Source organism: Hypomesus nipponensis, chromosome 3 (genome assembly GCF_054491055.1).
Source record: "Hypomesus nipponensis isolate SF chromosome 3, ASM5449105v1, whole genome shotgun sequence".
NCBI lineage: Eukaryota > Metazoa > Chordata > Actinopteri > Osmeriformes > Osmeridae > Hypomesus > Hypomesus nipponensis.
In genome coordinates this window covers 10,143,002-10,421,712 of record NC_140363.1, presented here as the reverse complement: position 1 = coordinate 10,421,712, position 278,711 = coordinate 10,143,002, and the positions used below count along the sequence as shown (strand labels likewise).

Sequence of the window (278,711 nt, the reverse complement as noted above, 5' to 3'; positions counted from 1 at the left end):
GAAAGTATCATAGCAGCGGATCCGTGGTTTGTATGTTCCTGAATTGTCATTGATTGGAAAAGATGGAACTTATTTTCAGGATTTGGTATATTACAAGCAGTTAAAAACGCTGTTTGATCAAGAAGAACCTCTCAGTCAAGATGCCCCCCTTGTCTGTGTCTATAGATGATGGCAGCATGTGTCCAAATCACCTGAACACGATAACCCCTACAAGTACATATACATCTATTGATTTTCTCACCTGCAGCAAGTATGAACTGCCCATCCCTTGACACTTTGATGGAGGTGCACACCGTGGGCATGTCGAAGTCCTGGATGAGCTCAATCCTGCGCTGAATGTCTGAGGTATTCAAAGCGGAGAGGGTGAGTATTTACAACATAGGCTACAGTCTAAAGACCAGTAACTGTTAATAGACTACATCAAGTTGGGTATGCTATAGAAAAAAACTATATCAAAACTCACCAACATCCTTCTTCTGTAATGCCCTCTTCTTCCGATCTGAAAGCCACTGCAGGACATGAATTAAGTTTAACATTATTAGCTGCCCGATTCCTGTCAACATGCGCCCACGTCCCCCATTATGAAGAAGTATCAAAACGAAGGGATGTTCTTAGTTATACATTCAGTTAATTCACTGCATAGGCATAGTACCTACAGAGCAATGTAGCATTTTGGGATGGCTTGATAATCCTCAACTGTGTCAACACTATGCATGTTTTGTAACGCTAACCCTAAAACTAAACCAAACGTATTAGACATATTACACCATGCCTTAAGGAGACTACCACAATAAATAGCCATCAAGTTAGCAAGACTCTTCTTTGAATTATAGCTAGCTAGCACTTGTATATAACTGGCGAGCAACTAGAAAGCAAAGTCTTCTTACCTCAGGAAGAGATTTGCCGTGGCTTAAATTATAAATCTTCACATCATTTACACTGGATATCTGCATTTTAGAGGCCGGTACAGACACTGTTCTCTCATAACATTGATATTACAAACCTAGCTAGTTACAGTGACCACAGATTAGTTTCAAGCTCCACGTTTTTACGTTGCCGTGTGACAACAGGAAAAGAGGGTTTGTAGAACAATGTTCGTGTAGACAAAGTTCCTGAAAAAATGTTCCGCCATAAAACACATTGACTGCACGTCGCCACTATCAGAGCCTGTTTAAGGACATTCTCTGCAACTATACTTTTAGTCTAGGACTGTGGTGCCTAGGCTTTATACTAAATAGTATGTATGGTTTTGGGACGCACCCTCGTGTATTAAAAATATTCTACTGTATGTACATACATGCAACACATTGTGTGTGGTGGGTTTTTATTTAGTCACTCACTGTCCCAGCCTTAGGTTTCATACCTTTGGATCTGATCATTGGGTCAAGACTCAATAGTTGTAATGTTAACATACCCTTAATTTGGGCTGGAATCCCACTTGGGTCCCAGTTCGTGTTCTGTTCTGTTCCAGTTCGTGTTCTGTTCCATCTACGTGGTCTAATTATCCCATTTACAGTTTGGCCTGTAGGCTTACCCTTTGTAACTTTTGCTGTCCACTTGCTATCATAATATCACCTACGATAATTGTCTATAAAAAATGTTTTTAAAAGGCGCCGGTTGCACTGCAGATAGGCGTAGAGGATGTTCTGGCCTGCATCTGCTAATATCTGGAATCTAGCTCTACATTTGCAAGGACTTTTATTCAATGACGAACCATCTACATAGCTTGTTAATAAACTTGTCACCGTTAACTTCAACTCGTTAGGCTATAGGATTAATTTCAGTTTCAGTTATGATTATACTTGAAAAATAAAATAAACGTAACCGTTTATGGCAGTTTAGACTTCGAGCAGCAAGTGCTGTCCTTCACACACTCAGCAACATTCATTCATCCTCAATAACCACTACAGGAGGAGAGTGAGAAACCTGAGCAGATGCTGCTGAATAAGCAATGCCTCTGACTGTTTATGTAAATTATTTTGCGCACCTGACCGGCTCGGTGATGTAGGCTAACAATGCTCACCCAGTATTTGTTTCTTATTTGGATGTCTTTCTGTTCTCCATGTCCCTTAGCTTCTCTCCGGACATCGATTTGTTTGGGTAGCCGAATTAGGAGTGATTGGATGCTTTAACAAAGAGTAAGAACTATTTTCAGATTTCTGACTGTCTTATCAAGTGTCTGATTTGTTCAGTTTACTTAATATAGGACTAATTTTAACCTAGGATGATGATTATTTAAACAAGTGGTAAAATCACAGCGTTTAACGTAATTAATGCTCATTGTTTTGAATCGATAGTAGGGCCTAGGCTATTTATTTTATTATTGACTGTTCTGTTTATGGGTGACTGGACTCGTCCATGTAAACTGATGGAAATTTAAATTTGCTTCTCGAGTCAAAATTAAAAGAAAATTTCACAAATTACATTTATATGGCCTAGAATGTGGGTTTGAACAATTACTGAAATTACAGAAGTTATACAGTCGCTGCCTAGGTTAAGTGGGGTCTTGTCATTGAGTTGGTATCTTTATTTATAGGTCTACTGTGTATTCATCAACAGTTTATTTCATAACTTTATTTCTTAAGTTGTTTTGGAGGATTTGGACGGAGTTCCCACATGTAAGGCTAAGAGGGGCACCAGCAGGGCTCTGACGAGTCATGACGGACTTCTGGTTGATATCTGTTCCACTGGACAAGACCAGCTTTCAGAGTCTGGAAAAACTCAAAAACACTGTGGCCAAAACTAATTTGGCTTCCAGTTTCAAGTTCCCCATCCCAGAGTTAAAGGTAAGGAGGTTGTGTGTCTGTCCTCAATAAAGCACAATAGCTGTCAAGAGGCCAAAGCATAATATTAAGTGCTACCTCCTCCCGTTGAGCAGCTTAAAGTAATGCAGCACGCTTATAATATGTCATTGGCGGGACATAGGGGTAAGTTACAGGCAAACAGCAAAAGTATTGTTGCTCCGTTCATAATTGTTAATTACATTTGTTCATATGATAAATTGCTATCCCCAGGTGACCTTCAAGTTTGTAGGCTAAAGCACAGCAGTTGGTGTGATCAGATGAAATTCGAGAAGTGTGAGAGATAACAATATGACCGAGATTTACATAAGAACAACAGCACTGGTTTCTTGTGGAGTGGCTTAAGGCCTGTCCTGCTTTAGCTACCCCTGCTGTTGGCTATTATCCAAGCTGTCCCTGCCATAAAAGTGGTAAAGTAGAGGGTCTTACACAGGCATCTAATCCAGATACCTATGCAATATAATCCAGTCCACAAATTATACTTCAGCATATACCATTTTGAAAGTCAAAAGCCTATATTACATCAGACAAAACGTCACCCAAAAGAAGATGTGCAGTATTTGGGATGGTTCATCTCACGGGAGTTCTGGTCTCACTTGTGGATAGGATGTACTGTACTGCACAGGTAGTGAGGGTGTTTGGTTGCCTTCTCTGATGAAGTGCTGGGCTCAGGTTGCTCCCTTCAAGAGGTAGCTAGGAGGCTTTCAGCAAATTTCCATTTGACCCATTTGTTTCACCATGATCGATATGCCAATACCAATTTTCAAATCCCAATTGTCTGTGGTGATACTGCTGTACTGTTCCATCTCTCTGGAACTCTGGCAAACTGTTAAAGTTGACAAGTGCACTTTTGCACTTTCATGTAACACAGTGTATCCTTTCACTGTGTGCCATTGAGGGCGTGTGGTCATGGGAAGCTACTGGCTTGTTGGTTTATTCAGAACAGAGACTTGTCAGACAAGAAGTGTCTGCTCACTTTTTAGTTTACAATAATTGTCTTTGGTTTTTTAATTCAGTTTCACTTTCACTCGCATCATTTGACATTAGTCAAAGTAATTGTATCATTGTACATTGTAAACTTCCACAGGTTGGTACATTGGATATCCTCCTTGGTGTGTCTGATGAGCTTTCCAGACTGGACACCCAAGCTGAAAGGTAAACAGGGCCATTTAAGCAGAGCCTAAGCACATAATATCTTTGTAGTCTACTTGGATTATTATTTAAAAAACATGAATAAAAAAACTAAAAAAACTTTGTAATTTTTCTCATTATCACCATTAGTGACTGTCTTTCAGTTAAACCGTCTCACAAACAGATATTTAGTTAATTTAGAATTTGTATTTGCTACTCTACACTTCACTGTAACATACTCTGTAACCTTGTACGTGTGTAACCTTACTGGCATGATGGGTAAACCACAATTATTTCCCTCACTTAAAGGCTAGTAGTAGTATACCGTCTCAGTCATCATTAATTCATGTTTAGGTTTTGCTGAAGCTTATTTCCCTTGCTTCCTAATTCAGTGGCCTTTACTTGAGCCTGCGAGTCTGAAGTGTTTTGCTAGGAACACTTTACTTTGTCAGTGTGCTCATTAGTTTGAGGCTTTAGGGAGGAACTGCGGAAGAAAGTAAGTAAACTGAAGACATAACAAGTTGCCACCAAAACCTGAGGACACAGTGAACACTGTCTGTAGTCTGTAGTTACATTTTCCACCCTATGTAGGCTTTAAATTGGTATTTCTGTTCATTGAAAGTACATGAATATTGTTTTAAGTTTATTGGTAGAAATACCAATGTTCACAAGGCAAGAAGATTTGATTGGTAAATAAGGACAACCAACTATTTTGATTCTTTTTCATTTTTTAATGTGTTGTCCATCAGCTCTCCCTCAGGGCCCCTCAAAGGCTTCAATAAAGACATCAGGTTTCCATGGATCATATGAATAGAATAGTGATCCATAGATTATATTTGAATATCGATGTTCTGAATAAATAAATTAACAGGTTTTCCATGTACTTTTAAGTGTCATTTACATGTTTATACAGGGTTGCATTTAACCCTTCATCATGCCCAATCATCATCTTGTGATCGTTTCCTCCTCCCAGTGTAAAGGAGAGTACGTGTCATTACTGAAGGTGTTGTGGTGGGAAGTTTATTCACTCATGTCCTTGTCTCCTCTCCTTGTGTCCATCAGTGTTATGCGCAAGACATCCCAGTGTATGGCACAGGTTATGGATCAGTTCAGTGACAAAGTGCTGGAGAATGCCCTGGCCAATGGAGGTAGGCTTATTCCCAGGTGATGTAAGAAAGTGAAGATAGAAGTCAGGTATGTGTCTGGAGAGAGACGCTGATTAGAAATAGGAACTCATCAGCTAAGAGGACGATTGTTTCCGGTACCTTACACACACAGATACACACACACACACACACAGATACATGTCTAACCTGTCCTGTACACACACATATACACCTTGTGCACACCAATTTTCTCCAACGTACTTGTTTAGCCTCTGGATTGGGTTACGTAGACATTTGCAACATAGTGCCATTAACAAATTACAAACGACAGCACTCACAGTATGACTAAAACAAATACATGGTATTCCAGCTTGTTACATTATACAACTAGGATTAGTCTTTTGTACTTTTTAAAATGCTGGTCGTTACTTACTCTTTTGCTCTTAAATTGTGTTTCTGTAGATACAATAGATAGCACATGCAAGCTGTTGCACTGATAGTGATAGTGCTGGAGCAAAATTTGTCAGCACATCAATTAAGCTACCTAAGCAGAATATAAAGTAGTCTACTCTACATGGTCTTCAGATGTTGTTGTGTGTTACCTATGCCATATTTGAGAACATAGTTCAGATCGGAATTATTTAAGTTAATTATATACCACAACATTCAGTTTAGAACTCACGTTTAGTTTCAAAGCTGTACAATGTTCTCAGATTATATATTTTTCCTCTCATCAGACCACAGGAGCCATCAAAAAGTCCCCCTGTCTCCCTTGAAAGCCTACTTCCAGGCCTTGCTGGGTATTGGTGTCTAGTGTCCAGTGTTTGGTTGCTGTGTTTTCAGGAAATTTACTTTACTGTAACTATTTTACTGTGCAGCGTGTAGAAGAGCGTTGTGCGCTTCTAATGTTTCAACTTCACAACTGCACAACTGCACTTTTCATTTGTAGTTTTGCACCAGTGTGTGGCTTATGCATGTATGTGCATCTGTGTGTGTGTTTGTGTTTGTGTGAACTTGACTGACACAGACACCTGTATCACCCGTGTTTCTGTGTTTGGTCTCTAAATCATCACAAAGGCTTTTGCCCCAAAATAGGTTTCCTGTTTTAACTCATGGGTAAGTTTTGTTTTCTTCCTGGGTGTCTCATCAGTGGATCTGGTGAGTTATGTGACAAAGTTCCAGTGGGACAGAGCCAAATACCCCACTGCCCTGCCTCTCAAGAGCCTGGCAGACATCCTTTCCAAGGTAGTAGAAGGAAACTTGCATATTATATAAAGTTTACTATGTAAATTCCACATCTATCATGATGTCAACATTGAAATACATGTATTGGTAATTGATGGCAGAGGCAGAACTATGCTATGCTAGTATTGCAAAGAATAGTGTGTGTGCTTGTGGATTTGTGTGTATGTCTGTCTCTGTGTGTTAGCAAGTAACTCAGGTAGAGACAGAACTGAAATCTCGGTCTGGGGCATATTGCAACGTAAAAGCCAGTCTGGACTGCCTTGAGCGCAAAGCAGAGTGAGTAATTTCAAACTTTGATATTATGTGTAAAATGACAAATGATGTACCAGAAAATGAGGTAAAGGCACATTGCTATATACTTCGCTGCTGGTTTAAACATGTTTTCATTTGGATGAATAAGACTGACCAGATAATATACCCAGACTTCAACATTCAAAAAAACATGAAATGTGTTTGCCCTTCCTACCAGCATGTTGGTTTTCCTCTCTCCCTAGTTACAGAATGACTCATTACATTTGACTGACTGTCCACAGTACAAACAGTGTTGTTGCTCTGAGGCAAAATTAGTTGCTGGGCAACAGGGAGAATTATAGCCTCGTGTAGAAGTGTAGTTAAAGATGGCAGGTGAGATTGCCTAGCCAAAAAATGAGGCCCCTCCCAAAACAATCTGCCAGAAAATGTTTTGCAGTACGTTATTCTGATACATTCTGCTTCACCCCTAATAAGATGGCAAATTATCCACCATTTGCATCTTCTCCGGTAGAGGTGGTCTCCAAATACGCACACTGACAGACATTTTGAGGAGAGAGGACCTGGTGGACTCAGAGTATCTCACTACTCTGCTGGTGGTGGTGACCAGGTCAGCAGCATCACACAGTCTCCGGTGAAGAACTCATTTTCATATCATGACACTTTGTGCCCCGAGGCAGAACACATAATAAAGTAATGAATATGTATCTCAAAACAAATGGGATTGCAAGGTACAGTATTACAGGCAAAGAAAGTACTACAGGATTAAACCTTTCTTAAGAATATGAAGTAATAATCTTATTTCAATATCTTACTTAATGGAAGCTGGATGTGTGTGTGTGTGTGTGTGTGTTTGTGTTCCACTGGTACAGAGGGAACTATGTGCAATGGGAGAGGACCTATGAATCCTTGTCAGAATTTGTGGTGCCTCGATCCAGCAGGTATTGTCAACATTTTGTTCCTCGCTACATGTTGTCATCCAATAAATCAGTTTGACTTTATCTGATTTGTCTTGAAAGAACTGTCTCATTTAAGCAATGTAGAACACTGGCTAAAGACAAAATATTTCACCTTCGTTCATTGGAGGTGTGAAATTTACTTTGGAGTGTTTTATTGATGTTCAGTATCACAACAGAGAGAGAGGGTGAGAGAAAGAGAGAGGCAGAGAGACTATCGACTGGAATTCTGTATCTATTGGTGGTGCAGCAGAAGTAGTAGTAAGATCAATATCACACTGGTCGCATACACAAGACAAACTATACTGTAAACAAACACAGAAGCCCATGCAAGATCACCCATCTTGCATTCCCCATATGGGGAAGGAACAACTGTCTAACTACAGTAAGACAAGACCGTACATTTGATACATTTTGTATGTGGCAATGAGAAGCAGAGTGGCACTCTGCTCGAAGGTCAGACTAACCGCAAGGATAATGTTACTGGGAAAAGTAAGAGTCACTGGCTGTGGTAGTAACAGCCTTTCCCCGTCCATTGTCCTGTGGTTCACACTGACCACGAGACCAAGACCGCAAGTCTTGGTCTTGGAGTTACAGATGCGCTAAGTTGCTAGTCTTTTGATCCTGAATAAGTTAACTTTGAACTTCCTTTATACTTTTAATTTGTACTGCGCACATGACAGCATTCTTCTTGAGTTGCTTCAGACTTGTTCAAAATAATGCGTTCAAAATCATGCGTTGTATGTGTCTGGGGTTAAATCCTGCATGTAATGTTCCAACAGGAAAATATTTGAGGAGGTAGAGGAAGGGATTTTCACTGTAACCCTTTTCAAGAAAGCTGTTTATGAATTCAAAGCCAAAGCCAAACAGAACAAGTAAGTGAGCTGGTTCTTACTGTCAGAAACAACAATGACAGTTTGCTTGCTTTTAACAGCATGGTATTTACATACAGTGGTTGACACAAACAATACATTATCGGGAAATGTAATTAGACCCATTTTGGTCTGGCCCAGTTAAAACCTATGTATTACAATTGCAAACCATTGCAACAATAGTCCAATAAGATTATACGTTGTTACTATGACATATGTGTCTGGCAAACAGGTTCATGGTACGGGAGTTCAGCTTTGACCAGGTGGAGCTGGAGAGACAAGAGAGGAACCGGCTTAGTGTGGACAAGAAGGAACAATATGTTAGTAGCCCAGGGCTGTGTGCGTATGTGTGTGTGTGTGTGTGTGTGTGTGTGTATGTGTGTGTGTGTGGTAGTATGTACTCAAACATGTTTGTCTACCCCAAGGGAATCTTTGTGCGTTGGCTGAAGGTAAACTTCAGTGAGGTGTTTGTTGCCTGGATCCATGTCAAAGCTCTAAGGGTATTTGTGGAATCTGTTCTCAGGTCAGTTATGCTGTAGGCAAATACTCTTGTAGTATAATGCACTCTTTTAGAATCCTTCTAAATCACTGTGTGATTGGTTACATATCCATCACTCAATCGGAATGTACAATTAATTGTATTTCTGGGCAAATGATACCCATCCAGGTATGGTCTGCCTGTTAGCTTCCAGGCCTTGCTGCTGCAGCCGGGAAAAAAACGTGCAAAGAAACTGAGGGAGGAACTGGGTTCCCTTTTCACACATCTGGACCCTGCAGCAGCGGCCAGCAAGCTTGATGTAAGAGGCCTCTCCTTTAGCAAGCTCGTCAAAATGTGAACTCAGATTAAATGTATTGATTACCTCCTCATTTCTCTTTTGCCCTGCAGGTTGGTGTTGATATCCCAGGAGTGAGTGTGGGTCAACAGGAGTACTTCTCCTACATCTGCTTTCAGATCAGCATCAAACTCGTCGACCCCAGTTAATAGCCAAGGAGGACCCTCTGAGTCTCTAAGAAGGCCCAATCACGTCAGCTGTTTGTTTGTCATAGTTCTCTTGCACTCTCTGGGCTGTTCATTGTATTTTAGCACCTGGGAGTGTGTGGAAACGGAAGTGTAGTCAAAGTTGACATTCCAACTGGAGTGAATGTTGAGCAGACGGGACAAATGTTTGTGACAATCTCATGCATCAGTATGGAGTAACAAGCGTAATTTGTAACTATCAAGAGGTCGGAAGGGGGTTTCTCCTTGCATGCAGAGAAGGTTGCATGCAAAGAAGAGGATTATGAGGGACGAACAGTTGACCTGAGGTTGAGCCTTCCAGGAGATTGTGGTCAGGCTGCATATGCACCTGAATAAAGAGTCTTCAAGCTCTCTGTATTGTCAGTAAGATACATGAAGAAGTTAATCATATTCAACATTCTGTAAATCAGTGGCTGAGGATGTAAGCAGAGTTTTATTTTCGACTTCATGGTTGTCCATTTTGTTCATGTCAAGATGGAAACAAACACAGAAGATCATGTTTAAGAACTTGGGTCCACTCCCTCTGGCTTTCCATACCTCAATGATTTTGAAAGTGTACATTTCTGCTTATGAAAGGTATTACCATAATTATTATATTGGTTGGCTTCACTTGTAAGGAGCAAATCTATGCATGTGCACTGCTGCATGTATACAATGTATTGTACCAGGTCAGGGTTTTAAAGGTTGGAGCTTATTAAAATACAGAACTGGGGTAAAGCAGTCATAAACTGTAATCTCACTCTACGTTAAAAGCTGAACCTGTTCAGTAGATTTTTTTAAACTTTTTTCGTGTCATGCTGATTTTTGTTTTTTGGGTGGTCGGCAATTAATGTGTTTTTGTATGGAAAGATGTTTGAAGTCCTTAAAATTGAAATAAAGGAAGATTACAATATTTTGTAATACTAATATAATTTCAGATAAAGGATATTGATATATATCAATATTCTTGTTTGTTGGTATTCAAGAAGTTGGACAGCATGACTAGAAGGGAATCTCGACATGAGTGTTATTTGTTATCTACAGCAGGTGGCGCGATTGCTCTTGAGGAACCATTGTCAGCCTCACATTCTTTCAGTCAAATAAATTCGCAGATTTGTTTGAATTGACGCGCTTACGTAGGATCAATATATTACGTGCATTTTGTGCAATTGTGAGTTTGGTGCAACCATACAACTTTATAATCAGTGCCATGCCACTTATATAATAGCCCAAACGCAATAATTGTGGTATGCAATTTAAAAAAGTTTGCCAGTTTGGGGAAAAAGAGAGAGCGAGAGGCCGAGTTGGGGAGAGAGACAGAAATAGATAAAGAGAGAGAGAGAGAGAGAGAGAGAGAGAGAGAGAGAGAGAGAGAGAGAGAGAGAGAGAGAGAGAGAGAGAGAGAGAGAGAGAAAGTAGGACGGAATTGCGTGGGTGGGGGCTATATCTGCGGCAGGAGCGCGAGTCCTGGTTCCATTCGCTAATGGTTTCAATAGATGAAGACTCGCTAGATTTTTCTATAGGTTTTTTATTTGACCTGCACATTTAACTTTGATGGAATATTTTATACACTCAGTGACAAGACTGATTTTCGTTTTTCTCTGATTTTGTCCAGTTACCTAACAACACCTCACAAAAGATGTGGACAGTACCTAAACCACGCTACGCGAATGGTTATAATTTGTGTTTTGAAGATGTAACCGAGATAGTCGTGAACATTGGCGGAGTCAGGGTAGTATTGCACAGTGATGTACTAAACCGTCACCCGGAAAGTCGCCTGGCAGAACTGGTGAACTGCTCCTCGCGGAATAATGATGCCATCTCCTCGCTCTGTGACGAGTACGACCCGTGTAAAAGAGAGTTCTACTTCGACAGAGATCCAGATGCGTTCAAATGTATCATAGACGTGTACTACTTTGACGAGATTCACATTAAGAGAGGAATCTGTCCCATTTGTTTCATTAAAGAGATGGAATTCTGGAAAATTGAACAAAGTTATTTGGACGAATGTTGTAAAAGTTACCTGAATGAAAAAGAAGAAGAACTAGCCGAGATTGCCAACAAAGTAAAGCTGATATTAGATGATTTAGATGGAGACCCGTCTGTATACCGCTCGGAGCGCTGTCAAAAGTTCCTGTGGAAACTAATGGAGAAACCAGAATCCTCTTTGCCTGCGCGGGTGATTGCCATCGCATCGTTCCTCTTCATCCTAGTCTCCTCAGTAGTGATGTGCATAGGGACTATTCCAGAACTCCAGGTGGAGGACGCAGAGGGGAACCTCGTAGAACACCCGACACTTGATGCCATAGAGACCGCCTGTATTGGCTGGTTCACCGTGGAGTACCTGCTGCGTCTTGCGTCCTCCCCTAACAAAATACGCTTCATGTTCTCCTTCATGAACATAATAGATTTCATGGCCATCATTCCGTTCTATGTGGTACTAACCCTTACGTCCCTCGGCACGGCTATGATGGAACTGGCCAACGTCCAGCAAGCGGTACAAGCACTTCGTATCATGCGCATCGCTCGAATCTTCAAGTTAGCCCGCCACTCCTCCGGGTTACAGACTCTCACATACGCACTGAAAAGGAGCTTCAAGGAGCTCGGGTTGCTGCTCATGTACATGGGCGTGGGGATATTCGTGTTTTCAGCTCTGGGGTACACCATGGAGCAAAGCCACCCAGAAACCCTCTTCAAGAGCATCCCACAGTCCTTCTGGTGGGCCATTATTACCATGACGACGGTGGGCTACGGAGACATCTACCCTAAAACCACTCTTGGCAAGTGTAATGCTGCCATTAGCTTCTTGTGCGGGGTGATAGCTATTGCGTTACCCATTCATCCCATCATTAACAACTTTGTCATATTTTACAACAAGCAAAAAGTGCTCGAGACCGCGGCCAAACACGAACTGGAGCTCATGGAGTTGCAGTCTGACGAAGGTGCAACGGGCAAGACCAAGAGCAAATCTGACGCAGCGGGCGCGTATGGAGAGCTCCATGACTCTGTCTCGCAGTGACTAAATCGCTTCTTGGAATGTCCATCAGTACTAGTGGTATAGCTGTATGTGTCGTCATCACTTCGTAACTAAGAAGTAGCTTATATGTAAATGTATCTTTATGGATTCCATATATTTTTGGTTTTAGTAAGCCGGGAACGCAGCGCAAAGGTCAACCGGTCACCATCAAATAAAACTTTGCATGAAATCAAAATCTACCTATCCTTTTTAATAAAGATTTTGAGGATTACATATTCAATGTTGTTCTTGTATAATGCTGCCTTTAAAAACCTTTGGTCGTAAAACATTCCCTTTGACCACCCTGGCGTTGGGCTATCCAGTTGAAGATTTATATACAGGACAAAAATAGATGAAGTAATGTCATTGTCAATACGAGAAAGCGATCACACGCATGCATGCACACACACGCAGACACGCTATTCAGCAATAATCCTTGTATACTATCAATAAGCAATTACAGACAAATCGTAGTTATAAATCAACAAAAACATTTATAAATCAGTAGCCTATAAAGATAATAAAACTTTATTATGTTTTGGGGGATTTATGATTACAACTTCTCTGTGATTGCTCTGGGATTGCATTGGAGCAATATTTACTTGAAGGCCTACTGTATAATGTATCCCACAGCCCAGAAACAGTGTTTGTGGAAGGTATCATATTAAAGTTTACAGTTGATTGAATGGTACATTGTCTTATATTATCTCATGGATTGAACATTTCAGTGAATTACAAGGCATTTGTTGAAAACAAAATATTGTTCATTATAATTAAAATAATTGCTAGAATCAATTATGTTACATATCATAATAATTTAACAGACAGTATATCAAATTTTATATTAAAGAGCGGTTAGCTGCAAGGGAAATGTAACTTGAAAGATGACTGTGCAAGGATGAAAGCAAAAATGATCTTTTAACGGACTTGAATAACTGATCCTAAACCGTTTAGCTATAAGGAGAGAGAAAGAGATCACGTGAGTGTCCATTGAGTGCCCTACCACCAAAGGTATTGATCTGTGAGAAAATGTTTTTCCCATGGGGACAACAGTTCAGTGAGTGATCTCTCTCACCCCTGCTATCTCCCCCCTTCCCCCTCTACCTTTCACTCTTCCTCCACCCACTCATTTTCCCACTTTTGATCATGTCTGCCATGTAAAACAAACAACAGATAATAGAAACTCTAAAGGCTTTACCTAATATAAACAAGGATACATTAAAATCCTATTAACATTACCGACATCAAAGCTAATAGACTAAATATACAATGATGTCAAATGTTGCATGCGCATTTACATCGTTTTATAACTGGATCAGTTTTCACGTTATTAAAGAACTGACTGTCCAGGCAAAGCAGCAGTTGACCAAGTGATGACACTTGGTCAGTATTCTGACAAGTGTCATCTAGTACTGCAGCATGGTTAGGTCTAGCCTGCCACATTGGTTTACAGGTTCCTGACAACAGCCTTAGATAATTACACACGAGACACAAGGAAAGGAGTCTGAACAGATGCATGTGTCAGGTTTTAGTCAAGATTTTAATTGCTGTCTTAGTTTAGTATAGTGAACACTTTAATAGTATGGTATCAATTTTATAATTGTTGCTTAAATATTCTCCCTAGTCCCCCTAATGATTTTATATTTGATGACCGACAGAATAAACAGTGTTCCATGTATGTGTATTCTTTACCCCTGCTACCACAGTAAAGTTTTGGTTGTCACTTTTAAAATCCACCCAAAATTATGCATAAACAAGGTTTATTCTAGTACACTGCTGTTACACCTGTTATGTCTACTGTACCACATACATCACAAAATACCTTATCCGTTTGAGTTAGGGTTGGTGTGGTCTTTAGAATTTTCTTTTGACAAACCATAACTGACCACGTAAAAAGCAATTTATTTTATATATCAAGAATGGGGCATAAAGAGACCAGCCTGCAGCATATTTAAACCTAAGAGGCTCTCCGGTGTCTGAGACAACATTTTACAATATGTAAAAGCAAATGTGAAATCTATTAAACAAAGAGACTTCTGCTGTTTTGTAGAACCTCATATATACCCTGACCTTAACTGTTTGAGCCCACATGACATGGAAATCTGGGGGGGGGGCATCAAATAACAACCCAAGCTAAGCAATGTGGTCATTTCATGATGACAGGAGGGGTCAAAAAAATGATAGGCAGGTGAATTAGTTGGAGGGTAAAATAGGGGAACAAAACACGACACGTTTTAAAAATAGTACACCCAATAACTCATGCGTCATCAAGCTTGGCAGCTGCTGCTCACAGAACTCATAGAAGCATATTCACACTGAGCCTTTACCCAACCTGAACTACTGAGCCTTTACCCAACCTGAACTACTGTTACACTGAGCCTTTACCCAACCTGAACTACTGAGCCTTTACCCAACCTGAACTACTGTTACACTGAGCCTTTACCCAACCTGAACTACTGAGCCTTTACCCAACCTGAACTACTGAGCCTTTACCCAACCTGAACTACTGAGCCTTTACCCAACCTGAACTACTGAGCCTTTACCCAACCTGAACTACTGAGCCTTTACCCAACCTGAACTACTGAGCCTTTACCCAACCTGAACTACTGAGCCTTTACCCAACCTGAGCTACTGAGCCTTTACCCAACCTGAACTACTGTTACACTGATCCTTTACCCAACCTGAACTACTGAGCCTTTACCCAACCTGAGCTACTGATCCTTTACCCAACCTGAGCTACTGATCCTTTACCCAACCTGAGCTACTGTTACACTGATCCTTTACCCAACCTGAACTGCTGAGCCTTTACCCAACCTGAACTACTGTTACACTGATCCTTTACCCAACCTGAACTACTGAGCCTTTACCCAACCTGAACTACTGAGCCTTTACCCAACCTGAACTACTGAGCCTTTACCCAACCTGAACTACTGAGCCTTTACCCAACCTGAACTACTGAGCCTTTACCCAACCTGAACTACTGAGCCTTTACCCAACCTGAACTACTGAGCCTTTACCCAACCTGAACTACTGAGCCTTTACCCAACCTGAACTACTGAGCCTTTACCCAACCTGAACTACTGAGCCTTTACCCAACCTGAACTACTGAGCCTTTACCCAACCTGAACTACTTTCACACTGAGCCTTTACCCAACCTGAACTACTGTCACACTGAGCCTAGCCCCACCTAAACTACTGAGCCTTTACCCAACCTGAGCTATACATTTTCTGTGGATAGATTCTACCAAGAATGAGGATTTCTATGAAGAATAGTCTTTGCTGATCAACACAAACACACATTACTTCTTGTTGGTGTGCTCTTTCATGTTGGATCAATGATAGCCCGTCGATTGAAAAGCAAGATTATGGTTTCAACAGAACAAAGAGTCAAAGAGTCTGTTAATACCTGGCCAGCCCTGTGCACTTCAGTGCTCACAAGGTGTATTTCCCACGACCCAGTCCTTCTCTTGGGCCATGGTTTTGGTCTCAGAAGGGGGAGATCAGTGTCTTCAAAGAGAGACAGCATGTTGTACTATGTGTGATGGGGCAAGACAAATGAGAAGAACCCCTTTACATCCAATGTATCTTAGCTGGAAAAAATCTACAGACCTGTCACAGTCTATCAATAACACAATGTCTTAGAATTGAGCAGGTCATCCTCATCTCGAGTCTCAGTTTACAAATCAAATTTTTAGCACTGTTTTAGTGTAGATGAGGGGGCAATACCGGTAGTTCATTGTCAAGTCACCCAATCAAATAAAAAAAGTAGAATCTATGGAAGCTCTCCAGTTCACATCTGAACATACAGCTCAAGATGTGTAATGACTGGGTATTTCTAGGAAAAGCAAGATGAAGTCATCCAAATTGTCAAGTGAAGCAGTAAGGAAGAAACCACTCTTTAGTCTTCAGTATTTCCTTTGGCAAGTGGCATTTACAGAAGAAAAGCAAAACTGAATTTTGCTGGAGGCAATTGCTTTTAGCTTTTCAACTTCCTTTCTTACAGCACAATGTTTTACAAATCCTTCAACCCTATAATTATACATTTCATACTGTTGCCTTCACAAGTCAAGCCCAAGGGGAAAAAAATCTGGACTGTGGACTGTGCTTTAATTAAAACCATGTTTAATGTCATAGAAGTATGTTGAGTTATGACAGTTCTCTCACCTGTAAACAACGAACAAATGCTGCTCGAATAAACTTTCAAACTCCATGACAAATAAACTTTTTTTCAGACACAGATATTTATTTAATTGGGAGGTTTTTATGATATAGTATATATTTTCAATTGTTTTTGTCACTACTGAAGAATGATCGTTTTTAGGCATAGAGGTGTTGACTGTGCCTGAGAGGTGTTGACTGAGTATCATCATGTTCGGCTGTTAGTTGCCTGGTTTGCAGAATAAAGGAAGAATGGATCTACTAGTGGGACTATAACTGCTACAAATTATCCTCAGGTCTAAAAATAAGATGCATCAGTACTGCAAGAACATTCACAGACAGACAGAAGACATCAGCAGTAGGCCTACATTAGATTTTCGATTAGAAAACCTATTCTCGGATGGATACAGAATCGGATTATATCTATTAAAATCATTTGGATGTAATATTCAGAAGGTTATTATAGTTAAAATGATAATAAATGTCACTTAAAGACGATGCCCAATCACGTGTGTTTTAAAAAGGCCAATTTTCACCGGTTGTCATGGTTATGAAACCCAAAGAGAGCCACAAAATTATATCCACAGGAACATTTATGTAACATGCAACAGGGAGAGACGCAAGCCCAGAACCCTGATTGTATGGCTAAGCATACAATCATAAATACACATCTCTTTAGAGGACTACTTTTCCTGCATCTTTGTCCCTGCTTTCTCCCTCCCCCAGTGTTAACCCACCTCCTCTTGCAAGGACCAGCACTAGTGGTCCGTTGTCATGGTTCCAGTCTTAAAATAAGAGTCACCCCCTCATTATTCTGCCTCGTTAGCCCTCTTTGTTGAGAATTAGATCCTGTGATGATAGCACTTCCTGTGTTGGAGTTTATCCTTGTGCTAAGACACCAAGGACTAAATTTCTCCTAGAGATATTAGAAATGACAAAGGGTTCTTTGAGATTTGGAGTTTAAGTTGTTTTGGATAGACCACTACTAAGTGTTAAGTGCATGAGCAGCAGCGCACCTTTCTGTAAGAAAATGGAAAGAGAATGAAAGCAATGTTGGCTTGTAACCATCGTGTCTTGTGTTAATTTGCCTGCATATTCTGCAAGCAACACATATTACATTTACATTTGAATTATTATTATGTGTAAAAAGTCGAAAACAAATTTGTGTAACGGCACCAGTAGTGTTGTTGCGTTAAACTGTTTGATTAGGAATTATTTAATCCAAAAGACAGGAATTGTATGTTACCATTTAAAGGTGAAAGCCCATTTAAAGGGCTAATTGGGGACTAAATCATGCTATGGATCAGCAACGGATAGCTCTCCAAAAAGCAAGTGGGTTTTCTGGGCACTGTTTCAGGACCATCTGACTTCTCCTCTATTCTGTCATTTATTAATGCAGCGTCTGTCAAATGATGAGTAACAGGGACAAGCTGGTGTCTGCTCAGACTGCAAATCTCATGCTCTCATTCATGGTCTTTTTTTGTGAACATGTATTTGTTAAATATTTCTTTTAGTTTGAGTAAAACAAGAGTAGTGGAGTTTAAATATGATGAAAATGAGAATGATATAAAATAGGCTATGTAATCCCTATTGATATTTGATAATTCCAAAGTCACTTTCATGGCCTGAAGCGTAAAACTCTTAGTATTTCCATGAGAGATGTGACATAAGTATTCCTTTACCCTGAACATTGTCTTATAGCTAGATAAGACTGAATTAGCCAGTGTAACTCATCCCATAGCCTAGTATGTGATGTACTGCAAGGTTGTAACAAAACAGGTCGATATTGCATATCTTGTTTTGTTCTTCTTAAAAAAAATCTGAACATTAATATGAAATCTTCAGAGAGAACATGATAAAAATCGAAATGATACAGAGGTGCAAAGATTAACTTCATGACTGGACAAGTTTCAAACATGCATATACTGTAGCTTGGATTAAGATGTAGCCCACACGAGCCTACAGCTTTGACAACTCTTCTTATTAACTGGGCCACTCAACCACCATACAACCACATGGTGACAGACAGCATCCTGTCACTTTTCAGTACTCACTGGGGAGCCTCCATCAAATCCATTTTTGTCTCAAAAGATAACTCACTTAGGATGGATTTCCCCTGCTGGGACTATCTTTAAAAGATGTTTGGCATATATTTAATGATTGTAGCCAAGTATCAGATCCCATGTATCTTTACCACCATGATACAGTATAGTTTATGTTATGCACAAGTCTGGAGAGTGGGCATGTCAACCTCTGGTGGGATCTTTTTCGGTTTGTAGGACAAGATGAAAGCCAAGGCTCAATGGGGAAAAATCATGAGACACAAATCAATGAGACTTCAAACACTGGTCAATAGGGATTACATTCAATATAAGGGACACCTATTGAACATTTAGATGTTTCTGTACTGAGAATTAATTACACAGCCCAGCACTCTCTTAGCCTTTGAAACAGACAGAGCCTCAAACACAGTAACTCTAAATGTTCAATGTGGTAGGAATGCCTGCAATGCACTGAATAACAGATGCCTCCAGGTAATATTCTATGCACATGCACATAGATGTCAAAAAGCAAAACAAAAGTTTGTTTCACAAAACAACACCACAGCAATGCACACCTTGCAATTGGTAACAGGTGCTCTGCTGTCTGGTTGTATTGACCGATAGCATGGTGGTGCACCAGCAGGCCAGACAACCATTGTAAAGTGACCTTTAGTGTTCAAGTCTCAGACCTTAAAGCACTCAAATTGGCAGTCACCGTCCGCCTCCATGGTGCCCACCTACTCACAGCTGGTCTCCGAGTCCCTCCTGGGCTCCATTGAAAGAATGTTTTTCAGAGATTTAAGTTTTGTTTTGTTCAGCGTCTTCTTAGAAAGAGCTGAATGATCAATATTGCATGCATTCCCAAAAGAAGGGACAGCAGGAGGCAAGGTTAATGGCTATATTTTGTATGGCCTTAATACAGCTCTAGATGAAACACTTTAAACTCAGAAGTTTTGAACTCTTTAAATTGAACTCTCAACTCAGTATCATCCCGATTGATCCCTTGAATCCAATTAAGTCAACCACATTACCACTCCAATTTGTATTGTAGTGTATGTGTGTGTGTACTTATATCAAAATAACATACAACAGAAACACACCATAATCAAGAGTCTTTGCAACTGGTCCATGTTTTCTTTTTACTTCTTTGTGATCGTGTCTAGAGGAAGCTCTCACCATTACATTTTTTCATTCTACTGATCAACATTTGGTGTTACTTTTTATCTAACCTTCTAATGTATCAGGTCATTTCTTAATATTTTGGATTTCCTGGCGACCTTTTTTTTTTTTTTTTTTTCTCAAACGTTCCCAAAGACACATCTTGCTCATAACATCGTTGAACATTCTGGCTTCCCTCAAGGAAAGGTTTTGCATATTTGTATTCTTTCACAGGCATATTTAATTGTGTGAGAAAGAACGTAATTTAGCCATCTGTGAAACTCGGAAGTCAAGCTACCAGTGGACATCTGTGAAGACAGACATTTCCAGCCATTTGAGTGTCAAGGGTTCAGCAGTCTCATAAAGAATGAAGAGGACAGATCTAAATTATTCACACGCTCACTACCTTTTCATAAATCCATGAGGACTCATAAGGAGCTTCACCTTTGCAGGGTTATTTATATCTCTTCATGTGGAGGTACACCGTGGTAGGAAGTTAAAAGTTCATGGAGCTCATTTGGACTCACCTTCAAGCAAAGTATGACACCATGGTAACACACACTAACAGTACACGTTCTATTTAACTTCACACATACAATATACAGTTACATACACATATGAATGCAAGCAAGTGTATTGTACACAACAATATATTGAATCACAGTAAGGGGAAGTTATAGACCATTTCAATTGGTCCTCATGGTGTGAAACTGCTCTCTTCATGGGGCTAGGATAACATTCTCTCTGGAGACAAACAGATAACACCATGGATTAACTTCAGAGAGAGGAGGAGAAAGAACTGGCAGGACTCACTTTTCCCCAAGCCCTGCCATGAGCTCGATGAAGGACACATGGTTGCCCCCACTCACATTCCATGTCATGGAGCCCAGATAAATTTGAAAAAAATCGAATCTATATGCATGTGAGACATTTTCTGCCCAAGTGACAGTTTGTCCTTCAAGCCTTTAAGAACAGGATTAGTAATGGTGATAACCACAACCTTAATTAACTGACTTTTAAGTCAGATCATTTCTATGCCATTGGATGTATGGCAAATATGTACACTTTCCCTACATACAGTATCAAAGATTGAAAATTGGTAGCAAACCTCACTAGCCTGTCACTGGAAGTTTAAGATAAGACATGCTTAAAATACTTCAATTCGTGTCACGACAGGATAATCACTACCATCACATTACCATGTCTATCAAAGAGGAGAGTGACAAAATAAAAGTTAAGATAACTCCCTCAGCTTGGAAACCTCAGCAGTATGTACCTGGCAGTGAGTCATAGAGGCTGAGATGAGCTGAGATTCAGGACATCAAAGATACTGGGGATATCATCTGTATAAACAAGCCCAAAGCTTACCAACACTTTTGGTGGAAAGCACCTGTAAGTGTCTGCGCCAGTGCAGTGCTAATCCAGTGCACCTGATTCTAATATTTAGCTGGCTCATAAATTAAATCTGATAGAAAGACAAAAGATCAGAAAGACAAAAGGTGTACCTTACCAGATGCCAGGGTACTTTACCCTGAACTGACAGGTTAGCACAGCAATAATAACAGGCATGGACTGTCCTCAAACGAATGAAACAAATCGTATTTTAACTTATACAGTTGTATACAGACATATACAGTTGATGATACTGGAGTGGTTAACAAATGTTCATCCTTTTCCTCCTCCAGCATCAATTCACGAGACCAATCCATGTGGTGTGGCACACAAAGCTCTTTGTCGCCTCATTGGGGGAGGCCTACGCTTCAACACCTGATCTAGGGCCTCATTTTTAAAACAGCAGGCCTGTAAAGTGTCTGTGAGCCCAAAAATATTCTGATTAATGAAATCAAGCGGACGCACACCTGCAGGTAATGATCCCTTTAGAAATCAGTCCACCTGGAAATGTGAGCATGAGGATCAACCTCACTTCCCTCTCCACGCCCACATTCCACCATAAATTGGTAAAGCACCCATGAAAGCATAATGAGCCTGCTGATCAATGGTTCTTTAAGGTGAATCATGCTAACAACCGAGAGGGAGAAAAAAAATTGTACATTTTCGAAAATGTCTTCAGAGGCCTTCATCCACTGTCCTCCCTCACAGGTCTACCCTCCCAGCTGTGCCTTTTATAAAATTGCCCTGATGTCTCAGGCGAAGGGAATTAGCTCCTGCACCTTCATATTTGTTATATGTGGACACATTAATACTGGCATGAATGTATTTAGCCTTCTTGAATACCTTATTTGGGTTTTAAACTGAAGTAAGAAGGTCTCAACATATTTTTTTGATTGTATTAATGATATCCTAAGTACGTCTCATAGGCTACGTCTCAAAAAAGAGTGTAAAAACAGGTGCACAAAACACCCACTTCTTCAATGGGCCTATGGTCTGGTCGAGCTGCAGGGTTTGGTATTCTGGTATGAGATCCAAATGTCCTTGAAACCATTAGAATGTTTATTTGTCCCAAGAATGACAATGAGAGTTGACTTGTGACTCATTACATTAATTATGCAACTAAAGACAGATTTATCAGTGTGTTGGTACAAAATAGACCTATGCTGCTTTCAGCAACGTGAAATTACATAGGATTTTATCGCTGATAAAGTTCATTATTTTTTTGTTCCCAACTATAGGCTGTAAAAGGTCTTTTGAAATCAATTATAGAAAAGAATAGTTTAGTCGGCTAATTCATTTATTTGACCATCTGCTCATGAACAGCATTGTCTACACTGGGTGGCAGTATTTAGTAAATGTTTGGGTGCATTCCAGTAGCATACTGTTTGTAGAAATACTGTAAATATCAGGGGGTTGCAAAGCTGGCCTTCAACATTTTCACTTAGGTCTTTTCAGGGCTTTTGTTTTTTTTAATTGAGGTTCAGTTCAGGGGCAGAGCCACGTTGTAAACATTAGGGGTTTAGCCCAAACCTAGGACCTACTAGTCTAGGTTTGATATGAGTTTTGATAGGGACAGTTAAAGCGAATTGTTCCTGTTAATGTTTTCATCATTGTTGTTTTTTATGCATCGGGGCTAAGGGTCAGGTCAGTGGTTCTCAACCTTTTTTAAGTGATGTACCCCTTGTGAAATATTTTTTCAGTCAAGCACCCCCTAACCAGCGCAGAGCATTTTTGATTGAAAAAAAACATGTAGGCCCTAAGACACAGTGTTATGCCATTGTAACGGATGTGTTCAGGGCATGAACAGGCACAACTCATTGGTGGGTTTTTAGATTTATTGGCTCCTGCAGAAGACAATGAAACAACAAATTGCCATTTTATTTTCTCTCTCTTTGCACCTCAGCTTCCCTCAAGCAATACAAAATGTAGTGTTCATTCAACATTACATCACATATTCAATGCACACTACTAGCCAAGAGTTATACAAATTTGACCAGAAAACATTTAGCAAATTCTCCAGGGAGTCACTGGGGCGGCGCTAAAGAGCCACACGCGCAGGTTGCCAACCTCTGCCCCAGGGATACGCGAGATCTATCTGAGATCTGTTATCCTTCATTACTAGGGCTCTTGTGTTGTGCGGTTTCACGGGATTAATAGATCTGCCATGAGGCCTAGGCCTAACTAGGCCCATATTGTTTCAAGCTCGCCACAGTTGGCTACTATTTTTTTGTCATGTACACAGGGCTATTTCTTTTGAATCAGCCATTTTTTCGACAGTTCGTGAACCTATTTTAGGTGTAGTCAAGGGTTAGATTACTTGTGTTTAATTTATTCAGAGTAAAATCTAAATTTAGACTATGGCGCCACCTGGTGGCCCGTTTCTGTCACATTGAAGATTTTTCATATTTTGACTCATTCTACATTTTCTAACATCAGCATTGGTCGAGAGTCACGCGTTTCATCACTTTAAAATCATCCACTTTCACAAAATGCAAAATTCACAAAATGATTATTAGATCACGCAAACTGCTTTTACTATAGAAACTGTTCTTTCATGCAACGAAAGTGTTTCAAAACATGATTCTTGTCAGAGCTCGTGTTCGATTTAGTGTTTTCCCATTCAGAGAAGGCTACCCCAGTGGTAAGAAAAAAAAAAAAAAACTTGAATGAAGAGTGCCGGGGGAAAAAAATGTTCCCAGGCAGTTTCCCAGGGATACGCACAAGTAAACAATTCTGCGTAGCAAAAACGGCTCATAGCAGAGGCACATTCAGCTATCTGACGATAGATTTCTGTTTTAGAAACTATTCTAAATTTACGACAGTGCATTGTTTCAGAAGCTTTGCTTAGTAAAATGGATATGAAAAAACGTGCAACGTCGGCAGGCTACCGTTTACCGGATCCCAGAAATGTGACACAGTCGTCGGTGTCAATGGGTCCAGGTAAAATGCACAACACAGGTGCCAGCAAGGATTCGAATCCCGACATCCGTGACCCAGTCAAGCAGGATCAAGTATGGCGGGAATTTGTGTACGCCGAAATGAAAGGAGCGAAGGAGTGGTAAGCATATGATTGTGTTGTTAGAACTAGAATTGCACGCGTCAGTAGCCTATATGTGACCTGCTGTTTAATACCACACACATCTTGACACTTTATCGCGCTATTGATCCATTCTGTTTTGTGCTTCAAATCTAGGCAGAAGAATTGGAGTTTTCTCAAAAACTATGACCAGTTGGTAAGTGTGTTTAAGTTCATCCATTTATTAGTCTTGCCATCAGAGAAACCGAGAAGCTTAGATCTAATTTATGATGACAATGCAGACCCAACGATATCCTGACTCATTACAGCGTTGCTACATGGGAAATCTTAGGCCCTATGTTATATGTACACCAGTGGCTCACATGACAATGTAGGCTGAGGACTTGCGGCGGCCTGTGTTCAAATCCGGCCAGGCTCTCTCTCTCTCTCTCTCTCTCTCTCTCTCTCTCTCTCTCTCTCTCTCTCTCTCTCTCTCTCTCTCTCTCTCTCTCTCTCTCTCTCTCTCTCTCTCTCATACATATATTAACTGTCCTACACCATTACTATGTCTCATAAAATAATAAAGGCAGAATTGCCACCCCCCAAAATACAAATAAATAAAGCAATGGGCCTATTCGAAATCCATGGTGATGAGTCTCTGTGTTCAGACTGTTAATATTAATTAATTAATATAGTAACTCAATTGCATTCACATCCTATTTGCAATGTTTTATCATAATCCCTTGTTTTCTGTAGGGTGAACTCCGATCAGAGACCCCATTGCCAAGACACATGTCACTTTACTCTGACCACCTCCCCAACACCGCTAACCAAATGTTGGGAAGTCGCCTCTACACCCATCTGGGTATGGAGCTGGTGAGGATGGATAAGTTGCTACTTCTGAGCAGAAGCCATCACAAGTGCAAGCAAAGCCTGGATCTGCTGTCTTGTTAAGGGCAGCCATAGTCCATGGCCCATCTGACACATCCTTCCATCCCAGTTCTGATTCACTTTATAGCTTTGTAGTTACTGTTGCCAAGTTAAGCCTCATATTTGAGATAATTTATTATGGTTCATATTTTATGTGTGGTAGTTTTCCGTTGTAAGCAGCTACAATCCCCTCTGCCTGATAAAATAATACATTTTGCATAATTTGGTTTGACAAACGTAAGTGCCATAATACTGTGTTATGTTAGCCCAGAGGTGATCCCAAATGCCATGCGTTTCATTAAAGGAGACCAAATTACAAACTATTTAACATTTGTGTTTAATAAAAGAGGACGGTAACAAACTTTTGTCATGCAAGCTAAACTATTCATTGTTTAACATTACCCTGGCCCACTACAACCTAACTGAAGGCAGAGATCTAACGCATGCGTCAAAAGTCCACATTGTAATCTACAATAATGATAGTGAAATTGTTATATGACATGGTCGAGGCCAGAGAACAGGCTCTGGTTGAGGCCATGGACATGGTTGAGGCCATATATATATATATATATATACACACATCTATGGTTGAGGCAGTCTAGCATCTACGGATGGCACATAGGTTCAAAAACAAATTGCGCTGATGTGTGCGGAAGTGAGATTTTGAATGTCTGGAACATGGTCTGGAACTTGGTGAGCAGAGATTCACGGCCAGAGCCAGATGCCGAGTGCAGCCTCAACCAGTAAATCCACAGAAGGCAAAAACGAAATACAATAATCGTAACAAAATGGAATCAAATATGCTGCTTGATATTGCTAACTTCAGCACGCTGTTTGTGTGCATGGTGCTGAAGTTTCCGCAAATATTTGTTTTGATACGAGCGAAATCGACAAAAGGAATAAGTTTAAACAGTCTTATTCTGGAATTAACGGGGTAGGTTTCCAAGTTTTGACTTTTGATTTGTTCTGATTAGAACTAGGCCTACTAGTCATGCTTTACAATTCTATTAACGCGAAGTGGCCAATTGTCATCAAGTTTCCCTTCATTATGCAGTTGACTTGTGGGTTACTAAACACTTCCTCAACCTGATGTCAGTGTTCAGTGTTGATAAACGGTTCAGTGTTGATTAACGCATCGGCATCCACGAGACAATGTCAACAGCAACGATATTGTAGTTGTCAGACTGTTACTTTGGGATATTGTATCATGCTATTTAGTCAGTAATCTATATGATATAGATTGTAGTTCTCAAACTGTGCTACCGTAGGATATTGTTGTATTCTATGTTTGCAAGGGTACCCAAACATTTTGTGACAAACTATGCGTGTCTGCTCATCTACAAAATTAGAAATTAATTTCTACAGTGAAAATAAATTGGTTTGTAAAAACACCACATTCCCCCACAGCTAACTAGATTAACTAGATTCTGTAATTGGGGCATCATGTCAGGTAAGGTTTGTGATAAAGCAGGAAAGGCCTGAATCAAAGCAGTCTTTTGGAGTTACTGAAAAACTAGGTATGACATTCTAGAAGTCGTATGCTGACCTGGCCTCTAATTCTTCCCATTTGCTACTGGTGCTGATGTGGAAAGGGTTATTCAATCACACACATTGAAACGCTAGAGCGACTTGATCTCAGGCTCAAATTCTCTTTCACTCAATAAAGGAAGTGAAACAAAATATCAGCGCAGTAGCATGGGTACATCAGTGTTCAGCTATGGGTCAAGATAAACAGTGTGGCAGTGTGAGGGCCACACATTTGAGTACACAGCTAATCAGACCATACAGCAGGATCATGTTGCTTCGCTTAAACTCACCATTCAGTGCAGTCAGAGATAGGCCTACTAGGTCTGTTGATACAGGTTGGTTGGTCGGTCAGTCACTTATTTTTTGCAATCTTTCTATCTTTCAGATTTATAGTGTTTGTGTCTTACCAGATGTATTATGACTACCCACCACCAACCTACCTGGAGTACCCAATTCTCATTGCTCAAGGTGAGATGTCATTCCAGACCAAACAAGTTTTCACATGATTTAAAAGCGGGTGTACTGGGGAAACCCTTATTCATCACACTGTTTTGTGACCTTCTATGTTGTACGGTTTGCTTGTGTATATATAGAGCCAGGTGTTGTTTGTCAATCATGCACAGGGGTCTTGTCTCCTCAGATGTCATCCTCCTGCTGTTGATCCTACACTACAACGACAGCCTGAAACAGAGTGTGCTCTACGCAGCTGTGTATCCTTCTGGGGGACAGCCACCCAGACACTCAAACACCACTTGTGTATTGCAAAAACTAAAATAGTGAAGTACAGCCACATTTTTATTAAGATGTCAAATACCTTAACATGAGGTGATCAGGTTTGTGGGGGGCTGGCACCTACTTACTCTGCAAAAGTGGATTATTGACCTGGCCATGGTAAGCATTCCCATATCAGTGTATTTGGCCCTACAGGCAGACAGTTATGCTTTCTGATGTCCCTGTAAATGTCAGCTGGCCCTTATGATTAATGGATGTCATGGGAGACATCGGGAAAAGCATGTAAACGTTTATCCTGTGCACATTTCTGTAGGATAGTTAACTAGGGTTGATGTTTGACAAAACATAATTTGTAACCCAGCTTTCTATCCCTGTTTCTTCTCTTCAGAGCCTATGCACATTTATCAGTGCTGGCAGCAAGTTCGCCCAGCTGCAGTGTCTGTGGCAGTCCAAAGACTCGGGGCAAGTGAGTGCCCTCTCCTGGGCAATGGCTACCTACACATGTGCGGGTAAGAAACTCCTCCTTGAAATGACTGGACAACATGAACAGATTCATGAACCAAACAAAAGCAGCAGTTCAATTCATATTAACTTGCTAATTCAATAGAAATACTGTGCAAGAATCCATAACTGGGAATTGAAGATGCATGACCACGTCTGTAACTGTGACTAAAGTGATTCTTTAACTGTTTTAGCGAGGATTTTCACCACAACTGTAACAACTGGAGACATGCTGGGTAAGTCAGCCAATAAGGCTTGTCATTGTTATAACTGCATTGACATGCAGATGTTATGGTTGCACTGTTTTAAAGTAACTGAGATGTTGTTGCACTGTAGTATTCTTTTTTATCACTGTTGCCTGGTAGCTGATATTTGGTAACTTTGCGATGTAGCTAGTTAATAAAAGTTGCTTGATCATCATTGTTAGAACTATGCACTTTAGATTCTTGGTGTTCAGCTGTACATTCCATATGCATGCCACTTTGAATAACAAGAAACGTAACATTCTCCAATGTTCTCCTCTCTGCTTTGCCACTGTTTTCTGGTCATAGTTCTGGTGAGATTCGTTGTGATGACGTTGCTGAACACCTGGGTTCTGGCTACGGTGTTGTACTACAGGAAGAGTGCCAAGAAGCAGGACTGAGTTCCCACCATGACTGACAACAGCAAGGCTGGGTGGGCAGTCACCAGGACTGCCTGGAAACAAGAGACACCTTTTCATTCATCAGTTCAGACAGACTCACTATTGACATTCTCAAACCAAGTTTTGACATTATTACCTTAATGTGAACCTCATACTTCTAACCACATTCCACTAACTGTCCTGCAATATTATGATGGTATATACTGTCATTGTGGTGTTGGACACCCTACAATAGGTCAATATGCTAATGTCTGTTTAGTTGAACTTTACCTAGATAGATTGTAGGACCCCAGGAAGAATAGCTTTCAGCTTATGCTGAAGCTAATGGGGATCCAAATAAAACAAACAAATCTCTCCTCAGCTGTTACTCAGGACAAAACACTGTACTGCCAACAAATACTGTAAATGAACTGTTATAGGTTTGAGTAAATAAACCAAAATATCTTTGCATAAAGGTTTTCATGTGGTATGAGAGAATGTCAACATTGAACATCCTCGTTTGTATTGTATACGGCATGTCACTAAAAATAACTTCTTAAAATACTTTTGTTGAGTAACTGTACCTCAACTTCCAACCCGCATAAGACTTCAAGCAGCTTGTAAACTTTGACCTCTGCTTCGATACCTGAAGAACAGCATACACAGCACAACAATCCAAACCGGAAGGCACATCCATGTCTTTATTGTTGAACTGGTTATCATAGAGCTGTATTAGAGCAATATCAAACATGCAATCTGGATGCAGCGCCTTTTAAATACAAAGTGGACAAGGCAGTATAAATAATACAATGTGCACTGTATGTCGTCATGTAAAATATATACCATGTATATTTATTTATATATGTATAAAACGTGCTTTTCAGAAGCTTCTTGGTTAAAGGAGAGCACTTAAAGCACACACCTATTACTCTCCATCTGTAAGATACACACCACGTGCCAAAAGAGGATATTTTTTCTTTTTCTTTTTTTTTTACAAAAACATATTATAACAGACATTCAAAACAACTTCAATTGCATGTTACTGTTCAATACTTCAGCTTGTGGGATACATTTGCGGAACTTGTCATTTGTTTAACAACAAAATAAGTATCTTTAAATTCCCCTCTTGTTCCCAGAAATTTTCAAATTAAATGCAGAATTTGTTTATACCACAAGTGGATTTACCAAAGGCATGAAGGCAACAGCACTTAGTGAACTTCAGGGGCAGAGGAAAACATGCATTGCTTTAATGTTGGCGGTGATAGGTAGCCCTGATCAAGTAGACTGGAACAAAAAACGGTATAATGTTGTGGTCATACATTGCTTATGTGTCGTCTAGTTCACCCAGATGTACATTCAAACGAAAAGGAATCAAGCTAACATGTAATGCCTAACCTTTGCATCCTTCGCATTCAATTGGTTGCAGTAAACATTTCCCTCAAATAACGGTCATGGCATTTAGTTAGTAGAAGGTATGGTCAGACACATACAAAAGTGAGTGCCTTTGCCAACTTCATCAATGTGATATCCAACCATGCGTTAACAGTACTTATTTCGTGGCTGTAGTGTTCTGAATCCATTATCTATTGTAGATATGTTGGCTATGAGCAATCATCTATTGTACTGTGTAAAAGTCTGCGTGTGGGTTCAGGTTGGTAGAGAGGTGGGTAACTTATCTGATCTCCTCAATCCTGACAGTCTAATCCATCAGCAAGTGTTGTGTCAAGATAAATGCATCTGTCCCATGCAAGTCGCCTATCCATTTGCAGTTGTGAGGGTGATGTTCTGAAGGAAGCGAAACGTACTCGGACTGAACCCATTTGCAGAGTCTGAGAATCTATTCACACTGCTAACAGGAGTGAGTTTGTTGGCACACCAATCTCCAGAGTCCAGTGGATAAACTGACAGGGAATGACAACAGTTTCAAGACGGCAACCAAGTGAAAACTCACCTAAGTGAAAGATGTATGGAGAAGCTGGATATAAAGTCCTCAGGAAAAGTGAAGTAGGTTTATATTTGTGCATCCGTGTCAGGTCATATGCAAGAGCGTATTGTTTTGTTAGAAGGAGAAAGACCCACCACCTTGAAGCTGCACCACACTCCCAAGTAAGTTTAACTGGAGAGAGAAAGAAAGAGATAGGGGCAGTTAGTTTTTGGTGTGAATCATCATTGAAAATACTGGTTACAAGTGTCACACTGATGTCATAACATCAAGACACATCTGATCTCAAATGCAAGTCACCTTGCAAAGCACATGCACAGAACAACAGTAGCATGCAGTTTACACAAACTCTCGCGTGAACACACCATCTTTCCCACAAACTACAAAACACGCTTCCTGGGCGAATGTTTTATTGCAAAACTTCACACTTGTCACAAAACAAAACACAGTCACTTTTACACAAAAATAAAAACAGTCATGCACACTGGAAACACTGGCACACGACTGTTAGGATTTGTGTCGATGTATGCTGCTGGAGTCTTCCCGTGTAATCTTGAGGCCCTCTGGTTTGGGGGGGCTGAGGTTAGAGGGATACACGTCACAGACGAGCCTGCCATCATAACACTCTACAGTAATCATACTAACAAGTATGCGGAATTGAAAATCAATAAAAATAGTTTGTTTGCTCAAATACAATTGATATTACACTAGGCTTTTGAAGCACAAACAAATGTCTGGAGGTGTGTTAAAGTACAGGTCAGCAAAACACAGACTCTAAACTTCTAGAAGGAACCGTTTCTGGATCAATAACCCAAAAATGTTCGAAGATTGAAAGACACCAAGAGCGAGCAGTCAAGTGTTCCACAGCAACCAAACATGCGCCACACTTTAAACTCATAATCTGAGATTCTGAAACATGATACCATACCCTATCTTTTCATCAGAAATTAAAAGAAAAATCCCCATCAATATCGTCATCGACATCATCCAATGCCCAGTGCCAGTCCTGAAGACCAAAGTTGATAATTCTGAAAGGGTTAAGCGATGGTGTTTGCAGATTCCTTATTGAGTGATCCATTTCCCCCCCCATCTACTTTGTCAATTACTTAATAATCAGTCACAAATTACAAGTCTCCAAAAACCTGGGGGAAACTACTCATTCAAACTCTAATTACCCTTGGTTAAGTTTCTAAAAAAACTTTACATAACCCTTCACTTGAGAACCAACTGTCAACACCAACCATTCCTCACAATCCAGTATTTTGACAATATGTGCCCCCCTCTCACCTGCTCTTGCTGGGGGGTAGTTGGCGGCTGGGTCTCCTCATGGACTGGCTGGGCTGGACCTTCATGGAGGCACGGGGAGAGGAGCGGGCAAAGTGCTCGGGAGCAGGAGGCTTCTTAGGGATCCTCTTTACCAACCGGCCCACCCATTTCTGCTGTTCCTCCTGGGAGATGGCTAGGAGCAGCAAGTTTTTGGCTGTCGACACGTCATAATTCACTGGAGAGGGGGAGGACAAGAGGAAGGGAGGATCGGATGGTTACTCAGGATGCTTACTAAAAGAATGCTTTGAGATATGGCAGCCATATTCTCCACCATAGGGTGACTATAAAACACCCTATAGACAGGTGTGAACAAACCATACAGGTGAATGCGTACACAGAACGGAGCACATCTGCATACAGAAACAACAGCTCTTTCCCAATAAGCCTTGGGGATAGCTAAATTCGACTTGACAACTATTGCCAATAGTTGTCAAGTAAGAAGTAATAAACACCATACTTGTGTACTAGAAAACAACAGATACAGGGGTCTCAACTAGTAGGTATCAAATGCCAACTAAAAGCCCCCCCCTCTTTCCCTACCTCTGCAGGGTGCGATGACCTCCTCTTTCTTGTCCATGTGGTCCTTGTGGCACTTGATGTGGCAGCGTCGGCACTCTAGGGCGGGCGGTGGCTTGAACATGTTCCACAGAGGCTTGGTGCAGGCCTCGCAGTTGGTGGGGAAATGGTAGAGTGTTGGAATGAACTCGTGGCCTTTGTGGCAGATGTAGCTGGACTTCTCTCCAATGGGAAGAGGCTCAACAGGAAACTCCGGCTCCTTCTTGCTCTCTCCCTCGTTGGCGTACAGGATCTGAAGAAGGATGGCGGGACGAGTCACAGCTGTCATCAAGATCATCTAGACAGTATGCGTGTCTGAGGATGGATGCATTCCCGAAAATGAATGCATTCACTAAGTGGAACATAACAAAGAAAACAGTTATTACCTGGAATATCCTTGGAATTTCTTTGGAATCTGCTCGGTACACGTCAGTCTGGGTGACAGGTCTAACATGGAAGAGTTTGCTGCAAGTAGCGAGAAATATAAAAAAGAAAACATTAATAATATGAAAATATGCAGTGTTATTAGCAGACTACATTGTTATGGGTGTATTGTATTAAATGCTGTAAACAAAATGTATGAAAGCAATCATTTTTGGAAGACCATTTTTGGCTAAAAAGCTTACTATAAGCAACAGTACAAGCCTTGGTCGACTTGACTTGCCATCTTTGTCATATGAATGACAGCACGTCATCATTTTACTTACTCTATGTCAAGCACCATGTAGGGGTTTGACAGCTCCTTATCTTGCTCACTATTGTAGAACAGAATCTTCTTACTGCTCACAACCACATACTGGGGAAAATTGAATACAAATTATATTTACTCAAAGACGGCCGGGACAAAACACTTGTTTTAATGTTTGAATAGAAAATTAAAAACTGTGAAAAATGTGTTTTTACTTTTTTTTCCCAGCCAAACTTCTTGGTGTTGTTCCGTACAGGGAGAGAGAGCCAGCCCTCCAACCTTGTTTCTAAGAAGGAAATAAGACAACACATTCATATGAGAACTTGATGAAGCAAGAATTGAAAGGCAATTGGGCTAGTCAATAAAAAGGGAAAACATAGAATTATTCTAAAAACATTTTCCCATGTGTATGCAGTCAGGACTCACCTGTGTAGGAGTCGTCGGTGTCAAACTCGGGCCCGCTGCTGACGCTGGCGGAGTCCAGGGAGTGAACGTTTACAGACTGGAGAAGGTTCCGCAGCTGCTCGATGTCGCTGTCCTTACTGTCCAGGGCCATCTGCAGCTCAATGCGCACCTGGCTCTCATCTGCTATTTGCTGGAGAAAAACATTTATAATATTTACATATTATTCATTTAGCAGATACATTTACCCATATATTGTGTCTAACAAGTAGCAAATACAGCAGCAGATCAAGAATCAAGTGATTGTACTGTGCCTAGTAAATCCCGGCCAAAGTAACCACATCACAGCTACCAGGCAGACTGCAACAAGAATAATAACTAAACAAAACAGTTATAGTCCTGTTTATATGGTGATATGATGGATGATTAATTTAGGGACATATCCTTTGTATCGGCCACCCACCGTCCATGGTGTTGATCTTTGCTTTAGTTAAATGAAGGTTAGTGTAAGGTTGTGTTGGATGCAACCACCTGTTGTCCTTTCTCTGACCTCAGTGGTTGTGTTTTGGTTAGTGGGAGGTTTCGTGTTACTGACCGCCTGCATGTCGTTGATCTCTCTCTGGTACTTGATGATGGTGCTATTGAGCTTCTCTTTCTCTGAGCGTAGCTCCAGCTGCAGCTTCCTGTTCTCCTTCTCCTTCCGCCGCACGTCCGTGTCGTTACCACGGCGACTGCCTCCGCCACGCAACTCCTTCCTGTTCATGATTTCCGCTAGTTTGTTCACAGCCTGACATGCAAGCACATACAGTAGAAGCAGTCATTATGTGATTTTATGCAACCCCTAACAGTGATTTTATGTCTGAAACAGTAATGTATATACATATATATATATATATATATATATATATTATTTTTTTAAACAGTTTGATACACACCTATTTTTAGGTGTTGGGTGAAGTGTTTCCAAGGCTATTAGTTTGTTTTAAAGCAGTTGGATGGGAGTTTTATACTACAGAGTAGTATCAAATAAACCAGAAGGACTTTGTGAAGTGTGCTCCCACCTGTGTCTTCAGTGTCCTTTCTGTCTGGAGCTGCTTCTCAAACGTCAGCTTCATTTGGCTTATCTGCTGCTCCCCATCCATCGACCTTTCCAACTCTGAAAACACAGCAGACACAGCTTTAGATACAGTGCTAACGTTCTCCCGAGAGCCTACTCCATAGACTGTGATGCCCTGAGGAAGGGCTGTGGTCTCTGATGCAGGATAAGAACTAAATGTACATACATACATACATACATACACACACATATACATATATATATATATATATATATATATATGACGAAATGACCAATGAACCTTCAAGAGTCTCCTTCAGTTTGTTATTCATCTCTTCCTTCTCATTGGCGAGGTTGGCCACGTCACTTGTCAGCGTGCGATTGGCCTCCTCCAGCTGTTAGGAAAACAACAGGCAATCAACTTCACAGAAAAGGTGCATTCCATGAAAAACTAATTTTAAGTTTACAAGTTTTGGACAATGATAAGAGGTGTTTCCTTTGCTATTGAAGCAGACAATAGTGAAACCACGCTGTAGGAAGCAAGTCTTCTTTACGTATAGCTAGCGGCAAGCAGTAAGTACAGAAACACATCTTGCAACATCCCCCAAAGACAGAACCAAGTCTGCTCTGGCACCCATGTCTGTGCGTGGGGCTCCACGCCCCCTTCCCTCACCGAGCCAATGGTGATGTCCTTCTCGCCCAGCTCCTGCTTGTGGCGGGCCATCATCTCCTTGAGCTCCAGTTCCTTCATGATCTTCTCCTTCTCCAGGTCCGAGTACTGCTCCTCGGCGATGGAGCGTGCCAGCTGCTCCGAGTCTGCCTTGGTCAGCGTGATCTCCAGCTGGGCGGCCAGCGAGTCCCTGAGAAGGGTCAACGGTCAAGTAAGAGGTCCTTCGAGGTCAGTCAAGCCGAATGGGGGACCGCAAGCTCCAGACCAGTATGGTTCTACCCACCTCTCCTCCTGTAGCTCCTGAAGGGATTGCTGCATGTCTTTGTAGAGCTTGTTTTTCTCCTCACACTCCTCCTTCAGCTCCCGAACCTGGGTCTTATACAGCGTCTGGTAGGTACAGCAAGCAGACCTACATAAAACACACAAGTTTCCAAATTGTTATATGCAGTTGCATCAGCAACATACTGACTTACAGAGAAGTACTGCTCCGCCTCCAGCTGATCCTGGAGTTCCTTCATCTGGCCGTCTGAGTCCTGCCGTTCCCTGCAAGTACAAACGCACACTTAAGGGACTGTGTGCAATCTTCCCCTCCAAATGGAATGTAGCCATTGACTCGCACAAGCTATAGAAATGGATTCTTTAGATCTGATTTCAAAATCAAGACTGTGTTCTCCTTTCTAGCAAGGACTGACTTCCGTAGCTCCTGGTTCTGCTTCTCCAGACTGCGTTTGATGTCCAGCAGGTGGTTGGCCTCCTGTTTGAGCTGCTTCTCTGAGGTGCGCAGTGAGTTGAGTTGCTGGTTCTGGACCTTGAGGTCATTCTGGGTCAGACTGCGCTTCTGGGTCTCCTGCTCAATCTTCAGGGTCAAGTTTTTCACCTGGCAGAGAACAAGTGGAAAAGATGAGGATGAGAAAGGGTAATTAAATTGTTTTTCTCGGTTGGAGACTGAGTCATAATTCAGTTTTCCATCTGTCATTCACAAACACAAGCATGGACCAACACACAAAGAAACACAAAACGCGTGCCCAGAAGTAAACATTTGCAGCCACAGGCTCCGATACAAACCTCCTCTGTCAGCCTGTCCTTGTGCCTGCGGAGCTCGTCCAGCTTCTGCAGGGACTGCTTGTAGTCACAGTCCAGCATGCTGCTGTGCTTCTCCAGCTCCAACATGCGGTTCTCCACCCGCATCTTAGCAGCCCTCTCCTCCACTAGCTTCTGCTCCACCTCTGAAGGGACGACGACACAGGGGAGGGGAGGAAAAAGGGGACAGAAGAGGGATGGAGAGAGAGAGAGAGAGAGAGGGGGCCAGAAAAAGACCAGAACAGAGGGACGAGAGAAGGACGAGCAGGCAACGAGGGTTGTGAGGAGGGTTCAAAGTGTGGCATGGGAGAAGGGGACATTCAGTTTCAAACCTAATTCTATCCACCGTTCTCATGTGGTGGAAGGAAAATGAGTGAATGAACGAAGGGGCCTTACCTTTCATGGCCTCTGATTTGGCACCCTCTATGGACTCTGTGATCTTGCTCTTGTCAGCCAGCCTGGCTTTGGTGGCCTTGTGGGCGGCCTCCTCTTGCTCCAGACCCTGCTGCAACACCTTCAGGTTGTACGTCATGTCAATCTCCTTGTTGCTTTTCTCCTATGGAGCAAAGGGGGGAAGGGTGAGCAAGGAAGAATGACAGAAGGATTCAAGGCCACAACTCGAGCAATGGCTTTGATATTCATATAACATCCAAATAAATTTATCAAAACGTACTTGTTGTAAATTGACTTATTGCCTGGACAGTAGGACGTATTGAAGTCCTAAAACAAAGTGTTTGTTTCTGTAATGCCTTTTCCCCAGGTGCCCATACTGCAAGTCAAGTATCCTCTTACCTTCTCTAGATCTGTGAGCTTCTCTTGCACTTGTCTCTTTTCCGTCTCTGCTTTTGAGAGGGACTGTCTGACCTGCCGCACTTCATTCTCCAGGCCAGAGATTCGGCCTAAACACACACACACAACAACGGTAAGGGAGAGAGTGAATAAGAGAGCTTCCCAAGTTTACAACATAAAAAAATACACACCTCAGTGCAACATGTGCACGTATTAGTGCATTCCAGGGTTAATCTATGCAGACACTCCTTCCACACTCCCCCCCCCCCCCCCCCCCATCTCTCCCTCCCTGCCTCTCACCCTGCAGGTCTGCGATGGTCTCTGAGCCCTGGCTGTGCTCCCTCCTCTCTGCCTCCAGGGCAGCCTGCAGGCTGATGCAGTCCTTCTCCAGGCCCAGCTTGCCGTGTTCCAGCAGGCAGCACTTGTCCTGCAGGTCCCTGGTGTTGGCCTCCAGCTGCTGCAGCTGTTTGCTCGTCTCTGTCTGGGTCTTCCTCAGCCGGGCAGCTGACTCTGCCTCCACCCTCAGCAGCGCGTTAGCTTCCTCCAGCTGGAGGAGAGAGATACACACGCACGTGCAGTGCGCGCACACACACACACAGGAGACACAAACATGCAGACACACACACCACGCACACACATAATTTGCCCGTTGTCTGCCTAATATTTTCAATTAATAAGACACAAGTTAATTATATTTGGGTTAGTAAAGTCTTATCCAGAAAAACAAACATGAACACATGCACATGCACACACACCTGCCGTTGTAAGTGAATGTTCTTCTCGTTGGAGATGTGAGAGTTCTGGTTTCTTCTCTTCATATCATCCAGTTGGTCTCGAAGACCGTTAACTGTGGAGAACATCTGATGTGAGCATGGAAATATAGCATGTTGTATTGTTACACTTATATTTCTTAATATTCCTTTGGTTGGCAGCATTAATATTTGTTTTTTTTTGCCATCTATTTGACAGCTGTTATTGTTGTTTATTTGGTGTTTGGCAAAACTAAACTGAAAGTACAATAATTGTTGTCATATCTGCACAAACACCGTCATAAAAATGCCCTTCTGTGACTCATTTTATGTACAATAGGTCAGGAACGAGTTGCGTTATTGCCACCCACTCCTCGGTGCTGTTTGTACGTCTCTGTGTGAAAGTGCAGTCTCACCTTCGTTTTCCAGGCAACGCTTCCGGTCCGCCTCGCTCTCCGCCTTCCTGTGGCTCTCCAGGCTCTTGTGCTGCAGGAGAGCCTTCTCCCTCTCCAGCTGTCTCAGGCTGGACTCCAGACCCTTCCTGCTGCTAACCTGTCAAAGACACACCCCACTCTTAGTTACTACCCACACAGCATCTATGAACACACTACCAAACCAAACAACAGCTCCATGACTTTCTCGTTACAAGGACATTCCTTCAAGTGAACAAAACAAGGTAGAGATTGGTACCAGTTTGGCTACTACAAATGTCCTAATATAATTTCCACAAAAACAACGGGAGACAAGAACTGTACTATCTAAACAGTGCTTCTAGCCTGCTAGACATGCACATAAAAGGTAAGAGGGCTGCCATATGTTGACTATGAACCGCAGTGTGTAGTGTTGTTGAGCAGAGTTGTTGAGCAGTAAAGATATTTGAACAGTAAAGATGCCCTGTTAGGTATCCATGTCCCATTAAAACAGCAGAAAGTATTTATTTCAAACAAAAGGAACAAACCTAAGCTAAAGAGGTCAGAGAGAGGGAAAAAGCGCACTCATGTTTTGTGCTGTATTTTTATTACAGAAGGATCTTCTTTCACAGCCATGGCCGTGCCTCTGTCCCCAGTGACTTCCCTGGTGTTCCTTCATGTTTCCTCTGGTGTTCCTACGTGTTTCCTTTGTGTTCTGGAGAGTTTCTGTTGTGTTCTCCCTGTGTTCTCCCTGTGTTCTCCCTGTGTTCTCCCTGTGTTCTCCCTGTGTTCTCCCTGTGTTCTCCCTGTGTTCTCCCTGTGTTCTCCCTGTGTAGTCCCTGTGTTCTCCCTATCCCCTGTCTATCTGTGTGCGTCTGTGTGATGGGCATGTCCTCTCCCTCTCTCCCCTGGCTCCCTGCTCCGGCTCCACACTTGCTCCTTGTCTGTAATAACCCATCGGTCTTCCATTATCATTACCCTCCCCATGTGTATTTAGGTTTTGCTCCCTTGTGCAGGGTCTGATTGTTAGTCTGCTGGTTGCGTTTCATGTGAGAAGTGTTTGCCTTTGTGTTCATGCCCATACGTTGTCTTGGTTTTTGCCTGTAATTGTCCGTTGCTTTGCATCCGATTTCTGAGTACCTAGTTTTTCAATTTTTTGGAGTTATCTAGAAATACATGTCAGTTATTTTGATCCTTTCTGCTTGCCTCTCCTGCGTTTGGGTCCACTTGCTCTGCTACACACCTGACATCTTCACGGAAGCATTCAGTTTGTCACCACTGATACATAAATTAACATGATAAAAACACAGGTTGAAGCCGCAGTAGGATGATGCGCTTGTTCCAACACAAAATAAAGACGTGCATTGTAGTAGCAACAAGTGTTTTGTGTGAACTTGTTCGAGACCCCTCACCTCCTCATCGAGTTCTTTGGAGATCTTCTCAAGACGAGCGCTGGCAGTTCTGCAGGAATGGGAGAACATTTAATGTTATTCAGAATTCAATAATGTCAACTCAGACTACAAAGCTCAGAGAGCCTCAATCCACTGAGTGCTCCCCAGCACAGCAGGGTCTCGTTTCACATATCCAAACGACTAAAAGACTGATTAATTGAATCGGGTATAACAGCATTAAGCTGGGCCAGAAATCTGTCCGTCTGTTTTTTGAAATGTCTCAAGAGAGGGAGCCCTAATCTAGGATATGTGCATTTCTACATCAGCTGGTCCGAGAGATGCCTGTTGCCCTGCTGAGGATCCCTCCTACAGAGAATCAGGATGAGGGGAAAGGAACCACAAGCAGCAAACTCCAAAAAGCAGAGGTTAGCGCTGCGTGTGTGGAGCTCACCAGAGACGAGCTGGAATGTTCTTACCTGCACTTGTGGTCCAGCTCGTCTTTGGACTGCATCTCGTTACTCAGCTGCTCCTCAACCTCATGAAGCTTCTTCTGCAGAGCAGCCGACTGGGGGAGAGGAACGAGGAGGAGAACCACCTTAATTACTTATCAAGAGACTCTTCCAGGAAAGACAGGCGTTGGTGCGCTTCTGGGATTACCATGAGGCTTCTATCTGCGTATTACATATTTTATTATAATAAGGGGGCACTTATGACCAAGCTTAAAGCACTTATTTATTTACTCATTATATTCTTCTGCACAACCAATCCAAACCAAGATTTCACTTGAACAGAGATCACTTTAAAGGAAATGTAGAACTATAAAAGAGTAATAGATTGATTTATTTATGTTTGTCTCAACAAACTCAGCCGGTAAAAGCTGATTTTCTAGGATAAGCCTTTTACATTAGGGATTAGCTGCTTGGTCTGAGTGTGTTTGAGACTAAGTAAGAAACTTCTGTTAAGCTAAAGGCTAAGATAATGATTATGTTACAAAATGATTTTTTTTTACCTTGCCAGTCTTATGGCAACATTACTGTTTAGATGTTTACATTATTTGACTCGGACTGAAAAATTGGCCGTGTCCTGAATATGAGTGACATTTTCAGTTAGCAAGAAAAAACGCAGAAAACAGAAGAAAACAGTCCTGTACCTACCTCGCCTATCAGTGATGTTGATTTCTCATGTGCAACTGCAGAATTATTTGAGTCTTTTAGTAATCTGTTGAGAAAAGGGTGTTGTTAGAAAACAATTGATTTATTCATTACTGTCAATGTCAGATGCCCAACAGCTCAACTGCAACACTCGTGTCACAATGTGTTTATCTGGCTGGATAACTGATTGAAGCTTACTGGTAATTTCTCAACTGTTGACTGATGGGAAAGTTACAAACATTTGGATTCAAGACTCATCTCAGATTATGGTGGTGTAAAACCATTATAGTCTAAAGTTTATTTTTTATTTTTTGAATACGTTTGAACATCAGACATGCATCAGAGAAAATGATGGCGTAAAGTCATAGGCTGACAATGCAAAGAGGCTGTTTAATACAAAAACAACCAAATATGCTTGATTTATCCCGTCTTTCGCCATGGAACAATGGAAACATTCCAAACAGCAAATCTGAACTATTTGAAACATGTATATGTCTCCACTCTCAAAGACAGTAGCAGACTCACTGGTTCTCTTTGAAATAGGTGAATCCAACAAAGGGAAGCTGGTTTCCCACAAAAGCTTTGGGAGTCGGAAAGGTCTCTACATCGCCTTTATCATCCTCAATCTCATCAAAGTTACTGGTATCAATGTCACTGCTAAGCTCTGGTACCACTGGAGCAGCCGCTATGAAACAGAGGAAGAGAGAGAGACAGAGAGAGTACGTTAAAAAAATCTGAAGTGTACAGAAGAGAGTGGGGAGGGAGGCAGGGTGAAAGAAAGCATTGTCTAGATACTTCAGCATGGTAATCATTCTTCCTGCATTAAATCCCCAGCTCAGAGAACAGCTTTGAAGTATTACAGGGTCCTTAGCTTGAAGAACACTTACTGTCTCTGATGGTGTTGAACGTCCACTGGTCATTCTTGAAGAACGGGTGTCTCTTGATTTCCTCCACCCCGTTACGACCAAGCCTCACCTCCCTCCATAAACAAATCCAAATGGGAGTTAGTAATCTGGGAATACTTGAGCGACGGAATGAGTACAGCAGTATTGAGCATGGTCATCATCCTGTCCTGATCTTACCGGTCAGTGAGGAAGGCACAGATGAGATTTTTGGCGTCTTTTGAGATCTCCACATCATCTGGGAAGTTAAGAGAGTTCTTGTGATCCATGATCTTGCTGTACGTTCCGACCAGAGAGTCAGCATAGAACGGTGTGTCACCTAGCAGGGAGACCCATTACAAATTATATTTCTGAATCATCATTCAAAAAAATGATATCTAGTTTACACTAACCAAGCAACTTAACCACATACAGCTAAATTTCCAAATGTGAGTACTTGTAGTATTTGTGTCATGTGATATCAAGACTGTTCACAACTTTGCGTTGTCTTTACTTCTAAATAGAAACCCAAAGTAAAACCCTTTGTGGTTTGCTGTGCACGGCCATTTAAAATATTTCACAACCACTGACAGGTCTGTGGGGATTGTGGATGTTAAAAGTCAACCCACCGACTAGCATCTCGAAGATGAAGACTCCTACAGACCACCAGTCACATTCCCGTCCATAGTAACCATCGCCCCCCTGGGACTTGAGCACCTCAGGAGAGATGTAGTCCGGAGTTCCAACCGCAGTGTCACAGTGAACCATGCCCGTCTGCAGCAAGACACACAACCAAGATGACAAACTGACATTCTTGTTTACAAAAAGTTTTTTGGGGTGGGGGGATTGACAGACCATAGGCTATAAAACAAAAGATGATATTCTGGAATAGCTTGTTTGTGCAACAATATAATGAGATAACTAACCTGGTTTCAAATCCCACCCCGAAAAAACTGCACCGAGGACAAGAAACTCACCGTGTCCATCTTCATGCAGGTGCCGAAGTCGGCCAGTTTGAGATGTCCATGCCGGTCCAGGAGCATGTTGTCAGGCTTGACGTCGCGGTGGATGAACCCCATGGAATGGATGGCATCCAATGCCATGACCACCTCGGCTGTGTAGAACTTGGCCCACTTCTCCGGGACGTCGTAGGTGCTGGTGAGGTTCACCAGGTCCCCACCAGGCATGTACTCCATCACCATGTACAAGTAGCGGTCGTCTTGGAAGGCACAGCACAGCTGCACCCACATGGGGAGAGGAAAGTGGGATTTTAAGTTTCCTGGTTCTTAAGTGGGGTTTCCTGCCGCTAAATTCTCAAACTTTATCACAAAAAACTTACAGTATGCAATAAAACTGTCCTGTGTTCTGAGTTTATATCACATTTTGCGTAAATGACCGTTTTTGCTGTAGTGATGAGGGACATTTACTCACTAGATTTGAGCAGACCCTTTCCATCTTCGTTTTAGTTAGCTTGAAGTCTTAACTCCTATGTTATAATGACAGCTGTGGGCTGTGTGCCTGCACCGTGGGCCTCACCTGAACAACCCAGGGACTGTTGGCAAAGGCCATGATATCCCTCTCCTCCCAGAAGAATGCTGAGTCTGAGCGCTTGATCATCTCAAACTTGCTCAGCAGCTTCATGGCATACACCTTCTGAGACGCTTTGTGTCTCACCTGGGGACAAATGGAACATCATTGTCACATGAATGAAGTACGACTGTGGAGAATTCACACAAGGTCAAAGGCCACCCTGTCTGTAGATACAAGCACACAGAAGTATATAATAGGAAGCGGCTGTTTGTTCGTTTAAAGTCTTTCACCATGATCACCATGCTTCACCAGGTAAGAGTGCATAGCACATAGGCTAAACCCATAACGCAGGGGAAGCTGGAAAAGGCCCCAAACAATCTTGAAACAAAAACCACATGAGGACTCACCAGCTGCACCTCACCAAAAGCCCCTCTGCCAATCACTTTCACTCTGTCGAAGTCCTCGGACTTCATCTGGAACTCTCGAATATGTCCCATGACTTTCTCATCTGCCAAGTTGGTCGTACATACAGTCACAGAAATATATGCATTGAAAACCAATGTTTTATCGTTTTCATATTTGGGGGAAAAAAGTTGATTCATTCACCCACAGGCCCACATTCATGAACTTACATCTGTTTAAAAATGTTTCAACGTTTTTGTTTTTCCGTAGAGCTGGGTAGTCCAGATCTAAAACCAAGGCATTCATGGAATCCTGTGAAAGAAGCAGAAAGCTGCATGATATGGTAACAACATGGTCTGATTATATTCTGTCAAATACACATCATTGGAAAATAAAAAGTGCACAATAATGAGCAAGTTTCACCATTGATGAAAGAATAACAAAAGTTGATTGTTCTAGGAAATCTTATTGTTCATGACACAAAATTTGGAAAAAAGAAAGAAAGAACAATTATACAAAAGGATATGACCAGTCAATATTTGACTACTCATCAGGTTTAAGAAACTGTCACCTTATGCCCATGACAACTGAACTCATGAAACTCTGCCATTCCCTGGAGAGTGTATTAAGGCATTCCAACATTCCTAACTTGCTCTGGGTTAATTGCCATCACACTTAGGATCTTTTTATTTATTTATATGGGAGTTATTTTAAGAAACACTGTGGAATGCAAGCACATGGGTTGCCAGAATTACCCAAATTAAATAGGTAAATAAGTTATTCAAGCCAAAAACAATCCCAAAGTAAATGACAATTATAAATCAACAATGTGAGTGAACAACAGAAAGAATACTATTCTTTACGCTCACAAGAACATTTGCGATGGTTTATTCATTTAAATTGTGTTGCCTATACTCTCCAGCCTGGTTGTGGTCAATTTGAAATGCCCAAACACTTCACAACTGTGCCTTTTTATTTTAAAACTGCTAAGACAAGCATTGCAAGACAACTTACAACAATCCCTCTCTCTCTTCCAAATCGCTCCCTCCCTCCCTCTCCCCTGCAACAGGCAGGCTTGGGTGAACCAGCCATTCCATTTCATCATCTAAACTCTACTTCCCATTGAAGGACTGACCTCACAAAAAAACTACTATTTAAGGGAAAAAGCACACCCACACGCACACAGTGGATCCCCCTTCGAGCTCAGCAATACAGGAAATGATACACCCCGCCCAGAATAATTTCACTGTGTCATGAAGCCAGTCCCTCAGTGTGTAAGCCATTTCCTGAGAAGCAGCTTCTCTAAAGAGCAGACACAGCCCTCACCCCACAAACACACCAAGCAGCATTTGACACAAACTGGCACATGCACAGGTTCAAGTATCAGCACTGCAGACCTTCACAGAATGTAATAACTGCTTTTGTATGAAGAAAGCTCTCGTGGAACTCAACTATATAGCCTGTTATGACACTACAGCCCCTTTGGAAAAAGCATTAGGAAAAACACTCACATTTGCATATCCATTTTAGAGCAGAGAAAACTCAGGATGAAGGAAAGCTCACTCATTGCGTGTGTGTGTGTGTGTGTGTGTGTGTGCGTGTGTGTGTGTGTGTGTGTGTGTGTGTGTGTGTGCATATGTGTGCATTCAAGGGAATGTGTGTGGAGGCCTGTTAAGTGGCCCAGTTGTCTAAGGATACATAGTGGGAATTTGTGAACCCACCGCAAACTATAAACTCACTGGGTTTATGGGTACCAAAGAAGATCTTATTTTAAATATCCTTTTAATGATGATGTTTCACACAAATAGGATGCCCACTTACATTCATCCAAACATACCTCCATCCCACTCAAGCAAAGCAAAATGTATGCCAACAACCTGGATGGAACAAGCTACTTTAACAGGTTCCTCGAAGACTAGAAACCCCACATTTAGTTACCAGTTTCCCACACATTCACGAGGCATCTTCAGTTCCGTTTTTTTACATCCAAAAAGTGTACTTGTCTGATGTTGTTTTTGATTATTAAAACAACCCTTCTTGGTGCAGGGTTTCACACACTTTGTGCATCCGTTCAGTTTTGTTAAGATTCAAAACCAACTTCTTATAGACAGTATCTACAAAATCATCACCAGTTGGCAGACTAGTAATCACACCCTCCATATCCCATCGCTTCGCTAGATTGAGTCATTCTTTAGCTTGGCCACAACGGCAGGCTGCTTGCAATCAGTACAACGTAATCAAGCCAGGTTGCTTGGCAACATGAAAGACTGAGACACAGTGAATTACAGAGGGGACCAAAGTTGGTAACAAGCTCAAGCTCATGTCAATGCCATGTACTGAAATGAAATTATACCAAACATCAAACTTTCCTAACATCCTGCAGCAGGATTCATTATGGACAGAAGTAACTGAAATGTGTATAGCTAAAAGCATAAGTCAAACAGAATGGCTAGGCTTTATTGAAACAGGCATCACAAAAAAAGAAAAGAAAACATAGATCCAGTGAAGGGTGAGTGACCTGGGTCTGGACATGTCCTCCACGAGGCTAAGGACACTCCACCTGGCAACCTGCTGACTAATGGAAACCTCCTTGGGGCTCACAACACTTTTGTTTCATTCTCTTGCTGACTATACTTTCTAAGAAACTGGGACAGAAAATTCTCTGGAATCAGCCTAAATTAACATCTTCAAACAAAGTGTAAATATGGAGATGCAATACCAGCACATCTCACCCCTATGAGAAGAACATTTCCCTTGTGCCAGTTCCTCCCAAAAGCCCTCATCTCCAGGCATGTGGAACCGAAAACAACCTGCTCTGGACTGTAAAAGGCTGTAGTAGAAAGCTATGTTTTGATCAAATTCCAGACAGTTAAAAATAGTTCCTGGTAGAAACGGAGGCCAGTGTGAAGTGAAGCAGCAGGCTTTCATAACTCTCCTCCAGACACAACTGAGAAATTCAGTATTCACTATACAGCAAAGGCCTCCCATTTTACATTGAGACAAGGTTGATGAGGGAGGGCTAATTTTGAAAAGTTTGAGACTAGTATCACATATCTGCTTCTGTTCATCGCAACCGTACAGATGTCGTGAAAACAAAGTCATTTAAAGGACCATGGCAAGCAGGTTTCCAAACTCAAACTATATTGAGTTCTTCCTGTTGGTACCCGACTACCTGGTACAGAACAGAACTGGTCACTAACCATTGAGGAGAGGTTTAATGAGGTACCACAACAAGACGTGACACACGTTACAAAAACTGTCTGATCATGTTTCATCACAGTGTTTGTCATAGGGCTTCAGTACCACTGTTGTGACTTAATGTGTGAAATGTTAAGAGTGTAAAAACAGTGTTCCAGTGCTGTGTGTGCTCTGTGTACCTACAGACGTGTGCCCTGTGTGTGTGTCAGTGCGGTAGTAGTGTGTGTACGCTCTGTGTACCTACAGACGTGTGCCCTGTGTGTGTGTCAGTGCGGTAGTAGTGTGTGTACGCTCTGTGTACGTACAGACGTGTGCCCTGTGTGTGTGTCAGTGCGGTATCAGTGTGCGTACGCTCTGTGTACGTACAGACGTGTGCCCTGTGTGTGTGTCAGTGCGGTATCAGTGTGCGTACGCTCTGTGTACGTACAGACGTGTGCCCTGTGTGTGTGTCAGTGCGGTATCAGTGTGTGTACGCTCTGTGTACGTACAGACGTGTGCCCTGTGTGTGTGTCAGTGCGGTATCAGTGTGTGTACGCTCTGTGTACGTACAGACGTGTGCCCTGTGTGTGTGTCAGTGCGGTATCAGTGTGTGTACGCTCTGTGTACGTACAGACGTGTGCCCTGTGTGTGTGTCAGTGCAGTATCAGTGTGTGTACGCTCTGTGTACGTACAGACGTGTGCCCTGTGTGTGTGTCAGTGCGGTATCAGTGTGTGTATGCTCTGTGTACGTACAGACGTGTGCCCTGTGTACGCTCTGTGTACGTACAGACGTGTGCCTGTGTGGGCAGTCGTCTCCTGGAAAGGAGGCCGTGATGGAGCGCTGCGGCTGACGGCCAGATGGATGAACAGTGTAGGAGTGGGAGGAGCGCTCCCCTTCGTTTCTCTCTGCTCCCTGACATGACCGCTTCTAAAAATAAAACACATTCCAATCCCCAGGTAATAAAATCCTTCCCGGCATTCTCACGTGCAGCCGTTTATGACTACAGTGAGGCATCTCTTCACCAAAAACACAATCCCACTTGAATTAGCTCCCGGGAAGTCAGCTCCTGTGTTCATTCAACAGGCACGTTCCTTTAACACCCCCTCCTCCCACTTCCGGGCATTGCGATGGACCATGAGTGCATGTGACATGGAACACATGCAGGCGATCTAGCCATTGTGAGGAAACTGCAGGCCAAAAGAGCCTTGAGGAACATGACACATCACAGAGGACACATCACAAGACTCTGATCAAACAAGTTTAACTTGTAGTACATTCGTAGGCCGAAGGACATCAACCATAAACATCCAAAGGCCACACCTAAAGAATGCATAGTAGGATGGAACTCAAGTGCTCCAGGTAGGAAAGACAGTATTTCCCTCGTTGTTTACATTTCTGCTGGTGGCCCACTCACTGGCATGCACGCACTGCTGTGTGTGCTTACGATTCTAAATGTCTTGTTTAACACCTCACACTGGGTGTTCCCTCAGTATTATGGAAAATCTACAGATGAATTCTGAATATCTGCTAGGTCTGAGACTAATATTGCAAGGTGGGAGATAGCGGCCTATCTGAAATGTAAAAAAAAAAAATGTTAGTTGCTGTGACTGTTTTGGAGAAAATGTGTTTGTTGTATTCTTCTGGAAATAAAACTAGAATAAATCTCTATTAAAAATGTATTCATTGAAAAATAAAGTAATTGCAATTAAAGAGCTACATTGTTCTCCAGAGGGTAATTAGCCTTAGAGCCTATTAATAAAGGAGGAAGAAGAGGACAGGAGAGGGCATCTTAAGAGAGGAGGTGTGCAGACTGGCTTGTTTTGTAGAAATTGGCCCAGGCCACCATCACACCGCCATATATGGCAGTGTTTCTCCCCAGCAGCACATCACAGCCAGCACTACTGCCTGCGAGGCAGTGGCCACGTTCCCAGAGACCAAACCGGACACAAACTCCACTGGCTGTGAGAGCTGCAGCTGTGGATGTGTAGTGCATGTTGGACTTGAACCACCCCCCTTCCTCCCCATACAAAACACACACATGCCTCCCCATCACCCCTCTTCTGTAACTGCAGATGTTGGGTGTGTGTGTTGGGTGTGTGTGTGTGTGTGTTGGGTGGGGCAGTAGGAGAAGTGGGGAAGAGAGAGATAGAGAGACAGAGAGAGAGAGAGAGAGAGAGAGAGAGAGAGGGGGGGGGGGGAGGAGAAGGATGGGGTGTAAGAGAGTGAGTGATGAGGGGGGAAACATTTTTATGCAAATATAATTACATTTTCATAGCAAAGGCTCTGAATGTTTTGGCTTATCAATCTCTAAGAAGTAGGAAGGTGCCTGTTTCTACACCAAGCTTACGTACTCTTTATCAAATGGATGCAGTCGTGCTATAAGCCGTAAAAAACAACACAAACCCACTTAAGGTGCACTGTGTCTGGCTGGAAGTCCAACGATGAATTACCTCTAACTGTGAAGCACTCTCAGACTTGTACTCCATCAGTTCAAACTGTTATGCGTTTGCTATACACAGACACTTCCCCAGGATCAATCAGCCAACTCTCCCCACTCAAAACAAGTGAGCAGAATTCATAAACAAAAAGGCTGGTGAGAGAAAACAAAGGACAGCAATGTGGGGTCGAAGTCTTAACGTGCTTGTCTTTTAAGATAAACATTTGCCCAATCATTTACCCAATCAATTTCTTAATCTAGTCCCAATCCCCAAACAATCCTAGCTGATGATAAAACTTCCTGTACAGATGGAAGCGCCCAAGACAGGCAGACAACACAGCCACAGATGCAGGAGACAACATTATCCAACACACGGGTGCGGCTCTTCCTAAAATGTACCTTTGAGAAGCAGATGATCAGCTTCAACATTGGATGCATGGAATACACTCCACTCGGCTTGAAGTGCTGCTACTTAATCAGAGAAGGCCTGGCTTGAATGAAAGTTATTGATAGTGTCCTGGTGGTTTGTGTGCTTGAGTCTGAATTATGTATGGTTTATTGTTGCGCAACAGAGCAGAATGCAGTTATTTTGGAAAAGCAAAAGTAGAAACCAAGAAAATAGAATAGAAAGGATCTATAAAAAGAACAGTCCTAAATAACTCAAATCGAGTGCCAGGTAAAGATTGAATTTTACAAGTTCCAGTTACACATATAAAGTGCCTCTCCTAATCATATTACATCACAAATGGAATTCCTTGCATTTGCTGTTCTGCAGTGAGCTGGGCATTGGGTTCCCTGTCCACCTGCTTCATCATCAGTTAGTCATTTAGATTGATCTCAATGCTACGCATGAGTTTCCAGACAGAGTCAACAGAGGGGCGTAAAAAGAAAGCGTTGCCAAAACATCTCTCCTGGTTGCAAATGAAAAATACAAACTAGACAAGAGAACCTACTGAAACTACCAGGTCTCGATGACCATTGTGTTGTGGTCAGATTCGGTGCTTATGTTACCGTTGTGTTTATCGTTGGAGACTGCAGGTTTATGAGTCTGTCAGTGGTCATACTAGGAAAGAGTGATAGAGTAGAGTTTAGAGTTGTGTATGTTTGCAAGTGTTTAGAATAGAAAACAAATCAATCATGAGATCTTGGGGGGCGGCACGTGCGCGTGCACGCGCGCGCGCGAGAGAGAGAGAGAGAGAGAGAGAGAGAGAGAGAGAGAGAGAGAGAGAGAGAGAGAGAGAGAGAGAGAGAGAGAGAGAGAGAGAGAGAGAGAGAGAGAGAGAGAGAGAGAGAGAGAGAGAGAGAGAGGGGAAAGTGCAGCAATTCAGAAGGACTTTGAGCCCCATATATAGTTCCAACTATTTACTCAATGAGGTCATTTCCTTGAGTCGAGAGAAAAGGCTACTCATGCCGTAGCAATCAAGTGTGCATATTTCTTTATCTTGAGAATGGCCTTTCTTAATGCTAGGCCTCAGTCATCCTTCTGGAGCCACAGTTTCCCCCAGAGCCCTGCCTCTCAGATCACTAAATGAACCGATCTGGGCTCACACTTCTATGTTGTCTCAAGTCCACTTTAATCTCTAATAAATGACCACTTTCAAGATTAAAGCCAGTGGGGATGAGTATTGGGTAACTGCGAGGTGACTTAGATTAACATAATATTCTCTGAGAAAAGTGACTCAATGTTAAAAAGCTCACCTACTGGAAACTTAATAACACCAGGCAGCAATGTACCCAGATGGCAGTCCAAACAGCTGACAGGGCCAGATTTCAAATTGAAACATAAATTCATGACCATATATCATGTTCCAATGCTGCTGAATCAAAACACTACCACAAAATGGTGATGCTTGACTGCGCTGTAAAGCACATCATTCTCTCCATGGAAAAAGGTTTATCTGTATTTGACTGCAATCATGATCTCATCCCCTTATCCTGGGACTCGAGTTTCCAGCAATGTAGTACACTTTATAGAACCCCAAATTTTTGCTAATCTAATTCAAACTATGTTCAATGACTGGAGCTGTAGTAAGATTAGCCTTAAAATGCACAAGTTCATCAAACTACATGTACACAGACAGACACACACAATTACACACATTCCTTTTTGACTAGTGTGTTCCTTACGAGAAGCAGCAGTGTCTTTGTGAAACTTGAAGCATGCAGTCCCTGACTGGGAGGGAAGCAGGACAAAGGTCCTTGACTGGGATGGAAGCAGGACAGAGGTCCTTGACTGGGATGGAAGCAGGACAGAGGTCCTTGACTGGGATGGAAGCAGGACATAGGTCCTTGACTGGGATGGAAGCAGGACAGAGGTCCTTGACTGGGATGGAAGCAGGACAAAGGTCCTTGACTGGGATGGAAGCAGGACAGAGGTCCTTGACTGGGATGGAAGCAGGACAGAGGTCCTTGACTGGGATGGAAGCAGGACAGGGCTCCCTGACTGGGATGGAAGCAGGACAGGGCTCCCTGACTGGGATGGAAGCAGGACATAGGTCCTTGACTGGGATGGAAGCAGGACATAGGTCCTTGACTGGGATGGAAGCAGGACAGGGCTCCCTGACTGGGATGGAAGCAGGACAGAGGTCCTTGACTGGGATGGAAGCAGGACATAGGGCTCCCTGACTGGGATGGAAGCAGGACAGAGGTCCTTGACTGGGATGGAAGCAGGACAGAGGTCCTTGACTGGGATGGAAGCAGGACATAGGGCTCCCTGACTGGGATGGAAGCAGGACAGAGGTCCTTGACTGGGATGGAAGCAGGACATAGGGCTCCCTGGATGTGGACAGACACATAGACAGTCTGCCTGAACCGTAATGCTCCAGTGTAAAAACAACAGCGAAGGTGCACTTCCTTCTGCACGGAGGCATAGCTGGAGGGAGACTCTAGTGAACAACACATGGCACCATCAGCCCCTTTAAAGGAGGGGATCTGCTCCAGTTGACTGAAACAGCAGAATGCAGCAGAATGCTGTCTCATCCCAGCAGACTGCCAGCAGTCCTGTCAGCTCTCTGCAGTCTCTCAATCAAGTCAGTAGAAGTTGGTAAAACAAAAGAAGTAAAGCCAAACCTTTAACATCGATTGTGTCTTTTCAGTCATGAGTGAACGTGTTATAGTAATTAGGGAAGAGAGGATGGAGAAAGAAGAGTTGATGGGCTTTTAGGAACTGACTTTTTGGAGACCTCTTTCAGTGCAATATGGAGAGTGGTATCAAGGGCATACAAAAGTGCAAATCAAAAGGGAAATTATAGGGTAGAGATAAAAAGATATGATCTTATCTCTTTGGGCATGTTGAGAAAGTCAGTCTAGTCCATGTGATGTCAACAAACAGAACCACCATATGAGAGGGATGCTCCCCGACAGAACAGACATGACGTGTCACTTGTGATAAACATTCTACAAAGAGTAGGTGCTTATGCTAGTAATACCACTTCAAATATGGTCCATTTTAACTTTGGCAGGAAAAGTAGTTGGTTAAGAATACAGCTTCAAGATTGTGTTTATTGATCCATCACCCTAACCCAAGCTACACCAAATGAGTAACAATATTATATCTCAAAATGGTTGCACAGCACAATACTAAACTTCCTGTATCATTATAATAATACAATTATTTCCGAAATAAAAACTATTATGTAAAAACAAAATGTGGCATGACAAGCAGTCAGGAATATTCCTGATGTTTTGTAAGAGGCTTTATTTACTGCATATTGCAACACAACACCTGAACACCCCCAGCGTACAACATCTATATATTGACCACCAGTGATAATTTAAGGCCTGAAACTGAACAGAAGCTTGGCAGCCCTGAGACTGTATTCCCTTTTACCTCAGCCCCACATAGATCTAAACACACCCTATGTTACTGCTCCCCATTTTCACAGACAGTGGAATACTTTGCATGTAACTAGAATCAAAGGTGTGTGTGTATGTTAGAGAGAAGAATATTGTGATTGTCCTCTTCCATCTCTCTCAATCACAAGCGACATGAGGCTGCTAAAAATGTCCTGGGGTGTGAGAAGGCTGCAAGCTATCAACCTACGCACTCTTCCCACACAACTTCAGTCTAGAGCACTCATCAAGCTCTGATCTCTGCAACTATGCAAGAAATAAACATAATATTTCTCTCAGCCAAGAAATAGGCCTATCCATTATCTACTTCAAGGCTATGTTAACAAGAACTCTCACTGGGAAGTACAGAAAACATGGGCCCAGAGAAGCAAGAAGAAATATCGGATATGCATTTGCTTAACTGTGGTTGAAAAGACCAAATAACAAGGAGGAAAAAAAAGCAAAATAAACTTTCATACAGGGTGTAATTACAGCACAAATATTGCCCGCAGGAGTGCATGAATGCACCAATCAATATGCTGCCTTTACTAGACATCTCAGTGTTCGTTCATTATCTGGCATTGCTTTCAGTCATGTCATATCATACAACATGTACGCTTGTAGACCTAAATAGAGTTGCAATGTCTGTCATATTCCGTACCGCTATCAACTGTAAGACAATTATCATCTTGGAGCAACAACACAGTCCAACATCTTCTGCCATGGCTCAGGAGAGAGGCGAGCCATAGAGTCATGCCATCAGTGTCCCAATGGTCATCGTGCCAAACGTCAATGGCATAAACTATCCGTACGATTACCCCATTCCTTTCCAGGCGGAAGATGGCTCTACAATTTAGCCGGAAATAATAAGGTCTCCATAAGCGGGCTAGACATGCTGATTCCAGTGATCCATATAATCTGCACACTAATCTGCCGTAGTTCGTACAAAGTATTCCAAACTAACGATTGGAGCTCATGCCCGTATTTGTTTTACCTTCCAGATATGCCTCGCGAATGGTGTACTGTTAATTTCACAATACTCGTAGCCTACACATTGTTGCACACATGTTGCACCTATGTAGCTATGAGTTACATCGCAGTGTACATCCAAAATACGATAGCGAGTGATATGTAGTCTATTGTATTGCTGTCGTATAAAGCCTCATAGTCAACTGCTGTAGGCTACGTTTTCTGAACTATTATTTTGCATAATCAAAGTGTTGGTGGTGGAGAGGAAGTAGCTGCTTAAAAAATGACAACAGAGCGCATCGAACATTTAGAAATGTTCGAATCAAACGCTCGTACCCTTAAAAAAGATCAATTTTTGGGAACGTTTTCATCTATTCTTCTGTGAAAACTGAAGAAGCAGTGTGGATACAACAGAGGGTTATTAATAATTAATAATGTAGAATAGACGTAGCCTACCAGCAAACTTTCCAAGTTTATCGCAGACCGTGGATCTTTTATCATGGCCTCCAGTTTTATCAACCGGTTTTCCATCCGTCTCTCTGCGCCAAACGACATCTTTGGAATTAATAGAGCCTGCTTCTACAAATACGACGAACCGTGTAAAGACATGAGTTTACATCAGAAAAGTGTTTTGTTCCTAAGCAATGGCCGTGGGCCTAGCTGTCTTCCACTCGCCGCCCTCTGAAATCGCCTCTCAATTGTAGGCTAGTGCACAATGAGGAAAAAATATTCCAAAGGGAACTGCAGCGCACCACAAACTTGCACGGTCGTCTGGTCCTCGTGTTCCACACTTTTAAAAATTAAAAATAAACTTATGGTACTGTTCTCCACATTAGATCATACATACTCCACACGGCGATTAAGTTTGAATTTTGAGCAACAGGGCGTTTTCTTTGCCCCCCTCCCCTCTCTTTTTGGGCGCCTCAAAGTGCTTTGCCTGAATTTAAAAAAAATCCCGACAGAGTCTGCAGTTTTCTATATAAAGCATTAGAAGATCCTCTTACGAATTTTCTTCAAGCATCATTGATACAGGCGATCTGACAAGGTAAATACTGCCGTTCTCGCGCTAATTAAAACAATGTTGTGTTCCTTTGCTGTTTCAATGGTCAGTTTAACACTGTACTAGTAGGCAATGGCCAAAGAGCCAATGATTTGACCAAATGGTAAAATGCAGCCCCCGTGAATTCCACTCTGAGCTGGGTTTCTCTCCTCCCACTGACATTGACATGCACAGAGAACCTCCTCTACCCATAAGCCTTCTCTTCTTTCTATCTCAGTCCAACTATCATCTAGAGTTTAGACAATGCAAACTGTACAAATAGTTTCAATTCGACTTTACATCTTGATCTTGTTTAGTATTGGAGTTTGTCTACAAATAATCAATATTTAGCTAAATGTGTGAGGAAAATCAATATTGCTCGAACTGGCTGAAGGACATGGCTTGACCAATCACGTTAAGTGTAGTACGTTTCAACATTGGTGAAACCTGTGCGCAGTTAACGTTATGGAACGAAATATTTTCTTATGACATGATGGCGTGTTGTCCCAGATATATCCAGCAGTGGGCGCTGTAGGGGTTACCATCAGTATGTATTACCTGATGCCCTGAATAATTTGGATACAGTAAGTACCTACTACCACTAAATGGATAAAACATCCTACACATGATGTAAGACATCAGTACATGCTCAACCCATCTGATCTAAAAAGCCTGGATGGGGGGAATTAATGTGGAGTCTATGGCAGCTAAAGTATTGCTTTCTCCAACCTATGCTCTGATACGTGTGAGATTAGCCACGATCTAACAACAGCTAGACAATGTTAACGCTCACACAGTCATACATTTATTCGCACATGCACAAACCTACACAACACATTCTCAAGATCACTTGAAAATGTGAGATAAGTAAAAAAAATAGTTGCACTCTCATTCTCTAGTGTATTTTATGATATTGGCATAAGCACAGGACATATAGTATGTCTTTCTGTGTGAGAACAGAATGTGCAGGCTATTCTCCTACACTAGACTAATATTACTCCGTTCTTGACGTTTTTACTTAAAACATACATTGAGTCCAATTAATTTATTCCAACAAAAATAACAATGTTGACTAAACCATATAATCTTCTTGGAATAGATGCAATGTGGGGTGAGTAAATTGTGGAGGCAATACCAGAGACGTGATGAAAAGACACTGGGTGGCGCTAGAGACCACAAATCAAGGCAAGGATATCACTGAATCTCAGCAGTACACCCATAGATAAGAAACCCTTTTGCTCAAAACGAAGCAGGCAACAGGCTATAATCCTTAGGATAGTTAGACTGAGCTTTTGAAGCACCTTATAGTTTAATACTACAGAATCAGTGAAGTTCTGAAATTATAAATGGTCACAGGTTTTCAGTTATCATGATTCTGTGATTGAAATGTTTTTCAGTAATTCAGTCCTTTCAAGCCTCTTTCTTAACTTACTGTTTCAAAGATGTATCAAAAATATGTGAGTATTCAGCATGTTAGATGAAAAGATAATGTCAAAAGTCAACGATGTACAGTAATAGTAAAGTTACAACATGTATATTTGCACAAATTTACAGTTAAAAAGTTAAACAAGCAACAGGTTGGTGTGTGCCGCTATTTATTAGTCTCCATAAGCAATTCACTGGGTAAAACAAATACTGTTACAACACAAAATTATTTCTTTCAAAGCAATCTTGGCAACATGTTATAGATACAACTTCATAATAAAAAGACAATGATTCTCTCCTCTCCTGACAATGTTCTTCACTTTTCAATATAAAAGAAGCTTTTCACTCTTAAACCAAGCATTTACATTTGAACAAAATGCCCAGTCCAACACCTTTTTTTATTTGCAAATGCAAAGACTTGTCAACAATAAATAATACTATAAAATGTACACAAAAAGATTGAGAAACCATCACAAGGTAAAACGTAGGATGATCTGGATGTCTGAGACATAGGAGTCGGAGTGCTGAGGGAGTTTTTTTTTTAGCAAAATGTGAGGGTTCATACAAGTTACAGAAAGGCGGATCGTCTATACATCAATACTAGCAAGATAACAAAGTTTTTTTTTGTCCATTTGGTTTTATACAAAGTGAGGGGGTCTTTTTTACAAGCAAGCATTGTCATCTGCACTGTAGAGTACACAAGCAAGAGTTAAGGCAGCTTTTCTGTCTACGTTTGAAAAGTCACATGAAATGTTTCATGTTGTTGTTTTCGTACTATAAGTATTCTGCTCTCTCTAGATTTTGTATAGGAAGTTGTCATTGCATATTTCAGGCTGTTGACCAAGCCACCATCACTTCTTTTGACTAGTGTTGGAAAATACAGAAAACAGTACGTTTGCTACTCTCAAATGTTTTTCCAATCTTTCTGCCACAAAAAAAGACAAACGAGATTATCTCAAATATATATATATTTTAAAAAATCATCTTCAAATGAATGTGTTACAAATAACTGAACACGGCAGAGCAATACATAAACAGCTTGAAAGACAAATTATGCAAAGGGAGCAACTACTGTGAAGGTAATGCTAAGTGTGTGTGCATGTTTGTCGGTAGCATCAGTGTGCTAGCTGACGAAAGTCTCAATTGTTTAGAAGCACTCCCACGTGGACTGAGTTAACAGCAGTGACTGTATTAATTACTACTGCGATATCACAACTACATTGCACTGATTATCTCACATACAAATAAAGTGAATGAAAGCCGTAGTATTCTGTCCTGTCTGAATGTGTAGTTAAACTCCTCTTCGCTAAAGTACCAATATATTATCATGAAAAGGTGTCATAAAGAGGTAAACAAGATGGCAACTATGTTCACCCTAAATTGACTTATTTCATGCCAGTTCTATACTGATTGTATAATAATGGGATACCTTTAATGAGTACATGACAAATGTTTAAGTCAGTCTCAAAGCACCTGGAAAATGTGTGTGATTCTATATGCATTCCTATCAGTGCTCCTGCCTCAGCTTAACAAGGACAGACGCGCGCGCACACACACACACTTTCTATGAGACAGACGACCTGTTTCATTGTCTCAGTTTCAAGCGTCTCCCACATCTGGCAGGAACCGCAGACACTGCTAGTTTCCAGTTTCAAGGCTATATCCGTCCTTGTCTCCTGCTCTGCAGTTACACGGCTGAGGTCAAGCAAAAATTGTGAGGAAATTGAATTTATTCAGTTTCTCTCAGAAACGACTGTGCCTTTTGTTGTCACCTTCAGCTATCATCCTAGTAAGTGTGTGTGTGTGGTGGGCTATTATGAACAGAGACGACAGACAAACACACATGCATACATACACACATCTTAGACCTCTCTCATGCCGAAGGCTTGGTAGACCAACAGAAATATCCGACATGGATTGAACGAAGAAAGCGGGGAAATTCAAGGCAATGACTACAGTGACACAAAATCCCAGTCTTGGCACAGGGCAAGCGGAGCCTAAATGCCTGACTATCAACACCCAGCAGATTGTGTTGCAGAGCTTACTCAGAGTCAACAGTCTCCAATCTGACCTGCAGTCTCTGATTCCCACTGGCTGGCACACGTTGAGATTAGATAAACCTATTGTCATCAGAGGAGATGACTGGCCAGAGAGCTAGAACTATGGGTGAGGGAGCCCACGTTTGGAACATTTAATCAATCTGCCAAAAATATGGATTTTTGAGCATGTCTGCTAATATAAGGCCAGGCTAGTGTTGTAATTACAGTTGTGGTGTGTGTTAACCAATCTGAAAACTATTTGGTGGAATCAGTCCATAATTTGCCATATTGTTTTGTCATTGTTGCAGATTTTAATTCCAAAGTATGCTTCGCACTAAGAACAAGCCACTTCATTTTTTTTTGCGGGATTTAAGATTCTGTAAGGTATTTGGCATTTGATATATTATGATCTGCTGTCATGCATGTCAACCTCCTATATGGTAGTCTGAAAACATACCAACCCAATAAAGGCCTCATTCCATTCTGTACATGCCGCTAACTACATAGTCGACTGCCTTGTATAGTTATCAGAACCTCAGGACTACAAAGGGTTATGTGGACCAAACTGGAATAGAGCCTGGCACCCTCGCATTAATGGAACAGGTTTGACACAACATTTGACACATTGTTAATAAATAAATGGAAAACATGTAATGACATAATTTAACACTGGCAAACAACATCTGGAGTTTTGGTTTGGACTGGTAAAACGTTTCAAACTTTTGATTCTTATTCCTTTTCAATTTGAAGACAGTTGGGCCGGACAGGTAGCCGATGCAGGTGTTTTCAGTAGTTTAACATTGCAAAAAGACAACAGAAAACCAGAAGGAGCCAATGAGGTTCCCTCATTGCTTAACAAGGGTGTGATTGTAATTCAGCATGTTACCTCCCTTGCACTCAGTCAACAAAGAAATACTCGCAATTTATATCAAGACACTTCTTAAAATCACAATGTAGAAAAGATGGATTTTCTGATGGGAGTAATATCTACACTTTGACTTCTTCCATCCTTTTCATGGACTCTCAGTTATCACAAATGCACACCGCTCCTCAACAGGGGGATGGCACAGACTTATTTCAAGATGCTTTGTGATAAGTAACGGCCATCTGGACAAAGATTTGGATAGACTCATAACCCTTAGTTATCAGACACACAGATGTCATACAGCTTGACAAATGTATATATATCTATATCAGTGATTATCACAATTACAATTGAGCTGTAAAGTACTTTCTGACCACATCCTATATACTTTAAGTGTCTATGCAGTGGAGGTACAGATAAGCAGTTTCCTCCATGATTCAATTGCTAAAATTGCACAAACTCAACATCTACCCACCTTCATTTGCTGGTGAGTTTTTCTACCCTGTTGTCATCAAATCTGCAATTTTATTGCAAATGCTTGTCTTTTCGCTACACAAAGACCACTGACATGAAATAGTTTGTCTCACGGGGGCCTCACTCCAGTGGAGAGTGCATGTTGCAGGAGAAGCTCATGGGATCTACGAGAACCGTCACCTCTCATCATCGATTCCCCTCAACAGTCACGACTCAGCAAAACAATTCCTGTTGATTGATACCCTTCCAAGGTGTGTCCTAGTTTGGTTGCCAAGTACAGCAAGCAGACATTGCTGACTGAAAGAACGATTGGATGGGAAAATGCATTTGGTTGGATATGGGTTGGGATGAGCGTTTGTGCTAGTTGTGGAAATTGGGGTGAAGGTTGGGTGAGGAGAGCTTCACGTCATTTGACTGAAAAGCCTTTTCATATGAGACACGTTTTGTGCAAATAATCCAAGCAACGTATAATCAATATAAACTCATAATGTCTCTGAATAAACCCTTGCACACCAACTGAGAAAATGCCAGATGGATTTATTCATCAGTTATTTATTTATATTTTTCTAAAGGGCTTATTGGAAAACATTCATATTAACATTAATCACAGTCATGTATGAGTTTATATTCATTTCACCGTCTCAACATTATTTGCATGCCTAAATGTTTCACTGAGTTAAAAGGGCTTAGTAATAAAAGGAATGGAAAATAACATTGTTGAGCAAACAACATTAACTCCTATATCTAGTTCAGGTGCTTCAAGGTCATTCCAATGTAGGAGTGTGCCCCTCCAGGTCACCCATAGAATTGCTGGTATGCTACTGTTCAATCACTGTTTCTGAAGAGTCTCATAGCAGAAACATGACTAAACTATAAATGAATGAGAAAAGATGGAACAGGCTTATTTATAGGGGCAGTGTGGGCTGAGAATCTTCTGAGAGGAAACAAAAGGAGAGAATGGTTTCTGATCTGTGTCAAAGGCCTCCATGTCCCTTTAGAGTGACTAGTTGGCCTGTGGGATTGGTAATCTGCCTGGCTGAATTCCCATCAGGTAACAAGGCTGAAATGCTGGTAGGCTGGACTGTCGGGGTAATGGTGTTGGAGGGGTGGAAAGGTGGTGTTGGAGAGATGGTGTTGGGGAGGTGGTGTTGGTGAAGTGGTGTTGGGAAGGCGTCTTTGTAGAGGGTTCATGTCGTCCACAGTGCAGTGTTCCGCTGTTCTCACTCTGTTGGAGAGCTGCCATTTATCTGGACTAGAATACGAAACAAAAGAGATAATCTAGAATAAGAAATTATGTTGCATGGGGGAATTACACACAACCATATTTCTGGTTGCCAAAATAAAATATCATCTACAGCCTAATAATGCTAAGAAAAGCAATTAAACAAAATTTGAAGCAGGAATTATCCTTTACAAGATATGAATGTCTCACTTCCCTGGAACAGTATATTCAAAATCAATATTTAGTTTTAAGTTCAGGAATATATATTTAGCTTTAAAAAAAACACAAATAGTAACTTATCAGCTGAAATCATTGAAGATTTAGGTGTTTTAGGCAACATCAACCCTATGCTTTATTTTGTGATGTACTTTCCTAGTTACTGGTAATTGCATCCCAATAGATGACGGTAACTGTACTGTCATTTTGAAAAGGGATGTAAGTGCCCTTGTGTGCGGCACATTCACTGAACTTCCAAGTATAAAGTCTTATGTAACTTCACAAAACGGGTGACAGTCATGCGGCATCTTAGTGCTAAGGAGTGGGAAAACTGGGAGAAGGCAGATCATGACAGACAGGGACAGGGAGGGGGCTCTCTGGGTCGTCGATAGGGGACGCTTTAAGACCAACCTTTTCCGCCTCATTTGTTCTGATTGCGAATTCGTAGGCACCTCCTCTTTAGCGGCGGCTCCAGCTCTGGACTCCCGGCAGCCAGCGGTGCACTGATGCCACAGGACAAGATGGCCGTCTTGTCGGAGCAGGGCTTTGGCACAGGCTGGATTACTTCAGAGCCAGCCTTGGGCAGCAGGGGCAGTGCATAGGCGTGTTCCTCGTCCTCGACACTGCCGTCAGGATCCGGTTTGCCTTCCCCAGTGCCCCCCGCCTCCTCACATGAGACCCGCTTACCTGTGTCCCACTCTGCTACTGAGCAGCTGTTCTCCTTCAGCGCCTCCCGCTCCAGCTCCATGTTGACTGGTCCGCCCTCTCCTCCTCTGCGGTCCAGGCACTGCTCCGAGGTAGGTGTGAGGAGAGTGCTCCGGACGGTGCCGTTGACTAGGACATTACAGGAGGTTACGGTGCTGAGATCGGTCCGTGTGGCGTTGCTGGGTGGAGGGAGCTGGTAGGGGTATGGCTCTGGCTGAAGCAAAGAGGGCTCTGTGCTGCAGAGAGACGTGTTGCCACTAGGAGGAGAGGCTGAGTCTAGCGGGCCACCAGCAGCCTTCCTTGCCTCCTCCTCGTCCACAAAATCCTCGGGCAGGCTGTTGTCCCTCCCCAGCCCGGGGGCATGCAGGGGTGTTGGCCTGGTGGGAGAAGGGCTCAAATCCTGTTCTGGCTCCACTTTCACCTGGACGCTGGGCGTTACCCTCTGGATGACCTGCTGCCCTCGTGAGCGCCGGCCTAGAGTCAGGTCAATCACACCCTCCGTCAGAGAGGGGGCGCCGGAGAGGCCTGAGTTCGGGCTGCTCCCCGAACTCTCCTCGGCCTTCACAGTCAAGTCCACAAGGGAAGTCCTACTCCTCTCCGAACCAAAATGGCCGGGGGTATAGCTGGAGAATTCAGGTGAAAGTGGCCCTCCGGAGCTGGATGACCCCCCCTTCCTGTCTCCATCCCCTCCAGACGAACTAGGGGAAAAGGTTTGTGTTTCCGGGGGCTCAGTAGATTCCTCCGAGGCGCTGGGAATGGGGTCATTGCTGTGTGGGCGGTCCCTGGAGGTCTTGGGGTTATATGGAATAGGCACTGGGATGGGGATTGGGACAGGTAAGGGGACAATGACAGGGTAAGGGACTAACAGAGTGGGTGGGGGCACCAAGGGGGCGAGGGATGGCATGCCAAAGTTCATCATTGGGGGCATAGGGATGTGCCCGTTCATCATGTTGATGGGGGGGAATGGGGGGTAGCCAGGCATGTGGAGACCTGGGTGAGGGGGCATCCCTGCCAGGTTGGCATTGGAGGACGGGTGAAGATGTGGCGAGAGTAAGGGGCGGTGCATAGAGCTGGATGGAGGGCCAAGGGTCCTGGGTGGCATGGGCTGAGGGGGCCCAATGCCAGGGATCATGGGGTTGGACAGGGGACTGTTTGGGCCTGTGGTGTGGGGCGGGCGAAGGAAAGGTGGGCGCATGTGCTGCATCATCTGGTGCTCCATGAACAACGGCAGCGGTACCGGCCCACGGGGAGTCATCACCATGGGGGGGCTGCCTGGGGGTACACCCATGGCAGGGTGCAGGGTGGGGACCGGTGGTGGGGGCAAAGTGGGGCTCTCATGGGGTCGAGGTGTCGGGTTTTTGGCCGAGGAGGGGGAACAGACTGCACCACTTTCAGAGGGTGAGACAGCGCTGGAGCTGGAAGGGGCCAGCATGGACGAGGTTCCCCCCCCAGGAGATGGGGCTTTATGCCGCAGGTCCGTCAAGGGGGTGCCCCAGGATTCCGGTGTGAGGAGCTGCACTCCAGTGCCACCCTCTGTCTTGCTCTCCCCCAGGCCGTGCCCGGGGTTACACAAACCCCCTGGGAGTGCCGCTTGGGTCTCCTTGTAAAAGATGTCCATCTTGTACTGGTTCAGGCATTTGGCACTGCAAAACTGCAGTCTTCGCTCACCAGCACCAAAGTCCAGGTATTCCTTAGTGTGGCGGATGTGCTTGCACCAGTCACACACCTGGAACACAAAACACACAACACAACACATCAGCTAATCTGATATGCTACCCACAATGCCCCTTAAACATTCTTTTTTCACACAGTGCCAAGTTCTTAGTACAGCAGGTCCTTGGTCTTTTAAAGACACTATCGTAAGTAGTCTATCTCTTTGTAAAATAACAAAAGGTTTGCATGTGTGTCCATGAGTGCATGTGAAGACAAATTGAATCATTGCATCATAGTTGCAGTATGCAAACTTAATGAAAAGTAGTCTTTGAAACAAAACAAGGCACTTCAAGTGACTTTGAAACTAAAAGAATACCTGTATTGCTGTTTTTTTTTCCGTTCAAACAAAGAATTTCCATTTACACTTCCCATCTCCCTATGCAGAGTTAGTCATTGATTGAAATGGGATGTCGGACCAGGCAGATGAAACAGATGAAGCCACTAGTAAGAGGTTTTCCCTGTAAGATAGGTCTGTGCATGGCAGCTGCTGTAGTTGTTCTGAGTGTGATCTGGGCAGGCTAGTACACTGTCCAACACTAGGGGGTGAAACACTTCTTTCTCCTATGGAACATGTTGTGTAAGCTAATGAGGCCCTCTGAGAGTTGTTTAGCAACACAAGCAGCTACGTGCCAGTGGAATGTAAATTTCTAATTTTGGAGCGGACTGCCATATTCCAGCCAATTATGTTCCAGCAGTCCTGTTCCAGCCAATCGCCTTTGGTGAGGCAGGACTTCCTACTTGGCTTATTTTGTGACACCATTGTCAATCTAACTCGAGTGCCAAAATTTAGATGAGAATTGAGGGCGCTGTGTCTCATACTTTAATTAATTTTATACTGTTACCTATTGTGGCTTTAATCTTAAGATTTATCACTGTTAATCTTAGGATTTATTTCTTTATATAGTGCTTAACGGTACCATGTGATCAGGTTTGAAAGACTTCTCAATGTGCATCAACCGACAAATAATAGGAAATTCACTGAAAGTTCAGAATTTCTCCCTTCAAGTCATAATCTCATGAAAACCATTTTTGTTTAACAAAATGCATATGGATTTATCAGGAGCGTAGCCACAAGGGGGCCTGGGGGGCCTAGGCCCCCTCATTTACATGTCCGGCCCCCCAGATTTCTGATTGCTTACAAAATAAAATCAAGCAACATATATATATTTTTTTAAATAAAATTCTGGCTATGCCCCTGGATTGAACACTTTTTGATACTGCAGACACAGAGACACACAGTCCCCACTGGACAATGACTCCGTTTGGGAAGCTCCTGATACCGCAGACTGCTTTCCAAAATCAAAGTCTGCACTAAACTGCATATCATTAGTTGGACCTCCAAAATGCCCAGTCACTAAAACTCATTAAAATGACTTTTAGTTCAAAATTGAGCACCGAGGACAAGAAATGTATCTCTAGTGCATAGATAACGATAGGTGAGTCCTTAACATGGGCCGATACTCATCAGGCCACACACAGCTCACTCTGTCAGCCCAAGGGGGAGGTGGCAGAAACTCACTGGAGATAATTAAGGCATTAATCAGTTGTCAGAATCCTCAACGACATCCATCTATCAAACAGACCCTTAGTCCCACAAGCAGAATGCTAATAAGGTGCTAGAGAAGAACTAGGTTTGGATTACAGACATAATCATCTTGCACACTGACATCTACACATCTGTAAATATGGTACAGATTCTTCAAAAAGTATATTTAAAAGTCCTCTTGCCCCTTACAAATACCCCATTGACTTAACAAAGCTCAACTTTGACTCTTAGAGAAACAATTCAGACTTCTTACGTAAAACTGCTCAAGTTAGACAAAAACAGTTCCCAGACCGATTACTATTTTGAAAGTGTATTACATTTGTAGAATTTAAACAACAGGCATTTTCAAAATGTGAACAACTGGTACTTCAAAATCCACAAATTGCCAAGTGTTTCATAATGCATCAAGACCAACACTACTAGTGGAATTGACACGCAACATTGTTTTGGGAGGGCAAGTGCCCAGGCAGCAGCTTGCTGTGCTGTGATGGTGGTTATGCAGGTGAGAGATCCATACTGCAGTCACCATCCCCTGTCCACATCAGCCATCATCTCTTTTTAACTGCCTGCTTAATCTTGTGAAATTCAATGAGCCATGGCTGAATAGGAATCAAAAGGTGTTCTGTGAGTTGAGCTTGATGATGGCAGACCCGGGATATTTTAAATAATAAATGTGTAAAACATTTCTTGAACTCAAAAAGACAGATGGGGAGCACTTAACGACTTTCTGCACTGCGAGTGAAATTTCACTGTGCATTACCCTAATGGAGTTGTTTTTTTCTCTTTCTCTCTCCGTCTCCCTCTCTCTTTTTCACTTGCACACAGATGTTTGCTGTTGAATGTAATTATGGTCATTTATTTCAACCATGGCCACCAAACCAACGGTTGCTCTGGTGTGGTTTATCTATTCACTTTGCCGCAATTAGCTTGCTTCCTAGCAAGCGCAAAGAACATCTATGGTCCTTTTCTGTTATGTTCCCCGATCTTCTTCTGACCCTTAAACATGACCGACAACATATTCCTGTATACTCCATCTGGGCTTGAGTCATACTTACAGGAACATTTTAAGTTTACACCTACATCAAATAAATATATATAGGCAGCTAGCTAACTGATTGAATGCCCATATTTTCAGTAAATCTAAAGTGGTCAAAAAGCAGTGAATATTTATCACTGGTCATTGATATATACTGCAGGAGTTTAATCTGATAGCTCATTGGTTGGGTTTATGAGTTACGGTTGCTACTGTGGCCCCACTGCTATGACTATACAGATCACTACTGCGGAAAGTCACAACGTTCAAAAGCATGAGTTAAATGCATACTCGACACAAAAAAAAGGTTAATTAGTCAACATCATTATAATACGTTAACAGAAAACACACACACACACATGCACACGCATAACACACACATACTTCCACATGACACTAGATAACTATAGCTATTACTGGAATCTGAGATTGTACGATATGGGAGTAATTTGGGGGGGAATGTATGTTGGTAAATTCAGGTAGATTTTACTTTAATGTTTAGATAATATTTACAGCTAGTTAAGTTAATAATATGCTAACAGCTTATTACTGTTCCCAACAATTCTAATCTTGACAATATCATAGCCTGAGAAGTGATTTGTTGTCATTTCAGTAATTGAAACAGAGTTAAAAGAAAAAAATATTTTAAAAAAACATGATGAAATGCATGTACACTTCAATTCTTGGATTGAAAGTCAAAAGTAAAAATCCCAATGTCACATAATGTTGAATGGAAATGAGAAAAAGCTATTTGAATGGAAAAATAATGTGTGTGTGACCCTATAACTGTATTTGAGTAGACTTGAGGTAACATTTTTTTTTATACAAAACAACATATTTCTAATTAATACATTATTTAGCACATTCAACAAGACAAAATGAAAATCTAGAACAGTAGCCATCAAACTTAAACTCTATCTGGTGGTTAAATGTTTTAGTCCTTACAAGAACATCGCTGTTTGTCTTGAAGACAAGCCTGGGCGTATCCTTAGCATAGCTGTGCTGGGGTAATTTCTCACCAAGGCCGTCTTCATCTCTCGCCTGAGGGGAGAAATAACGGCCTCTTTTTACGAACGGACAAAATAAACAGGTGAACATAAAGAGGGTAAACAACAACAAACTGATAAATGGAAAGACACTGACAGGTGGGAAAGAATATTCATAGTGATTTGGTGAGCATGCATTGTTGTAGAGTCCAGGGATCTCCTCGTAAGACAGCCCTGTGGTTGTGTGTGTGCGTGTGTGTGTGTGCGTGTGCTTGTGTGTTTGACTATTAATTTAGTTTGAATTGATTATTTAATTATTTAATTATTTTCAATAGATTACCATTATACAGAGAAACAAAAGAAAAAAATCACATTAAGTCAACAATTGTTTCATTGTTTAACTTGCAATGAAATAATGAATCAACTATAGCATAATTTATAATTTTTCAAAAATATTGATAAAAAAAGACTAAGAATATAATAATTGAAGGACCACTTCATTAAATCACATGTTGAATCTTTACGTGCACGTTTTTAACTTGTCTTAAAAAAAAAACAAATAGGACACAGACACACAGCCACAGATGTGTCATTGTGTCATTATCTGGGCTCCATTTTGTGCTGTGACCCTCTGGCCCGGTGCCAGTTCATTTACATATAGTGCTAATGAGGTGTTGGCACTGTGAAGAAAGTATGAGGGGTGCTCCCCCCACACCCCCCCCCCCACACACCCCCCCACACACACCACACACACACACGCACGCACACACACATATACACTCACATAAAGGAATACACACATCCACACTGGCACATCCACACATGCATACAATACATCCAAACATGCACACACACATACACACAGACACACCCAGAGTGAGGCAGATACAGAGCAAGAGCCAGACACAAAGCTTTGGGCACAAGTACAGTCATTCAATCCAAGCACAGATTCTCTCCTACACACCCAGCTGAATACTATTTTACTAAAAACATCCAGGCCATCTCAGAATTCTAGCAAGGTTTTAATACTCATAGGTCATGATTCTATAATCTGTCATTTTTTAGGTGACTGGATTTCCATCAACTTCGATGAGCTGAGAATGGTAAAGCACAACCTCACGAACACTTCCCTACACCATAACAGTCATAGGAAACAACTGATTTGGTTAAATGAACCAATACAATACCACATCCTGGCGCACTTGTTGACATTTGACCTTTATCCAAAAAAGAGATGCAGTTGCTTGTGGCTACAGTAGCATAACCTTGTGCCAGGAAGTTTCTATTCATTACTACTGTCCTTTTAATAATTCACTGTTTAAACATCATCTCAGGGTCTCACCAGTGGGTAGCGAGCAAGCTGGTGACTCCAAAGCCCAGAGAGGCTGGTACACCAGCTGTCCCCGTGTTCATCTCAATCTGGGCACGTGTGCCTTCCCAGGTGTGAGTGTGCGTGCAAGTGTGTGTGTAAGCCAATCACATGCCAGGAGAGGGGTGTTTCCCCAGTGGACAACTGTAGCGGGTATACCCTCGGAGCTGCACACATTCCCTAACGACTGGAACAGCAACAAAGACACTCGAGACGTTCCAGCTGAACACATGCACACCGTATCCTGAGAACGCATCCACTTCCCATTTGTCGGAGCCAATGTCCACAAAGTTTTTTTCCCAGGTGTAGCCTCATCTTAAAGTGCGTATCTATTTAAAGTTTCAACTCCAGATTCTTCCCTCCCTCAACTCACAAACTTTTTTCAGTCTGTTGTTTTAGTTTTAATTGCTAGCAGCTATGAGATAATCACCATTCACACTGTGCCCTGCAGCTGTGTGGAGCAGACCTGAGGGCTCTCTGAATCACAATGTACATAGGCAGCACACACACACACACACACACACACACATGCACACGCACACACTATTGACTGTCTTTTGTTTTATGAAGCATGTGTCTATTACACTTCAACCCAATGCAACCCAAAAAATTAGAGCAGTGCAGGCAACCACAAAGATGTGTGTAAGGATGTGAGTTTGTTCAAGGTGTGTGCCATTTCTGGCTGATGTAAAGAGGCTCCCTAGCCCCTCTTGCCTGAAGGGCCCTCAGAGGGGAAGACAGAGATGGAGTCTTCCGTTCTCCAGGGGGCCCTGCAAAGTTTCCTGAGTGCAACAAAGACAGACACATTGCAGTAGAGAATGGCTGGAATTATACTAACTTGTCCTCACTAAATGTCTATGCAGAATGTAGTGCATACTGTACTGTACAATACATAGGAAAGCACTGTGCACATGGTGTGTAATTCAACACTGGTGGACAACTCTGCATACAGTGCTAGAGAAAGAGACAGAGAGAAAGAAGGAGAGAGAAAGGGGAAAAGGTGGTGATGGTGTGCGTTTGTGATTGTGGGCATCTGGTAATGTGGATGTCTGCGTGTGTGTGTTTGAAGTGTGGTTGTCTTTGTAGTGTGTGCACTTGCAGTGTGAGAGGATACTACATTGTGACTGGTTTGAGATTCCAGTGAAGACCTGTGCTACGTCACCAGAAGATATCGTGACAGCAGAACGTAAAGCGGTGCAATGTTGAATAACAAGGCACTGGTATTGAAAGTTTGGTATTGATGGTAATGCATGTCTTCTAGTCTTACTAACGACTATAAGAGGCTCCATGGGTTACACACATGTATAATTCAATCTAGGGTCTCTGGGTGCTGTGTGCTGTGTGTGAGTCCAAATGAGCACAAAATAGTACTTCAGATTGGGCCCTGAAATGCAGAGCATTTCTCTAGACCAGGAGACATGCATTAAAAGGACAAAATCAAGATGAAAAAGTTGTTTTTTTGAAAAGGCAAAGAACTGTTGTTGGTTGAGCATTTGTGGTAGAGCATTTGACTGAAGATACAAAGGTAGCAGGGCTGAATCCCCCCTGTACGTCGCTTCGGATAAAAGGGTCCGCTAAATAAATACATTATTACATTATCATTATTATTATATGTGTCTGTTGGTTTGTTTAAGCAGACATATAGTAGATAGGGACAGGCAGGCAAGTGGAGTTGAAGGGAGGGGCTACGTTAGAATGGATGTATTTTTTCAAATATGTATGTTGTCATGTTGAACCTTATTGTGTCATTTTATTATAATATTTCATAACACATTTATTCCATGTATGTTAATACATGGTGAATTTGGATGTATAATCAAAGCATTAAGGACGTCAATTCCAATGCTTTCCTCTCGAGCTCACAACCTGATCTGCACAAACCTTCTTCCTCAGCTTTGCCATTCCATGTATGAATGTCAGTTATTATACCTCAAACACTGGATGGTGTTGTGCCACAGAGAAGGGAGAAAGCGAGACCTCCACTACTCCCCAATGCCCCCATTCGTGTCCGCCATAGGAGCAGATTGGGTTACGCGAACGAGGCAGCTGTAGATATTTTGCGAAACCCGATGCCTGGAGCCTCTGCCCACCCCTTACCCCATCCAGCTCACTGCGTCCAGGCTACTCTTTATGACTGCACACAGACATACAATACTTTTTCAGTCATGACATTTTTTTTTCTGTTGGGAAAACTGGAGGGTTTGTTGTTGTGGCCAACCTTGCGGGTGTATGAGAAAAGAAACATATGGGTATCACTTACTCAAACGGCCCTGTATGAATGTGCAAGTGAGAGACAGAAGATAGAATGTGGCCTCAGCAGACAAGGCCATCCTGTGTGAACCGTTTTCTTGGGTCCTCTCTGCCTCTAACATGTAAAACTAGGATTAAACTCCTCAAAGTGTAACGGACATTATTGTATGAGGCACATCGGCTGTTAATCAGATAACTCTACTTTTCACTGTTCAAGGTTTTTGTTCAGATTAATAATGTTTTTGTACTTTGATCGAGAAAGATCAAGAAAGAAACTGAACCCCCATAAAATGAGTCATCCAGTTTACATGAATCCAGTTAACATGAATCCAGAGTAAGTTAAATGCCTGTACAGTCAAAGGCAAATACGGATCCATCAACAATGGCAACAACATAAAATAAAATCTTTGATCAATTAATCATCTTGAAATTAATCAACATGTAAGTCGTTGATAAGTCACTTTCTAGCACAACGGATGCTACAGTACCTGGAGATCAGAAAATGTGGGGGGGGACACAGCAGACACAAGGCATAACTAGATTATCATGCTGTGAAAAATGAAAAGTGAGAACAGAGAAAAAAATCTATCTTTAATTAAAAATGATAAGACGTGTACCTCCATTGGAACAGCCGGACGCATAAAACGCAAACAGTGCTATTAAGTGATTATGTTTGGATGGAAAAAATCAATTCAGGACAAACAAAGAAGAGGAGTAAAAACACATTATACTCACAGTGTAATTCCTTACATATCCAAGCTTAGGTATGAGAAAGAAAGCAGAATGTTTAACTGCAGTAATCAGGGATCAAACAGAGAGACAGTCTGTACTGATCATTGCTGCCTACTGTATGCAGATCTGAGCTGGAGCTCGAGAGCTTCATGCTGAATCTAATGAATCATGTATCTGCATTAGCAATGCTCAAACTGCTGTTTTCATGTTTTTTCTGAAAGTTTTAAATCTGTGTTCAAGGTCTCACCTGAGGCTGAAAGTCAGACAGGTAAGTTAGTTCAGCTGTAAGCTTCTCAATGTTATTGACTACTCACCCAAACAGGTACTTTTGCTACTAAGCAGTAAGATGGACTAGTTCCTTAAGGGCAGTTGGAAAGGTTTATGGATGAAAAAGATGTATTGGTTTAATACTAAGATATATATATAGCTATTTTGTAGCCATCAGTTTGGGCAATAGTATTGGAAGTATATGGAAAATGTTTTTACAATGTGGTTTGACAGAAGTAGTAGGCTGGAGTTATCTATAATACAGTAACTGGAGGATTCTATGGAATAGAATGTGGTCAATCTATGGCTGTGTCACTAAGGTTGCTCTCTCTTCTGAACACCAATAGATGACCAATCAAGGCACTCAAATGACTGTATATCAACCCCTGTGTTATGGATACATCCCTGTGTTAGGGAGTCAGATGAGCGGAGAGGGAGTCGGGCTGGTAATCTGAAGGTTGCCGGATCGATGCAATGCCAAATGACGTTGTGTCCTTGGGCAAGGCACTTCAACCTACTTGCCTCGGTGGGAATGTCCCTGTACTTACTGTAAGTCGCTCTGGATAAGAGCGTCTGCTAAATGTAAATTTCTCCTGTTCTATATCTTCCAATAGTTCCTTGTCGCGTGTTTCAGGTTTACAACAAGACCTCGGCCTCCTTTGCCTGTGGCGGAGTGTAAATGCTGAATATTAAACCTGCAGGGTTTAGTACTATGAAGTGAGAATAAAACAATGAAAGAATAAACAGTTTTCCTCTGTTGATAATGAATGGAGGAAGAGGGTCAGAAGAAGTAAGGTCAGGGACAGTATGTCACAGGGTCCGGTCTGCTTTATAATGAGAGATCACAAGGATGAGGTGCCTTCAGTTTGATGACATTCAACACTTGGAACTTGAGTGCTCCACCCAGTCATCTGAGTTCAGAATGTGATAGCTCAGTTCAACTGCTGAATGTGAGATGAACTGATTTGTAGTTTATGTGACTGTTTCTGAATAAGCACAGTGTATAGCTTCAAAAAGGTTTTCCATTTTTTTTAAAGAGCGGAATTCATGTCATTGTGTGGTACAGTGATGTGTGAGGGACCAGGTTAAAGAACTGGGTCAAAATGCAGGCACACCATTTTTGCGAAAGTCCTCAAGAGATCGGGGCTGTGTGGAAGCTTACCTTGTTTCTCTTGAAGTAGGCTCTGCGGCACGCAGCGAAGCATTTCTCACTGCAGAAGTTCTTCAACTCGCTTCCCATGCTGAGGGAATAGCGTTTCACACCGACCTTCTGACACCAGGCACACATGATCTGGATGTTGGACATGTCCTCGTCTGAGAGGGACCCCCGGATAAGCAGAGGAGAGAGAGAGAGAGAGAGAGAGAGAGAGAGAGAGAGAGAGAGAGAGAGAGAGAGACAGAGACAGAGACAGAGACAGAGAGACAGACAGAGAGAGACAGAGAGACAGACAGAGAGAGACAGAGAGAGACAGAGAGACAGAGAGAGAACATCTGATTAAGCATGCAACATGGTCAAAACATGACATGGAAATAACAGCTAGGGGCTAGGGGCAGAAGATACAGGTAACTCCAATTTGTTGTTGTTGTTTTGGCTGTCATCGTCATTTTAGCCAATCATTATTACTTTAGAACCTAAAAGATGGAGATAGTACAGAATCAAACAGAGTGTGCCACCATGTTGGTACTGAGAAATAGTGCAGTAGGATACAGACATATCCAGATGCACCAAACATACTGCAGCTAAATGAGGATTTAACATTATTGAGTTTACTTGGAACCCCAAGTCAAAATGTAATATTTTACATTTTGGGAAACGTAACATTTTTAGAGCCTGAGTTTCAATGAGTTATAAACGACTGCCCATAATTGTGATTGTGTTTTAGACTGATGCTGTTATACTTGCTGAGATCTCTTCCTGTGAAACTTTTTCCAATAAGTCCCAATTATCACATTATGACTAAGAGTGTGCAGGAGTGAAACCCTGTGCAGCCATTAGTCTTTCACCTCCACTCACCTCTTTATCATGCTGTGAACAGCCTTTTTCCTTCTTGTTAAGCTTAATGGATCTATACAGCCATCTGTTTTAAAGTAAAAACTAATTCACAGTTAAAGGAAATAACTCCCCAAGGCCCTAAAGATAGCACTGTAGACTCGGCTTGCATACTTTATGCTTCTTTATGTTCTTTATGTATGACTGCAACTATTTTAAAATCTCAAGGTAGGTAGGGATGGAGGTGGAGGAACTCAGAAACCTCTTTCTCTTCTTAATAATTTGAAAATTGGCCCTATATCCTCTTTTCCATCCAAACTGTTCGTACATTCTGGAGTCAAGAACATTTATCACCTGCGTTCTCACGGCAACTTCTCAGGCATGAATTAATTTATTCAGTCATTCACTAATACATGGAAACTACATTTCTGATTTCAAAAGCGTTTTTTTTTTTAACAAAAAGCCCAGTGATTGAGGTTGCTTGAGTGCAGACACCTTGGCCTTTTTTTCTAGATTCTCGCTAGGCAATGGCTGAAGCATCTGCAGGGGTAAAGATCCTGGTAATTATGCAGCTTCCATATTAAATACCTCCATCATCCAGGGTACCTGCACCTCAAAAGCCCCTCTGTTACATTAGCGAGTGTATGAATTATTCAAAAAGGGGACAAGTTGAAAAGTGTGCATGTTTTTGCATGTGTGTACGCAAATGTGGGTGTTTTCTAGTGTGTATGTGTGGACTTGTATGCATTTGTGTGCATATGTGTTTGTGTATGTGCGCACAAGCGTGTGTGTCTGTTTGTCTGTGGGCCTTTGTGTGTGTGTGAGTGTGTGTGTGTATGTGTGTGTGTGTGGGACCGCACCATCTGTCCCCCCTCCCTCCCAGGGCTGTGGGGACTCCTGTAGGGTGATGCCAAGGTATCTCTAGCCATGAAAGTAGTTAGACTCTCCTGAGCCATGGCACACATGCTTTATAATGAATCCCTCTGTTTGGTTAAAGTCTATGTACATTGTTGACCATGTAATGTTGATACCTAAGCAGGTGGAGAGAAGCAATGTCTATAGTATGGTGTGTAAAGTGTTATTTGAACGGGTCAAATACTATTGAGATATTTTTACTTTTTAAGTTACTCTTCTGTACTTATACAGAATATACTTCTGTACTTACTGAATATATTTCCAAAAATCCCAACCCCGCTAAACGTTAAAAGCAAAATAAATGTAAATAATTTGAAATAAAGAGCCGGTTCCCTGATGATGTAGGACATCCGGTTGAGACAGATAACAGTAGAATACTTGCATAACACTTTGATCCCTTAGATTCAATCAACAGGTTCTGTCTGGTTTTGTTAAGACAATTGACTAATGCAACTAACATAATTCCACGACTTACTGCAAAGGCTTTTACATCAACTCAAATGAACAAATGGTCATCAACAGCAATCCCATTCAAACAAATCTACTGTGTTGTTCCACACAGTAACCGTTAACGGTTAACCCTATATGCTCAGTCAGACTGAGCAACAGGATCAAGCAGCCATGCGAGGAGACATCTTACCTGCTGGCGGTTTTATCATAGGGGGCGGGATTATGGGGACGATTATGGGCATGTTCCCATGATCCTTTGCACTGGCCCCTGAGGTGGAAGGAGTGGTGGAGGGCTCTGTGCCTCCGTTCCGGGAGGTTGGAGTAGAGTGGGAGCTGTTGGCTTGATTTGGGGAAGTATGGTTGCTCTCCATAGATGCTGGGACTTTTGGCAAAGAGTTTTCTAACAGAAATAAGTAGAGTGTGGTACAGTGGGAATTTTTGTAAAGCTTTGCAAGAGCATAAACACGTCTTCAAATGTGTTGTTTATTTGAACTTGTGAACAAATGGCTTTGACTACTAAAATTGTTATTTTATTAAAGCATTTTATACCTTTAAATACTTACCTAAATACGTTGATACATAAAATTATCATACTGATTGACATCATAATTAGGTTCTATGTATACATATTTTGTGGCCCTTTTCGTGCTTTATTGGACAGTTTTTAAGTGACCTGTGACAACAAAGCTACAAAACTTTGTAGTTACATAGGAGCTGCTACGGTGTAGGTAACTGCAAAATTGTAAGAAGGCACAGTATGGAGGAGGGGTTTAAGGAGAAGTAGATGTTGTAAAGTGTCAGTTGAAGGTTGTGGTACCAAAACAAGATCATTTTTCCTATTTTCTTACTACATAGCAGTACGTACAGTATTTAATTACAATGTTGTTACTATAGGTATTGCTAGTAGTTTCATAGTAGTTAATGTAGCCGTAACGTAAAATATTGAATATGTATGTGAATAAGACCTACTGGTCATTGGGATATTCTCACCTTTAAGGACAGAGATGTGTTGTGGAGGCTCTCCGTCTGTGTAGCTGCGCATGTCGAGGCTATCTGAGTCCCTTAGCTCTACCTTGTCATAGCCATACCACCCCAGCAGCTCGTTCATGGTGTTTTCAGCAAAACTCTGCAACAGAACACAGTTGGCCCATCAGACCTATGAACGGGACGCTCATCTACAGTTAACAAGATGAAAAAAAACCCTAACAGTAGACGAGAGAGTAGATAGAATAAACTTATGTGAGCTATGGAACCTCTTATTAAACAACTTTGATGGGGCCTGTTCAAGGGATCCAGGAAGAGTCTCATGAGACGTTGTGACATAGTAGATATCAGTCAGTGTGGACAAATGAGCACATCATCAACAAAAACAACACAGGAGCACTCTGATATTTTTGCATGCATGAATGTGGTACCATGCACATTGAATGCTTAAAGTACCCGGCACCTAATTGTTCAAATTTAAAAATGCTAGCAGTTGGAAATGCAATTATTTGCACATTGTTGCTAAGACTTTGCTGGACCTCGCTATGTGATCAGTTTGACTATGCGTGCATCCATTTAGAGATAATCACACAAACAGTAAATGCATGCTGTGACATTCACAGTGCATTTTCCCACTCACATACCTGTGCATGCTTACAAGCACCTCAAGTGTCATGATTAGCTGCCTTTCATAACAAGTGCAAGTACAGGTCAGGTACAATTATGTTCTTAGTCCTGCTCCTCTCAACTGTTTCTTTGCGTTCTAACATAAACCATATATGGTTTAAATATTGAATTCTATGTAAATACATCTTATGTAAACAGTCTTACAGACGCCTCTATGCTCGCAAAAAGTACCATGACTATGTACACACTTTCACCATGTCTTTCCAATAGCCAACATCTCAGAAACAGGAAGTCATTTTCATTTAATAATAAAACCTGTTACTTACACAACACCTCATGGACAATAATGATGATGTTACTTGCACAAAGACGCAGTAGGTTACGGGTAAGTTAACCAGTGATGATTTAAACCCTGTGCGAACCAGTCCTTTATTCCAACTGTTGTTACAGTCTATAGCACATTACTTGGTTGCACTTAGTTTCTTACAGATTTCTTGAAATGTTTATTCTGTACATAAACTACTTGAAGGGGCCACATAAGATGAGCCACATTTCATTAGATGTCTAGTCTAAAGAAGATGAATAGTCTCATGCCTCTAAGTCAAGCCTCCAGCCCACGAAGGAGATGCAGCCTATCTAAGGAAGCAGCCCAGGATCAGTATAGAGACCTTACTGTAGCACAAGGGCTTTATTAGGCTTCCTCAAGCCTGCCATCTCTCAAATGTAAGGACTTGAATATGATACCTACGACACAAATATCTTAGACACTCTTATGGGGCTACAAAAGAAGTCTCGCATGGACAATAGGGGCTCACCATGGAGTAGGGCGGGTTGCCATGGAGATCACCCGCCTTGGCTGCCCATGGGTGGGCGCGCTTAGTCCCAACCTGATGAGACACGAGTCATTTCATTACATTGCGGCATTACAACTGTCAATCACACTACTCCATCAGGCATTTAATTGTCAATTAACTTCTGCCTTGTCGATACTGAGGGTTGAGGGAGGTCAGTTCATTCAATGGGGGAGAATGATCATATGTTCTGAGTCACACTGCAGACACACAAATAACACATGGATTTGTTGCATAACTGCTGTTCCTATTTTAACGTCTTTGCCACTTAAAATTTGCCACACATATCTAACACATGCTTTACTAAACCATTCCCTGTCCAGATAACTATAATGTCCAAGGCAAGCACAGACCAAACAATACTTTTTTTTGTATAGCCCTTTTTCAAAGCAATGTCACAGATGCCTATAGAACTGCACCTACACCAACCTAAAACCCTGAAGGAAGCAATTCAGTGAGGGAGCCCCTCCTCCAAAGAGTTGGTGATACAGAGAGGTGCAGCATCAAGTAGGAACCAAGAACCCTATGTGGTCCATCAGAGAGCATTGGAGACTAAAGTCTGTGTTGTCGTCTAAGTCAACCAGACAGTGTCTAGAAGGCCAAGGCTGGCTGATTTCAAGAATTCAATCTTTTCCCACAAATGGAATTTGAACATGCATCTTGAGGTCATTCATTACAGTCAAATTGACTCAACACAATAGAAAAGAAACACTATTCACGATTCCATAGGATCTTCAACTTGCTGCTGATATAGCACTATGAGTCCATGCCAGGCTTGGAACAACAAGGAGCCAAGGAACTAAGTGCAGAGCAATATATCCCCTGAAACTTGACAGCATACTTCACTTTTAAGAACATTGAGGGCTCTATTCTACAGAGGCAGTATTACTCAAATTGGAGAAAAACTTAACATACTTCTTGTTAAAGAAAAAAAAAATCCTTGCAGGCTATATGTAAACATGGCAAAAATATAAACACATTTTTCAAGTTTATTCTATAAGCGCAGCCAGTTCAGGCAGGGCAATCGAGCAGTGGAGTAAGACGTAAGGCGTCTTACTCCACCTTCCTTTCCTCCGTCCACTACTACACCCATGTTAGCAGCGCATATCCATTGGGCCACGTCTGATAAGGCATCTTTAAAAGTTGCGCGGATATGCACACACACGCACACACTCAGCCCATTTGTTGTATGATCAGTGCTGCTGCCGCCCTTCACCATCCCCTTCTCCCCCATGCTGTCTGTATGTTCTATCCATCAGGGGGATTATATCTCTATTGCTCCCTGCCTCATATGTCATGTATGTATGTGTTGCATCGAGGAGGCAGGGAGTGCTTCCCTTAGATCATCCACTCCGCCAAAGTCAAATCTACATGTCCATGTCATGTAACAATAAATGCTCAAATCTAATACGTGATTGTCTTGACTGAACTTTATTTCTGAATATTAATGTACAAAACAAATCTCTCTCAAACCAATACACTCCTTCTGATGTTGTCTACTTACTCACATTTAATCAAATCTCTAAAAACCTGTTTATTCACAATTCTGCCTTGTTTGAAACTTGTTCCTTGATTAACAATTCTCACGAGATCTGTTTGTGAGATGACTAATAATTTCAATTAAACTTGTTTTAACATAGACTGTAAAAATAGACATTTCAAATTCATCATATCCAATTTGCCCTAGCCTGGGCTTTGGGTAGTTGGCCGCATGCCAGGGCTTAATAACATGAATGGTCATGATGTCCAGATTTGGACACATAGTAAATGAAGAATGACAATGGAATATTGATCAGTATGATATAAAATCCTACAGTAGTACTGTGGTCAAGGACTTGAAGAAATGACAAAAAGGCTAAAGCCACCATTCAATCAATCTCAGATGAAGGTGAACCACATTGCCGGTTCAGATGTAAAATATGTTATGGTACATTTGGACAGACATTGGGTAGTGGTCACAGAAACTGCTATGGTCCAAGTGCGGTCCTAATGCTGGTTTGATTTACTAACCCCTTGACTTTATATACACTGGATCACATTACTCTAAGAAAATGAAAGGCTGCAAGGGCCACCACCAACTTTGTGTCACAAGTTTCTCCCTCTCTCTTTCTCTCTCTTTCACTATCCTCTCCTTCTCTCCCTGTCCCTTGTGTCACCCTGCCACTTCCAGAAAATGGGAGTGGTGAGGAGAGTGCAACCCAATCTGGATGGCAGGTCATGAAAGCAACATATTCACGCACACACACACCACACACACGTTCACACCAAATACACACACTTGGCTTCGGTGAGGTTGGAGGAGGTAGAGTTGGAAGCCAACTGTGAGCTGCAGATGTGCATTTGGCTTTAACCCATGGCTAGTCAGTCCATCAAGCTAAGCAGATCGTGGAGGATGACTCTTACTGACTTCACCAGATCACCTGTAACACTTATGGCCCTGAGTAGACAATAAATAACTGCAAGATCCCTCTCACAAAATTACTAGAGACTAGTAAAATAAACATATATCAGGAACACCCTTCTTAAGGCCTTGACTTTCAGTCATAATGTATATACTAGAAAGTTCCCTTGATTGTTACATCACAAATTAGTCTCTTTGGTATACTCATACATTGTTTCATGGAATGAGAGGACACATTCTGTTGGTTACTATGTAGCAGAAATAAGATCCTTTCCCTAAGCAGGCACGCAAAACTCCTCCGCAAACGATATGACTCCACGTCCCTCTGCAGTTCCAGAAAAAGTTTAAAGAAAGTTTAAAGAGATGGTAGGGTTCAGCATGTTTAGCTGGGTTGATGAGTGGCACAGCAGGCAGGGTATGACTCAGAGGGGGAATCAGACACCACGTGGGCAGAAACCAGAGTAGGTCACAGAACACCATGATAAAATTCCCTAATCCGCACGCCAAGTTTCCTTTAACACAGCCCACCTCCTTCAGACTATCCCGGCCCACACTTTTCCATTCCCTTGTTCACTCTCTCCTCTGCTCTCGCTCCGCTTTCATTTCCCTCTACCTTCCTTGATATCCGATCCAGCCAAGACACTCAGGTTACAGTTTTTACAGCTTAGCCAGCCTATTGCTGTATACATTCCAGTCTCTCTCTGCTCTTACCCTCTAGCCTCTCCTATCCCCTATCCCTTATCCCACCCCCCTGTCCTTGATTACTTGCTGTGGCTTATTTTACCATGGCGCACATTAAGCGGCACAAGATGAAGGAAACACTGTCAGCCTGTTTCGTTTTTCAGAGGTATGATCACTCACAAGGGCACATTGTGTGATTTTTTTTTTCAGAAAGAAGGGCGGAAAAAAATAAAGAAAAGTAGCAAACGTTTTCAAAGTTGCAAAAGAGCCCTTGGTGTGAGACCTGTGGGGGAAAACCTTGGGGTACGGCACAGTTAGAGTATAACAATTATATTAGAATTAGTTACATTTCGCTTTGACAGAGTACTGTCTATTGTATGTATTTCGGACATTGTTGTGGCTACTATGTAAATCTTCTCCATAGTTTATTCTTTCATACAAAAACATGGAGTTTACTAGTTCACCATCTTCAGGCCTTAACCCTAACTTTTAATCTGAACAACTGTAATACTAATCAAATCTAAGTAAGGGATTTCAAGAAAGGGTCTATGGATGTATGTGGATGTACGTTAAGACCCCATGTTAAAGGGATGATGTATTTAAAGCTTCCTTCCAGCAGTTTTGCTGCATCATTAAATGTCACTCATTCACATTAAGTGACTCACAGACTTAACATCCAGGTCTATATCAGTCTTGACCATGACTGACAATGGAAACCAGAATACACAAGAGTGGCATAACATTAGAGGCAGATAGAGGGCGCTATATAAAATTTAAATAATATTCTTATGAAATAATAAGATTTATATCATAATAAGCTAATATTTAGTGATACCATTTTGAATCTCCCATCCATATTGGACTGTGACTGTCTGGTATTGTTGTTGTCAAACTGTACATCCTTATTCATGCATATGCTGTCTGTAGCTGTTAATGATTTTACCCAGTGTGAAGCATTAAGTCAACTTAAGTTGAATGCATTTTCAAGGACTTGTGGAAGGGGGAGTCCCACTGTGTTTTAACTTCCAATCAGTATTTAAATACTGTCCTGTTCATTGTGCTGTAACCATACTGTCTGGTTCCTAAACAGATCCAGTAAAAATAGATCAAACCCAATAAATGAATGCCACTGATTGATAGTGAGAGTACCTCCTAGAGCTAAATGATATTGAAAGGATTTCCATGCAACACAGTTTCAGCTGTGTATGTTTTAGGTGCAAACATTCATATTTAGATTCCACAAATATGCATCAATCAGTGAGTCTTCCATATGCAAAATCCAATATTCTTTATCATCTACAACCTCAGTGCTCTCCATAACATGGAGCAGACTAATGGTTTTGCTGTATTTTGATTCATTTAATGTATTTATTTACAAAGAAAGTCAATTATTCTTTAGATGGCTGTAGAGAACGCAGTCATTATCCCCGTTGCTCAGCACAGGTAAAACTGTGCACCAATAATAATTTGACTACATTTTACGTGTTTGGATAATTGTATGTCATGGACGCAATGACATCCCAGCCCAGTCCAGACAGCATTCATACCTACGCCAGTGCACGACATAATGGTCACTGCAAGGCATCAACAATGGCAATAGTCACTGACAGAGGAATCCAAATAGGTATTTTGCCAGTATACTTGTAGTGATGTAAAGGTGTTTGCTTACATTTGTACAAAAGCGATACATTATTTCACAATGGAAGATTTTTAATAGATGAACACAATTTAAAGCTTTGTCGTCAATCCCACAAATGTTGCTTCTTGAATGAGAACTAAACCAAACATCTGATACATGAGATTGTCTGCAAAGTAAGGCAATGGATACTTAGGATATCCACTGTCTAATTGAGGAGTCATACTGTTGAAACAGGTCTGATTTTAAATGCTTCCAAATTTATCCTAGGACAAAAATTGTTAAAAAAATATGTTTTCAGCACACACTGAATTCCAGTGCACGCCTGAATGACGGAACATCCAACGTCCATTCTATATTTTTGTATATCCTATTGTATCCTAGAAGAGCATAATAATAATCGTTATTTTAAATGTTATTATAAATTATTATCAAACCCTAGAGTATTGTGTTTCGCCAAATATTTCTTTAACCCAAACATCGCATGAGTACAAACGAACACATGAAACCCGAGACAAAGCGAATGGGATGCCTGCAAATGCGATCGACTCTTTCGCAAAAGCTGTATGCAGAAGCACAGGGAATTCCAACCATAGTAGAATGTTAATATATTTAAATGACCATGAATATATATTCTGACGAATAAACTGATGTCGTAAAATGCGAGCTATATCACCAACGGACGAGAAACAATGTGTTCTTGTCGGGGGTGAGTCTCGTAGACGCACATCTGGAATACACGCCTCTGGCGCTTGATTATTCCACAGCTGGTCAGACGTTTTTTGGCTTGCGTAGTAGCAACACAACACATGCACTTCGTGACTTGTGCTACCCAAAACATCTAAATTGTCATCTAGCAGTGATTTATTCTGAATGCGTAGGCTACGCTCTGTGTTGTTTTGGTGGGATAGCAGCAGTGCTGTAGTAATAGTAGTGGCACTGTTGACGCCGTCACTGACGCACTGGGTTTTCCATTAACTCCGATGGAACTGTATGGGTGAACACAAATGGCAAAATTGACCAGAATGGATAGTCTACCCTTACCCACAGTCAACACGTCAACAGCAAATGGAAAGAGAAGGTGATCCACATGAGTTTGTCTCCTTACATTTGACCAGTTTTGTAAAAAAAAAAAAAAATCTATAAACAATAGAACCTGTGCAGCTATATGGCTTGTGGCCATTCAACACATTGTACTTCAATGAATGACTTTTACGCACAAATGTGAACGAGGATGAGCGCTCAGCGCATCAACATTGCATGCTTTCACGGTCGCTCCATTTCCATGCGTAAATCGCATGCAAACGGTGCAATATTGATCCCTTACCTTCATTTCCTCGTTGATTTCCCTTTTAACTGGGTGAGCCGGTTTTCTGCTTCTTTTATTTTCGGGGGGTCTACCTTCTTTTTCCATTTCTGCCATTTTTTATAATTTCTCTATCTATATTTACGGTTAAGAGTAGCCTGGACAAGTGTGAGGCGGGGACGCTTTAGAGTTGCCAAACAACGAATGTCAAGCTTGGGAACAGCCCATGTGAACCTGGTGATGCCGTTGAGGGCTTTAGGTGCCCGGTTAAGTCAGCCATCTTCTGCCTTCTGCCTCTATTTTCCACGGCTTGTGCTAGAGTTGTGAGACGCCTCTCTGAGTCGAATGAGCGGTTGAGTGAAAAACCCAGACAGGGGGAGGGGCGTCACATGTAACATTATATGACGCCCCGATCAGAGGTGGGCTATTTCTTATGTTCACGTCCGCTCAGCTTCCCTCCAAGCTAACAGACCAGATCAGCCAAACCCTAGCTTATTCTGTTGGTCCATCAGTCAGTTGTCCATCAACTAGATGTCCATTAATATGCCCATCAGTAAACTATCTGTAGGGATTGTCATGCTCTGAAGTGTGTTTGTCAGAGTGAAATCAAAGCTTTGTGAGATCATCCTCAAAACTGAAAAGCCCCAGATACTGTAGTATGTAATCCACTCACCATGATTAAGGCTAACCAGTTCTCCCAACAGTTTTTTCAGTTAGGAAAAGTCAGACAACAGGTTTCCTGAATTCAGTAGATTGTGAAAGCCTCATCAGATTTTCACACCATAGTGCCAATAATACCTTGTGCTGTCACCTCACAGCAAGATCAGGGGTTTGATTCCAACTTGAGGCACTTGGTGCTTAGGTGGGCTGTTACCCCTTTCTTTGTGGAGTTGCATGTTCTTCCCATGTTCACTAAGGTTTCCGCCGCAAAAAAGAACTGCAATAAACACTTGCTGAACAGATTGTGCTCCTGCCCATGTACATTTAGTCGTTTAGCAGACATTTACATTTTGTCATTTAGCTGGCCAGGCATGAAGTGAGCACTTGAACTTTGTTCTCACGTTGATGTGGTTGATCACTGCTCCTGGCTGCCCTCAGAGGAAGGACAACAGGATGGGAAAATGCAGAGGGTAATCTTTATCTGGGACACTTAAGCATGTGTTAATGTGTGTTAATGTTGTCTCTCTCTGCACACTTGTCTCACAATGCATGACAATTAAAGGTTTCTTCTTCTAAGGGATAGCCTGTGTGCAGAGCTCAAGATAATCCCATGCAAAGCTCAGAACTTAAACACTGAATTACCGCCTACCTTTATTAGGTCAGAACTACCTAATAAACAAAGATGAAAGTGTATCTCTGTTTATTAAAACGATACAACTGCAAGGAGACTCTTCTGTTCAGACAACTGTCCTTGAAAGATCTTGCCTGCACTCAATTATAAACAGTTGGAGTATGTATCAATGAAAGCATTGTTGCAGAATGCACAAACAGCTCTGTGCAGCTCAGTATCATTGCATGAGAAGCAGCTACATTGTTTCAAGGATAGTATTACATTTAAGTGAAACATTAGAGATGCCAAGTACTAATGTACAATACTGAACAGTTACTGGAGAAAAGAGGCCAATATCTATTTCTTAATTTGATAACTTATTAGACTTGAAATTGAACTTCTTGACTTTATATAACAGAGATGGGACACATCAGGGTGTTGTTTTAAAGCCTATTTCACTCTTATTAGTATCTTTACAGATACAAATATAAATAATAATAAATCTCAAAGCCAGCTTTTGGCAAAACAGCACCACACAGTTCCAGATAAAGACATGTTTACTAAAAGATAGGGAAATAAATGTTGTTGGCCATTATGACCACTTGATTTGAGTATGGTCAAAGGTCAACACCAGGGCTCACCAACAGAGCTCATCAGATAATTTCCTACTATTTAGAAATAAAGTCTAAGTACATTCTTAAACATACTTCTCAATTGACATATGTTGCTCACCTGCACCATCAAGTCGTTTGCTTTTCGTTGTCCCAGTTGGATGAAGAAGTGGTTCAGGAATTAGTTTTCACTGTTACTGTCTACTGTTTCTTAGTTTATGAAATCAATAGCAAGTTGGGGGGAAATCGACTGAAAACATATGGCAAACCCTGACTTTAGCATTTTTGTTATCAATATTTTCAGCAGTGCATTCTAAAAGAAGTACAATTCCCACACAGAGTAAGTAGGCCGTATTATAAAATCTTAGGTCTGTCTCTCCCAACCATTGCATTTATTTTACGACTCGGGTCTCTAATTTGCGGTATAACGTAAAACGACTAAACAAGATGGCAGCCGCCTGAACTGTAGCTGGGCCAGGTCGTGTGTTACGGAATTGCATTTGTTAGTTACATATCCTGGCCGAATGTCAAATTAATAGGAATAATGACTCGGTAGAGTATACGCTGCACGTCTCTTTACGAATGGAAATGTACATTATTTAACATGGCATTGTGGGATCACAACTTTCTACTCTAGCTAACATTAGCTAGAAGCTTGCTTGCCGATTCTGACATGATAACAGTAATTACTGGACTGTCAATATGAAAGGGAGAACTGTATTTAGCTAACATATCAAAACAATTGTTTTGCAATGAAATGTATATGCAACTTTAGATGCATCTCATAATTTACACCATAAACAGATATATTGACGATTGTCCATTAGCCAGGACCTAACTCTTCTCACTAAGATAAAACTGATCTGATCTGAACATAAGTCCAGAATGATCAACAGGCAGTCAATGACAGGTCTTTTTCGACTCGCGTGCAATGGGCTGAGTCAACATGGAAAGAGGAACATTAGCCTTTTCTCCAACACATCGCCTTCGAATTGGAATAAAGTGGTCTCAGACGCAGAAAAAATCGTGGGCTATCCGACTTCATTCATGAGTCTCCGCTGCTTGCTGAGTGATGAACTGAGCAATGTAGCAATGCACGTGAGAAAACTGGTTGGAACAAAACACCCATTGCTCAATACTGCAAGGTAATTTTTCTCTCATCATCTATTCCGCTTATAACAAAAAACGTTAATGAAGTATCACTTTCTCAATAACAAACATAGGCTAGTTTCATATGCTGCGACAGTATTGACACTTCCAGGTTGTAATTTCTACCTATACAGCGATGATGATGGTATTCAACTGATGGATGGTTGTCTTGGAAGTTTATGACAATAGCTGGATGGAGAAGTGCGGGAAGTGTGTGTGCAGAGGACTTAGGTGCTGCCCATACAGTGATAAAGTGGCAAACCATGTTCATCCTTATTATTGTGCATAATTAATCTTATCCCATGGAAATGATGGTTATGATTGATGCATTTCTGAATAAATTGTTTCCTATATGAAACGTTGAATGTATAAATGTTATCATAAACAAAATAAAAGTTGTAAGTATGTCAACATATACTCGAGTTACAACTGTAGAGAATGCAAAGTCTTGTAAAGCCTTTTTTAGGCAATGGACACTTTGCATTCCTTGTTAGGGCACTTTTATTTATTACTTCCTTTCTTAGGGCAATATGTATGTTTTGGTCTAAGAGCATAAGAGGTCTCACCTGCCCCAAATACTCATCTATCTTTAATATTGGCAAACAGCACTTCTGACTCAGAGCAGAGATCCCCTCACAATATTTTGTATTTTTATGCTTACTTGGCCGGGGAAGTGTGACAGGTAAGGCATGGAGAGAGACAGAGAGGGAAAGACATGCAGCAAAGGGCCAAGGCCGGATTCGAACCTAGGCCTTATCTACATGGTATGCACACTGATCCAGTTAGCTACCAGGGTGCCCCATCAGCTAACCGTCTTGTAATTTTCCCAATTCAAATCAAGAAAATGTTTTCCTCAAATGTCACTCCCCGTGACTTAAAAAGTTCGCCAAGTAACAAGCAATACTAAAGAAGAACAGCATTTCATCAGTCAATCAAAAGAAAAACAGCATACTAGGGTAGTTTTACTAGGGTACTACTTAATGCATTTAGCTATTCACATTTGAATGGTTATTTATAAATAATTTCCAGAATTTCCCTTTGGGGATCAACAAAGTACTCATCGTCAGTTCTTCTGACGTTCTTCTGACGGCTTCTCAGACAAGTGAAGAGAGTGCCATTTTTCCTCTGGTGTCATCTCTGCAATGGGGATGGATGACTTTTTTTTACAAGAAAAGCGGGAAAGGGACAGGGAATGATAAAGAGTGTGCTAGAACCCGATCCTTGCCATGCAGATGAGTGTGTTGGAAACAGTAGCCCAAGGGTGTAATAACCTATACACCTAAATCTGATATGACAATCCATTTGGGTGTTGTAGCACAGGGGGTGAAGTAGACCTCTGACAGTCTGACTCCTCACTGTCAGCTTGGGTTGGGTGGTTCGTATTTCCCCCTGTGTCTCTGTCCAAGACGCAAAGCGGATAAAAATATCCACAATAGCAGACAGGCAGACCCTCGTGGAGTTGTGTTTCGGTTTTTACTTTCCCTTCATTCTTAAAAACTGCAGCTCAGCTAGCTTTGCCCCAAAGTCTGAAGTTACAGAGAGAGAGGAAGACAGCAGAGGAACTTCAAGGGAAGACCTTGACAGACAGTTTGACTTTTCACTTGTTTTCAAATGTTAATTTTTTATTGTTCTCTTCTTTTTTTCCCACAATTTGATTTCAAACCAAATCATGCAAAATTCTCGATAGCTTTGCTTGACTGTAGCTTGATTGTGAAAATAAAATGCTTGAGGTGTACTAAAAATAGAATAGTGAAGTTGTTTAGCTACAGTAAAACACCGCTGACTAGCCTGTATTTTGATCATCAACCAGTGGTTATGGGTGCATACATGGTACACAACGATATGGATGCTGCACAATGCTTCAGTTTTGGTCAGAAGGCAAAGTGTAAATACTGGTGACATAGATGTGCCGGCCATAGATGTAAAATCTTAAAGTCATAGTAAGGATGAACTTGAGTTAGCCTAAAGGGGATGGCCATTGGAAAACTACTGTGATGCTAAAAACTGTCCATTATAACCCCAAGTGCATTATAACCACATGTGGACGACTTCTATGTTTTTTTTTGTTTGTTTTTTCAATGAATTGTTCAGCAAGTGTGAACATAACTGCATCAATGTAATGCTCAGCCAGCTCCACAGTTCTCCAGTAGTGTTCTGAATGTGGAGCGTCTCTGAGCCTGGCATTCACCCTTGCCACACCCCTTTGCAGGAGGATGGTTTTGATTGATTGATGCACCGTCATGTGCAGACTGGCATAAAATTAATCATGTGCCATCTTGAGTCGTAGATAGGCCTCTCCCTCTGCGGTTTCTTTTTTTTTTTTTTTTTTGCGGACCTTTATTGAGGCAGTTGGGCTGTAGCCTATACAAGTGTTCTGATTGACTTTGTGGTTTTCCATAATTGTCATCTGAAAAGCTGCAGAGTGACAATTGCCAGATAAACAAGCTGTCTGTTTTAACATGTTTTAATTGTAGCGAAGCCGTGAAAGCTTATTTTACCCATTGTCGTGGAAGCGAAAAGTAAGATCAGAAAGATGTGAGGGAAAAATCTTTATACCCACCCATAACAATGTGCTGTGTATAACGACCGATGGATGGATATATTGAGACATGTTTGAAAAAGGTTCATTATAGAATAAATAAATGATAACCAATAATAGGACAGAGGTTCACTGGTACATCACCACTTAAGACATTTTTGGATGATTGTTTGTTATCAGATTATATACCACCGCATCTCCTATCCTCAGCAAGTCTCATCCTCAATCCCCAATATGCTGCTCACTCGAGCATCTTCTTTCCTCCCCCGTCTCTATCTCTCTTTTTCCTCCCTGCCTTCTTTTTTCGCCTACCTCCTATATTTTTCTTTCTACTCTCGCTCTTTCTCTCTCTCTCTATGTCTCCCTCTTTCTCTGTGTCTCCGTTCACCACCCCTCCCCCTCCATGTGGTGCAGGGCTGGGTCAAGGGGAGGGGTAGAAGGGGGGGGGTGTGTGTGGTGGTGGGGATGGTGTCTTGCGGAGACCGGTGTGTCTGGGCAGGAGCGGAGAATGGGCGTAGCCACACGTCTGCTCCGGCCCACTAACGAGAGTGTGATTCATGGCAGCGGGGGGGTCCCTAGGGACAGGATTAGAGGTGCTCTGTCTAACCGCTCCCAGGGGAGGCCAGATATTTAATCTCCACATGCAGCAGCAGCAACTCCACAGCCGCAGACTGGGTGTGTGTGTTTCCACACATACCTGGCTGGTTTGCTTTAGTTGATCAATACGGCACTTCTCAAATGATTTAACATGTCTAAGCTGTCTGCTTTTATTTAAGATAAGGGAAAAAAGTACTTGCTGGCTGCATTCTATTGCTTAAAATGCCCTGTAAATGTGAGAGATGCTATGCTAATAAGGTAATGTGTGTGCATGCTTGTGTGTGAAAGAGTGTGCACCTCTCTCAATTTCTCCTCTGTGTGCGTCTCTCTGTCTTTGTCACATCCCAAACATTCTTTTATTCCTCTCTCACACTGACGTTCAGCAAACAAAATGGCTAATTGCTGCTTCATGGGAGTGACTCACAGACAAAGGTCAACACACTCATGAAGGGAACTGCCTTTCAAGATCACAATTAATTCCCTTCATTGTCAGATGATTCTGGGCAACGATGCAAATGCTATCATGGGGAATGAACGGTCTGAATGTTAAACGTGGATGCCATAGTTATGGATCATCAGTTTTATATACATCAGGGTTTTATGGTTGAAACAGAAAGATTATTACCATATAGTGGTGGCATCTGTGTCAGTGGGGAGATCTCACAATCTAGATCAGAAAGTATGTGTAAAGATAACCTTTTATGTTTCCTGCAACATCTTCTATGGCAATGCTGATTTGTCCCCTCCCTCCCTCCCAGGGGCTTTGTATATGACAGCAGAAACAACCTTCAGATGAGAGGGCTGGTGGTCCTACTCCTATCCAAAGCTGCAGGCCCGTGTCACCAGTCCTCTGATCTTTTGGCCCAGGACATGGTCAGTGGGATCTACCCCAGGTAAACGCACATCGGACACATTCACCCCAGGTATACTAACATCTACCCCAGGTAAACATCCACCCACCCCAGGTATACTAACATCTACCCCAGGTAAACATCCACCCACCCCAGGTATACTAACATCTACCCCAGGTAAACATCCACCCACCCCAGGTATACTAACATCTACCCCAGGTAAACATCCACCCACACCAGGTATACTAACATCTACCCCAGGTAAACATCCACCCACCCCAGGTATACTAACATCTACCCCAGGTAAACATCCACCCACCCCAGGTATACTAACATCTACCCCAGGTAAACATCCACCCACCCCAGGTATACTAACATCTACCCCAGGTAAACATCCACCCACCCCAGGTATACTAACATCTACCCCAGGTAAACATCCACCCACCCCAGGGAAACACATCTACCCCAGTTAACACATCTACCACAGATACCCCATCCATGTACCGTCTGTCTCTACTACGTCTGAAGAGCCGAGCTGCTTTGAAGTGGCATTAGCATCATTGAGACTCCTCAGTTCACCAAGCGGAAATGTTTGTTTTGGGCTTGAACACAACTTTACTGTATATCAGGAAGTCTTCCAAATTCAGAAACATTCACTGCTCAATACAGAACTCCTCAACTACTTCTTCAGTTATTATTGAATGAAGCCAGTGCACCTCCATAGACCCTTGAAATATGAACATCTATCCAAGTGTGTATCCATCATACTGTAGTGTTGTAGGTGGCAGAGCCCACTGTCCACACAGGAAATCCTTGTTTTGTCCCTGTCTTGTCATTGCTGGAAATAAATGGTGAAATGAAACACGCACGACAGGTAATCGTATCCTCCTCTCTGTGGTTATGATCCGTATCAGTTCCTGTAAATAAACCTCTTCATCACCATGTCAATCCACGGTTATTGAGTGAACATGTGTTGGATATCAGGATCAAACAAGAGGTTTTCAAAAACAGGTGACTCATTTGCATATCAGTATCTTAAGCCTGAGCCATGCATGGGCCTGGCTTAGCGCCCAAGCATGCACACAATTGTACAATGCATCCTTATAGATGATGATCATAGAACAGGGATTTTCCTGCTAGACTGATACTGTAGCCAGGCAGAGTGCTTACCAGAAGTGCCTGGTGTGTTTGGCATGGTAGTGCACCGACCGTCTGAATGGAGCTTTTCTTGGGAAAGGCACATACCACCTATACCCAGTATGGACATGTCTTATGGAACTTTAGCATGAAGTTGTCTGTGTCCTCCAAATGGATTTCAAATGTGATCCAATATGTTTTCTATCAGGATTGTTCTACTCAACACTTGCAGCAGTGTTTTGTAAATGTCTTACCTGTGCTGTGATGTGGCCAGGGCTGTATTTCTTTACTGAACAGAAATCCCAGCTGGATCACCTCACTTGCACTCTTTTTTTATATATATATATATGATTCCTCTCGGTTATCTATCCCTTTCTCCTTTGTCTGTCTTTCTATGTCTGTTCATCCCTTTCCCTCTCTCTGGCTCTCTCTCTCTCTCTTTCTGTGTCTGCCCCCTCATGTCACGCCCTGGCTCATTAGTGCCTGGGCTAGTGCTCTGATGGGGGGGCTGATTGATACCTCCAGCGGGATGTTCTCCTCCCTTCCGACAGGCAGCATTTGTAAAACGTCTCTCACTCAGGTGCTGGCTGCTGATGGCTCGCCGGGACACTGAACACGAGAGAGAGAGAGGGGGATAGAGAGGCCTGTATAGACCGATGAACACCCTGATGTGTGATCCTTTTAGAGGTGATTTGGGAAAGTTGATCACACAAACCCAGTCTCGTGATTACACGTTGCTGTAGCCGTGCGAGTGGCCGTGCATTAGTGGTCAACAGGGAGTCTGATGAGCCCAAAGGACAGACAGGCACCCAACACTGACTGGACCCGTGCTTTATGTGACCTGATAGATTGACAAGCTACTTCACTGCTTTGTATGGCCACACGCACACACAAATCCAGAGCTTTATTTCATGGTAATGCGGACCTTGTGGTAGGAGGAAAATGGAACAGAACACTCAGGACAAGGGGCGTGGTAGGGGGCGGAACACCTCAGCAAGATGGCATCAGTTGCTATGCAACCAGGCACCAAAGCTATTTATATACAAGCCCCCTTCTCCCCTTTTTTCCTCCCCAGGCTCCACCGCTGCTATCAACTGTGCTGGGTGAAAGGGGGGGCTGGGGGTTTGGGGGTGGGGTAGCAAGAATTCTACAGGGCTTTTAAAGGAGGAAGCGGTTGGAAATGACAAATTGTCTGGCAAAATTACTCCTGGTACCAACAGTGTTATTTGTCTGTTTCTGTGCATTGTTTGGTAGGGCTCTTCAGTTAAATCTTTGTATTTTATGTTTTACCATGGCTGACTAATAACTGTAATGTCAGAAATGTTCCACCTTCATTTATTTACACATTGTAATTAATTGTATGTTTGCTATGACGATGCTATTCCTTTCAGCTGAATTTCTGGAAATATGTTTTGTTAGTTGAACATGAATCATCTTTTTGGCACTTAGTGTTGACCCTTCTGGCCTTGTCCCATCAGCCTTGACCCATCAGTGAACGTGTTCAAGCCTTTCTCTAGCTCTCAATGCTGCAGCCATGGCATGCACCTTAACAGTGGATCCCCTTAATTGAATAGAATTGAAACCTGTGACTATAGACAGCGATGCACAGCCTTCATGGCTAGACTGTGGAGCTTCTGTATGGAGGTTGATTAAGATTGAATGTCTGACTTGCAAAAGTAACATTTTGAGATGTTAAATCAGATTATAAAAGATATTTACTGCGTCATTTGAGTGGTCCTTCTGTGGTGTCAGTTACAACAAATTGTTAACATCGTTTTTCTCTGAGGTCTGAGGCCCAATTGAGTCTTTAGTCACAGTGTCTTTATGAAACCAAACGTCCAAGCTTGGTGCTATCTGTTACCTCCTCATCATGACCTACTCATTCCCCATTCATGCGTAGACTTCCTCATTAATACACCCATCCATCTCTCCATCCTTCACACCCACAATCATCAATCCACCCATCAATCCATAATTCATCAATCTATCATTCATCATGCATTTTTCCATCCATCCCTCTTAAAGTTTAGATCAAGCGTTGTCATCAGCCAGTGATTAGCCTGGCACCTGCCCACCAGGCCCCCTGCGCTGGTCCCCAAGGTTGAGTCCAGGTTGAAGTGTTCACCCTCTGGTGCCACATGCCCCCAGTTCTGTATGTGAACAAGGAGCAACATGGCATGGACACTGACCAAAGAAGAATGTTTTGGCAAATTTGCCAAATGACCCAATTTTAGCAAATTTGGGATGGGCATAGCTCAGTGGTGGAGCAGATTGATACTGCAGATCAAGAGGTCTCAAATTCAAATAGCCATTTTGGATAAAATCTACATGAATGGAGTTACAGACATGGATGTGTAGGTCCATGATGATCATAGACTCTTGTCATACACACATGCATATAGTTCATCTATCAACAAAGTGTGACTTAGAGTTACTGGAGAGCATGTCTTTAACTTTATCTTTAAGTTTGTTTAAAGGTCTAGTGGTCTTTTCTTTCTGAAACTGTCAGGGCTCAGTTCAGCAAGTGCAATTGTGGCTTTGCTCACAAAGGGTCAAATCAACTTGTCAAAGAAACCCTGGGGGGGACAATGGATGTGATTGAGAGGAGAAATTGATGACATTACCGCCACCATCGAACACGTAATTACCTGCTTGCCAGACACATGTGTATAGAGATGGGCGACTGTTATTGAAATATCTCATCAGGACATTTTCATACACCTGGTGAAAGATGGCTGTAAGTGGCCATCAGTGCACCCGTCCCTGTCTGGATGGATCCCCCAGTCTTGCTGTGGCAGCCTCGGCCCATATGGAGTGGGACCTAATTATCCCCCTAGCAATGACTGAATCAACATTTGATTATATCCTCTCTAAGGCTGCATTAATAGGCTCCATTCAGAGGCCACTTTCCAGTTCTTTCGGTGATAATCAAGGTAGCTGTTATTTCCTGCTCCTGGCAGAGGCTGGTGGACGGCTCACATCATTTCATCAATAATAGCAAACAATTTTGCTTTTATTTTTTACATTTCAAGTTAGGATATTTCCAAAATTGACACATGGGGTACATTCAATTGGGCTTCATTTCAAAAACAATCAGTAAATCTTTCTAATCGTAAAATCTTCATGTCATATAATTCAGATATGATTATACAGTGACTGTCAGATCCAAGTAAGGTTATATAAAAACATGATTTAACAGCACTCTGTTTACCTTGCAGCCAGAGGAACTTAGCTGAAATCACAGAACTCATCCACACCGCTTTCCTGGTGCATCGTGGGATCGTTGACCTCAAAGAGTGGACCAATTCAGATGGCCCTCTGAAGGACATGCAGTTTGGAAACAAGATGGCAGTGTTGAGTGGAGACTTCTTGCTAGCTAATGCTTGCACTGGACTGGCCCAACTAAACAATACAAAGGTATGATGTTTCACTGCAGTAGTTCCCACCCACACTCCACCACCTGTGTTGATACATGATGATCGTGTTGCCTGACATTATTGTGGGCTCATAATAGCCCTCAGGATATTGATGAGATCACTAATAGTTATGACGGACAAATTCTAACAGCACTAAATGAGCACTAGAGTATCTGTGTCAGTTTGGCCCAAGTTGATTGATTGAATCAACCAATCTATTCTCTCACTCAGGCTGCTAGCTGGTGTGCAAGCAGACCCACACGTGCACACACACAGTCACTGTTGAGAGTACCGTACCACACACAGACAAGGCTGTTTGACTTGCACATGCACAAGTTCTACACTGGGAAAATCAGACTTTAATTTGTGTGTGTGTGTGTCTTTGTGTCTGTGTGATGATGTGTGGAGCGCAGATGCACACCACAGATCATATCTACATATGTGCCGGCAACCCTTTGCTGACAGAATCTGTCACCACGCTCAACTGTCAGAATGTGGCTGCCTGAGTGGATCAAAATAACTCAATTTTCTTATGCTTCATGATCACCCCCCCCCCTCCCCTCCCCTCCCTCCCCCCCCCCTCCCCTCCCCTCCCTCCCCCCTCCCCTCCCTCCCCCCTCCCCTCCCTCCCCCCGCCCCTACCACCACTATCACCACATCCTCCAAACTTGCTCTTGGCTGGTGTTGTGCTTAGTCAAACGTTCATGTGAAAAGTCAATGGTATATGATGTAAGTGACATAAGAGATTTCCCTTTTTCCAAAAATGTGAAAGAAGAATATTTGGAGAGTTGTTGCAACCTGGTGTTAGAGATTAAAGGAAGGAGGTTAGACGTGATTACCAAAGCTGGGAAGCAACCAATAAAATAATACCATAAAGTTGGTTTGATTACACATGCAAGCCTAAAAGGTATCAGATATATTATAATTCAAAGTTTGTTTTTTGTCAATAATTGCCACTTATGTTTCAGTTCCTTACAGTATCCATTTTTAGCTAGATAGAAACTGAAACATGTTTGCTATCGCATTGATTATATAGACAATATCTTTATAATAAATATATATCAGTGAGAGAATATCTTGTAATGTGTCGACTTATGTGGACATGGTGTAAAGAAGGAAACCTTTAGTGCTCCCCCTTCTGGTTAAAAATGTATGGGTTAAAAATAAGTCATTAGTCTTTACTCAACTACCATATAGATTTCATGGATAAGTCATCAATGTTGTTTTCTTAACCTTAACTGATTTCATACAATGTGTGACAAGTGTCCCCTCTCCATCTTGGACAGATAAATATTTCTAATTCAATAGACTGTTGAGGTTTTATTTAGTGTTTGTTGGCAAAAGTGTACATCTCTTTGGTCTACGAAAACATGTTCATCTTTTTAAGAAGCCAAATGAAGTGCCAAACCATGTCTGTTTAATGTTTTTCCTGATTATTAAGTGTTCATATGTACGGGTCATGTCAGGATCACCTGTAGATGCACTTTGAGGTTTATAAGCACCCAAAGCAAGTTTTTCTTTGAAAGAGTGATAGATCTGGATTATATGTCCTGGCCGTGAGAGGAATCCTAGGCTGGTGGTACTTGTATAAACGGTAAAGTAATCTCTGAACGCTCCTCCGGTTTCCCTCCCTCACAGACCTGTCGGCAAAACATGATCCGGCTAGATTTGGGAATGGAAGAGGGGGGGAGGTGGGGGTTGTAACATCGGATACTTACCAAAAAAAGACCCCCTTCCCCCTTTTTTTCTTTTTTCAGGCTAGCAAATATGGCACATCTGGTAACACTGTAGGCACATTGTCCTTTTTAGTCTTCTGAGTGGCTTAAGTTTCCCAAATATTTGCCAATGGTTTTAGCTGCCCAAAGGATACAGTGAGTCAATTTGGGACATGTGCTAAATGTATCCCATATTTTGGTGCATTCTTGTGCTGACTGTTAAAACAGATCTGCCAACTGAAATCTTGTTTGAGATTAAGATTGGGAATGATATTTCAAGCGGCAATTGGGGAAATATTGGGGCAGAACTACTTGATGAAATGTAGACATGCATGCCCCCTGTAAGAGGGACCGGGAAACTGCAGTCTTGTAAACTGTACAGTACTTATCCACACGTGTTAACAAACCTGCAAGAAAATGTATTTTGTGTAGTTTGGTTTTTGCCTGGCATGTTTATCTCATGTTTTGCTACTTTTTGGAATGATTTCGGATGGTTGTATTTAGCTGTTCTTTTAGATTCTGTGCTGAAGTACAAACAAAGTCGTTAGGAAACTAGGAATAAGAGCTTGACCACCAGATGTCCAATTTCTTGCTCCAAAGCCTCATTAACCCCCTTCAGCCCTCATGACATTTCCTTGCTTTGGCCCACCATCTGCCTTCAGCCTCTTCAGACTGGACACCTGATACAGGCTAGCTTTATAATACAGTTTCAACTGGAGGTCGTGATAAATAGGAAGCTAATTAACAAAGCTCAGTCTGGATATGCTTTATGAAAACAGCAGGGCAACTTATCCAGCCTGATAACGAGCTGGCAGAGTTGAGGAATAAGAGCCTGTCAGTTTACAGCAGCCTTACTTGAAGATTCAATAACTGTGTATGCAGGCGTTGACTTGTCAAGGTTTAGAATGATAGCTGACCTGTTGACTGTAAAACCGGTGGAGGTGGTCATTTAGGAACAAACTGGGGGCCTTGGACAAACTCAGAGTAACGCTGGACCATGTTGTAGGAATTTATTTATAAAAAATTGCATGTTTTATATATATATGTAAAATTGGGGACACATGACAGACCAGACAGATTGGCGATGTCATTGTAGCTGTATAGTTAGTTTAAGGTTTCCCTCCCCCACAGACCTCGTTGTCATTTCAGTCAGGTGGAAAAGTGTGCCCTTATTTCATACAAGCTGTTGCTTCCATTTTGAGTCTCTCTAAATGTCCCTGACAGGAAACACTTGGTGTCAACCTACACTGACGTTTCACAAGCTTAAGTTGCACCTGAGATAGTTTACAGGCATAAGCCCCCGATAGAGGTGGGCTTGTTACTTGCGATTATTTAACCTTGTGAAACCCTGTGTAACCCTTGTGAAAGTATTAAAATTACGTTCATATTAAATAACTTGCTGTTTTTGCCAGGTAGTGGAGCTGATCTCCAGTGCCATTGGAGACTTGGTGCAGGGTATCTACTACGAGAACTCCAACGGTTTAGAGGTAAGGCAGCAGTTGTAAATACCTTACAAATTGTCCTCAGTTTTTGAAATGTAATTGTAATTACTCTTGCAACACTAATTACTACTTGTGACAACATTGTATTAAAAGTAGTCAATTGAAGGTGAGAGGGTGTGCTGATGCTGATGAACTGTGTCACTCCTAGGGTGTTGCCAAGGGTTCCGATATGTGCTGGGCCTAGCTATGTTCTCCAGGAGTAACAAAAAACCAAGCATACTGTCAGACAATAAAGCCTAATTTTTATAGTCTGATTGTGGACGTCTTTCGTCACACCTGTCCTGTCAAAGTTTGAATTCAAACTGATCTCTCAATTTGTTAGGAAGATTTGTTCTCATGTAACATTTCTCGTTTTCAGAAACTAATTTCACAACCAAGCTTGTAGAATTAGTGGGTTAACAAGGATACAACCAATAAAACCCCACTAATGTAAAATGTTGGAGTAGAAACTAAGGAAGCTAACTACCAAGTGAGTGCCAGGCTCTGGGTTTTTTGCTTCTCTTCTTCTCAACGAGACAGAATTGCCTTCCTTAAAGTGCTTTGCAGTGGCAGCACTACAGCAATGCTTATGGACAGTACATCGACCAGGACAGGCAAAATCCCACCCTTAAATTAATATTTTAACCACATCAGTCTCTGCAGAAGTGGAAATTTACGAGGGCAAGCCCAAATGTTATTTATTCGCGAATTTTTATGGACAGTGGTACTGAGGTTGAACTTATTTTTATTGTCATTGTAATAAAAGTTATATTCTGTAAAATATTGATATATCAGTAAATCGATATATATATATATATATATTTAAAAAAAAATCTTTCATATAAATGAATAATTTAATAACTCTTGGTAAAACAAGTATAAAACAATCCCTCGAATCAGTAACTGATTTAATTCTTCAGATTATTATTTTATTAATTGTTCTTCTTTTAGGAAAATGGTCTTACAGATGACATCACTATGGCAACATGGGAGGAACAAGCTTTCCTTTCCCATGGTGCCTTGCTGGCAAAGAGCTGCCAGGCAGCCATGGAGCTGGCCAAACACAATAAGGAGGCTCAGGGACTTGCCTTTAAATACGGCAAACACTTATCGCTCGGCCACAAGGTAAATATAACTAATACAACTAATGATGGAAAGATATTTTCTATATGAGCTTCCAATACACTCAGATTTACAGTTGGGTCTAGAAATAATATTTTCTCATTAATGTCTTGTCCTCCTCAGCTGAACTCTGACCTGCTGCCGTTCCTGAAGAGCAGTGCAGGCGACCCCGTGGCCTTCAGTTTGACCTCTGCCCCCGTGATGTTCCACCGGCAGATTGTAGGACAGGAGGAATGGCGTAATCAGTTGCACCAGGTACTGTAGTGCTACAGCATCTGCATGGCTCAGCAGAAACAACATTCCTGTAAGATGCTACTTTCTCCATGTACACACAAGGAGCTTGTGCTGGTTTTAGGTTAAGAAACAATCGCCTGGACAAAAAACTTCAAAGGTTAGCCAAAGCAGTTTAATACATTTTCTGGGAATTCAGGGGTATGTTTTGTCATAGAAATACAGGATTCCTTAAAACACCTATATTTGGGTGCTTTACTATCAAGAAATTGTGGAGAGGGGGGGGAAATGCATCTGGCACACACTAAGAGAAGCCAGTCTTACAACTGTCACCTGGGCTTTTGTCTGTTGTAATCTCCTCATGTCACTATCTTCCATGGAAGTAACTGTGGTTGATGAAAAGCTTGCTTTAGTGTCTAAAGGATTTGGAGCAGGATTGTCCACCCCTTCATCCTGGTTTCATTTAAGCAGCAGTCCAGGAGGATCAGTAAGAAACTACTGAATGAGAAATAATGCTACATCCATGGACTTTCTGTTTCTGTTTATTGTCTCTCTTTCACCAGGCAAGAACTATTGGAAAACGAGTGGATTATACAAAGGTGAGATGCAACAGTCTATTACAGTGCCATACAAAACAGTGATGTGATGATGTCAGACACATTCCCTTCCTTTGCAAACACCATGTATTTTACAAGAACCAAAACAACTGATCTCATAAAGGATTAGGGGTGACTGCAACAAACACAGAGGTAGGTGGCTTTTCGGTTTGAATCGTCTAGAGAGTGTGTGTATTCACTGTAAACATTTGTGAGTTTGGAAGTTAAGGTTCCAAAGTCAGTTTTAGAGAGCTAGAAGGTAGGGACATATTGGGGTGCAAGAAGAGACTGAGGCAACAGGGGAGGGGTCTGATCTACCCCGAGTGGGGGGGGGGGGGGTGAGTGAGTGGGGGTGGGGGGCAAGTAGATCTCTGGTCGCGTCTGAAACCAGATCAGGGGGGATAAGATACCATGGCCTATTTGTGGAGGAGACAGAGAGACTCGGGGACAGCGGCATTGTGAGAGAATCTCCTTCAGTAGGACAGAGGGAGGGGATATGGGAGGGCGAAGCTGAATGACTCTTTATTGCCAAACATGTTTCGTGTCTAGAAACATGGTAAAATCTGGTTGTCAGAGATGAAATGGGGACGATATGCCTGCTAACGCTAATAATGCTAACAATGCATAATGTGTGACTACAGTGGCTGTATTGAACTTTCTCCAAATTGCTGAAATAACATGTGATACATCTGGAGGGGTAGAATTCCTCACTCGCCAATGAAGAATACATTTGTAAACCGTAGTGTGTTTTTCCCCCTTAAGTTATAAATCCCTATACTATACATACTATAAACTCCCTGAAAACCCCTGTAATCGTCATTGAAAGTTGATTCAATATAAACAGGTGACCTAGGATTAATCAGCATAACTGATAACCCCTGTTTTTCTTCATGCTGACATGATTCCACTAATTGAGTCGTTTATGCCAAGGTGTGAAGATGATGACTTGGTTGCAGCAGTGTTTATACAGGAAATGCAGAAAAGGATTTCCTTTCACAAGGGTGTTCCAGTCTGTATTGATGGGGATACTTTGTGTGGTTGCCCGCTCTGTGTATCGTACTGGGAGAGCTAGTTGGCATGGCACTCAGGCCGTGCATCGTCAGCTGATGTGTCCACTGCAGGTGGGCTAATTGAAGGTTCAGACCTTCCCCCTTCAGAGGACTTGAATACTGCATGCCTTCACAGACCCGGACACATGCTTACACATCATGCGTTGCTATGTAACTGCATGTTGTGCAATTGTTGCCACCCTCCGCCATCCCCAGTGTCTCCATACTGTGTTTAGTATTGTCACTATAAGATAAGTAAATGCTAAGCTGGTGTGCATGGTAAAGACCTGTGTAACATGCTCTGTCAACAGTGGGGTTTAAATCATTAGTGTCAGGTAAGAACACTGGGTAGTTACGGCTTGCCCTCTCAGGTCAATTTTTCACCACTAGTTTGCCATTGAGGATCAATGTCCACTACACTCAAATGACACTGTTAATAGTGTCAGCTATACATCATTTAAAGTCATAGACCTTTCCCTATAGACTAGCAGGAAAGGTTTTGGACAAGGTGATGCCAAGTAGAGGCCATAGACAGTCCAGTCTCAGAGTGCATCTTGGCCCTGCTTCCAAAGTGTGCAGCCACATTAACGTAGCGTAGCAATGCTCTCTACCTGCGCTGTTTTTGAGAGGAGGCCCACAGGGGTTTTCACTCCCAGAATTCATTAGGATAAAATGCCTTTAGCAAAAAGATGTCCTGGCGGAATCAAGGCAAGAGGGTGGAGAACACCCAAGTTCATTCTGGTATCTAGTATGCCTGTGCAAAACAAAAGTGCTTTTTTAAGCGCTTTGTTTTGTGACTAAATTTGTGGCTTGTGTGACACTCTTCAACTATCAATAATAGTGACACCTGTTGGAGAGCCCCTAAAAATACAGAATTGTTTTAGGTCAGCTTACTGGACCATGTCCAAAAGAAAAAGGGTTCACAGAACGGGTTTGCAAAAACTGGCCTCTTGTTTCCTCCAAGCTCAAATAGGTTGTTGGACAGTGTACTTGAAACCAATATCTGGAGAACATCAGGAATCGGCTGTTTTATATACATCAGATTTTTACTGCAGGTTACAGTAGAACCAAGTGGAGGTTTGCATGTCTTCAGCTGTAGAAGTTCTGTCTTTTTTCAGACTTATCTACACAGACATGTCCCAACCACCATCCTACCAACATGACATGCTCAGCCCTTTAGAAGAACATGTGAAGGTCTAATCTGCAGTGCACAACTCCTGAAGTCACATCGGATTACCCACAAGTTTTGGATTAGCCACTTAAGCATCCACCCTCGAATTTCAAACAAATAACCTGTTGGTTTGTCTGAAAACACATCCTGGAATTACTTTATTTAAATGTTGTGCATTTGAGATATATAATAGAGATATATGATCATATATAACTCAAGATAGGTCATCGGGTAAAGCGGCTGTTGCCTCCAGCCTTTAGGGTGTATTTGTAAAACACCCAAATTGTGTTGTGATGCAATCCCCACGTAAATACCAGCAACAAGCATAACACAAAACTTTTCACTGTGATACAGTTTTCAAGTGAGCCTGTCACAAGAGACTGCTGGTCTTATAAAAGTTAAATTCCTGGGACACAGATATGTACATTTACATACACGGGGCCAGTGGAGAAACTAATGGTATGGTGTTCCTCTCAACAGCTGTGGGCTACAATCAAGTCAGAGAAAGGTGTGAGTTCGGCGGAGGACCTGTGTCATTACCATGGGGACAAGGCTATGGAGGCCATCCAGGCTTTCCCATCCTCAGAGGCTCGCTCTGCCTTGGAGAAGATTGCTTGTGCCGTCACCAAATTCTGAACTTATTTTTGAAGGTTTGTCTCCTATTGTCTTGGATAGAAGTACGTGACCAGCTGCTAATCCTTCAACCCCTCCCCAGAAACGTCCATGCTAATGTCAGTTTATACTTGGCTATGCCTCAGAAGACTGCCTCCCACAGTCATTCGGTCAACCAAGAAACGATACTGCAGAACACACCATAATTCGCGCAATGATGCTCTATTAAAAACCATGATCCCGTTCATATGTTTCTGTATGTTTCTTTAGACTCTACTTATTGCTTCATTGTGCCGCCTTGTTGGACAGCAAACTAAAACCAGGAGGGGAGAGGTCACATAGCTTCCCTGGGCCCTGCCATGGGCACACTCCAAGCTTCTCCAGCAGTAATTATTAATGAAGGCCCCGTTCCCGCGACCTGAGCAAATGGACAGGAAATGCAGCGGTATTGATTGGGACGCTGCGTGGGCTGGCGCCAGGGTGCTGGCCTGTGGTTACCCAGGCGCTCTCCACGGGGGACAGCCAAGGTGTGAACCTGGGTGGAGGCGGGGACGTCACCGCCAACCGCCAACCATAGTAGGGTCTGTCTGTCACTCGCAGCCCCGCCTGAAGGGCACAGGGTGGGATGGAGGGAGGGAGGGGAGAGAACAGAAGAGAACAGAAGGAGTCAGTGGGAAAGACAAGAAATTCAGGGAAAAGGTGTGTAAGGGCTTTGTAACTGCATTTCCAGTTCACATTTCTGTCTCAGTCTGTGTTGTAGTCCACTCCACCTCGTGTTCCTGGCTGGCTGCTTCTGCAGCAGGTACATAATATAGCCGGGCAAGCCTCTGGCCATTGATTAAATATTTATTGTTGCCTTGAGCGGACAAGAAGAAAGTTAAAGGGACCAAACTTTAAGAGGGAAACAGGAGAGGCTTTGGGTCTTCATACAGGAACTAAAACAAAAGTTTATTTTTAAATAAAGTATAGATTAAGGTACCAACAGGTTTTATGATGCTTTATACAGTGGAAGGAGTTATGTAGATTCAGGTGTTATAGTGTTGCATGGCTAAACAGTTAATGTTGCGTGATTAAATTACCTAAATATAGGTACATGGAGAAAAATGTGAGACTTGTTTTTCCACATATGTAATTGTTGTGTCATTTACATGTTTCCTCTACCACAAAATGGCTTACTAACACAGTGGAGACCCTCCAGGCTAGTGAAGGATAGGAAGTATACATTGTAAACGCCTCTGCAGCCAACAGGAGCCACAGCACAGCATCATGTTATCATACAGCTGAAACAAAACACCGTCTGTCTTGTTCATGGCCAGGATTTTGTGGTTTGACATTCTTCACGTCCTGAGTGCTAGGTTGGCATGAGATCTGCATGTACATAAATATCATTGAGGGGGTAACAGCAGACCAACCCCCATAGACACACACACAGTCCTGTGTGGTGTAATTCCAGCTGGTATGCTGTGGAGAGAGCAAACGCAGCACAATAGATTGTGTTACAGTGTGACTCACTGTCTAGCATGGACACTTGATGATGTTATTGAAAACTGAAATGCAAAATTGCCCACCATGTAGAATTATATCACTTCCACCGCTGACAAATATGTGAATTGCTCTTCTTCTCTGCTTCATAACGTCACATACTATTTTTACAAAGAAAAGTTTCGTTGTGAATTCCCATTCATGAATGTAAAGCTAAGCCACGGACGGGTACAACCAAACAAGTAAAAAGACGATTGCATACCTGATGTGAGGCACATGATCACAATAAAGATTCGTTGGAAATCGTGTTAAACTGCCGAAGACCTTTGCAAATAATCTTTTTGCGGAACAATTAGCGGATGTGTAAAAGGAAATCGACAATTTTGTTAAATTATGTTACACTCTCAATTAGTCTCGTTATAAATGACCTATCGGTGAACACCTGTTAATGTCATCACATTGCTGACGGTGATGGATGAAATGATTCACTCCAATAGGAACAAAATGCTCTTTCTCTCTTCCGCAGACACGAGCATATTGCCCAAAAATGACACTTTAATGAGCTCTGCTCAGTGTTAAGTGTTGAATCCCAGCCCCTCGTCGCAAGCTCTCGCTCGAGTGACCCCCGACATGGATTTCTCCGCGCAGGTCTCACGCTTCATTGCCTGACAGATAAGACTGCCACTGAGACAGCTCATTACCCAAATAATGACTATTGCACCATCGTAACAGCAGTTACATTCTCTTGTTATATCCTCCCCATACTGAGACGCTTGTGGTTGGTGACAGACATCGGCTTCTTGAGTGTGTCAACAATCTCTTAAACAAAAAACAAAAACGTAAAGAAGGGTTTCCACCATTGGGATTCCGCTTTTCTTTCAATGTTTTTAAGTAGCCTAATTATTCTATTTTTATATTTTTTTTAAAAGAGCCATTAAACGACTGTCTCATTTCCACAGTGGTGTCACGTTTGATCCTTTCCGAGAAAAGTAGTGCCTTCGTGCTTGTTATTGTAATGATAGCCTCCGTTGACCAAAGTCGCGGTCGTGTCTAGCACATCAACCACACATTTCTAATTAATAGCCAACACGTTATTTTTTTTATTTTTTTTACAGCTGTGCCTAGTGAGACATGTTGTGAGTAATAAATATAGCATGCACAGACCTACAAAATGTTTTGAACACTGCTCCGATCTCAGTGAAGGTACACGTAGGCCTATGTGTGCTGTCCAGGTGCAAGGAGGAAACACCCAGGACCTGTCCGTGGTGCTGAAATCAGTTTACTAATCAACTTTGCTGACAGTTTCAATAACGCAAAAATATATCTACATCAACTATGTATCCCTATGCATTTTCAAGGCTACATTTTTTAATCCAATTTTTCCAGTTGCCTCCTGAGGTGTCTCAGTCATGCAGGTCTTTATGATGATCTTCTAGAATGTGGTCACCTGGCTCAATGTGGGTTTTTTTTTATGGCCTGGGGTATCACCAGCCTCCTTGGATTTGTCATCCTTGTGCCACTTATTGGTAATGTTGACCTGATACTGTAGGTGTAACCTGGACAGGACAGCCCAGTGCACCTCTTCTTCTCTTCCAGACAGGAGGGCCCAAACTGCCTTTCTCTCGCTGGCCTGGATGGGCCCAGCCTGGAGACTGACCTCCTCCTCTCTGGCTGCAATCTCTCTGGCCTCCACAGGGGGGCGTCAAAGGAACAGAGGTATGTAGAGGTGGCAACATTGACCAACCCTCCTGCCAGTTTACAACAAGGTGCTTCTCTCAGTTGTGCCTGTCTGTCTCAGGTGAGCACATTGGTTTGTTGTACCAACATTTAGATCAGAGAGCCCTTCTATCAAAGCATGATAACCAATTATCCATGCTGACTTCAGATGCTTGTTGAGGCCACTTGTTACACATAATAGGAATAATAATGTATTGATTGAGACACTTTTATCTGATGTGATATATAAAAGGGGATTTGAACTGCAACCTCATGTTCTCCTGTAAACATTTGAGCAGCTGCTGATGGTTGTTTTGTTCATGATCATTGAAATCTGTCTGACGAATCCATGGTTGCATGTAAGGTGTATGTTGTTTAGTTGTGGAAACTTTTGCTGCAAATTGTTTTTGATGTGTTTATCAATAACAGACATTACATGTCATTGCATCATGCTAAGAAACCTATGATGTCATAATTGCAGTGAATTGTAGTGCCAAAGTCATAATTAAACTTTAAAATCAGAGCTAACAGCTACTACATTAATAATACTAACAGAGCAAGCATTATACATAATGAACAATTGGGATGAAGGTAGGAATGAAGCATTGATTTGGCTTTCTTTATAAAACGTGTTATACATTCATTCTACATACATTCTAGGTATGATTTTACATTTATCAGCATAATTTCTTTTCTGTATTTCACAGATGACCCCATTTTTCTGGACGCAAATATTCCTTTGATCAATGAGAGGACTTTCCCTCAAACTCTCTCCCGTCTTCCCCTCACCAACAGCAGAATCTGGCCCTGTAATCCCCCTGCACCTCCTTCTGCCCCCGTCTGGGATAGACCAGATGGTGAGGGCTGCTATTTGTTGCAAATACTTTTTATGCAAATACAGGTAAATGAAAGATGTAATTCCTAAACTGTTTTTCATATTCCCCAAAAATGTACAGACTATGTATATGAATGGTGCATGTCCCACACAACCACCATCTTATATCTCTACCATTTCTTTCTTACTCATTCCTCCTCCACTTAGCCAGTGAAGCTGCTACTACCTCGGTGTACTGTGGGTTGAGGCCCTGGGAGTCTCCAGAGCTGATGCCTGAGACCATCATCTCCTCAAGGGGGCTGGATGTGAAGCTGCTTCAGCCTGGCACCGGGCATCTCCAAGCCTCCTATATCCTGAGCTTCACTAATCAGATAGCTAATGAAACGTGCTTCCAATGTGTTGGGTGCCAGCTGCTGTGTCCCTGTTTGACTGCCCTTCAGGCTCACCTGATGTCCAGCTGGGAGCTCCATGGGGGCTGTAGCATCATCTACGAGGCTCTCGGAATGAAAAAGCCAACCGAAGCACTGGTGCAGAAGCCTTTTACGGCTCCTTGGCCTCCAGTCTGGCTATCATACTTTTCCATGACTTCTCATGGTTTTTCCAACAGTAAGAAAGGGGATGGAAAAGAGAGGAAATTTAGGAAGAGAGGGAGGGAAGACCATAGTTACACCACTGTTCAGTCTCCGCTTGGACCCACCAAGTTTTGGAGGGGAGAGGAGAGGCAGTCTGGGCCTGCTAGCAAGAGGGGAAGGGAGGAGTTCAGAAGCCCCTGACTGTTAAGATTTGAAGTTTGGATTCAATCATAATATAATTTATAATAATTTATTCATGCCATTGGGAACATTTAATAAATAAAATGTAATTGCAGAAATACATTTTGTTTAGGTCATTTAATATGTATGTGCTTAAGGGCTCAGGTCTTCTTTTGACAATGCTACAAGATGTTCCCCAAAAAGAACTCCCAAAACCCCAAAAAACGCTCCCAAAAAAAGACTACTTGGTCAAACTATCCACTAAATTACATTTTGTGGTTCTTGGTATGAAAGTGGTGACACCATAACACTGTTAGCATTACAGTTCTAGTTTTATGGAACATTTATGGAACCACTGTTGAGGAACTATGGTTTGATATGGAATATTTTTCACTCATCACTATCACCATCACATCACTATCACATCACCATCACTATTGTGATGGCCTCCTCCTCCTCAGCCGTTAAGTGGATACACCTGGGCCGGTGTGTCCACTCCCCCTTCAAAAGGACGTTGGAAGCAGAGAGAGAGAGGGGAGTTCTGTTTGTCCGCAGCACGTTTTGTTTTGAGTTGTGGCATCCTTTTTGACCTTTGTTTATACACCCTTCAACACTGCTCACAATCATGAGTCACTCACACATGTACACCATTGATTTACTAACTTGAATACCTCACCTTTGTTTGTTAAATTGGTATTCTTTAATAAATTACCAGAGCATATAGTCCTCTCGCATGTGTTCCCCTTTGTGTTTTGTCTCAACCACTGAGCTGGGTTTGTGTTCATCATCTAGATATAAATGAAAAACTGCAAGATCCAGACATCCAAGCAGGATGTAGACTTACTTTTTGTCATACAGATGCAGAGGATCAAAGTAAATACATTTAACCAAACACAGCTGCAGTGTGGTGTCTGATTAGTCACAGTAGACAGTACTTCTAAACATCTTAAGGCATGATAGGCAAATATTGGTTAGGTAAATAAAGACAAAAGTTACGTTAAACAAAAACGAATTCCTATTGTCAATATTATCGATTAAGATAAAGTTGTATCTAGGCTATTCAGTGATGATACTTAAATTACTATCTATAGCTGTGAACATATATTTAGTATTTTATGGTGTCTTGTCCCACGTTCAGAAACTCGAACTGCCCCCCCCCCCCCCCCCTCAAAAAAACGAGATTTCACTCGGGGTACCGCTGCACAAACCATACCCACACAGGACACATCCACGCACAGCTGTGCGGAAATGACACAGCAGGGGCGCGCGCCGTCACGTCACGCGAGAGGGCACAGGAAAGAAAAAAAAATAAAGGAACACGAACAACATCTATCCGTGCAGCTAGCTTGCAATAAAATCCCCAGCAGACTATCTGCCGAAATGTTCACCCCACCCTCAATGTTCCTAAAGGACTGCATGAAATCTTAAAGGTGAGCTCGCACCAACGATTCAATCTAGTTTCAGGCTATTCCACCGAGAGTGGGGAAAACTCGTTAACCTCAACAGTAGCATACACTGCCGCGTCATAAAATTCAATAAACAAAACCGCTAGCTAACTACTAACCCTCAATATCAAATAGTTGGTTAGTATATAGTCCGATTTATATAGATTGTGCATCATACGGCTACTAGCGTTGGTCAATTGTCGAGAGGACTTGGAACGTTAAAGTGAAAAAGTATGACACCGCTGTGTTCTCTTCTCATGTTTTGTTTTAGTGGGCTTCTAGTGGAGGAATGAGGAAGTGGATGTAACATCAGAGCAGAAGTAATAACGTATCTATTAGACTTAGATACAATGATTTGGAGTAATTTTACTTTGAGTAAATTCAGGACAGTTTAGGTATCGCCCTGATTGCATCAACCTTTCAGTTGCATTAAAACAAAGCAAAAGTAGGCTACTGTGCTGTAGAGTTATGGGTTCATTTAGGCTATCCTGCAACTATGAACTACAATATTGAATTGAAAATAAAGACATTAAAATGAACATGACGAATGTTTAGCAATAGTTAGCGAAAGAAAACGGACCATTGTTGGAATGTCAGTCAATAAGCCTGTACAAGAATAGTACAATGTTTTTTGCCACTAATTTAATATCAGAAACTATAAAAAATGTCTTCAATGTACCTCTAGGATATGAGTTTCTCCGAGCATGGGGATCCCCCAGGCAGAGAGATGCTTGAGAAGGGTAAGACCTTTACACTGATGTAGCCTAAACATTGTCAGGAAAGGATTAATGTACTTTTAAGTAATATCCTGAATTGACATGTTTTTCTTTCTGTGTGTGCGTGTGTCTGTTTAGAGAAAAGCCCAAATAAAGACATTAAGAAAGAGCTAGAGGAATGTGCTGTTTGTGAGAAAGTTGAAGCCCCTGGAGGATGGTCTCATGGCACTAGTGAGACCACTAAACGTCCTGCAGAGACGGACTCCGATGTTATAATTGCTGAAGTGGGCCAGCCTACCAGTAGCAAGAGAGTTAGGGTCTCTCAAGAGGTAAATTGAACATAAATACAAAAAGTTGTGTTGTAGATATACATTTAATATATGGTAAAGCTAAATATTTATTTGCATCAGTTAATACGTTTTACACTCTTTATCAACGCGTAAAGATTTATCAAGTCCTTGATCCATACATATTATTCTTGTTCCAGGGGCAAAAGTTAATGGAAAGGTTGCCTGAGGCTGTCCCCAGGCCTCAGCCGCTATGCCTTACAACTGCTGGAGAGAAGAAAGACCTCAACCAGGAGAAGACTAGGGTCTCTTTCAGGAAGCCCCTCTACAGTATCTCTCACAGGATCACAGAAAAGAGGGTCACATCAAGCCTAGACCCACATACACACCACGAGGGTGGAGTGAAGCTAAGTTACAGTGGCCTCTTATCCCCAAAGCTGCCCTCCATGGGAGAGCACAGCCGGTGTGAGCCCCTCCTCCCTGCCGTGGGTGGGACACTAGGTTCTGCATCCTCAACCGACTCCAACTTTTACCCGTTGATAGAAAAAATGTTTTTTATCCTTAATACTCTGAACTCAAGCATGACACAGCTCCACAGCAAGGTGGATCTACTCTCGCTGGAGGTAACTCGCATCAAGAAACAAATCAAACCCTCAGAGATGGTAACTGAGTTTCAGCCCCCACCAGAGTACTTGCTGACAAGCGAAGAGCTAAGGCAGCTCATGGAGCAGACGTCAACTGCGGGTGAGCTGGGGTGCAGACTGCTGGTTCATCTCTTCCCTGAGCTCTTTAAGGGCACAGAATGCACCCACGGCTGCATAGCCAGCAAAAGAACTCTGGATTCTCTCCACCTGCAGCTCATACGCAACTACGTTGAGGTGTGCTTCCCTCTGGTTAAAAATAACAATATCTGGCAGGATGAATGCCTTTTACAGATCAATGACTTTTTCAATAGCTTCTGGGCTCAGAAGGATATGGAGAGTGGACAGCCAAGCAGGAAACAGACAGTCACAGGCCTTGATATTAAGGCTGAGACCTGCCATTTCATCAACGAAGATGGTCAAGAAGAGCACCTGTCACTCGACACAAATGGTCACCAAAACAACCTGGTTGTCTCGGACCTGGTGCATGACACTCAGATCAGGGAGGACCTTGATGAGTTTTCCTCACCAGAGGACTTTGTTATTTTTCTTGTCAATCGTCTTTTCCCAGAGGTGTTTGATGAGGGCAGAATGTCAGAGGGTCAGGGTGGTATCAGTAGTGTGGGACAGTTGATTCTGGACTCAAACAGAATCGAGATCATTCGGAAGTATATGGAGGCAAACTTCCCAGAAGTCCCTGAAGATACCTGGCTCCAGGTATGTGTCCAGCGTATGGAGGATGCCCTGGAGGGTCCTCATAGCAACAGCAGTGAACCTGATCATTTAAATGATGAGAGCTATGACTCCACAAGCCTTCCTGACGACGTCTCCATCATCAAGATTAGTGACCTGTGTGATTTTGAAAGGCCAATTCGGAAGTCTAAAAAGTCCTTGCTTAGCCCAGTCGATTTTGACAAAATGGAGGTGCCTCTGCCAGGTTTTGTTGTTCCTAAGGAGTACCTACTGTCAAAGGAGCAGCTGAGGAACAACTACGACTGCAGCCTGTCAATAGGTAACTTTGCCTCTCGCCTGTTGGTATTGATGTTTCCCGAGCTCTTCACCTATGAGAACGCACGGAAGCATTACAACTGTAGCGGCTCTTTGGGGAAGAAGCAGCTGGATCCTGTCCGAGTCAACCTGATTCGCCACTATGTACAGTTACTGTACCCACGAGCCAAGAATGACAGGGTCTGGACTTTGGAGTTTGTGGGTAAACTGGACGAGCGGTGCCGGCGACGTGACACAGAACAGAGGAGGTCGTACCAGCAGCAACGCAAAGTCTATCCTCCAGAATACGAACAAGAGCCTGGAGACTTCTTGATGGTTTGCCAAGAGAACCAGCTGAATACAGATAACTTGCAGAAGGATGACTTTGATATGCCCCCTCTACCTCCTGAGAAAAGTAGCAAAGACTTCTGCAAGATTCCATTGGACGAACTGACTGTGTCAATTCCGGACTTCCCTGTGCCTTCTGTCTACCTGCTCTCAGACACAGAGGTGCGGGAAATCGTCCAGCAGAGTCTCTCAGTGGGAAACTTTGCAGCTCGCCTGCTTGTGCGCCTCTTCCCTGAGCTGTTCACCCAGGAGAACCTGCGGCTTCAGTACAACCACTCAGGCGCGTGCAACAAGAAGCAGCTAGACCCAGTGCGCCTCAGGCTCATACGGCACTATGTGGAGGCTGTGTATCCTGTAGACAAAATGGAGGAAGTTTGGCATTATGAATGTGTGCCAAGCATTGATGAACGCTGCCGGCGACCCAACCGTAAAAAATGTGACATCTTGAAGAAGGCCAAGAGATCAAGTACTGTGTCCTAGTCACAACGCTGTGCCAATAGGCAACACTTTACTTTTTTTATGAACTTTGCACAAGTATATATACGTTGAATAGCATAGTGGAAACTTAACACACACTGTCCTGTGTAGAGTGAGGCCATCTTGTTTAATCTTTATGACTTACCATCAGTAGTCTATTCTTATTGGATGTATTTGTATTTTTGACTACAAAGTGTAGTGAAGTACTCTTATCATTTGATAAAAATTGTGAGACTAGCATATATTTGTATGCCAAAAGAATACTGTCGTTAGCTAATCTAACTCACCATGTTGATAAGCTGTAGCCTTAAAAACAATAACAATATATTTGTAGTAACATTAGTTAAGTCACTAGATATAAAGTGATCCCAAACCAGTCACTTTCTTTTCATCACAAACATGTTGTAGCAAATGTGCCACCACTGTTTTTAACAATATTTATGTTATACCTTCTTATAGAAGTTTGTACTATAATTCTGTATTAAACCATGGCAACAGATTGTGTTAATCTATTTGTAATAAAATCACATAACTATCCAGTGTTGTGCTCTTGCAGTGCAATTTTCTCCTGTGTTGTAGTTCAGGTTTAATGAAACTATATTGCAGTACCAATATAGAGGACCATGATTAAGATACGCGAGTCTTTAATTGAGCTTACTTAATCTTATGTGATCTTAAAATGATTTGTTTTGATGTGTCAATCTCTGGTTCCTTAGAGAAGAAAGAATATCAAATATGAGGACAATAGCTGGTTGGGGGTAATGACCCCCTCTTTTAATATTTTGTATTGACCTGTACCCTTGTGACACCTTATTTTAGAAGCAGTTTCAAACCCAAGTGAGAAGTATGTGCAGTATTTTCTACATTTCAACCACAAGTTTACCAGAAAGAATGTCATATTTTTGTTTGCTTATACAAATGAGTTGAATTACAACAAGTCTAATTAAGTCTTAATTGGTTAATTAAGACCAATTAACACCAGTATGAATAGCATTTATACTTTTGTACTACAATATTTTGGATATGTCTATACATTTTCAAATTTGTATAAACAAAGATAATACTGATTATTTTTTATTTTTTTAACAAATGGCTGGTTTCACCATTTAAACAACAGAGCGGTCCTTTTATACAGTTAATACAGTAATGTGTAACCTAATTACACTTTCTGTAATTCTGTCTGATTTAATTTTTCTCATACATCGGTTATGTTATCAGAAAACAACACATGATGACATGACAAACTATGCTGCTGCTTAAAAGTGTGCTGTAGTCAATGGCAAGAGGTATTGGTATAGACTGCTGTTTGTTGGTGAGTCACTGCTTGAAGGCATCCTGCTTTGAGAGTTCTATGTTTTTCCAGCGCCTCAGAACAACTTTGTACTTGTCCCCATCCTTGGATTCGCCCAGCATCTTCTTAAGATTCACTCTCATGAGTGTAATGGTGTCAGCCTCATGATTCTCAGACAGAATAAGGTCCAAAGTGTCGCCAACTTTCACCTGATGGAAGAAGAAAATATCAAAACCAAGTTTACAGCATATTATATTTACTGTTGACATGATTATTATTTTTTATTAAAGCAGTAAATACAGTCTGTATTCATAAAAAAAAATGATTTTTCTTAAAATAAGCTTATATATTTTCCATGAATCTTTCTTGAAAAAAAAATCTTAAGCAACTCACCAATTTACTTTTCTTTATGAGTTTCTGTCCATTCAACCTAAGCTTGTCACTGTAGAAGGCATCCTCCAGTTTGCTTAAATGAAACAGAAAATGTTAGCTTGCCTGTACTGTAAGGGTACATACAGTAAAACAAATATTCATGCTTTTTTAATTTATTTTTTACAACAACCTGTTCAAAACATGGTCAGTATTATAACACCATACATACACTCACTTGCGAGCTATGTCAAGTCCAGCTTTCATAATTAGATCATAGCGAAAGGACTGCACAAATTTCTCCAAGTCTTTGTAGTCCTTGGGTAAACTGGAATCATCCTCCGGTTCATCTTCATTGTCACTGTCCACTGAATAGTCGTCTTCCTCCTCCTCTTTCAGTGTTGCCCTAGGAGCTCCTTTTTTCTTGCTTTTGAACCTTGCGTGTTGAACAGACCAGCTTAATTCTGGGTACTTACGAATGAGAAGTTTGTGAGTTCTATGAGACAGTAAATGTGTGGCACCCAGAACCTGGCGGGAGTGTATGGTCCTTGGGCACCATTCTGTCCAGTGTGGTCCGTGTCCCGGAGTTAGAAGCTGGCGAGGAGTTAGTCTCCCTAACTGCCTTAGAGTCAAGGCTTGTACCAACAAACTCTGCATTGCTTTGCTCCACCTTGAGCTGTGAACAAAAAACACTGTGGACAGAAATCATAAAAGGAACAATAATTATATACTTACAAAATCAGTATGCAAGGATCTCCAAGTGTCAGTGCCATAAAATATCCATGTTTTATTATATATTGGGGAAGCTTAAACTGGCAAGCGAAACGATACATAAGGTATAGCCAGCTAGTTAGCTTGGACAGGGCTAAGTAGCTAACGCTAGAGCTAACAACCGAGAGTGGCTATCTTATTTTGATTTGTTTTGGTTTGAATGGTGACATGCGCTAACAATAAATAGTTGAGCAGCTGGCTAGCTAGCTTACAGTGGCTACAGTACTAGAGCTAGAGCTAACTATCTAGTACATGATTGCATTTGACCCTCACCAGCAAATTTAGCTCCTATACGTTGCTAGGCTAAACGTTATTTAGCTTAATGTCTAGTATTTTGAAACCTTACAAGAGGAAGATATGATTAGTTATTGGTTTATTTAGGCAACAAGCGTTATTTGAAACGTTACCTTAGCTTTTGTTAAGATTCATGTAACAACTCTGTCGTTGTCCCTTTGTAGCTACATTTGTGGCAGTGACTTTGAGACAATATTTCTGCCCTCTGTCGGTGTCCTGGAAAATCTTTTTTTTTTTTTACACCGAAAACTTTTTTAAAAAATCATGCATATGTTTATTCGGTCTTGGTAGCCCTGGAACGCTTCTTCTTGACCACCACAGGCTTCTGACTCTTCAAGATGGCACTGGCGCGACGCAGGGCGGCCATGCGCAGGTCCTTCTTGTAGTTGTTCTTGCGAATGATGTGCCTTGAGGCTGCTATGGGTGGCACGGGAGTTCTTGTTGATTGTGATCTTCTCGTAAGAGCTGACAAGTTAATTCAATTCCCATGTTCCCCCATCCTTGCGTGTGCGCGAAATCATGACGTTTTCTCATGTTGCTAGGTTGAGCTGAATGTGATTTTTACATAACGTGTGTTAGCTTTAGTGTACCTACTTTCCATGAAAGTCCGAATCACCAGCATCACTGTATTGCGTCCAAATATCAGACTATACAGGGGAGGAACCACTTTCCTCAGGCCTCCAGGGAAATCTGTTCCCCCTGTGTTCTCAATGTAAAATGCTTGAAAACAGGAAGTAAATCAGTCTTAATTTTGCATACTTTAGGTAATTTATTTGACTTTTAGTTGCATAATTGTATGTGATTGAGTAACCGAGTACATAATTGCAACCAATTTACAGTTTTTGTCAATGTCAATGTTCTGTTTACATGTAATACACTGCTACAAGAACACATTTACTATGCAAGTCTATTCACAATTGTGAATCCTTTTTCCTTGTTCTGTGTATGTATTGCATGATATTACCGCAACAAAACAAAAAAAACTATTCACTACTATTGAAATTGTTATCTAAAAAGCTCAACAACATTCAAAACTGACATTCTTGTATAGAATGCCAGTTCTAGTCAAGTAAGCAATCAGAGTGGCCAAAAACGTTTTACAAACTGTCAATTTGAATATCAACATTTCCAGGGTTATTAACAGCCATGGTGACAAACATCTGAACATCTGGCTCACACAATGAAAACAAATTCTAATAATGAGTTGGCATTGGCCAATTTACTGACACATGGGACATATGATTTGAACGCATTAAGCATTAATTTAATGTTTTGGTAGAGTTACTACATTTAGCAGACATGCAATAGTGCTGTGATGCCCCATAAGACAGTGACAATTGCACTTACAGTTTAGAGAAGGTTAAGACTGTAAAAAAAACTCAGCCAAAACGATTTGGCATTCATAACAGTTGCAAATCAAGTAGTGTGATTTCAAGTACATAACCATATCACTGCATTTTTACAATGTTGTTAATACAATAGTACAAAATGCTTCATGTGTATCAAATAATTGGAAGCACATTCCCAGTTGTATACCAGTACAGCTACTGGCTTTGGAAAAAACATGAGGCATACAGCCCTTCAGTTCGTCAAATGTAAAATCCTCACAATCCGAATCTTGTCAGTGTGAGGGCATCTTCTTTACTGCTGACTGTGTGTGCTTGCAAGGTGGGAGACATATACAAAAAGGCTCCAAGTTATTTTATTATCAATGCTATTATTATTGTGATATGAAGTTGAATTCCATATATGTGGATATTTGTACTATTTGGAGATGGTTGGGACATTTGAGTTGATCTGGTGTTCATGGCGTGTTGACAGAGTAACATGAATATTTAGCAATACTAACACACGGCAAACCTTTCCCAGTCTAAAATCTACTTTCCACTGACAGTACATGAAACAGACATACTTCCATCCCTTCTCCTTTTATATTACTTCTGCAAACACATTTTCTTTTTCTCAGAATGCTAGTGACAATATGGTTATACTTTATTGCTATATTGTGTTATCGCCATTGTGAGCCACATACAATCTTTGATTATTTTTCTTTTTAATGAGAATATTACATTTTAGTTTTCCCCCAAAACTTTTTTTTTACTGAAATTATTACTGCCTCATCTATTAGCAGTTTAGTTGATATATTTACAGTGAACGTAACCTGTGATTGATAGTATCTTGGCCAGATGGTTGGCAAATTCTAACACTCATTACAGGCTGTCTCATGTTTGTGTATGCACAACACCGTAATAATGTTACATCAGGTTTTAAGTGTATTGGATTAGTAAGCATTCTATACATACATAAGATATAATGAGAATAACATTGGCTAATTTCCAAATACCAACATTTCATGCAAAATCCACATTTTTAGCACCTGATTAAAGGAACACTAGGTAGAATTTTCTCTGTAAAGGTTTTGTCCCCAATAAACATGTTGTGTGAGCTAATGAAGCCCTCTGAGAGTTGTCACTGCAACAAAGACAGCTCAGTGCCAGTGGAATGTCAATTTATATTTTTTGGAGGATACCGTTTGGTCCAACCATATTATCTGCACGGTATATTCCAGCAATCCTGCTCCAACCAATCGTATTTGGTGAGGCATGTCTTCCACCTTGACTTATGTTGGATCAATCAGACTCGAACTGCAGGAAAGAGTGGGAGTTCAGACAATAATTGGGGCGCTGTTTCTAATCCTAGTGTTCCTTTAAAGGTCAATAAAACATAGTTGGTACATATATATGTTTGTTAATTAAATGTGTGTATAAGAAACATTTGTAAAATGTTTGTCTGGCTTGTGCTAATCACTGATTTCATAATTGAACTCCTAATCTAATGTTTAGCTCATCATTTGGTGAATGGGGAATAGTTGCGTTCCTGTGTCATCTATATATTTTTAAATGGTTTCACAGAGACTATAATTTATATACATGTAAGAACAGTACTACCAGTCCACTGATGGTAGATATGGAGATATGGTCAGCAAGTATGCATCTTCAATGGAATGGGTCTTCGATTCACAGATGTATTTAGTCCACAGAGACTTCAATAATACTTTCATTGTATCTATTATTGACAACAGATAGATAGAAAGTAAACCAAATGATCTTCTGAATAGTTTTGGGCAGTTTTCAACTAAGCATATTTGCCTTTATAGACTTGAACACATTTCGCCTTCTATAGGTCATAAGGAAGTCTCAACGCAGGTGCCATTCCTATGGAATGACCTGTGACTGTGGCAGTTCTCGCTGCAATGGACAATTAACACAGGAAAGCACAGGGCATCCTGATAGTCAGGTGGGTCCTCGCTCTCAGTGGCCTGTTGATCGGACAAGCAGCGTGTGTTCTCACTCGGGCTTTCCTGATCGTCCAGGCTGCCGCTCCTCCAGAAGCAGCTGCGGCGGGAGCCGTGCCGCCGTGCCAGGGAGAAGCGGCTGGAGCTGAAGGGAATGCGTGCACTGGCCCCCGTGCAGATGCTAAGGGCACTCCTGGAGAACACAGAGGAGCAGCTAATGGCCCGGTGGCACCGCTCGCAGTTCTGTCGGAAGCCAGCGAAGCTGGTAGAGCACTGGGCCAGGTCCATAAGACCGGCCTCAGAGTAGCTTGGCACCAACTGCTGGTTGGAGCGAATGTGCCACTCCAGCTCCGTGCTGTCGATGGTGTTGACCCGGGGGATGCGGCGGCAGTATGGTCGTTCATCGCAAGGGGTCACTGGGATGTAGTCCGCGCCGAAGAGCTTCTCCACGCGGAAATGGACGTATGCTGTGCGGCACTCAGTGAACACCCTCAGAGGCCAAGAGAGTGTGAGGAAGGATGCCAGCCAGAATACGTAATGGGACAGATACCAGGGGTTGTGATCAGGGTCAGACAACACAATGACATACTCCTTCAGGTCAATGTTTTTCAGGTGCATTCCCTCCCGTGCTTCCATGTAGTCGTCCAGGCCCTCATTATCAGTGAAGAACCTTGCTCTTTGGGTGAGGTAGGAGTTTTCAGACTCAACGTTTGCAAAACTGAAGCACTTGGTGAATCTCAACTTAGTGAGTGCAGACTTCTCAAGGCCGAGCAGCTGTTTCGAAACATCCTTCACTCCACAGTGGCTGTACTCAAATTCTGCCTCAGCAACATGGGTGTTAACCCTTTCGTGGTAAACCTGAGTGCTTGTGTAGGCATCCCCGTTACGGTAACGTGTGACCTGCCGTGTTCGGCGGACATAGTGGTAGCTGATGGCCTTCCACCATATACAGGGTTTGGACTGTTGCATCCTTTGCACACGCTCATAAATGCCCTCCACATCCACTTTGTGCTGCAGCTCGTTCTTAGCATGGTAGTGCCAGCACTCCACCAGGTATACAATGTACAGCATGCCCAATAAAGCCAGAGGGATATAGATGTAGCCATCAGAGCAAGGGCTGTCATGGTACATCATGGACATCCCTTTGAAAGCACTGTCGAAGGTGAGTCGGGTTACCTTGGTGACATGACACCATACCATGGCCCCTATGCAGCTGTACATGAGCACAGAGAGCACCAGGCATTTCCAGAAGCTCTCCCGGCACAGAGCTTTGCTCAGAGACTGCTTCAGTGGCCTTTGCTGTCAAAACATGCAAAAAGAAGAACACAGGCAGAATTAAAATAAGTAATTTGGCATTCAACAGTGTTCAGAATTTTAGGTCTCTTTGAATGTTTCAGTCTTTTTCTGTGCCAAATTTATAGATAATACATCAATACGAAATTGGACAAAGACTTAACTTGACCTAACAACAATAACCTACATTTTTATTATTTATTTTATTTTGATCTGTATTCCGTAGCTCCCAAATCAACAAATTACTTTACATTTTAATGCATTTCACTTGAAACGTCTATTGGTAATTAGCTTAAAATAATGAAGATACTGAAATATGGGTGGGGATTTGCTCGTGGCTCTTTGCTGTTAGGTTTAATTACAGAAACCTTATGTGAGAATGGAGATTGTCTGTGTTCTCTATTTTGGTATCACTGCACATTTGAGCAGTAGCCGACGAGTACTACGAACAGACCACTGCCTAAAAACGTTCCCATAATAGAGATTTGGGCTGCAGATGAAAGACTTAAGAGTCAGATAGTGTTAAGTAAAATGTATTTGTGCAATAGAACCATCTATTATAAGACTAGGTAGCGTGGTACATTTTACAATCAGCAGTCCACAGGCTACAATCCACTTGCGAAACAACTCACTCTGTCCGGTCAGCCAGGCATTGAATAGTCTGCTGCATCTGAATTCTGCAGTTTACACAAACCAGAAGCCAAGACAGTGTGAATACCTCTTCTCTGATGTCCTCCTCGAAAACCGTGGTTGTACTGCTCTCACTCGCTGTTGCAGCCGATGCTGGAGGGGACATGGTGGCATCGAAAATAAAAGGGTGTGAATACCGCTCCAAGGCTTGCCTATACTATCTTGTTCTAATGATGCAGCGTGAAAAGGCTACATCTACCTCGTTTAGTCTTTTGACTTAGATCATCTCGTAGGATAAAAAAGACCTACAGAGGTTATTTTCAACCAAGCTAATCTGTTAAAAAATAGCTGACACTGATTTAAGAAATGCAAACACTCATAATGGCCTAATGAGCACGGATTATAGGCTATATCAATCAATAAAAAATAAAGAGAAAGCATGGCACGAAATACAGTCGCATTTGTCCCGGTATATTATGGAAATGTAATTCTTATTTGTCTGATCCCATGACTTGAGTAAAGGGTGACCTTGCCGTTCCATCGGTGTGTCGGTTCAGCACCGATGTAAAGTTGGTTCCATATTCGACATTCGACATTCATTTGATATTCGGAAAAGGACAGTGAACAGTCGGGTTAGGGACCGGGGTAAAATTACTATAAAGATTTGGAAACATTTTTTGTTATATGTTCGGCATTAAACCTCAAACTAACACCAATTCATTCTAATAATTTCGTAGCTCTCATGATGAACACATCCGTGCCGTGAAGGAGCTTATACATTTTTTTCAAAAGCTAATTTGCATTCTTAAACAGCCTTTGGCTATTACAGAAATGCCATTTTTAGACAGCTGTTCAACGGCAAAATATGGTAAATCAAAACATATTTAACAATTGTTGTTGCATCTCTTTTTAGAGTGAGACCATTCTTCTTGTACTTCCCTTTTGTTGCAATTTGTTACACATTGAGATCCGATCTGCCAATTAGGGTTGAGCGCTCATGAGCTGTATCAGGTTAATTGTAAGCGGGTTAAGGGGCGTTGTAGTAGAGCACGTGGTGCTGGGACGGTTCCAGAGAAGGGAACTCCCTCATTGTGATCCAATCTCAAACCACATAAAATGGTATAAATAGGCCATAATGCATGTATAACTAACCCGATATGGGTATCATGCTTTTTGTTTTGTGTGTTGATGCCAAAAATGTCCACGGACAAGCCAAAAAATAGTTTCTAATCTACTTAATTTAATGTCATTGTTGCAGTTTCTTGCATCACATTAAACATTTATAAGCCCATTGGAGCAGGTGGCAATTGGTGGAAAGATGAAGAAACAGAGAGCCTTTGTGTTCAATGCAAGAATGTTATTACTGAACAATAGCAAAGTTAATCTTTCAACAGTTACAAAGTACTTATAAAATTTAAAAATTAGATAAAAATTCAACACACATTCATTATCACACGTTCAATTTGTAGGCCTACCTGTTTAATTATAATTTCCACGAGGGACACTTGACTGGAACAATTCAGTTGCATCAAAGATTTTAACAAGTATTTTGTTCACTTTTGGAATAATGCTAATTTTGTGGCCTCTAGACTCAATCCAAAATTCAATCCATCTAGACTTTGTCATCAGTATTATTATGAAATGATAACATGGAATAAAGTATGGTCAATATGTCAATAAAGGTGATCAATGTGAATTTAAAATAACGGGAACACTTTTTATGGTTGATTCCGGGGAACCAAAGTGTGTTCAATTCATAGAATATGTGTAACCATCAGCCCTGAGTAGGCTGTCTCTATCTCAGGGTCTTTTTCTCTGAAGATGTTGGTTGCCACCACGTAGATTCCCCTTTCAAAGTAAAAGGAAGAGAATGTCATTATTGCTAAATAACAGTGTCTGAAGCTGCACCTTTCATTGTAATTCACTCTTGCAAGTTTACTTTAGCTTGTGATAGTTGTTGATGTCCCAAACAATTAGAACACCTCTTTACTGTATTGGCAGAAACTGAGGGAAACTCAGACCCAACTATGGTTCAGACATCAGGATCATTCATAATTTGTGTAACACTTTGCCCTATGTAGGCCTATAAATTTGTAGATGGACGGATGGATGGATATATAGATACATAGACAGACAGGCAGAAGATTGATAGATTCTTCTTATCATTTTAAAATAAATTAGGCTACTTACAGCATACATGTTGGAAAGGTTGTTATACAGCACTTGACCTGCGCTGACCTTGTTCCTGACTCCGCGTACAGTCCCATTCTTGCTGCAGATATTAATGCGCTTGTTACTAAAGAGCCGCTCTCTCTTCACACTAGCATACATTAACAAGTCGTCAGGGTCACTCCCGCTGTCATCCGGAGCTGCCTCCAAGAGTCCGCTCAAGTGCCCATTTGCTTCACTGGTTGGCGGCGAGCTCGCCCGTTCAATCTCCGAGTTGCTGGTGCAGTCCGAGTCACCCGAGTCCCACACTGACCCAGACGATGTCACCTCCTTGAACACCTCCGTAAGGACGCGGCCACTATTCGCTGAAGCCACCCGAAACCTTACTGTCCTTTGAGCCTTTTCTTTCTCTTCTTTCGAGAATGTACCCTCCATTTGATCAGAAACCTGACATGTTCCCTGTGCCTTCCAGCACAGCACGGTTGTTGTTTTTTTGCAAGGTTAGACAATGTTTTGCTTAAATTCAACCATAGCCTAATCGCATAACATGTCAAAAGCGAAGCCGAAATGCCTTAGACACCAAAATGGTTAATAATAAATGCCATTCTGCTATGGTAACAGCAAAAAAAAAGTAAACAGTAAATTGATATCAAACTGATCAATAATATATAGGTCATTATACAACAACATTTACATAGTATAGATGTCTCGTCCAGAGCTGAACGAACACAAAGAAGCCCAGCGTTTGTTGATGTGAGGACATTGACCACTGATTTAAGGTCACTGCAGTAAAGATGAGTTAGCTCTAGAGACCTAACAACATTTTGGGTAAGCTCACGGTCAAGATGCTGCACAAAAGTTTTGTTTTTTATCACTAAAAGCATAGTTGAAGTATCTTCAGCATTTGGATTATTGATCCATACTTTGATTAGTAATTGAAATATTGTAAATATTTAGCTATAGGGCCTACAGTCATTATGCACATTGTTGTCAAAATGTCGGCAGGTATGCAGCCCGTTGTGTTAAACCTAGAGGTGAAGCAGCCGGCCCGGGTTTTGGGTGCCCTAAACAAAAATTGTGTATGGGGCCCTTTTGATTGGATTTTTTTGGGGAGGAAGGGGAGGGGCGTGTCTAAACACATGTTTAGTTTGTTTATTGGGTCGGGCAGACCCTGCATGTAAATCCAACCACAAAAACAGGTCGAATTTAGGCCGTAGGGAAAGTATTACATGAATAGGCAACCATTAGGCTACAGACCACCATGACCTGGGAACGTTGTTGCACACTCTCCTCCTGTGCAGTAGGGGGCAAAATATGCTCCTCAACATTGGATCGGCGCCTTCACTACATTTCCGAAGAATAAGAGTAAACACTCACATGCGTGTCTATCAACTTTCCTGCACCAGCAACGATGGGGAAAAGAAGGCAGAATAATGAACTCTTCAAGAGTTTGTCCAAGAAGCATAAAAAACATCTGAAAGAATTTGGAGAGGAACATCCATTCCATGACATGTAGGCATACGCTTCAAATTTCAGTGTTTGTCTTTTGGTACCCGAGCACCTAGCCAGCTAACGCATCTTACAGTACTGATGGTAGTTCAGTAAGTTAATACTGTGCAATTCAGTCTGAGGATATTATTATTGAGTCTGAATGAATATAAACCCAATACCAGCTTTGTAAATTTGCATTTTACACCCACTAACATACACACTCAGCGGACGTGGAGACGGTGATGTTCCCTGCTAGCTGGGTACTTTAGTGATTTAATCTACCTGCTCCAACGTGGTAGACCAGTTAGAATTACACTGAAGGAACTGACTTCTCTACAATTTTTTTGTAGTGTCACCGAAAAACCAGAGAAAACACAAATTATGGATCTGGTAAGTAGACTATTATGTCTTAATCCCAAATGTAAAATTAGATGTCTCCACTAGTTATTAAACACAGGAATCCTTCTAACGATTAAAGTAGTGTTCAGGTTTTGCTATGACTTGACTACACAAAAATGAAGACAAAAATACAATTTCTGTATTATCCTTGTTCCCCGCAGCCAGACAGCCCAGAGCAAGCCAGCAATCCTGAAAGTGATGAGGATGATGAACCCGAGCAAAGGTCTGCTTATCACAAACTGCTGTCAACCCTTTGCCCTTCTGCCAACAAGGATGGAAGTGAGGATGAGGAGAGTGAGGATGATGAAGAGGAGGATGATGAGCAACTTAGTGAAGGCAAGTAATTTAATGCATCCCTGACAGTACAGCTTGTTGAACCCAGAGCAATTTTATTCGCTTTTTGTTTCAATAGCATCCTGGCATAAATAATATTCGACATTATTAATACAATACCTTGCATAGTATTCATCGCTGATTCTTGCCCCAAAGGAGAGAGTGATGGAGAGAGTGAGCTTAATGCTGAGGATGAGGAACATCAGGACGGAGATGCTGATCTGAATGTAGCATCAGGTGAGGCAGACAGCGAAGAAGAGGAGGGGCAGAATGGTGATGGTCAGGCAGCTGAAGGGGAGGAAACAACGGCAGGAGACGAGTTCACAGACAAGGCGCACGAAACCCAGTTTTGTCTGGAGACTAACTTCTCAGGGGAGGGAGAGCAAGAGAGCCCTGCTGAGCAGGAGAGCATTACCAAGCAGCAACATGAAGGTAAGTAACCTTTTGGCTTCTAAACCAATGTGAAACAAATTATGGTTATGGTATGGTATAATGAAAAGGTATTTAATAAACGTGTATGTTGAAGTCTTGACCATGATAAGGCTTCTAAATAAACCATAGTTTGAAGATATAAATGCGAGGACTTGAACCTGCCTCTTCACTGACAGAACATTTTGTTTTCAGACAATTTTATGCAGCATTTCTACACAGAGCTTAGTGAGGAGGAGGTGAAGAAAATTACTTTAGGTACCAAGACCAAGATTCAGATTAAGGTACAGTCTGCACATGTTAGTGAATGTGTGTGTGTGTATATATGAACATTTGAGTGCCAGTCATGTCTAACTAACCATAAATATCTCCTAACCTCCACTCTCTCCACACAGTGGCCAAGATTGGGCACCCTCTTGTGTTCTACACCACACAATACGTTTGGCCCTATTGGTCAAGACAAATGTGAAATCCCCCTGGCCCTTCACAAAGTCCTGGAGCCCAACTGGAGATTACTAAACCAGGCCTCCAACCCCGAGGGGGCGCCAGAGGAGGTGAGCGCAGTTCAACTGGAACTGCTTACCCTCATGGATTCCTACAGGGATGTTTACTTTCCAGAGAGTTCTCCACTGAGCGAAGGTCGACAAGTACAGAGTGCCTACTGCCTTCATGCCCTCAACCATGTGCTGAAGGCAAACTCCCGCGTCCTTGCTCACAATGCCCAGTTAAGGGAGCACCAAACAAAGACGACACCTGGGGCAGAACCCCAGGATGAGCCCAGGGATCAGGGCCTGACCCGGCCCAAGGTTAGACCACACCACTGACTTCATCTTTTACTACTTGTGTAGACTTGACATTTGTGTCGTAAAACAGCCTTCTGATCCGTTTGAACAATCGTAATTCTAAACAGTAGTCCATTGAGCTCTGTCTAAACCTCCCCCATGGCTTTGTGCAGGTTCTGATCCTGGTTCCTTTCCGGGACTCAGCATTGCGGGTTGTCCAGACTCTCATCAGCCTCCTGGAGACCAAGGGGAAGAAGATGGACGTCAGCAACAAGAAGAGGTTTAAGGATGAGTTTGGAGAGGAGCCAGGGGACACACCCCCCAACCTTGTCCGTCCGGACGACTATCACGCCATCTTCTCGGGGAATGTGGACGACCACTTCAAGATAGGTCCGCCGACAAATATCTCTGTAATCTCACTTGGTCATAAAATGCTATGACTTTATTTGTTTATTTGTTAATAGATCTCCAAATGCAAAGTCCCTTTTTACCACCATTGAAGATCTTGATAACTGTGTTTTGATCAGTGTGTAGTGAACTCACTGTAATTTACTTCCTCACCATCACCTCTGTGTCTGGTAACTGGCAACTTTTGACCCCCGACTAGGCGTTTCAATCCTTAGGAGAAGCATACGGCTCTACGCTCCCTTCTACTCTTCCGACATCATCATCGCCTCGCCACTGGGCCTACGTACCGTTCTGGGGGCAGAGGGCGAGTCCAAGCGAGACTTTGACTTCCTGTCCTCCATTGAGCTTCTGGTGGTGGACCAAGCCGACATCTTCCTCATGCAGAATTGGGAGCACCTGTTGGTAGGAGTTTTGCCCTCATTACCAGACCTCACCTGCTTGACTCAAATAAGGTCATCTTCAACCTGTTAAATCTTTTCAGCATGTGAAATAACTTTAATCATATTCTTGCATCAGAATAGTCAGCATTCTGTTGCAACAGGCGTGTTTTTCTTTTGAGCCTCCTCTTATCTCAAGGATCTCATGGATAGCTTTGAGAGAAGCTAACGACATGCCATAACCTGTTTTTAGCATGTGTTGAAGCACCTGAACCTGCAGCCTTCGGACTCCCATGGGGTGGACTTCTCCCGTGTGCGGATGTCCAACCTGAACAATTGGGCCAAGTACTACCGCCAGACACTGGTCTTCAGCACCATCCAGGACCCACAGATCAACAACATTCTTACAAAGCACTGCTTCAACTACCACGGCCAGGTAAGAAACCCATTTACCTGTTACACTTTCCAGACATACTCAAGCTAGGTTGTCCATGATCTGTGTAAGGCTCTTAAATCTTTTCCTTTTATTATTTAAATCTTGTGATATTCTTGAGATATTGTTAATTTGTTAACATACTTTTCCAGATTGCCGTCAAGAATGTTCCCAGAACGGGCTCGATATGCCAGGTCCTGCTCCAACTCCCTCATGTGTTCCAGGTGATCCCTGCGGACAGCTTCATGGATCAGGATGCAAGGTATGAACCATGTAGCCTGGCTCTGCCCTCCTTCGTACTTCCGCTCAATTTGGATTTCGCTTCAGTAGTAGGTCTGGGAGCTAGGCTCTGAAGTCGGTTTCTAGAAACACATTTTTTGTAGGTCCAATCAGCGAACAGAGGGAGTGGCTGAGAACGATGACGTTAATGTCGTGCACTAGTTTGAGTAGTTCAGTAATGGCGGCGGAGAAAGATGCGAGTGAAACTATTCTGCGGTTGTGGCAGCAACGCTGCCGAATATCCATAGGTTAAAGCCAGAGCCAGAACATTCCTTGCTGAGTTTTGTTGGTGGACATGATGTTGTGGCCCTCCTCCCCACGGGGTTTGGGAAAAGTTTGATTTTCCAGCTACGGCAGCTAGCTCCGTTACAGTAGTGGTGAAGGAGTTGGCTAAGGCGAACGCTTGCGATTGGTTATGGCAAATCAGAGTGGCTCTGGGCGGATCCAATAGTTTTAAACTTCAACAGAGGACCCGCCTTCCAGGAAGTTAACGTTTGTCAATGGAGAGATCCCAGACCCTCTGTACAAATGTAATGTACGAGGGTCTGGTTAGGACCAGGCTGTGAACCATGGGGACCCGATGGAATTCATCACAGGAAACATACACTTATATTACTTATATAATGTTGCTGTCGAATGGGCAATGCTCCGGGCATTTGGGATTTGTCATGCCATATAAGATGCTTCTGTGTAGTCTCTGCAAAGTTTGTAACGGTGTAGGTGTTGCAAGTTATGGGTGTGGTAGGAAGAGGTATCGCGATAAGGAAGGGCGTAGTGTTGCTCCTCCCATATGTGCTCTTCATCAGCGATTTCTTACACAACATAATTTCCAAAACCACAATTGCAATGAAGACCATCAATCAGTCAATCCAGCATGTTTATTTATAGAGCAATGTGCCATCTACGTACACTGCAAGAGTTTCCATTACAGAATTGGCTTTGAATGATACGGGCATTGGGGGGTGACTCCTGTCATTAAATACAAACTTACAAAGACATTCATTTGTTAAGCTTTTAACTTTGTTTTCTTCTTAGGTTTCAGTTCTTTGTGGACAAGGTCTTCCCACAGTTCAGGGATTCGGTCATGTCCCACACCCTGATCTACGTCCCATCCTACTTCGACTATGTCCGACTGCGCAATTACATGAAGAAGGAGGAGGTGAACTTTTCAAGCATCTGCGAGTACTCCACCAAGTCAGAGGTGTCCCGAGCCAGGCACTTCTTCCAGAAGGGAGAGAAGCAGTTCCTCCTCTTCACTGAACGTTTCCACTTCTACAAGAGGTAAATATCTAGTGTTGGTCAATACTGTTATTATGATGTCTTACAATATGGCGGTAATAACAGCAATTCTCTGTTCTATTCTGCTCTTATCGTCCTCCACGCCCCACCTTAGATACACCATCAAGGGAATCCAGCACCTGATTTACTATGGGCTGCCAACCTACCCACACTTCTACAGTGAGGTGTGTAACATGCTGCAAGCGGGGGGGGGAGGAGAGGAGGCCAGCTGGACATGCACAGCTCTGTACTCCCGCTACGATGCCCAGCGCCTAGCTGCCATTACAGGGGCTCAGAGGGCCGCTCAGATGTTGCAGTCCCAGAAGGCTGTTCACCTTTTTATCACTGGAGAAGAGGACAAAGTCTCGTGACGTCTTTGAGATGGGGAGGGACATGAGATGGGGGAACTGAGATGATGGTGAAAAATATTGTTTTCATATTTAATAAACTGTAAATGGTATTGATCTATGGTATTGATCTATATCTGTTAGGCCCAGATTCTGTTTTGATATTGGTAATCCATGTCCTAAATTCACTGTTTTAAGGTTGTTTAATGTTATGTCTTTCTCCTGTTCATTTTCTGCTTTGTCACAAAACCATTGTTCATAAAAAATGCCAACAGATATATAACGTGTGACTGTTTCCGTTCCTGAATATGCCCTTGCAAATGTAGAATACATTACATCTTCTTAAATCAGGTCAGTGTCACTCTTTCCGCGCCTGAAAAGAAAATACCTTGTAGCTTGCCATGCTAAGGATTGGAAACTAAAGTTCATCATTGCTTAAATCACTGCTAAACAATCGAAGGTGATGTGGCATACATTTTGTAGTGAGAAAACTGACTGACTAAATGTGGTCTAATTTCGGATGTGTTGATTAGTACTTCATTGTTTTGTGTTTTCTTTTTAGTTAATTAAATATTATCAGAGTTGACAGATTAATTAAAGCAATACATACTCAATAGAATTGTGCCTAAATAAAAAATAACATGCAGAATCTTTAAAATGAATAAGAGGCAGTTTACCAAACAGGTCAGCGCGAGTGTTAAAGTAGATTATTTTTCAATTGAGCACGTGATGCATGTTCTATTTACTGGATCAGAATACCTTTATTCAACAAGCTGGAGCAGTATTGATTATTGTAAAACTCGCTCCCCCACACATTATTAATTATTGACGTATGCAATTACAGCAATTGACCAGCAGACTGCAGACTGACACTTGGCAAAACTATTTACGCTTATTTTCTCTAAGCAGAGAACATTGGTGAATCAGTTGCGGTTGAGAATTGCGCTAGCAACATGGAGGATAAACCGGAGAAGTTGACTTTGAAGCGCCAAGTGGGCCTGGTCGGTGCAGTGTCACTTATCGCCGGAACCATGATTGGATCTGGAATCTTCATGTCACCTCAGTCAGTGCTGTCCAGCATCGGTAGCCCCGGAGCAAGTCTGGTTATCTGGGCATGCTGTGGTCTCCTCGCTGTTCTTGGCTCACTTTGCTATGCCGAGTTGGGCACAGTTATCCAAGAATCAGGCGGGGAGTACATCTATATTCTTCGGACATCTGGCCCAGTAGTTGCTTTCATGCTCATTTTCAGCTCAGTCGTGTTCGTGAGACCTGCCGGCGTGGCAGGAATTTCACTGAGTTTTGCTCAATACACGGTGGCACCTTTTTATCCAGACTGCCCCCCTCCACAGCTTGTGGTAAAGTGTGTAGCTGCCTCTGGAATTATTCTACTGGCCACCGTTAATTGCCTAAATGTTCGTTTCTCAATGTCAATTCAAGTGTTTTTTATGGTGACAAAAGTACTGGCCCTGGTAGTGATAGTGGTTGGCGGTGCAATAGTGCTTATCAGTGGGGGACAAACGGAGAGTTTCAACGACTCATTTGAGAACACAAACGTTGGGATCAATCCTATTGGCATTGCTTTCTACCAGGGACTGTGGTCCTATGACGGCTGGAACAATTTAAATTATGTGACAGAGGAGCTGAAACGCCCAGAGGTAAAACTAAACGATTTTTAAAAATACAAATTTTGTTTGCAAATATGTCACTTGTCGGCTTACATTCCTGAGATTAGAGCTAATCACTAACCAATGGATGGTCCCCAGTTCCTTGCACACCAGCATCCTCCCAAGATCAGTTGTCACATCTCTGTAAACCCAACAGGCAGCTTAAATGTAGGCTATTGACCTTATACTTTTCTCTTAAGTAATTGAGTAAGTGCAATCTGTTAAGGTATTGGTAGAGTATGTTTATTTTAGTGGCAGCATCATTCTAATTGGATGAACCTCATAAACAGTACAGGGGTACAGAAGGAATACGAATCCAGGAACATGTTGCAGACAGCTGAACTTGTAGTGTTGTAATATTTACCTTTTTCCACACTGACCCATGGAATCTCCCATAGGTTTACAGTTAGAGGCAGAACCTTAATCTTATCAAATATCTGTTGCATGACTCTTCTTTCAACATTACTCATGAAACAAAGAAATAGCAAATATTACCAAATCTAGGTGTCCAAAGGTGTCCTAGGTGTTATTGCAAACCTATTTCAATAAAGTAGTATCTCTGCACAGTAAAGTAGGTACACAGTTTTATGTAAGAAGTGCACACTGCTACACTGCTACTTCCATTGCTTTAGTGCTTCAGAAGTCTCACCCCTGACCCACAATATACACGTGCATTCAGCCAGAGCAGATAAGCACTTCTTATGCTGTTACTACATTCTTACTATGTATATATTTTGGACTATTTCTAATCGTTTTTTACCATCTTTATTCTCTTTGGGTTATTGCTATTGCATGAAAGCAGTCCCTGGCAGAACATTTCGGATTAGTTACTGGAAGTCCATTTTATTTAAATGAACCTGATCACTGATTGAGTATGGTCCGAAGATGTAATTATTAACTAACATAAGTCTTACTAAGGTTGTAGGACTGCCCATGCCTTGTTAAGATAAAGATTACTCAGCTTATGTATTTGTTTGTAAAAAAACTATAATCCTAGGAGGACATGGCTACTACTGGTCTCAACATGGAAAACAAAACCTCAAAATTCAGCCTTAAACGAGAAGTGGGGCTTACTGGTGCTGTGTCTTTCATAGCTGGTACCATGATAGGCTCTGGGATCTTTATGTCCCCTCAGTCAGTGCTGGTTAACATCGGGAGCCCAGGAGCCAGTCTGGTGGTCTGGGTCTTCTGTGGCCTGTTAGCCATGCTGGGGGCTTTGTGCTACGCCGAACTCGGAACAGTTATTCAGGACTCTGGAGGAGAATACATCTACTTCCTGCGAACGTGGGGCCAAGTAGTTGCTTTTATGTTTGTCTTCAGCTTCATCATAGTCATGAGACCAGCCAGTGCTACAGGTATTGCTCTAAGCTTTGCAGAATATGCTGTGGCGCCTTTCTATCAAGCCTGCCCTGCCCCAAAACTGGTGGTGAAGTGTGTGGCAGCTGCGGGGATTCTAGTTCTAGCTCTGATTAATAGTATGAATGTGCGACTGGCCATGTTAATCCAGATATTCTGCATGGTGACTAAGGTGCTGGCCCTGACAGTGATCATAGTAGGAGGTGTGGTGTTGCTATTTCAGGGGAACACTGAAAGCTTTGCAGACTCCTTTGATGGGACACATGTGGGTGTCAGCTCCATAGGGATTGCTCTTTATCAGGGTCTGTGGTCCTACGATGGCTGGAACACTCTGAATTATGTGACGGAAGAACTAAAATCCCCAGAGGTATGGAGAGATTTCAGTTTGTTGTCCACAAGTCTCAAGCCTTCAGGCTATGTTTTTCTAATTATTGTAGTAGCAGTCAAATACCTTAAATCTATGCTTGTACTACGCCATAAATGTATTCTTACCAGCTGATTGTATTGTACACATTATTTTTTACAAAAACATTTCCTTGTTTAGAACAATCAAGGTCCTTTGGTGTATGCTTTCATTTGCAGTATTTTACAGTACAGTATTTGGACATTTCTTTTTCCAACTCTATTCCAAAACCTTTTGAACCCTTTCTACAAGCTTCTTCAGTGTCTCAATACAGAAATCCAAACATAGTTTTAACTTGTCCAACTTAAAACCGGATACATTCAAAAAAGGGTTCATTTAAGACTGACACCTGAATATACATGCAGATCAATTCTGAAAAAAATACTCCTTTGAAAAACGCTGTCTTATGTATTATCTGCTAACAGAAATAACTTAAATAGTAGTTTAGATTCTTTACAATGTAAAATAAATTTGCTAGATTGTAGACTGAAAGCACAGAAGGTCTCATATGATATAATGTCTTGATCATTTTTACCATCCCAGGTGTATAAAACACAGAGTCAATAATCTTTAAAAAAGTCTTTATAGACTCATAAATAAAGGATTCACAACAAAGTTCCAAAAGCAATATGGAAAGTTAATATTAACTGCACAGGTACTTTGCACCTACAGTGCATTCAAATGTTTTACTACGGCAGCTCTTCCTTCACAAAGTGCTTCTAAAAGGAATAATCTGCCTTTGTCGTTGTCAAAGAAGAGTTGTTTTGTTTAAAGAAAGCGATATAGTCATGACTAGCGTGGAAGCAGATGGGCTGAGACTAAAACGTGAGGTGGGCCTAGTCAGTGCTGTGTCTATAATTGCAGGGACCATGATAGGATCGGGTATATTCATGTCCCCGCAATTTGTGCTGTATTACACAGGAAGCCCGGGAGCCAGCCTGCTAGTCTGGGCCTTCTGTGGGTTAGTGGCAATGCTTGGGGCTCTCTCATACGCGGAACTAGGAACCGTCATTGCCGAATCAGGAGGGGACTTTATTTATATCCTCCGAATCTATGGGCAGTTCCCTGCCTTCTTTGCTGCCCTCACCTTCAATATTGTGGTTAAGCCAGCAAGCATTGCTGCTATATCTCTCAGTTTTGCAGAATATGCTGTGGCCCCCTTTTTCTTGGGTTGCCATCCTCCTGTGTTAGTTCTGAAGTGTGCTGCCGCTGCAAGTGTTCTGACTGTGGCAACTATCAATATTATGAATGTGTGTTTCGCCATGCGAATACAGGTGGTCTTCCTAGTGGCCAAGATAGTTTCCTTGATGATCATTGTGATCGGAGGGGTGGTGAGTGTTGGGCAGAGCAGTAAAGTGATTACAGGGAATTTTCATAATTCTTTCGAGGGTACAAATATGGGTTTTAGCTTTCTGGGAATGGCGTTTTACCAGGGTCTCTGGTCCTTTGCTGGCTGGTACAACCTGAATTATGTGACGGAAGAGTTGAAAAAACCTGAGGTGAGAATGTTAAAAGTTTATTGATGTCAACTATAACACACTTTTGAAGTCTTATTGCCTTGTTATTGCCTTTCTCAAAAATGTGAAGGCTGTAAAATATTTTTGTTCACAGTTTTTGTCAGGTAAAATTTTATGGGACAAAATACAACAGAAGGAGGAACTCAATATTGAAGGCGCAAATATTGCTATATTGTCCAAGTAGTATTCATGCATCGAACACCTTCATTTGGTCTGTTTCTGCACATTGTGGAAGGGGTTGGGTAGGTAGGTAGGTAGGTAGGTAGGTACAGTAGGTAGTTATACCTTCAGAGGTGTTGACAGCGCCTGAACATGTACAACTCTATACCTATACTGTAAACTAGCATTAAGATGCTAATAAGCCATTAAGATGGTGCATTTAGTTTTAAAACTGAAAGAGTTATTGCTGCTAAAGTGCTAATAATAATACTGTATAAATACAAATGTGTTTGTACCAATACACTTCCACTTCTCTACTAATACAAAAAATAATACAATTGTGTTACAGGACACATTGATCCGTACGGAAAAAAAGGAGTTCAAACAATGCAGGTCCACACCTGTATAGCAAATACAACATATTTTTTGTGCATGTATACTGTACAGTATGAGAGTTTTTCATCAAAGGAAAAACACTTATTGTGTTCGCCTACCATTCCCCAAATAATTTGTCTAATATATTCTTTCTCAGGTCAATCTACCCAGAGCAGTTATGATAGCCATCCCCATGGTTACTATTCTGTATCTGCTGGTCAATGTGAGTTATCTAGCTGTATTGACGCCACAAGAGGTTGTGACATCCACTGCAGTAGCTGTCACTTGGGGGTGAGACAAAGTTTTATTTTATCCATCTTTTTCCATCCAAGACATGAGTTTTGATCAATGTGTCTCATGGTAGGGCTGACTTCATAATGTTGTCCACTTTCATTTCAATTTACATGGTTAAAGTCTGACTCTCTTAGGATTACACAGTATCCTTTTGGAATCAAGTCAAATGTGGAAAAAGGCCAGGCCGGAACATTACTATAGTTGATAATTTGCTTGATAAATGCTTTAGGTACTGTAAAGCTACCTGATATTGTCTATGTCCTGACAACCAGTGTAAAACGGATTAAAGCACAGTACCTTTTGCTTTTTGCAACAGGAACAAAGTGCTGGGTAGCTGGGGGTGGGTGATGTCTGTGGCTGCAGCTTTGTCCGCTTTTGGCTCACTTAACGGGACCTTCTTCAGTGGTGGCCGTGTGTGCTTTGTGGCTGCCAGGGAAGGACACATGGTGAGAACCACACACACTGTCATCTGTCTTTATCAAAAATACTGTAGTGTTGAACTAACCAAGATCCAGAACATAATTGGACAATATCAATCGTGAAATTATAAAATATGTTTTCAATGATAGAAGTGATGGGGTGAAGTGCATTTTCTTGGAAAAGGACAAACTATTTACGAGATCTACTTCAACTAATTGTATTATTCTTCTGTACCAATACAGCAGTAGTGTACACTTACTATAAATTACCAGAAACAAAATGGTTTATCGTGTTCTGGCCCACATTAGTATATTTCTTCAAATCAACAGCCAGGTATTTTGGCCATGGCGCATGTCCAACGACTAACCCCTTCTCCGGCCCTAATCTTCACTACCGCCATCTCCCTGGTGGTTCTCATCCCTGGAGACTTCCAAAGCATTGTCAACTACTTCAGGTAGGAAGTAGCCTGATACACAATGGACTAGTAGCAGATATCTTTCCAATGTTGAGAAGAAAAGTATTATGCAATACATTTGTCATACTGTAAAACCACCATGAAACCAGATTTACAAATTGATTTTTTGAGGTATTTTCTTAATTTTGGCATTGAAATCCCTATATTGTATATTCATATTGTCAGTTTTACCGCCTGGTTCTTCTATGGAATCACATTGTCTGGGCTCATCTACCTCAAGATCAAGAAACCTGAGCTTCCTCGCCCATATAAGGTAAACCTCCTAAAACCAGAGGATCAATCTAAAGTATTTCTACTTTTCTACTGTGGAGTAAAGTTTAAACATTCTGCTGAGACGAGACGCCCGGTGGCTCACCAGGTAGAGTGCATAGGTTAAGGCCTTACCACAACGGATCAGGTTTTGATTCCAGCGCGGCCCATTTACTGCATGTCATCCCCTCTCTGTCCCCCCTACCTTTCCTGTCTCAAACTGTCACCATCAAAAATGAAAAAACATAAAATGCCAAAAGTCGATCTTAACAAATAAATATGTTTTACTGATACTTCCAATCTGATTGGTCAAAAAGGGTGAAAACCCCACTAAGCATAAAATTCTACAAGCTATAAAATCGAAAAAATATATTTGGTACTTAAACATTTTGTTCCTATAATATTACATATTTAACTGTCTAACAAGAGCTGCTCCTGTTACATTGCTTTGTCCTTTATGTATATTTAGGTTCCCATAGTCCTCCCCATCCTGGTCCTCATTGCTGCAGTGTTCCTGGTTCTGGCGCCTATCATAGACAACCCCCAGATAGAATACCTCTATGTGGCCTTGTTCATCTTCAGTGGCATTGTGGTTTATGTGCCCTTCATTCACTACAAACTCTGCCCAGGATTGTTAGAGAAGCTAACGGTGTTCCTTCAGCTTTTCCTAGAAGTGGCCCCAGCAGAAAAAAATGTGTGAAATTCAGTATGGATGGATTAGAAAGATATATTATGACATTTGATTGTAAACATTGCTATATTGTCCTCAATATTGCAGCTTCACATCAGCCATTAAGCAATCATCAAACACTTACTTTTACAAGTTCATATAGTATCAGATTTTATTACATTTTTGTCAAATTATCACTTTTTGTTGTCACACAGACTTTTGTAGTGTTGTATGTAATGGGAATTGTAATGTCACTTTTGTGAGAACCAACACCATTATATTAATGATTTTAAGTGTTATCTAAGAAACTGTTCAGTGTATTTGCTTGCACTGCAAGTTACATCAATAAATCAGATGCATTGGAGATGATTTGGAGACAATAAATATAGTTTATAAACTTCAGCCGCTAATTGCTGCAAGTTTGAATTGGCTGAACATGAAGAAAACTCTTCCTTAATAACAATTAAGGCTTATCAATGACAAGTCAGATTTTTAAAAATCCACAGAAATAACTGGTCACACAAGAAAGAAAAGGCTTATTGGATCATCTACTGGTTATAAACAAAGTAACACTCAGATCGAAGTCCTCAATACCACATATTTCCAGTAGGGGATCTCAACACCAAGAGACCAACATTATATACATATTCCAAATCTGTATCCACATACTTCTCAGATACTTAAGCATCCATTTAAATACATTCTGTGGTGTTCTTTTTTCTTAAAGATAAATTCACAAACATATTTGTACAGAGTTGCAGGGGAGTCTCCCCTCTCCCAAATGCTTCCCTGGCGCATGTTCTGCAAGCAGTGATGCTCGATGCAGAAAGGGTTCCACTGTTTTAACATTCCACCACCTAGTGGCTAATAGAAAACCTCACAGCTGAGAGAGCTGCGCTTTTATCAGGAGGAATGAAAAAACTGAAAGTAGATTGTAATCATAAAATCATGTATTTTCTAACTATGCATCGCACAAATATATCTATACACATTAATAGTTCTGTGCAAATACATTTAAACTTCACAGTGTTCATTCAGGCATGTACAGGCTAATACAGATATTCTCTTGGCACAAAACAAAGTGGAAATCTCTTTCCATGTTTTTTCTGCAATGTCCATTCTAATGCTACAGTGTGGTAGTCCACGTTTTAGAGAGAGAGAAAGAGAGATACTGTAAATCAGAGAAAGGCAAAAAGGAAAGTGGAGAGAGGGAACAAAATGACAGAAGGAAATGAAAGCAGCCACTGTAAGGCACTGTCAGTCTGAGTGGAGTACTGTGGCACTCAGATTTGGTCACCTTGATGAGGTCATGTAGCAGTCATAAAGGGCAGTCATAGCCTGGCTTTGAATTGACCATCTCGTCTATGTCACTTCCTCGTCCTCTTCCTCTGGCAGGTTTCCAGGGCAGGGCTCCATGGTAACCACAATGCCCATGCCACTGCGGCCGAGGGGCATGTCTGTCACATACGTCCACTCATTAGTATCGGGGCAGTAGCATTCCACACTGGACAGGAAGCCAGCCTGGTTGAAACCCCCTAGACACACACACACACACATTTCTTTTTGAGAAGGCTGAAGGACTAGCTGGGTCTATAGAAACGCAGTGTGAATGTCGCGAGGAGACTGACCCAGGACGAAGATGCGTCCCTGGTAGACAGTGACTCCCAGGGCACTGCGGCAGTGCTGCATGGAGGCCACGGGCTCCCACACGTCCCTGCTCACACTGTAGCGCTCCATAGAGCTCAGCTGGTTCCTGCCGTCATAGCCCCCCACGGCATACAGATACGAGTCCACACACACCAAGCCTAAACACACATGTACATCCCATGACTTAAGATATGTTAGCCATGTACGCATGCACACATGTACACTAAAGAACATCACTAATCGTTTTCACTAATCGTTTTCTTCCTCCTCATTCCGGTTGAACGTAATTTACAGTAGTTCTGTGGTGCAAAGTTAAATAGAATCAAAGTTACACAAGTATTCTATGCACACACACACACACACACACACACACACACACACACACACACACACACACACACACACCAACTGTACTGAAAACACACACGCTCACCGAGTCCGCTGCGTACAGAGCTCATGGGTGCCAGCTGGTGCCAGGTGTTGGTGTCAGGGTGGTACCTTTCGGTTGTGTTCCAGCGGTTTTGCCCGTCAAAACCCCCCACCACGTACAGATGCCCCCCACACGACCCCACGCCTGCCCCCAGACGTGCCACAGACATCGGGGACACAAACGTCCATCGGTTGGTCTCAGGGTCCCATCTGGTCAACCAACATTTCCAAATGTTTTAGGTGGTGTATTTGAGATGTTTGCTCAGGACCTTTATTAAGTATTCTACATTTGCTTTAAATGTATTACCACTTCAAACTAGCTGAGGAAAAGCTCAGTGTCATATAAAAGGGAAGAACAGGCCTCACATAAAACATAAAATAACAATCCATAGAAACCTAACAACTTGAAGAACTAGTTGAAACTAGCGGGAGAGAGAGGAGGTAGTTATTCAGTTTCCAAACAACTATTGATTTACATCTGCAGTTCTCCATGGGCTCTGAGCAGATTGACAGATTACAGAGAAGGTTCTGTATTTGAGGAAAATAGTAAGAAAAAAGGGTGGCTACAGTACAATCAAAAGCTGATATCTATTTTTCTAAATTATTTTGAGATTTTCCTCTAAGAGGTCATTGGTTCAACAGGTGATGCAGCTTATCTCATTTCTGTCTGCTGTTCAGCTGGAGATGCAAAAACATTCCCATCAGGATCCACATTCCTGGGTCATGTGTTCTAACATGCTGTGAATGCTAATTGTAGTAAGAAAAACACTTTCCCTCGTGGTTTGAATATGACCTCAAATGTAACTCTCTCACACACACACACACACACACACACGCTCACACTCACCTCTCCACAGTGCTGTGGTGTGTGGAACCCTGGGACCCTCCCACAGCGTAGATGTTGCCGTCCACCACCCCAACACCAACCCTGTTCCTTGGGGTGTTGAGCGAGGCGTGCTGGCTCCACTGGTTGGTCATGGGGTTGTAGCAGCAGAGAGCGCTAGACTCAGCGTTGTTCTGCAAGGACAGGTTCCTGCCCCCCACCTAGAGAACACACAGGACCCAACACTAATCAGACTCTGTGCTAACACTAGCCTGGGGGTGGGTCCCTCTCTTTCCAACCCACTGTGTAGAGAAGGCCGAACAGCACACAGGCCCCCAGGCCGCTACAGGGGGTCCCCATGTCTGCCAGCTTCAGCCAGGTGTTGTTGCTGGGGTCCAAGGCTTCCATGGAGTCCAAGGAGTGCTGCCGGTACCTGGGAACGGGGCAACAATTTCAGACAGCAGGATAGGCTAAAGACATTGAAATATTGACAAAAATAACTACAATGTATTAAATCCAACTGGAGAGCAGGATGAAGAAGTGTTCCTCCTTCTTCTTCTTCACTCACCCGCCCGCTACGTAGATGAGCTGGGTGCCACGGTAAAGCGTGGGGGGGAGGGGCTTCCTCAGGGCCATCTCCTGGAAGATCTTAGACAGGAAGTCCTTGCAGGAGTTGGCCTGGGAAAGGGGGCACGCAAACAAGAGCAAGAGTGAGCGGTCTGACGTCTTAATGAATGCGCTGAATGAATGAAGAAATGACGTGAGAAAGTTTGAATGATAACCAATGAAAGAAATGGGCTGTTTCCAGGTCAATGTCTTTAAATGGATCTAAAACCCCTCCCCAAACAGTTCCCAGCCCACTCTCCCAGCGGCAACATGTTAGGGACAGGGGGAGTGCCTTGCCTTGCTGAGGATGGGGCAGGTGAGTAGCTGGCGTTTGAGGAATTTGGGGGGCAGGGCATAGATTCGGACAGCATTGAGGAGGGCATGGAGGTACTGAGCTCGCCCTTCCATATCCCAACCCACCCAGTCTGTACACGCCTTGTACACCTGTAACCACATTCACACCAACATCATCATGCAATCAGTAAATGACTTGTGGAGGCAATTTTGTCTTGGGCTCCAGACATAAACCATCCTGATTAGTGATGACATGAGTGCTGTGTCACATGCTCTGAGACAAGGTTAGGAAGGAGCTTCAGGTACCTCAGACTCACACAGCACCTTCAGACTGTCCTGGCTGATCAGCTCCAGCAGCTGACAGTGAGTCAGGCTGAAGAACTCCTCCTCCTTGGTTACCTGGATACCAGTCGGGTCAAATAGGCCACACCCCGGTCAGAGCACGACACACTAGGATTCACTTTAACATCTGTTCAACATGACATGTCTGTGCTGCTACATATACAAAGTGTGTGTGTGTGTGTGTGTGTGTATATACAGCATGTGTGTGCTGGCTACCTTGTTGAAGTGTATGTGTGTGTGGGGGAGGGGGAGGGGGGTGTATGCATGTGCTGTGGCTACCTCGTTAAAGTGTGTGTGTGTCCTGGCTACCTCATTGAAGTGTGTGTTGATGTACTCGCGGCTCTGAAGGTGCAGCTCTGTGCAGCCGATATCTTCAGCGAATCGGGCGATCCCGATGACGTTGGCAGGCTCCAGGTTCTTGACGAGGAAGTCACAGCAGGCCTTGGCCACATCCTCCATCTGGTACCTGGAACCACACACACATAGTCACATCCGCATGACAGAGAACCTGGAGCAAAACACACCGAATCAACACAACACAGAGCCTACACATATATTACAGTGCATATTGATGTACTGTAATATTTTACTCCATTACAATGATTATAAATTATATTATATTGATTTATTAATAACATTTATATGAATTATACTGTACATTTTATATAATGTATAACTTACTTTACAATTTTTTCTATAAATTTGCACGCTTAATTACCTGAACAGTTTTTCCTTTGGGATTAATAAAGTGACAATGTAAATAATCTGGAGGCCATTAATAGAACCATCCCCATGGTTCATGTCAGACTCCCACCAGCAGGGGGTGATCCCTCACCTCATAGCTGCCAGGAGGAAGTGAAGCACGCAGTTCTCTCCCATGGTAATGCGGGAGGTGTAAGCAAAGTCAATGAGCCTCCCCACCACCTGGGGGCAGACGTCACGCAGAGTCACCTCCGAGGCATGGCACTCCTTGAAACTGCTGGTGAACATGGCTTTGAAGTATAGGCTGCAGGAAGCCAGAACCACCTTGTGTACCTGAGGAGAGGAGGAGAAGATGGGGGAAGGGGAGGGGAGAAAAAAAGGGAAGGAGAGAGGGGGAGGAAAGAGGAAAGGAGAGGAGGGGCAGAAAAGGGGAGGGGGAGATGTGGAAGGGAGAAGCAAGGTGTCAAATAGTTTTACATGACATTTTGCCATTTACCTGCCTGGTATGCTCTGAAAGGAAACCAGTTACTTACACTTGAAACTGTAAAACTAGTGTCATCATGCCAGTCATATTGTGATTGAAACCAAAAAAGTGAATGAATGATATGTAAAACTAAACTGTAGTTACTCTCATCACATCTTATATCTCACCTTGAAGTCGACGGTCCTATCCTTGTACGAGACATGGAGGACCAGGTCACAAAGCAGTTCGTTGCGTCTGAATTCATCCATGGCCTGCATTGCTCGGCCAGCGTGACTCTCAATGGTGTAGTCAAGGTAACCGGAGCCCCGCATGGACGGCACGACGATGGCAGAGAAGTCAGCATCCTTGGTGGGCCTCTTCCTCCTCGGGCAAAGCATCTTGGGAGATGAAGGGTAAGTAGGTTCTAGAAGATTTCAAAAATGTACCTTGTCCAAGTAGATAATGTAGAGGACCATTGGTGAGAACAGTGTTTGTCTTAAAGTATTTATCAGCTAGGATGCTGATCTGTCCGAAAGATGGGTTATGTAGTAGGTCTGAAGTCCTCCATATGTTCCATGCAACATATATAACCTCCACATCCCTCCAAGCTGGTAGTATTTCCTGAGAGGGGAAACAGTGTTTCACCCAGTCACGGGTCAGACCAATCAGAGAAGCTCAGTCTACTGACACATCTCTGCCCCAACATGGTGTCAAGGTCCTGGTTCCAAAGATGCAGTGAAAATTACGTTATTTTTTTTTTTTTTTTAGGATGTTGGCTCATTTATATAATTTCCAAAATATTCTGAAGGAGAGATTCCTTGCTAAGTCATTGGTTGTTGTTCCGGAGCAGGATGATGGTTGGCCAGCAGAGACTTCTGGGACTTTTGGTCGGCTGTCCAACGTTTATCTTGTAACATTCAAGACAGAAACAGAGACACATTAACATCCCCTTAATGACACGTTTGTGTAAAAGTACAAAAAACAAAGCACAGACAGTGAGTTCCGGTGAGAGACTACAGGCCTCCTGCTCACTGATTGGCTACAGTTCTGCCGCTTCAGTAGTTTCACTTCCCTCAAGACCAGAAAGAACAAGATAAAGGGGGTGATACACAAGGGAGGAGCAGAGAGAGGAAAAGTGAGGGTTACAAAAGGTGAAAAGATAGAGATAGTGTTAAAGAAAGAAATAAAGCTCCATTATGGATATGTTGATAGTCTAACCAGGGGTATGGTACTGGGTGGATTCTAGAACAGGAGTTCTTCCCCATCTCACCTTCCTGACTAGGAGGAAATCCTGCCTCAGTGTTGTTGTGAATCAGACAGGAACAAGAATAGAACAAAAACAATCAAGCCAACATTACTACACATGTACATATGTACCGGTATATGTATATATAGTCATGCCATTACAACTCTACAATTCTTCAAGAATGACACTGATAAGCCTGCTGAACTTAAATCTGGGCAGATATGACACTGCTGCATCCAACACTACAAGTATGTGCACTAGGCTACGAAACCATCTCATTGTTTCTAGGAACCAAACCCATCTTGCTACTGATACTGTACTCTCCACAACAACACACATTCTAAAAGCAACCACTTTGTTGTCTTTTTCTAGGGGCCTTGAAATGGCCTTTGTGTGTGTTTGACTGCAGAGGTTTACATGAATCCTACTCACAACAACCAGGACTGAAGTTGTGTGAGCCTGTAGATCAGAATACTTAGTTATTGCATAACAAGGCTGATCTGCCTTCCATGTTCTAACCCCACACCCTGCAGCTGCCCTGTTCACAAGTCACAAGATCCACTAGAGAGAAAGAGAGCGAGAGTAGTTTACAGAGGCACCAGTCTGCCATAAAGGACCATTGTGTGGCTCTGTGCTCCCATTCTGAGGCAGATTATATCCTGGATTTAAACTGGGAAACAGCATGACTGACCTGCAGAAACATGCATACATGGACCACAAACTCATATACCCTTACCCTCACATGACACACTGATCACAGGTTTTTTAAGCTCATTTGGCCTGGGCAACACACACAGAAGGCGCATGAGACTGTAATAATTACAAATCCCTGTCCAACCCAACCCACCCTCCACACACATATTTTGTCATCTTCCACATTTGAACTTTATTTGTATCCATGTCGTTTTGGTGCGAACATCCTCTGTCCCCTAGGACAGTGTGAGAATAGAACTCTGGTTAACCATTGATAGCTTGTTTTTGCTGCAGGTGACAAAACACATAAGTCTGTACTGCCTTGCGCCAACTAAACTGCCCCCTGCCCCAGGCAAATGTCCACTCTGCCGTTTTGAGAACTAACCGAACTCTGAAGTTGTTTAACAAGTATTATGATGATTCATTTTCAACACGTTTCTCTTAAATTGGTGTCGGCGTTTACTTCCTGAACATAATATGCAATTATTTATAGCCCTGGGTGGAGCCTATTGTCTGCAGCAGCTCTGAATTAATTTCATCTTTGTTTCTACCATCTCTTCCTGCCCCCCCCCCCTTATCTAACCTACACATGTTCCTGACTTTCATAACTTATGTCGCTTATGGTGTCAGGTTGGGAAATTAAGAACTGAGATCAACAGGTCTAGGTTTCACGGTGGTGGTTTATTTGGTGATATCACCAACATCAGTCAGCAGCGTATTCCAACCGTAGACATTGCAACAAATTGTAACAATTGCAACATGCATTGCAGCCAATTCCCCGCGTTCCCCGGGAAATTTAGGGACAAATTTGGCAGATTCTAATTCCGTTTTGCCACAGTATGCTATGCCATTACTGAATAATCTACGTGTTAACAGTATCTTAAACTGCTCGAGACACAGCTGACAGTATGAACAACAAAACAGCGAAGTTGATAGGCTACAAAAATCTGTTACATAATCACCTCTAATCAAAGTTGATTCAACAGCGGATGATAGGACGCAGACTCGCTCCAGGTGGGCTATTGATTCAGTGAGGTGACTTGACAGAATACCTAGACATGATGTGGTATTATTCATGAATTGAAGCGATCCTATACTATACAGATCAGTAACATTTGTTTCTACAGATAGGGCCTAACTGTTTCACACTGCTTTAGTTAATAATTCGAACTAATGTGGAAATAGTCCTCTAAGGTGAAAGGGTGTATGCTGAGGAATAACTTTTGGAACCGATTCTGGCACATTTGTCTAGCAATAGACCACATTAGACTTAATCTTCCAATAGAGCCGTACCCTAGGTCAACTCACGTTGGTCCATAAACCCGGCATGAAGAAAGTTTATGCTAACCCAGCAGTTGGAAACCTATTGGTAATAACCTACCTAAGCTGTTCTTTGATGATTCAGCGGGGGGGCTCTCCGCAGTGTTCCATTCTTGTTATGTCAAACAAACTGTTGCAGATACGCCGAGTTTAGGAACCGAAGTAGCTGAAGCCGTATCAGGTGTTTGAGTGTGCGCACTCGCGCATTCTAATGTAAAAGCCTGCTAGTCACCTCCTGAGGACAACGGGCTCTACAACATCATCATGACTGAGCAACTAAGCATAGCCCCTCCTTAACGAAGAACGACAACAGCAACATTCCTCAAAGTGAAAGTAAGACAGGAATAGTAGGGTTACGTGGACCCCAGTTAAATACTCTCTGTAAAATGTGGAACGTTTTGAATCAATAAACACAATTGCTGGGAAGGACTTAAAACCATGGCTTTACATACGAGCAAGACCTAGGTTGGAAGAAGATTCATGCACATGCTGGAGCGCCATGATAGCCCATGACACCTTAACTTGACATATATAACACAATATACAGTGGCATATAATGTGCATAATAGGCCAGTGTATTTATTTGGTGCACATTTAAGTACTTTGGTCCTCCACAAATCCAGGGCTCTCAAGTCTCACGCATTTCATCAATTTTTCACTTTCTAACGTAACAACTTATATTTCTCACGCTGAGAAGGGATAACTTGTCCCGCTATATACAATTAATGGACGAGTCGCAGGTATACGGAGGTAATTTTCAGCCGAGTCTACATTTACATGTATTCATTTTGCAGACGCTTATATCCAAAGCGAATTCCAAAAGACAGCTTTACAAAAGTGCATAGGTCACTGATTATAAAAACGAGATAGCCCCAAACATTGTGGGTAGCCAAAACATGAAGCATACATTGTGAAAAACCAAGTAAGTGCCAAAGGGAAGAACCATAAGAGCATGTAGTTAAACAACTTACAATTAAACAACATGAACTTCAAAAAAGTGCATGAGTGTACCTGTAGAAAAGCAAGCAACAGTAAAATAATTTCACAGCAATTTAAATCAGTTACAACTAACCAACAAGTCTCTCAGTAACAGTCAATGTGATGCTGGAGGAAACTAACATCAGGTCCAGCAAATCATTCCTAAGTACCGTTGTACTTTCGGAACAAGTGCGTCTTCAGCCTTTTCTTGAAAGCGGGGAGACAGTCAGTGTATCTGATGGAGGTGAGGAGTTGATTCCACCATTGGGGGGCCAGACAGGAGAAGAGCTTGTGTTGGGACCGGAAGCTCTTGAGTGGGGGGACCACCAGACGGTTGTCAGAAGAAGACCGTAGGTGGCGGGTGGGGGTGTAAGGCTGGAGGAGAGACTTAATGTAGTCAGGTGCAGTCCCATTCACCGCTCGGAAAGTCAGAACCAGGGTCTTGAATCTGATACGGGCCATGATGGGTAGCCAGTGAAGGGCAATGAGGAGCAGGGTAACATGGTAGCGTCTAGGTAGGTTGAAGATCAGGCGGACTGCTGCGTTCTGAATCCTCTGGAGAGGGCGGGTTACGCCTGCTGGGAGACCAGCAAGCAGCGAGTTGCAGTAGTCCAACTTTGAGAGGACAAGTGCTTGGACTAGCAGCTGGGTGGAATGCTCAGACAGGTAACTCCTGATCTTCCAGATATTGTAGAGGGTAAATCTACACAACCGGGAGACTGCAACAATGTGTGCTGTGAGGGACAGCTCGTCATCCATGGTAACCCTGAGTTTCCTGGCAGAGGATGAAGGGGTCACCGTCGCAGATCCCAGGGTGATTGAGAGATCATGGGAGATGGAAGGTTTGGGTCAGCATGGACATTGAGGGTCAGCATGGACATTCACCATGTAGAAAAAGATGAGAGTCAATTCCTTTTGTCCCGACTTACCAGCCAGTACTTCACAGAGTGCCAATGAGCATGTTAAATTACTTGTAAAGGTAGTATTCGGACGGAGTGTCATTATTTGCATATCATTTCCCATTTGGCATTTTAGTGGTGGTGCATAATATGTTTGTGAAGTCCATGAGGCCACACATACATGCATACTCCCACTAATGCATGTCTGTGTGGCCACACACAGCTCAAACACCATCATTTAGTTTGCTGATGACACCATGGTTATTGGCTGGATCCCCGACAACAATGACATAGCCTACAGAGAGGAGGTGACAGACCTGGCATCATTGTGTCATACAGAGAGGAGGTCACAGACCTGGCATCATGGTGTCACACAGAGAGGAGGTGACAGACCTGGCATCATGGTGTCACACAGAGAGGAGGTGACAGACCTGGCATCATGGTGTCACACAGAGAGGAGGTGACAGACCTGGCATCATGGTGTCACACAGAGAGGAGGTGACAGACCTGGCATCATGGTGTCACACAGAGAGGAGGTGACAGATCTGGCATCATGGTGTCACACAGAGAGGAGGTGACAGATCTGGCATCATGGTGTCTTACAGAGAGGAGGTGACAGACCTGGCATCGTGGTGTCACACAGAGAGGAGGTGACAGATCTGGCATCATGGTGTCTTACAGAGAGGAGGTGACAGACCTGGCATCGTGGTGTCACACAGAGAGGAGGTGACAGATCTGGCATCATGGTGTCATGTCCTCCATCCCCAGCCCAATGTCAGCCAAATTAGTAAGGAGCTGATTGAGGACTATAGGAACAGACACCCCCTTTAACATCGATGGCAACGTAGTGGAGAGTCAGCAGCTTCCGGTTCCTCTGGGTCAACATCAGCGAGGACCCAATTTCACCACACCATTGTCAAGGCGTCAAGGCAGCGACTGTTCTTCCTAACCCTAACCCTGACAGCTGAAGAGAGGTTTGGCATGAATTCCTGGATACTCTCAATTTTCTAGAGGTGCATCATCTAGAGCAGGGGTTCCCAATCCTGGTCCTCGGGCCTCCCTGTCCTGCATGTTTTAGATGTTTCCCTGCTCCAACACACCTGATTCAAATGAATGGTCGTTAACAGGTTTTCTGCATAACTACATAACAACCCATTCATTTGAATCAGGTGTGTTGGAGCAGGGAAACATCTAAAACATGCAGGGCAGGGAGGCCCGAGGACCAGGATTGGGAACCCCTGCTCTACAGTATCCGGACTGGCTGTATCACCCCCTGGTGTATGGCAGTTGTTCCAGCCTGGATCGCAAGTCATACAGTGAGCGGTCAAGACTGCAGCCCCTGTACACTCAGTTTTCACCCAGTAGTGTAAACAGCACACTATCATCTGGTAGCCCTTCCACCTCATCCATAATCAGTTTGCCCTGCTCCCCTCGGTAGTACAGGAGCCTCCGGACTAGATTTGATTACAACAGGCAAGATTTCTCAAGTACTTTGAATGAATCTATCTGACCCCAGTGAAGCACCAGGTTATTCTGTCAGGCCATGAGGCTGTTGACATTTTGATCTCCTCGTGTTCAAGACTCAATCCACACAATTGTTGAATTAGTCTTAACTTTTTATTGCCAATAACTTCTGTTACTGTGCATGTGACAAAAAAAACAATTTAAGTGATATCTGCAACAGCTGACAGGCAGACATCAACCAGGATCTGTTGTCTTGTCTAACACGATTACTGAAATGCTAAAGGTAGTCTTCCTACAGTAGAACTTCAAAAGGATGAGTCATTATTTCCAAAATGTCATTAGATGCAAACTTGTGCTCATGTGTCTGCTTACATGCATGTTTACATGTCCATGATTTCTTAATTAACAAGATTTGTTCATTCGTTTCTCTAGATAACTGAGATAACCTTATCTGCAACCAAGATAAGGATGCAGTTGTCCATTGACCATAATGAAGCAATGGTGGGCACTTGACCTTTATTAGCCTTCAGGTGTCATGTATATTCAGTCGTATAAGGAAGCAGAGAGAAAGAACAGATGCACAATGACACTGCAGATTTGGGATTAGCAGTCGTTTATTTAGACAGAGAAGTACAGTGCATGTGAACATACAGTGCACATGTGTAGTAGCTTCCTCTCATTATCTCCTCATCTCCACTTTCTTTCTTTGTATGTATCTATACGGCTGTGTACAGGTATACTATCATTAGTTCATTTGTTTTGGAAGATATAAGCCTCTATGTGTGTGTGTGTGTATGTATGTGAACAAGCATTTTTGTTTTTCAGTTGTGACTGAGGAAAAGAGCCTGGGCATAGTTGAATTTCATGTCCTTAATTGGGCCATTCATGGACATTGATGTTCTGTCTGCCGGTGCCGTGCCAATATCCTTGTTTTGGCATATACTTGAAAACTAGACTGGAACTGCCATGAATTATGGATGGGTTCTAAAACAAAATAATTATCCTATTTGCAATTTACCTGCTATGTGCCCTAGATTAGAACCAAATCCAGTCTTTACCAGTTTAAAGTTATTTTCCACAGACAGGAATCCGTTATTGTCAGAAAGTCACCCGCACTGCTTGGTTAAAGCACACTGCTTGGTTAAAGCAGTTATGAAAAATATTGGGCAAGTAGTGCCCTCTACTGGATGAAAACAACAGGCCAGCACTCCAAAGGAAGGCTTAATGCATCTACAATCAATCTCAATCTGTCTCATAACTTGGCATTACCTACTTTTTTTGTAGTTTTGTATAATTGGGTTATTGGAAGATATTTGATAGGTAGGCCTATAGCTCATTGGTAGAACATTTGAACGCAGATCAAGAGTTGGCGGGTTCATTTACCCCCCTGTCATGTCATTTTGGATAAAAACATTTGCTAAATTAATCCATTATTTTAATATAAGATCCGCATGACTCATTATTTACAGAGCATAGATAACCTTCTCACAGAGGTTAACAACTATTTTGTTCAGTGGTAAAATACAGTTAAGACTGCATGTCATTACAGCTCACCGAGAGACCATTTCCCAACCCCAGCCAGCTCAAATAAACATACACTCCACACACTGGTAATTCTAGCCACAAAGCTTGGAGGCTTTATAGACAAGAGCTTAATACTCTTCCTCTCAATTTAGTGTTGAGTTTTATAATGGTTGATGCCTTTATACCCACCAGCAGCACATTGGAACCAGATGAGGAGAGTACGAGAGAGACAGAGAGAGAGAGAGAGAGAGAGAGAGAGAGAGAGAGAGAGAGAGAGAGAGAGAGAGAGAAAGAGAGAGAATGAAGGGAGGGAAATGTAAGTGGAAAGCAAGACAGAGAAGCCATACAATCAGTGAAAAGAGAGACAGAGAGAGAGAGAGAGAGTATGGTTGATCTACATCTGTCATGCATTATTGCGGCAAATGCCAGTGCAGCTATCCTGGCTTCAGAAACTATGTGAGGAAGAGGTGGTTGAAGGGTCCTCCTTAAATCACAATCTGATTCCTCCTGTGCTCCTTTTTAGTGACTATATCAACACATACACACACATACACACACAAACTAAGACACACACACACATTCCCTTTAAATTCCTCAGGGTGGAGTAGGCCTGCTACTCTGCTTTTTTCTTAACAAGGTACTGACGGGCTTGACCTCCTCTTCAAACAAACCTTTTCCTCCAATCAGTGAAGCTGGGTCTCTGTGGAGGCCTGTGGGTATTACAGAGGAAATACCCTGATTCTCCCTGATTACTGCTCTCTCTCTCTCTCTCTTGCTCTCTCTCACTGTCCCTCTCTCAAGCTCTCTCAATGTCTCCCTCTCTCTTTCCCTGTCTCATCCACTCTTTCCTCTTCTCTCTCTCCATTACACACACACATACTCTCACGCACACACTCCCCACTCTTTTCTGAAACACACTCACATTATCCCGTGGTCTGGAACTCAAAGGGCTGGAGAGAGTCCCATTCCTGACGAGAGGCGTCCACTGCCCCTTCCAGTCCCCTCAGTTGCCTCGCACACTAGCCCCTTCTCCAGCATAACACACTAGCCCCACACCCTAGCCCCACACAGCAGATCCACTCACTAACCCCACACACTAGCCCTTCAACAGCTTCACATACTAACACCACACAGCAGCTCCACACACCAACCCCTCTGCTGCTCCTGCCAGCCTCTCTGCAGGTATAGCAGGGCTTCAGATAGACAACACAAGCCCTGCACAGCACACTAGCCCCACACAGCAGCCCCACATGGAGAACACCACTCAGCCCTCCACATATAATCACCTCAGTGCAACAATCCAGTCAGCACACCTGCAATGACAGAAAGCCCACATTTCTAAGCTACCTTTTCCTCAGCATCAGTCAGTTCAGCCAGTCCCAATCTTTATCTATGACTGTCCTACATACCCGTGCTACTCAGTTCTGGTCAGATGGCTCTACACTACATAAGGAATAGAGTTACATCTGAGAGCTGGGCCTTGACAGCTCACTGCTGCGAAACATCCGTCCCTGGGTTTCAGGCATATGCCATTGGTTTGCTATAAGTCATCTGTCTGCATTCCCACAGAGTGGCGGTTCTCCACACAGAGTTAGCATGCCACCCTATGGCTGTTATTAGGAGATAGACTGACACTTTCCTCTCTCTCTCTCTCTCTCTCTCTCTCTCTCTCTCTCTCTCTCTCTCGCTCTCTCTCTCTCTCTCGCTCTCTCTCTCTCTCTCTCTCTCTCTCTCGCTCTCTCTCTCTCTCTCTCTCTCTCTCTCTCTCTCTCGCTCGCTCTCTCTCGCTCTCTCTCTCTCTCTCTCTCTCTCTCTCTCTCTCTCGCTCTCTCTCTCTCTCTCTCTCTCTCTCCCTCTCTCCCGCTCTCTCAGGTTGGATTGCAATATCTAGTTGTCTTTCTAGATCCTTCAACAACTAGGCCTAGATATCACAACTCAGCCTGTCAGAAACTCTCCCCTTTTCTTTTCCTCTTTCAGTGTGAGACGGAGAAAAAGACAGAAATAAAAGGAGCGGGAGAATAAATGAATTGAATACATGGAACATGGACACTGGTTTTTATGTGGGAGAGAAAGAACTACTGTTGAGAGAAAGAGTATCAACCCAACACAAAGACAGACAACTTTTACTGACCTCAAGCTGACCATTCCCTTCTATGATAGAGTGAGTGGGCCGGATGGATGACCGGGGAGTGACACGGCTGAAACAAAGCCTTCGTGGTGCATCACGGTTCCATTCACAGTTACCGGACGAAGACACCGTGGCACGAGTGGTAACCGTTAGGCAGACAAGGGTCCCGTCTGAGCAGAGAGAAGAGGGTCATTGTAGATCAGTGGCCTCTGGGAAGTCTGGGTCTCCACGGTTGTTACGCTAACACTCCCACTCTCTGCACGGGCCATGTGACTCACTAGGCCTGCTAAACTATGCGTGTCCAGGGTTGTCATTAGTCAAACATTAGTCATAGTGCCCATTAAGGTGTTCAAAATGAATGGTTTCTGATTCTTCAGACAGTACTCCTACATCTCAATGGAGCCGGTGTTGGAATGGTGTGTGTTTATGTGTGAGTGCGTGTGTGTGTGTGCTTGTGTAGAGAGGGGGACCAGAAATCCAGAAAAATAACAAACTAAGGAAAAATGTAACTTGTGAGAATAGCTATTTCAAGATTTTTTTAAAGGGGGGGTCTTGTTTAGGTTAGGGAAAACAGGATTTTAAATGGAACTGAATTGTGAGTAGCTATGCAAAATCGTGTGTATGTGTTTGTTGTCATCACTAGCTCTGCTCTGTGTATGGGGCCTCTGTGGGTGTTGACAGAGATGACTGATTCTGTATGGACTCCCACTAACATACTCTCATGATGACATCATCAAAGGAAGACAGGAAGTATACACAAGATGTATCAGCTGATACTAGAACTGAGTATAAGAAGTTGCTTTCCTGCATGCCAGGTTTACTCATATAGAGTATTAGGAACCCATTCAAAGAAGATCACTATTTTGATCATTCAACCTTTTCCACGAGGTAATATGATCTGGGATCGATCCTCTGTCGGATATAGATCGTGTTGGGAGAAGTGTGGACACGTGCTGGGTGGGCCTGGTTCTAATGTGTTGGGTACGATTGAGAATAAGTGAGAAAACATTTAAATAGAAGCTGTATTATTTCCCAGCCCAGGGGCAATGGAACAGTGGTTTCAAGAGACCGCAATACAGGCCCCTTGTCATCCATCATCTTTCCGTCAAAACATACACGACTCACCCCGAAACCTCCCCCTGATCTTACTGTATGGTCTAGTGTAAGGGCTTCCTAACGGGGATGAGTGCATTATCACAAAACACACGGAGATACAAGCTGGTTGACTGACATACAGATTCAAACATACACATCAATGCAAACAAGACAAAGAAAACAGAGGTTATCCATAGGAAAACTGTGACTCAACATCCTCCCTGTCAGAATGAAGGAGGGAAGAGATAAATGGGTAGAGTGAGTGATTCAGTGAAAGTGAATGAAACTGCTACTTCAACACATCACCGGCTAGACAATAATAGACAAGTGGCATGAAAAAAAGAAAGAGAGACGGAAAGAAGGGAAATTGACTGGAGTGAGTGGGAAGAAAGGGGAGGGGCTTAGAAAGTATGAACTTCTGCGTTATTTAGCAGAGGAACCACTCTGAAAGTAAAGTATTACGAACGGAACGGAATTGAAGATTTAACACCAAGACTTACCAGTGGTCTGTTCAGAGGAGACGGATCGCGACGCGCCGAGTGTGTGTGTTGTTATGAGACAGATGCCTCCGCAGTTCGCCATCGCTTCAGGAAGGCTCCCTCACCAGCAGATCCCAGAGAGTTCAACTTGAACCCCGTGCGGTTTTCCCTCCCCTCTTCGTTGCGTGGGTAATTCCGGATCGGGTTTATACATATAACGAGAAAATAAGTCAAATTAACTTTGAAAAATGAAAGCTGTAGCTTTGAAGGTGCCCCTGTTGTTTCTCGTGCTGATGGCTCCAAGCGCCCTGGCTTCCTCAACACGTAAGTCTCATGAACATGTGTTACAACATCTGCAAAGACATGATTTGGCTGCATTATCGCCTTGCTCTCTCGCGTTAACGGCAGCCTTGCTGGAAGTGTTAAATTATTTAACACTCAATGCAATGTAGATGATGTGAAACAACGAGTTTACCACTGCAACGACCTTACATATAGTTTAAGATAAGAGGATAAATTACCCTTATAATTCTATGCATAGCGTATTCTATACAATTAAAACATTATCTTGACTATTTCTTAAGAAGAATAAAAAGTAGAAACGAAAACACCTGTAAAAATCTGCACTTTGGGTACCATTTGTTCATCTCCAGGCTCAAATCAACCTCGATGTCACCAATCTTACACGTTTTAATGGTGTCCTGGAGCTGGGGTCTGGTAGTAAAGCTCACTGGATGAAGCATGAGTTTGTGTCCAGTAACCAGCGGTATCCCAGCACAGAATAGGAAATGCTATTGAGAAACGCTCCCAGGAGGTTGAATTTCAACAAGTCGGGCCGTAATTCGTTTAACACATGGAGCATGGGGCTTCACGGACCGCAACAGAACAGTGACATCATTTGGTCGGGTCTTTGAGAATGTTAACCGGGAGCTTAATGCACACTTAAGTAAATAAATACCGTTATGTGGTCCCTGCGTGAAGGGCTGTGCTGGTCATAAGTGCCCGATTTATTTTTATTGGTGAGCTCATTGTGGCAGTGTATTCGAAAGACTTTAGATTAAGATCGAGATTCGATCGTCTGTGTGATTACTTGTTGCATAGTCTGATTGACAATAAAGTTAACTTTGACTTAGATTTTAAGCATTTGTGTCTCCTCATTTTCAAGTGTGATGAGAAATGTATCATGCAGTGCTTGTCAGAGAACCTTGCATCATTTATGAAGTTGTTATATATTACTGTATGCATAATATTTAGGCATTGATGGGCTGTAAGTGCTTACTCAAGCCCAAAGTTTGCTATGTGTAAACTTTCTGTTCAAGTGGCCTACTGAATGCACAGTTTAACTTTATATCCAGTGGTAATCTCAATTACTATTCTCTTCTATTGTCTTATTCCTCGATAATCACAGAAACCACTTAAACACACCTCTTAAAATGACTCATCCTCTTTACACAAAAGGTCTGCTCTATCAAGTGCCCTTTGGTCTACCTACAAGAACCTCGACAACCAACACCGGCTTGATCCCTTTTCACATGGCAATGCATGGCACAATGTTGCTAAATGTTGCATGACTTGTTTCAATTCCCTGTGCTACAAGGCCCCCCTCATCAGCGGTTCCACATGTGGTTCTTTTGTCCAGAAGACATGGGAAGCTTAGGCTAGCTTAGCTCAGGCTAGCTTTGAACCTCTCCCGAGCAGACGGGGATAAACAGCGCTTTAGAAGCCCATGTCATAGCTGCCTTTCATGCACCATTGAAGACTGACAGCACCACTACGGCTGGTGGAAACCACAAAGCCATTTCTCTGCCTCACACCCCCAGTGGTCTAATACAGGGCTTTTAGCTGAGCCCCGCTGTGTGTGCTCCTGTCTTTAATGCTTTCAGGAGAGATCTCACAGCCTTTGCCCACCACGACCAGAGTCCTGTTGCACAATCGGGTGGGAATTAGAATCCCTTTGTGATGTCATCAGATAGGATGTCACGTTCCACAAAAGCTGCTGGAACCTGTCGAACGGTTAAACCATCACCTCTCTGCTCACAGCAGAACCCCAGCAGACCTCCCTCTCTGAAAACAAATCATCTTTTACTACCCATTTCCTGTTGAGTAGTCGTTCGGCAGAAACAATAAACACGTGTGATTGCGTCTGTCGTTGTGGTGTTGAAACAGAGGCCTTCACACCCTGGGCTTAGGGATTTTCCCAGCCTAACTCTCTTGATTGTTAAATGATGATTGTTATTCAGCTGGATCGCTGTATGACTGGATAATCATGGCTTCCTTCTTTCTTCTCCCTGGCGACACACACATAGTCTCATAGGCAGCTAAGCCAATGTTTTCATGTAAATATTGATGCGGAGTCCTAGGCAGATAACGTCTTCAAAAGAAAACACAACAATGTTTCTCCAGGAGGGTGGTGGCTAAACAGATATGGCCCCAGGCTCAGTTTTGGAGTGTGAAGCACTCTGTGGAGGCTCAGCTTATCTTCCTCATCTACTGGCATGTAAACATAAGTGTGAATGCCAAACATTTACTACTTTATAGGCAAAGACCTTTAGAAAGTTACTACAACACTCTTCTCTTCTTTTTTCACCTCTCCTCTTCTAATACTTCTCTTCCTCTCCTTCCTCTCCTCTCCTCTGGTGTCTCCCCCTAGAGGTGGCAAACATCTACCCCCAGGACCCAGCCCTGCCCATCGGGGCTAGCCTAACGGCCACCTGCTCGGTAAGCCCTGATCTGGGCCTCCACGCCAGCAAGCTGTTCTGGACGCTCAACGGGCGGCGCCTGCCCAGCTCCTCCTACAGCGTCCTGAGCCCCACGGCCGTGAGCGTCACCCTGGCCCGCCTCCCTGCCTCCCACCAACGCTCTGGGGACAACCTGGTCTGCCACAACCCTGCGGGACACGTCCTGGCTGGCTCCTGCCTCTATGTCGGCAGTAAGACTTTGTCGCATTGCATGCTGGGACACTGGCTAACAGCAGAGGGCTTAAGGGGTAGCATGAGCTAGGTGGGTTATGTGTGAGAGAGATCTGGCCGGGGAGATCTGGCCCCTCCAATATAACATAAACCTAACCAGAATTAACCAACACCTGGGCATGGACCTCGGCTAGTCTTGGCATTGGGTTAGGGATGCTCCTTCCAGTTTGGCAATCTCCAGCAGATTTTTGTTCTGATGATGTCTGTGAATTCATGGGCTGCAGTTTTCAATAGAGGAGAAAACAGAGAGGAGGGAACAGAAAGTAAGATCAGAGAAGAAGTAACACAACAACTGACAATGAAGGAAGGGATGACTAGAGAGGACGATAAGTGAGAGAATAGGTGGGTTCTTTTGCCCTGAGTTGGGCTCCACAGTTGTGTCTGGCTGTATTTCATCCTGACTGCGTCTCCTCTGGCCCCAGAGGGGCCTCCATGCCTGCGCCACTCTGCCACGCTCTGGCCACCTGTGTGGTCCATTACTCGCACTATCACTCATAGGACATGGGTCTGACATTTGCCTGCACTCACACACACACATACACATACACACACACACAGATAGAAAACACACACAGACGCTCACAGAAATACATAAACATTTCTAGCTCTTGGTCTTTCACACACACTGTATATGTAAAATGTATATGCACACACACACACACATACACACACAAGCACTCATGCAGACATTGTCACAAGCTCCTAATCTATGTGTGACACTACTGTTTAGCACCTTGTGTTCTGAAAGAGAGGAATGTTGGCAGACATCCTGAGCTTAACCCAGACAGACAGCTGAGGCACACACAACACTGACACACACACACACGTACTGTCAGATCAGAAACACCACCCGTGTTTTGAGTAGCCAGCAGGGAACATGGAATCTTCACTGGAGGAGGGAGCTCAGATAATAGCTAACTGGTTTCTAAAGCATTGCTGAGTGTAACTGACTGGTCTGAAACCTCAATTGCATTGTATGGCTTTTTCTCTTTCTGCACCCCGCCTCATTCCGTCTCCATCCCCTCTCCATCCTCTCTTGCTCTCACTCTCCCTTATTTCTCGCTGTCTCTCTACCTCTCTCCCTCCACCCCTCCCCCTTCTTCCCTCCCCCCAGTGGCTCCAGAGAGACCGGTCAACCTGACTTGCTGGTCAAGGAACACTAAGGACCTGACGTGCCGCTGGGCCCCTGGAGGGCAGGGAGAGACCTTCATACGGACCAAATACACCCTCAAGTACAAACTCAGGTACAAACTCCGAAGTGCACATGTGACCTGTCCCACACAAGTATACAACCTGGCTCACACGCATACTGTATGCAACCTGACAAACGGATGTGTATATAACCGGACCCATCCCCTAGGTGGTACGGTAGAGAGAGGGAGTGTGAGGACTACAGCCTGGTCCAGCCTTATACCTGCTACATCCCCAGAGACTTGGCCCTCTTCACCCCTTACGAGATCTGGGTGGAGGCTACCAACCAGCTCGGTTCATCCACCTCTGATGTTATCACCCTGGACATCCTCGACGTGGGTGAGTAGGGTTTTTCCATGTGTGTGAGACAGAGACAGTGTGTGTCGGTGTAAGTGAGAGAAAAAGAGAGAGAAAGTGTGTGTGTGTGTGAGTGAGAAGTGTATGTGAAGTCCTCCAGTTTATATTTCTCCTGCAGATCTATAGATCCTGCCTGAGCCCCCAGGCCCTGGTCTGGGATCAATTTACCTCACCTCGTGCTGCCTTAAGCTGAGAGATGGGAAGCATACAGCTGACCCCTGATCAGTGCCAGGGTGCCTCGACCTGCCTGGCTTAGGGAGCAGGTGGGGGTAGGAGGATGTGGAGATGGACGACACACGCGCACACACACACACACCTATGGGCGTAGGCATGACAAATTACAGAAGACCAGCCACACCCTATGCTTTTATGAGCTCATTTTCTTTTTACTTATACAGGTTGGAAACACACACACACACACACACACACACACACACACCTAGTGAAAGCTTTCATGTAGTGTAGGAATGTGAGAGGCTTTTCCCTCCCCCTGCTCTCCCTGGAGCTCCAGGCCAGACCAGGATAGAGGAGCAGGATTACCAGCCGGACCGAGAAGAATCACATCTTATTAGTTTGAAACTCCATCGCTTAGTCTACCATATGTTGTCTTTAGAGAATGTTCAGTTGGACCGAAGGTTCCCAGCCTTATGGAAGGTTAGCTGTGGAGCAGGCAGGGCACCCGAATCCGAAAATGAAGATAAGCAAATCAAAACAGGTGCACAAGCTTCACTTTTCTATGACAGACGGATACCCTGTAACGAATGCACACACACACACACACACACACACCTCCTCTCAGGACAGGGAAGGACATGTCAGGAGGAAGGGATGGTTTCTGCCTACCAGACGGGAGCACACACATCATCCCTGTGGGAGGAGACCATCCCTGACTCACCTAATCAGCCACAGAGGAGGCTGGGACACGCCCACATTCCAGAGCGCAGGATGTTCGACACGCAGGGCGCAGTTCGACACAAACTCCAGGGGTTTCGATTTGGATTGCAGCATCATACCTCATCTTCCTGACTCTGGCTGACTCTGCCTTTCCTCTATTCTGGTTCCTCTCCCTTCCCTCCCTCACTGGGTTTTACCTGGTGTGTGTGGTAGTCTGATTCTAATGTGTGTGTGTGTGTGTGTGTCCCTTAGTGACCACGGACCCTCCATCAGGCGTGAGTGTTGGCCGTGTGGGGGATCTGGAGGACCAGCTGAGCGTCCGCTGGGAGACCCCACCTGCCCTCAAGGACTTCCTGTTCCAGGCCAAGTACCAGATACGCTACCGCCTGGAGGACAGTCAGGACTGGAAGGTGCAGTATACACACTCCCGCATACAGATGTACACACACTCGCACAAACACACACAGATGCGCACACACACTACATACTGAAAGGGAGTACCAGGACTGAAAGGTACACACACACACACACACACACATGCATGAACACAGAAATATATTGTACAGCAATTGCCAGAATGGAGAGGAGAGGAGAAGTTCGGCTTTTTAAGAAAACAAATAATGTTCCCCTCAAACCGCCCTAATCATGAGGTCATGGTTGGGAATGCAGAAATACATCTCCACCATTAATGTCTTCAGCATGATCATAGCTGGGTTCTGGAGCTGGGTTTCAGAGGTGTCTGTGCATGCGTGTGTGTGTGTGTGTGCGTGTGTGTGTGTGTGTGTGTGTGTGTGTGGATGTCCAGAGCAGCTGCTGGCCTCTTGTGTTTATCTTTGTCTGCCGTTCAGTATTAACTCTCCATCATTGAACCTGTCACGTACGTGTCTGCTATTTCATCAAGCAGATTCAAAAGTTGATGGATGGTCGAAGCATTTGCCAGAAAGATCGAATCTATCATTTGGTTTGCCAAGGAGAGTGGCTTAGAGTGTTTGTTTCCTGTTCTCTACACAGTATTAGGGGAGGGGGGGGACAGATATTTGATTTTCTACTCTGTTTATCTGACGCACCACAGTTACTGGGCCTCAGTCAGTTCTTACTCTGAGTGTGTGTGCAATGTACTGTGTGTGTGTGCACAGTGTGTATGCTGCTTTCTCTGTTTTCACATATCCAATCTCCAGATCTGTAAGAAGTCATCAAAACCAGATTTCCTCAGAGGGCACAGGGAGATGTGCCTGCGTGTAATTAGATGTGTTAGTATGCGTTTGTGTGTCAGATAGTGTGTATGTATTTGTAGGTCTTTGTAACATGATACAGTAGGCATGTTTGTGCTTGTTCTGTGTTTTATAAATAAGCTGATTGAAAGCAACAAATCTGTGTGGTATAAATGTTTGTTTACATCTATAATGTGTTTTGCCGTTGAACGGCGTGTGAGCATCTAAGAGTGTGTCTTAAGAATGTGTGTGTAAATTGTTGTGTGTGCGTGCGTCTGTGTCCTGTCCTGACCTGTGGTGCTCGTCCCACCAGGTTATGGATGACGTGGGTAACCAGACTTCCTGCCGTCTGGCTGGACTGAGACCAGGAACTGTCTACTTTGTCCAGGTACTGAGCGTGCATGTGTGTATGTGCATGTACGTGTGTGTGTGTGTGTGTGTCTTGGTCCATGTGTATTTGCATGTAGATGTGTATGCAATGGACAGCAGAATGATGTGACTGTTCTGTGCTCTGCAGGTCCGCTGTAACCCAGTAGGGATCTATGGTTCTCGTAAGCCTGGCATCTGGAGCGAGTGGAGCCACCCTACTGCAGCCTCCACCCCCCTCAGCGGTGAGCACACACACACACAGGCACACACACACAGGCACACACACACACAGGCACACACACACACACACACAGGCACACACACAGGCACACACACACACACACACAGGCACACACACACACACACAGGCACACACACACACACACACACACACACACACACACACAGGCACACACACACACACAGGCACACACACACACAGGCACACACACACACACACACAGGCACACCCACACACACACACAGGCACACACACACACACAGGCACACACATTCATTCGTGTACAGACACATACGGTGCGCACAAATGTGCACACAGAAACATGTACGCGCATGCACACTTGCACAGACACCAAAACACACACGTACACACATAATGCACACACGCACAGACACACGTTCCAGCTCCCTCGGCAACATACTCTGATGTGGTAACCTCCTCTCCAGAGCGTGTCATGTCCGGCTCCTGTGACTCCAAGTCGGGTGACTCTAACTCGACGCTGCGCCGCGAACTCAAGCAGTTCTTTGGCTGGGTGAGGAAGCACGCCTATGGCTGCAGCGGCATGTCAATCAAACTGTATGACCAATGGAGAGTCTGGATGCAGAAATCCCACAAAACACGCAACCAGGTAGGTAAGCATCAGCCAGGAGCCAGCAACGTGTACCATCCCACATACATCCCATAATATCCACTCACGTCGTCACAGTAACAGGTTTAGAAGCACTGTAGGTGTTTGGTGAGCTTTCTAACACAGTCTCTCTCTCTCAGGTCCTCCAAGGGGATAAGTCTTAGCACACACCACGTCGAGACATCAAATGGTGTCATGGTGACAAAGGTTGTGGTTGTGTGTGTGCGATTTTGAGTGTGTGTACGTGTGATTTTAAGTGTGGGTGTGTTTGACGTTCCGTGTGTCTGTATGTGTGTGTATTTTATGGGTGTCAAACTCTTTTCTTGGGACGCCGAGGCCTCATCGTGTACCAGAGACATGAGGAGGACCTGAGAACACAGTGGATATAGGACAGTGTACCTGCCATGTCCCACACCCCTTTCTCTGCATCTGTAATTGACTGACTGATACCCAGGGAGCGCCATCTACTGGCATTAGAGGACTTGGATTTCACCACAGTGGAGCATGGTTGAAAGCCCTCTTGATTATCCCTGGAGTGAATTGTTCTGGACAGATTTCCTGACTCGGCCCGGTCTGGAGCCAGGGCCCGGAAGTGGAGAGTCCCTGGCCTGGGAGAGAGGGCCGTGGGGCGTGACGGAGCCTGACCTGGGTGTGAAGAGCAGTGGAATGTGTGAATGATCATGTTTATGTATGGAGAAAGTTTACTGCCTTTATTTTTTTACTAAATTGTACCAGCATATTTAAAATGTCAAAAGTTATGTTTTATCTCCTAAGTTATGTTTAGATAGTCGACATGTTATTGACTGAATCTTGAATTATCTGTTTTATTGTTTATAAAATAATGGTTAAAAAGTATGCTTTTAAATCAATACTGAAAACACACAACACTCATGGGCATACTAAATTGAACGAGCTGCTGTAGCCATTTTTGAAGGACACTTTCCTGGCGTGTTCAGCTGTGATATTCCAACACTGCATTTTAATACCGCTAACATTATCCGAGAAGTGCATAACCCCACACACACACACAAACCGAGCATAACTGAGTCAGCCCACACTTCGTTTCTTTCTTGTCAGAATTCATCAATTCTATAAATATCTCTGACCTAGAGCCTTGTAAAAACAGTTTCCATGCCTGGACCATGACATCAAGACTCTCCAGCCTGGAGTCTACCTTATTGATACCTCAGAAAGCATATCACACATGCAGAAATTCAGTAACACCATAATCTTGAGACAAATCTACCTAACGGGGGGTTTTAACCTCACTGTAATCCTTCTTTCTGAAGGATGAGCCGGGTTCTAGAACACTCTGTTTTACCTGGTGTTGAGGTAACGTAAGTCTGAGTGACCCTGTGTGTTTGCGGACACCACCTGTGTAGTCTGTCTTGAGTTGATGACTCGTTAGGGTCCAGTTACTCAGCCTCTCCGGGCCGCTGCTTGTTAATATTTAAGTAGTGTTTGCTGCTCACAGCTTTGCTTGCAGGCTTTAGTTACCTCTGTACCTAGAGGTAGAAGGACTAGAGTGGCCCTCACTCTTTGCTTGGTGGTGTCCTGCTGGCCATATTGGGTGCTGCGCGAGAGATGAAGACACCTCTGCTGTTATCTGGCTGCCTTAATGGAGGAACTACAGGTCCAGTGAAATCTGTCACACTGTCCTGACTTCAAAGTCTCATAGTCTCTCTCTGCTTTCCAGCCAAGCTGAAGGAACAGTCTGGAAGCCCTGGCTCTAGCTGTAATTAGCAGTCCTGTTGCTATACAGCTCCTACAGCATCCCAGTGACACGACTACAGACTATGTAATGAGACGCAGCGTGACACTAATGATATGTTGGGGTTTGCCTGAGTACTCGGCTGTATGTCTCTGCCTTGCAGCTGCCTCAGGCCCGCTCTTCCTCCTGCCTCTAAACACATACAGGAACATGAGACGCGTATTCTGCATGAAAATCTGAAAACCTGATCGCAAGAGGTCAGATGCAGATTTGGGCGTAGCCTGAGGGGTGGGGGGGTAAGGTGTGGGAGAGAGAGATAGAGAGAGAGGGAGATGGAGAGGGAGAGAGAGCCAGAGAGAGAGAGAGATATGTTAGATAGAGTTTCCCCACCTTGTGGACATGTATAATTAATCTTCGCCGAAGAGACAAGTGCAATACTCAAGTACAGGATGTACCTGGTCTGACCAGAGAGAGAGAGAGAGAGAGAAAAAGAAGTAGAAGAAAGGAAGAAAAAAAAGGACTAAAAAGAAGGAAAAGAGAGACGGGTTATGGGGGAAGTGGTGCCCAGACGTCCAATCATCGCTGGAAGAGAGAGAGGTCAGTCAAAGTCACCTGTTAAATAGGATGGACACCTGATTGAACTTGACTCATTAGTCATGGTGCGTCCACATTGACACTCCTCAGAGAGAGCCAAACAAAAGACTGTGTCACAGTTCAGGGTGTCAACCATTCAAAATTCAATGAATGATTATAGTGATTCAATAATGATTATATATATTCAATGAATGAGCAAGTAGATGTATTTGCTCATAGACAAGAGAACTAGTGAATGTTTGTCGTCTAATCTACTGTAAACAGACCAGTTGTTTGCTTCTGTTAGGATTCATACAGTACATTTGTCTGACAGCTCACTACTTGTACATAAGATACTACTGCCGGGCACGCAATGCTGTAGCTTGATTTCATTACATGACTTGTTACATTCATTCTGTCATCGCCTTTGTCATCATTGTTCAAATCACCCTCAACTCTGCGTTGCTAGGGCCAGGTCCTGGTCGCTATGCTCTCCCTCCGACGGTTGGCTACATCAACCATGACCTCACCAAGCCCAGTAGTCCCGCCTACTCCTTCCACAGTCGCATGAGCAGCACCAGTGAGTCAGGCCTTTGGGCAGCGTCCAGCACATGTGTGTGTGTGTGTGTGTGTGTGTGTGTGTGTTTCTTACACCTGACTGACCCCCTCAGATCTTGGTCTGGTCGATTTTCACATGTCTGTTGTTAGCTACAGGTCCGGTTAAAGGTACAGTACATATGATTATGCTCACCACGGTGTCCCATAGGAATAAACATTCAGTAAAACAGATCAAAAACAATCCATTCGACTGTTTATCGTTTTTTCCAAACAATAACAGGAAAGTCCCACAAAGCCTGACACCACCTGAGATCAAACCAAAACATACGACACTGAGACAAGCCTGATTAGTGTTAGTGGACCCGGCTGATGTGCTTTCCTGTTGTGTGTGTGCTGTGTTCTGCAGTGGTGTCTGTCGACTCCAGCCCAGGACCACGGTACCACATCGATTCCAAGATGACACGCTTCGGACGGGTGGGAACTCCTTCCTACTCTATGCTGGGCAGGAACAAACGTGCTAGTATGTTACTGCCCATGTCACTTCATGACATTCATGGCTCAGATCTCCAACCTGCACTGTGTGTCAAACGCTGATGTGTCTCCTCTTCCCCTTTGTGTGGCCCCACCACCACTCCCGTGTCTCCTCCCCCCTCCCTCAGACAAGCTGTTCCAGACCCCGGGACCGGGAGCCTATAGCCCAGAGAAAGCCCCGCCCCTAAACGGACAGCGCAGACCGCCCTCTTACACCATTGGCTCCCGCACGCGCTACCGAGCAGTGGACTTTGTGCCTGCCCCCAACAGGTACGATGATGGAGAGAAAGCTAGAGGGAGAAACAAGAGAGCAAGAGAGCTAAAGAGAGAGTGACAGAAAGGGAGTCAGAGAGAAAACTATTTGTTCTTTAAAGACAGAAATGCCCGCTTCTTTTTCAATCCCCCATGTCCGCTGCTTGGGATTAAAACGTCTGTTCCATGAAAACATGACTACATGGTGTTACATTGACTGCATGCCATTCCTTTGACGGGCAAAATAACAGGTTAACAAATGGCCCATGCATGACTGCAGGATGCTAACAGCGGCCCATGCTCTCTGTTCTCCCAGGTACACGTTGCCTCACCTGCTGGGCTCCCAGGTGCCCCACAAGGCTTCCAGTGCCAGCTACAGTATGTCCAGCCGCCGGCACGTCGGGGCCCCCTCGGAGGACCTGGCCATGACCCCCGGACCGGGCCACTACAATAGCACCGACCCCAGCGTCTACCTCCAGCGCCAGCCCTCCTTCTCCATGCAGAGCCGGACCCCCAGGCCCAGCGATGCGGCGTCCATCCCTGGCCCTGGCACCCACAGCCCAGAGAAGGTCCTGGCACACCTCCCCAGGCCTCCCTCCTTCACCCTGGGAATACGGCACTCTGAGTTTGTCACTCCTCTGGTGGTGCACGTGTCTGACTGAGACTGAGTCTCTCTCTCTTGGTCTCTCTCGCTTTGTCTCTCTCCCACACACATGATAGCAGGGTCCCAGACGTAGGTCTATTTTGTGTTTATTTGTACATAAAACAGAAAAATAATAAAGGGAGTAATACATTTGGGGTGTTTTTTTGTGTGTGTACATCCTGGGCATGCAACAGACATAACCCGTTCAACGTTACAAGCCGTCAAACATTCAAGATGTGTAGCGATGGTGCAGTTGTCTCTTCCTGAGTGTTGGCATGGTCACGTGGACAGGTGTGCTCCAGTCACTGCAGAAGCCAAGGTCCAGCAGATCGATGGCACACACCTGGACCAGGTAGGTGGAGCCGGGCACCAGCCCTCCTAGAAGCACACTGCTGGTCTCGTATGGCCCCAGCTGAAGAGAACACACACACTGCTCTGATATCCAGCATCAAGAGTTACACAGTCAGCTAACACAGGTATAGGATTTATTGGTGTAGAGTTGACACTTTTCTTTTTACTGTATAGGACTTTTACAGTAAAATATTTTACAGTTTACTCTATAGGATCGTGTAGACCGCTGGGAAACAAGGTGAGCAGGATTAAGATTTCCAATGTAACTGTGTACTTGTTCCAACTGATAAAACAAACTTCTAAATGATTCCGTTTCTGCCAAATTGTCAAGTCTTCCCCACACTTTTGTGGTGCGATAATTACTGTCTAGATAGATTGTATTGATGCTGCATTATGGGGTGTGCAGCATGTATGTGTCAGTGGTTACCACAGTACTACGGTGAGTGGAGCATGCTGTCTGGGTGAGTGGGGACTCACGGGGGCGGTCTCTGTGGTGCCTCGTCGCTCCCTCTCATACTGGTATTTCACTTTGTACTTGAGGGGGAATATGGAGAGGAAGGGCCAGGAGGGGGGAGGAGCCCACTCCACAAGGCACCTCCTGGAAGACTTTGGAACCACACGGACGTTCACTGGAGGGTCGGGCTTTACTGCACACACAGAGGCACACAAACACAGACACACACACACACACACACACATACATGCATACACATATACACACACACTTCATCATGGAATGCTCTGCTGAAGGGTCAACAGTTCTTCATTCTAACAGAAGCATGAGGGATGTCGTCTTTACTTATGTCTTCCATGGTGCGGCTCAGTAGCTGAGTGGATCTGCCCAGAGGGTTGACAGCTGTGATGTTGATCTGGTACAAGGTGTATTGATCCATATTCTCCAGCACACAGAACCATTCCTGCCCAGGGGGAAGGGCTACCTGTCCAGAGGGCGGAGCCACAGCCCCCGGGGGCGGAGCCACAGGCTTCAGGGGCGCGTGCTCTGTGTTCAGGAGAAGCCGTCCAGAACTATGGTGGATGCGGCACTGCTTGGTCTCACCTTTCCCTCTGACACACACATATGCACACACACATGCATACAACCACATGCACACACATATTAGAATGTAGTTTGAGCTGAATTAAATGCTGCAGTGAAGTGAGGAGGAATCAGGTACAACCAGCTCACCGGTAGTAAAGGATGAAGTGTGTATCTAGGATGTCGTGCGCATGCCCCTCCCAGGAGCAGATTGCTTGCAAGGGGTAGCGGGGGGACCAGCATTGCACCTTAGGCCTGGACGGGGGGTCTGCCACAGCAGGGAGCACACAGTCACACACTAAACACACTTTCAGGTGTCCAAAAAAAGCACACTGACTTCCACTTTTTCTTCCTTTTACACACCCACACACACCCACACAGCAGACACACAAATACGCAGGGCCAGTGTTTTTTACTCACACCCGGGGTGAAGCGACAGTGATCGCAGTAGGAGTCCAGCTGAGTCGTAGCAGCTGTAGAGGCCCTGGTCCTCCAGGCTGGTGCTGAGGAGGGTCAGATTGGCCCCGCGCTGGAACACTGATCCATTCAGCCTCCACTCCACCCCCACCGCTGCCCCCTCCTCCACCCCGGCCGCCCCACCACAGCCCATCGACAGGGAGGAGCCCACTGCCACATACACATCTGAGGAGATCGTCAAAGAAGAGTCGTGATTTTTTATCTGATCATGTCAAATGAAGCAAATAGAGCAAATCAAACGATGTGGAGTGTCTGACAGGTTGTCGGAGATCCACATTGTTAGATTGTGACGTTACCTACATGATCAAGGTTACAATACTTCTCTCCTTGTCCTGAATTAAGAGCTGAGAAACATATCTTCTTAAAGATTCTAATTTGACGTTAATAATAAGACTTAATTTATATAGCACATTGCATACAATAATTGTAGCTCAAAGTGCATTAAAAAAATCAATAAAAAATAATATTATAAGTAATAAAAGTTATAAAACAATTCTGAACACAGGCCGCAGTCTTAGTGGTAATCCAGAACAATCTCAGCCCTTTTGCAGAGCAGTCCAGAACTTATTTTGCTCAAGCCTTTTGATTACTTGACTCTCTTTCCCTCTCTTACCAAGTCCAAACATCTTAACAAGAAGCAAATGCAAAAAAGAAGACATTCCGTTCCCATATCGTTCTTATCTCCTGTCCTGTACTTATCACACCAGCACACCAGCCACAGTGTCACGCTCTGTCTCTTAGTTCACACACTGATTTTAACATACGCACATATCCCACCAGATTTGACTCCTTGAAAGCCAGATCTCGACCCATCACCACAATCAGGGTGAAAAGCCGGGGGCGAAGCATCTAAGGTGCTCCGCAGGAGGAGGCGGAGTCAGACTCACCTTCCACCTCTCTGATTGGATGGGCTCCGCAGAACGCGCCGCTGAGGAGCAGCAGCAGCATGGCCAGCCGGCCGCCTTGAACCCCGGAGCCAGACATGGATCTGGAGTCGAGATTCTCCACAGAGAGGAGTGGTGAGCCAGATAGACACACTTGGTGACTTGGAAGGATGGTCTCTCAGTCTCTCTTTTCTTATCTTCGGATGGTTTGGAAAGTCCCCACGGGAAGTTCTAAGTTCACACACTAGATTCATTATGTCATCATGTTAATCCTTGCTGATGGGAAGAAAATGTCAAAGTGAAAGTGGAACACATGCTCGTGGGAATATCCGTTTGAAGAACATCCCATCATTTGAAAACAACAGCTTGATAGTAAATATTAATCATGACAAAACAGGGGGGTTTATGCCACACAAATTTAGGTTGGGTGATTTTCACCTATTTATTTACATCAAGTAAATACACATATAGTACATACTGTACATACATTTTTCCTTCACTTATAGATGTTTTTTACTGTGCAAACATTGGGTGCATTACTTTTGTATTTTGTATGTTATTGACAGAGGAAACCATAATAGCTCAGTTTCAAGTACCTGGCTATGAGTGCCTTCATTGCAGGCAACCCAATGTGAGACTGCCCCCTAGTGCACACAAAAGGTTTTGTGAATCAAACCACAGGAAATACACTGGTCACAACTAACAAAAACCCCTGAAAAATCCATGGGCTGTCGGCAACCCCGTGGGTCTCAAGGAGTTAACAGTGTTCCACAATCAGAGGTTAGGGTTAGTGTAACGATCTCCTGGTGCTCCTGGAGCTCCAGGCAGACAGGGGGCCTCTGTGGAGCGTCTTTTCCAGGGAAAGGTCTCCGTCCCAGGGTACGCTGACCCCCTGCAGCCCCCCGCCAGCTGTCCTCAGGGTAGTGAGAGTCTTGTTAAACCAGTTTTTCTTAGATGCCTGGAGGTCACTGGTGAGGACTCTTGTCTGATGCTCCAGCTCCTGCAGGACAAAGGGAGTTAGAGAGACACTGTGGAAACTTCCAGACTGAAACTTGCAGACAAAAATGTCTAGACTTACTAACTTCTAGACAGTGGCTTCTATCATCCACGACAGGAAATAAGTTTAAGTCAGGAGGAGTGCAAAACACACCAGTTTAAAGGTAATTGAGGAGAGTTTGGCTCAGAGTCAATACTTGTCTGACTTATAAAGAGGTTTCATTGCTGTCGGTTAGTTGCATCCAATGCACCCTACGCATTTGGCAGTATCATAGTGATTAAGGTTCTGGTGTGTTGAGCTACAAGATAACTGACCTGGATCATGCAAGTGGCCTCCACCATCTGTAGCTTGGTCTGAACCAGCTCCTTCTCCAGCTCTTGAACCTGGGCTCTGAGAGACTCCTTCTCCTGGTCCAGCCGCTTGCCTGTGTGTGTGCGCTGGTCTGGTGGCACAGTACCAGAGGTAGGTAGGGTAGGTGTGTCTGTGGAACTGGTGTCGTCTGATGATGTGGGTCTGACGTCTGTGTTGAGGAGCTGGGTACAATGAGAACAAGCCTGCACAGCAATCTGGGGGTAGAGAAGGAGCGGGGTGGGGGTGGGGGTAAAGGGAGACACAGAGAGAGATGGAGAAAGAGAGAAAGAAAAAAAGAGGCAGGCGGGCAGATGACGAGAGAGGGTATTAATGAATTGACATGGAGACGGTTTTACATACTGTCTGTCAGTTTTCTACGATTTCAATATCCCCTATTCCAAATGTCCTAATAATAATAATACACTTGTGGTATTTTGCCAATTTTAAATCTAATTGAGAGTAGTATGGTTAGTGGCCTTACCCTCAGAGCGTCCAGCTCAACTCTCTCAGCACACTGCTGTTTCTCCAGCTGGTTGGTCAGTCGAGAACAGATCTGGAAGTAGAAAATGTGTCTTTAAATAAATCAGCAGGAAACTGTGATTACCTTTTCTTATGACAAACATTGTTCACCGTGTCTGATAGCTGAGATGTGGTTATTTTGCATTGTACCCAGTAAATACAAACCATTCCTTGACTCTGCAAGGTTTCCTTGATCAATGAAATACTTGGAAAACTGCACTTTGGATAACTGTGTCTGTCTAGTGAATAAAATGTTTAAAGGAATGGCATTTTTAAACATTTGATGTACCTGTTTGTAGTCTGTGATGATGCCTGATGACCTCATGACCTCCAGATGTGCTTTCTCCAGCTCCCTCTGGAACACCTCTTTCAGCTGGCAACAATAAAAGTAGGATCTGACTTTGCTGGCAGCTAGGAGATGACCCTTGACCTTGAACATTACCAGCCCTTGCTTGGTGTCTTACCATGGCAGCTTCCTCCTCCTTCGCTCTTTTCTCTCCCTGCGTCTCCTGCAGAAGCTTTCGGCTTTTAAGCAGCTCTTTAGTGATCTCATCCACTTGGTCCTCTGTCTGTCAACAAAGTACCTTGAGGTCAGAAGTCACGCTTAGGAATTTGGGGAAGGGTTCAAGGTCAGAGGTCATGGAAGGGAGAAGAGGGCTTGGGGACAGGGTTCATGAATGGGTAGAGTTGGCGGTAGAAGGTGTAGGACTAGGACACAAGAGAGTAAGGTAGGGGCGAATCTCAGGGTCAGCGGTCTGGGTCAGTTACTGGAGGACATTTACCTGGTCCAGAGCGTTCCTCAGGGAGATCTTACTGGTTACAAGTCTGTGAGCAAGACTGTCATTCTCCTGCTCCAGACGTAGACTGGCCTGCTGCAGCTCATGGTTCTCCCTCTGCCAAACACAACACTCAGTCAGGGTAAAACAAGAATGGGATCAAACCTATGTATCAAACTTGTGACCTTGCAATCTTCAGTCACTGCTGTGTACACCCGTCTTTTCTCAACATAACCTGTCAGTCACATTCTACCTCAACACCCAGTCAGACTTGACTGTACCTGAAAATGTAACTACATAGATTCCAGAATACAGAAGGATTAGAACACACAGAATGTAAACAACAAGTCATGCTTTCATGAAAAATGTTGTGCAGAACAGTAAGAACAAGTAGAGCAAAATGCAATCAGTCCGGTTGGGAGGATGAGAACAGGAGAGGTAGGTAAGAGCAAGAGCCGAGAGGGTGAGGCAGGTATAACCGGGGTGAAAGAGAATGTAGGTTTTGGTTGTATGATGATGGATGGTGTGTGTGTGTGTGTGTGGGGGGGGGTGATAGTGGGTGTGATTCAAACTGGTATCTGGTGAATGGGATGGGTGGGGTTGGTGTGGGGCAGGGGATGCTGGTGGGAACGTGGGAGCATGTGTGTGTATCTTACAAGGTATCTGTCAATAGGATCCTCCTTGTGCGGCCGCTGCTGGCTGGCTCTCAACTTGGCTTTCTTCACCGGAGCCTGCAGAGGGGAGGAACACTTACATCAACAGCTGCCAAGTGCAACTTCCACTCCGAGATAAGAGTTATCACAAACACGGGTGGTGGGAGATGGATGGAGTGACATAAGTACAACACTGATCCAATGGAGATCGTTGCCAAGACGGAGATAAATAAAGAGTTCTGGAAAGCTCAGATGAGTAACAATCTCTGCTCTGGAGAAGATCCTGTTGTCACGGCAATGAAAAAAGGTTGCGATTGTGTTATGGTCGTGTTCCCGGTGTGTTGCATAATGGTCATGTAATGATCGTGCTCGTGGTGTGTTATGTTGTGGTTGTGTTCAAGGTGTGATCCTACTGTGTGTTTGGGTTTAGACTCGGCCACCAGGCAGGCCAGGATCTCCTCCTCGGACATCTGGTCGACAATGTGAGCGTCGTATGCCACAGCGATGGACACCTCCTCCATCATCCTGACCAGCCTTTCACAGTCCTGCCCACAGGTGGGTAAACACACACACAGGAGCACTGACACACGCGCACACCCACACAATAACACTGACACACACTCAGGAGCACTCAGGAGCAGAGGAACACGGACACACACACACACACACACACACACACACAGGAACACTGACACACACTAACAACTAAACAGGCAGAATTGCAGTCAGACAGACAGGCAGCCAGGCAGACAGACAGACAGACAGACAGACAGACAGACAGAGAAAGACAGAGGTTAGCTGTGGTACAGCAGTTCAGATGTGAACCATGTTTCAGATCTAATGAAGCTACCGCAGGTCCGACAGCCATGGAGGAGATTCTCATGGAGGAGATCTCACCTCTGCTGAGATCCCAGATGACCAGGAATGTTTCAGGCAGAGTGTTGACGTTCAGGGAGCTGCAGGTCAGGTGCAGTCGACGGATACAAGGGTAAAGTCCAGCAGACACAGCTGAGATGACTCCACTGAGAGAAAGAGAGCAGGTCCAAAGGTGTACTCAGACAGGTGAAAAACACAGAGGCGCTCCCACAGGCAGGTAGAACTCCCTACGAAGCACACACTCACGCAGCTTGACTTGCTAGGTGAACACACACTCGCAGCACACACGGTGAGGTAGAGTAGACGATGAATGGGAAACGACTGGTTTGACAGGTGCGTATGAGATCTGTGGGACTGTTTTTAAGTGACAAACGCTTGGCCACGCCCCCTTCTAGTCCTTTCTACTCTGTCTGTTATCTATCTCTCCCAGTCCATGCTTCCACACCCTGAAACCCTATCACTGTGCATGAAACCCCTGAAAAAGTCCAAGGTGTGTGTGAGTGGTCTTTTTCAACTAAGGATAGTAAACTAGTAAGAACTGGACCTCATGGGGACATTTTCTTGGCCCCCACAACTTCAAGTTGTAATTCCAGGGTTGTTCAGGGTCTTCAGGGCTAAAATTAGCGTTAAAAGAGTTAGCTCTCACTAGGATAGTAAAACAAACCTGTGTGTGTGTGTGTGTGTGTCTGCATGTATGGGTGCATGAGCTGCATGTGAACATTTGACAACTGTGTACAAAGAGAAACTTACACGGGTGACCTCACGTGTTGCAATGATCTCACACCTCACCTTGGCATTTCATTTGACTTCTTTCTCATCACTCTACACTCTTCAGATTTCCTCTCTACCATATCCCACTTTTCTCTGGCCCGCCTGAGTCCATCCATGCTGGAGGGCTTCTTTGTTAACAGTGCATCTAGAGAGCCCCCCCCCCCCTCCTTTGTGTAAGGTGGGCTGGTCTCTGGTGGTATCTGGGATATTCCCCTAGGGTGTAGGTGTGATCTCCTCACAGCTATTGTCTCTGGAAGGAGCCGTTCTGCAGGAGTGACAACTGGTCCAGCAGGTATTGACAGTAATAACAAGAACATGGTGAATAACACACACCACAGTCTGATCTTATTTCTACACACTTTCTCTTTCCGTTTTACCTCCTAGCCCTTATTTTGTTTCAGTGGTGCTGTAAGAAATGTTGGGCCTTGGTAGTCTGTAGTGTCTTGGACCCTGTGTGTTGTTCTGTCAAACAAGTTCAACCTCCCAGCTACATGTGGGCCTAAATCTGTCTGAGTCATGTCACCCCCACTGTAGCCTGTCTTCCCTTAGTGAAAAAAGACACAGGGGTTTTCAGGCAGGTACAAACATTTATTTATCTTCAAAAAGGAACATTCTGTGAAATATGTGGACTTTTTTTTTGTAATTTGTACTGTTCTCAGAATATCTCAAATGTATTTTAATACAGAACAACCTCTGAAAATACTTATCTGGAAATAAAAGAGTAGATTAAAAAAGAGAAAAACATCATATACATCCACGTTCCTTGAAGTGATTCTAGATATCTGATTAATACAGGAATGGTGATTTCTAAAACTAAATATCTATTTCCTGGTCTAATCTGAGCAGCAGTGTCAGTGAAAGTGCTGCTCCAAACATTGAACCAAACATGATGTGTAGAAGACACTTAAATAAGCACATTAATTCATCATAATTATATCAATTTCTTTTTTTCACAACCTTGTCACCAAAGAATCATGAGGAGAGGGGTTGAGGTACAAAAGATAAAACGTGAGGAAGAGGACTTCAGCGGGAAGTACAGTGAGTGAGAATACCAAGCAAAATCATCCATTTTGATTAAATACTTTTCCCAATAGTCGTGCATAACTCAGAAGTGCTTGTTCCTTGGTATTATAATAAAGGGGATTCTTCAAACATTTCAGAAACACTCAGAGGAGCACAGAGCAGTAAGGGCCAGCACTGACAAGGGGGGAAGACTTGTGTTTGGCAACAAACCATTTTGTTTTACAAATCCATGATGAAACCTAAAACCAAACAGTCCCATCTCATGTGATTCCCTTCAGAGCTCTCTAAAGAGTTGCAGTTCACACAGAGCAAGTGGGATACTGGTTACTGGAAGTCTAGTTGTCAGAGACCCAAGATGACATACAAATAGCCCTCGTTTTGTTCCCAACGCCTTCACATTTTGGTGTTTAATGGAGAAAATCAAAGAAGGGGAGACAAAGAGAGAGAGAGAGAGAGAGATAGATAGAGAGAGAGAGAGAGAGAGAGAGAGAGAGAGAGAGAGAGAGAGAGAGAGCGAGAGAGAGAGAGAGAGAGCGAGAGAGAGAGAATTGCATGAAGCACAACGGGAAAACAGAAAGAAGAGGAAGTTGAGGGAGAAACTGAGGTGCAGCAGCAGAGTAACATGACATCACATGAGAGCTTGTCATCTGCTGCTACAGCAGTTGTTTTCCCCACTACAGCAAGACGTGGGCCTGCTGTAGAAGCTTCCCCGATGTCAATGCTCGGTCTGTGGGGTGAATCTGAGTTGGATGCAAAGGATCTGGATCTATCTGAGCTTCTTGCCATGTAGCAGAGAAACATGTATTAGTGTGTGCGTGAGTCTGTTTTTGAGTTGATGTGCAGTGTGTCTGTGTACAATTGCAGTGCATTTGTGCATCAGCACATGCAGTATACACTATACCAGTGGTATTTAACCCCAGTCTTCAGTGCCCACTGTCTTGTGTGTTTTAGTTGATTCCCTGCTCCAACACACCTGTAGTTATCAGGCTTCAGCAGAGCTTAATAACAAGCCAGTCATCAAGCCAGTATCAGGTGTGTTAGAGCAGGGGAACATCTAAAACATACACGACAGTGGGCCATGATGACCAGGCTTGAAGACTACTGCACTATATTATACTGTATCTGCAGTGTGTGTCTGTGTGTGTGTGTGCCTGCAGTCTGCTGCATGTGTGTCTGTGTGTGTGTATATGTGTTTGTGCGAGTATATGTGTGTGCGCCCTCAGCATGTGTGCTTACATGCAGTCTGCTGCACGTGTGTGTCTGTGTTTGAGTGTGTGTATGTGTGCGTGGGGGGGGGGCAGAGGGGGGAGGGGGGCAGGGTCAGACCTGGGTGCTGTAGGGCCTGGTGACAGGGTACATGTCCACAGGGCTGTAGTAGCCCAGAGGGGAGGGGCCCTGAGGGGTTACGGACAGGGGCAGACACACCCCTGGGTTGTCGTAGTGATAGGTGTGGAAGCCCAGGCGCTCCCCTCCATTGCGCATGTCGTCTGTGAGTCCGGAGCGGAGGTAGCAGGGGGAGCAGGTGGGACAGTAGTTGTGGAGGGGTCCTGGGTCCAGAGGCTCCAGGGAGAGAGAGGTGGAGGCAAGTCCGTCAATCCCAGCAGCGTTGCACACGTTGCAGGCGCTGTGGAGCTGGGACTCCTGCCCCACCACAGAGCCCACATCCACTTCTGATTCATTCTTTTTGCAGCAGTAGTACTGGAATACAAGGAGAGAGGGAGAATGGGAGAGAGACAGGGAGATGAAGAGAAGGAGCAATGGAGATTGGGGCAAGAAAGAGGAGGGAGATGAAAAAAGAGAAATAATGAGGGAGACAGGGAGAAAAGAGAATGGATTAGAATACAACTTTATTGTCCGTCCAGGATGGGAATTTGGACTTTGTCATCAATTTCCATAAAAAATATCACCTACAGATAGACTACCCAATTAACTAAATACATTCTATACATTCACTAAAAGCTTAACACACAGCCAACCTCTACTCTGAGAGGTAAAGAGGTAGTGAAGACACAAGGAGACACAGAGGCATACACACAAATGCATACACACAGTGTTACCTGGAGCCTACAGTAACAGAGTACTGCTACAATACACAGCAGTATCACCGCGGCAAGAATTCCTCCAGTTATGACAACAGTTCCAGCTGTCATTCGACCAGCTCTCCATCAAACCCTGGAGAGAGAGGTAGGAGGGAGAGATGAGAGAGATAAATATAAAAAGAAAAACTAAGAAAGAGACACAGAATGAGACAGTGAAATCAACATCATTCATTAGCTATAGGTCTAATTGAACTGAAAGTAAGCTTGCATCTTAATAAGTACCAGTAAGCAACAGAACTGTACTCACGTTCAACAATGGGTTCTGAGATACCTAGAAAGACAGAGATTACAACCAAATTAGTTTTCATTGAATTCTGTAGACAAGTTTGTTTCCATTTAGGAAACAAACTTTATATCAGGCAAACATAGAAAGTCAGATCGTGCAGGGCCACTTACATCAGAAGAGCGCTTAGAAAGGGAGGAGCCTGAGAAGGGGGAGGGGCATACGAGGCCTGTGGGATCAGTGGTCTCGAAACCTCCTCTAACTGTGACTCCTGGAGAGAAATGGAGAGAGAGATAGAGGTGGAGGACAGAGAAAGAGAGAGAGTGAAAGAAAAATTAAAGAGAACAGTTATTTGCTTGAAATATATAAATGTGATAATTAAAGGCAAATATCTAAGAGGGGTGGAAGTTTAAGCAATGCCAAACACCTCCACAAGATGTCAGTGGCGAATACAGTGCAACAGTGTGGTGTGGATCTATTTAAAATTCCAAGAATCTCTATGTGTGTGTGTGTGTATGTGTGTTTGTGACTCGATTAACTGGGCATTGTATGAAGTCAAAATGCGGCAGGTGTATGGCTCAGGCCCCAAGGACATGCTGGTAAAATGTTAAGGTAAAAATATGGGTTGGCTTTATGTCCATCACCAGAATAAAAGCTAGCTACCTATCTGGTTGTCAGCAGCTAACATTACCTAGATATACTATGCATTTGCATGACAGAAGAGCAGAAGTTAGCATGATGTAATTCCAAGTTCCAACAGGATAATAGTAGAGGGAGGTATATTTTCATTAACATCTCAGTCCCAATTTTAAAAAGCCAAATTTAGACCTAGAAATAGTCAGCATGTGTATTATTGCTTCCTGCTTACACTCCCCTCAGCAGGCACATTCATGTCGTTCAGGAGAATGAGCGGGCTAGAGAACATGCTATAGCCAGAGGACCTGGTCTATGACCTGCTGCTTCTACTCAAGAGTAGCTTGGTGACGACGAGTGTTAGTGTGTGTCTGTCTGTCTGTGTGTGTGTGTGTGTGTGTGTGTAGGTCTCCACATCAGGCAACTCTTCCTGTGCTGTATCTCCCTTGCGTCATCGCACTAAATTATATACAGAATAGGCCAGGTTAATGCAGTTAAAAGCAATGTGAAGTCTTTCTTTCTCTCTCTCTTTTTCTCTTCACCTTATCCTCTCTCCTTTATCTCACTCGACCTCGCTTGTTCTCTTTGCGATGCATTCCTCCCTCTCTCTTTCATATGGTTCTCTTACTCCAACCCCTATTTCTCTTCTCTCCCCTCTTTCACCTCCCACTCACTGTCCTTTGCATTGCCTCAAATTGGTTCCTCTCTCTGTCTGTCTGGCCTATGTCAAACCAAATCTTAACCACCTCCAAGCTCTCTCAGGTTAGGAGAAGAACATATTGGATTCGTAAGGAGAGAGAGGAGCCCAATTAGATAAAAGATCTCGTGGCTGATTCTGAAGTTAGACACAAACCTCCCTGTAGCCCTTAGCCATAGATAACATGGAAGATTTGGTAATGGAGGAGACCAGGAAGGAAACAGACCAGGCTGGGGTCTGGTTCACAAGACAAGCCTAAAGAAAGATTTTGATTTGACAACCCCACACATGTTGGCAGGTGTAAGCACACACACCTGAAAACATAAAACACACACAAATGAATACATGTAAATGTACACATGCTTCAGAGCCCACAATGGGGCGGACTGTGTTCTTAGTTCCTCAAGAAGGATCTGTCTAAAAAGCATACATTATTCACCTGAGGAAGTGAAGGAAACCATGGACGAAGAGAAGGAAGAAAAGACAGAAAAGAGAGCAATAGAAGAAAGAGAGAAATAGACAGGAAGAGAGCAAAATAGGGAGAAAGAGTGAAAGAGAGATGGAGAGAGGGACACAGGAAGAGAGAGAGTGAAAGAGGGAATATTTCCTTCTCATGTCACTGACGAGCAAAAGAACTACCACGATCTTTCATCGGATACGGCTCCAGTATTAGGTGGTGGTGTATATGGATTGCTGTATCTGTGTTCAGCTTAGGTTGAAAAAGCTGGCTTTAGCTGGACTTTGTCAGCAATGCTTTCACTTTCTCTCTCTTTCTGTTACAACACTGAGGCTGCAGATCAATAAATACACACAGCCGACACACACACACACACACACACAAACACATACACACACAGATGACACACACACAGCCTACACAGGCGGGTGGATCGGTTACATACAGCTATCTGTTAGACTGTCTGCTTGCTAACTGTCCACCTTGACCTCTGTCCACCATGCCCTCGATCCATCTTGCCCTTGGTTCCTCTCCATACTGGCAGGCATCACAGCAGCTCCAATAGGTGTGTCCTGTCTGGACTCTAAGTCTAGCTGCCCACTGTCTCTACTGGTCTGGTGAGCAGCGGCGTCACAGTGGCATCTGGGAGAGGAGTCATATACTCATTCTTTCCCTCTCCATGTGAGCTGAAACTCGCCAAATCTTTTTCCCACCCAAAACACACACACACAGAGTAAAGCTCCATGACAACTGAAATACGTAAGAGGCACCATCAAGAATCATCAATAATGTCTGTATACATTAATAAAGTTAATAAAGTGACTCACAGTGATATTCATTCACAAGCCAGCTATGCTTAGTAAATCCCACTGTTCTCAATCACAGTCCATCTCTGCAGCTCAGGGCAGCTTTCATCACCAGTGTCACACGGCTGAGGGCAGGTTGGAGGTCACCTGCTGGTCATAATGGGTTGTCCCAGAACGCAGTCTCCATCCCGCTCTCCCTATCCCTCTCTTTGTCTGTCTCTCCGTCTCTCTGTTTGTTTCACTCTCTATCTTTCACTAAAAAGCTATGTCTATGTTGATCTCTATTTCACTCAACCTCTCTTTCACCCAGGCAGATGTACACCATGAGGATGTGACAGACAGACAGACAGAGAGACAGACAGACAGGCACACAGGCAGACAGATTTAAAGCTTATAAAAATGCCAGAGAAGAGCTCTGATAGTCAGGCAACACATGAGTAGATCCCTGATATATCCACTCTTAAATAATCATATGAATATTTCGGTGAGGTGGCCTCGAACTATGCGCTGAAAATCACAGTGATCCTGCAATTTTAAAGCCCAGAGTCTTCAATTATTCAAATATCATTCCTTTAACAATATTTTTCCATCACCGGGTGATTTATCCAGGTAGTAAAAGTCAAGGAGGCTCTCTAGCTACTGCTAGAGAAGCACTCATGGCTGCGTGTAAGGAGAGAAACACAGCCACATCTAGGACAGACACACCACTCGCAAAAATGAACAATGGCACAGCCACAAGGTAGGGAGAGAGAGAAGAAAAAAAAATACAACTATGTTTTCATTGTCAAATAGCCTATAGAGGATTCAATCATACCTCCAATCATGTGACTGTCAGTCATCCCTCACTGTGCATGGGATTGGTGCTTCCGCTCAATCTGAGAGGAAGCAGTCATATGTGCAAGGAGCTCACTGGAACACCTGAGGCATGATGTCTTGGTGGTTAGTTTCAGTATAATGCACAGTAGTCTTCAAAGTGAGGACTTACTACCTTACTCTTTGGATGGTACAGCTGTGACACACCCATGTATGAGTATGTACACACACCACGCACACATCAAACACACACACACCTCACCTGTAGAAATCACCATCAGGGGGAAAGCATCCTGGCAACCTTCCTGCAAAGCCCTCTGGGAAAAGACAAATGAAATCATCAGTATGGACATCATCATCAGGACTGGACTGTGACAACTCTGAAGACCAATCAAGCGACAGCTTCATCTGAATAGTGGTCCTGGTTCTAGAAAGTGACCTGTTAGTTCTGTATAGAGGGATACAGGAATGTGACTGTGTTCAGTCCAGTCATTAGTAAGTAGGACAACTTCATTTCTCTACAACCACATATGACACTTGGGGAAGTATTCTTTGTGGGAAAATCAATAACGAGATGATCAAGGTGGAGATGATGGGTGTTAAGAGTGATGTGTTTGTGTCTGTGAAAGAGTGAGTGCGTTTTCAAAGGCAGTTACCTATTTCACACAAAATGAAGAATGATAAGTCAGCACCTAGTAGAGAGAGGACCATAGACTGTGTGATATACCACATCAACCACAACATCACTTCTCTCACGTTCACTTTAACTCAATTAAGACCATGACAGAGATGAGGGGTGGCCGTTACAGCATGGGAACCAAGAACAGGCGCTCAATGAATCCATTCAAATCTTACCTCTCTGACTCAAGCCTCTGTATCTCAGTGTTAGAGAACCCGTGAGTTAATCTTTTATCATCCCCGCCGGTTTGATGTTCCTAGGAAAAGGCTATGTCGCTTTAGCCCTCACTGTATTGTGCGCTGATCTGCTTGGTTAGCAGAAAGGATTCCCCTGTTCATTACCGAGAGCTTCTCCTGTTCAACGGCGGTACTCTCTGGTCTTGCAGGCAATTCCTTTTTTCCACGTTCATCTGCTTCAAAGTGGCGAAAGGGTGTGGATTATCATCGCATCTCCCCGGTGGAAGCAGTGAAGTGAGAGACATTCATCCGGATGGAGAGTGTCACAGATCGGCATGGCTCCGTCCACAGTGCGGTTCACCGCAGGGAGTATAGCTACCGCTGCTGGTCCCTCGGGGAAACGCAACAGTGTGGAATGGCAGTAGGCTACCTTAATGGGGGTGGGGGTGGGGGTGGGAGCGGTTAACGCCAGACGCGAAACCGTTAAAGCAGGACACAATCAACGACGTCACCGTGCATACGATAAAGATAAACCAGTCATAATAATGTGTTACATAGATATCCATCTACTTTATTATTCCAGAACTAAATCATTTACTCAAACGTTTGACTGAGTAGCCAAATGGATTAAGAATTTAATTAACTGAAATAAAAGTGAATTGTATAGGCCTACGCCTTACCTTCACACAATCTAGAAACTGAAAGCTTGTGTGCTAAAACACTTGAAAAGTTTTGAACCTATATACTCTCGTGAAGCTGGTGCTGAAATTGGGTCAGGCCTTCAGGATCGCACAGGAGAGGGAAGTTGTTCGTCTACTTGTCGCCACTTAACTTTTAAGGTAATAGTTTCTCAGGATTTTTTATTTTTATTTTTCAGCTATTGTAGTTTGATCTTAGTCTGTCTGAATGCCAATAAAGTCTGTTCGAAATCAAAACATGATTTTGGGAAAGAAAATTAAATTTCTGACTGAGTCTAGAACACATTGTAATAGCCTGGGGATCGGCGGAGATTATGCCCCAGTGTTAGGACAATTTCTGTCTCTCGCTTTCGAGCTGTCCGGAGTCGGTTTTATGGTCGGCGATTTGATGAAGATGCGAGAGCCTGCGGGTAGCGGTTATTGCTGCTCCCACTGAATAAAGGAGTCCACACTTTACAGCAGCTGAGACGACACAGTCCACTGCCTTGATTAATTCCAAATCTGCACCACACACACAAACCTTGCCCATCAATTTATCTCACATGATCATAAACATGTCCATCCTTTCCTGCCTTCTCTCAGACACAGAGAAATTGTGGGATATTTAGAGAGAGAGACATGGACAGGGACAAAACTGAGAAAGATGAGTGAGAGAGGTGTCGTTTGTGTGTCGGGGTGAGAGAGAGATGGAGAGATATGTGGAGTGCGTGAATGTGTGGGTGAGCAAGTTGGGGGAGCGAAAGCACAACATTCTCACCGCATGACTTCAGTTCACTACTGGCCTTGCAGGCTTCCAAAAATGAAATTAGAATGACAACAGGAATGTTAGCTCCCTGGAATGTGCCGTAGCCTACCTCCATAGTCGAACTGGCCACTAACATGCCCCCTGGTGGTCGCAGTGCCATTAACCAAGTCGTTGGGAAAAGGTAAAAAATAAGTTATAAAATAGCTACCTACCGCAACTTTACATACCGTAAATTAAAGCAAACGATTAGTAGCCTACACTAAAATAAAATACAGGATATCTATAATGACTAGATTGAGAATAAAGAACATTATTGCAACTACACACAATCATTCTCCATTGTGGTATGGGCAATGCTTGTGGTTTGAAGGAGATAGCGAGTGATAGTGACGTTACTTAGATGTACATGTTCACAAGATAACTGTGTAATGAAATTCCTTGGTAAAATAATTATGAAATTTCCCAGAATCAGAAACAACGGCACACAATTTGTAGACTTTTTCCACATCACATAGACCTTTTTATAAATGTCAACATGTTATTATGCACCTTTGAGTGTGTATATGTATGGTTTATAAATAAGGCACAGTAAAGCATAAAGTTGCTTTAAGAGTAACACATTATTTGGCAATCCCAATTCTAGCACTTGTCACTCCAAACCAGCCTCAACCTACATGGTTTAACCCAGTTAAAAGACTACTATGTGGCCACACTACAAGCCAAAGTGCACCATTCCAACCACAAAGACTTGACACAGTGTGGGACTTAGGTTGCAAGACTTTGCAACCAAGTGTTTTTCTTAACCAAGGTCATGCCCTCGCTAGTCTTTGGCGCTGAGGAGCTTGAGAAGTTCAGTTCTGTAACAAGAGCTGTAGAATATTCAATCTGGAAACAATCATACATTAACCTTGAATATTTTTGTTATACTGATATTTGGCATGTTGTTATGGAAAAGGAAGGCTACTTTCCTTTCAGATTCAGTAAGACATGGCAAACAATCTACCAGAAATATTAAAATACTTAAATCCCCTAGTGATTTCAATTCTTTGAGCAATAACATTTTAGCTGTACAACTTGATAGTCGTCAGGCTCTAGCACCTTCTAACAGCAGGAATCATAATAAGTTTGCCTATTGGCTGCATATTATATATGTTTTTCTCTATTTACGATAAATTCTGTCCTCTGACCTTTGTGCCTCCGAGAGACTTTGCCAGTGTGTTATCTGGTAATTATTGTTGCATTGTTGAGATGCACTTGTTGATTCTTCCCAATCAGCCAGTTGTCTAATACCCAGAACCTGAAGTCAAAGCATTGCAGCGGAGTGTTACAGGTGCCTGACAATTGTGGCCCAACACATGTCACTTGCTGTACACTGACCTTCAAACTGGACTAACTGCTTGACCTAAGAGCACCTCACGCTTCACTCACCTGTACATTTGTGCTTTGCAGTACCTGCAAAACGGCCACTTTTTGCATGTTGTATTTGATGCTATTTGAGGCTATGCTGTTGCCACTTTTGTACTGTTCCATCATCAGATTTATGCAATATTGCAGTTGAGATGATGTTACTTTTGCACTGTGTCTGGTAAAAATACAGACCGTTTTGTGGGACTAACCACTGAAATACTGTTAGAACTGTGCCTTTCTGGGGACAAACGTGTTAAACTCTGTGTAAATTGTCTTAGATTTATGAACTCTGTATGCAAATATACACGTTTCATAGATCCCAAGTTAGTAGCCTACTGATTGTGCATGTGAAGGAGCTTGTTGTCAACAAGGTTTAAACTCCCATATTTTACCCTTTTATTTTAATTTGCTGTCTGGTGCCTCTTCTGGCCATGTCCCAGATTTTAAAAGACATTTCACCTCAGCGGTCACTTTCCTGGTGTGACAGGTGCTACTGTCCCTTTAAGAGAAAGTAAATGACTGCACCCAAGGCATGATGCACCTGATAGGCAGCCCGAGCCTTTATCATGTATGGTGGGTAGCAATCAAACTCCATTTGTTAGTTTGAGGTGTTGTTTCCTCTGTGCCATATAGTTTAACCTCAAAACAACTTTTAGTTGAATAATTAATGCTTCTATGTTGTTTTAGCATGCAGGGTTGCTGTGTGTGTGGGGCAAATTCAGGGATGGTCCTTTTCCCTTGTCAACTGTAAGACTTGATGTCCCATCTTTCCCCCGTGAGGAAAAGTTATTTTGGTGCCTTATTAGGTTTCAGCAAGAAAACGCTTTTTAAACTGTTAAAATAAAAGTGAAACTGATACATCGTGAATCTATATTTTTGCTTTAATGTTTAAAGCTTGCAAGGGGGTTAATTTGTGTAACACCAACGACCACCTTGTAATGCTGAGTGAATAAGTTTGATAAACAAGAACAAGTTAGTTGCCTAACTGGTCACTCAACAGGTCAAAAATAACATAATTGCCAAAAAAGAAAAATGTCAAAACAAATAATGTTGAAATCTCTTTCTTTTTGACCTGCCCCTTAGGAGCTCTGTGTTCTCTTAAGTGCTGTGAGTTCATTTTTTCAATGTGTGAACTTTGATGATGCTTCATTGAATTGGCAGGTGATAAGTGACATACCAAGCAGACTTGGTGTGGTGCTGGATGAGTCCTCGACCTGGTTTTCCAAAACTGACTACCTGACCAGGATTTTTATTGTGCTACAGACTGTTAAAAAAATAAGATTTTCTGTTTACCTTTGACGCATGTTCCTAGTCTTGTTCCAGAGATCTAAACCTGCTAAATGGTTGCAATAGTACAATTGTCAAACCTGTGTTCACATTTCACTAACGATTAACTTGCCACATCTTTAAGAGTGGAGTTTTACATTTACATTTATTGATTTAGCAGACGCTTTTATCCAAAGCGACTTACAAGAAAGAGCTTTACAAAAAGTGCATAGGTCAATGATCATAAACAACGAGATAGCCCCCCCAAAAATGCGGGTAGCCAAAACATGAAGCATACACTGTGAAAAGCAAATAAGAGACAAAGGGTAAAACCAGAAGAGCATGTATTTAAACAATTACAATTAAACAACATGATCCTCGAAAGTGCTTTAAGTGTGCCTGGAGGAAAGAAAGCAACACAAATATAATTCACAGCGTGTACAAGTAGTTAAATCAGTTACGACTAGCCAACAAGTGGAACAAGTCCCTCAATAAGTGTCATTGTGTTCCTGGAGGAAATAAACTGATCCAACAAATCTTTCTTAAGTACCTTTGTACTCCCGGAACAAGTAAGTCATTAGCCTTTTGAGTTAAAAGTTAAGATGAAGACTATTGTGGTTGTTTTTCTGACCTAATTTACAACCATTTAAATATTTGTTTCATGGTTTTCAATCAGACTCCATTGAAAAAACATTGTTTTAACATTTACTGTTTGACAATTGAATTAATATTTAACTAGACACCAGTGTCATCATTTTACAAGTAGCATACATTTGCAAAGGATTGTTAACACAACCTATAACTGGTAACCTGCACAACTGATAACAATCATGTAAATAAGGGTAATATTTGAGGCACAGTCCAGTAGTGAACACTGTAGGCTTATTTCTTAATCATAACATGAAAGGCAGTTAAAAATAAACAACCAGTTTTATAATGAACTAGGCTACTTAGCAAAACAAATATCAAAGTCGGGAATTTTTGTTGTCAGAATGGATTCATGCCCTGAGGATCCATGCCCTTAATTAACTATGGGATAATTTTCACCTATTTTAAATTTGTGGTGTATGTAAGCAACTTCACATTCCAGAATCGATGAAAACGAGTAGGCTACATGCCACAGCCAGTGGCATATTTCAAGCTTAAACAAAACCCGATCGGAGGTTCCTAATCTATTTAATAAACGCTAAATAAAAAATAATTCGTTTGGGATAAATTAGCACACTGGGCAACTAACAAGCCCTAATATAAAGTTAGGCCAATAGAAACAGGTCATGAGAAGTAGCCCACAGCTCAGTTTACCTGTAGCGAAAAGCAGCAAATGTTGTCTCTCATGGGCGGTTCTTTGCTCTTCTCAACTTCCCTACGAAGTTCGGGAGCTCATTAGTTGTTTGAAGGAGCAATGCCATTACACCGTCTGCGCACGTGGAGAGTAAACAACTGCTGCGCCGAAAAAACACGGACCTTTGTCAAACTATTAACTTTTGTGCAGTTGTGGTTTGCTTATGAGCACATCGAAACATTTTTTTGCACTATTACTCATGTTACATGGGGAGTTTCTGTGAATTATTTAAACAACATTTTGCGGAAGAAACAACTGAATCGATTTTTAAGCTAAACGCATTGTGAAGAAGTATGGTAGATAAAGGCCCCCTGTTAACTTCGGCGATTATTTTTTATCTGTCCATCGGGGCAGCAATATTTCAAGTTCTTGAGGAACCCAATTGGAAACTTGCATCAAAACAGTACAGGGATCAAAAGAATAAGATCTTGGAAGATTACCCCTGTCTCACGAAAGATGACTTGGACAGAATATTAGAGGTATGAAATTACACTATGACACGGTTACGTTGAAATGCAAACCACAAGTCTTGAATCTGAGTCGTTCAAACATAACATTTTATTTGTCACAGAAGGCATTGTTTTTGCTTTGTGTTTCTAATAAATTGTTCCTTTGCTCGTCTGTCACTGTTGTCACCACTGTGAGATTTTGAGTTCAGGAAACAACTTTTCCGACTTTGATCACTATGCCATAGTTTCATATACAGATCTAACGAAACTTAACGCAACAAAGTGCATAACCAGGATTTGAGGATGACATCATTACTCATGCTTGAATTGTGTCAATAAGTAGGCTTATTTATAACAAACACCTATGAATGTCTCATCACCTACGTCCAGATGCCAGGATTCAGTCATTAAAACGCAGTCTCTGTATACTGCACAATCTCTATGCATTGGAAACACACCATCTGACCATATCAGTGATGTTGTACACACAACACAAAGCTCATGTGCTGCTGCTGAGAGAACCGTGGACATGTACAAGGCAGTTGCTTTAATAAGATTAAAGATCATTACTAAGGTTCAATTCTGGGTAACTGCAGTCACCTAGATTTCGTCAAATGCAACATGTATGCAACAAATGTATACAATTGGGTGCAATGCTATGGGTTGTTTACTGTAGGACTATCTTTATTTAATCTTGTGGCTCAGTCTTTTAACGTTTCACAGTGTTCAAGTAGGAAAGATTTTATGTCCTGTAAAAATGATGATGCTGTATGTCGTAAAGCCAAAGGCCAATAGCAGTGTCATTGACCCCTGTCTGTCAGCAGTGTGCTCACACACACAAGTCAAGTTTTAATGATCATTTCATTACACAGGTGTCATAAAAGCTTTCCTTCAACATAACACATTATTGATAATAATGGAATCTCAAGCAACAACTTCAATTTTAATGTAACTTTCTCTGACCTGTGCCTACATTTGTTTTTAGGATTGAAGTTGCAGAAGAACATACACAATGTTACTTTGCACATACACAGTGGGTACCTTGAGCTGTGCTAAATAAAGACCATTTGTATACTGACCACACGAATACTTTTCCAGATTGGTGTACTTTCTGTGGGCACTATTTGGATGCTTTGAATAAAAGTGTCTGCTAAATGAATAACATGTTCATTCATTCATATTCAGCTATTTTGGGAATAGTATGTCAGACCCCAAAAGTAGCATGTCTTGACATGTTCTCCTCTCTTTCTTCAACATGTATTGAGGCTTTGGGGAGATTCATGAACAGTACCACCCTCCTTCCATTTGGTGTTAGATAATGAAGTGGTATGCACAATGCCTTCTCTTCCACCACCATTGTAAGTTCTTTTGTGGGTATGTGAATAGAGGGGAGAGGAGGGGAATGGTTGAATAAGGGGGGTTTCTTTTGTTACAGAGTGCTATGTGGCAGTTGTCAGAGCTGTTTTCCATATTGATTTGTCGAGGGACACCTGTTATCTCATTGACTATCAATGCATCTCAAGCTGTATATGTAATCACCACCATGAGTCAACCCACATTGACATCATTGTTGATGTATTTATTTAGCGGACACTTTCATGCAATCTGTGATGTACCAATTGTGCAAATAGAAAGTACAACAGACACTCAAGGATCAGAAGTGTGTAGTTCAAAGGGTATTTCAGTGGTCATGTAATGGTCTGCAACTTGGATGTCTTGTCTCGTCATGACCTCCTCCATGCGGTGGGACCCAAATATGCAGAGATCACCAAACCATCACCTATTCTGTGAAGTAGTATTTTAGCCGAAGAACCAAAAGAACAGATGGCTCTCCTGCCCATATCACTAGCCAGGACACGGGTGAGCACTTGGACTGCTGTAAAATTTCAGATTAGCAGGCATGCCACGTGACCTCCTAAATCCCGTCACCGGTTAGCACCTTTATTGCTCTTGAAGGTCGAAGGGCACACCTTAATAGTCTCGCCAGTTTTAACTGTTGTTATCATATGTACATAGTCTGTTACAGATTGCTAAAGGCACTTGAAGATCCAAAGGTATAAACAAAAGTTTATTTACAGAAATGGAAGTATGTTTTAGACCCGATACTGATAATAGATTTTCAAGGACATTCAGTAAATGCAGACTTCAAGATGACTTTCCTTTTACGGCTTGTCTATGTTACAAAATGTGTTTCTGTAGCAGACTGTTGATTACTGCACTGATACCAGCATCTTCAAACCGACCCAGCGGAGCAGATGAGTCTTTTTTGCCTTTAAGTATGACATTTGGGCCACTTTTTAAGTTATCATCTGTTCTCAGCATTCAGCCTTAATGGCTGTCCCTTTGAGAGTGGAATAAAACCCTGCTCATGTATGTCAACTGTCTAGCTGATAAGTTTGTGTGTGTCATTGTGGTTTTGTTGCTCTCTGGTTATCAGTGTAGCAAACCTGCACTTTCAGAAGCCTAATAACACTAATGCCATTTACCTCTGTTTACAGCAATTTAGTTAGTGGCAGCAATATTAAATATTAGGATTCTCCAAGTATATCCTTTAAAGGATTTGGCTATTCTGCATGTAAAGACTACCTTCAGAAATGGCAGCTGTTTTTGGACTACCTCTGCATAATACTTTGATTTAAATATCTCTTTCAGAATATCTGTATTTTTGCCCAATTTTGCCAATTTTCATCTTTGTGCTCTCTGGGTTCTTGAGATAATAGATCCACAGACACAGAGATTCCTGCCTTTATGGTTAGATAAGAGTGCTGTTATGAGAGAGCCTTAAGTCAGGGTTCTCTTTAACAAGGTTCTCTTAAGTGTCATTATGACTTATTTAATAAAAAAACAACCAACAATCAGTGGTTCTTGGAAAAGGCCTACATTTAAGCTCAGTCTAGTTTTGACAGTAGTGATCTGCTGAGTGAAGAATTGCATGACAGTGCAAACTTCCAAATTGCTGAGCTGCATGCATTAGTCATGCCCGTGAAGCAAAGCACGCACACACCAAACACATACTTACTTTGACTTACTTCATTTTTACAGTCCTGTTTTAACACCTTACTCAGGGTTAATGACGCTTTTCCAACCAAAGGACTTAAAGTTCTCCAGTGAATTAAATTCACACTGGAAACTTGCATACATTTCCTTTCATGTTTAGTTGTGTCTCTGTTCTCGATCTTTGTTTAAGGCTAGATCAGGGACAAAAGCATACTTGTGGTATATTCTTAAATCTAAATCCACTCAAATCTACATTATAGGCAGGATGGCAGTTAATTGGCAGTTGTTGTCAGTCTCATGGATGGCATTGGCCCTGAACCTTAGTTACTCATTATTCGAAGAAAGACCTGCATTAAGCAATTTTTGTAAGACAGTAGGTTTTATGTGTGTACTTCACAGACAGACTTCAGTTTGTCAAACAAGGCCTTTAATGTAAAATGAAGGAATTTTTGTTACAACATCCGTGGTAACTTGTCAACAACAGAGCCCTCTTATTTTCTATTGTCTATGCTGATTCCCAAACCCTAATAGCTTTACAAAAACACAAACATAAAAAGTAAATGTACATTTATATAATGATACAATAAAGAACATGAACAATTGCCACATCCACAAGGAGGAACTATGCAAGGAGGAAATGTAGGAATTGTGCAAGTTGTTTGACTAGTTTATTTTTAACCTGTCAGCATTTCAAAAGTTTCACTACCTTGTTAATGTTTCATCTGAGGGGGAGGTGAATCTTCTGACTCCTGTGGTACACTATCTATTGTGGTATTGTTTCCATCTGGAGATTATGCATTATTCTTTTTCTGCTTTTCTGTGTCTTGCAGAAGTATTCATACTGAGAGATCTCTTGTAGGACTGTGACTATTATGCAATATGAGGTATTGTTTTGCCAAAGTAAGAGTATTTTCCCAATAATGTTGGTTGTACCTAATGTTATTTACGAAGGGATAGGTATTTAACATACAAGTGCGCCTGTTTAATTTGAGCAACTATGTCACAGGCTTATTCTTAAATATTTTTTTGAGGCATAACTTAAAAGGTCCCACCACACACACACATAGCCTGGCTGCCAGCCCAACTTAGCCCCGCCCACAAAAACATTTGGTCGGGAAGTTGGGTCTGGAGGGGCTCGTATTGGGGACAAACTTCATTGATCTGGGCGGACCAATGAAATTGCCAGAGCGGGCTTTATACGATGATGGACAGATGATCAACAGTAAGGTAATCAACAACGTCACAAAAGAGCGCTTGGGTTGAATTTGTTTTCAACAAACAACATATTATGTTGCTCTGATTGGTTGTAGGTCTGTCCAATTGAGCAAAGAGGCATTTGTTTTACAAGTTCGGTTGAAATACGCCCCATAGTCACAGCCCAACGGAGAGTTATCAGACTCATATTCTGACTAGAATTATGAGTAAGACAACTTCAGGCTAACACACACACACAATTTTGGAAGACATTTTGGGGACATTGAAGTTTGGGTGTCAGGCAATGCCTTGTGTCATCACAGTGTAGATGTTTGGTCTGGTTTACATTTTTCACTTTGGATTGCATTATCAATATTTACAATTGCCATGTTTTCAAAGATATCCAAAAAGTACTATAATTCAAATGGTTTAGTGTTGCATAATCAGTAGAAAGATAGCACTTGAATTAATGAAGTTTCATAGAACAGTTGACATACTGTAGTTATTCAATGTCTTGGTATTTGAGTACTTGATTCAAAATGTTTGTTTGGGGACACACAAGTTTACATATTCCTACGTTGCTCTTCCAATGTAAGCAGTTGTGTTTCAACCCAGCAGGTCAGGAATGATCCTCTAGGGTCACTCAGTGCAGTCATGAGTGCATCTGGAGATAGAATCAGTCACCGGAAGGATGTTCTTTAGACACAACAACCCTCTCACTATTACTACTAAAACTTTCTGGGACAACCAGACCTTGGATCCTTTATGTGACATGAAGGTTTATTTTGGTACGAGAGGAAAGTTGTCTAAAACCTTCTAACAGGTTTGTCTCCATTTAAATTACCAAAATTCAGCTTGTGTATCTGCTGTTATTGTGTTCCCCAGGTGGTGTCGAATGCTGCAGACCAGGGTGTCACCATCACAGGCAGCAAGACCTTCAACAACTGGAACTGGCCTAATGCGGTCATCTTTGCTGCCACTGTCATCACAACTATTGGTAAATGGCAATACATTAATGGCAGTTAGTCCCAAAGTAGAATAAAATCTAATATCAATATGAGTGTTACTTTGTTTTCATTGTGTGTTGTCTGCTGTGGGTAATGAAGAGGAGGAGAGAAAAGGAATACCATCTAAAACAACAAGGCAGGAAACTGTTGGTTTAGTTTGTCAACAATAATTTGGTCTAACTGTGGTTTTACCATGCCTTTAAACAAGTTTGTAATTTCAATATAAATGATTCAAATAATTAAATTGTAATTTATTTGTGTGATTTTTGCTTCTTTGTGCCTGGCTATTTTTGACAGTTTAGTTTACTACAACAAAGGAAGAGGTGTGAGAAGCCTGTCCTTGATTGCTAAAATTAATTGCTGTTCATATTCAAATGTTCATATTACAGGTTATGGGAACATTGCCCCCAAAACATCAGCAGGACGGGTATTCTGCATATTCTATGGGCTTTTTGGGGTCCCTCTTTGTCTGACCTGGATCAGTGAACTTGGAAAGTTCTTTGGTGGTAGAGCCAAGCACCTGGGCCAGTATCTTACAAAGAGAGGAGTGTCACTGGTAAGTGACATAAATTAAACTATACCTCATAAACAGCATAATATTAAACGTTTTTTCTTGTTCTTCCATGGGCCACAATTTGTGAGATCATTTTGGAATGTAAATAGCATGTTGTCTTTTTATTATTTGTTTATTTATTTGCAGCCAGGAATAAACATTTGTTGTGTTATAGGAAGATTTGGGCTTGGGAAAGTGACTTAAGTAAACAACTGAAACATATACATTATACATCAAAATCATATTTTTAAAAGAAAGTAAACAAAATGTGTATCAAAATGCAGTTACGTGAAAATCAAGGGTCATGCGGGTTAACTTGACGAGAAGTATCTTTGCTCTTTCAGCGGAAGGCACAGTTTACCTGCACAGCCATCTTCATACTCTGGGGCGTGCTAGTGCATCTGGTCATTCCTCCATTTGTGTTCATGTCCCAAGAGGGTTGGACCTATGTGGAAGGATTGTACTTCTCCTTTGTCACCTTAACCACTATTGGCTTTGGTGATCTTGTTGCCGGTAAGCTTTTTCCATTTATGTATAGTACAGACTGAGTTCAAGTTGAATCTATGCTAATGAGCATTGAAGCAGTTCATGGTGGCCCCAACACTGTTCTTAAGACACTTTTGTACCTCATAGTACTGTCTCAACTCAACTGGACTTGACTCTACTCGCTTAGATACTCTGTTTTCCACTGCCGATAGTACCCTGTAGCACAATGTAGCTTATCATCATAGCAATGCCGCATGATACTGCTGTGACATTATCTTAAATGTGGCAAACACCACTGTAGGTGGCAACAAAACAGGAACGTCTGCATCTCCTCAATTGACCACAACAAGGTTTTGCTGGTTGCCATTTAGTAGTCTCAGAGTTCTTTTTTACCAAGTAGTCCAGTGAATGACACAAATTGCAGCTGTTATTATATGCTGCTATAGAAGCTTGGCTATTTAAAAATGGTGGGTTTGCACAGGACAACCCATGTCATGATTCTCTTTGCCCAGTCAGTAGTCTCAGTGTTTTTATGTCACCTGTTGGTATCACCTCAGCTCGCTTGGGAATTCGACGGAGGTGGTTCCAAAGAGTACAAAGTACAAGGTTTTTCCAATTGAAAACCCATAAATGCAAATAGTTGGGTCATGTCAAGCAGGTACCATGTGTTGGAAAAGTGCCATAAGACACTTTAAGTTTTTACTTGTACTTTGTCACTCGTCTGTATGTGGTAACTTGAGACCTGTGTTATCAAAGAAGAATCTATGTTATCATCAGTTTTCCCCTGGAGGGACATTTCTCTCCCATGCCATATTTAACTAGTGTAATACCTCTAACAGTAAAACCTATGCGTTTACATCAATGTTGCTATAGGTATCTCTATGAAATAGTCGCTATAGTTAGGAACCATCTTGAATGGATGAGTGGAGACATTTTAGTGTCACCTTTTAATGCTGACTTTATTTAATACAATTAAAAGATGATTTGTGAAAGACCACAATGGTGAACAAAATGATTGAATAGTTTTACTTTAGGGTAATGTGTGCACCTTGTTCACAAATATATGATTTTGCTTCCTTAACCGTTTGGCATACTTAATTTCAAATGTGGAGTCAGATGGCTGAGCGGTTAGGGAATTGGGCTGTTAATCAGAAGGTTGCTGGTTCGATTTCCCTACCATGCAAAATTGATGTTGTGTCCTTTGGCAAGGCACTTCACTCTACTTGCCTTGGGAAAATGTCCTTGTACTTACTGTAAGTCGCTATGGATAAGAGTGTCTGCTAAATGACTAAAATGTAAATGCATACTTTTAGATCTACTGTGTTAAAATGATTCTTCTCTGTATTTCAGGTGTGGATCCAAATGCAGATTACCCTACTCTTTACCGGTATTTTGTAGAAGTTTGGATTTACTTGGGCCTGGCTTGGCTTTCTTTGTTTTTCAACTGGAAGGTTCGCATGGTAGTGGAGGCCCACAAGGCCCTTAAGAAGCGACGTAAGCGACGTAAGCTATCCCTGGATGAATTAAGACACCACAAGGAAAGCCACAAAGCCACCCTGCGCCTGCCATCTACTGCCAATGATGCCAATATCTTCAGGTTCTTGTCCAAGAAGCAGGAGGGCTATAATGACCTCATCAAGCAGATTGGTGCCAAGAAAGAAAGTGAGAGCCACTGCAGCACTGGCGCCACTGGTTCCAACATCAAGGTGACAAATCGCTCCAAGAGCTGCAATGAAGAGGTCACTTCGAACAGAAACACCATCTTAAGCCTGGACCGGTCACCACGGCAAAAAAGAAGATATAGCTTTAGCGACCGTGTCACAGTGGCCTTTTCAAAGTCTAAGAACTACCTCCTGGGGTCTGAGAATGGCATGCTGTTGACTGAGGAACTAGTAGAAGGCGAACAGGAAAGGATGTACGAGAACCAGCTCGATAAAGATGTTGACCAGGAGAGTGGGGCGAGTGGTTTTGGAGGGGCGGGAGGCTGTGCTATAGGCAGCCATAGGACATGGGACACCAAAGACTACCAGCCCTTGATTTTCCAGAATGCAAATATCACTTTTATTGATGAGGATAACTTACTTAACAATATTGAGGAAGATGATGAGGGTGACACCAATGCCAAATCGTCTATTACCACATATGATGAAAATGTGGAGTCGGAGACAGACTCTAAAGAGGAACCGGTCTCAGAGTCTGAAGGATCTGTGTTCACAAGTGACGGTTCGGAACATGGGCATTCATATGAGAAGCTTGTGGAAGAGTATTCCAAAGAAGATAACACAGAGTCTTAAGCAACTGTCATTTTAAGATTTATTCCTAACTGTTCACCTCTTGTTTTAGATAAGGATGAAACATGAGTTTCATCTATAAGAATGTTCACTGTATTTCCATATTCAAGTATTGGCTCAGGCATGCCCTTTTTAGATAAGATATACAGTATATGACAGAGGGTTATTTTATTACCAAATTAAATGTAAATACTTTAACAATCTCTTACAAAGCTGTAAAGCATACATTTTCACATTTTAGACTGATATAAAATTCAGTGGCACTAAAATCTGTCATCATTAAGGACTAGGAACTTGATGTTCCCCTTTGATGTTCAGTGAGTTCAACTCATGTTCAGTATTTGTTTGGTCCAAATGTCAATTTACCTGTACTTGCCTGTACTTATTTCTACTCATTAGGAATTATTATTAAGAGGATTGCCCTTGGCATGATTAATATTCACCATATTGGTGCATTTTATGTATTTCTAAAATGAAGGACATTTCATTCTTTTGAATTATTAGTATACCAATGTCAATTTATTGCAATAAGGGCAGTTTGAGTTCCCTTAAAATCTTCTCAAAGCAGAATCTTCTTGACCCAAACCAAATGCCTTCATTCCTGCTTTGATGAGTCATTATACATAAAACAGTTTTGTTATCTGAAATGTATGTTTATATTGACTGTGAGTTTAGTATTTGTATTGTAACTTGGATGTAAATAGATACAGGCAATAGATACAGTCTCATCGCTAGGATGAGGGAACAACTTGAGGCTGCCTAGTAGAGGGAATTTGGGTAGTAACACAGAAGTATTTTGGGACTGGTAGAATTCATAACTCTTCAATGAAATATATTTCAGACAAAATGTAGATACACTGCCCAATTGTCTTACCTGTAACAGGGGGCTCACATAGTCCTGCTTCAGAGCACAAAACAGTCTTGTTGGACCACATGGTGATCTCAGTTTAAATTGATTTATGATTAGTCCCGGTGACTGCGAAACCACTGAGCTCAAACCTGTTTTTTTAATTGATTTTATATTTTTTATTGGGCTCCTGTGTTATTTAAAAAAATAGTCCAAGTCCATTCAGTTATATTAAAAAAACTATTATAGTTTTTTCAAACTTTAAATCTATACAAATGTGTATTGCAGTCTGGCCTTTTGGAGACATGTTTTTATTTGCTATATAAACATTGGAAAAGTGCCTGTCAGTTGCTCCCACCACAGTTTTGTCCAGGCCATGGCCTTGCAGCCTTTATTTACTCATGGGGGCTTGTGCTGGCATGAATGACGGAAATTTAACTCATGTGGGTGTCCAAGGTTAACGTGTGGTAGATCAATGTTCCTCTGACGTGATATCACTCATTACACGTAAAGATGTCCATTTCTATGCTTATATCTTTATGGCATTGTTTTTTAGTTTTTTTCAGTGCTCATCTCTGCATAGTTGATCAGTTGATCATAGTTGTTAGTGTTAATCATTTTGTACTGTGGGTTAAAACTGTAGCCTGCCTGTATATTTAAAATCGTTGCTAGTAAGTTTTGCACATGTTAGTGAAGAAGCAAACTCTTATCAATGTTGCTGTGTCTAAGATACAGAACCAGTTATTCAAGTAGGGCAACTGTACCTTGCACCAACATAACTGTGTAGTTATGTAAAATAGGCCAACTGTGACCTATTAACTGTGCCAGATAATGATAACTAATGTATGTAAGCATAAAAACCAAGGCACCATTGGAATTGTTTGCAAGCATTTATTCTGGAAAATGTCAGACAAAATTGACATTTATCTGGACAGTATGAAATGGTTCCTTTTGTGCTGTAACAACAGTATATGTGCATGTATGGTACGTCTGTGAATTTGATTTCAAGAATGTATTCCTTATCAACATGATCAAACAAGAAGTTTGTTGGTTTGAACATGTCTTGGAAGCAGCCTCTAAACTTGATTGGTTGGCCATTTCATTCATTCAAATGATTGTGCAAATGTTCTTGTTGAAATGTACATTTGGTGTGTATAAATGGCCAGTCTTGCACATTATCTCCATGTAAGCAGAACAAATATCCTAATTCATTGGTAATTAATCTAAGCAATGGGCAAGTTAATGTTTATGTAAGTAAATGGATTCTTGCTCAGTCCCATTGCTCTACAGCTGTAATTTCTCACTCCCAATCACACGTGACCTCATGGGCATATTTGTTACTTTCCTGTAATAATATCTAACATGTCTGCCGAGTCAAATGAGGCATCATGCTCCTCTTTTTCTACTTTTCACGTTTCATTGCATAACGTTATGTGAAAAGATGCAGCCTACAGTATTGCTCGTACATGCTTCTATTAGCGTCTAATCAGAAAGTCGTTGTAGTAATAACAATGGGGAGAAATACATGTAAATGCCAGGTGTAGGTGTTAATAAGACTAACATATGAGTTAAGCTGCCTAGTCAACTGAAATTATCAGGTTGTTAAATCTCAATTGTGGAATAGCTGACCATTGGTGAATCTGAATTATGGTTAAAGTTATTTTTAGAGACAGCAAAAGGAAAAAGAAAGCTGAATAACTGATTAGGATGTATTGCTTGAGTAGTTTGTGATTTGAAATCAAAAGGTTTTAAGTGCATTTGCTTTAAGTTTTGACTCATTTGTCGCTCCATTATGTAAAACTCCATTCGACTTTTATATTAAGTTATTTACCACTTGTATATTGTCTTGTACATACAATTCTTGCAAAACCATATATATTTTATTTGTTTAAATAAATTCAACTTTAAATGTGATTTTAGTTTGTATTTAGTTTTACATCAAGAATTGAGTCTCAAATAATAGACCTACATTTTGTCACATTTGTCTGGCTGTTATTGAGAAATGCATACCAAATACAAACCAATTCAAATTGGTCTACCCAACCAGAATAATGTTTCTCTTATATTCTCTGATATTGTGCTGCATCATTTACACAAATCCAAGGTTTTTGTTAATCATTCACGTTTAAAACCTTCAAATATAGTAACAGGGTGATTGTGTATTGTTCCACAATATACTCAAAACTAGTAGAACATTTGGTTAAAACCAATACATACAAAATAGTCCTCATTGACATGAGGGTGTTATAAAGCACATAGACTGGAGAGTAACATTCACCAAAATATATGCCAAAATCTTAAACCATAGTTATCATAGAAAATGGTTGTACATCGCTCATTGCCTATTAAGTCTATTAGATATTAATTCAAATCTGCTTATCTGCAAATAAGTGGAATTCTTTCCCATTTCTAAATCATTTGTGTGCAAGAAAGTCATTCAGGGGTGAACTTTTCCTATGATGCTGAACCAACAGCGATTATAGTAGGCATACCAGCCAGTCAATGATGGGATAGTCTGCACATGGACACCATTGTCTGAAGGTGGCCAGTCGAATAGGTCATTTCATAGTTAAAATATCTTTATAACCTGTTTTTTGGGCAAGCCTGGAACACAGTTCACTTCAATTGTCGGTGTTGTAAAATAAGATGGATGGTCATTCAGTCGCCAAAAATTGCTATACTATGTGTTATATAATAAATGTGTTATGTCCGTCCCCAGACCACCTCTTGGTTCAGTTGGATGAATTCATAGTTTTTTCTGCACTGCTTATGTGCCCTGAAAAAGGAGTACAACTGCTCCCCTTCACCTCAAACATTGGCCGACAAGCTGCTCATACCAAACCGCTGAAGGCTTGCCCATCAGACACCAGCAGACTGTGGTTTGGGATCCACGCTAACTGGACAAGGACAAGGCAAATATTACAAAGGTCTAAAGTTATACACTGGTGGAAAAGTGCTTTTTATTTAGAGTAAGTTCTTGCTGTGGGCATCAACCCAGAACAAAATGTTCTACAGTGTACAGAATGAAGAAACATCAAGCCAAGGTGTGATGAGCTGCTTAAATCTTACACAGATATGTTGAATGAGATATCACACGCAACATACAGCAGCCAAGGCTAACATATCATCTCACAATTTCCTACGAGATCTCCCAAATATTTGACAAATGTCCTTGAAGTTGTGCAGATTACATTTCTCACTCAAGCCTCTGATCCTTCCTACCACAGGAGCAAGGCGCGTAATCCAACAGGCTAGAGAGTTTGATGTTTACATTTTCGTTTCAGAGTGTAAGAGAGACTGTGCCAACAGGCTAGATTTTTGGTTTTAAGTTTCAGTTAGGGAGTTGTGTGCAAACGTATTTTTGACAGCCAGCCCATTCCCCATCATTTACACTGTAATTCTGCTCTTATAGTTTGGGCAACACTTTACATTAAAGTTACATTATCAATGTAACATTATCATTAATGTAACTCCATATCAATATCTATAATAATATTGTTATTACATAGGGACTGCCATGTAGTTACACTTCATTATGGTTTAGTATAAGTTTTTCCACAAGTGAATCTTGGTATGGGGGAGGTTGGGTTTTACAGCTAGGGGTAAATGGATGTTTCCATACACTTCTGTAATGACCTTTACCGCTAACACTTAATACAATTTTATTATTAGCAGTTCCTACAATGTTAGTATAGATATTGCTATGTAGTTACATTGTAGTTGATGTAACCTTAGTGTAAAGTACCACCAGTGTTTGTTTTTCAAGTGCAATGTGTACTCATGAACATATTAGTTAAAGACTTGGTGGATTCTGTCAGACATACTCTGTGGTATTTCCTAACATGTCAGTTTTTCTCAAACGGGCAACAAGTGTTCAGAGTACTTAACATAGAAGCTATGGTGGAGAGAGAGCTCTGCAGACCTATTCCTGCTGCAGGACCTTCCGGAGAGGAAACTTTTGGACACCTCTGGTGGAGGCGGGCAGGGGTTTAGGCCAGGTGGTGGGAACCCTGGGAGAAGTGTGTTGGCAACCGCCCAACTACTGTTTACTGAGTGTAGACAACGGGAAAGGAAGGATTGTTTGGGAGGATAAGAACAATGTGTTTACTTTTACTCTCATGTGGTATGGGCATTGTGTGCTTAGAGGAAGGACATGGGTGTCTATGCCATGTCGTTAATTTAAAAACAATGCCTAACTACACTGCACATGGCTTGGCTTTGCTCTAGAATAAAATTACTGTAGGAGTAAATGTAAAAGTAAAAACTATGTATTTCTCCATACAGGCTTACTTGCCAATTTCAGGTCAGGGTGAATGTGTGCACAATGTTTAATGTAATTATATGAATAGACATTATACATTTTCTGTTATATACCCTCATTCACAATAGTGCCCTCTGCTGGATAAACAATTATAGATCAAGTACTTGCACAATGTTTTGATGTTATACTGAAGAAACATTAGAGCCATCTCACATCCGACACTGCCATCAGCCTTCAAAAGTACACTGCCTTTGAAATCCTTGCAAGCAGCTGTGCTGGCTTCATAAAAATGTCCTTCACTCATTCATCTCACTGGGAACCTACAGGGTTCACATACAATATTTTGATAGGCACAGACATTTTTTGGGGATGCAAGTTATTTTTTAATTTCTATAATATAATTTTTTGGGAAGGTAGTTCATTTCTATTAAGGATGCAAATTAAAATAAAACAATACTTTAAAATGTACTTGTCCTTTAATGGGTTCCTAGTGTTTTATTGGCAAGGAGTTTTATTTCAAGGCTTGAAAAACACGTAACATAACATTATCATAGTTAATTTTCATTTATAAATATATTGGTCCAATGCCTCCCTCTCAATATTACTTGATGCAGATTGGTCAAGTGCTAGTTTGAAGTGAAATTCTCAACAACAAAGGAAGAAGAAAATACATCATGGCAAACCTTGTTTGGTCCCAAGTGGACATCATGAGGTATAGGCTGTAAGCAGTTTTGTAAGTGTTACTTCAAAGTGTGGTTTTCAAACCTTCAGGCTGATTGTTCTGTTTAACCATAGCAAAACAAATTACTAACTAATGGAGTCCAACTGCTTGACTGTCAAAAGTGATTGTAAATTAATCATTTATGAAAGAAACGTCAATAATCAAGAGTTATATATCAGTATATAAAATACCCATTGACCATCTGGTACCCATACTGTTTGTATTTGTTTGTAGTTTCAATATGATCTTGCATATTATGTTGAAAACAACTTTAAGTTTGCACATCACTTTGGATCCATTCAAAAATCAGACTGGCAACTTCCTTCCCGGCATCCAAGACAAAGGCATGGCGAATTCCATTTTCACAGAGTTTTATATCTCCATCTGGAAAATCTCTCTTCATGTCATGGTAGTACTGCATGGGGCACCAGTGGTCACTGGCTCCATAATAAAACAACAGCTACCGGTACAAATAATCATAACACCAATGTTAATGTTAACAAATGAAACAGTGGCAGTAAGCAACAGTTCCAACTGATTAAAACAAGTAATTGCACAGTGACACTTCCTTCCCTTTTGGGTCTTCAGATATTCAATATTCAAGTGTTAATAATTCTGGGTAATACTGTACACCATTTTCCTCCTTAAAGGGCTGGATCAGTAAAACACACTATCAGTGTCATCTCTTAACCACTGAAAAGGCTATTTTGTTTTTATGATTGAATCTTAGATTGATATCCTATTTATATATTTGTATACTTCTTTGGACTATACCACCACAATATTTATGAGGATGTACTACAATGGAGTGAGTCAATTTCTTAACTGTTGAACCTTGTTACCTTGTTGAGATTTTGATTGATGGTAAAGTTGTCTCTTGCCAGAACCTTCCTCATCTCTTGACCACCCATGTACATTGCATTGGCTAAAAAGAAAACATGTATGTAATGGCTATTAGTGGGGGTTTAAATCAGCTAAATAGTACATAATGCAAACATATTTATAAATGAGTTGTAAATGTTAAAAGTTAAAGTGACACTTTAAAGGGGAAACCGGGAACATTGTCATAGGTGACTTTTATTCAAAAGTGCAATAGGGCAACTTGATTGTACTTGCAATGTGTAGTCATCTATTTGGGTAGATGCAAGAATAAGTCAGAACACTGAGGTCATAAAAACATTTGTTTTCATCGGCATTTCACAATGCTAATAAACTAGTCTGTGGTCCTAATACTGTAACTCAAATGTATCCATCTGTGAGAAACTTCTCAAAATAATAATAAATGACAGCTTGCTAGCCAGACTCACCTGCACAGTCCACACTAAAGAGACTAACAGTAGCTGGTATAACAGTGTGGTCCAATGAGCGCAGCCCACCAAAGATCAGCTTCACTATGGCAGCCTTAAGTGTCTCTGGCAGCAACGAGAGCAGGAAGATGGGCAAGTAAGTAATGTATCGCAGGTGGCATAGCACTGGAGTCATGACCTTCCCCTGAGGAGTCTGGGCCATGCGTTCAATCGTAGGGAAGAGAAGGACAGACTTCACCACCTGCCAATGAAGGCAAGAATGAAACAGAAAAGTATATTTCTTTGAAGGATCTGTGCATTTACAGTAGTACAGAGTACAGCTGACCATGAAAATAAAACAACTAGGGGGCTTGTTTCCTTCATATTGTTCAATTAGTAGCTTCCTTCAGACAGATGGGTAATATATGAATGTTAATCCTGTCACAGAACCATACTATATATATATATACCTTTTTGTGCTTTATAATAATGTAATACTACGGTACTCGAGCACCACAACTCAATTAGAATAATCTATGAAACATCTCCCCATGTTGCTATGAGAGGTGCAGGCTGGAAACAAAGAAATAGTCGAACCGTTTAAATTCCAGAAACATTTTGCAGCCACCTTTGACAGGGAAAAGAGCCATGGCGTATATTATTAGTTAGGCTCTATCCAGACTACATTCCTATCAACAAAGAAAGGGTGGTGGGGGGTCAAAAGTCAGTTGTCTCTTAGGCCCTTAACCCAGCTTATAACTGTTTTAACTTTTCTGGGAAGGCATTCTAATAGACACTGGAACGGTGATGCTGGATTTGCTTCCATAAAGCGAAGAGGTGGTCCAACGCCATATTAATACCCATGTGTTTGGAATGGGATGTCCAATAAGCTCATATGAGGTATGATGATCAGGTGTCCACATGCTTTTTGCAATATACTGTAATGTATAACTTGGAATTTAGGGAGGAGTTAAAGATTCTCCCACATCAGTCAATCATGATCAGAAAATCTTTCACCAATGGTGCAAATAGATATTACATTTTAATACATTTTATTTATATAGTGCTTTTCAAGGTACTCAAAGTCACTTTACAGAGTCCAGCATTCATTCAGACACAGTCAAACCGGTGGTGGCATGGAAGCGTGGGTGCCAATCCGTGCCTACGGCCCCTCCAACCACCACCAACATTCGTTACCAACATTCATTCACATTCATACGATGCATGTCTTTATGATGGTGGGGGAAACCGGAGTACCCGGAGGAAACCCACGCAGGGGAGAACATGTCCACACAGAAAGGACCTGGAAGCGACCGGGGTTTGAACCAGGGACCTTCTTGCTGTGAGGCGACAGTGCTAACCACTGATAGCCTGACGTTGTCATACTCATAATTCTAGTCAGAATATGAGTCTGAAAACTCTCCGTTGGGCTGTGACTACGGGGCATGTTTCAAACAAACTTGTAAAACAAATGCCTCTACGCTCAATTGGATAGACCTACAACCAATCAGAGCAACGTAATATGTGTTTGTTGAAAACAAATTCAACCCAAGGGCTCTTTCGTGACGTTGTTGATTACGTTACTGTTGATCATCTGTCCATCATCGTATAAAGCCCGCTCTGGCAATATCATTGGTCCGCCCAGATCCTGGTTTTATGTAGTTGTTCCCAATACGAGACCCTCCAGACTCAACTTCCCAACCAAATTTTTTTGTGGGTGGGGAGAAGTTGGGCTGGCAGCCAGGCTAAACCACTGAGCCACCATGATGCCCTTTTTGAGTTGAGATGAGTAGTGTTATACCGCCCTCTGTTGGTTTGATGTGGCATAGTTTGCATACTTTTACTCGAGCACACAACCATTGACATCAGTCCACCGCTGAAGACTAGGAAAAGCTGTGGCGGCTGCAAACGTACTTGATTCCTCCAGAAATTGTACCACTCTGTAGTTCTTGAATCTTTTAATTGTTCAGTCAGTTCAGCAATAGAAGTGTAATCAAAAAATGGAGAGGGTAGGTCACTCAATTTGCCAGAAGTATCAGTGACAGGTTGTAACTGAGCTTCAGTGATGGGGCTTGGGGTAAGAAACGACAGGGCCAATACAGGGCCCTGCACGACACTCATAAAAGGTAGATGATATGATATGAGGGCGAATTTAAGAAACCACCATTCCTAATGATCCCAGGAGACAGATAATTATAGTTTTAGCTGAATTTATTGCAGTTATGTGGGTGTACTCAAAACCCAAACATAAGAGATCAGACTCACCTGAAGTTCAGGATCCCTTTTCATCATCTCCAGTATGATGTAGCAACCAATGGAATGGCCTATGAGAACTAGCTGGGTAGCTCTTGGAACATTTTCCCTAAGGAAGGCTAGCTTGTGCTCTATCTGACCATTAAGACCAAACACGTCATTCACTGATGTCCCAGGTGGATCTGTAAAAAAATCATAAAATAAGTCTCCATATAAATACTCTATATTTATAATTGTTATCATGATTTTCTGCAGAAAAATTAAAGACTGTATAAAGCCTGTCAACTTGCTAATGCTAACCAGTCAAAACAAAAAAGAAAAATATGAAACTTTATACATATACTTTACCTCGCTTAGGAAGTCTAAAGAACTCCATCTTGGATTCTTATACATTTATATTATTTGTTGATATATTCATAAAATAAATGATTTGATGTCACATGTCTGAGGCTATAATATTTAAATCAGTGGCCAACATGGCAAATTGAATCCCAAGCTTTATTTTTACTGACACGTTTAGAAGTGTTATTCTGAAGGGGTCTATATCTTTGTTTTCTGTGTCCAACTTTTTGAAAACACAAGTTTGTTTTTTCTGAGTGTACAGTGAGTATGTACAGTGATGAATGTCCACTACCTTCAATCATGTCCATAGTGTCAGGGGGCAGACAGTGGCCTGCATGGCTCACTGCCCACACAGGATAGCGACTGCCAAACTTTTGATGAAGTGTTTGCATAAAGGTCTTGTAGAAGTCAACAACTCCTGGGTTGCCTGTACAGAAAAGGTTTACATGGCTAGATCAAACATCCTTATGAATGCATGTTTGTCCAATGTAGTCAGAAAAGGTATGTTTAAAACGAAACCTTAATTACATTAATTACATTACAGACTTCAAGAGCAGCAGGAGGTATCTAAATAGATTTGAATGTTATTTAGCACTCGCTAAACTATGTTCCTTTATTTTTACAATTATTAAGACAGTGCAATTATCCCAGGGTGATGGTGCTGCAAGCACTATCAGAGTTAGTATCAAGAACCTCACCTGGTCGCTTAAGCTCTTCTAAATTCAATTTCTACAAAGTACTGCTTCCAAACTTTTTACTGACTGACATATACTAACCTGGAATGATGAGAAAAAGAAGTTTAGGGGGAGTTTTCAGGGAGGAGCCAGAGTGTTGTTTGAAGGAAGTGCCAATTTTGAGGACTTCTGTGACAGCGCCACAGCAGTATAAATGTTCTGTGGTTTCATCCTTAGCCCCCAACGCAGAGCATTCCATCTCTAAACCACGAGAAAGGGATCAAAATAAAATGTCATTCATTTTTGTCATTTGAATCCCTCCCAGGATAGGATCAGTCATCTAAACCTTTGTTTTAAAATCTGGGCCTGAGTTTAAAAACACTGGTTTATAGATTTGACTATATTATGACATGTAGAAATGTACATTCTTGTGCATGTTATAAATGGGGTTTATAAACATGTCTAATCCTACAAATATGCAACAGATCTTTTCAAGATCTTTCCCATCAAACAATCTTTTTTTGTGCATCTGCATAAATGAGAAAAAAAATGTATAATTGAGCACTCTAGACAATCTGCTAGGTAAACTGATAGTAAAACAATGTGAACATATTAATATAATTCCTTAATGAAACACGTTTGGACCTGCGTGCTCAGTAATAGATGGTGTACAAGGTGTGGGTGTGGCTTTTCAGGCCCTGCCGGTCTGCCAGTAAGATTCCTTCAAAAGAGCCGTTCAACCAACTATGGGTTTTAAAGTGTATTGGTCAGTGCAATTGGAAAAACCTACAAAGAAAGATGAGACTTGATCAAAACCACATTGCAAAGATAAAAGTTTGAGCACTTGGGTAAACAACAAACATGTATATATCAAATTAATGTATACATATTTTGATTCCAGATTTATATTGGCATTGACAAATTGTCAATTTGGGCAAAGACACATGAAAAGAGCAGTCGTACCTTCCTTGCATTCTAGAATCATGCGTCACGTAAAATATATAGGACAGTCAAGCAGAGGCCCAACTGTATGTACTTGTATCTTGTCTGTTCTCCTAAGGCAATGTACTTATGCAGCTGTAGAATAGCATCTTTGTACTGGAAATAAGAGTTGCAAGTGTATTAGTTCTATTCCTATTTTTGTAAACACTGCTCTTGAAAAAATACTGAAAAGATGAGAAGGACAATTTTGAGTTTGCAGTGGACTCATTTAAAATGAAAGAGAAGGGTAAAAAAGTTAAATCTGTGTTTCTTATGTTACAATAGTTCAAAAGACCACCAATTAAGTCCAATAGACTAGAGGACAATATTCACTATCTAAATTATGTGCACATACAATAAATATTGTGCAACATGTTAGGCATGGTAAAAGACAAGGTCCAGGCTTACAACCAGCAAAGTCACATTTACACTACAACGTGCACCTATAACATTGTATTTAACGTTGTATTTACACTAGAGGTCTAGCTAGATGTACTAGACTTGGTCAAACATATTATTCTTTGGATTATGATGCTTCGTATTAAATAAGACATAGAAAGTATCTTAGCTAGCTAATGCTAGCGCAATAAATGTATAAACTAACAAGCAACGTTGTTTGCTTTCAAATGTTTGCTAAAGAAAACATTGTTTAGTTTACTGTACAAATTACATTTCCATTCTAGATAGAGACATACCACATGGTTGTAGCGCATTAAACTGATTCAGTGAGGTAAAGGTACCGAGCTGTCTTTCAGAGCAAAAGGTAAACCGCTTCTCAGAGGAATCTCGTTTCCGGTTTATTGCTATTAAACGTTTCAAAATAAAAGTAGAATGTGAAGAAGAAAAACAAAATATTTTCTAAAAAGGTCAGGATACAGCTAAAATAACATAAACCAGATCAAAATTGTAGCTACGAATTAGAGTCTAAAAACGGACACTGGATCCTACACACACTTCAAACAACTCTAAAACATGCCATCTGAGGAAATTATTGGATGACTGAAATCTTGGGATGTGTTATGCGGACAGAAGCAATACATGTATGGAAAGACCAGAATGAGGACTTTACAAGGGGAAGTCCAAGACAGTGGATTTCAGGAGAAACTAGAGAACTGCTGACTGACGGCCAATCTGTTGACCATCATGGACAAATGTAAACGATCCATGAAATTCGGGTCAGGCAGAGGAGCAGCTTGAGCCAGTCTGATTCTACCACAGCGGTTGACGGAGCAGACAATCCTACTTCAGTGTCTGACAATATTTCTTCAAGAGTTTATTCCTACCAGCTGCCATCAGCAAACATCTTCATCAACAAAGAATATGGTTACTGAACACTACCACAACAACATGATAACATGAAGAGTTCTGAGGCTAGGAAAGACTTTTCTCTTTGCCTAGAAACTCTTTGTACATTCTATAATTATATTAAATTAAGTGTTTGTTGCATTCATATGGATGTTACCAGTGACTTTTACTGATATGATATAGATGACATGATCTGTGTTCTACTAAGTGATAGGTTTGGCCTAGTTCTAGTTCTAGAAGCTTCAATGTTAAACGTATCAAAGGCATCACTTTTTTTTTTAAGACCAAGGTTCACATCGGTTCACAATGTCACCAGAAAATGTTACAATTATTTACAACCAGTCCAATATAATGTATGTAGAAGGAAAAAAAAAACAGTGCAGTGATATTTATAGAATATTTATTCCTTGTGGAGATTATAATCTTATATCAAATTTACAGTTCTATATGTCAGCTGCTTGAGACATATTTATCATTAATATATATATACCTATATATATTCTGATATATACAAAGCAAACCAGAGTACTATACTTGTATACTAACAATAATATCAGGCTATATGGACATTTGAGCACTGGTATTGTACTAGAATACAGCCCTGTAGTACACAGTTCTTCCAAATAACATGAAACATTTCCTTGGGATATTGAGAGTTTTTGACTGTTGTGAAAAACAAAATCAATAGTAAAATGCATTACATGAATTTGAATACCTTTAGAAAGAACCTATATACCTTACAGCCTGAACTATAAATGAACAAAACCACAAATATTGAATCAAAAATCTAAAAATGTTTTTGTTTAAATTGTTGCAGAAATTTCAAATTGGCATGTGTGCACACTGGGGTGTTGTTAGACATAAAACTCTACTGGGGCACAGGCAGTGGTGGTCCTTAGAAAAGTGGGTATACTCTTAATTTTGCAAGTTTTTTAAGCAGCCCATACAGCAATCAGTAGCTGAGCCTCTGAGGCTAATGTAGTTTCGCGAGTACGTCTGAAATTGTGAAAGGAAATTGTTTTTTGAATGGCTCGCTTCATCTTACCTGTTGATTAAACATTGTTTAATGCTTGTTGCGGGCGGCAGGGACGGCTATTGTTTTCCCATCGAATTTGAGAGCTGAGGAAATTGTTATTGTCAGGCCTATGTATATGAATACAGTGGTCTGTATCATCAACAAACTTAGTGCAGAAAAATGTCAAACCCACCCTTGTTTTTTAATAGTATTTTAACAGAAATAATTTAGCGAGGAAGCACTGTTACATAGGAAGATATGACATGTCAAGTTGATTTTAACCGAGGAATAACCCACTGACTACATTAAAATGTGCACTTAAAGGAACATCTAAACTAACAAATGTTTTCAGACATTCATCTTCTGTACCTTATATATTATCTAGCTGATAAAACACTAGTATCACAGGTGTCGGCCCCTTGAATCATCAAAGTTCTTAAGCTATATATAATTGAAGATTAAGTCATTCATGTCTCATTTCATTAATTATTCATTCAGTGGGACATTCTTGACCCCTTCTGCCTCTGGGGCTAGGACAGCAGGTTCCTCGTCCTGGCAGTCATCTGTAGAGCTCCCCCAACGCTTGACATGGGCATTAAGCCTCTCCAGAATATCAATGGAGTGGTTTATAATGAGGGCCAACCATGCCAAGCCAAAGAAGATCCAAGAGGCCATGAGAACGCTGTACCAGCCTGGGTAGACAACGTCAGGGTTGCTATCTAAAGATGTGAGATGGTTTTTGGGAAGGGAACAATCAGACAATTATATTTGAATTAGTGTAGCTCGGTAAATTGACTGAACTCACTCCTCATGCAGATGTTTTCAATTTACTAGATGATCTGGCAAGACAATGCTAGGTCATGTTAGGTCATGTGATGTCCTGCAGGGGGGTCTATCTGTTTGCCTCCCCCCATCAGTTTAGTTTTTAACACTACAACCTTATCTAGTAGTCACCAGTATATCTTTAGATTCTGCACTTATCTGTACTATAATGAGTATGTCTAGAATTGTAGATCAAATGGATATCAATATGTGACTCTTCTGTGTAAACATTACTAACATCAGCCTGTTGACCATTTACGATATTGACAGTGGGCGTTTCAGGGTGAGATCATTGCAAAACCAGGTCATAGTGTATTATACCTGCAACATAGTCACCAAAGCCAATGGTGCTGAGAGTGATGAAACAGTAGTAGATGCCCTTGGAGTAGTTCCAGCCCTCTTGCTGTTCAAATACCATCATGGGCATCACAAAGAATAATGCTGCCCCAGAGAGGTAGGACACCAGGTGAACCATAAACCTAGTGCACCTCTGATGAAGACGAATGGAATACACATATTAGTATGACCTTTTTGACAATCAAATAAATGCCATGAAATGGCCATAATATTCTTCACGTCTTTGCATAGCCCTACACTCAGTAGGTATCTTATACTTTTCATTGTTCTGCGCTATAGAGTTCTCACCCTGTAGTTGGTTTTTCCCTGTAGGAAGTCACAGCTTTTCCTCCCTATGACCAGCATGTACTTCCCCACTCTGTTAAGGACCACCACATTGAGGGGGATCCCAAAGAGAGCAAAGAACACACAGAAGATCTGCCCAGCCATCGTGCGTGGGCTCATGTTTCCATAACCTAAGACACATAAACTGACAGATGACAGATCCACCCAATGATTTATAATGATTATTATTAAAATGCATATGACATTTTGCTTAAAATATGATTTCTAATGGGGGCCTAGTTATCTGAAAACAGAGGTATATTTGAACAAAGATTTGATACATTACAGGGATGACTTCTGGTCCTACCTATGGTAGTGACTACAGTAGCAGCAAACACAGCCGAGCTTGAGAACTTCCAGAGACCATCCATTGTCTGATTGCCTTTCAGACTGACCCCTACTTTCAGGGCATCCTGAATGACCTGAAAATCACAATATGGACAGTAAGGGTTTAATCGGGAAGCCAAACTAGAATTCCACACATAAAGCAATGGTAGGGAACAGGTGGTCGTGAGCCCAGACCAGCCTTTCTCCATGTCTAGACATGAGAATAGCGTGAGATTGAGCCAAGTACCCATTTCATCTAATAATGATGATGATGCCCCTTTACAGTGAATCTCAAGTGGATTATGTTGTTTATATATGTACCATGTTTTATGACAAATATCTAATTGTGAATTTGTATTATATGTTTGGCAATTCTTTATAAATGCGAACTAGTTGTTAGCTTCTGTAGAGGAGGGGTGGAACAGACCCCAAAACACTCAAAATGGACATTCCACTGGAACTTAGCTGTCTGTGTTGCGATACAACTCTTAGATGGCCCTACACAACATGTTTGTATAGGACAAAATGTTTACCTGAAAAAATCACCTGTTGCACGTTTAAGTCTGATCCCTGTATGTACGTGTTCATTAGTTGGTCATTCGCTTATGTTGTTTCCACCTTGTGGTCAGTTTTGTAACTGCATTACCAATAACCTGCATATTATTTATATTATGTAGTTTCTGTACATGTGAAGCTCTGAGAACAGTGAGTCTAATTTTGGCATTTAACATGAAGCTATTGTAATGGGATAATCCAGATTGAAAGGAAAATCCATAGCAACTATGATGCAAGGAGTTGTCTCACCTATTGCACGATTAAGTCTGATCCCTGAATGTACCTCCTCATTAGTTGGTCATTTGTTTACATTGTTTCCACCTTGTGGTCAGTTTTGTAACTGCATTACCAATAGCTACTGAAACTTGTAGGCTAGTTAGAAGACAAAGCGTAGAGAAAGGAAGTGCTTAGCAATGTGCAGTTTTATCAGCATCCAACCAAACATTTAGGCTATCTTGGTGGCATTGTCAGTGAGTGTGTTTTAATGACTAACAGTGCAGTGTTTAATACAAGATAAACAATTGTAACTCACTGAAAGGCCTAATTCTAATACGAAGACAACCACAGTCCCACAGAAGCTTTAAGATTCTAAAACTAAAACAGTCTGTATTCACTCCCACAATAAATTCTCTATTTCACTTGTCAGTGAAGTCATTGCAAAAATAATAATTTATAGATACTAAACATAAAACGTCTAAAATAACTCACCATTCTAAAACAAAGCCATGAAGAAGTGTAAGCATATTCCCCCAACTCCAATTCTATTTTAATTGTATATTCAATATTAATCCAATATTTTTGCTTACCGCTGACACCGTTTCCAAACCTTCCTGTTTCAGGCAGGGGAAGGTGTTGAGTAGCCTGATCTTAGCCTCCAGAATACGACTTATATCCTCCTGAACCAGACGTCCTTCCAACTTCCAGAACACCACCCCGCCGATCAACACATAGGCCACGTACACTAACCCCAATATCAGGATGGAAGGCACTTTAGCCTGGCTGCACTTTTGAAAGAAGCCCATGGTGGTGCTTCAATAGGGTTGAAAGAGCCTGAGTTAATAGGTTAATTGTACTCGTATGGCTAGGCTGAAGACGTCTAAGGGATAAGGATGTCTGGGCTTCCCTTCTCATGCAATGTAGGCAAAACAATCTTAGACTGCACTCCTATTTCAAGCTCTCTGTGGCCTGATATGCAAATATGAAAAGGTAGAATGATAAATTGAAGGATTAAGAGGTCATTATTGGACATTGGTAAAGACCTGCTAAACGTTTTGTTTAATAAGAGTTTATAACAGGAATACTGTGAGCCTTGTATACAAAAGGACCAAATCAAAATTCAAAACAATTAGTACCAGGCATGAAGGAAGGTATTAATGTTTATGTTTTCAATGGTTGCAGGCTCTAATTGTAGCTTTCAAGGGATCAAAAAGGCCAAAACATGTACCTTACCCCAGATAAACCTGAGGTCACTAAAGGTATGAATTGCTGTTTAAGAGGAGAATAATAAAATACAGAACATTACATTAAAGCTGGTATGCTTGCAGCTATACGTTTAAAACAAGTTTACCAAGTTCTCCTTCAAGCAATGAGAAAAAAATCACTTTATAGCATAGGAAAGCCAAATTACGCTACAAAATTCAGATAGCTTAATCATTAATTAAAAAAAGGAATTGAAAAAAATGACATGTTGGTAAGACATACATTGTGACCAGGACAAAGATGTTTTCTTTCTCAAAGACAAATTTGACCATGTATGCAAATATCTTTACTTCAGTCGGGACTGTCAAACAAATTGTCCTTCAGTCATGCAAAAAAGTAATTCTCCTTCCCATCAACAGTATCTGATTGATGGATTGTTAAGGTGGTTGTGTGCAGTAGTTAGGTATCTCAAGCTAGTTATTCATCTTATTTTAAAGATAAGTCTAGGGTGTCCACCGAAGAACAATATAAATCTATTTTTCAGATGCTCACAATAGGTTTAGATGAAAGCCTTATAACAAAAATGCTAAAACAACTTAATATAAAAACTCAAGTCTAAACATAATGTAAGGCCTGGAAGTGTCAGTCGTCATTAGTACAGCCATCTACTGGGGCTCAAATCTGTTGCAAATGCTGTTTGGACAACATCTCTTCCCTTCTTTTATCTCCTTGAGATAAGTTACATCAATTAAAATTAATTCTGAAAGATACAACTTTTTTGTAAATGGCCCGTTTTATAATTGTTCAACATATAAAAAGTAAATACTGATTCCATTAGAAAAAGTTTAACTTGACTAAATCCACCGTGTATTAAAACATGTATAAACATTTCATCATGATTTATTACCTACTTAAAACACATCTATGTTCTCCAAAAGTATGATGCATTTATTCATGTTGATGTTAATTTGAATCAATGAAGCATGGGCTGTGATTCATTCTTCATTTGGCAGTTGTTTGTTCACATGTTTGTGTGTATGTGTGTGTGAGGGAAAGAGAGACAGAATGCTGGCGACTTTGTCAGACCATATCCATCCAAATGAATTAGGATTAACAAAAATGCACCTTTTCTAGACACATTATTTTCTTAAAAAACTTTTCTTAAAAAGTGCTGATAGTTTACCATGAGCCAAAAAGAACTTGGAAACCATTGAAAGTCATTTTCACAGGTCATTATTGAGGAAGCCCTGAGGGGGAAAACAAAGGGAGAATATGTTATAAATTAAACAAAGGTTATTACTGAAGGATGTACACACATTGTACAGGAAAATAATGACATTTCTTAAAACATTCTTAAATATAATAATAATTTAAATATATATTAAGATATTGTACACACACACACATACACAATAATCCAGCAATATAGGAGGTGAAGGGATGTTAGCCAACTTGACCATGAATGTGCATGTAAGCATGTGACAACCCACACATTTTTGTTCACAAGAGATATATACATACATACATACATACATATATATATATATATATATATATATATATATATATATATATATATATATATATATATATATATATATATATATAGTAAAACGTATGTTTTAATGTACGTTTTTCTTTTTATTCATATCTTTTGTTTCCTGTACGAGGGTAATAGTTAGCCTACATAATGACCACCTATTTTACCAGACAAGGGAGAGAGTACCCGAGTGAGTGATTCATTATGTCATTGCACAGTACCGGTCCTATTGAGCAGATGTTGCCTGGCTCTGATGAAAGCCTGGATATCTGCATCTGTCTGCTGGTCCCCAGTCAGGGGAAGGGAGGAGAGTTCAGAAGTGGACAAGACTCTAAAAGGAAACACACACAAATGAGCATGACAAGATTTAACTTCTATCCAGTCCCTCTTTCCCTCTATTCAGAGAAAAGTGCCATACTTCCACTATTACATTTGAATGACAGTAATAAGCAAAAATACGTATATAAATTATGGTATATTAACATTTCTTACCATTCAAAATCAAACCATCAAAACGCATTATATCTGAATCAAGGTGCCTTAAATCTAACATTGCAAACTACATATTGGCCTATATTGTGTTCAAGCTTATTTTCTGAAATGCTTTCATCAGTGACACAAATAGGCCACATAGCCAACACTGAAACAAGTACAGTACTGCCCTCTGTTGCCTGGCAGTGGCCAGGGTAAGAAGTCAAATCAGACATGGGGACACTAAAACAGACCCTGCAACTCAATACCATTGCTACATGTTATTATCAACCTCCTTTTGCAACAATATAAAAATGTCAAACTACGAACTGTGAGGGATGTTTGAGCAAGAGGGTCAAAGTTTAAGGCGCAATGTTCTGTTGTACTTATTTTATATATATATATATATATATATATATATATATATATTTTTTTTTTTTAAGTATACAATTTGAGATTCAGGGGGGGACTCTTCATGATGTGGATTATAATAGTGCCATTCTGGTGGATGCCTGGCTGAAGTCATTCTTACCTGGTCAGTGGAGTGTCAGGAGAGATGGGCTCTAATGTCTGAGAGGTCCATGTTGAGGTTTGACCATTGGGAGAAATATTTGACCCTGAAGACTGGAGCTCTGAAGTCTGGTTAAAAACAACAATAAAGGAGCATATAATTTTACATGTTTTAAATGATTTTATGTTTACCATGCCCATAGTATTTTTATGGCTATTTCTATACATTTGAAAATGGAAAATTGCTGGAATACCTTCAGTTCAATTACAATAACTGTATTTAATATCAAAATATCCACATTTTCAGAGGCCTTGTGGAGGTCATGTAATAATAACTGTGTGGCCTTATATGCATTTTCCTTTTTAAATCGTAAGGTTGCTTTAACTACCATGTATTGATCCATCAAGTAAAACCAGGTTAATATAAACTGCTATGTAATTGAATGGTATTAAGAGTTTGTGGGAAAAGCCCAACCTCCCCTATACAATTTAATGGCAGTTAATGCACCCTTAATGTAAACTTGAATCCCTTATTTTCATATCCAATACATTGCAATTACAAAGACAATAATAAATCCCCATACCTCACTCTATAAAAATCCATGTCCTCGAACTGACCCCAAAGGACTCAGACACAAACACAATTGGCTAACATGCCAGGAGAAAAATATAGTGTCAAAACATGTGAAAGTAAGTAACCTCTAGTTTGTATGTTTCCTGGTTCCACCACTCTTGGAAGTCCCTCTGGAGTTTGACCTTCCCTCTCTCCAACAAAAGCTGCAGATGTTCAATCTCTGTCTTCAGAGCTTTCAGGTGGCCAAAGGTGTCTTTGTAACTTTATAGAAAGGGTATTGTATTAAAGTAACACAATGTCTTCCATCTATTGTGTCAAAGCACTAGCTAATGTCATCACACAAAACAAATGAATGTCTGTAAAACATAAACCCCACATGTAATTATAAACAACACTTACATTTTTTTCTCTTTTTCAATCTGTTTGCAGAGACTTTCTTCCATTTGATCAACCTCCTCAACCTCTGATGTAATTAAGGTTTGACTTGCTGTTAAACCTAGGGTAAACATGCAGTGAATTATGTGTGTGACGTGGTCAAGTTTCCAAAAGCAAAATACATTCCCTTTTATGAGGTTGGCGTTTGGTGAAAGGCATTACTCAGGTTATGGGAAACAACATAAGAGATATAGCGAAGCAAGCTGTGATTTCCCCAGTGTTAGACACCCCCAAGCAGCTTGTGTGAGACTGGTGCTGCTTACACCGGTTAATTTGTAAATTCTATGAAAAGGTTACCAGGGTTTCCCGCAGGAAATGTGTTAGTTAAGGTGGTAGGGTGGGGTTTGCCGTCATGGGGGACTAGTTTGTGCAATAGACTAATGCGTTCTGCAGAGAAGGGACACTGGCGTTGATCACGATTTGGAATGAAAAGGAGGAAACAGGACAGAGTAACAAGGCGGATATCGCTATTAAAAAAACATTATATATTTTTGACTACATAGTTAAGGCGGCAAGCGTGTGTTGCTTAGGCGGCCACCTTAGCTGCAAAGTGCTGCGGGAAACCTTGGTTAAATGTTTTTCTAGGTAGCAAAATACCCTGCAGCCTGTTGCTTACTTTTTGATGGCCTGTTACCTAAGTGGACCTCCCAACCTGCATCACATGATGTTTGCAGTTTTATAATTCAGATTGGGGTCTCCAAACCATTTTATTTTATACCCTTTCCTGTGTGCTAACCTTGAAAAAGACAGACAAAACCTAAACCTGTGTTGTACAATAAAATACATGTTGGCCTTGTATGAAACTGCTGTTTGCTGACTTAGCTGTAATTGTTGACTACACCGCCTGTCAAATCTCTGGAAAACCTGAACAGATTATTTCCCCCTGTTCCTCTTTGGCCAGTTCTTGTGTAAGGAGTGCACTTAAAGAGATAGATCATTACATGCACCACTGGAGACCAGGAGTACGATTCATAAAAAAAAGATTTTTTTTTATTATATTATTGTTTTTGTAAATGTGAAGCTCTGAGAACAGTGAGTCTAATTTGGGCATTTAACATGAAGCTACTGTAATGGGAGAATCCAGATTGACAGGAAAATCCATAGCAACTATGATGCAAGTTGTTGCTGTGCACGATTGAATGTGCATGATTCAGGCATCAAGCTGATGACTAATAAGATATCCTCCTATTCAATGGTTGACAAAATCTTGTTGAGAATTGGCCAGTTTTTGATTAGGTGTACAACCTACCATGTGCTGCTCTCTGCATCCTGTGCCTCTCCAATTGCTTTTTCAACTCACCTGGGAGAAAAGTGAAAACGGAATGAGACTAGATACAGAGATACATAGATAGCTTTTGGCTGGGGAACAAAATGTGTAAGTGTAAGTGAAATTACTCTTGCACAGGTCTAATTTTAGTGTGTTGAAAAAAAACATAGCTACAGTGTAAGATCAGAGCTGACTTACTGACTTTGGTTCTGGATCCGTTCAATTGCTCCCCATTCACTTTGGCCTCTGTAAACCTGCAGAGAACCACATCAGTTTTAAGGTTGATGGTCTCAGTGACATAATAGTGAAAAAGTACAGCAAAAGTATAAGAAGTGTATCCGAAACATTATTAGATACATTTTCTGTAAAAGAGATACAAGGATACAGGGATATATGAACGAGGACCTGAATCTTAGCTACGTGTGTATTCTATGTGTATGTGTATTCTAAAACGAATACAAAATACAGAAGTCCAGAGTTAATTAGCCTAGTATAAACAATAAATAACTGTTATAAATAACTATTATTAAGGACACAGCTGAGTTTAACCTGTGTTTAAGAAGAGCTTTGTTTTTCTCAATAGTGAGACGATCCTCGTTGTCCCTCTTGAAGATCTCAAAGGCCTCTTGTGCGCCAACAGACAACACTGGACCTGACAGGAAAGGAAAACATTGACCTCCATCGATTTGGGCTTCATCACAAGGGACATCATAGCATAAATGCTAACATTTTCATAATTTAACTGAATGTACATTTTCCAATGTTTAAACCAAATGAAACTAAATCTACTGGTCATGTTAAGACGACTTGCTAAGCAAATATGATGAACCTGCTGTTTGCTACATCCGAATCCCAGTGAGATTTAACCATGATGCAGACCCCAAGGGGTCACAGCACGTGCTCCGTTAAGTTGAGAAAAAGTCTGAATCCATTGAGAAGCAAACTTCCAAAAGTATGAGCAAGACTGCATTATGTATAAAATAAAAATATGAATTCAAATAATAATTGAAAAACATTTTTCGTTTGACTTCATGTACTTATCAGGGGCATATTTTTTTCCTCCTGAAAATGACCACCCCTTTGCAACATTGCCAATGCCCAACACAATGGGTCAAATTGTATTGACATAAAAGAACCATTCAAATCAAAAAGCATTAAGATTAGTGCTCATTACCTCTTCTCTTGTGTAGAGTAGTCAATGCCTCATGTTCAGTCAAGATGTCCTCTGAACTTGCCTGTGATAATGTAGACAATTCCAATTCTCTCTGAGAAGGTAGGTTGCAGCTATTGGACATTGTGGCCAGTTGAGCTGCAGCATCTTGATTTCTCTTTTTCTCCTTTTTCAGCATGTTCACAAGGATACCTGTTTTGCTTACGGTTAAGGAAAAGTGGGTAATCTCCATCCAGTTCTTATCTGTATGGTTGTTGTGAATGAATAGAATGGTTAGTTTTGAATACCATGTCATTGCACTGTAGCTGAGATTATTTGTACTGTCCCTGATAAATACAGGCTTTTCATTGACTCTATCCACCAAAATACTGTTAGATTCTTGATTTTTTTTACTGAAGTGAGAGCCAATCAAAGTGACTGCAATGGACAAACGACAATGGTCTCCTGTCTAGACCACACGTAACCTGACATGCTGAAAGGGAATCTAAAACGTATTAGTTGGATTTAAAGAAGTTTTAACTTTGCCAATACAGGGCACATTAGGCAGGATACTAATTTCATTATCACGATGTGTTAAAGCCTCCTTCAGCTTGGTAAGTTCCATTAAATGGTGACTATCCTGTGGCTCTGACATTCCAATACATCCAGAAGAGGAATGATCACCACTCCCACTTTGACCAGACAGCCTCTCTTGTACCATTACCTGCAGACAAATACATATATCACATATACTGTGTTTATGTAAGAAATAAAAGGGAAAATGGTTTGTAAAGTTTGTTGTTGAAAAACCAGGCATAATTGTTTCAAAATATACATTGAAATCTTCAAATTTCTAAATAATATACTCTGTCAAAAGTGTCAATATGGTCAACAAATGTCAGATAAGGGGAAACAAACAAACAAATGGAAATACCTTCAACAAAGAAAAGCAGAAATTAATTTTTCTCATATCTGGCCCCAATCCCAATAAGACTTCTGGATCAGGGTCATCTAGAAAAGCTTTGACCAGCTCCTCCAACCTGGGAGACAATGAAAAACTCAGATACACCTTCAAAGATTACTGAGAAGTATTTTCCAATTAACTCAAAGGTGAGCATCAGTTTCTCAATGCACATTTTTCCAATTTTACTGTTTTTGTGAGAGCATTGTAATAGCCGTTTGAGATGTTGCTCTGAAGACAGACCACTTGTACATTGACACCGTTGCTACAGATGTGATAATCACATGACAAGGACACCACCAGTGTTCACGTGTCTTCGCCCCTCCTTTATGTTGTCAAATTTAAACCTTTAGAATAAGGTTTGCACAAAACTCACCAATACGCTATGTCCATGGACAAACAATGGACCACCCCACACAGAAAGCATCCGTTTCTCAAAATCCATAAAAGGTATAAACAATGACATACGTTTGTATCTCATCTGGTGTTAACTGATCCTCCCTCTGCTCCCCTGTCAGCAGGATGATTTCTTCTTTCAAGGATTGAATCTCCCTCTTCAAACGTCCAATCAGCTGAAAGATGAATCACAGGCAAGACAAATCACAGGCATCAGATTTAAATGGCCATATCAAATAATACAACAAACTGTGTTTCTTACTCCCTTCCGCAATTCGGGGAGGGATTTCCTCATCCAAAGATGGTTGGTGACATAGCGGTGTAGAGCATAGGCGAAACACATTTAAATACAACAACAGTGGAGAATAAAGATTTGCAAATGGTTGTTGAAACCCAGATATACAGGGTTCGACTCATTTCTCAGAGTTGGCACGTCAGTTTTTGCGGTGGTAGCTACAGGGCTGGGAGCGTGGGATCGGCACAGCATCACAGGACAGCCAGGCAGATGGACAGCAAGGGACCAGGAACACCATGTTGTCGGGGTGTGAAGAGGCTATGACTTATCTGGCTGATTAGTAACTATACAGCAAAGCAGAAGACCTTTGTCATTAGGAAAAAGTGCTCCATTAGTCTAGTCTGACGACATACCAAGGCAGGGTCCAGCTCTTCATTCAGCACAGCTTCATTCTTGATAAGAGCCACACGCTGGGCAAAGCGACATGTTGAGATGGATTCCTGCAACATAAACAGATGGTCTAGAGAGTACCTGATTCTTTACATCAACCTCTAGCATAAGTCTTACTAAGTATGGATGACAGGATGTAGCACTAAAGATTTTGCACATCGTGGACGTTTAACCCTAAACATGTCAATATAATATTGTTTTATATACAATTATGCAGGGTTGTTTTTGCCTTACTGATAAAACAAAAAATAGAAACCAGTAGAAAACATTTAACATTTTATGTTAAACATTTCTAAATACAGACTGTATACATTCAATCAAATTAACATATAGGGCTATTTGGTCAGATGGTGAAAATGTGTCTTACCTCAACATTCTTTTTTTCTACAGAAACAGTGGCTATCATTGTGGTCATGCAGTTTCCCCCTAGGCTGTCTCTCAGTACAGACGTCATCATGGAGTTTCTGTAGGGGATGTGAGAGCGGTTCTTCTCCGACAGAGCAATAATCACCTGTTGAATGAGAAGGAAAACATCATCATTGATTTGTTCATAAAAACATAATAGATCCAAATTATCCAAAATGAAGGTTAAATGAACAGAATCTGATTAAAGAAAATATATAACAAATAGAAATAAACTGAACTTAAACTATCAATGGAATAGACCTGACTCTGACCTGTTCTAGGTAGTGCAAAGAGAGGTTGATGTACTTGGCTTCAGTAAGTTGTTGCCCACCCACTCCACTCTTGCCTACTCTCTCTGACCCTGCCAGGTCCACCAGGTGCAGTTTGGAACGCCGCACAAGGGCGGTTCCTGGCTCACGTGCACAAATGTGCACCGTAAAGATACAATGGGAGCGTGTGGATGCCTGGTTCATAGGTGTCTGGAGAGAAATACCACAAATGACAAGACAGCGTACAAAGACATATGATAAATACATTTACGTTACATTTATTTATTTAGCAGATGTTTTTATCCAAAGCGACTTCCAAGAGAGAGCTTTACAAAGTGCATAGGTCACTGATAATAACAAAAAGATAGCCCCAAAGCATTGCGGGTAGCCAAAACAAGAAGCACACATTGTGAACAACCAAAAAATAAGTGCCAAAGGGAAGAACCATAAGAAATACAGATATTTTTTGTTGTTGATTATTATACAAAATCCCTACATAACAAACTTCTAACTCCTGAATAAATTGATTAGCCTAATCATTATTATTATTCAACTTACTTCTGCAATCATGCGATTAGTATCCCCCAGGAAAAGCAGATTAAGAGCCTCTTCTTCGTTCCCTGAGTGCTGGAGGGACAAGTTCCTTAGATGAATGTTCTGATCAGGATCCTCCATGATGGTCACCTTTCTATTTACAAAACCCATAATAATACCAATGATGAAAGAGGGGGAACATTTTAATTGGTACGTCTCTTGAAACATTTCTTTCTTTCTCAATGAATACAGAATAAGAGAATAAAAGCAGTTCAATTATTACACACAGTTCAGAATATTACACTGTCAACACAACAGAGAACTATTTATTTTCTGTATTCATATTTAGTTTGAATACAATATACATTATTTAATTCAATGTGAGGCAAGTCCAAAGTGAAACACGAGGATCAATACTTACGGTAGATCCTCTAGATGTGAGGCTTCATGTCGGGGGTCCAACAGGTCGTAACCCACTTCATTGTAGATCTCCAGATAAGATATATGTGTGGTGTACACCATGCTATTGTTTTTGTTCTATGGATAATTCAGTCACAACACTAGGTTTTAGATGTCTTACTGGCATAACTTCCATTGTAGGGATGTTAATAATCTTCATGTTAAAGTTGGTAAAATGTACAAAAATCATTGAAAGTTGGGTTTTATGCTAAATAACTGTATTCCAGTACGACATAGCAGATGATTTATTAAAGACTGACCTGGCTGAATTGCTGATAGATGTAAGACAGTGTCCGGGGAATGATGCCCCGGTCGTTGTAGTGCTCTGCACCTCCTGTGATAGTGAAAGTCTTACCACTACCAGTCTGGCCATAAGCAAAGACGGTACCATTGTATCCCGCCAATACTCTACAAAGAAAAACATATAACAAATATATATGCCTATACAGTTTACTGTATATCATTTTATTATGGGAAATTGAGTTTAAGAGCAAGCTATTAAGAGGTCCCACCTGTCTGCAACAGGCTTAGCAATAGTTTGAAAAATCTCCTCTTGATTGACTGTATGGTCAAACACCTTTTGGAACCTGAAGCGAAAACAAAGTTGCTACACTGACATTGATAGCCTGTCAATTGTGCTCCAGAAATGCAGTGTTGTATAACGCTGCCGGGGTGTTGTACATCACCTGAACTTAAAACTCTCCTTGTTGTTGTTAATAAAGCCAGAAGCCAAGTCCTTAGGCACCACAAATTCCAAATTAGAGCCTGTCTGCTCATCATTGTCCACAGTGTACACCTGATAAAAGCAGACAAAAAACCATGTCGGTACAGAAACCAAGTCGGTACATAAATGACACCTTCTCAGATTACTTTGTCCCCTTTTTTATGCCAAAACAACGTTAGTTTGTTATCTGCATCACCTGGCTGAAAAAAACGCATTATGATGACCCATCTTAGTATGGGATGCTAGCTACATAGCTTGAAGCAGCGCACACGCCTTGTTGCAAGACCTTCCTTACGACCACATCTAATCTAGACTACTATCTCTGTACTACTACTCACCGAGGATATTTTCTCTGAGGGTTTGACGCGGGCATATATCTTAATTGTGTTTTTGATCATTTTCTTGTAATGCACGAACTTTAGGACAGCAGTATTATCTTTTAGACTCCCGCTAACTTTACATGTCTCACTCACTCCCTACCCACTTTTGTATATGCAACTTGCAAGCAGCTGTTGCCAGGTGATGAACACTCACGTGATGCCCGGGTTTATCACTAGTGTCCCTCTGTACAGTATACAACTGGATTTATCTTCATTCAACCATTATTTATTCAAGAAAAATGTGTTTAAATTGTTTTCTAAAGGCCGTAAGTGCAAAGCAATAAATCGAAACAAGTAATAAGGATATTTAAAAGTAATCACATTCTTGATTACAGCCCCCACTGGTGACTACAACGATGAGCCCAGTATTTAAATGCATGCATTACAAAATGTCTAAATTAGGCAAAAAAAAATTGTATTTGTGCAGTCCTTTTTACAAGTAATACCACAGAGGTCTTCACAGTATCCCCATTGAGTTAAAACATCCCACGAAATGCAACTTTTAGTCTGATAAGATGTGATCCGCCAATAAAAATCTAGAAAATACGGAAGTGTTTCAATAGGTAGTGACGTGTTCGTTGTTGTCTCATTGTCACAAGTTGGGTGCTACCAGCATAAAGAAGAATACATTTGATATATTTCATCTTAGGTTTAAATAATCATATATTTATCTCGGTATGTAGCTTTCGTTTGAGTTTGTACATCTAATTGAAATGTATTGAATCAAACTGAAAAAGTCAGTTGCAGTAGGCAGTAGCTATGTAACGCTAGGTCCACAGCTACCGTATTGTAGTCCATAGGTCGGTGTTAGGCAACAATATCAATAGGCCTACGTTAAATTGTATGTAGTTTCATAAATTGGCACAATCGTAAGAAACGTAGCTAAACCTGTAATTGTCTGTAAACGTAGCCTCCAACCCCTCTGTGTTACGACTATAAGTTAACATTTATACATTGAATGTATTATTTACGTAGGGCCTACTATGTCCCGCGGCCATGGTTTTCAAGTGTTGTGGCTATGAGCATAATTAATCGACGATCGATTATCGATCATTAAGAATTTCATCGATGACATTATTTGTTCATCGGTAAAACCAGAGAATGTCTAATAGAGAGAACTGCCACTCGGGAAATTTCCGGGTTCTGAACTGGTTGAAGTTCCACGTGAGGGCGCTAACGAGCGAGTGCAAAATGAATGGAGGTCTATGGAGCGGTACCCCTCAAAATCCACTTTTCTCAGGATATAATTTTTTGTCTAGTAATTTGAATTCTAAATTCGAAAGGGGAGGCAAAAAAAATACACACTGCTGGCTGTTATATTGTTTTAAAGTCGCCTTTCTGTTCTAAAAAGCGTTTGAAAATGTAATTGACGTCATACACATCTTACGACCAGAGCTACTGCTTTACGGCAAGCTCTGGTCTCTTACTTTTTTCTCTCAGGGCATCGACAACACAGCTGACAGGTTAGGCTCTCCCTGTCAATACACATGTTAGAAAGAGTTTTGGCTTGCTAATGTTGTTGCTAATGTTGCTAATGCTCTGACATTCTGATTCAGCTTCGGATGCCATCAAGCGGGAGCTCTGGTCGTATCAGTCCTTCACTAACCAATCAGCATTCATTAGCAGAATGCTAGCGTGTTATGGGCAACAACCTAACTCTATGGCAACAACGACTCACCCTGTAAGAAATCGAAAGGACATAAGTACTCGTTCGTTCAACTTTAGACCTATAATCCATGTTGAACATGCAAAAACTACAATCAAATTGGAGAATTCTTAACGACAATAAGGCGAAAGAGACAAATTGCATTTAAATATAGCCTATAAATAGTGATTTTTTTTATTTTTATGATTAATCGAAAATTTCGTTAATTCTCCCGACGATCGATTAAGACAATTTAATCGAATGCCCATCTTGTTGTGGCACTGACCTTTCAGGAGCTGATTACTGCCTGGCTACAGCTGGACCTGAAGCTGGGACAGTTGTGCAACACAAGTTAGCAAAAATAAATTGATAAAAACTGTTTCTTACTATCTTTTGATCTTTATCATTTTCATTTGATCTAAAAGAAACATGAAGAAAATGGTAGCAGGTAAGTTACCCTTTTTGGAAATATGATTTATAGATTTTCTCCAGTGTGTAGGATCTCTCACTCTCAAACACTGCTTTTTCTAGGACACGTGATTGCAGTTACAGTTGGAGCAGGTGATGTAGCCCACTGTCAAAAATACAATCAAACTTGTTACTTGCTTCCATCAAAATAAATAGGCCTTGGTGCTGTTTTGCTATAGTAAAAAGGAACACTTTACAATGTACATTACAACCCAATGAAGTATTCCTTTAATTTAACACAGAAGGGCTACCTAATTTAGTTTATTCTGGGTAACAGGGGCAGCAGTACTCATGGCCCCTGTGGCCCTGGGAATGATCGGCTTCACTGCTGGTGGGATTGCCGCTGGGTCCACAGCTGCATCCTTGATGTCTACTGCAGCTGTAGCCAATGGAGGTGGGGTAGCAGCAGGTGGTCTAGTGGCTTGTCTGCAGTCGGCAGGTAACATTCAAAACATAACACTAATACCATGTAACGGCTGTATCACAGTCAACTGTAAGGATTTGACACCCTTTAACCTATTGTAGATCCTGGTTTTCTAATGGTAAACTTGTGTTTTGGAGGTTGTTTGTGTGATGACTTCCACATGCATGCATGGACCTGATGTACTGTGGGTGTTCTTCCTGTAGCTGCTGCAGGGCTGTCTGGCACAGCAACAGTGGCACTGGGCAGTCTGGGGGCTGCAACTGGAGAAGGAGTGAGATGGCTCTCCTCAAAGATCTGGAAGTGATCCCTTCACATCATGCATTTATGAAGCAATTATGGTTGCAATGTCAATCCTGTTAAATGTCATACATGATATCATTAAAGGAAGTAGTAAGATTTGTATTCTTGTTTTGTGTTGTTGACATCATTGAGTACTGCTTTAGAGTTGCATAGCAGAGCAGGAGTTAGTTTGCTATTTCCAGTCTGCGTGTGATGCTCTAGTCTAACTATCTTTTTTTTTATTGAAGCAAAAGTGCTGCATTATGACTCTAATGTTGTCTCCAGTGTGTGAGTAGGGAGTCAGATGGCTGAGCGGTTAGGGAATCGGGCTATTGAGGGGCAGTTCAATGGGCGTATGTGAAGCCCCCTGTGACATACTTGCGTGTAAAAAGAGCTATACAAATGTTGATTTGATTTGCTATTAATCAGAAGGTTGCTGGTTTGATTCCCAGTTCGATCTCGGCCGTGCCAAAATGACGGTGTCCTTGGGCAAGGCACGTCACTCTACTTTCCTTGGGGGAATGTCCCTTCACTTACTGTAAGTCGCTCTGGATAAGAGCGTCTGCTAAATGACTAGATGGAATGTAAATGTGAGTACAATAGTGGATATCTGTTTGAACCTCAGGCTCCCAAAGAATAAACTTTTGTGTTGGAATCAAACAACATACTTATAAACTGGCGCAAACATGAGACAGTGGACGCATATTGAAATCCAAAACTCAAAGTACAGCATATTAGCAAGTGCTTGAATTTGTATGATTTTTTAAATACTGTAGAACAGTGTACTGGTTTGTTTATTAAATGTTCTTAGGTTGTTAAAGGTCAAGGAAGGTTCTTTATAGTTAAAAAAACAAAAGTTAATTTGGGTTGTTAGGTATGATTGTAAACAGGCATAACCTGATCTCTACAAAGAGATGGATCATATATAAATATTCTAATCAGGCCAAGCGCCTTATGCAATATGAGATATAGATGTCAACAGACAAGTCTTTCAGAGGACTCAAAGTAAAAGATCATTTTGACTGGTCTTTAGAGCTTGATTCAGGCTGGGGTTTATAGTTAATTTTTATTTTATTTCTTGAAAAATGAAATCTATGGTGTTACTTGTAGGATGTGCCATGGGAGCATAGTAGTTTACTCTGGAATTTATTTTATAAAGGAAAAGTTAGTGTAATTTTCCTTCCAAGGTAGTACTGCTCTAGGGGAAGTCATATTTAAGTAATATGGAGTTTAATTGGGAGATTATTTCAAAAAGCATCTCTTGACCCTGGGGCTCACCAAAGCTATAGACCAGTAGAAATAACCATAACCAATAACCATCATTTCAACTAATATTGAAAGAATTGCACATAACTCATTCATTGCACGAGTCAAATGAAGAATTCAAAGACTGACGGGGCTAAATGTTTAATTATATACAAAATGGTGTCTTATATGAAAAATAAATTCACAGTCATGCCCTAGTTTTCCTCTTAAAATAGTAAATATGAGTAATATGTCATAAGTGCTGCTGCATTGAGCAACAAGACAATCATAATAGCCTTCATGTGATTATCGGCACTAGATATGAGACTCCTCCTTCAAGGTGTAGTAGTGAGTTGGGATGGTCAGATGAGAACAGCTGCAGTTGCAGCCGTCCCAACCACTGCTCCGACACTGCCCACTGCTGCTGTAGCAGCTGCACCCAAGCCTGCAGCACCTTGGGAAACAACACACACTGTCAGGGAGGCAATTAACACAGAACAGGATATAGGACACAAAACTCTTGTGTACTCTCAAATATACGATTGAATTACTATAATACCTCTTCTCTATTTATATATTTATTACCAATGTTTGTCTAATCCAAGTATTGTGCACATTGACGTATCACACAAACATTGAAACGTTACAGTCGGAAGGCCTACCAATAGACTGCAGCAGAGCCACAGTCGATCCAGCTGCCACAGCACCTCCGTTGGCGGTAGCGGCTGCGGCCATCATACCGGCAGCTACGGAATTGGCAGCAATGCCGGCAGCAGTGAAGCCTACTACTCCCAAGGCAACTGGTGCCAGGGCTATGGCCCCACCTTGAAAGAGGGGACACAATACATGATTTTCTCCGTGTGTCTGGTCTACTTCCACAACCTTTACTTATTCAATTAGGTAGAAAAAAAGATACACAATCTCTAATCTCTGAGAACAGCATGAAATCCTCAATAATCTTAATCTTTTTCAAGCTTGTGTCAAAAAATCTAATTTTTGATTTTCAAAAAATATATTTTTTCTATCATTTTGTTTGAAATGTAAATGAAAAAGTAAAGGTTGTGGAAGTAGGCCAGACATTATTAGAATAATATGGTGACAGTTTGAGGTTTTATATCCATATAAATATAAGGAAACATACATTCTATAAATTGTACGGTTTAGTTTTCACCCGGTCCCTAACTCGACGCTGCAAAGTAGCGTCTTACGAATGTTGCATATGTAACTAACTTCATCTCGCCCCCCGGTCTCCCCTATTTGTTTTGTCAGAAACTCAGAAATGAATAGTCCTCGACAAATTGGTTAACCCGGCCTACGTGAATGATACATTATTAAATAGTTAAGTAGCTACATTCTGTTGATTTTGATAATATGTTGTAACTGTTTACCTGCTCCTGCCACTGCTCCAATGATCATCACTAAACACACAATTAACAGGAGGCAAACATTAATATGAAAACTGAAATGCGAACATGACTAAATGCATACTTCAATGCGGTACCAAAAATAGGCGCAAAGGATATACTCACATAGTCCCATTTCGCTTTCTGTAAAGATCGTTTGAGGCTCTGGTTTTTATAGTGTCTAGTCCTAGCCTTTCCTTACAAACGAAATCTATGGCGTGCCAGCTGACTCACTCAGTCCGAAACGAAACTTAAAGAAGCTTCTTGTAAACGGGGTGAAAAACATAGATACACAGTAATAGCTGAAGGTTATAATCAGTAAACAAGCAGTGACATGACATCAGAGATACGTTACTAAAAAGGTTACTAAAAGTCGAGGAAGATTCACCATAGTTAAAAAACAAATAGGTTATTTTGGGTTGTTAGACATGATTGGAAACATACATAACCTGATCTCTGGTTATGTCGGTGATCTCTGATGAATCATATATAATTATTCCAATCAGGCCAAGCGCCTTATGTAATATGACATCATAGATGTCAACAGACTTTAAAGTCTTTCAGAGGACTCAAAAGTCTAGTCAGTGACATCATTTTATTTGCAGTACAGTAGATAAACTTACAAAGATCAATTTGACTGGTCTTTAGAGCTCGATTCAGGCTGGGGTTTATAGTTTATTTATCTTTTATTTCTTGATAAATGAAATCTATGGTGTTTCTTGTAGGATGTGCCATGGGAGCATAGTAGTTTACTCTGGAATTATTTTACGAAAAGTAAAGTAAAGTGTAATTTTCCTTCCAAGGAAGTACTGCTTTAGGGCAAGTCATATTTAAGTAATCTGGATATACGAGTTTAATTGGGAGACATTTTCAAAAAGTATTTCTTGACCCTGGGGCTCACCAAAGCCATAGACCAGTAGAAATTCATAACCATCATTTAAACTAATAATGAAAAAAATTACACATAACTCACTCATTACACTTGGACATATATAGATAATGTTGAAGAATTACAGTGCTAAAGGTTTAATTATATTAAAAAGTGTCTCTAAATAAATGCAGTCATGCACTAGTTTTCCTATTAAAACAGTAAAAATTAATAATACATCAAAAAGTACTGCTGCTTTGAGCAACATCTCTTGACCCTGGGGCTCACCAAAGCTATAGACCAGTAGAAATAACCATGACCTATAACCATCATTTCAACTAATATTGAAAGAATTGCACATAACTCATTCATTGCACGAGTCAAATGAAGAATTCAAAGACTGACAGGGCTAAATGTTTAATTATATACAAAATGGTGTCTTATATGAAAAATAAATTCACAGTCATGCCCTAGTTTTCCTCTTAAAATAGTAAATACGAGTAATATGTCATAAGTGCTGCTGCATTGAGCAACAAGACAATCATAATAGCCTTCATGTGATTATCGGCACTAGATATGAGACTCCTCCTTCAAGGTGTAGTAGTGAGTTGGGATGGTCAGATGAGAACAGCTGCAGTTGCAGCCGTCCCCACCACTGCTCCGACACTGCCCACTGCTGCTGTAGCCGCTGCACCCAAGCCTGCAGCACCTTGGGAAACAACACACACTGTCAGGGAGGCAATTAACACAGAACAAGATATAGGACAAAAAACTCTTGTGTACTCTCAAATATACGATTGAATTACTATAATACCTCTTCTCTATTTATATATTTATTACCAATGTTTGTCTAATCCAAGTATTGTGCACATTGACGTATCACACAAACATTGAAACGTTACAGTCGGAAGGCCTACCAATACACTGCAGCACAGCCACAGTCGATCCAGCTGCCACAGCACCTCCGTTGGCAGTAGCGGCTGCGGCCATCATACCGGCAACTACGGAATTGGCAGTAATGCCGGCAGTAGTGAAGCCTACTACTCCCAAGGCATCTGGTGCCAGGGCTATGGCCCCACCTTGAAAGAGGGGACACAATACATTATATCCTCCCTGATTTGCATAAACAGGATATCAGAATCAGAAAGGGATTTATTCGCCATGAAAGTTTGCACAGACAAGGAATTTACTTTGGCAGGAAGGTGCATAAAATAAACATATAGGAACCTAAAATTAAAATATGTGAACTATCTATACTAAGGGTACATAAACTAGCAGTACTAAGTGGAATTATAATTAAATAAAATGTACAATAAAATAAAATATAAGTTGCCAGAAATAAAATATAAGTTGCTAAATTACAATATGAAAAGAAAAAAAAGAAAACAATTACAAAAGATACAAATGTACAAGGTAGAATTGTGTAGATGTAATGTCCTTTTTGCAGAAAGTCATTTAGAGTCAGTGTGGACCCTTGGCCTTGTTGAAGAGGCCAACAGCGGAAGGGAAAAAACTGTTTTCGTGGCGTGAAGTATTGGTCCTGATGGACCGCAGCCTTCTGCCGGAGGGGAGTGACTGAAACAGGGAGTGGCCAGGGTGGGAAGAGTCGGCCACAATCTTCCTCGCTCGCCTCAGGGTCCTCGAGGTGTGCAGGTCCTCGAGGGAAGGCAGATCGCAGCCAATTACCTTCTCAGCAGTGCAGATGATACGCTGCAGCCTGCTCTTGTCCTTGGCAGTGGCAGCAGCGTACCAGACGGTGATAGACGAGGATGGACTCAATGATGGCTGAGTAGAAGTGCACCATCATTGTCTTTGGCAGGTTGAATTTATTCAGCTGCCAAAGGAAGTACATCCTCTGTTGTGCTTTCTTGATGAGGGAGCCGATGTTCAGTTCCCACTTGAGGTCCTGGGAGAGGATAGTGCCCAGGAAGCGGAAGGACTCCACAGTGTTGATTGGGGAGTCACTCAGGGTGATGGGGGTGAGTGGGGCTGAGTTCTTCCTGAAGTCCACAACCATCTCAACTGTCTTAAGAGCATTGAGCTCTAGGTTGTTCTGGCTGCACCAGGTCACCAGGTTGGCCGCTTCCCACCTATAATCAGACTCATCTCCATGGATATGTAAATCCATAAGTTCCTGCAGACTCCTTTTTGTGTATTTGCTTTGTCAGACATCCACAAATTCAATTGATGAGTATGCTAACTTTCAAGTTCGAACATGAGTAAAACATAATGCCCAATAAGTCTGTCAAACTCAGATTTAAACTCAGAACGTTTCCAGTCCCACGTGAATGATGCATTATTAAATAGTTAAGTACATTCTGTTGATTTTAACAATTTGTTGTAACTGTTTATTTACCTGCACCTGCCAGTGCTGCAACAATCATTACTAAACAGACAACAATAGGCAAACATTAATATGAAAATGAATATGTGGTAAATGTGGTCCCAAAAATAGGCGCTTTATACTCACAAGTTCCCATTTCGCCTTCTGTAAAGATCGTTTGAGGCTCTGGTTTTCAGTGTCCAATCCTAGTGCCCTGGGGGGTGTTCCAGAAAGCAGGTTATGCGACATAACCGGGTAAGTAGCCTATTAACTTCCTCATATGAAAGTATGAACTTATGAAGTAGGCTTATGAAATTCCAGAAAGCAGGTTAACTGGGTAAGTAGCCTATGAACTTCCTATATAAAAGTATGAACTTCTGTCATATGAACTTATGAAGTAGGCTATGAAATTCCAGAAAGCAGGTTATGCGACATAACCGGGTAAGTAGCCTATTAACTTCCTCATATGAAAGTATGAACTTATGAAGTAGGCTTATGAAATTCCAAAAAGCAGGTTAACTGGGTAAGTAGCCTATGAACTTCCTTATATAAAAGTATGAACTTCTGCCATATGAACTTATGAAGTAGGCTATGAAATTCCAGAAAGCAGGTTATGACGTTTACCTAAGCAAGGCTTTTTCGTGTAAGTGCGGCTTTCGCTAGTGACGTTGAGGGAACACCCCCCCCTGGGGTTTCATCAACGGGCTACAGGCTACAGGGATTGGTTGGCACATAGCATTTTTCGGTCGTTTTGAAGGTCACAGAAACAAAATTGTAACATCAATATGTTTGCTTTCTCCACCTGCACTCATCTACTAGCCTATGTTAAAACATCTGAAAATCAAACTTTTTTGGTGAGGGTAACATTTCACTTTTATAGTACAAAAGAAAAAAAGTGTTCTGTGAACTAAATTCATTATAAAATGGTGTCAGCTAAAGATATACAAAAATTGTTAGATGTAGTTAATAGACATAGGAATCAGCTACATTGTCATTTAAAATGTGAAAGTTTGTGATGAGTGATGGTAGCTGGCTAACATAATTTCATCACAAAATTGGGTTAAATTTGAGCGGGGTTGGTTGGCACAGTGATTTTGAAGATAAATGCATTTAATAAAAAAGTGACAGGAAATGTATTATACGTCTGTTTGTGTTTCTATTTGTGTCTGTGATGAGGGGGGCTACTATGGAGGGCTACTGTTAGGCTACTGTTGTGGTTATTGTACCTGTAAATGTTGTCCAATAAGAACATTGTTTTCAACATTCCAGTCATCATCCGTGTTGCCTGATCCCGAAGGAACAGTAAATATCAAACTTTTTATGGTATTTTTTATCAATACGTTTGTTTCCTTAACATTCCCACCCAGCTAGGCAAAACTAATCAGAATCGAGTATTCACCCAGACCATGGTATAAAACATGTTATTACTGTAAATGATTAATTGCTTAAAATATATGATTAAATGTTCAAATGGTTTATTGGTTGCTTCATTATGTGTAGCTATGTATAGCATTTTAACATGGTGCCAACCAACCCCATATTGTGTGCCAACCAACCCTGTGATGGGGTGCACAACATGACTAAATCACCACATTTGAGAAAATATTTGTGTACATTTAAACACATTCAATTATAGCTTAGAGTATAACGTTTCATTTGCTGCTGGTTGGAATATTTTAACATAAATGATGCCAGAGTAATATGGCAGACATCGAAAAGTGTGACAAACAACCCCGATCTCCCATACTGGTTGGGTTGGACTACATCTGAGGCCTGGGGTCCGTTCTTTGTACGTTGGTTATTACATCCGTGATAAAATGACACATCCAACATGACATCTTGCTAATCCTGATCTGGCTAATTAGGTTATTCGAACATCCTTGTTGTTTTTGATTAGTATCTCTACAAAGAGATGAATCATATACAAATATTCCAATCAAGCCAAGCGCCTTATGTAATATGACATCATAAAAGTCAACAAACCTTTTTTCAGAGGACTCAAAAGTCTAGTCAGTGAAGTCATTGTATTTGCAGTACAGTAGATAAAATAAAAAATATCAATTTGACTGGTCTGTAGAGCTCGAATCAGGCTAGGGTTTATAGTTGCTTTTTCTTTTATTTATTGACAAATGAAATCTATGGTGTTTCTTGTAGGATGTTCCATGGGGGCAAAGAAGTTTACTCTGGAATTTATTTTGTGAAGAAAAAGTTTGTGTAATTTTCCTTCCAAGGTAGTCCTGCTCTAGGGGGAGTCATATTTAAGTAATCTGGAAATATGAGTTTAATTGGGAGATCATTTCAAAAAGCATCTCTTGACCCTGGGGCTCACAAAAGCCTATACCAGTAGCCATTCATAACCATCATTTCAACTAAGAATGCTAGAATTACACATAACTCACTCATTACACTCGTAAAATGCTGTAAGGCTTTATTGTATTTCTAATATTACATCTAACAAATAACCAAGTGATCAACATGGGCATATTTAGATAGTGCTGAAGAATTTCAGTGCTAAAGGTTTAATTATATATTTTTTAAAGTGCCTCTAAAGAAATGCAGATTCGTGCACTAGTTTTCCTCCTCAAATATTTAATATGAGTTATACATCAAAAGGTGCTGCTGCATTGAGCAACAACAGAATCATAATAGCCTTCACCTGACTATCTGCACTAGATATGAGACTCCTCCTTCAAGGTGGAGTAGTGGGTACCGAGCTGCAGATCCACAAGTCAACAACCGCACAAGCCGCTGCCCGAGCCGCTGCTCCAGCCGCTGCTCCAGCCGCTGCTCCGACACTGCCCACTGCTGCTGTAGCAGCTGCACCCAAGCCTGCAGCACCTTGAGGAACAACACACACTGTCAGGGAGGCAATTAACACAGAACAAGATATAGGACACAAAACTCTACTCTCAAATATACGATTGAATTACTATTTATTAACAATGTTTGTCTAATCCGAGTATTGTGCACATTGACGTCACATTGACGTATCACACAAACATTGAAACGTTACAGTCGGAGGACCTACCAACAGACTGCAGCACAGCCACAGTCGATCCAGCTGCCACAGCACCTCCGTTGGCGGTAGCGGCTGCGGCCATCATACCGGCAGCTACGGAATTGGCAGCAATGCCAGAAGCAGTGAAGCCTACTACTCCCAAGGCAACTGGTGCCAAGACTATGGCCCCACCTTGAAAGAGGGGACACAATACATGATTTCCTCCCTGATTTGCATAAACAGGACATCAGAATCAAGTTTCAAGTTCGAACAGAGTAAAACATAATGCCCAATACGTCTGTCAAACTTAAACTCAGAAATGAATAATCCTCGACAAATTGGTTAACGTGATAATCAACGTTCTCAGTCCCACGTGAATGATGCATAATTAAATAGTTAAGTACATTCTGTTGATTTTAATATTATGTTGTAACTGTTCATTTACCTGCACCTACTGCAACTGTTGCCACTTCTGCACCAATCGTCCCTAAACAGACAACAGGAGGCAAACAATATGAAAATTGACATGCAGACATGACATCTAAAATGCAATGCAGCCCCAAAAATAGGCGCTAAGGATATACTCACACGGATCCATTTAGCCTTCTGTAAAGATCGTTTGAGTCTCTGGTTTTTAGTGTCCAATCCTAGTGCCCTGAGCAGTATTCCAGAAAGCAGGTTATGTGACATACCGGTTAAGTAGCCTATTAACATCCTCAAATGAAAGTATGAACTTGTGAAGTTCATGAAGGCCTATGAAATTTCAGAAAGCAGGTTATGCAAAATAACCAGGTAAGAATGAACTTCCTCATATAAAAGTATGAACTTCCTTCATATGAAGTTATGAAGTATGACATTCCAGAAAGCAGGTTATGACGTTTCCCTAAGCGAGGCTTTTTTGTGTAAGTACGGCTTTTGTCAGAGACATTGATAGAACACCCCCCAGTGAATCAAAATTGTAACATCAAAATGCTTGCTTTCTCAACCTGCACTCATCTAGCCTATGTTAAAACATCTGAAAATCACAAACTTTTTTGGTGAGGTTAACATTTCACTTTTATAGTATAAAAGAAAAAAAGTGGTCTGTGGACTACATTTATTATAAAACTGTGTCAGCTAAAGATATACCAAAATTGTTACATGTAGTTAATAGACATAGGAATCAGCTACATTTTCATTTAAAATGACGCCAAAAAATAGTGCTAAGGATATACTCACACGGATCCGGTCTTTTCCCCTTCTGTAAAGATCGTGTGAGGCTCTGGTTTTTATAGTGTCCAGTCCTAGCCTTTCCTGACAAATGAAATCTATGGCGTGCCAGCTGACTCACTCAGCCCAAAACAAAAGTTGAAGCAGCTTCTTGTAAATTGAGAGACAGATAAGGCAGGTCCCTGACACTTTGAGAGTCACGCCAACAAGTATGGAGTCAAATTAGGGTAAATAATATTTTGCATCGGTAAAAAATGTGCACAAAACAAAATAACATTTTGCATAATACAAAACTTTTTTACGGATGCAAAACCATTCCGATCATAGTAGTGCCCTACAACCTTCGTCCAATGGTGTGATAACTTTGTGTTCCTCAACCTTGCCTAATTGGGCAAATTAACCGGTCAAGATACAGAAATCAAACAATTTAACTGAATTGTCATTTGCAAATAATGCATAAGGCTCTTTTTTTTGCATTATTTAATAAGTGTTCAGGTAGGCTACCTTTTCAAGGTGTGTACACTGCCGTGTCTTATTCGTTAATCTTTGATGTTAGTTACAATGGACATACCAGATTTGCTAATAGTAGTGGTTCCATGTCATCCCATCATTCTAATTTGATCAGGGGCAACCTCCTGGAGTCTCCTGTGGAGCTCTTGGTAGATCTAGGCTCCAGAAGCCCTTAACTCATTGCTTCCCTAAATATCCAATGTCTGAGACTAATTGTTTTAACATCTTACTTCTGATATAGTATGCCACAATTATTGTATTGGGGTATTGATACTAGTTTTGCTGCTTGTTATACTTTCAATCATGTGCTGTCAACTTGTAAAATTCACAGATTGCGTGACTTCTCAAAGGGAGACTGCAATCCTTTTGGGGAACAAGTTGTTGTAGTTCTCATTCTCCAAAAATGTGATCCACCCTTCACTGGCTGACCACTTCAGACAAACAAGAGGCTCACACCAACAGAGGGGATCAAACATTTATTTACCCTTAATAAAAGTTACAATAAAACCATTAACATCTTTAAACGATAGCAAAATAAAAAGAACCAAAAATATTGGCCAAAACATATTTACAGAGACATATTGCAGATAAAAGGCTCACATTTTGTACACAACCTCAACCCCTGCATCATAAACTCTTAAATGTGAACACTGCAAGACTCGAGAAAGCTCAGATGTGGTTTTAGCCAGAAAAAATAATTAAAAAATGCACGAAAAGACATAGCGCTTTCCTCCTCCCCTCCTTGAATTTAGTTAATCTATACAGCACAAAATACTTGAAATTTGGGGGTAAAACATAGGAATGTAGAATTCTAAAATTATAAGGATCTTTTGAAAGATTTGTGTTCATATAACAGTTATTTTGAGTGAAGACAATCTGCCCCGCTCCATAACTGTTGTCGATTTTAAGATCCCAGAATGAAAAAAAATTAAAAGTTATAGGGTTGCCACGCTGTTAAAAGGATGCTTGTTCCATGAATAGGGAAAATAAGTCAGTATTCCTGATTCGCTCTACATCCGATCCAAACCCCTCCCCACATGCCAGTTCCTGTGTATACCATGAGGGGGAGACATAAGACAGCACTTTCATCATGAGGGCCAGGTGAGATTCCGTCAGTTGAGAAATAATAAAAGGCAGTGAACTGGTGGTTGAATCAGCAAACGTGGTATATCCTTCTTCAATTTTATTATTTTGTAGTTTTGTTTAGAACTTTAAGAATGTGGCACGAGTCTCTCATATATATTTATATACTTTAATCTTGGAAAACAGTTCAGGTGCCGTGGGCAGGATCCAATCACTCTGCTTTGGGCTCGGCCTCCTCGGAGGCTGCAGATGTCGTGACCTCTGCAGGGGTGGCGGCCTCCTCGGCAGGGGCTGCCTCTGTGGGTGGGGCTTCCTCTGCGGCCTTGGCCTCGCCCTCGGAGGCTGGGGCAGCCTCCTCCTTGGCTTCTGCCACAGACTCAGCCGCTGGCGTCTCCTCTTTGGTTTCCTTGGCAGCGTGGCCGTTCTCCTCAGGCTTCTCCTCCGCTGTGGGGGAGGCGGCCTCCTCCGCCTTGACCTCCTCACTGCCCTTCTTGTTCTTCTTGAGGTTGATACCCTTGAACTTGAAGGAGTTCTTCAGAGAGAACTTCTTCTTCTTCTTGGCATCCTTGGTGGCATCCCCTTCGGTCTTGGCGGCCTCTCCTTCAGCAGCAGGGGCGGGTTCGATGGCATCCCCGGCACCAGTCTCTTCCTCTTTGGCTGGCTCTGCAGCTCCGTTTCCATCTGTGACCGCTCCATCACCATCAGGCTTAGCAGAGACATCACCGTTGGTCTTGACATGTCCATTCTCCTGTGGATAACAAACAATACAAAAAAAGTTCAGAAATACAGAGGCAAAACGTTGCATGTAAACAAAATGACCTGTTAACCCTGATTTCATAGGGCGGTGGTGTCATGCCACTGAGATATTTTGAATACACCACAGTACACCAAAACGGAACAGGGTTGAACGGACAACCCAGCTGTTTGATAGACCTGTACCCTTAATTCAACACATGGGGGCAGACGAGTTCCATCGAAGACGTTAAGGGAGCAAGCGGAATTTTAAACAAAGGAATCAAGCCTAGTGCTTGCGCGCAAGTCTGTCTGCTTCAACAGTTAATGTTTACTCTGCACCGTATCGAGGATTTCTGAGCGCATTGCTTTACCATCTTTATACCGAACACAATCGGCAAATCGGGACGTTCTATAATTTAATTACATGCACAATGTGGGTCATTTGAAAGATTTGAGGTTCATTGAGCTTGCAGCCATCATACACAAGACCACGAAATAGCATCCTCCTCCGCCTAACTAATTGATCTATATTTGATCAATACAAAATTCACTTTAGCAAATTGTTCGGGAATTTGGCTATATGTCTCAAGAGACCAACTTAGTTTCTCTCAACCATTTGCTGATAGCGCCCGTTTGCAACTCAGCAAAATGCGCCTCGCGCCGACCCATTTGCATCCTTTGCACCTTTGCATCTTTTGTTCGATGCGCGGGTGCCTACCACTCCGGCGCTACTGCTTTCGCCAAATTACAAATCTTATTAAATGGATTTCACATTTAAACGTGTAATTTATGAACCAAATTAGAATTCCATGTTTATTTTGATTAACCTGGTCAGCACTAACAATGTAATCTACGGTTTGGCAAGTTGCCAGACGAAAAGTCTGATAATTGCAAATGTTAATAATGGCTAGAGACTCATCGATCATCCAGTAAGCTAACACGCTAACTAACGCTAAATCAGTTAGCTAATGACTGGGTAATGGCGTTAGACAATTCACAACTTGCCCCAAAACAAGTGGTTTTACTATTTTCACTCACTTAAAATCATTTTCTTTTCAATAAGGTGTATTACACTTTAACCCATCAGGCACTGTTAACCGTGCGGTATTCGGAGCCCTGAACACGTTGGCCACACGACCCACGCTGGAAGTGGGCGTTGAATGACAATGTGGATATAAACCAACAACCAACCCTTACCTGGCCATTTGTTTTAGCACCAGCCGTGTCGGCGACGGCTTTCCCCTCCACAGCTACTCCACCCTTGGACAATTGGGCTCCCATTTTCTCGTGTTAGGGTTTTTAAACAAAAATAAAATCTAAAAGAAAAACCTCGAGAAGTTTTGTGGTTAAAAATCCAGCCCAGTGATAGGTGTACCTTGCCAGATAGAAAAATCCGTGATGGTGCCTTGTGTTCAAAAAGCAAGACAAGGTCCTCGTTATCTACAACTAACCTCACGGCTGCTGAGCTCAAATTAAAGAATGTCTAGGCTACAAGTGTGAGTATTTCAACCGCGCCTCAAAATCCACCACTAACTCCACCTATGGGCGTGACAGCACGGACGTGCCCAATCTGTAGCCTTCGGTTGGAATACCCCCGCCCCCCTATTATAGACAGACTCAACCACAGTCACTTTTCAGATGTAAGGATAATTGAAGAGCATAAAGAGCGATCTTTGTTTTTAAGGTAATAGGTAATTTACGGAGGACTAGACCTCAACAATCTGTTGCATCTTGTGTCTTGATATCTTGTAGCTTTATAGCAGGCTACGATTGAAATAACAAATACCATCCTTTCTTGTTACTCTTCTATTTCATGACTAACTTTGACGTTGGTCCATGTTAGGCATCTTTTATGACAAGTCCTAAAGCCACATACACTGATAATGACTTATAAACCCATGTGTTTTCACGAAAGCACATAGTGCATGACAATGTTAGAATAGCATCGTTGCCCTTACCTCATTGACCTCATGGCTAAGTAGCTCGTGATTTACAGAGGAGATATTATGAAATGAAGCTAAATTATAAATGACAAAGAGACAGGTGAATAGATACAGACCCCCCCAAAATAAGTTATGGCAGTAACCCTAAAAGGGATGGATATTCTAAATTATCTGTAGTTCATGAAAAGGAACCATAGGACCATTCCCATTATTATCCTATGACCACAAGGCTGTGACAAGGCCATTTTGAGAAGAAACACCTGAGATGAAAGTGATGAAAGCCAACAACATTTCTCATGACTGCGTGGGGGGAGGGGGTCAAAGGTGATATGTTAGGTCAAGAGTTATGAGTGTGGGGCAATGGTCATGAGGTGGAGTCACTGACAGATGAGCTTGTTCATCTGTCTGTGGGCCCACACATCTCTTTTCCAAGTCACTACTCTTAATTGTGAGAATTTGGGACCCTTTCTGTAATTTCTTCAAGCAGGCTCCTTATCTACAGGCATTCATATAAACAAGTAGAGGAGCACTCCTATGAACACAAAGACGTCCTCTGTGGTATTTTATATATCAAGTTGAATTTATGATTTCCTCCTGTATTCCTTGCTTCGATGGTGTCTGTTCAAATAAAGCTGAGTGTGTGTATATGTCTCCCTGACTGTCCCCAGTCTTTGGTTTCGTTGATGACACCCTCACAAACACACACACACACACACACACACACACACACACACACACACACACACACACACACACACACACACACACACACACACACTACATCTCTGCTTTGGTATGTCTGGCATGCACTCACCACCCAGAAAAGGATCTGCCTCTTTTGACTGGACTGAGTTCCCTGGAGTAGAAGACCCTCAGGGGTTAAAATTCCAAGCCCCCTATCCCCTCCCCTTCCAATCGCATGAGAGATGTAAAGACGAGGCCTGCTCTTGTCTCCTCTCCTCCCCCAGTGTCTCCAACACCACTACAATCATCCCTTTGGAATTCCTATCTGCTTTTCTGATGTGGGGTGTCTGAATCAAGGCTTTATTAAGATGAGTGGTACATTATCTCCAATGTTAGATATCAAAAGATTTCTTTCTTGAGGGTGGCGGTGGGGTGATCAATCACTGTGTGCCATACTCACATGTAGACACCCCACTCTTAGCTTTTGCTGAGAAATCTACATCCCCTCTCAAAATTCTTACTGCTTTTTGATCTAAAAACCAAACAAAATAATCTGAAGAGGGTAAAGGGACCTTTGGGTTCAAAGTGATATGACTGAAGAGGAAGGGGGAACAGAACATTTGAAATATACTGACCACGTTATTGTTATTGTAGGATTAATTTCTTGTAGTACTGCACTAACAAACACACACACACAAATACACACACAAACTCTCAAAGAAATTGGGTCTGGTTTTACTGATAAAATTGAGGTTAAAGGACTTTCTCTGGCCTCAACCTGCCTACTCATTTCTGTCACGTTCAACATGTTGCTTCTCCTCCTTTCATTGACATTTCTTCAACACAGTCAATGCCTGTGTTTGTGTGGCTGCCCATATTTCGTGCCCTGACACAGGATGAGCCCTCAACTGGCAAAAAGACTCCATTGTTCCTCCTTTAACAAGCCAGCTGATGAGCATCGCAAGTAGACTCTAGTCCGAGAAAAAAAGAGAGGAGGGAGGTTAAAGAGAGATATAGAAGGGAGAGGCAGGAAAAAGAAGAAGAATACGAAGGAACCTGAGAATAAGAGGGAAAACAACAAAAATTGTGTTTTTCAACAGAGTCACCTTGATAGATCTGTTGAGCGTAACTGCTCAATGAATATGTAACTTCCCATGGTTGCTGATTTTGTCAACAGTTCATGCATACAGAATCACCAAAACCACAGAGCCTGCGCTGCAGCCTGTCTACTGTTCCCATGGTTTATGAGAGAAAGATGACTACACATGTATGGTAGTTCTGCTCAGTTAATGTGCAAATACCACAATGCCCACAGGAATTTATGCTACAAAGCTTATACTTTCCCGAATTACATGAAATATAGAGGTCTGTTTTAATGCAAGGGAAGGAAGCGTCCTAATACAAAATGATACAGAACAGATTGTTCATGAGCACTTGGACCGTGGGCTCTGCTGAAATGGCTGCCCACTGCTCCTGGCTGCCCTGAGGAAGAACAGCTTGGATTGGAAAATGCAAAGAACCAATTTCTTCGGTGGACACTTCTGCATGCATGTGTGTTATCTTAGTTGTTGCTCTCTGCACGCGTATGTCATGCAATGAGATAAAGACATTTTAGTAATTTTTTCTAAATGTATGACTTTCACACATTCACTATAAAACAGTGAGGGATCATTATTGGAACAACAACTCTCTGTGCTTACAGAAACACTGCCATGAATGAGTTCTACAGAACAATTCTGAGAATGCACTGTGGGTTTACGCAATACAATATGTGGTTATGCATTCAGAATTCTGGGTAGACTCTTTTACAACCCATTTGAAGTGATATACATCTAATTAGAAGGATAATGAAGTACAGAGAGAAGCCACCATCATTGAGATGAATAGGGGATCCACACTTAAAAGAAAGCCCTTTGTAATGATAATAGTTTCAGTTAAGTGCCTTATTGACTAAAAAGGTTTTCAACAGTCGGCCCCACAGAGTGTGGCTGAACCCTAGGCAGGGAACTTGAGAGAAATTCTAGAGAAATATCTGTCGGCTACCAAGGTTTGGCAGCAGCTGGTTCGGAGGAGATTCAAAAGTAAGATGATGGGATCTTAGCTGGATGCTCCACTGAACATGGACGGGCTCCTGAGAGGTTGTTGCATTGTAGGCATGATCGATGAAATGATAAGGAACACGACAGAAACCCCTCCAGAGATGGCAAAGCAAGCACATCTTGAGCCACCTCCTACCCGCCCATCCCCCTCCCCTCCCCCCACTCCAATCGATAGGTTGCCGCACATAGGCTCCTCCGAACTTTGCCGTCACACGCAGACATGCCATAGTGACGGTTACCATGGAAACTGCTAGGCTACATCCATGTTGTGAAGAGGAGTTGTTCAGTATGTGGGTCCACTGTGAGAACTCAGAGGGGGCTGGGACGTGAGAGGATATGGACCCAGGCTTCTGTTTAGTTTTTCTTATCGTTTAGGGTTGTTTATTTGAGAGGACTGTGAATCCCCGCACATACACAGTGGAGACTGGTGGGGAGGGTTTGCAGCTTGCACACAAAGCACTGTGACCACAGGAACAATTGGCTGTGCTCTACTCATAAGCCCTTAACCACAGACTACATCTCTGTCTTTTTCCATCTGTCTTTCTCTTTATCAATCTCTTTGTCTTTCTCTCTACCTATATCTTTGCGTCATTGTCCATGGTTCTCAACCACACTGTTTTAGGGCAGCAATCTCCTTGGTGGTTCAAGAGTTTTCTGTCTGCCTATCTTTGACTCAGCCCTAGGTACAATGGCTAGACTCTTTATATGCAAACAATGCCAATTGTTCCAGGTTTGCATGTGTTGACATAACACTTGGGCCTCATCAGTCCAACAACATACATGGGCAGGCACACACAAACCTCCCCTCTGTGTTGATCCTAAGCTTAAGGAGAAGCGGATGGTGAGGGGAATGGAGACGAGTGTAGGAGAAAGGGAGGACTGAAATCCAGAGACACGTCAAGTAGGAGTGGGGGTTGGGCATGTGCATGTGTGAGACAGCCAGCCATACAGTAGTAGGGCAGCCCTTCCCCACTGGCAGTGTAGCTCCCGCGTTAGTGGGTCAGTGTGCCATCTTCTCATTCATCAGCACCACAGCCTCCTCTTCCTCATTCCTCCTCCCTCCCTCTATCCATCCACCACTCCCTCCTCCCTCACTCACACTGCTCTCTCTCGGACGCACCCCCACAACCACCACACATATTGTATCCAGAGACACACACTGAGATGGAAGACCATGAGGACAGACTTAAGCCAGGTAGATAGATGAAACAGAGGCAGACAAACATAACTGCATCCAAATGAGGACATTCTGAAATATTACATCTCGGGCTGTAGAGTGAGACATTTAGGATCCTTGCATGTATAGATGTAGGAATCGAAGTACTCACTTTGTGACATTATAAATCTATTTTCACATTCTCCTTTTTGTGAATCCCATTTGAGAGATCAGTTCAGAGAAACCCTCACAGTCAAATTCTCCCTCTCACTTGCCGAAATAAATCAATCTTAGCGACATCTCAACAATACGGACAAGTCAACGTTCTTTCATAAAGTATGAATAACAGGCTCACATTAGACTACACACCTGTCTCCTTCACTCTCAAATAGCCCACAGCACAACTGCCGTTAGGCTGTTTTACACATATAACCGTACTGCACAAGCACTCACACACACATTTGGCTTGCTGCTTTTGTGATTGTAATTGCAGCCTGGTAAATCTCTGTAACTGTGAGCTTGTCATTCTGTAAGAGACCCCTCCCAGTTGGAGCTTCACAGTTTCCTGCAGTCTGATAGGCTGTGCCCCCTCTTCCCTAACCCTGCCACTGTGATTTCATTGTAATGCAGATTTAAGAATTGGGCTAAAGGGATGGGGGGATGGGTATTAGAGAGACAGGGAAGAAGAGGGGTGATGGGGGGTGGTGCTAAGTTTGACCTGGCAACCCTGCTGTGTCTTGGCAGGGGGTGAGGGCTGGGCTGGGGGAGGGGAGAGAGAGAGAGATATCCACAAAAGTGCTTCCCCTCTCAGCAGTGATCCTCCACTCTGTATGCATGACTCAGGCATCAAACATCACTCATGTTATTACAGCCCCACCCAGCTCAACATATTGTTTTTTATATTTTGCATGATTGATGAGAGAATTATTGTCAGTTAAGAATACTCGGAGTATTGAGATATTTTATGAGTGAATGAAAAGTTAAATTCCAGTTTGTATATAGTTGTTTATACATGTCTGTCTTTGATCTAGAATGTTTACAAAGTCATTGTGGTAGGTTTTGGATTTAACATTGCATCCTAACTGTCTCCATGTTTGTAATTGCAGCCAGAATACAATTTTAAGCACTTCAGTTCATGCTGAGGCATTTTATATTATGAGGCATTCAAGATTATGTATATTTGCATGCCTGCTTTTGAGTCAATGTGTGTTTGTTTTGAATGTGAGTGTACTGTATGTTCGTGTGAGTGTTTGTGTGTGTGTGTGTGTGGGGGGGGGTCGGTCTGTCTGGTTCTTATAACGTCTGCAGCTTAAACTGGCCGAAGCTCTTTCCAGCTGTCTGCATAATCCAGTCTTCTCTCTCTCTCTCTCTCTCTCTCTCTACTCTTTCTTTCACTCTCTTTCTTTCCTTCTTTCTTTCTCCCTCTCTCTCTGCTGAGATGTTGACTGAGCATCGTGGCAGCAAGTCAAGCATAGAACCAGACGGCACACTGGCAGCCTGCACTTCCATCACCATCCAGGCACTCTCTCGGCTCCCTATAGACTCAGTATTCTCATCAGGGAATGCAATGAAGACCCCCAGACGGGGAGCAAGAGAAAAGGCCCAGCAGCAGAATGAGAAACGTATGGAGTGGATACATTGCCATTGTGTTTTAATGAGGCATGTGGGATGGGCTGAGCGAGTCCACACGCTCAGTTATTTTGTGGAGAAAAGACAGCAAAAGCCTTCTGTTGTTGACCCCACTTTCTCTTGTCCCTCCCTCGTTTACAGTCTCATTGGGTAGATGACACACATGCACACACACACACACAATTCCCAGAAGCAGTAATCATTTCTACAGATCATAGTTATTGGACATCAGTGGGTTCTCAGTCTTTTTAACCAACAAGACAAATCAGCCCATCTTGCATGTTGCACAAATAGGATCATTGAGGATACATGGGTCAAGTTATTTTGGATGAGACTCAGTTCAATCCTCTGTGAATAAGAAGTAACTGGTAAAGAGGAAGAGAGATAGAAAGAGAGAGGATAGGCTTATTCAACAATCCCCCACCCACCCATTCCAAGCCAGCTTTGCTCCGATTCATTATTTGGTCATTTTGCTCCAGTTTTCCTTTTTACCCATCTGCCATTGCATCTGGGTTGTCATGGATCATCATGGCTGTGTGTTGAGCTTGTTGGCGTGTGACCTATTTTTAACCCCACCCCCTCTATCTCTTTCCCCCAATTCCCTCTCTCTTGCCCTCCTCCTGTTTACAGAAGCATGAAAAACATCCCTTTATTACAGTGCTTTCGGAACCAACAATAGGTTACTCCCTGCCATTGTCATTAAAAATTCTTGGAGGAATACAATATTACTTTACACATTAAAAAAACTCACTGGGAGTTGTAACTCAAAGCAATAGCCATATTTGGCACATAAGCAAGTGAATCAGTGGCCATTACTTGAGGTTAGCTTTTTTTGTTTTGTTATTTAACATGACCATACAATCAAACACTGAAAAGGAAAATATGCATATTAGTGTGACTCTTTGGTGTCCATTTGCTGTGGATCCCTTTCTAATGTAATACAATTGCTGAGATGAATGTATAATGCATTGGGTGGTTTCTGCATGTTGTTACTCCTGCTAGTCTGAGTTGTTGCCTGGGGAACTCAGATGTCAGTCACGCAAACGAGGTTAGGAGTATCCAGTCTGGAGGGCCTCTAGGCTTGGCTTGCCCTCCTCCTTAGATTAATGACTGTGGGTCCAAGATAGAGGAGGCATGTCTTATTAAGCCCTTACCTTTTAGCCAGGTTAGCCGGAATACATTCAGCAGTTTGTAGTCTCGCGTAATGACTGTCTGCTGAAACAATTTACATTAGACAGACCTGATTAGCCTAGCACTGTCTGAGGGGATGACCCGCAGTATCCTATCACCACTTGCCTTCACTAGCCTAGCTCAGCACTGTCCAACAAATATTGACCTCTGCTAGCCATGCAAGGCTAGTTTAGTCTTTCACTGTCTGACAGTCGGATTGTAGGTGATTGATTCCATATTGATCCGTAGTGCGAGGTGCTGGGGGAGGTAGCGGCAGGGTTATTTACTGTGGTGTCTCATTGGGGAATGGATGCTGTCAGTTCCCACAGGATTTACTGTTACTGCCTGTATTATTCCCTCGTACATTCACTCCTTGTCAAAGTCTGAGAAACAGTCCTGGCAAACAGATACATAAAAACAAAGTGGGTTGAATATATCTTTGTTTGACAGATACAATATGAGAGACACCTGCTCCCAGAGAGCAGAAAATCCTGTTCACTCCCTTGTATTCCAATGGAAAACTTCAAGTAACTGTCAGTTCCTTTGCCAATTTACTCCTCTAGGGCTTCCAAACAAGGTTATCATGGGTTAGTGACGTGGAGGAACTGAAGATCAATGGGAAAGTAGTTAGGAGCTGAATCCTCCCTCCCCCCCCCTCCTTGCCCTCCACAGTAACCAGGAAAGGCCACAATGGACGTTGGTGGGAAGGAGGAGGTTTGGGTGTTGGTGTGAGAGGGGGTCCAAGGATGTAAAGTGGGGCCCTCAGCCCCCAGAAAAGTGCAGGAGAGATAGAGGGAATGGATGGCTGTAGAAAGTGGGATCAGATGTTCTTCAGGGCCCATCCGTAGACCTTCACCCTAGGCCACAGGCCACCTTGAGGTAAGCCGATCAGCTGTACTGTGAGATAATCTGATTGAACCCATTGACAATCATTTTCGTGAAAAAGAATGCAATAATATGATGAGAGGGACCTGTTTTAACTGATGCAATGTGGGGGGATTGAGGTCTGTAGATGTGTAACATGCTCGCGTAGCGTGGACACAGAAACAATCAGCTTGGCTCCCATCTGACAGGAATTATATAGAGTTACAGTCTCCAGTATATGTGGCCTGATTTCTGGGGCCTGGTGGTGGTGTGTGGATTCATGATTGATAGTTCTGGAGGTCTATGTAGACAGTCTAAGACATGTATAGAATGTCTTGAGCAGCACCACTGGTTGATTCACTGGGATCTGGGACATGAACTATCAAGGCTATTTGGTGTCACGTGGAGATTCTCCCTGAGTTTGATAGATGTTGATGATCAGTATACTACCCCCCCCCCCTCCCAACAACTATTTGCCCGAGAGGGTCTCATTCCCCAACATTCCATGGTATCTAATTTCCCCCCAGCTTGCAAGTGCACAGGTAACCAGAACCACCTTTCTTTAACATGGCACTGCATTGTAGCTGTCTGAGAGTATACAGGGGAAGGTAAAATAACCCCCCTTGATGAAAATGGATTTCTCCACACTTCATTTTCCTGGAAGGAACAGCATCATGTGTAATCACTTAGGCCAGGTCTGGCAGACACAACCTGGACGTCACACACACACACATACACACACAAGCACACACAAGCACACACACTCATAGCCCCTGTAAATGCATCAGCAACAAGGGGCAGGTAATAAACAGATGGAGGGGTGTAGCATCTTCTTTAACTGGCCTGTCTGGTTTTATGCTCTGTTCTGTGCTCTGGAGGGATTCGTTTAGGGAGATTTACGGGGGTGTCATGGGAAAATTGGTGGGGTAGGAGGCCGGTTTTCTCTCCTAATGGGTTGTGTGACCCTGAACTGTTCAAGGGCAGGGTGATCTGTGGTCATTAATGACCAGCAGAGAGGTGTTGCTACCAGCCTTATCTCTTACGAGCTGCCATTAAACACACCAGCCCTAAGAGATGGGGCCGGGTAGTTCCAAAGTAACAGAGCTACCTGTCACACTGGTGACTGTGTTTGTCCTCAGAATGCTGAGTCAAACCCACCCAAGGTTGTCTTGGGACACATTGATGGATGGTTGTGTCACAAGTGTGCTTGTTCCCACCGTGCCATGTCACCCACAAACACCAAGTTTGTCTCGAGATAGAATGAATTGGGTTCACACTGAGCTGTAAGACTTAATGAGCCACATGCCTCTGCTCTCAGGACCTGAACACATGACACAGGAAGAATAGACACACTTTTTTTTCACATTGCGGCTCTGGCAAACATATCTGGCCAGGTCTGAACCTCAACCTTTATCCCCTCTCCATGGTGGTGTGGTCAAAGTGAAGACGAGCACCTTATAAGGCCTTAAAAAGTGTAGGTGCCTCACACTAAATCAAACTGTGTGTGTTTGTGTGTATGTGGTTTCTGTGATAAATTGCTTTGCTATTCCAAGTGGAGTAAAGGGAAAAGCGTTGTTATTGATATCTGCTGAGTGTCCAGGGTGAGTAACACGGTAACATCACAGAAATCAATATGGACCCACACCTTTCAGATTTGGGGGAGCAAGTGAGAGGGGGGGGAGGGGCGAGCGGTGCAATGGAATAACACTGCACCTCCTGCTGGGTGACTCTCCTGAGGTACAAAACGACTCTGGGTTGTATAGTGAGGAGCAATGCATTATGGGTCAAGGTCCGACAACAGACCAGCGTGGTGCATATGTGGGCATCGACACGTACATTTAGATGTTCATGGAAGAAGGTTCCGTTCTACCACATGATCACTATGTTTATGATCTATCCATTTGGTTTTTGGAAAGACAGCTTACACTCACTCACTCCTAGCTTATTTCTAACTGACTAATGAAAGCCAATCATTCCATCCCGTCAACAGCATTCACACACACTCACACACACGCACATCTCACAAAGTGTAGCTAGCTGCTTGCTGACTCTTCCTTCACTTTTTCATCAGCTTGCATCATCAGCACACATCAGCCAGAGATAGATCTGGCAGATGCTGTCACCTTACTATTATAGAGGATAAAACTCTCTCAGAAACCCCTCAGCTCCCCACTGTTCTTAACATGATCCTATAGAGACATTCATTGTTTTTTTAATCTATTTCTATGACTGGTAGGAAGGAAGCCTTGATGATTAATGCATAAAATGATAGTGACTGATGTACTTCCGGTATCCTGTCTGTGTGCGGTGGACATCTACACACTCTTATTTTCTTTGAGAACCCTGAAAGGCTTCTGGTCTCTGTTTACATATTTCCTTTTAATGCTTGTCTGTCAATCCCACTGTCTATACAATACATCAGATTATGATATGAGCCTAAATAGAATGACCTACCGATGCACATCTCTCTTTCCTTTCCCTCTAGGTCCCTTGGCGTCCCTTCTCCGCTGCTGTGCAAATGGATTAATCTTGTAACTTGGAGTCTGGGGGGAGGGGAGAGTGGTGTGCACAGACAGACTGAAATATGCATGTGTGAGTGTTCATGTGTCACTATGTGTGTGTGTGTGTATGTGTATGTGTGTGTGTATGTGTGTGTGTGTGTATGTATGTGTGGAAGGAAAAGATAGCACACAAAGAAAGAGAAAGCACATTGTTTTTAGGTGATGCTGAGATTTACATGAATTGCATGTGTGACAGTATGTATGTGGGTTTCTGACAGGGATGGATGGAGAGAGACAACAGGAAAAGAGGGACTCATATACCAGGCTAGGTTCTGTCGAATGAGTCCTTTGCATTTCTGCCCACTCAGGCGAAAACACCAGCGCTTCATATGGAGTCCCAAAATAGAGAGATCTCCATTAATAAAACATGAACCTGCTGTACAACTTCTCCTTCCAGTATCCCTGCAGGAGAGAGGGAGAACAGCCATGATGAGAAAAGCCCGTGCCAGGTCCTTTTTAGACTAGGCTTGATCTCACATACAGCAATAATGGAAATATGCAAAGCCCAGCGTCACTAAGAAACAGTCAGAGCTTGGAACTCTCCAGAGCAACCCTGTTGTCAATTACATTTTATGGTCAAACAACCACATGCTATCATACATTATTCTGTCTCTGACCCTGTCTCCCTGCCTTTTTCCGTTTATACCCCCCTTCCCCCTCTTTCTGTCTTGCACTCGGATTCTCTCTCCCTCTCTGGCTCGCCTTTTCCCCTGTTGCCGGGCTGGCTGAAGAACGGCATCAGTGAAAACGGTTAACCCGTTGCCATGACAATGCCATGACAACAGTGATGGAATTTGTTTGCTCGGGGGAACTGATGAATGGAGAGGGGTTGCTGAACCTGAAGGACGGCACGTCAGTCAGCAGGTCTGGACTGGGACTGAAAAACGGCCCCGGACTTTGAAACACAGACCGGCCTACATGTATTTTATTATATAAATATATATATTTTACATTATGCCGCGGCTGTTTGACCGGCCGTTTGGGAAATCTCCCGACTCTCCAGGCGGCCAGTCCGACCCTGTCAGTCAGTCACCCATGCACCCCCCCACACCCATACCCTCCTAGAACCCCTTACCCCTCCATCACACCTCAAGGTAATGGTCTGATCTGAAGGAAGAGAAAGATAGAGATCAGGGAGATTGGCAGTGTATCATTGCAGGTCCTCTATTAAGGTAAAGCCCGGGGCTATGCTGCCTCGCATACAAACAAGAAGACTAATGCTGAATGAGACTTATAGGTGGACGGAGAGAGAGAAAGAGAGAGAAAACAACGCTATGGTGACAGTATGCCAGGAGCAGTGGCTTCTGTCTTCTAGTGTACAACCCTGCTGAGAGAACCAAACTCAGCAGGACTCTCCACAGACTAGTCAGGCTCCACATCCCCATGTCAGCAAGGCCCAGAGCCCCAGCACCGCACACAAACCACTCGCCAAACCCACACATTCACCACACTCTTGCCATACTGGCTTCCCTCAGCAGCTGAGGAATTGTGGGAGGCCAAGTCAGGCTGGGACTCGACGTGACATCACATCCATCATGGCCGCCTGTGGCCCAGCTGCCACCAGCTGTTGGACATTAAGCAAAGTGCAGGCGGATTTGGCTGAGCCAGTTATGGGATAACTCAATAACATTACTGTGTTAGCTGGGCCTGAGCTGTTTATTCCATAATGCACCGTGCTTTTACCGCGACCTGCTGCCTGACTCTCAAGCGCTGCCGTACATCTCTAAGCTGATTATCCAGCCGCCACCAAGTTTATGGGCCTCAACAATTGGCCTCTGCCCATCAGTCAAGCCGCACACCTCCCAGTCTTCATGAAAATGAAAGTCGACATGATATTGAAATGGCTTTATTATATGTGTTGAGGTTTATTGGACTAGTCAGCATACAAACCTGGGTTTTTAACCCGAGTGGATTTTCATAGCATGTGTTTTACACTAATGCTCTATGGTAAAGTGCCTTCTGGCATATGAAAACCACACAATCTGCCAGCACCATTCTACTGTAGACTGCTTGACTGTAGCTGCCGCAAAGGTGTCCATCAGCAAATCCATGGACCACACACACACACACACACACACAATGTCTGGAAGTCGGGAAAACAGAAGCAAGATGTTGAAATGAGTTTGTTTGAAAGAAGCTGTGTGGTTTATTTTTGCAGAATGTCCTTTAATGTCCTACCCAGGCCCTTAACCAACATCTCTCAGTCCTTCAGTTTGGTGGAGGGTAGCTGTGTCCTATGTGTGTGTGTGTGTGTGTGTGTCACAGTGAAGGGGGTCACAAGGGGCTTTTGACAGTAATTGGTAAGGATTGTGGCGGCAGCTGTGGCCGAACCCAGGGGCAGAAAGTTGATAGCCTGACACCCCCCTCTCCCCGCCTATCTCCCCCCAAACCATCCCACCCGCTGGTCTCTTTACACTGAATCAAAAAAGGGTTAGGCCCTCTAGTCCCAGGTGCCGCCCCCCTCAACATCCCCTCTTCCCTGGCTTGCTCGGCAATCAAACTCCCATCACAAGCGTTAACTCAACCGTCTCTTGTTCCGCCGTCCATGGGCAAGGTGGAGAGGTTTGAGCTCTCATCCCTGCTCACATCTCAGCTGTTTCTTTTGCCGTTTTCATATGTTCCCGTCCTGATCGTAGAACACGCCGGAAGACCTCTACTGTGGACGGGCACTCCTGTGGAGGGAGAGTGGGCCCGGCGGTACACATCTGTCTGTCTGCCTCCCTCGCCCTCCCTCCTTCACTTGCTCTGTATAGAATCAGGCGCTTATAAATATCTTTTTGCAGGCTTTCCTCATCCCTTTTGACTTCATCCTGTGCTCCATATCCTTCCCTTGGCTTGATTCTTCTTTCGTCTTTCTTCCTTCCTCTCGGGACGGTTCTTTTTTCCTCTATTGAGGATGGAGTCTAGGAGCGTACACAACAAAGACAATAAATAGCACGCTAAGAGACATGACATGGTCTCATCATATATAAACAAACACATGCGAACATGTGACCAAATACACACATTCTCTGCTCCACTGGATGTGACGCATAGTACGTACGTGCAGAGATCAACAGAACAAGCAACCACATGTGGGCACATGTGAACACGCCATCCTTCATTATGGTAACGAGTGAAAACTGTAGATTACAGTGTGACGGATTCATTATGAAGAGCCTAGTAGGCATACATGTGGATGAGTAAGTCTGCATGTGTGGTGTGCGTATGAGTTAGTGTGTGTGTGTGTGCGTGTATGCATGGACAAGTCTGTGTATGTGAGCAGATTTGATGTGTGTATTTGTTTGTGTGCATTTCAGGTTTACGGTGTGTATATGTGTGTTTATATGCTTTATGTGTGTGTGAGCAGTTGAGTGCACTGCACAGACCCGAGGGCCAGTTTCAGAGGGGGATGGTCCAGGGTCCAGAACAATCTGGGTCAGGGGCTAAATGGCCTCGCTGGACTGAGAGGCCTCACTGCTTCTGCACTATCATTATTTTCCCAGTCACACACTCAGCAGGGACAATCTGCACAAGGAAACAACTGAGCCTCCCATGAGCACACACACGCTCACACACACCACATACACACACACACACATGTGCACACTCAGACACACACAACCTACACAAACGTGCACACTCACACATGTTCACTCACAAACGACGTACATGCACACGCGCACAGAGTGGAGGAAGCTCAGTTACGACATCTCCATTCCGAGAGGTCAAAGGTCACCATTACAAATGGCTCAGTCTCACGTTCAACTAACCTTCACTAATCACGCTCCAACATTCCCAGCCCCCATTCTATCTCAAACTCCCCTCATCTATTTCCCATGTCCATAAATCTAAATAATGTAGCACGTTCTTTCTCTGGCATGGTGAAACTCACTTTCTGTTTCATCTGTGTTCACGTGAACTCACAAAAGGGCTTCAAAACGGACGTGTGACCCTATTAACAGCCTTGTCCCCACAATTGGAAACAGTAACACCCATCATCCCAACCCTCCCCCCCCCCCCCCCAGCCAACTGATCCCCTCTAACCCTCCCACCCTGCCCCCCAGTCCGCCCTGAGCCTGTGCCAACGTCTGCAGGAGGAATCTGATCTCCGTTCATCCCATTAACGTTCTCCAGATGTTCCCAGGCTGATATCCGACACCTCTGGCTCCTGAGCATCTCACCGGCCGGGAGAGACGTTCGTCCACCGACGAAGGATGGAGAGGATGGCGAGAAAAAGAAGGCCAAATGTAAAGGGATGTACAGGATGTTCTCAGAAAACAGAGGGAAATTAATGTACAGCCTTAAAAGAACGTTTTTTCCCCCACTTCAAGTAAAGAGGGCTTTCAATCGCATAAGGGGGAGAAAGGGAGAGTGGGATTTGGGATGGGGCACTGAGGGCAAGTGTGTGAACACATAGGAAAGGGAATAGCTGAGTGCAGTACAAGCACAGCAAAGAGATATAGGGATGAATAAGAGAAAAGAGAGAACGAAAGATAAGTCACGTGCATTGTGTGAATACATACTGAGAAAAAGAGAGGGAGAGAGAAACACTGTGTGTGGGTGTCTGCGAGTACATGTGTTAGTCTGTCAGTGTGTGTGTGTGAGTGTGTGTGTGTGCATCCCTGGGCGTGTGTTGAGCTGTGGTCCAGAGGAAGTCCTGGGACTTCACCCTTTGCTGGATGGCCATAGGAAACAGCCAGCCCCCTGGGTTTTAAGAAGGGAACGTGATACCTTTAATAAGTCCTGTCTGAGCCCCTCTCCCCCCCGCCCCCCCGCCCCCCCCCCCCCCCCCACATCACTTAGGCCCAGAGAGGGCCCGATACCTAACACCACTGTCCCCCTGCACGGTCATGCTTCAAAGGCTCCACACAGAGACCGGGTGAAGGGGCCTTAGCGCTAGGCGGCTAGCCGTTAGCCACAGAGTCAGTGCCTCGTAAACACAGCCGACATGTGAGAGAACACGGAGTTACTGGCTTCATAAACGTGTTAATGAGAGAGGGTGGCTGGTTAGAACTGGACCTCGGATTATCACTGGTTAGCGGCTTGGGCCAGTGGTTGAAATCACTCAAATGTTGAGGTCAAACCAACCTCCTATCGGGTAACGGAAGAGGGATTGTACAAGTTTATGCCCATTTAGGAGAACAAAAGAATGGTTTAGAGAGGTTTTAAAAGAGCACTGAAAATAATACTTGATAATTGGAAGGTGTTAGGTGCTGCTTTACCTTTACAACACGTATGAGTGTTCTGACACGTAAGGGTGTGTGTGTGTGTGTGTGTGTGTGTGTGCCTGTCTACATGCGTGCTTGTCAATGTGTGTGTGTGTCCATATGTGTGTCTGTGTGTGTGTGTGGGCGTGTGTCCGCGAATGTGTGAGGCCTAAACACGTTTCCACCACATTTTCCTCCCAGGACATTCCTGTGCCTGTTCCATATGAGCTGTGTGTACCATTCGGACCCATGTATCACATCAGCACATCCTGTGTGCGTGCACACGCCAAGCTCAGAGGGACAGCATGTATAGTCCTGAAGAGCATTCAGTCTCACACCGCACACATCCTCACTAACAGGAATGATGAGCTTCATCAGAACTATCAATGGGAATATTAAGTCTGACTGGCCTTTGAAGTGGACAAGTGGTATATTGATGTTTTATAAGAAATATCCTGTCACCAAATACATGAGCAGGAGAAAGAGTCTTTCTGTCAATCTTTTCTCTCTCTCTCTCTCTCTCTCTCTCTCTCTCTCTCTCTCTCTCTCTCTCTCTCTCTCTCTCTCTCTGTCTCTCTCTCTCTCTCTCTCTCTCTCTCTCTCTCTCTGTCTCTCTCTCTCTCTCTCTCTCTCTCTCGCTCTCACTCTCACTCTCACTCTCTCTCTCTCTCTCTCTCTCTCTCTCTCTCTCTCTCTCTCTCTCTCGCTCTTGATTTCTCTACCTCTTTATTGATGCATCCTTAAGCTTCTGTTCAGAAAACTGGGTCTGCATAACTGATGTAGAGAGAGAGATTTCTAAATATTTGAGGTTGGAGTTGTTTTTATGCTCGTCTGTTCTTGAGTGTCTTTGGGATATGCTTGCGTGTGTGTGTCATAGGAGTTTAAAGTCAAATATTATCATCTTCCTCACTTGACAGAGAGAGAGAGAGCGAGAGAGAGAGAGAGAGAAAGAGAGAGAGAAAGAGAGAGAGAAAGAGAGAGAGAGAATGACAACATCTTGACATAGATCTGACACCTTACACACATACCACACACCGGCAGTTCACAAACACAAGCTTTGTTTTGTTGTGGGAGAACTATGCAAGTACTTCCAGAAAGGTGTGTTGACAGAAGTTGGCCATGGTTGACCCAGAGATATGAACATTCAATCTCAACCCCAACATTCTTCCAAGCTCATCTTGAGGGTAGAAGAGAAGCATCTCTATCTGATGTTTGTAAACACAGACAGTCAAAGGTATGCCAGAAATGACAACTATGGTTTAGGCAGTGTTGCCAATTGACTCCCAAACACACACACACACACACACACAGCACACACACACTGATAAGTATGTACAGCAATCTCCTACCAATCTCGCTTGTTTCCAGAGAGGCACAGCGAGTGTGGGCATGCTCACATTCCTTTAAGTGTTTTTGTCACAGTTAACGGTAAATGAGTGTCATCTGTGAAACTTCCTCATTAGGAATTCCAGAGAATCTCTAATCTCTATACTTTGCATCATAGAAGATCTTTTTCACAATGGAGAACATAGCTATGTAGTAATTATACTGCTGGATCTCTGCATTCTTTTCTGTTTTTGTTACTGGACACTGCTGAAGTGTCATAAACACCAAGTTATGGCTTTGTTTGTTCTCAGAGCCTTCAGTTTAGGATGGTTCTATCACTGAGACAACATTATGTTGCACAATGTACTGCATGTTTGTCACTGAAGAAAGCTGTAAACAACATGAGTTTGTTTCAGATTCCTGGCACCACACCTGTCCAAGTTGACAAGCTTTAGCTGGACTATTCCTTTCGGAATCAAATCAGTCAGACATTTGCCCACATTTGGGCAATCCTGGACTCCTCTCCTGCTTCAGACCCAGTTGACTGCTTCCCCCCCAGTCCATTATTCTGAGTGTCACTTCCCTCCAGGTCATGGGAAGTGGCAGCGCCCCGCAGGGTAAGTGAGCATGTGCAGGAAGCAGGTCACTCATCCCACAGGAAGTGCCCTCTCACACGTGTGTTCCTGCCTTAGAGTTTGTCAGATTACCCGGAGATATAGGGGGTTGACACTCACGTTAGCAAAGGAAAAAGAGAAAGAGAGAGAGAGAAAGAGAGGGAGAAGGGAGACAGAGAGAAAGAAAGAGGGGCAAAGAGAGAAAGAAGGAGAAAGAGATGCAAGGAAAGAGAGTCTCTCGTCTGATAAACTCTCCAGGAATTTACAAACATATGCCTCAAGCTCACAGACCCGGAGGGGCCAACAGCCTTTGCTGTTGATGTCAAGTCAGTGACTAATGACACTATAGACTCAAAACCAACCTCCGACATGTTGGAAATTACAAAAGCGATGAACCACCCAGATAAGCTAGGAATCCGAACAGACAGCCGTGAGGGCCCGAGGTTTTGTAGAAGACCTACTGCTTTTGTTCCTGACAGTACCCAGCAAACCCTTACCTAGCCGATGAGCACATCTGCCTGAGCATCACTGTCAAAAACCTCAAAGACTCAAGATTCATCAACTCAACACTTTACTTCCCCCTCTAGGCCCGAGAACTGCACCATCCTATCTGTCCCATGGAGCAAACCTTGTCCTGTCACCCTATCCTCGACAGCACGTCAGTGTTTTTTCCATCACACTGGGGCTGCTGTCCCAACAGAGAACGCTGTCCCTGTGAAGTGGCTCAGTTGGGTTTTGACACCTCATAGAAAGCCAGTCGTTTGTCCTGTGTGTTAATGCAGGCAGACATGTCCGTCTGAGCGGCTGACTGATCAGTGAGGGTCTGATTGCCAGACGCTGGCCCGTTAACCCACCCCCAGGAGAGTTCTGAGGGGGAGGCATTCGGCTGCGGCCCCTTCACGGCTGTCTCTAGAGGCAGCCCCTCACCAATTAGGAGCTCATAAATACAGAAAGAGGGGAGGGGGAGGGAACGGGGTGTGGAGACGGGTGGAGGGGGTCAGGGACGAGACCCTGTGCTAGGAGCAGAATGTGGGAGTGGACCCTCTTTAGGAATGTGTGAGAATGTGGTTTGTAACATCTGGGAGGAGTTTGTGTCTTGTTTTCTGAAGTGTATCCAGAGTAGTTGTATAGATGCAGGACTGTGCGTCTGCTTCCTTCAGATCTCAACTGTAAGTGGATGATCTGCCCTGCAGCCACAGAACAGCAACACAACTAGCTAACCTTATTTTCAGATGAAATCACCCAGTCATCGCAGCAGTCACAGGAACAAAGACACTCACATGGGTGTCATGTAAAGTTACCTTTGGGTTTCATGAGGGTAGATCTCCCCAAGCGGAAAAAAGTTCACTTTAATGTAAATGTATTAAATGAGAGCACATTTTCTTTTCTTTATGTGAATCTTTTTCTACACAATTGGAAGTTACTTAAAAATGTAAAAAAAATGTACTGTTATTTTATGTTCATATCACTCACTGATATCTTAGTATATGTAAGTATGTTTGTACTTATACATTGAAAATGTATTTTTTTGCTTGGGTCATGGGATTTCTAGAGAAAATGAATCTGGGCCTTGGGTCAATCGGGACCTTAATGTTTTGGCCATTGTTGAACCAGCAGTGATGCAGTGTGATAGGTGCACCAAAATCAATACTCGTACACCAAAGGATCATTCAGGGGGCATTGAGACACAATAATTTAACATCCAGGATTTAAAAAGTCTTGGACTAATTGAGTTGTAATCCAGATTGAGCTGCTAGGTCCATCTACATCCCTACTACTTTTCTCTCTCTCTCTCTCTCTCGGCATACCTGGCATGCCTGTGGAGACTGATGACACCCGTCGATAAGAATAAGTTAGCAGATGAAGGGTTTACTGCTCCCCCAGACCTCCAGTTGAGGTTGTTTCAGATTTATGGAATGTGTTGTGTTCCAGGCCCCTCTTTCCCCCTTATCTCCTAAGGTCTGTCATCACTAAGTTCTTTGCCTTGATCCCGTTGAGATAAGAAAACGTAATAGTATGAAACTGTGAGTGACTTCACCTCAGGGGGAATACAGGGTTAGTATCTGTTTGGCCAACATATTGTGCGTGGTTGTTTTCACTCAATCTGCTGTCCCAGCTGTGAGACGACAGGAAGTCACATATCTTCTGACAGGAAGTCCAACAGCGCACACACCAGAGTCAGGAAACCTTACCAGCCAGACTCTTGAGTTCATTCATAAATCTTGTAAACACACAGACACACACACAGTCCACCAGCCAGGCAGATGTATGTATGTTCGCCAGTCTCAGTTTTGAAACCTGCCAACATGCTTACGCACATAAACCTTGGACAGGATGTGGAGAGGTGAAAGTCCACTGGCGTGTAGGGTTAAAATCTGGGATTGGGTGGGTGGTTCGGGTGCTAGGTGGAGACAGAAGGAACAGATTTATGTTTTGATAGACCAAAGTCAGGGTGGAAACAATTCTAGGTAAGACAATATTGAATATATATATATATCTCCTCATGCACATGCTCGTCCTCTCTAATCTACATAAACACACAGTCACACATGCACCGCACAACTATAGACAATGTGCCAACGTGACCGCAGAATAATTGTTTCCGAACCTAATTCCACTGTGAAAACACAGCCTAGGAATTTAATTAGCAGGTCTCACTTTCAGCTGTGAAGCTCTGATATCATGTGTTATAATGTGATATACAGTGGCCGCTGAAGACAGACAGACGTCAAGCGCTGGCTCCTGCATCATGCAATACAATTTTTGACAGGGCAAAATGACATTTACTCACACATACACACAGACCATTCAAGCAAACATCTATCGGATGACCTCACTGACAGGTGGCAGAGATGACTGCCCACATAGAGACAGACAAACAGATAGAGGGAGAGAGAAGTAGTAGCGGAAGTAGGAAAAGAACCACCTGTTCAAACTTGCTGTAAAGCTTGTTCAAGGTCTTCAGTAATGAATGGCTCTATGTGTACTGCATGTGGCTGTTGGTGCGTGTGTGCGTGCGTGTGTGTGTGTATGCGTGTGAAGGAATGCATAAGAATGAGTAAACGTGAGTGTGTTGATGTCTCAGTATGACTAACGATGCTGTCCCATGTTGCATTTTTGGGTGACATTCTGTGATCATTTCAAAGGGGAAGTCCCCTGTCACTGACAGGAAATGAGAGCTTGGAGGACGGGAAGCCCAGAGGAGGGGCTGCCACAGCACGAGCCATGACCTCTGCCCTTCACCCACACTGGCACGGTGACATCTAGCACCCTCGCTCCTACCTCGGAGAGCACCCCAAACCAGAGTAAAACTTGTGCTAGAGTCCAAAGAGAGAATATGGAGGACGTGATAGATAGAATCAGTGGTTGATGCTCATACTGACTTTGTTTTCCAGGAAAAACACATTTTGTGCCTCCAATATTCTCACTGGAGACATGTCTTCATCCCATGACAAACAACTGCTCATCTCTCCCTCTGTGTGACCCTCTCTTCGTTTACAGGGTCACCCTCCCTTCCCCTCCCCCCTTCTCGTCCACCCCTCTCTGACCCTTCTTGCCGGGATGCTCATCCTGTTTCCTCTCCCCATGGATAGGAAACTGCTGTAGCCAACGGATACAGGCTGGGGGGGGGGGACGGGGGGGGGGGGGGGCAGGAAGTGATCTCACTGCACCTGCAACTAGGAAGTTGGAGACCCAACAGAGAGACAGTCACAGGCCACACACACCAGCATCCCACGCCCCCTTACACCCCCATGTCTACTCTTACTTCCTGTACAGCTGTGGGCATTAAGCTCGTAACACAGGAAACTTGAGAGACGGCTCAGTTTTAAACACACACACACACATACACACACACTCTCTCTTACAACATATCACAGACATTTATCTACTACATTATCAGTCATTGTATATCATCAACATGATAACAGTTCTCAGTGTGAGCAGGCCTCGACAGGCCTATAACGTCTGTATTTCTAAACTCTCAAGGATTATGGGAGTTGGAGTCTTGTCCCTTTCCGCTCTTATTCAGGGTCAAAGCGGATGTGATAAATTCCTCATCCATCTTCTCTTTAACTCGATTTGTGGTGGATCTTAATTGCATTTGCTCGAGCATCCAGGGAGAAACCCCACCCCAGAGATCAGCTCATATTTAAAAGTTTGAAATTCCATTACCTATCCAGGAAATGCATTCCAAGGTCTTATTGATTGCGGAGACAGTGAGATAAGTCAGGCTAACGAGGAACTGTATTTCATGTCTGCGTGCTTCGCATGCCTCTCCTTCACAACAAGCACTGGGGAGGGGGGGATGAACTTACTGTCTGCTGGCAATGTTTCCGGACATTAAATACTGTAGATGTTGTAAGAGATCCCTGTCTTACTCACGGCAGCTGGTATTTAAGTGGCTCACACAAAGGAATGGAATCACACACATGCATGGTTGAAAACTCTACTATTTGTTTCCAGTAGTGTAGGCTTGACTGAACCCAGCCTGAGCCCGAGCCTCATGTCAGACTCACAGTCCAGGCGGCAGAGCAGGTCTTGTGTCTAGATGCTCTTACTACATAGTCAATGGAGAAAGTGTGGGTGTGCGTGCAGGTGTACTGTAGTACGCTGGGTGAATCTGAAATGGCTGAAATGACAAAGACGAATCCACTGTACAGAGAGAGAGCGAGCATGAAAGAGGAAATAAAGTGGGGGCGGGGGGAGGAGTGAGAGAAGTGTTAGAGGTAGAGAGGGGGATAGATAAAGAGGGATAGATAGAGAGGGAGTGAGACAGAGAGAGAGAGAGAGAGAGAGAGAGAGAGAGAGAGAGAGAGAGAGAGAGAGAGAGAGAGAGAGAGAGAGAGAGAGAGAGAGAGGGAGGGAGAGAGAGAGAGAGCGAGGGAAAGAGAGACCGTTATCTGAGCTAGTCTGAGGAAGCAGCCGACTGACACACATACTCTAGATTGAAGAATAGAGATGTACCCTATCTTTTCTCTCTCTCTCCCTAAGCCTCTAATCAGCCTTAGTATAACATGTCTGCACAATTCTGGAATGTGTGAGTGTTCATATCACAATCCTTGCTGCTAGTATGTATTGAGAGCGTTTTCCTAAACCATGTTGGAGTGTGTTTGAGGGCGTTTGAGGGAAAGGTGTTTCGAGGATAACTGTCAAATATTCGGTCAACATAGTTGTTCTTGATATGATTTACTTCATCAGTCATTCATTGAATTGAATTCTGTGAAATGGGTTTCTTTCTTGTTTGTTTGGAGTACTCGTCTAGCATTTGCTTGAATAAATTGGTACAGTCCCTTATTTGTGGGCCCAGGAAAAATGAATATATATTCCTTGTATTCCACAATCTGGTCATATTAGGCCTTCTCTGTGAACCAAAATTGCCATTCTCAGCTTGTCCTTGCCACTTTATTAAAACCATAAATCGTTGTTTATTGTAGTTTTCTATAAATATTATTTGTCTCAGACATTTTAGTTTTGTGAACTTTTAAGCTTGGTCCCTCGAGAAGCTGTGCATCCCAGTTCCAGCATAGCCCAGCCCAGCCCAGACTAGCCCAGCCCAGCCCAGACTAGCCCAGCCCAGCCCAGACTAGCCCAGCCCAGCCCAGACTAGCCCAGCCCAGCCCCTTCTAGCTCAGCCCAGCCCAGCCCAACACAGCCCAAGCTGAGCTTACTGGAGAAGTCAATTCTGTGACCCTGTGGACCCTGTGTCAAGTCATTCCCACCCATCTCCTCCTCCACACTCCTCTCTCCCTCTTACCAATGATGAGCTGCATTCCAGCCTTAAGGGTCCCTCCGTAACCATTCCTCACGACACAAAATCCATCCAATGTTTATTTATTTTCTCTCTGTAAACAAACTAAGGTCAATAAAATGGAAGAGTTGAGTCGGAGTTCTCTTCCTGAGTGGGCAGGCCATGTCCTCAGAGGAAGGTGGCTGCCGGCCAATCACAGAAAGGCCAGGACAGTGAAAGAGGCACAGAGGGTTGGATGACTTTGTCTAAATGAAAATGCAACATAGCCAGATGCATAGAGTGAATACAAGGAGTTTCAAAGAAATTGAATGAGAGTCCAAAGTGTGAAGGAGCCCACCCTCTTGCCCTTCTTTCTCTGTCTTCCCTCTCTCCTACCATTCATTTATCCTTTCATTTCTCTCTCTCTATTCTCTGCCTCTCCTTCTGCCAGCTGTCAGACTGGCAAGGTGCCACACAGGCGCCAGTCACTCTGGGGGTGACAGATGTAGCAGCAGCGGCCAGAGAAAGAGAAGAAAAGAAAAGAGAGCAAGAGAGAGAGAGGGAAGAGAGCAGCATTAGGGGCAGTGAGCGAAGAGAAGGGAAGAGGTAAGTGTGAAATAACAGAATGCTGGCACTCCCTATTGTGTTGAAGGGGAGAAGGTGCTGGATTAGACCATGGCAGCCCTAATCACAAACAGATGGGTCTGTGTGTGGAAGGGTGGGGATGGCTGGATGGAGAGAGAGAGACAGTGGGAGAGAAAGAGAGAGAGAAAGAAGGAGAGAGAGAAAGAAGGAGAGAGTTAGAGAAAGAGGGAGAGAAAGATCAAAATGCTAGATAACCATGGACATTTTTGGAGTCACATTTCAACAGTGCTTTTTATTGACATTCACACCTACGCTAGCCCAGTTTATCGAAAGTCTTTTTTCATGAAGTTGACAGCACCTCACACTATTTTGAGGCGGAAGTGCTACAAGTAATTTCCTGTGTAGATGCCAGCGCTGTGAGCACACACATCTGTGATCCATTGAACCCCTTTTCCCCTTTTACCTTATTAACATTCCAGGGGTCTTTTTTGAACCGTTGACACTGCAGGATAACCTTGGCCAAAGAGTGGCTATGGCCATCTTGTTACCTCTCAAATGACATAACTTATCTTCTGTTTCAAACTCGTTTTGCCTCCTGTATGAAGTACGGACGTACACTTCCTACAGCCCTACAGTACACATCCAGGACGCCCAGGCTCTCTTCACGCTGGATCAAACGCACAGGAAGATACTGGAGGGAAGTGAAAGAAGAAGGAAATAGACACAGACACAGAGAGACACAGACAGACGGACAAACACACAGACACAGACAGACGGACAAACACACAGACACAGACAGACGCACAGACAGATAGAAAGTAAACAGAAGAAAAAAAAAACTTTTAGAAATAGGGATTTATTTGCTGAACAGGTTTCGGCTGTCTGTCACCTTTAAAATGAATTTAAATCTGTGAATATATAAGTCTTACTCTCTCCTTCTTAACAAGTGTGGCACCCTCTCTTTCAGCTTCTGCCAGCGATATCTCCACCTTTAATGTTGGGAAAACAACACAGGATCAATGTGGAGTAAATAATCACATTCAATCTAATGGGACCGCAGAATCATTCTTACAATTCCATTCCATTACTTGTGCGCTGGTGGAGATGTTGAGTCACCTATTCATGGATGAACTGAACTGGTGTGGTCAGAGGCACAGCCAGAGAGGACAATGAACTTGGTCAACAACATGTCATCCATGCATGCAGACAAAGACCCACTAAAGTTCACTCACCAACACACCACTGTTACCCCCCTCCCTCTACCCATGTTTTGTCTTTACTTTGTTTTTCTTCTGGTTGACTTTCTCTCTTTTTTCTTAACCCCCATCTGGTGTGTGTGGAGGCGCCCTCGTGGAGCTAATTCATTTTCTTGGAAACCATCTGGTGTGGGACTCTGTGGTAAGCCGAGCCTCTCTCTGTCTTTGAGGGACCCTGTATGTTGTCACCTGTTACACTCAGGGTCGGAGGGACGAGCTTCTGCTACCCAGATCCCCTTACACCAGGATCTGTCGATCACACACACACACACACACACACACACATGCACACACACACGCACACACACACACACACACACACACACACACACACACACACACACACACACACACACACACACACACACACAGCACCCCTTTAAGGGCCTCTGACTGTTTCACCCTCCGGTGAGAGGGACACATTCTGAAGACACTATGAAATCACACCTGGCATCTGGATGTCCCTGGCTGACATTGTCCAACAGTGGTTGTCCATTGTCAATACATTGTCCTTCATCAAAACAGGGCTAGGGTTTAAGTGAGAGACTCGCTCCGCCTCGTTGATGCCTATTAGAGAACACTCCGAACACACAGCAGTTAGCCCTCCTCTCATCTGCTCTGACTGAGACAGAGAGAGACGAGGATCCAGCCTGCTCGTCTCCCAGGGGGTCCGGACGCCAGCGGCACAGCCTCTTCTCACCACTATTCCCCGGTAAATTGAATTAGATATTATCCCTTTAATCAGACGCTTTAATTACAGAAGACTCCATTATCGTGGGCGTTGGCCTTGAGGAGATGATCTGGACGGAGGATAAAGGGACGGCAGTGTTCAGTTACAGCAGGACTCTCCGTAGGCAATCTGCGGGTTATTCTTCCCTGCTGGCAGGGAGCCAGATTGAACTCTCTTTTTTTTCATATGTCAATGGCTAAGCTTCCTTTAGGTGTTGTGATTTTCTTACACTGCAGTCATGCCCCCCAAGAAGGTCTCATAGACAAAGAGGGTTAGTCGGGATCTTTCTTTTGTGTACTGGTACCAGTTGCTGCCTGGGATGGTCATCTGTGAGGACCAGTATGAATTCTGGACCAAGATGAGGAAGTGTGGAATTTCAGTAGGATTCTTGATAAGGGTCATTTTGAGTCTTACTCATTATTTCTATGTGTGGAGCAATCTCCTGCTCACTTTCAGCCCGATCTATTTCTCTTCCCCCACTCCCTCTCTCCTCAACCTTCTGCTGATCCACCCCTGGGCAAGGCAGGATCTCTCCAAAGCCGAGGCCAGCCTCGCCATCTGTGTCTTGGGCTCTGACCCTGTTCATGGATCAGGAAGTGTGTGGGTGGGGGCACGAGTGTGTGTGTGTGTGTGTGTGGGGGGGGGGGTGGAACGTCTGCTGCTGCACAATCCTAACCTGACAGTCCTTCCATGACAGCTGGGGGGGGGGGGGGAGCACACAAACCCCTGGCTTGTGCTTTGTGACATGTTGTGTTGACAAGAACATTAGGAAGAACAAAAGATGTTGACACACACACACACACACACCTTCAAGTTAATACATGAGGACACACATACAACCCCGGCGCAGCACAGTGGCTATGGGAGTCCTGCTGCTGTTAACAAAGTGGCTTAATAGCGCTGGCTTAATAGCAGTGTGTGTGTCTCTCCGTGTGTGTGTGCGTGGGTGTGTGTCTGTGTGTGCAGTCGTGTGTGGACTTTGTCAGGACTCCCGCTGATAGTGTGGCCACAGACTTGCTGCTGAGGACCTATCTGTCAGCGGCGCACCTTAACACCCCACTATCACCACCACCGCCGCCCACACACCCCGCTGTCCTCCGACTGGAGGTCTGATAAGACACACACACACACGGGACGAGCAAGGCACTTCGTCATTGTCCAACCCACTTACCTCCCACCTCCTGTTGCTAAGCTCATATACTGCCCTTTTCCAGTGGTACATTAAGACATGCGGCCAGAGCCTGTCTCTCAGAGGGGATGGACGGGCTCAATAAGGAGAGAAGAGGATGTGGAGTGAACAGTAACTCCCAGTTAGTCCCCATGGCAAACACATAAAAAGTCAAAAGAAATCAATCCCTGCACTCATTTGGCCCAATCAATGCTTATGGAGAATCAATCTACAACTGATGCTTGGACACTTATCCAAACCCATGCCTGTCAGCCAGAACAGCGGGCCCATATGGGCCTTCACTGACCCCCACTCTGTTTTTTTTGTTCAAAAGTAATGGTTGAGTGCTGATTTGTCAGGGTGGGGTCGATGACAGGCTGTGTGTGTGTGTGTGTGTGTGACGTCAGGATGGCATGGGGGGTTGGAGGGGTGAGGGGTGAGTGTGAGGGGTGGGAGTCAGGGGAGAGCTGAAACAGAGGGATGGCTTCCATATGTTCGCCAGACCCCTGTCTAGAGTGGCCATCACTCAGGATTGATTGGAGCAGGGCCATTAGCCCCCTGGCTCTTTCTCTCTCTCCAGTTCTCTTCTTACTCCAACACACTCCTCTATCTCGGTCTCCCGATTCCTCTCTAGCTCACGTTACTTCCATATCTCGCTGTCTTCCCTCTCGCTCCCTCTTTCCCCTCCACTCCTCTGCCTACTGCGTCAACTTTCCTCTCATCACCTGCCTCGTTCCCTGCCCTGTGGGCAATCCCCCTCTCCCCGTCGAAATCTCTCATTTCCCACCCACGGCTCAATCTCTTTCCATCGCTCTTTCCATCTCTTCCTCTGTCCACCTCCGTCTTCTTCTCCCCGTCCGTTCTTTCCCCCGGAGCTCTCCCTCACTTTTTCCCCCGTCTGACAGCTTTGTCTCTCCCTCCATCTCTATCTCCCTCTGTTCTGTTCAGTCTATGTCTTTGTCTCCGTTTGGAAGCCCTTTATGACCTTCAGGCAGGGGAAATGGCTCTCAGAGCTACACCTCATCTATTTCCATTCCTCCAGTCCTCCATCCTCAGACCAGCCCCTTATTCCACGTTCTGAGAGGGGTTCACTTGATTGAGGAGGCAGTTAAAAAGAGATGGAGTTAAGGCGTCAGGTTCAGACCGGTAGAAGACTGGAAACGACCCTGATGGTCACTTACCATCTTGACCACGCTGACAAAGTGATGCATTGTGGGATGCAATGGGGACCATTATCACAGCCATCTATTTAGGCCGTGTGTCCTCAGAGATACCCCTTAGGGGAGGATGGAGAGGGTTAGGGGTGGAGAGGGTTAGAGTGTGTGGACAGTGTGTGTGTGTGTAGATGAGTTGTGGGATTGGGGGGACAAGATATAGGGGCGTCAATAATAGGGGCAGGGAGTGGAGTTTGCTAGGGGTAGTATGGAGACAAAGGGGGCGGGGGGTTGGGTGGGGGTAGTATGGAGAGGAAAAAAGAGTGCTGTAGAAGTGGTGGTAGTAGTTGTTTTTGAGTAGTTGTAGGAGTAATACTAGAGTAGAGTGAGCCAGGGTCACAAGGTGACTCTTTGCCCTATATAGTCTCTGACAGGCCTAATGGTCTCTGCGTGACAAAGTGTGGCCCTGTTGACAGACAGGGTGATAAAGTGAGGGGTCCTGACTGCTGCTCAGGTCTCTCTGGCCTGGCCTCTTTCTGTTCCCTGGCCCTGTCGTCGTGATAAGGAAGGTGAGTGGTGACTGAGGACTAATCATTCTGTCATCTCTTCTCCAGCACGGCGACCACTTCCAAGTGACAGCTCTCAAGAACTAGGGCTCTTAAGAGCAGGTAGACACACACACACACACATGCGCACGCCGTCCCTCGTGCACACGGCACACACACACACACTTACACCAGGGTGGAGTGGAGGCAGCAGTAGCCGGCGTTCAGGCTGGACGGCACGTCAGAGAAGCCCGTGTTCCCAGGGAACACCACCAGGCGACGGTGGTTTCTCTTCCAGGTGGTGCCCACGGGCTGGTACCTCTGGGGGCTCATCCAGTACCCGCCCTTCCCCTGGTGGGGTGTGGCGAAGCTCCCCAGCTCCAGGCTCCGGTAGCGCTTCACGTAGAGGGGCTCGTACAGGCTGAGGTGGGGCTTCCTGAGAGGGGGTGGAGGGGTGAGGAAGAGAGGAGGGGGGATGGAGACCGATCAGTGGAAGAGAGAGGGGGAGAACAGGAGGAGAGGAGGAATGGAAAGATGAGGCACATAGAAGGAGGAGAGGGAATGGACAACGGCTGCAAATCAATACATACAGTGGATTTGACTGTGTGCTCATTTTCTTGCCTTGTACCTATTCATGCACACACACACATACACATATCTCTCTGTCTCTGTCTCTCTCTCATTCACACACACACCCACACCCACACACACACACAAACACCCTTAAAGTATTTGTTTTTCATTTTCAATTTTGTTTTACTTTTCCTCTTAATGACATTCTACTTTGAAGCATGCAGATGCCTTGGTGCAAGCTTTGAGGTCGTTGGCTTTCTCTCCATGAATCAAACTCACAAAACAGCAAGACCTTGCCCCATTTCACTCTACCTCTCTCACTCCCTCCCTCTCCCTTTCTGTGTTTTTCTCACACTTTCTCTCCCTCAGAGGAAGCTTGGTGGGATAGTGAATCTTTCACTACAAATACACCAACATGTGCAGCTTGGCACAATGCCAACCAAACCTGGTGACATGTGATTAACTGTTTCACCACACATCTCTCAATAAGTTGGCTGTGTATTCGTGGGTCAGACCACAGTACAGGAGTGTGTGTGAGGGGTGGGGGCATTGGGGATTGGATGTTATTGTTGGGAGGGGAGCACAGGAGGAGAGTGTGATCCCCTGTCCAGTAGCCATGACAGACTCTGCGTGTGTGTGTGTGTGTGTGTGTGTGTATGTGTGTGTGTGTGTGCACACTTGCATGAAAAAGTGTGTGTGGTGTGGATCCAGCTCTTCTCTGGCCAGGGCTCTCTGGTTTCAGCTTGGCTTTAATGAACACTGTGATGTGAGGCTGACTGACCCTGCTGAAGGCCGGGAGGGGTCTTGGGTGTGTGTGTGTGTGTTGTGAGTAGGACTAGTGGATAGGATGGTATGACAGAGCCCCCCCCCCCCCCCAACATGCCTCCCTTGGGCCATGCCTGAAAGCGCCTGCCCTGCCCATTCCAACCCCCACTTCTCCTGTCCTCTCTCTCCCTCTCTCCCCTCCTTCACATCCCCCTCTCTTTCTATCTTCTGGTGGTTGTTTGTGAGCAACAGAGCTCATCTCCCCAAAAGTACCTAAGGCAAACGTAGCTGCTGAAAAACAACACCTATCTGGGTGCAACAGGATGGAAGCTCCATGAGAAAGTACAAAAGTTTGATGTGACTTGACTTGAAACCCCAAAAGGCATGTAGTGTGAAGTCATTATAGTCTATCTATAGCTTCTACAGGGTAGCTGATACATTTCCCATAAACCTACTGGCGTCATTTTAACGACAGCGATAAGATTAAAGATCTCTCTCTGTGAGAATATTTTGGTGGGAATATGTGTGCATGCGAAACCATACATGAGAGAACGTAGATGAAACGGTGCGTGTGGGTCCGTGAGTGTGTTTGTGTTTGTACATTCGAAAGGCAAGAAAGACGTCAGTCTACTCAAACCCCACCTGAGGTACTTGAACAACAATCACACATGGCGCTTGCAGACGCATGGACCTTCAGCCACCTCTCTCCTTCACCTCCCAGAGGGAAGATGGAGGGAGGATCCTTTACACAATGCCACCGAAAACACAATCATACACAAAGCTATCTTTTCACATAAAAAGACTTTGGAAACAAACAAAAAATATTATAGTCTTAAGCAAATAAGGGAGTCAGAAAATGTTTCATTCACATGCTTTCTTCAAAGCGTGGTGGAGTCACTTGTTTTTTTCTGGTTTGAGTCTGCAGGGTAAACAATGAGCTGGCACAAATTCCCACAACTCACGGTCATTCTCACGTCTATATCCACCAGAGAAACACTCACTGCAGGGTGTTGAACTTAATGGACACATGGAGAGACAGCAGCTAAACTGCAGAGCAGAAGTGTGACATGTATCCTCACCCTCGCCTTAAGAAGGCAAAGGCAAACCATTTCACAACTTCAGCTTAGACATTGCACCACTCTGCCACCTAGACAGCAGGACATCCGAGTCAGATCCCTGTGAAATGTGTCACCACAGAAGTATGCACTTAAGATGGTCTTATCTAGAAAATTACAGGCACGGCATGTCGTGATCAGAAACATACCTCAAATCGAGGCACTTTGGTGAAGATGCCAGCAAAGATAAAACAAGGAACGTCTTACTGACCACGTAGCCTACCTTAGAATGTAGTTAGCCACATACTCGGCTGTTTCAGGATACATGGCTGTCCCTCTCATCTTCTTCACTTCAAATGGGACTGAAAGGTTTTTATGCAGTGTGGCGTGTGTGTTTTTTGGGGGGGGTGGGTGTCTATGTATGTTTTTTGAGTGGAAAGGTCATACCAAGGGGGTGATGTGTATGCGTGACTGTTTTAGCAACCCTTTATTCCCTCAGGTAAGAGAGGCATGAGAGTATCTCTTCTAAAATAGAGTGTGTCTTCAGTGATCTTGTTGGTCTTAACACAGCACTGACAGCATTCCCAAGGAGAACCATATAGGGCTCGAAGCACTAGGGCTTAGCTATCTCATTTAGCCTCTGACACACAGGATACTCCGTGCTTACTTGAAGGCTGAAGAGTGATCTTAACTCAGGCACGAGTGGTAAATAACTTTGCCATACTGTCAACAAAAACACAGTACAGGGACAGTTTTACAATGCTTTCTGTTAGCTCATATTTGTAATGAAACATTTACATTTCACATTGCAGTTGCTTTAAGTGGCATGAATGTTTACATGCCTTGGTTGTTTTGGGGTCCAGCTCTGTGTGTGCTACAGTGCATGGCTGTAACTCAAAACAAGGGCACAACATGCCCTCGAAACGTACAATTCCGTGGTTTCCTATAAAACTGTCAAAGCTAAATTGAGTCCTGAAAAGAGCAGTTCTGCTTGAGGAGAAAACAGAAACTCGTCATACACTACTCCTTTGCTTCATTAAATCTGCAGACGTGTCCTACTTTCCCTGCTCCTCCATTGGACTTCCATGCTGGCGAGATTTGATTTGATAGAAGAACGAGGGGGGCGCTTCATTAAATGTCTATATGCCGATCCACCTTTCTGACTGCTGCTACATGCTGGATTTGGGATTGTGTCTGTGTGTGGGTGTGTGTGTGTGTGTGTTTGCGTTCATGAAGGGGTTATACTATGTGGATTCTCCCTTCCATTCTCTGTCCTTCCTGTTGAGACTCAAACAGACAAGCCCCTCTCCTCACACACACTGACAGGCAGTCACTCGCCCCCCCCCCACCCCTTTCCCAGGGAATGTTCCAGAGCGGGACATGAAGCAGAACTGGATTCCTCCCCTGCTTGCTGTCCCCTCTACCTCCCCTCCACCTCCCCCCCCCCCCTCTTTCTATTCCCCTCTCTAACAGTCTCAGTCTCAACTCCCCTTCAAACTTTCCCCCAAAATATTTTGAATTGAATTTCATCTGAATGTGAACTGACTGTGATTAACACTTCACTGTATGTATTTCCATTCAGGTCTCCCTGTGTTCAACCATTTATAACTGATTCGTTATCCACCTGGGCTTGTGAATGACATGTCTCAGCTGAGGAGCTAAATATGTCAGTACTACAACCTGGATTACATCATCATTGTTGTGTTGTATCAGAGACAGAGAGAGAGAGAGAGATCTGCAGAGGATGTGAGACAGTGTCCAAACAGCTCTCTCCAGGCAGTTCAAATAAACACTGTCCACTGGAATTTATACACATAACTAGATGTGAAGGGCAAACAAAGAGATCTGAGGCAACATTGATGTAATGAAGTTTTTGAGGACACACACAAACCTTACAGTCCCCCCCCCCCCACACACACACACAGACACACAGATGCACATGCACATACACACAAATCAGACCTGTCGTATTTCAGATAAACGCCAACAGGGGCCTTCTATTACATTCAGACTTGTTCAGCTAGAGCTACTGGCTGCTGTGTTTGAACTCCCAGCCTCCAGCATCGACCCACATTTCAAAAGGAACCCCGTCCCAGATCGGCACTAACCGCCAGGTACAAAGCAACAGGCTCTTCTTTCTGTTAGCCTGACCAAATACATCCCACTGAAAGAAGGTCTGTGGGAATGACCGCAGAACGTACATGATGCAAAACTCCCTGCCAAGACACCTTCGAAAAGAGAACAGCGCACAGAAAACGATCTATACCGTAGGCAATATGAAAAAAGTCAAAAACATTTGGGCAACATGAACAGTCTTTCCGCTGCAACAGCCATCTTGTCTGCATGTTGAGAGCAGCACAAACAGTACAGTGGATCCTCAATACCCAGTTCAACCAAATTCTCAATAAATGATACCAACTTGATGTAGACAGTTGGCTAACTCAATTTCTATACGAGTCATCAGAACAGAAACATACACAACAGTCTCTTATTGCATTGTATTGGTCTTTGTGTGAAATCACTAAAACTCCAAGATGCGTCATCATGTATTTATCAGTGGCAGTCATACTTTATGAACATGCCACCCCTTAGGTAAATGGCTTATGGCTGATGGCTCTGCCCCGCCCCACCTGGTATTACCTGCTCCTCTGTTCTCAACAGATCCTTAGTTGCTTCAAATTGTTCATCCCGGATCCTGTATGTACGGGAACACAGCCAGCCAGACAGCTGAGTCAAAGCCTATTTGCGAGTAGACAGGGGGGCATAGCAGCCCAATCCTACACAAAGTCTACCACACTAAACCCCTCACCCCAACACCCACCCCACGCACACACACACACACACACACACCATGTCACTGGACCAACTACTGTGAGCGTGTGCCTTGTGTGTTATTACTGTAGTATTTGATGGGCTTTCATGCGCTGTATATTGGGCTCAGGCATCTGTCAGACAGCATACTGAAGCATGTTAATGACTAATACACTGATAATCCTCAACCCTGTAATCCAACCATCTCTGACTTAACGCCCGCTGTACTTCCGTGAACTTTCAATGATGGCGCCTCTTGATGAAATATGTGGTGCGTTTTCTGCCCTCCATTAATTAGACGAGTCTGAATCTATTTATGGCTCAGCTTGACGATAAGTGCACCCGTGAGTGGTACGGGAAGCGGAGAGATCAAACAGGAAGTGCAGCAGCATTTCCAGTACGATCACAAGCATTGGACCCTCCGTTTTTTTTGTCTCTTCGAAACAACTCTGCGCTGTACTCACAAACAAAGCAGAGGTAAAAAAAAAAGAGGTTGACAGTTTAATCTCCACTGGCTGCTTCTGTCAGAAAAGCACACGGGTTTACCTAAATCCCCAAATCCCAAATGCGGCTGCTTTTAAACACTTGTTTCAGCAACACAAATGGACCCTAGCTGCAGGAATTATGGATTTTATCACATGCCATGTCAGAAAAGTTAACGTTCTCGTGGTGAGGGCTTTTAAGACAAATAACACATAGCTGTTTCTTGTTTGTTTGGATTTGCACCACCAAATGCAAACATCCTTGACATTCATTCATAGAAATAAAATTTTTTAACACAATTAAAAGGATGATTCTCCATTCATGACCATTGTCAGTGAACACTTCCCTAATGGTATGGCTGGGTTTAGAGGAGTATTGAGAGCTCTTTGGAGATGGGTGAGGGGGTTCGCTCTGAACCTTCCACCCCTGCCTCCTTGTGGTTTACACTCCACACCAGGATTGCATAGACCAGGCTTGGCTAAATGTGGTCTCCTGCTGAGCATCCTGGGAAGTGTTTTCTGGGGGCTCTGGATTGGTCAGAGTTCATTAGTGTTGCAGTTTCAAAGCCCTCTTTGTCTGATGATTCATCATCATCATGGAGGAATGAATACTTTTCAATAGCTAATGGGCTTCACCCAGTGATCTGACCACTAAACAGACACCAAAAAACCCAATTAAAATGCTTTACTTTCAGGAAATTCCCACTTGGAACTGAAGTCCTGAAGAGGGCTGTCCATCATGGGTGACTCACTGTGCTACATTTGCCCTCAGCATTTTTGAGGTTCATTCACAAAGCTGAGTCACACTGATGGGTTATTGAGCAAGGGGAGTTGGGGAAATCACGCACACACAGACACATGCACACACATGATGTATGCTGAAATGGATGTGTGACACTGGGGAACTCATCAGAGGCAGTGAGCGTAGAACTGATGAAAACCAGAGGTCTAAAACACAACCCCAGCACATTTCTTATTTATGAGCACTATCACTGATCTTTCCCACATCCTCTTCAACATACCAGAGAAGAGAGACACATGGAGGGATGAGTTGCTGGAAAACTGTTAGAGCACAGTGTGTGTGTGTGTGTAGTGTGTCTTTTAGGAAATTGTGTGTGTGTGTGTATGAGTGTGAATGGGATGTTGCTTTAGCGGCGCCCAGGCATCTCTCGTCTATTGGCTAAGCTCCACACTCTGATGTCACCTCTTGGCAAGACTTTGTGATCTTTGGACCTGATCAGCAGTTACACGGTGGGCAGCCAATCAGCTTGCAGTTTTTGACCCGAGGCGACGATGTCATACAGTAGGGAATGCATACAAGTGGAGCTGGGGGGAACAGTGGCCACACTTTCCAATTGTTTGAAGAGATTGTGTGTTCTCTGGGCAATACAAACATCCAGCCCTCCAGCAAGCTGTGACAGTGTTGATTTTTCACCAGTCAAGTGTGTGTTTAGGCAAGTCAATGGAGGGAGTGTGAAGATGGGTGAACATTTATCACATCCACGACTCACCATATTCTTTACTCAGTGCTCTTCCTCCCAGTTCCGTATGTTGTGACACCCCATAACTCTTTTGTTCCTATTTAGCTGATCTGAACAATGTCACATTACAGGAACTATTTGACTCTTAGGCCAATGAGCTGGTAGCAAAAAACTGTCTGGACCTCTACCTTATAAACAATTTTACAAAATAACGTAACCCTTTCTCCCCAAATAACCCTGTGTAATGTGTCATATCAATATGTCAAATGGAAACTACAGTCACAGCCTCTTCCTTTTCGCAACCCTGTGGCGTGTCATTTCCTGTCTCTTGATATTGCCTGTGTTACTCCATGCTAGTGTGACTCACCCACATTCTCAGCAGTCATGAGGGGTGGCAGATTGACTCTTTGTGTCATAAGCTGAGTGTGTCAAACTGTAGTCATGTCAGAGGTGGCAGGACTGATGGTGTGCTGTGGATGGGTTACCAAACCCGTTTGCTTGTATTGCTGATAATCCCTAAGTCCGTAAAGGTGTTGCTCAGTGCCTACCAGAGTGAATGGCTCTCATATTTCACTGTTTACCTCACGGACGATTTAGCTCTGTTTCAGTACTTGACTTCCTCTCCAGAGAAGAAATATAAACAGAGTGGTTTGGAAGTGATGGACGTGATGCAACACCTGTATTATAAACATTTAGAGAAGCTGGGGAAGATTAGGAAATAACTATGAAAAGTAGTTGTTGTGGAACACAAAAGCAGTTTTGGCTACAGCGATGCTGTTTAACAAACAAAAAAGCCCAACCCCCCCCCCCCCCCCACACACACACACACACACACACACATGACAAACTACAACTAACGCTGGACTCCATGGGTAGCTGAGGGTTGAGATGTAAACCTGAATTGTGATATTAAAATCCTCATCATGTATAGAACATGAGGGCTGATCTCATAAGCTGCCCATGTCTGTGTAAAGAAAACATTTTGTGACTACATTTTATTTATCAATTGAAAGAATTGAGATACGATAAATGGATGACTGTATCTAAATACCTCCACCCACATACTCCAGACAGACATTCATTCTTTTACAAACCCACATTTAAATGATCCCCAGTTTCCCATCTCTAAACTACTTTGGGTTGAACTTAACTGTTCACTGATTAACTTGATAAATCCATACATGAAAGACTCTTTATAGTGTACCATGACCAACTACTAGGGCAGTAAAGCTATTTGGATTGGATAGAGAGGGTTCAGCAACCTGAGGGTTTTTACAGGCCAAGAGGATGGGCTAGGACCTCAGAAACTAGCCACAAACCACCAGGAGGCCTTTATCATGTGACTAGGGGTGGTCCCCTGAGGTCTCGGTTCTGACAGGGGATTCCCTTTGTACTAAGAATGGCGAGGGAGAGGAGGAGTCAAATAAAAAGAGAAAGAGAGGTGTAGAGAGTGAAGCAGCAAGAGAGGGGGAGGGAAGTGACCAAAAAGTAGAGGTGTATATTGTGAAGGGGAATTAATTGTTGCTGCAGAGATGTCACATAATGTAAGCTACTCTATGAGGCTACTCAGTGATTGCCCAGGTCTATTCAACGCACTTAATCTGCATGGGCAAGCAAG

The 278,711-nt window shown here is 42.6% G+C and overlaps 29 protein-coding genes and 1 long non-coding RNA gene across 51 annotated transcripts in view; 13 read left to right on the top strand and 17 right to left on the bottom strand.

The window, feature by feature from the left end:
* nol10 (nucleolar protein 10) overlaps positions 1–1,087 on the bottom strand; it is a 10,349-nt gene extending 9,262 nt beyond the window's left edge. The window contains exons 1-4 of the mRNA XM_084675612.1: positions 888–1,087; positions 464–509; positions 242–340; positions 1–38 (exon numbers count right to left, since the gene is read on the bottom strand). The exon at positions 1–38 is cut by the window's left edge and continues 40 nt beyond it. Of these exons, the coding sequence (XP_084531738.1) occupies positions 1–38; positions 242–340; positions 464–509; positions 888–953 (249 nt within the window). The 5' untranslated portion in view covers positions 954–1,087. The remainder of the gene's footprint in view (positions 39–241; positions 341–463; positions 510–887) is intronic.
* Positions 1,088–2,657: 1,570 nt separating this feature from the next.
* On the top strand, positions 2,658–10,190 carry atp6v1c2 (ATPase H+ transporting V1 subunit C2). 3 transcript variants are annotated; one of them, XM_084683246.1, is made up of 13 exons: positions 2,658–2,786; positions 3,889–3,956; positions 4,995–5,080; positions 5,776–5,838; positions 6,189–6,283; positions 6,468–6,559; positions 7,047–7,142; positions 7,405–7,473; positions 8,271–8,363; positions 8,593–8,680; positions 8,786–8,883; positions 9,028–9,157; positions 9,247–10,190. In XM_084683246.1, exons 1-13 carry the CDS (start codon positions 2,658–2,660, stop codon positions 9,340–9,342), a joined length of 1,203 nt encoding a protein of 400 aa, XP_084539372.1. In that variant the 3' UTR covers positions 9,343–10,190. The 3 variants fall into 3 exon arrangements, with proteins under 3 accessions (XP_084539372.1, XP_084539374.1, XP_084539373.1); XM_084683248.1 differs by lacking the exon at positions 5,776–5,838; XM_084683247.1 differs by lacking the exon at positions 5,776–5,838 and having other exon boundaries at positions 9,028–9,189; positions 9,231–10,190.
* A 729-nt stretch (positions 10,191–10,919) lies between these two features.
* Positions 10,920–12,648, top strand: kcnf1b (potassium voltage-gated channel, subfamily F, member 1b). Its single transcript, XM_084683343.1, has one exon. It carries the CDS (start codon positions 10,997–10,999, stop codon positions 12,374–12,376), a length of 1,380 nt encoding a protein of 459 aa, XP_084539469.1. The 5' UTR covers positions 10,920–10,996; the 3' UTR covers positions 12,377–12,648.
* Positions 12,649–23,581: 10,933 nt separating this feature from the next.
* cimip5 (ciliary microtubule inner protein 5) lies at positions 23,582–25,418 on the top strand. Its single transcript, XM_084675599.1, has 3 exons — positions 23,582–24,181; positions 24,317–24,356; positions 24,896–25,418. Exons 1-3 carry the CDS (start codon positions 23,976–23,978, stop codon positions 25,091–25,093), a joined length of 444 nt encoding a protein of 147 aa, XP_084531725.1. The 5' UTR covers positions 23,582–23,975; the 3' UTR covers positions 25,094–25,418.
* Positions 25,419–25,722: 304 nt separating this feature from the next.
* Positions 25,723–29,002, top strand: slc66a3 (solute carrier family 66 member 3). Its single transcript, XM_084675586.1, has 7 exons — positions 25,723–26,003; positions 26,982–27,064; positions 27,237–27,306; positions 27,430–27,487; positions 27,717–27,837; positions 28,024–28,065; positions 28,381–29,002. The coding sequence occupies exons 1-7, from the start codon at positions 25,858–25,860 to the stop codon at positions 28,470–28,472; spliced, it is 612 nt and encodes a 203-aa protein (XP_084531712.1). The 5' UTR covers positions 25,723–25,857; the 3' UTR covers positions 28,473–29,002.
* A 125-nt stretch (positions 29,003–29,127) lies between these two features.
* On the bottom strand, positions 29,128–55,006 carry rock2a (rho-associated, coiled-coil containing protein kinase 2a). The gene is made up of 33 exons (XM_084675575.1): positions 54,346–55,006; positions 43,705–43,786; positions 43,480–43,580; positions 43,079–43,216; positions 42,520–42,780; positions 42,172–42,316; positions 41,744–41,882; positions 41,549–41,640; positions 41,187–41,346; positions 40,665–40,728; positions 39,987–40,075; positions 39,532–39,580; positions 38,126–38,261; positions 37,716–37,807; positions 37,261–37,507; positions 36,964–37,070; positions 36,568–36,727; positions 36,157–36,317; positions 35,784–35,968; positions 35,565–35,634; positions 35,375–35,478; positions 35,095–35,281; positions 34,723–34,816; positions 34,426–34,520; positions 33,960–34,151; positions 33,389–33,557; positions 33,178–33,248; positions 32,982–33,070; positions 32,661–32,739; positions 32,260–32,527; positions 31,681–31,894; positions 31,322–31,421; positions 29,128–30,567 (listed from the first exon to the last, which is right to left on the bottom strand). The coding sequence occupies exons 1-32, from the start codon at positions 54,442–54,444 to the stop codon at positions 31,334–31,336; spliced, it is 4,227 nt and encodes a 1,408-aa protein (XP_084531701.1). The 5' UTR covers positions 54,445–55,006; the 3' UTR covers positions 29,128–30,567; positions 31,322–31,333.
* Positions 55,007–56,506: 1,500 nt separating this feature from the next.
* Positions 56,507–84,029, bottom strand: sobpa (sine oculis binding protein homolog (Drosophila) a). 3 transcript variants are annotated; one of them, XM_084675543.1, is made up of 8 exons: positions 83,633–84,029; positions 77,552–77,623; positions 76,116–76,251; positions 75,316–75,525; positions 72,933–73,084; positions 67,112–67,207; positions 61,581–63,600; positions 56,507–60,983 (listed from the first exon to the last, which is right to left on the bottom strand). In XM_084675543.1, exons 1-7 carry the CDS (start codon positions 83,726–83,728, stop codon positions 61,591–61,593), a joined length of 2,772 nt encoding a protein of 923 aa, XP_084531669.1. In that variant the 5' UTR covers positions 83,729–84,029; the 3' UTR covers positions 56,507–60,983; positions 61,581–61,590. The 3 variants fall into 3 exon arrangements, with proteins under 3 accessions (XP_084531669.1, XP_084531686.1, XP_084531678.1); XM_084675560.1 differs by having other exon boundaries at positions 61,857–63,600; XM_084675552.1 differs by lacking the exon at positions 77,552–77,623.
* Positions 84,030–85,922: 1,893 nt separating this feature from the next.
* Positions 85,923–103,403, top strand: pdss2 (prenyl (decaprenyl) diphosphate synthase, subunit 2). Its single transcript, XM_084675530.1, has 8 exons — positions 85,923–86,637; positions 90,536–90,670; positions 94,984–95,182; positions 98,309–98,383; positions 99,329–99,502; positions 99,623–99,754; positions 100,294–100,329; positions 103,027–103,403. Exons 1-8 carry the CDS (start codon positions 86,378–86,380, stop codon positions 103,180–103,182), a joined length of 1,167 nt encoding a protein of 388 aa, XP_084531656.1. The 5' UTR covers positions 85,923–86,377; the 3' UTR covers positions 103,183–103,403.
* Positions 103,404–106,109: 2,706 nt separating this feature from the next.
* Positions 106,110–108,064, top strand: LOC146299751 (uncharacterized). 2 transcript variants are annotated; one of them, XM_084683377.1, is made up of 2 exons: positions 106,110–107,213; positions 107,399–108,064. In XM_084683377.1, the coding sequence occupies exon 2, from the start codon at positions 107,461–107,463 to the stop codon at positions 107,962–107,964; it is 504 nt and encodes a 167-aa protein (XP_084539503.1). In that variant the 5' UTR covers positions 106,110–107,213; positions 107,399–107,460; the 3' UTR covers positions 107,965–108,064. The 2 variants fall into 2 exon arrangements, with proteins under 2 accessions (XP_084539503.1, XP_084539502.1); XM_084683376.1 differs by having other exon boundaries at positions 106,110–107,257.
* Positions 108,065–109,215: 1,151 nt separating this feature from the next.
* Positions 109,216–113,371, top strand: bend3 (BEN domain containing 3). 2 transcript variants are annotated; one of them, XM_084675488.1, is made up of 5 exons: positions 109,231–109,373; positions 109,660–109,708; positions 110,074–110,128; positions 110,243–110,433; positions 110,592–113,371. In XM_084675488.1, exons 3-5 carry the CDS (start codon positions 110,077–110,079, stop codon positions 112,845–112,847), a joined length of 2,499 nt encoding a protein of 832 aa, XP_084531614.1. In that variant the 5' UTR covers positions 109,231–109,373; positions 109,660–109,708; positions 110,074–110,076; the 3' UTR covers positions 112,848–113,371. The 2 variants fall into 2 exon arrangements, with proteins under 2 accessions (XP_084531604.1, XP_084531614.1); XM_084675478.1 differs by lacking the exon at positions 109,660–109,708 and having other exon boundaries at positions 109,216–109,373.
* A 220-nt stretch (positions 113,372–113,591) lies between these two features.
* Positions 113,592–116,089, bottom strand: mtres1 (mitochondrial transcription rescue factor 1). Of its 2 annotated transcripts, none has more exons than XM_084675508.1 (4): positions 115,683–116,089; positions 114,743–115,196; positions 114,529–114,601; positions 113,592–114,344 (listed from the first exon to the last, which is right to left on the bottom strand). In XM_084675508.1, exons 2-4 carry the CDS (start codon positions 115,159–115,161, stop codon positions 114,162–114,164), a joined length of 675 nt encoding a protein of 224 aa, XP_084531634.1. In that variant the 5' UTR covers positions 115,162–115,196; positions 115,683–116,089; the 3' UTR covers positions 113,592–114,161. The 2 variants fall into 2 exon arrangements, with proteins under 2 accessions (XP_084531634.1, XP_084531643.1); XM_084675517.1 differs by lacking the exon at positions 115,683–116,089 and adding an exon at positions 115,240–115,441 and having other exon boundaries at positions 114,743–114,940.
* Positions 116,090–116,375: 286 nt separating this feature from the next.
* Positions 116,376–120,953, bottom strand: LOC146299748 (transmembrane protein 151B-like). The gene is made up of 2 exons (XM_084675497.1): positions 120,876–120,953; positions 116,376–120,163 (listed from the first exon to the last, which is right to left on the bottom strand). The coding sequence occupies exons 1-2, from the start codon at positions 120,951–120,953 to the stop codon at positions 118,754–118,756; spliced, it is 1,488 nt and encodes a 495-aa protein (XP_084531623.1). The 3' UTR covers positions 116,376–118,753.
* Positions 120,954–122,382: 1,429 nt separating this feature from the next.
* On the bottom strand, positions 122,383–123,596 carry grxcr1b (glutaredoxin and cysteine rich domain containing 1 b). Its single transcript, XM_084683450.1, has 2 exons — positions 122,978–123,596; positions 122,383–122,635 (listed from the first exon to the last, which is right to left on the bottom strand). Exons 1-2 carry the CDS (start codon positions 123,389–123,391, stop codon positions 122,588–122,590), a joined length of 462 nt encoding a protein of 153 aa, XP_084539576.1. The 5' UTR covers positions 123,392–123,596; the 3' UTR covers positions 122,383–122,587.
* Positions 123,597–124,305: 709 nt separating this feature from the next.
* Positions 124,306–129,795, top strand: utp25 (UTP25 small subunit processor component). Its single transcript, XM_084675469.1, has 12 exons — positions 124,306–124,468; positions 124,798–124,837; positions 125,008–125,182; positions 125,336–125,611; positions 125,804–125,892; positions 126,004–126,414; positions 126,564–126,780; positions 126,998–127,200; positions 127,429–127,611; positions 127,761–127,870; positions 128,923–129,168; positions 129,281–129,795. The coding sequence occupies exons 1-12, from the start codon at positions 124,368–124,370 to the stop codon at positions 129,534–129,536; spliced, it is 2,307 nt and encodes a 768-aa protein (XP_084531595.1). The 5' UTR covers positions 124,306–124,367; the 3' UTR covers positions 129,537–129,795.
* A 670-nt stretch (positions 129,796–130,465) lies between these two features.
* Positions 130,466–137,124, top strand: LOC146299745 (b(0,+)-type amino acid transporter 1). 2 transcript variants are annotated; one of them, XM_084675435.1, is made up of 6 exons: positions 130,466–131,167; positions 135,144–135,277; positions 135,597–135,726; positions 136,030–136,154; positions 136,341–136,428; positions 136,894–137,124. In XM_084675435.1, the coding sequence occupies exons 1-6, from the start codon at positions 130,466–130,468 to the stop codon at positions 137,122–137,124; spliced, it is 1,410 nt and encodes a 469-aa protein (XP_084531561.1). The 2 variants fall into 2 exon arrangements, with proteins under 2 accessions (XP_084531561.1, XP_084531566.1); XM_084675440.1 differs by lacking the exon at positions 130,466–131,167 and adding an exon at positions 132,201–132,899.
* A 115-nt stretch (positions 137,125–137,239) lies between these two features.
* Positions 137,240–154,374, bottom strand: keap1a (kelch-like ECH-associated protein 1a). Its single transcript, XM_084675423.1, has 13 exons — positions 154,248–154,374; positions 152,656–152,822; positions 142,589–143,307; positions 142,071–142,270; positions 141,545–141,701; positions 141,200–141,292; positions 140,897–141,043; positions 140,562–140,671; positions 140,297–140,426; positions 140,018–140,214; positions 139,175–139,380; positions 138,723–138,899; positions 137,240–138,629 (listed from the first exon to the last, which is right to left on the bottom strand). Exons 3-13 carry the CDS (start codon positions 142,796–142,798, stop codon positions 138,457–138,459), a joined length of 1,800 nt encoding a protein of 599 aa, XP_084531549.1. The 5' UTR covers positions 142,799–143,307; positions 152,656–152,822; positions 154,248–154,374; the 3' UTR covers positions 137,240–138,456.
* A 44-nt stretch (positions 154,375–154,418) lies between these two features.
* crlf1a (cytokine receptor-like factor 1a) lies at positions 154,419–162,923 on the top strand. Of its 3 annotated transcripts, none has more exons than XM_084675452.1 (9): positions 154,419–154,550; positions 156,877–157,155; positions 158,310–158,439; positions 158,556–158,725; positions 159,890–160,047; positions 161,162–161,236; positions 161,366–161,459; positions 161,905–162,086; positions 162,423–162,923. In XM_084675452.1, the coding sequence occupies exons 1-9, from the start codon at positions 154,475–154,477 to the stop codon at positions 162,456–162,458; spliced, it is 1,200 nt and encodes a 399-aa protein (XP_084531578.1). In that variant the 5' UTR covers positions 154,419–154,474; the 3' UTR covers positions 162,459–162,923. The 3 variants fall into 3 exon arrangements, with proteins under 3 accessions (XP_084531578.1, XP_084531583.1, XP_084531591.1); XM_084675457.1 differs by having other exon boundaries at positions 162,227–162,436; XM_084675465.1 differs by having other exon boundaries at positions 161,905–162,090; positions 162,227–162,436.
* A 1,422-nt stretch (positions 162,924–164,345) lies between these two features.
* odf3l2a (outer dense fiber of sperm tails 3-like 2a) lies at positions 164,346–166,491 on the top strand. Of its 2 annotated transcripts, none has more exons than XM_084683258.1 (5): positions 164,346–164,394; positions 164,840–164,944; positions 165,335–165,448; positions 165,588–165,729; positions 166,028–166,491. In XM_084683258.1, the coding sequence occupies exons 1-5, from the start codon at positions 164,346–164,348 to the stop codon at positions 166,371–166,373; spliced, it is 756 nt and encodes a 251-aa protein (XP_084539384.1). In that variant the 3' UTR covers positions 166,374–166,491. The 2 variants fall into 2 exon arrangements, with proteins under 2 accessions (XP_084539384.1, XP_084539383.1); XM_084683257.1 differs by having other exon boundaries at positions 164,840–164,950.
* ebi3 (Epstein-Barr virus induced 3) lies at positions 166,446–169,231 on the bottom strand. The gene is made up of 6 exons (XM_084683256.1): positions 169,106–169,231; positions 168,162–168,383; positions 167,892–168,009; positions 167,505–167,770; positions 167,183–167,352; positions 166,446–166,766 (listed from the first exon to the last, which is right to left on the bottom strand). Exons 1-6 carry the CDS (start codon positions 169,200–169,202, stop codon positions 166,584–166,586), a joined length of 1,056 nt encoding a protein of 351 aa, XP_084539382.1. The 5' UTR covers positions 169,203–169,231; the 3' UTR covers positions 166,446–166,583.
* A 298-nt stretch (positions 169,232–169,529) lies between these two features.
* Positions 169,530–173,412, bottom strand: LOC146299740 (rab GTPase-activating protein 1-like). The gene is made up of 9 exons (XM_084683361.1): positions 173,296–173,412; positions 172,812–173,103; positions 172,402–172,476; positions 171,752–171,862; positions 171,434–171,538; positions 171,259–171,342; positions 170,932–171,003; positions 170,414–170,665; positions 169,530–170,102 (listed from the first exon to the last, which is right to left on the bottom strand). The coding sequence occupies exons 2-9, from the start codon at positions 172,920–172,922 to the stop codon at positions 169,890–169,892; spliced, it is 1,023 nt and encodes a 340-aa protein (XP_084539487.1). The 5' UTR covers positions 172,923–173,103; positions 173,296–173,412; the 3' UTR covers positions 169,530–169,889.
* Positions 173,413–176,388: 2,976 nt separating this feature from the next.
* Positions 176,389–177,233, bottom strand: LOC146299739 (protein FAM163A-like). The gene is made up of 2 exons (XM_084683416.1): positions 177,126–177,233; positions 176,389–176,766 (listed from the first exon to the last, which is right to left on the bottom strand). The coding sequence occupies exons 1-2, from the start codon at positions 177,216–177,218 to the stop codon at positions 176,389–176,391; spliced, it is 471 nt and encodes a 156-aa protein (XP_084539542.1). The 5' UTR covers positions 177,219–177,233.
* A 9,934-nt stretch (positions 177,234–187,167) lies between these two features.
* On the top strand, positions 187,168–198,847 carry kcnk5a (potassium channel, subfamily K, member 5a). 2 transcript variants are annotated; one of them, XM_084675421.1, is made up of 5 exons: positions 187,168–187,588; positions 192,635–192,746; positions 193,146–193,312; positions 193,654–193,822; positions 195,146–198,847. In XM_084675421.1, the coding sequence occupies exons 1-5, from the start codon at positions 187,403–187,405 to the stop codon at positions 196,087–196,089; spliced, it is 1,578 nt and encodes a 525-aa protein (XP_084531547.1). In that variant the 5' UTR covers positions 187,168–187,402; the 3' UTR covers positions 196,090–198,847. The 2 variants fall into 2 exon arrangements, 1 of the variants encoding a protein (XP_084531547.1); XR_014731426.1 differs by lacking the exons at positions 192,635–192,746; positions 193,146–193,312; positions 193,654–193,822; positions 195,146–198,847 and adding an exon at positions 188,544–188,639 and having other exon boundaries at positions 187,499–187,588.
* Positions 198,848–201,651: 2,804 nt separating this feature from the next.
* On the bottom strand, positions 201,652–208,257 carry ldah (lipid droplet associated hydrolase). 3 transcript variants are annotated; one of them, XM_084675418.1, is made up of 9 exons: positions 208,147–208,257; positions 207,434–207,568; positions 207,116–207,256; positions 206,573–206,731; positions 206,089–206,223; positions 205,467–205,636; positions 203,223–203,463; positions 202,758–202,840; positions 201,652–202,375 (listed from the first exon to the last, which is right to left on the bottom strand). In XM_084675418.1, the coding sequence occupies exons 4-9, from the start codon at positions 206,727–206,729 to the stop codon at positions 202,187–202,189; spliced, it is 975 nt and encodes a 324-aa protein (XP_084531544.1). In that variant the 5' UTR covers positions 206,730–206,731; positions 207,116–207,256; positions 207,434–207,568; positions 208,147–208,257; the 3' UTR covers positions 201,652–202,186. The 3 variants fall into 3 exon arrangements, with proteins under 3 accessions (XP_084531544.1, XP_084531545.1, XP_084531546.1); XM_084675419.1 differs by lacking the exon at positions 207,434–207,568 and having other exon boundaries at positions 208,147–208,241; XM_084675420.1 differs by lacking the exons at positions 207,116–207,256; positions 207,434–207,568 and having other exon boundaries at positions 208,147–208,235.
* A 1,695-nt stretch (positions 208,258–209,952) lies between these two features.
* LOC146299736 (potassium channel subfamily K member 17-like) lies at positions 209,953–214,308 on the bottom strand. The gene is made up of 5 exons (XM_084675417.1): positions 212,963–214,308; positions 211,582–211,696; positions 211,239–211,405; positions 210,915–211,083; positions 209,953–210,490 (listed from the first exon to the last, which is right to left on the bottom strand). Exons 1-5 carry the CDS (start codon positions 213,176–213,178, stop codon positions 210,258–210,260), a joined length of 900 nt encoding a protein of 299 aa, XP_084531543.1. The 5' UTR covers positions 213,179–214,308; the 3' UTR covers positions 209,953–210,257.
* kif6 (kinesin family member 6) lies at positions 211,651–224,748 on the bottom strand. 3 transcript variants are annotated; one of them, XR_014731423.1, is made up of 22 exons: positions 224,294–224,748; positions 223,918–224,027; positions 223,744–223,818; positions 223,492–223,639; positions 223,194–223,309; positions 222,797–222,926; positions 222,242–222,448; positions 221,932–222,075; positions 221,528–221,614; positions 220,952–221,055; positions 220,457–220,562; positions 220,096–220,246; positions 219,547–219,735; positions 218,922–219,024; positions 218,571–218,626; positions 218,355–218,405; positions 217,070–217,166; positions 216,796–216,931; positions 216,119–216,225; positions 215,337–215,446; positions 214,759–214,822; positions 211,651–211,696 (listed from the first exon to the last, which is right to left on the bottom strand). XR_014731423.1 is itself a non-coding variant. In XM_084675407.1 (21 exons), the coding sequence occupies exons 1-20, from the start codon at positions 224,351–224,353 to the stop codon at positions 215,323–215,325; spliced, it is 2,301 nt and encodes a 766-aa protein (XP_084531533.1). In that variant the 5' UTR covers positions 224,354–224,748; the 3' UTR covers positions 214,460–214,822; positions 215,302–215,322. The 3 variants fall into 3 exon arrangements, 2 of the variants coding, with proteins under 2 accessions (XP_084531533.1, XP_084531532.1); XM_084675407.1 differs by lacking the exon at positions 211,651–211,696 and having other exon boundaries at positions 214,460–214,822; positions 215,302–215,446; XM_084675406.1 differs by lacking the exon at positions 211,651–211,696 and having other exon boundaries at positions 214,460–214,822; positions 224,294–224,747.
* A 140-nt stretch (positions 224,749–224,888) lies between these two features.
* Positions 224,889–227,272, top strand: LOC146299734 (interferon alpha-inducible protein 27-like protein 2A). Of its 5 annotated transcripts, XM_084675410.1 has the most exons (7): positions 224,922–225,010; positions 225,729–225,798; positions 225,892–226,016; positions 226,406–226,428; positions 226,512–226,541; positions 226,726–226,887; positions 227,076–227,272. In XM_084675410.1, the coding sequence occupies exons 3-7, from the start codon at positions 225,976–225,978 to the stop codon at positions 227,174–227,176; spliced, it is 357 nt and encodes a 118-aa protein (XP_084531536.1). In that variant the 5' UTR covers positions 224,922–225,010; positions 225,729–225,798; positions 225,892–225,975; the 3' UTR covers positions 227,177–227,272. The 5 variants fall into 5 exon arrangements, with proteins under 5 accessions (XP_084531539.1, XP_084531541.1, XP_084531536.1 ...); XM_084675415.1 differs by lacking the exon at positions 225,892–226,016 and having other exon boundaries at positions 224,920–225,010; positions 225,776–225,798; XM_084675414.1 differs by lacking the exon at positions 225,892–226,016.
* A 1,270-nt stretch (positions 227,273–228,542) lies between these two features.
* On the bottom strand, positions 228,543–230,064 carry LOC146299733 (uncharacterized). Of its 2 annotated transcripts, none has more exons than XR_014731425.1 (4): positions 229,926–230,064; positions 229,785–229,814; positions 229,104–229,220; positions 228,543–228,850 (listed from the first exon to the last, which is right to left on the bottom strand). It is a non-coding gene; the product is annotated as an uncharacterized LOC146299733 (long non-coding RNA). The 2 variants fall into 2 exon arrangements; XR_014731424.1 differs by having other exon boundaries at positions 229,059–229,220; positions 229,926–230,048.
* Positions 230,065–231,068: 1,004 nt separating this feature from the next.
* Positions 231,069–233,162, bottom strand: LOC146299732 (interferon alpha-inducible protein 27-like protein 1). The gene is made up of 3 exons (XM_084675416.1): positions 233,138–233,162; positions 231,585–231,746; positions 231,069–231,376 (listed from the first exon to the last, which is right to left on the bottom strand). The coding sequence occupies exons 1-3, from the start codon at positions 233,145–233,147 to the stop codon at positions 231,285–231,287; spliced, it is 264 nt and encodes an 87-aa protein (XP_084531542.1). The 5' UTR covers positions 233,148–233,162; the 3' UTR covers positions 231,069–231,284.
* A 2,239-nt stretch (positions 233,163–235,401) lies between these two features.
* Positions 235,402–238,031, bottom strand: LOC146299731 (interferon alpha-inducible protein 27, mitochondrial-like). The gene is made up of 5 exons (XM_084675409.1): positions 237,207–238,031; positions 236,577–236,643; positions 236,434–236,475; positions 236,019–236,180; positions 235,402–235,828 (listed from the first exon to the last, which is right to left on the bottom strand). Exons 2-5 carry the CDS (start codon positions 236,584–236,586, stop codon positions 235,680–235,682), a joined length of 363 nt encoding a protein of 120 aa, XP_084531535.1. The 5' UTR covers positions 236,587–236,643; positions 237,207–238,031; the 3' UTR covers positions 235,402–235,679.
* Positions 238,032–238,170: 139 nt separating this feature from the next.
* Positions 238,171–241,038, bottom strand: marcksl1a (MARCKS-like 1a). Its single transcript, XM_084675408.1, has 2 exons — positions 240,723–241,038; positions 238,171–239,538 (listed from the first exon to the last, which is right to left on the bottom strand). Exons 1-2 carry the CDS (start codon positions 240,804–240,806, stop codon positions 239,002–239,004), a joined length of 621 nt encoding a protein of 206 aa, XP_084531534.1. The 5' UTR covers positions 240,807–241,038; the 3' UTR covers positions 238,171–239,001.
* Between the last annotated feature and the right edge of the window lie 37,673 nt (positions 241,039–278,711).

Excerpts from the sequence above, each read along its gene's own strand:
- atp6v1c2 (XM_084683246.1), top strand. The coding sequence starts at position 2,658 with ATGACGGACTTCTGGTTGATATCTGTTCCACTGGACAAGACCAGCTTT. Across the intron at positions 5,081-5,775 it reads GAATGCCCTGGCCAATGGAG|ACCACAGGAGCCATCAAAAA; the intron begins GTAGGCTTATTC and ends TCCTCTCATCAG. Across the intron at positions 8,884-9,027 it reads TTTGTGGAATCTGTTCTCAG|GTATGGTCTGCCTGTTAGCT; the intron begins GTCAGTTATGCT and ends ATACCCATCCAG.
- kcnf1b (XM_084683343.1), top strand. The coding sequence starts at position 10,997 with ATGTGGACAGTACCTAAACCACGCTACGCGAATGGTTATAATTTGTGT.
- cimip5 (XM_084675599.1), top strand. The coding sequence starts at position 23,976 with ATGGATATGAAAAAACGTGCAACGTCGGCAGGCTACCGTTTACCGGAT. Across the intron at positions 24,182-24,316 it reads ATGAAAGGAGCGAAGGAGTG|GCAGAAGAATTGGAGTTTTC; the intron begins GTAAGCATATGA and ends CTTCAAATCTAG. Across the intron at positions 24,357-24,895 it reads TCAAAAACTATGACCAGTTG|GGTGAACTCCGATCAGAGAC; the intron begins GTAAGTGTGTTT and ends TGTTTTCTGTAG.
- slc66a3 (XM_084675586.1), top strand. The coding sequence starts at position 25,858 with ATGGAATCAAATATGCTGCTTGATATTGCTAACTTCAGCACGCTGTTT. Across the intron at positions 26,004-26,981 it reads CTTATTCTGGAATTAACGGG|ATTTATAGTGTTTGTGTCTT; the intron begins GTAGGTTTCCAA and ends TCTATCTTTCAG. Across the intron at positions 27,065-27,236 it reads CCCAATTCTCATTGCTCAAG|ATGTCATCCTCCTGCTGTTG; the intron begins GTGAGATGTCAT and ends TTGTCTCCTCAG.
- rock2a (XM_084675575.1), bottom strand. The coding sequence starts at position 54,444 with ATGTCGTTTGGCGCAGAGAGACGGATGGAAAACCGGTTGATAAAACTG. Across the intron at positions 34,521-34,722 it reads ACTGAAGGAGACTCTTGAAG|AGTTGGAAAGGTCGATGGAT; the intron begins GTTCATTGGTCA and ends CTGTGTTTTCAG. Across the intron at positions 34,152-34,425 it reads AAAGGACACTGAAGACACAG|GCTGTGAACAAACTAGCGGA; the intron begins GTGGGAGCACAC and ends CTTGCATGTCAG.
- sobpa (XM_084675543.1), bottom strand. The coding sequence starts at position 83,728 with ATGGCAGAAATGGAAAAAGAAGGTAGACCCCCCGAAAATAAAAGAAGC. Across the intron at positions 77,624-83,632 it reads AAATCAACGAGGAAATGAAG|GTTGGGACTAAGCGCGCCCA; the intron begins GTAAGGGATCAA and ends GTGTCTCATCAG. Across the intron at positions 76,252-77,551 it reads GCAACCCGCCCTACTCCATG|AGTTTTGCTGAAAACACCAT; the intron begins GTGAGCCCCTAT and ends GTTCTGTTGCAG.
- pdss2 (XM_084675530.1), top strand. The coding sequence starts at position 86,378 with ATGATCAACAGGCAGTCAATGACAGGTCTTTTTCGACTCGCGTGCAAT. Across the intron at positions 99,503-99,622 it reads ACTTATCGCTCGGCCACAAG|CTGAACTCTGACCTGCTGCC; the intron begins GTAAATATAACT and ends TGTCCTCCTCAG. Across the intron at positions 100,330-103,026 it reads AACGAGTGGATTATACAAAG|CTGTGGGCTACAATCAAGTC; the intron begins GTGAGATGCAAC and ends TCCTCTCAACAG.
- LOC146299751 (XM_084683377.1), top strand. The coding sequence starts at position 107,461 with ATGCCTGAGACCATCATCTCCTCAAGGGGGCTGGATGTGAAGCTGCTT.
- bend3 (XM_084675478.1), top strand. The coding sequence starts at position 110,077 with ATGAGTTTCTCCGAGCATGGGGATCCCCCAGGCAGAGAGATGCTTGAG. Across the intron at positions 110,129-110,242 it reads CAGAGAGATGCTTGAGAAGG|AGAAAAGCCCAAATAAAGAC; the intron begins GTAAGACCTTTA and ends GTGTCTGTTTAG. Across the intron at positions 110,434-110,591 it reads GAGTTAGGGTCTCTCAAGAG|GGGCAAAAGTTAATGGAAAG; the intron begins GTAAATTGAACA and ends TTCTTGTTCCAG.
- mtres1 (XM_084675508.1), bottom strand. The coding sequence starts at position 115,161 with ATGCAGAGTTTGTTGGTACAAGCCTTGACTCTAAGGCAGTTAGGGAGA. Across the intron at positions 114,602-114,742 it reads GGACTTGACATAGCTCGCAA|CAAACTGGAGGATGCCTTCT; the intron begins GTGAGTGTATGT and ends GTTTCATTTAAG. Across the intron at positions 114,345-114,528 it reads TCATAAAGAAAAGTAAATTG|GTGAAAGTTGGCGACACTTT; the intron begins GTGAGTTGCTTA and ends TTCTTCCATCAG.
- LOC146299748 (XM_084675497.1), bottom strand. The coding sequence starts at position 120,953 with ATGTCCCCTCCAGCATCGGCTGCAACAGCGAGTGAGAGCAGTACAACC. Across the intron at positions 120,164-120,875 it reads AGGAGGACATCAGAGAAGAG|CAAAGGCCACTGAAGCAGTC; the intron begins GTATTCACACTG and ends ATGTTTTGACAG.
- grxcr1b (XM_084683450.1), bottom strand. The coding sequence starts at position 123,391 with ATGGAGGGTACATTCTCGAAAGAAGAGAAAGAAAAGGCTCAAAGGACA. Across the intron at positions 122,636-122,977 it reads ACCTTTCCAACATGTATGCT|GGGAATCTACGTGGTGGCAA; the intron begins GTAAGTAGCCTA and ends TTACTTTGAAAG.
- utp25 (XM_084675469.1), top strand. The coding sequence starts at position 124,368 with ATGGGGAAAAGAAGGCAGAATAATGAACTCTTCAAGAGTTTGTCCAAG. Across the intron at positions 126,415-126,563 it reads AGGGCCTGACCCGGCCCAAG|GTTCTGATCCTGGTTCCTTT; the intron begins GTTAGACCACAC and ends GGCTTTGTGCAG. Across the intron at positions 127,201-127,428 it reads AGAATTGGGAGCACCTGTTG|CATGTGTTGAAGCACCTGAA; the intron begins GTAGGAGTTTTG and ends ACCTGTTTTTAG.
- LOC146299745 (XM_084675435.1), top strand. The coding sequence starts at position 130,466 with ATGGAGGATAAACCGGAGAAGTTGACTTTGAAGCGCCAAGTGGGCCTG. Across the intron at positions 131,168-135,143 it reads AGGAGCTGAAACGCCCAGAG|GTCAATCTACCCAGAGCAGT; the intron begins GTAAAACTAAAC and ends ATTCTTTCTCAG. Across the intron at positions 135,727-136,029 it reads CTGCCAGGGAAGGACACATG|CCAGGTATTTTGGCCATGGC; the intron begins GTGAGAACCACA and ends TCAAATCAACAG.
- keap1a (XM_084675423.1), bottom strand. The coding sequence starts at position 142,798 with ATGCTTTGCCCGAGGAGGAAGAGGCCCACCAAGGATGCTGACTTCTCT. Across the intron at positions 140,427-140,561 it reads CTCATCTACGTAGCGGGCGG|GTACCGGCAGCACTCCTTGG; the intron begins GTGAGTGAAGAA and ends CCCCGTTCCCAG. Across the intron at positions 140,215-140,296 it reads TGTTCGGCCTTCTCTACACA|GTGGGGGGCAGGAACCTGTC; the intron begins GTGGGTTGGAAA and ends TGTGTTCTCTAG.
- crlf1a (XM_084675452.1), top strand. The coding sequence starts at position 154,475 with ATGAAAGCTGTAGCTTTGAAGGTGCCCCTGTTGTTTCTCGTGCTGATG. Across the intron at positions 160,048-161,161 it reads AGGACAGTCAGGACTGGAAG|GTTATGGATGACGTGGGTAA; the intron begins GTGCAGTATACA and ends TCGTCCCACCAG. Across the intron at positions 161,237-161,365 it reads GAACTGTCTACTTTGTCCAG|GTCCGCTGTAACCCAGTAGG; the intron begins GTACTGAGCGTG and ends TGTGCTCTGCAG.
- odf3l2a (XM_084683257.1), top strand. The coding sequence starts at position 164,346 with ATGGGGGAAGTGGTGCCCAGACGTCCAATCATCGCTGGAAGAGAGAGA. Across the intron at positions 164,395-164,839 it reads CATCGCTGGAAGAGAGAGAG|GGCCAGGTCCTGGTCGCTAT; the intron begins GTCAGTCAAAGT and ends CTGCGTTGCTAG. Across the intron at positions 165,449-165,587 it reads GGGCAGGAACAAACGTGCTA|ACAAGCTGTTCCAGACCCCG; the intron begins GTATGTTACTGC and ends CCCCTCCCTCAG.
- ebi3 (XM_084683256.1), bottom strand. The coding sequence starts at position 169,202 with ATGTCTGGCTCCGGGGTTCAAGGCGGCCGGCTGGCCATGCTGCTGCTG. Across the intron at positions 168,010-168,161 it reads ACTGTCGCTTCACCCCGGGT|ACCCCCCGTCCAGGCCTAAG; the intron begins GTGAGTAAAAAA and ends CTGCTGTGGCAG. Across the intron at positions 167,353-167,504 it reads CCGCACCATGGAAGACATAA|TAAAGCCCGACCCTCCAGTG; the intron begins GTAAAGACGACA and ends CTGTGTGTGCAG.
- LOC146299740 (XM_084683361.1), bottom strand. The coding sequence starts at position 172,922 with ATGATGGAGGAGGTGTCCATCGCTGTGGCATACGACGCTCACATTGTC. Across the intron at positions 171,863-172,401 it reads ATCCTATTGACAGATACCTT|AGGGAGAACCATGAGCTGCA; the intron begins GTAAGATACACA and ends TGTGTTTGGCAG. Across the intron at positions 171,539-171,751 it reads TGAGGAACGCTCTGGACCAG|ACAGAGGACCAAGTGGATGA; the intron begins GTAAATGTCCTC and ends CTTTGTTGACAG.
- LOC146299739 (XM_084683416.1), bottom strand. The coding sequence starts at position 177,218 with ATGACAGCTGGAACTGTTGTCATAACTGGAGGAATTCTTGCCGCGGTG. Across the intron at positions 176,767-177,125 it reads TCTGTTACTGTAGGCTCCAG|TACTACTGCTGCAAAAAGAA; the intron begins GTAACACTGTGT and ends CTTGTATTCCAG.
- kcnk5a (XM_084675421.1), top strand. The coding sequence starts at position 187,403 with ATGGTAGATAAAGGCCCCCTGTTAACTTCGGCGATTATTTTTTATCTG. Across the intron at positions 193,313-193,653 it reads CAAAGAGAGGAGTGTCACTG|CGGAAGGCACAGTTTACCTG; the intron begins GTAAGTGACATA and ends TTGCTCTTTCAG. Across the intron at positions 193,823-195,145 it reads CTTTGGTGATCTTGTTGCCG|GTGTGGATCCAAATGCAGAT; the intron begins GTAAGCTTTTTC and ends TCTGTATTTCAG.
- ldah (XM_084675418.1), bottom strand. The coding sequence starts at position 206,729 with ATGGAATGCTCTGCGTTGGGGGCTAAGGATGAAACCACAGAACATTTA. Across the intron at positions 203,464-205,466 it reads AAAGGGATCCTGAACTTCAG|GTGGTGAAGTCTGTCCTTCT; the intron begins GTGAGTCTGATC and ends CTTCATTGGCAG. Across the intron at positions 202,376-202,757 it reads TCAATCAAAATCTCAACAAG|CTGTTGTTTTATTATGGAGC; the intron begins GTAACAAGGTTC and ends TTGTACCGGTAG.
- LOC146299736 (XM_084675417.1), bottom strand. The coding sequence starts at position 213,178 with ATGGGCTTCTTTCAAAAGTGCAGCCAGGCTAAAGTGCCTTCCATCCTG. Across the intron at positions 211,406-211,581 it reads TACTGTAGTCACTACCATAG|GTTATGGAAACATGAGCCCA; the intron begins GTAGGACCAGAA and ends TATGTGTCTTAG. Across the intron at positions 211,084-211,238 it reads AGGGAAAAACCAACTACAGG|AGGTGCACTAGGTTTATGGT; the intron begins GTGAGAACTCTA and ends CGTCTTCATCAG.
- kif6 (XM_084675407.1), bottom strand. The coding sequence starts at position 224,353 with ATGATCAAAAACACAATTAAGATATATGCCCGCGTCAAACCCTCAGAG. Across the intron at positions 223,640-223,743 it reads GCTAAGCCTGTTGCAGACAG|AGTATTGGCGGGATACAATG; the intron begins GTGGGACCTCTT and ends TTTTCTTTGTAG. Across the intron at positions 219,736-220,095 it reads ACATCGTGATAATGAAATTA|GTATCCTTGTGAACATGCTG; the intron begins GTATCCTGCCTA and ends TAAGCAAAACAG.
- LOC146299734 (XM_084675410.1), top strand. The coding sequence starts at position 225,976 with ATGGGCAACAACCTAACTCTATGGCAACAACGACTCACCCT. Across the intron at positions 226,017-226,405 it reads TGGCAACAACGACTCACCCT|AAACATGAAGAAAATGGTAG; the intron begins GTAAGAAATCGA and ends TTGATCTAAAAG. Across the intron at positions 226,542-226,725 it reads TGCAGTTACAGTTGGAGCAG|GGGCAGCAGTACTCATGGCC; the intron begins GTGATGTAGCCC and ends TCTGGGTAACAG.
- LOC146299732 (XM_084675416.1), bottom strand. Across the intron at positions 231,377-231,584 it reads GGCTGTGCTGCAGTGTATTG|GTGCTGCAGGCTTGGGTGCA; the intron begins GTAGGCCTTCCG and ends TTGTTTCCCAAG.
- LOC146299731 (XM_084675409.1), bottom strand. Across the intron at positions 236,181-236,433 it reads AACAGTTGCAGTAGGTGCAG|GTGGGGCCATAGTCTTGGCA; the intron begins GTAAATGAACAG and ends CCCTCTTTCAAG. Across the intron at positions 235,829-236,018 it reads GGCTGTGCTGCAGTCTGTTG|GTGCTGCAGGCTTGGGTGCA; the intron begins GTAGGTCCTCCG and ends TTGTTCCTCAAG.
- marcksl1a (XM_084675408.1), bottom strand. The coding sequence starts at position 240,806 with ATGGGAGCCCAATTGTCCAAGGGTGGAGTAGCTGTGGAGGGGAAAGCC. Across the intron at positions 239,539-240,722 it reads GTGCTAAAACAAATGGCCAG|GAGAATGGACATGTCAAGAC; the intron begins GTAAGGGTTGGT and ends TGTTATCCACAG.